Source organism: Caretta caretta, chromosome 12 (genome assembly GCF_965140235.1).
Source record: "Caretta caretta isolate rCarCar2 chromosome 12, rCarCar1.hap1, whole genome shotgun sequence".
Classification (NCBI taxonomy): Eukaryota; Metazoa; Chordata; order Testudines; family Cheloniidae; genus Caretta; species Caretta caretta.
Window position 1 is genome coordinate 30,515,321 of NC_134217.1, and position 288,358 is coordinate 30,803,678.

At 41.2% G+C, this 288,358-nt stretch overlaps 1 protein-coding gene and 1 long non-coding RNA gene across 6 annotated transcripts; one reads left to right on the top strand and one right to left on the bottom strand.

Moving 5' to 3' along the window:
- The first annotated feature begins 34,294 nt into the window (after nt 1-34,294).
- LOC142068670 (uncharacterized) lies at nt 34,295-149,488 on the top strand. 2 transcript variants are annotated; one of them, XR_012664591.1, is made up of 3 exons: nt 34,295-34,514; nt 104,324-104,489; nt 145,903-149,488. It is a non-coding gene; the product is annotated as an uncharacterized LOC142068670 (long non-coding RNA). The 2 variants fall into 2 exon arrangements; XR_012664592.1 differs by lacking the exon at nt 145,903-149,488 and adding an exon at nt 131,885-132,325 and having other exon boundaries at nt 104,324-104,391.
- ADAMTS18 (ADAM metallopeptidase with thrombospondin type 1 motif 18) lies at nt 66,185-164,034 on the bottom strand. 4 transcript variants are annotated; one of them, XM_075118429.1, is made up of 23 exons: nt 163,665-164,034; nt 163,424-163,526; nt 161,303-161,619; nt 130,896-131,178; nt 125,206-125,405; nt 124,101-124,184; nt 123,062-123,221; nt 121,942-122,047; nt 117,029-117,166; nt 115,554-115,707; nt 114,366-114,461; nt 113,283-113,431; nt 106,452-106,624; nt 103,226-103,356; nt 102,971-103,094; nt 100,983-101,227; nt 87,156-87,297; nt 85,613-85,739; nt 81,081-81,285; nt 77,792-77,983; nt 76,970-77,182; nt 74,874-75,021; nt 66,185-68,272 (listed from the first exon to the last, which is right to left on the bottom strand). In XM_075118429.1, exons 1-23 carry the CDS (start codon nt 163,785-163,787, stop codon nt 68,157-68,159), a joined length of 3,729 nt encoding a protein of 1,242 aa, XP_074974530.1. In that variant the 5' UTR covers nt 163,788-164,034; the 3' UTR covers nt 66,185-68,156. The 4 variants fall into 4 exon arrangements, with proteins under 4 accessions (XP_074974530.1, XP_048672489.2, XP_074974529.1 ...); XM_048816532.2 differs by having other exon boundaries at nt 163,614-164,034; XM_075118428.1 differs by having other exon boundaries at nt 163,424-164,034.
- Between the last annotated feature and the right edge of the window lie 124,324 nt (nt 164,035-288,358).

Below are 288,358 nucleotides of genomic sequence, written 5' to 3' on the forward strand. Positions count from 1 at the left end.
GAAGGAAAGAGGAATAAACGTATACTTGTTTTAGAAGGAAAGTTTAGAATTTGCAGAGCGCTGCATGTGGCAGCAAAAGCAGAATGATGAGTTTGAACAAATGAATGCTCTTCCAGCTTTTCCTTTACCTGCATTTGAGTTTTAGTGACTAATTCTTGAGATAATTACATATTTTCTATATTTATTCAAAACAGCATGGAAGGAGAGAGAGAAAGGGCTCAGGGACTGGTGATGGATATACTGCTAATACCACACAGAGAGAGAGAGAGGCAGCATATTTCAATATTTATGAAGTTCCATTTTTGTACAAATATAGAAATCTAGAGTCAGCTTTCAGTAAATCTAAACAGGTTTTGGTAAAAAAAAAAAAAAATCCCTAAATGGAAGAGTGATGGATATTTAGTTTAAAAGACCTGTATGACAATTTCTTCAACCTGAAAGAGTTTTACTATCACCAGATCTATTACCAGTAGATTCAGCAGAGCCCTCCTAGCACTGGGTTTTGCTTTCAGTGGGTGGCTAAAGATAAAGCAGAATAGGTTGGCTGATCTGGGAACAGCACGACAAAGGATTCCCCAGATTTACAGCCCCCCATTTCACTAACTCTTCCTGTGTTCTTATTCTTACAAACTGAGACAGAGTTCCAGTTTAAATCAACTAGCTACTAGCAACATATGACTTGCATATACTTCACAGCTTTCTAAACCTCCCACCCCATAAACTACTCCCCAGAGGACATACATTATTTATGTTGGGGGCTTCCCTAATAAATGACGCCTGGAATAACATTCACCTGTAGCCAGACAGTGGCCCACCCCTCTATGTCCTCAGGCAAAGCTCGTTGGAACTTCCACTATATGTGCAACTTTTTTCCTTCTCTCACATCCTCGATTGGTTCAGCTCGTGGGCTGAGGCCCTGTTGAGTCATATATAACTGCCTGTCCTTAATTGTGGCTCCCACCTGCTCTGAAACTTGCTTAATTGCCAGCACTCTTCTTATTTGGAGTCTTTTCTGTAGGCAACTGTAGCCACAGCCCTGCTCTCCAAACGTGTACAGAAATATAGCTAATTCCATCAAATCCCTTCCTCTCCTTTGGACATAAAATACACATACACATGTGTATGGGCACTACAGAGAGGGGTGCTACACAAGACGTTGCTATCAATAGGCAGCTGACTCTTAGCCTGCCATCCTCCCCATTACATTAGTGCTTAATACCATTGCCACTGAAATACAGTATAGTGACCTCTTTGAGAGTTGCCAAATGCTAGACCTGCAAACGCGTGTTCCATTACTGCCAATTTCTTTAAGAATAAAAAAAGGTGGGGACAACCCTTATCTAAGAGAGATGCTATCAAGCTTTCATATTAACAGAATTCCTGAAAATACAGATGCAGTTATTGACAGGCCTCTAGTACCTATCTGGAAGGCAAGCTGCAGGGCCTCACTTTGTTTTCTTTAAACATATCACAATAGTGCAGAGCCAGGCTATTTTCACAAAGAAAATGAGTTGTATCTTTATAGCAAGTGCTGCTAAAGAGGATTATAAATAGGCTTTAGACTACAGACTGTAGCTTTTGCTTTACAGTTGAAAAAAGAACATCAATCACCTGGCTGAGACTAAATCCTAACATCTCACCTTCCTAACAGATTTTAAAGGTCACAGATGTATAGAAATGTTCAGCTTAATCTTAAATGCATTGACTAGTCTGGCAAAAGCATTTTAAGGTTGTTTGTTGTTTGGGGCAAGGGGGAGGCTGTTGTTTTTTTTTGCCAGCTATTTAAAATGTGAAATAAGAGTCACTTATACCTAAGAAAAGGCAGAGATTATCAGAGATCTGGGCCTGATTCTCAGAATAGGCCACAGCAGCTCTGCTCTGCTTTTCAATCAATCAATCAATCTGCTTCGTAATGTTTGCAGATTATTCTGGCCCACTGCTACCCGCCCCCACCAGCCGTGTTATCAGCAATCAGCTACATGCTGGGGACAGAGAACAACCACAAATGAGCACTAGCCTAAAAATAGCCATTTTGAAATTAAAATCTTGAATTGAGAAGGAGAATGGGCTGCAGCTGGGGCATCTTTTATTCATTTATGCCAGAAGTGGCAAAAAAAAAAAAGTGAGGGGGGGGGGGAATCTCTCCTAAAAATCTCCTCCCCATTCTGAATAGGTTGGGATTCTTTTTATGAAAATGTTTTTATCTGCACTGATGTAATTGAAACACAAACTGTAATGCAAGGTGATTTGTAATATCTATCAGCAAAATATGCTAGGACCATCCTCTATTCTCAGAAAGACACAACAATGACTAAAAGCAGATGAGGTATTTTAAATAGTAGATATCATTATTCAGGGACCTCCATCACTGCACACAGGATAAATCTAAAAGATTTCCATATTCCCGCCACACTTGCCATTCTCCCTCTCTATCTTTCACTCTCTGATTATTTTTAATTCCATCCACTTACCAAAGAACCCCACCTCTGCCACTTGATCTATCTCCTTATCTATCTCCTCCCCACCCCCAAGTAACTTGCTCCTGTTGTCCCCTGTTGCACTTTGACACCTCTGAAGACAATGTTTCTTCCATTGAGTGAGGGCAGAACTCTGGCAGTGCCAACTTCATGTAGGTAAGATCATGGGGAATAACCTTGGTCACAACAGCGTAACTTTATTTTCATACTGTGGCTGGATTGAGTTGTTACGCAGTGTAATGTGTAAGGAGATGACTTAAAGCAGTGGTCCTCAACCTTTTCTTTTCCATTTATGGATCCCTTTGTATATTTAGAATGGAGGTGCAGGACCCCCAGCTCTTGTCCGTATAGATAGTTGACTTCTGTACAGTCAGTTTTCAGTCTGTCTTTTGTGGACCCTCTTAGACATAGTCTGCGGAGGACCCCCAGGAGTCCAGCTTTTTAAAGGTGTTTAGGCATGCGGTCCTCAGCATTGCAATGCCTGATTTTGGAGCTTAAATCTCATTTTCCAAAAGGGATTTGGGAATTTAGACTATGCAATTTAGGCTCCTAAATCAGTTAGACATAGCAATGCCTAAATAACTTTAAAAATCTGTGCCTTAATGCCTAGATGCATAAGATCTGCAGAATTGAATGGAGGTTGGATGTCTTTCAGAGCTGTAGTTCAACTCAAATTATTGGCTTGAACAGGGTTCACTTACACAGTAGAGAAATATAATTCTCTCTACTGCAGGATTTACTGGGGGGAAGTCTCTGGCATGTGTTATGCAGGAGGTCAGACTAGATGATCATAGTTGTCCCTTTTTGCTTTAAAATCTATGAATCCAGCAGTGCTGACTCAGCCCTCCATTCCTTTAAATCAGTCTGAGTTGCTGCAGTTCATTTAGTATGCGAATTGTTCAAATAAGACCTTAAAAATCTTTAAAGACCATACTCCCCACTTTAAAGATCTCATGGCACTTACTTAAGGGCATGGAATTGGCCTGGTGTTCCAGTCCAAAATTTCCCCCTTTCCACCATGCTACACTTTAAAGATGTTCAAAAATGATAGGGACATGTAATTGGGGATAATTGCTTATAGTGTAAATGAGAAGACATAGGCCCAAATCCTCAAAGTTATTTAGGTGCCTAGATCCCATTGAAATGAAGGAGAGTTAGACACCTATATAGGTTCCTAAATACTTCTCAGGATCTGGGTCATAGACCACAAGTCTAGATTCTGTTAAAAGCCAAGTTTCACAGTGTGAAAATGACAAGAATACAGGCTCTTGATAGAATTGATTTTGCTATGGATTTGTGACAAATAGGGCAGGGAGGGCTCAGTAAAGAATACTGATCTTCACCACAAAATGTGGTTTATGCATTGGCTATGTGAGGGGAGCAGGTGAGCACAACAATTTCAACACACTGCTCCCACAGCCACAAGACCAGTGGTCGCAAACCATTAAGACTGAATAGGTCAAACTGCCAAACAATGAACAGAATGCTGTGAAACTCAAAAGCTTGTCCCTTCCACCCACAGAAGCTGGTCCAATATAAGGTATTACCTCACCCACCTTGTCTCTCTAAGATCCTGAATAGCATGAGGCAAACAATCACGGCGTAAATTAATCTAGGGTAGCCTAATCTGCAATAGCATGACCACATTACTGTGCATTCATGCTCTGCATCTGCACTGATGCTGTATCTGGCTGTGACGAGCAATATAGATATCTGGGCATGTGTTCCAATGTTACCAGCACTATAACCCATTGTGGTACTCTATGCTCACACTCACAGGATGTTGTGGGACAACTTGTCTGCCCACCCCGGGGATTGTGGGCGGAAATGATCTAGGCCTGCGGGAAATGAGCCAACCTCTTTACCCATGACCCAAGCTCTTTACCCCTTCAGAGCACCAGTCCACCCTGTCCAGTGTCCCATATCCAGCAGTAGGCTTACCTGATGCTTCAGAGGAAGGAGACAAAAAGGAAAAAAAATGGAATACACTAGGAGGAGAAAAAACCCTTTCTGACCCCTGCAGGTGACTGGCTGAAGCCCTGAAGCATGAGATTTTAGGAACATCTGATATGAACCAGAAGGGATCCTCAGACTCCTGAGCCCTGTCCCTCATCATCAGAAGCAACCCTGTCACACAATCCCACTCCTAAATTTGTCCAGGTCTCTTTGAAAACTAATTAAGTTGTTTGCCCCCACAACTTTTAGTGGGAGGCTGTTTCAGAACCGCACTCCTCTGATGGGTAGAAACCTTCTTGTTTCCAGACTGAATTTATTCATAGCAAGTTTATATCAAGTTGTTCTTGTGCTTTAGCTTAAATAGCCCTTCACCCTTCGTGGTGTTTGCCCCCATGTATTTATTGAGAGCAATCATATTCCCTCTCAGCTGGCATTCTGCTTGGCTAAATAAGCCAAGTTCCTCCAGTTTCCTCTCATAAATTAGGCTTTCCAGTCCCTGATCATCCTAGTAGCTCTCCTCTGCACCAGTTTCAGTTTGAATAAATCTTTCTTGAACATGGGTGACTAGAACTACACAGAGTATTCCAGATTAGCTTTTACCAGTGCCTTGTACAATGGCATTAGTAGCTCACTTTCTCTACAGGACATGCTTCACCTAGGCTACATCCTAGGATCACATTTGCCTCTTTTATAGCCTTGTTTATAGCATGAACCACATCAGTGGTTCATGCTCATCCTGTGACTGATCCACACACCCTGGTCTCTGCCCGTCTCTGTCATTTCCAACTGATGAGCCTCATGAGCCACCCAGTCCTCCTCCTCATCCCACAGGGGTCACTGATTCATGACTCTAGGAGGTGAAGAGCCCAGGCAGTCATCCTGTCAATAGGAGCCACTTATAGTCCACTCCTGGTGAGAGGTCTTACGGGGTCTCAGTTGCTGTGACTGCCTGTGGCTGCCTATCTTCACTGCATTTACCTTGGGGTTGTAATACATGTTAACAACTACCTCAGTTAGACTTGGATGGTAAAAAACAATTGGCATAGATAGTCTGTTGTAGCCAGATCCTGGTGTAAGAATGGGAGAATTCAGAAAATTGAGAAGTGAGTTCAAAAGGCCTAACATCTATGGGAGAAAGACACTCAGAGAGATCAGAACAGGGAAAGAGGTGTCGCTAGCCCCATAACTATGACAGTATTACTTTGGTAATGGAATGTTTTACAAGGATTATATAAAGACACATCTGCCTAGTTCTCTCCACCTTCCATATTGACCTCCCAGTGTTACTGGTTGTGGAGCAGCAATAGACATTGCTCGGAGCAGTCACCAGTCAATATCAGATGTGCATAATAGTGATTTTTGTGAAACAAATGCCAAAACCAACATCATACCAATGTACTTAGCTTTAAAATTACTTGTATAAACATCTTATTGCTGCTTGGTTGAAAATGATGGAAAAAGCTTGAGAGATAAGTTAGGTAAGATGATATTTTTTATTGAACCAACTTCTGTTGGTGGAAGATACAAGTTTTCATACTACATGGAGTTCTTCAGGTCTAGGGAAAGAAGAGTCTGAGTTAAATACAAGTTGGGACAGATAGTTAAGCGTAAAGGGTGTCACAGTTTGTAGGTCACTTGAGCTGGAGCGGGCAAATGGATAAGTTTGGCAATGTGTCTTGGGTGGATTTCCAAGTGTTGTACATTTTCTTGTAGGTATTAGAGGCAGGCAGGAAGGGTAAGGGATGTTGGTGTATAGGGAGGTGAGATCCATATTGGCCAGAACGGTGTTCCTGGGGTGGTTGTTAAAAAATTGTGGAGTTTCTGGAGGAAAATAGCATCCATTTTCTAATACTGCATATGGCTTTTAATATCTAATGTTGTATTATACTAAAGGTTTATGTTTCAGTTCAGGAGGGATTTACATGTCAATGAACAGGTATAGGACGCTTCCTCTGATTTAACCAGTTCATTTGTCTTCTGGCCATAATACAATGCTAATGCTGCTTTTATTGTTTACTCCTTACAGTCTTCATGTAATTTTTCCACCTGTGCATTTTTTAAAACCTAATAACATGGTTTTCCAAGATCATATTTGGTCCTCCAAAGCTACAGAGAAAAAGAGAGAGACCCCCTTTTCTGTACTTCCCATGGCTTCTGATTAATGTTTCCTCTTTTGACTGCTTGAGATTAACATGGTCTCTAAATCTCATAGCAAATATACTTGTACAACAGATGCATAATTGCATTTGTCTGTTAGATGGCCTGGGTGAAATGGATCTGTTCTCAGTTCTTTTTCCATTGGACAGGTGACTACAATACAAATATCAGCCCTACACTAAGCACTCACTGACAAAAAGGTCAAGAGAGTTGAAGGGACATTGAGACAAACCCTGCCAGAGTTGATTCCACCAAATCAACTTTACATAGACTTTGATGTCACTGCCAAAAATGTGTGGTTTTTTTACCTCTGGATAGCTATTACATACTAATACACATGAGCTATCCCAGCATATATACACAGTGAAAACCAGATACTTAGTTTAGTTACCAGTGAGGTAAACCACAAGGTATATAGACTCATACACTCTCCTAAGGCTGATCACTGCAAGTTTACCTTTCGAGTAAACTAACGTGCCTGATCTTCACTGTGTTTTTTACCTCAGGATAGCTCACATGTGTTAGTTAGCCCAAGGTAAAAAATATACCCTTCTTAGACAAGGCCATAGGACGGATCTACACTGGAAAATCAGATTGACTCGGCTACATCGTTCCTGGAAAAATCCACTTAGCCCTGGTCGACACTACAAAGTTATGTTGGTATAACTACATTGCTTAGGGGTGTGGAAAATCCTAATCCTTGGTGTAGACAGCATTATGTCAATGGGAGGACTTCTCCCGTCCACAGAGCTATCACCTCTTGGGCGGGTGGAGTGCTTACACCAACAGGAGATGCTATCCTGCCAGCATAGCTAATGTCTTCACTAAGCGCTGCTGCGGCACTGTAGTTGTAGACAAGCCCTTAAGTCCCTGTGTAGGCAGCACTAGCGATCACCTCTCGGGGAGGTGGATTTACTACAATTATTGGAGAACCCCTCCCATCCGTGTAGTAAGTGTCTACGCTGAAGCACTGGGGTGGTGCCACTGCAGTGTTTTAAGAGTCGCCATAGTTACATGGCAGTCGTGTAGGACCAGCTATAGGGAGGGCCAGATTAACCTTTTGTGGGCCCGGTGCCAAACACATTTGTGGGACCCAATGGGGGCAGTGGAGCGTGGCTTGGGGAGGTCAGTCCCTACAGCGAGGGGCTAGCCGGTGGCAATGGGGCATGGCATGGTGGAGGTGGCCCCACTCTGCCCAGCCCCACACTGTGACCTCCTCCAACTGGCCAAATTTCCGCACCTATACCAGGCAGTTCTGAAAAGACAGGCAGGGCCCCACAGGTGGTGGGAAGCAGAGACTGCCCGGAGCTGGAGGTGTGCTGGGGTCCGGCCAGGGGGCAGAGAGGAGCTGGCGGATGGGGCCAAGGGGCAGAGAGGAGCCCTTGCCTGGCTGGCCAAGAGGAGCAAGCGGTGGGCAGGGGAGAGCCAGTGGCCTGGTGGGGTCTCGGGGTGCAGTGCAAGTGGAGCAGGCCAGGGCCCCTTCTGAGCATGAGCCTGGCTCCATGGCACCATTGTAAACCCAGTACTGGAAATAGGTAATGGTGATTTGATGGGACATAGGAGTTTCTGCAGTGGATCAGACTAATGGTTTGTCTAGTGTGGCACCCTTTCTCTGGCAGTGTCAGGGAAAACTTTGGTTTCTTTGCAACACACACAAAAAAAAGCTCACTTCAATTCATGTGTCAAGGAAGGTCATGTCTCTGCCATTAACAATCAATTGAGATCAAAGGCACCTTTGTCCTCACCAGTGAACTGATCACTGAGCTGCTGCTGCAGTGACTGTAAACTGCTTTTGTGAGGTCTCATATTCATTTCAACTAAGTTAAGAGTCTCCTCTCTCAACCACTTCAATGTTAGCGTTCTCTCTCATTCTGTGGGCTTTTTTAATCAGAGAGGGTCAAATAAATTGCTAAATTGTCCTAAGCTTTTTAGGTCATTAAGAATAATAATTTTACTTGTGAAATAAAATCATATTTCTGTAATTTAAAAATATTAAGACACTTTCATAGGGAGGAAGGGTGATTCAGGGGATAGGGAGCTAGCCTGGAACCCAGGAGATATGTGTGCAATTCTTTGCTCTTCTACAAACTCCCTCTGTGATAGCCTGCCAAGTTACATTGCCTCTCTGTGTTTCAGTCACCATCTTTAAAATGGGGATAATAGCACTTGCCTATCTCATAGGCTGTTTGGAGGATAAATACATCAAAAGATTGTGAGATCATGTAAGTATCTAAAATAGAATTATTATTTATGCAGATGCCAATAACAGGTCATGTTCAATCTGATCCTGTTTAAAAGAGCCAAGTTACAAAAGACTGACAATAAGATTAAAAATTAGGATTGAAGAGCCTTCAGACTTCCGTTTATAGTGGCACCACCCTGCTTTTCTCCATTGATTGTCAACAAGAGGGCCCCAAAACCTCTCTCTATAATTGAAGGAAAAAGACCTCTTCCCATTCCTCTCTAGAAATCAAGGACAAGAGCCCCAGCCCACCCCTAAATACCCATCTCCATTATTCATGTGTTTGTTTGAACAAGGAAACAGTCCATCCTCTTACCCATTGGCGCTATTCACAGGGCCACTCCAGTACTAAAGCTGGGGAAAATTCCACAAACTGTGCAACCCCAGTGGAAAAAGACAGACTGAGCAAAAATATTGACTTTCAAAATGAGGAGCTCATTTGCTCTTCTTTATAAGCAGATCCTGAATAGAGCTTTGTGTAGCTTGAAAGCTTGTGTCTCTCACCAACAGAAGTTGGTCCACTAAAAGATATTACCTCACCCACCTTGTCTCGCTAAGATCCTGAATAGGTCAGTATACTGCAGAGCTTCCTCAGAAGCTCTGTTACATAGGATTCACTGTTGATAACATCCTTTTATTGAGTGGTAACTGACTGCATGAGTCAGATTTTCTTAATGTGTCAGAAGCGAGAAACAGGTTTGGCAAATATATTAGCCCAGCAGACTATAAATAAGTAAATAAATAAAATACAAGAGCAGGTTGAAGGAGATACCTTACTAATGAGCTATGCAGAAATAAATACAAGAAGAAAGTCTGGTTTCTTAGTTAATGTGTATGGAACATGAGAACTGAAACATGCATTATATAATGAACTGGTATATTAGTTAGCTAATATGATCTACATGCACAATCACCTTTGTAGCCGTAAAGATGACTTTTGCAAATTAAGGATTGGATCCTGCTCTAATTTAAGTCATTGTCAAAACTCTTATTGACTGCAGTGATGCTTGGAACAGGCCCCAAAAGAAAAATGCTACATTTCTGTATCCAGCTTTAACTTTTAGTTACAATATTGTCACATTTACGGGGGAGAGAATAATCTAATTTATGCACTTATAGGTGAAGTTAATTGGTCCATTAAACAATTAATTAATTTAGTAAGTGGATATTAGACACCAGCATTCAGATTATATGCGGTAAACTGTCCAATATATAAACAGAAACAAGAGTCCAGAATAAGAGTTCATATGCAAGCAAGAATAAAAGTGTGAGAAATGACACAAATAATAATATGGTGTATACAGATTAAGAGAGACCTCTAGTGTACTTCAGCTGAATATTACATAACAGAATACAGTTATAAGATTAAAAGGTATTGGAAGTTACAGAATTACTATTTATTGCAGGTCATTTATCATTTTCATTTCTGATTTTTATAAATATATGTATCTAGAATAGCTATACATTTGTCATTGTTATCCATACTGGCCTGAATTCTTATTATGGTTGCTTTCTCTCAGCAGCCAGGAAAATCACTGAAGTGTCTTGTTAGGTTTTTTTTTTTAGAAATTCAAACAGCAATATTGTGGACGAGACATTTTCTTTTCTTTTCTTTTCTTTTTTTTTATTGTAACCTTCTGGACTTTAGAGCATAGCTGGAATCTACATGGAAGACCTGATTCTGCTAACACCCATACATGTGAGTAATTTTGTCCATATGAGTTGTCCCATAGACATACACCATATGTGTAAATCTACATGTGCTGTTGCAACATTGGCCTGCAGAGGAGCTACTATACACAGAGTAAAAAGAAAAGGAGTACTTGTGGCACCTTAGAGACTAACCAATTTATTTGAGCATGAGCTTTCGTGAGCTACAGCTCACTTCATCAGATGCATACCATTTCCACGAAAGCTCATGCTCAAATAAATTGGTTAGTCTCTAAGGTGCCACAAGTACTCCTTTTCTTTTTGCGAATACAGACTAACACGGCTGTTACTCTGAAACCTATACACAGAGTGTTTTGATTGAAAATAGCAAATGCCTGTGTTAGTAATCCGAGGTATTATTCCGCCTCTGACAATGAACTTGTGTGTATGTTAGGAGCCTTTCTTCAGGCAACCAATGGAGGTACAGCCAAATATGTGTATCTGTGCATATAGAAACATAAGCAGGTCATATTATGGATAACAAACATGATTTTCATAGTGTATTGTGTCTGTGGTTAGTGAAATCATGAGGAAGTCACACTGATCCACCCTGAAAGAAATTATTGGCCCAGATCCTTCCTTGTTATGCTGAGCTGAACAGGGAGAGAGCAAAACAGGCCTTGCTGAATGAAGGCGGTCTCTGAGCCTTCATTGCCCCCAAGGGGAATCTGGAAGGAATGCACTCTATACACATTTTACACATACCCATTTTATACCTTTTTTAAAAAAAGGGGTAGTGTGACCCCTCTCCTAGCACTTGGGCCCGGACACTCAAAGGTATCTAGGCACCTGACTCCCATGGATTTCAATTGATTTTCAATGATTTCAGTGTCAGTTAGGAGCCTAAATACCTTTGAGGATCTGGGCCTTACTGCTTAATGTACCATATCTGCAGGAAATGCCTGGGCCTAACCATTACCCTAAACCCAGGAAAATCACCCCCGGGGAGTTGCAAGACAGTCCATCTGCTCCTTGAGTTTATCAATGCATAGAACACTAGGCTAGAATCCTGCACTGGATTTGAGGGTAAAGGGTCTCTCTGTGACCTTTTCCCCACTACCTTTTAGCTCACCTCCAGAACACAGTACGATGTCCTTCCCACTCCTTGAGGAGAAACAAACTTTTATGTAAATCAAGGTTTCCCTTCAAATGTGAGCATAACATGCTTGTGACATGCCATCAACAATTTGGGATTTCTTTCCCCATCTACTATTTCAGTCGGCCTCTACTGCCTCCGAAACTCTTAGGCAGTTTGGTAGTCTTAGGCAGTTTGGAAGGTCTTCAATTAAAAATAATGACATCCTAACCCTTCCACTGAATAGACGGGGGAAATGTGCCTGTACTAGTTCAAATGCAGTGTGTTGATGATACCGAACTAGGAGTTAAGCATTATTCAAGGCTCAGAAGTCGATGAAACTCAAGTGATTGCAAATCTGCAAAATGGGGAAATGTAAAGGATAAAGGATGGGATAGTCTGCTACATAATGGTTTGGGGAGGGTAAGAACTTCCTGCCACCTCCTCTTATGATTCTTCTTGTTAAATGGAAAAAATAAGTCTTCAGATGTCTTCTCTGTTTATTTAATTATCCTCACATCCAGTAGTTCAACTGCAGCCAAGAACACAATAATACATATATCATTCTCAGCATTATTTTGTATAGGGAAAGGAATCCAGGAACCCAGCCTGGCCGATTAGGAGACATTCAGGACTTTTGTCAATAGACGGTAGGTTGGGAGGGAATTGAAATCAAACTTAATCCCCCAAATGTTTGGTCATGTATCTTTCTGAGGCATGTTTTCTGATCTTACAGTCTGTTCTGATTAGTACATAAACAAAACAACAATGGAAATAAAAGAGCTTATAAATGTTACAAAGGAAAATATAGTCAAGGGCTATCTCCTTTACACTCTGCAATGTACATTCTGGTGGGATAACAACTCCATCTACAGTTCATTTATGAAATAGTTCCAACAAAATGTTCTCACTGATATCAAAGAGGCTGGTCATAAATTTACATGAGACGACATCCTAGGATTATTGTAACATGGGGCCCACATTTTGTTCCAATTTAAATAACTGAAAAGCAGGAGCAAACTTGTATAGAAATACCTTCAGCTGCTATAGGGTATAGGGGTAAAAAAGTGAGATTTTAATCTATTTTCTGGACTATCCCTTCACACAATATATCCTGGTGGAGAGAGAGCTCATGGCAGTACCATGGCGAGTGGCATTCACCATGGAGATCAACATATGAGCCAACCTGATTGGTTGGTTAGTCGCACATTTTATTTGTTTTATTAGTAAGTTCTGGCCAGTTTCACTTTCTGTGACTGTGTCATCACATCTTCTGGATTTATAGGGAGGGTAGCTAATGGGCCAACTACCCCAGAATGGTGGGATACATAAAAGTTACTACTCCTATAGATTCCAAAGTCAGCCCACAGTGGAGGAGGACTGCCTGGATGAGGGAGGAATTAATAACTTTGTATGAGAGCAGAAAGGCTGCCTACACATTGGTGGGGACAGGTTGCCACTAGGTGCCGTGATCCAGTGCAATGGGGTAGATCATGGAGTCCAAGATGTGTGTTTCAGGGCTAGAGCAACTCCCTTCTCAAGAGTAAATCAATTTACAAGAACTAGTCCCCCCGCCGTCTATTGTTGTGAGACGGGAGTGGTGTTAAATAAAGTTGCAGCCAATCTAGGCAAATTGTATAAAGCATGTGTGTATGTGTCTGTCCTACTTTGCAATATCCCTAATATATAAACATTTACATTTTTTTAAATTGCTATCAACCATAAAAGCAACCAGACATGGAAGTAATGAAGCTGAAATATGATTCCCAACTAATTAATTAATGATTATTTTTTTCAATTTTTCAAAACTTGGGTGCATCCATTTAGGCACATAGATCCACATACAGTCACCTAAATAAAAATGGCCTGGTTTTCAGAGATGCTCACACTCCACTTCCAATATCTTCCCTGGGAGTTGTGGATCCTCAAAGGTACTTACGCTCCTAACTTCTAGACCTCTTCTGCTTTTGAAAACCAGACCATTGTTATTTAGGATGCTAAATATGGGCTCAAGGGTCTAACTTGAGGCTCCCACGTAAGAAATTTTGGCCTTAGCAGTTAACATGATCAGAACACTGTACAAATATTACAGAATTAGTCTTCACAATAGAGTTGTGAGGTAGGTAAGTAAAAAATACCCTTTTATAGAGGCAAAGAGATGAAAATGACTTGACTAAGGACAGAGGAAGTACTTGGTATTTATATGGCCCCCATTATTATAGTTTCTGAGCACCTTACTAACTCTTAAGCTATTTATTGTCGCAACATCGCTGTGAGGTAGCAAAATATTATCCCTATATTACAGATGGTACCTGAGGCACAAAGATAGCCTGCGGAGGAAAGCAGGGATTAAACCCAGTTCTCCCAAATCACAGATAAGTGCCCTAACCACTGTACCATCCTTCCTCTTTTTGATGGTTATCATTCAGAGCCACTTGAAGACCATCCCTATTCTCCTTGCTCATGCTGCCCATGTTGCTTCAGGGGGATTTGGTAAGGCTTTTTAACAAAACATCTATAAATACAGTCTCAAAATCAGAGAATGAATTTACTTTATAATTCTTCTAAGCCACAAATGAAAAACAAACATTTTTGAAAATTTAATTTTAGGACTTATTCCCACAACTACCTATGTTTGAAATCATTGCACATTATGGTCCAGGGACATCTGTTAACAGGGCCACACTTAATAGTGTAATTAGAAAAAAAAATCTCACTCCTGTCAATGTAGGGTCTGTGAAAGGTGCCAGATTGATGGCCTTGGAGAATTAAGTCCTTGCTTTACACACTGAAATGGTACAGCATGACCAGTGGCAGCGGAAACTTTCTTCAATGCCCTGAAATGTGCCTTAAAAATATACAAGTGTGAGAGCAGGTCAGTCTCCATGGCCCACACAGTCCTTGGATGCCTTCCCATGGTGTTATTTTATGATCACCTGTCCATTGAGCACTGGACTGAGACTACCAGACATATATCAGATAAGCCACTGAACAGCTATCTGGTAGTAAAACTTTTCATTACCAAGCCAGAGTGGATTTCAAATGGTGACTTAGAATTAAAAGGCTGGTAATGGAATATAAAATCTCCTAGCAATCCAGTCCCCTGGTGTGTTTTGTTTAATGCATAAACTTCCACTGACATGACAGCTGGAGGCATCACAATCCACCATGTCAAGAATTCATACATTAATGGTTCTAGTCAGCACACATTGGCACAATACACTGTACTAGTTTTGAATTATGCTAATGAACCATAGATAATGGGTCACAAGAAGATTTTTGAACCATACCTTTAAATTGATGACACGGTGCTTTTAGGATGTGTCAAAGTGCAGGGTGGCTTGGCACTATGACACGCTTTAATGCATCTTCAGAGCACCTTATCTCCTACGCTGTGCTTTAATTGAGATCAAATGGCGATGAAGGACTGAATACAATTTCAAGGACAATGCGATATCTCATATTCCCTATGAAAGGTTTTTAAATGTATTTTTTTAAAATAAAGACAAACAATTCAGTACAAATAGATTATGCCAAACTAACATTAAAGGTCCGATTCAAACCCATAGAAGCCGATGGAATTAGAACTAAAAGCATGTTATCCCATCCCATTGGGCCTGAACATCATGGGGTCAGAGAACAGTGTATGATCTTGTGTTCCATATGTAGTATTATACTTAAAAACAAGGGCAGAAGTTAGAGATGGAGGCTAGCAGGGCAGGCTCCAGGCACCAGCTTTCCAATCAGGTGCTTGGGGCGGCATTCAGAATGGGGCGGCAGTCCGTGTCCCACAACGGCAATTCATCAGCAGCTCCGCTGCTCTTCCTGCCGCGGCAGCTTTTGGGCGGCAGCTCTTCCTCTCTTCCGGGCGTGGCAGCAATTCGGTAGCAGCTCCACCACTATTGCGGCAGCAATTCGATGGCGACTACTTGGGGCAGCAAAATTGGTAGAGCCGCTCCTGGAGGCTAGGATCCTACCAGTGTCCAGATTCCACTGAAATTCATGCTGGATCTATTCTGGTTGAGTAAGAGCTCTAAGGGTATTCCCGAGGGGCTGTATCTACCGGTTTTGCATCCCTTATATATGATTAAAGTAGGATCAAGGCCATAATAATGTTTTTTCCAGTAATCAATAAGGCTGTATAACTGTCCTAAAATGACTAAAATACATGCTGCATGGAGGGAGTATTAAAAAAAATTGTTATGAACTTCAGTTTAATAAACAACATTTCAGTTAGTTGCAAACTTGAACTCTCTGTCTTTGTTCAATAATAATAAAGGTCTTGGAAGATGGTGCAGTTGTATTCCAATAACAAAACTGAATAGTTTCATGACCCTACTGATTTTGCATTTGAGGACTCATTGAAAAAGCTTCCACCATCTCACAAAGGATGTGAAGTATAATACTGCCAATTTCTGAATTATTCAATAGGCAGAAGGAACAACAATAATAAAAGGAGCAAGTCAGTCTCTGGCTTTTTTTATTGTATTTATTTTATATTTTTATTTATTTATTTATTGTTTTACTACTCTCCACATTTTTAAGAGACAGGAATAAAATTCTTCCCCCATGTCTACAGCCACAACGCAAAGAAAATATGTGCTCTTGAAAAGTTGGGATTTCTGGGAAAACATTTTCCTCTTTTAAATTGCATTTTTAACATACGGTAAAACATTTCTTTGACAAGGTAAGTAGAGTAAGCAAAGATCAGTGAAAAAGTAGAAATTATTGAAGTACTGGAAAAAAAAACAAAAACGCTGCAGGCTACTTTTTCCACACATTGCTGCTCAAGCCAGGATTATGCTCTGACAGTTCTAACTCTCCTGCTGACATCCTTATAGACTCTATTACATTATTTACTTCTTGTAAAATAACATTCTGTTACAGCTGCTTCAAGTCCTGCTGCTTTCTAAGTTCAAGGGAGAGAGATTCTGCTCAACCATAATTCCTTGCTTCCAAATCATTAATACAACGTGGAGGAGATCATTATTGAAAAGACTGATATGTGGTCTCTATTTCATGCCTCATTTTCTCTTTCAGCGAAGACTGTATTTCTAGGGTGCTGGTCTTCACTTAAATCAGCAGCACTGTACTGAATGTATTAGCATGTGTCTTAAAGTAGCAGATAGAGCATGCCCTACGCTGTGCTGAAGCTGTATTATGCAGTGTTATTGTAGCTCTGTTGGTCCCAGGTAATTAGAGAGATAAGGTGGGTGAGGTAATCTTGTATTGGATCAATTTCTGCTGATGAGAGAGACAAGCTTTCAAGCTTACACAGACCTTTTCTTCCAGACCTCAAAAGTTTGTTTCTCTTACCAACTGAAGCTGGTCCAGTAGAAGATATTACCTCACCCACCTTGTTTCTCTGAAGATGTATTGTCATTTTTCTGTCAGGAAGGAACAGGCTCTCAGAGTCTCTCTTTCATTGCAAGGAACAGAAAAGCCAGTCATGCAATCACATACCATTTCAAAAGAAAACTAATCAGTTCTCAGAAGCCTTGCCAAGAGCATCTGTGGCTAAAACAGGGTTAATAGCAGAAAGGTTACTTGAATGCTCCCTGAAGATTGGCCTAGGTCTCTTTTTCAGTTGCAGGAGATAGTCAAAACATATTCGTGACTCCCATCTCAAGAGTCTGTTGAAACTTGTTTGGTGGGAAGACACACTTACTAAGAACTAGAAAGTGAATTTGCCTGCTGTCTCCAAATTCTCAAACCTATCTTCGGTATAAGCCCAGTTAGCATCTATGGCACCATTAACAAAATATCCCTGCAATACAGTGAGTCTGTCTAGGAGTTCCCTTTTGACAGACCACTACTTTGAAGGCATTCCTGTCTAGAAATCAGAATTTAGACAGTGCTGAGATATTGAATTCCAGGATCCTGCAGTTGTGCTTTATAGCTGGTACCATTTATAAAAAATTGTTGGCCTCTGAATGCCAAAGAAGCATGGTGTGGTGTGTCTGCTCATGTCTCAGGAAGACATATGCTGGTTCCTGTTTTGCTTGGGAACAATGACACCAGGTATACAATGGAATGTTAAACTCTATTATACTGTTTAGCCAGTAGGTGGCTCTCTGTGTAAAATACCTTATTAAAGCTAACCTTAGTAATATCAGGCAAAGTGTTAAAGAATCTTACGATGAACACATCTGATGTCTATAAGCAAGTAGCCCATATCTAGTACAGGGGAACATGACACACTGTCAGGAATAAACTAAGATCAGCAACAGAAGGAACAAAGGAACAAAAGGTTCCAGGATTTCATGCTGCTCTTCAGTGCCCCAGAGAACTTCATCTTTGACAAACCTTCACAGTGGACAGACTTGAAGCAGTATTTTGCAAGATTCCAAATTGCAAACAAACTCCACAAAGAAACTGGAGATATGGAGGTATCTCCTTTAATTTATGCTATGGGGAAGCAAGCAGAACATATCTTTAAATCCTTTACCGTTACTGAAGAGAGTCACAAAGATGACTATGAAAGGGTTCTGGCTATGTTTGATGCATACTTTGTACTTCAGAGACGTGTGGTTTATGAAAGACCATGTTTTCACTTGAGAATTCAAGAATGCGGGGGAAGAGGGGAGGGATGTTGAATGTTTTACCAGAGCTCTGCATACATTGGCTGAAAATTGTGATTTTGGGAATGCAAAGCATAAAAAATATGCAAGATAGGCTGGATTATTGGGTTAACAGATAAAAATGTTTCACAGCACGTACAAATGAAGAGAGATTTAACCTTAGTCACAGTTATACAGAGAGCAAAGCAGTCTGAACTGGTGAGACAGCAAAACCTAGAGCAACTTGACAAATTTGAAAAACCTGAAACTAGCTTGGAAACCATAAACAGACACCTTTAATTAATAAATAAATAAAAGTCATTATCATAAAACCCCTGAGGCAAGGAGAGAGAACTCCCAAGCTAAGAGGGGCGAATTCCAGTGAATGTGCATGGAGTGTGGCAGAAGTCATATCCCAAGAGATGATGCATGTCCAGCCAGAGGCACACAGTATAATAAATGCATGAGCTATGGACATTTTGCAGCCACACCAAAGCAGTCAGGGAGCTGATCCATATTAAAGAAAATCAAGAGCCATTGTCTATGGGTTCAATCACTGGTGACAACACTGAACCTTCCTGGAGACTGAAATTGAATATTTATGGCAAGATTATTGATTTTAAAATTGACTTGGGAGCTAATGTCACAGTCATTTCAGAAGGGATTTACAATCACCTTCAACCCCTCCCGGAGCTGAAGTCACCTGACACAGCTCTGACTAGCTCTGGAGATATTCTGAACTCTGTGGGCCAAATCACCAAAAAACAACTAACAAAGACAAAAGCTGTGCATTCGGAATGTATGTGATCAAAGGACCTCAGAGCAACAGCTGTCTCAGCCACACCTTGGCAGTCATGATGGGCCTAATGAGTAAGGTGGAAGAACTCAACAGAATATTTGGTGGCAGCGGACTTTTAAAAGGAGATCCAGTACAAATAACCTTAAGAGACATATGCTGAACCATATAGGGTGCATACACTTGGCAGGATTCCTATCCCATTACTTCATAAAGTGAAAACTGAGTTGAAGGAAATGGAGCAGATTGGCATAATCGAGAAAATCCTAAACCAGGAGCACAGTGTGCTCCAGAAGTACCAGTTGTTAAAGAAAGAAAAGGAAAATTATGAATCTTTGTGGCTCTTAGAAGACTAAGAGCTTTTCTACACTTAAAATTCAGCAGTGGTGCCTTTGTAGTGCTTCAGTGAAGACACCACCTATGCTGACCGGAGGGCTTCTCTGGTCAGCATAGGTAATCCATCTTTCCAGCAAATGGTAGCTAGGTCAACAGGAGAATTCTCCCATCAATCTTGCACTGTCTACAATGGGCATTAGGCCAGTTTAACTGCATTGTTTGGGTGTGGATTTTTCACAGCCCTGAGCAATGTAGTTATACCCATCTAATTTCCTAGTTTAGACCAGCACTTAATGAAGCACTTGTGAGAGAAAAATATATCCTCCCAACACTGGATGACTTCCTCCCCAAAGTGAACGGAGCTACAGTATCCTGTACAGAATCCTCAAGCAGATTCTGGCAAATTCCTTTAGCCAAAAAAGTGTTAAACTGACTACAGTTATCACATCCTTTGGAGAATTTGCTTTCAAAGATTAGTTTTTGAGATTACCAGTGCACCTGAAATTTTCTGAAAAGAAAGATGGTAGAGCCGTTAATGAACACAAATGGAGTTGTAGTTTTCATGGATGATATATGGATTTTTGATGGAAGAATACACCAAAACCCTCAACAAAGTTCTAAGCCTAATCAGTCTGCACCAAAGCTAAACAAGAAAATATGCATTTTCTGCCTACCCTAATCGAGTTTTTGGGACAGATAATAAAAAAAGCTGGAATCAGTCCTACCCCTGAGAAAGTAAAAGCGAATGGAGAATTGAATGCACCAACTAATGTACTGGATCAGAGATGTAAACTGGGGATGGTAAATTACCTTGGTCAGTACCTATAAGACCTTTCTAGTGATAAAATCATTGAATGAACTGTTAAAATCTAACACATCTTGGCTGTAGGAGCCAAATCAAGAAATTGTCTTCAAAAAGATAAAAGAAATTCTCTCAGCAGCTCCAGTTCTCAAGTACTAGGACATGAACAAAACCACAATGGTCTGTGTAGGTGCAAGCATCTATGGCCTAGGTGGTGTGTTGTGGCAACAACATGGCTCTGAGTGCCTATTGCATTTTGTTCTCCTGTATTCACAGAAGCAGAAAAAAAACATATGCACAGATTGAAAAGGAGTGCTGGGAAACCATATGGGCACATGAAAACTTTCACAAACGTGTATGGACTGGATTCATTTACACTGAAAACAGACCATAAACAACTTGTAAACCTCATCATCTAGATCAAGCACCACTGAGTTGCCAACATCTATTGATAACCTTAATGCAATTTAACCTACTTGCTAAACATACTCCTGGGAAAAATCTGACAGTAACAAACACTGTCACAGAGCCCAGCTTCACACTCAACTATTCATGAGCTCTAAGATGACATAAAGGTGTACATGGATGCTGTGGACACATTCAGACCAATGTCAGAAAAGTGACTACTCCAGCTGCAAAAAGCAACCTCAACAGACATGCAACTTCAAGAAGTTCTAAATTACATTAGGGACAGCTGGCCCAAGTATCTAACAGACACTAAGAAAGTGACAACCGTCTACTTTGCAGCGCATGCACAATTAAGGTTATTGTACCATAATTCGTATATTGTATACCATAATAAGTATATATTGTATACCATTATAGGCTATTGTACCATATAAACAGGGGTGATAAGGCTATTGTACCATAATTGCACCATAATTCCAAATGAAATGAAAAAAGAAATCCTAAAAACTCATCCATGAAGGTCATCAAGGATTAACAAAATGCCATGAATGGGACATTCATCCAGACTCCAGAGAGAAACTGCTGAATTGGAATTCATTTGCAAATTGGATACTATTAATTTAGGCTTAAATAGAGACTGGGAGTGGCTAAGTCATTATGCAAGGTAGCCTATTTCCCCTGTTTTTTTCCTACCTTCCCTTCCCCCCCCCCTGACGTTCTGGTTAAACTTGGATTTATGCTGGAAATGGCCCACCTTGATTATCATACACATTGTAAGGAGAGTGGTCAGTTTGGATGAGCTATTACCAGCAGGAGAGTGAGTTTGTGTGTGTGTGGGGGGGGGGTGGTTAGAAAACCTGGATTTGTGCTGGAAATGGCCCACCTTGATTATCATGCACATTGTAGGGAGAGTGGTCACTTTGGATAAGCTATTACCAGCAGGAGAGTGAGTTTGTGTGTGTGGTTTTTGGAAAAAAAAAGGGGGGGGGGTGAGAAAACCTGGATTTGTGCTGGAAATGGCCCACCTTGATTTTCATACACATTGTAAGGAGAGTGATCACTTTAGATAAGCTGTTACCAGCAGGAGAGTGGGGTGGGAGGAGGTATTGTTTCATGGTCTCTGTGTATATAATGTCTTCTACAGTTTCCACAGTATGCATCCGATGAAGTGAGCTGTAGCTCACGAAAGCTTATGCTCAAATAAATTGGTTAGTCTCTAAGGTGCCACAAGTACTCCTTTTCTTTTTGTGAAACTGTATTTTACTATTCAGCCACTAGGTGATGCTGTGTGTAAAATACCTTATTTAAACTTACCTCAGCTGTATCTGGCAGAGCAGTGAAGAATCTTGTGATGAACACGTCTGCTTTGTATAAGCAAGCTCTGTGACCACTCCATACCTCGGACAGAGCAACATGACAAGGTGAGTTACAAAAGGTTCAAATATTTGGCCCTAGATCTCTGTCACAAGAAATGATGGGGCATACTTCAAATCAGCATAGATGAGTGGAAATTAAAAATAGTGTAGCATACCTGTGAATATGCTGTCATGCACTGGCGATTATCAAGCTCTGCCCTCTGTCCTCCAAACACTGGTCTGGAACGCTGCTAGTTAAATGGCACCTTCATCACAACAGCATTCTTTGCTGGCCCTTCACATGAATCAGAGTGAGCATGACAGTAAGATCTATCTTAGCAAACCAGCCAGTGGGTCTGGGTCCCTCTCTGTGGCTGAGCCACACAAGATAGATGCTTGCTATTTGTCCCACTGGATAAAAGAATTAGGCCCAGATCTCCAAAGGTATTTAGGATTCTAATTTCCAATTAAATCAATAGAAGTTAGGAGCCTAAATACCCTTGTGGATCCGGTCCTTCATCCTGTTGTGCGGTCTCACGATCTCCTGATTAGTGGCTAGCAGGCAGATTCCCTGGTATGATGGCACAAGCAAAATCTCAGTAAACAACAGAATGCATATTTTAGCACAGGAAGAGGAGTCAGAGACAGCTCCCCTTCCACTGCTGGTGCTGCTGACTCCCAAACATTGTCACTTTCCCTGGGCAGGAAGTGAAGAAGTGAACACCCCACCCTGACCTTCCTCCCAGGGTTACTGACTGAGGCAAGGGTCCTTTGGAGCCATAGCCTTTAGGAGCTGTCTGTGGGTGTGCCTCATATATGCATGCCCAGTCAGCACAGCAACTCTTACAGTCCTTTGCTGTAAGTGCTAGATGCCTGTTCAGTTGTCCTGATTCAATTTGCATGGGCAACCCAAGCAGGTGGTCATTATATATTTACCTGTTTGTCTGACTGCCAGTTTTATGATTTTGTACCGCACCCATTACCGCACTGTATAAGCGTGTTGGGTAACTAAAATCTATGATCACCTGGGAAAGCAGATAACTAACCGATTACAACTGGAGCTACCTTTTATTTATTGCAAAGGCTAGCACATTCATCAACTTGCCTAATTAAAATGTACCAACTAATGAGCTGTAGCAAACCCCATACAAAGGTCAGTAGCAACTGAAGCAAACTTATCAAAAATGCAAAAGGGTTTAGAGTTTTTAAAAAGTTCATTCTTCCTTTAATTAACAGATCTAATTACAATCATGACATAACAAAATGCAAAATGTTCTCTTCAAAAGACAAGAAGTCGAAGGTTTAATAGCACAGATAACCTTCTTCTTCAGTACACACTGACCCAAGCGTAGAAGGAAATTTTACCAAGCAGTCAACAGTGTTGATGAGATGTTGTTGACAGAAATTAAAGCTAAGCAATACACAGGAATCCCAAAGCAACAAAGGAATTGAGAGGGAATAAAAATTATCTTGCACCTTGGGATCTGAACTAACACCAAGTCAAGGCTTTCAGTAATCTCCTTTCTTAGAAAGATATCAATGTGTTTATTCTGTGACCTTTTCTGGTTAGTTTTGAATAACACTTTCACATAATAAAGACTGCATATACATAATTGTCACCTCATTTAGCTAAAAGGTATGCTGCAAAAATCAGTTGTAATTGTGTGTTCTCTTCTCTATTTAAAAACTAGACAGCTAGGTATTTAAAAGTCATGCATCTATTTTTCCAGCATTTAGGAGCTCAAGTCTATTTTCTAGCTCCACGGCTAGGATTTAGGCAAGCAATACATCTTCTAGAAAACCGAAAAAGAAAATCCAAACATGCAGCACTATGCAGTTAGATTCAGAGCCTTGCAAAAAGAGGATGGCAATGATGATACTGTGTTCATATGAGAGCTAATGAAATCTCCACTGTTGATTTATGTGGACAAGGATCATTACACCTGGGCAATATCAAGTGAGTGAAAAAAAATAGATTGCTCAAAAATGAATAATATATAGCTGGGATGAATTGTTACCATTCATCTTTAGGTTTGGATTAACAGAGAGAACACCAATATATCCCTTCAGATCAACCTGGACCATACAAATGTAGTTATTAGTCATCTTACTCTGCCAATGACAAAGTGAACACAATCTATAGAACATAGGTACATAAAGTAGAAACAATTGGCTCTCAGTAATCCTCTTGGAAAGGGTTAAACACACAAGCCATATTCCCCTTGCACTGGAAGAAAACTACATCAGACTAAACATTTCAGGCAAAGGACTCATTAAACACAGCATGAAAACCAACGGACATGCCAAGCAACTTCCATGAGCTGTCCTTTAGATTTACAGCTGCACTAACATCGTCTGAATTCATTTAATATGGCATGATACTTTCCTATCAGCGCTCAGAGTGAAAAAATGAACCCCAGCAAGGAGTTTAAACTCAGACTGATAAACATGTTAGGGTGTATCAGTTATCCCTTTCTTTACAAAGAATACGATGCTGTGATTTTAAATATCCTGCTTTAAGTATATAAATGGTGTCAATCATCCACAATAAACCACACCATTATAGCCATCAGGCTGGTCCTCTAATATATTTGAAAGCAGACATGGTGGGAGCATGTATTTAAACATTGCAAAAACATATTATCTGGAAAAAGAAAAGGAGGACTTGTGGCACCTTAGAGACTAACCAATTTATCTGAGCATAAGCTTTCGTGAGCTTCAGCTCACTTCATCGGATGCATACTGTGGAAAATACAGAAGATGTTTTTATACACACAGACCATGAAAAAATGGGTGTTTATCACTACAAAAGGTTTTCTCTCTCCCCACCCCGCTCTCCTGCTGGTAATAGCTTACCTAAAGTGATCACTCTCCTTACAATGTGTATGATAATCAAGGTGGGCCATTTCCAGCACAAATCCAGGGTTTAACAAGAACGTCTGAAGAACAGTGGGGGGGATAGGAATAAATAAGGGGAAATAGGTTACTTTTTATAATGAATCAACCATTCCCAGTCTCTATTCAAGCCTAAATTAATTTGCAAATTAATTCCAATTCGGCAGTCTCTCGTTGGAGTCTGTTTTCGAAGTTATTTTGTTGAAGGATAGTCACTTTGAGATCAGAAATCGAGTGACCAGAGAGATTGAAGTGTTCTCCGACTGGTTTATGAATGTTATAATTCTTGACATCTGATTTGTGTCCATTTATTCTTTTACGTAGAGACTGTCCAGTTTGCCCAATGTACATGGCAGAGGGTCATTGCTGACACATAATGGTAGATGTGCAGGTGAACGAGCCTCTGATAGTGTGGCTGATGTTATTAGGCCCTGTGATGGTGTCCCCTGAATAGATATGTGGGCACAGTTGGCAACGGGCTTTATTGCAAGGATAGGTTCCTGGGTTAGTGGTTCTGTTGTGTGGTATGTGGTTGCTGGTGAGTATTCGCTTCAGGTTGGGGGGCTGTCTGTAGGCAAGGACTGGCCTGTCTCCCAAGATTTGTGAGTGTTGGGTCGTCCTTCAGGATAGGCTGTAGGTCCTTGATAATGCGTTCAAGGGGTTTTAGTTGGGGGCTGAAGGTGATGGCTAGTAGCATTCTGTTATTTTCTTTGCTGGGCCTATCCTGTAGTAGGTGACTTCTGGGAACTCTTCTGGCTCTATCAATCTGTTTCTTCACTTCCGCAGGTGGGTATTGTAGTTGAGAGTGATCACTTTAGATAAGCTATTACCAGCAGGAGAGTGGGGTGGGGGGAGAGAAAACCTTTTGTAGTAATAAACACCCATTTTTTCATGGTCTGTGTGTATAAAAACATCTTCTGTATTTTCCACAGTATGCATCCAATGAAGTGAGCTGTAGCTCACAAAAGCTTATGCTCAAATAAATTGGTTAGTCTCTAAGGTGCCACAAGTACTCCTTTTCTTTTTGTGAATACAGACTAACACGGCTGTTACTCTGAAACCTGATATTATCTGGAGTTATTCTTCCAGCCCCATATTCACAGATGAGCGGTCATGGCACCGTTCTCATCCCATCCAAAACGGGCCTCCCCAGAAGCAAGAAACCAGTGTTTGCTGGCCCCTGTGCTTTCTCTGCACTCCGCTGCAGGAGAGGAGACATAACTTGGTCCCTTGCATTACTAAAAATGTACACATAGTAGAATAAATATATTCAGCACTATCCCATCCCTTCTTTCAGTCATTTTTCTTAATCTTTTCTTTATAGGATAAGAAACCAAAACAAAGACTTCTCTGAAACAGCATGGACTGTATCACTATAAAATTTCTCGTAAGGAGTCTGTCATTGGCCCAGGCCATTTGTGATTTGCTCCACGCTTACATTTCTTCCCCCCCACTCCCCCCAATCTGAATTCTGAATCATTAACTTGACCCTTGACATTTCCAAAGGGAAGCTTTCATAAGCAAAACCCTTTTCTTGATGTTTCAAGATGTTAATCACTGCTGCCATAAATCCAAGACAACCAGCCATCCCAGCACCCTGAATTTATTGAAGAGCTGCAAGCAGCAGGATGTGTTTTTTTGTTTTATTTTCCAGCACTAAACACTGAGGCTTTAGAGAATCCCCTTTGTTAATAGCAATCGGAGCAAGCAGAGTTGTTAGCAATAATGTATAGCCAAAATCACTGTATGAAAGGGCAATAAATTGCGCTAAGTGAAAAAGAAGAATCAAAACAACCACCCTCCCAACTTACTGATCAGCCAGCTTTAAAGCTTAAATTTTGACATGGATTTTGGGCAATAAAACTAAGTAAAATCTTAGGGCTGTGCTGGGGCAATCCCTTGAACAAAGAGGTAAGATGCCTGCATGCGTTTCAGTTCCCGCTATGAGCCTGCTAGTAATTTTCTTTTCTTTTCATCTTTCTTTGCCAGTGTTACACCCACACAACAAAAGAATATGAGGTCTCTCAAAATGTCTTTGAATTTTGTTTGGTTTTGGAAGAACACATCTTTGCCGTACTCAGACATCCAAAACGAGTGGGAATGTGAAAGGAACCAAACTTTTGTGTGGGGGGGAGGCTCTCTGCAAAGCAACCCTCACGACCTCTCCACTCAATTCCTTTGTGAATAGAAACACATGCACTTATTAATCAATCTACATTGCTTTGCTGAATTTTGCTTACATATTAACAAGTAGAGATCACCTATCTGGGGCCCTCTCTGTCTCACAAGCTGAGTATATCTCATACATTATTGCCCTCTAGTGTTGTTTTTAAACGCATGTAAAAGATTTTGGAAAAGTGCACTTTTTGTGCATGAAGGCAGGGGTGCTGGAACAATTTTTATAGTGGGGGTGCTGAGAGCCACTGAACCAAACTGTAAACACTGTATATGATGGAAACCGCTTCAAGCCAGGGAGTGCGGCAGAACCCCTAGTTCCAGTACCTGTGCATCAAATCCTCACCTATTGCTGAGGAGTGGTCACTGCAGCTATGAACCAGGCAGGGCCATCAAGCAGTCCCCTGACCCTTATCGACCCTGCAGCGGGTCAGTTGCCTAAAGACTGCCCTCGGCTGATGTCTGGTTATCACTCTGTCATGTTTAGTGTCATATGTGAAAATACTTGCAGATTCTGAGAAATTAAACTCATTCCAGCCCTTGATTACTAATGTTAAAAAATAATAAAATCTTACATTTTAGGAGAGAAAACTAAGTTTAAAAAATTCAAGTTTGCTGCAAAGCAGCAAGAAACTTTAGACCTAAACCCTGGATACAACCCTGGACTTTGGGAAAGTTTGCATACAAATTCAGATCCGCCCTTCCCCTGAAAATGGGGATAACATAGCAAAAAATGGCTAGGATTTTAGTAGATAAACTAGTCTCAATTTTCAGAGGTGGGTGCCTAAAATTAGGCACCTAAATCTGCATTTAAGCAACTAAAGTAACCCTGATGTAAAGAGTTGCTGAACACCTAAAACCAGGGGCGGCTCTACAGTTTTGCCGCCCCAAGCAGTCGCCGCCGAATTGCCCCCCCCCACCCCACCCCCCAGAGCGGTGGAGCTGCTGCCGAATTGCTGCCACGCCTGGAAGAGCGGTGGAGCTGCTGCCAAAAGCCACCGCGGAAGAAATAGTGGCGGAGCTGCTGCCCAAAAGTCGCCATGGGACACAGACTGCCGCCCCATTCTGAATGCCGCCCCAAGCACCTGCTTGGAAAGCTGGTGCTTGGAGCCAGCCCTGCCTACAACACCACATAACATCAATGGGCGCAGTGGGTGCTGATTTTCTCAGAAAATCCTAAAAATTCAGCCGTTATGTTCAGTGTTGTTACCAGAGAGATACTGAACTTCATAGATGCATCTTCCTTGTCAGTCTGTCTCCTTGGCTATGAGGTGTGTTGCTAAAGGGAGGCAGAGTTGCCTAGTGTGGTGTTTAGATGTTCCTTGTAATTATTAGAATTGGGAGCACTGGCTTGTTGGGAGTCTGAAAGGACAGGAAACTGGGAGGAGGGGGAGGAGTTGAAGAGGCTGAGAGAGAGCTACTGAAGGTGCATCAGCAGCTTGGAAAAGAGGTTTCCACTTTAAAAAATAAAGTCCCGTTGAAGTCTGTTCGTACCTTGCCTGGCTACTACAACATTTTGGTGACGAGGATGGATCTTCTGCCTCTGAACCCACCTGCACCCTTTCTACAAAGCCCAGGTGAGCCTCCAATTGCTTTTACTGCCTGGATCCATATGTTTGAGCCTTATCTGCTTGCAATCAGTGCTACAGAGATTTCTGAAGTAAGAAAGCGTGCTCTGCTAAGCCACTGCCTTGGAGCAGAAGGGCAATGTATATTTTACACTTTTCCCCTTGCAGACGATAAATATGAGACTGCACTCACTGCATTAAAGAACTTTTTGGTACCAAAAGTGAATGTAGTAGCTAATCGCTACAGATTTCGCCAGCGTGAACAGAAACAAGGGGAGACTATAATGCAATATATTGCTTGCCTGAGGAGTCTGATTGTAACTTGTGATGTTGGGAATATGGCAGATGAGATGATTACAGACCAGCTCATTATAAAAACAACCATGCTTCGTGTAAGAGAATGTTTATTTCTAGAACCACAACTTACACTAGAAAAAGCAATAACCATTGTTACCCAGATTGAGTCACTGGCTTTGGACTCAGGAGATTTGTGTTCAATTCTCAGCTCTGTCACATGTTTGCTGGATCAGATTCCTTCTCTGTGCCTTAGTTTCTCCATCTGCAAGATACTGATACTGATCTCCTTTGTAAAGTGCTCTGAGATTTACTGATAAAAAGTGCTAAGAACTAAATATTATTAAATAATATTCTGACGTTTTCCCCGCTCTGCAAATCAGGAGTCTTAGAGAAATGGCTGAACAGATTTGGGGACAAAGGGAATATTTACAGAACAGAGGACATGAAGATTTGTGAGTAGATCTGGAATTTTGACTTCTCCATTTATGGTTCAATCAGTGTCTGAGTGCTAGAGTCTTAGATATGAACAGCCCAAGACAATCTGAACTCAAAAGACAAACTTCTGAAACTGACATCACAGAATGCAGAAAGTGGATAGAGTGATAGTTTGATAACAAGTAGACCTGGGCCTAAATCAGGATGTCAAACTCAAGCCCCTTTGAATTTGGGTTTGTGATTTTAGCCCAGAATCTTTTAATCCAAAACTGTTCCTGCAGTTTACTCCCAATCTCCACAAGGACTATTTCTGTTTCCAAGTCATAGGCAATTGCCGTCTAATAAGAGTGGCTGCATCTGTAGCATTTCCACCATTCAGGATGGCAATACATTGTGTGAAATTATTGATCTCACGAGATTTCCACTGTCTTGAAAGCTTGTTAGATTTTATTGCCATTCAGTCTAAACCCAAATTTTAGCCCTGGATCAGTCTTGAGCATGAACTCTGTAACTCAACCTAAGGGCTTGTCTGCACAGGTAAACTGACTGACACAGAGACCATCTTTTTGTTCTCTCTTTGCTCAGTGCATTGCACAATGAAGTCCTGGTCCATGACTAGTGCTTTTAGGTGTTTCAGTAACACAAATACATAAATAATAGTGGGATAGTTATCCTGCTATAGCTATGAAGTATACTCCCCATGTGTACAGTCTGTTGTGGAATACAATCACATTTATTCTGGTGTAGAGTGGATATGGGGAGTTGCACTGACATGGCTATAGCAATGTAATTATAGTGCTATAGTTCTGCTGGTCAGTTTCCCAATGCAGACAAACCCTAAACCTAGTCTGAATAGGAATAGTAGGTTTTGTTAATCTGTTAAAACTCAAACTAAGCATTTGAAAATGTTCACTAACCTTATGAAAATGCTGAGCCAACCTGGGCAGATTTATGGGTGTGTGTCAAACTCTTTAATATTGTCTTTTTGCCTCAGTTTGAAGCTTGTTTGAAGCCAAACCTTAAAGAAAACCTCAGAAGGTACAAATCCATGGAAATCAATCACAAGAAAATGCTTGAACACATACCCGCAAAGCAAAACTGCCAGTTTCTTCCCAGATCTTGATGTTGTTCTCTTTTTCAGGAGCTAATGTTTCTGGGAAGAAGTTTAAAAGGTGGCAGTCTCTATCAATCTATGCACTACTAGATAAACAGTTTATTGGGGACACTCTGAAAGGATCCAGCTAGGCTCTCTAGCCTCATTTCTAATTGGTAAGTACACAATTCCACCATAGAAGCAAAATCACAATACAAACAATCCTAGGTGTTTTGAAAGCAAGAAATGTTACTCTTATTTTTTCATATCAGGCACATTTTTGAACTCTAGTGATTCTAAACCCATTGACTTTAAAGACATTACTACTGACTCATGTTAGCGTAAGTCATGATCAGAATGAGGTCATTTTAAGTACCCCATAACTATTTTTTGATTAATTCATCCATTGTTTTAAATGGAGTCATACTTGAGTAGGATTTGATCCATTCTGACTATTCTTCAATGAAACAGTCACTGCAAGGCACAAAGTCCTTCATAATTGTGCTGTGTTACTAGAAGAACAGACAATCACCAATTGCATTATACGACACTTTCCGAACATGCTTTGCCAACATTTTTACACGTCTCCTTGGCCTGTCTGCTGAAGGCTGACATGTCTCCCTCTAGACTCTCAAGGATGATTTAAAATTTGATCTTCAGCAGGACATTATTTTTCCACAGGATTTCAAATGTCTCTAACATTTCATGCACTGAAGACCATTTTTAATGACACTCGTAACTGGACTTTACTGTGAATTTTTATGATACAGGGAAATCAAATCATAAAGTGATTTGTGTCCCCCATGACTATAGGTGCTGCTTTATAGGAATCTCAAGATGTGTGCACCTTGGGCTACACCGGCTGGGAGTGTCACAGGATTTATATCCTTTAATTACAGATGGTGACTGTAGTGCATATTATATAACTCTTCTGTTTTTCCCAAGGCCAAAATTTGTTCTCCTGTGCAAAGTCTGAGTGAAGAGGTTTTGTATAGGGGAGTTCCACAAGAGCAAGGGAAAGAGAATTTCCCTCCAAGACAGGCAACAACAGCAAAAGTGTAGTATGCAGAATTGCTGCATAGCCCATAGGCTGCAGCAACCACAGCTGCAAACCCCTGCCCTAGTAAGAGTTGGTCAGTGAATAGGCACAGTCATGGATTTACTGGGCAGATCCCTGTGTGCCCCCTAAACCCAGCCATGTTAACGTGGATGGAGACCCCCCCACGGCTCTCTGGGATGCAGAGGCTGAGGACACATGCTTGGACTATGTACTTTCTCTATTGTCCTTAGCAGTAGAACTGTGCCTATTTGTGGAACTGCACATTCTGTCCCTGTGAACAAAGGAACTGGACCTGTTAGCGTGACATGCACATAACAGTAGTAGCTCAATCTTTAGGCCACTGGCTCAGCATATGTGCCTGTGACCCAGGTGTGGATTTCTGCCACTTAGTGCTCACTAGGGGTGGATGAGTAAATTGAGATAACGTGGGAACCTGCTGGACATTCACCCAGAACTGGAACTGAACCCAAATTGAACCTTTTATGGTTCAAAATGTTTGCTTAACTGTTTCATTTCATTTTTTTTTTTTTCATTTTTGCTTTCATAGAATATCAGGGTTGGAAGAGACCTCAGGAGGTCATCTAGTCCAACCCCCTGCTCAAAGCAGGACCAATCCCCAACTAAATCATCCTAGCCAGGGCTTTGTCAAGCCTGACCTTAAAAACTTCTAAGGAAGGAGATTCCACCACCTCCCTAGGTAACGCATTCCAGTGTTTCACCACTCTCCTAGTGAAAAGTTTTTCCTAATATCCAACCTAAACCTCCCCCACTGCAACTTAAGACCATTACTCCTTGTTCTGTCATCTGCTACCACTGAGTCTGTACTAGTGCAGTAAGTCCGTCCTAAGTGCAGGACTCTGCACTTGTCCTTGTTGAACCTCATCAGATTTCTTTTGGCCCAATCCTCTAATTTGTCTAGGGCCCTCTGTATCCTATCCCTACCCTCCAGCGTATCTACCTCTCCTCCCAGTTTAGTGTCATCTGCAAACTTGCTGAGGATGCAATCCACACCATCCTCCAGATCATTTATGAAGATATTGAACAAAACCGGCCCGAGGACTGACCCTTGGGGCACTCCACTTGATACCAGCTGCCAACTAGACATGGAGCCATTGATCACACCCGTTGAGCCCGACAATCTAGCCAACTTTCTATCCACCTTCCTCTTTGCCTGGACTGGAAGTGGGATTGCAAAATGATGCAACAACCAGCCATGGCCTTCAAAGAGCTCATAAGTGATGGCATAAAATAGCTACACCAGAATTTGGTTCCTTGTGTGTTAATAGCTGGCACTTCTCACATTGTGTCTTCTGAATTACATCTGCTGACTTTAATGACACAAATGAGTTTTCACTACTTTATTCTCCTGTTAGCCTTGCAGAACCAATACAGCTCTGGGAGAGTAGGTAGGACAAAAAAATTGGCTTACACATCTGCAGCAGAATTTTAACTAAGTCCCCACTGCAGAGGGGTGGTAATGAAATGCATGAGCCAGGAAGAACACAGAGCTGCTAGCTAGAAAAAAAATTTTACCTGGAAAGTGAGCAAATTAAATCTGTAAGTCATTCAGAAGCAATAAACTTCAACCCCAGTATGCCACTTATCAGTCACTTGTCAGAGTATAACAGCTCCTTAAAATTCTCGTATTAGTGCACCAGAAGCTCATAACCATCTCGATGTACCCTCACTTTTTACCTCTTTGAAGAATCAGCAACCAAGTTTATAGCAAGACCTGTCCTCTTTTATGCAGCTCGAGAGACTTCTTTAATCACTTCACAGTTGCCTGCATGTGTCTAATTTTATGCAGCAAGACACAGAGGAGCATCTCCTTACTGACTTAGCAAGTTCAGAGATATTTTGCTTTGAAATTGACAAGCAGCTGGGATATCCATGACTGGAATTACCAACAGAGAGAGAGGCACAACATGCTTGGAATTACATTTCTTTTCTTTTCAAGTGTTCCTCTGCAGCTGGTGACATACATCTAGCAGATTCGAACAGTCACAGAGACATGAATGTCATTGGGCACTTCCTGAGCAGGTATAAATTCTGGTCCCAGTATCTACAAATTATTTTAAAGTGGTACAGATTTATAAAGAAGACTGCTTTAGATATCTGCACTTTTACAAGAGAAAAGAAACAGAACTGGAATCTGTGATCAGTTGCAGCATCGTTGCAAATCTAGAGTAATTTAATGTAGTCTATGGAGTTGTTCCATTTTTATACTGGTGTTACCAAGATCAGTGGAAACAGCAGGCATGTGGTGATGAAGCATGTGGAGACATTGTGGTTAGTATATCAACAATGTGAAGAGAATGGGGCCATTTGGTCTACATAATTACTGATCACATATGCCCTGCTACTGGCTTGCCGTAATTGATACACAGTGGGCACAATTTATAAGTGTATCACCAAGGATATTTAAAGAGCATTTCAGCCTCTGATATTATACAAAACATTTGTTATCTTACAACTACAGAATAATGGAAGACTTCCATAGGGATAAACAGTGTTTCTTCAGGGAAAAAAACCCGAGAGAACTAACTACTGAAAAACTCTTGATCTTAATCTGAAATGGGATTTTCAAAAGCATTTCAGATTGAGGAGCATAAATCATATTGAAAACTCCCACTCCTAGCAGGCAAGTGTCTAACACCAAAACCATCATCACACTACCCCTTTAAGACAAGACAGAGTGGACAAAGATTACATGGACAGGAAGGATGAGCTAACCTTTATCCCTAGTACAGTCCCTTCCAAATTGGGATGAAGGGCATAGGAGGAAGGGAAATTATCTTGAACACATGTAGCTCATGCTGTACCAGTTCTGCAGATAAGCAGAGAACTCAGAGTCCTGGCATCTTTCCCAAGCACTGCAGTACATTCACTTTCAGTTTCACACAGTAACAAAAGAATGTAAGATCCTGGGCTTGGATGTGTCTCTTATTATCAGAATTCCCACCCTGGGGGAAAATTTCCCTTTAAAAATACCAGTTGAAAGTCACTTTAAGGATGGAGCTGTTTTTTATCTTGAAGGAAGACAACAGAGTGAAAATATGAGAGAGAACCATTCTTTAACCTTGAGCCACCTTCCCCAGCCTAGATGAGCATACAAAGGTATGAAGTTGGAGGCTTTAACCAGCTAGTAGCTATATGTGATACAATTTGCTGACTTTTCGAAACCCATCTAGTCACAGTAATAGTGCTGGATCACATTAATAAAGTTCTTATACATTTAAAATGTCCTAAACTAACATTGTGCTGATTATACTGTTTAATGCCAAAATCAAAATGTTTGATTTGTACTTCTCTGTACTCCTCTCACAGGTATGTGAGATCTAACTAAGTGCTGGCAAAGAAAGAGGATTAATACAGTCTCACAAAGGAAAGGGAAGCTTACAGCTGCATGTCTTAAGTACAGGGCTACAACTGGGCCAGCTGTGGACAATTAAGTCATTCCCTCAGCCCACTATAAGAGGGAAGTCAGGGGTGGTGTTCTGGTTAGCTGGTATTAAAGCTAGGCAATTCTTTAGAGGAGAATATTAGCTGCAAAACCTCTTTAGTGATGCTCTCTCATACTTTGCCTGAACATAACTCTCCTTTTAGTTAAGTTGCTTTAGAAGTTATGCTGAAGGGAACTTTTTTTAAAAAACTCTCTTTAAAACCCTGACTCTGGGAAATGTTATTATCTTTACCAGATTTTGAAAAGACTGGATACCACAACTTACCTGCTGTTGTGGGTTCTAGCTTGCTGCTTCTGCTCTACCCTCTTAACAAAATAACTGATCTGGTGTAATAACAAAGCTGATGGGTCATCATATTTGTTGATTACTGTGTCTCACAGAAGAAGGGCATAGGATGTTAACAAAACTGGAGCTGAGCAATGTGACTATTGATTCCTTTAATAGCAGCTCTGCCTCTCTATAATTGCCCACCTCTGCAATAGGAAGTGATTTGGGAAAACAGAAGGGAAACAAACTTCCAAGCTGGAAATTATGTAAGAATATTAAGTTCATAATTACAATGAAGTCCAGTCAAGTAGTCCATTATTGGATGAAGATTTAGTTTTACCCTAGGCCCTTAACTTCACCAGCTGGTCCTTATTTAACTGCTAAAGGCCAAGAATACTACAATTTATTCTTTGGTTAATTTTATCACAGTTTGCACAGCCCTACTAAAACCACAGAGAGAGTCAATATATCACTATCTTCTGGCACAACAATAATCTAACAAGTTGTGCTTTCCCATACCTCATATGCTTGCTGTACAGTGGAGCACAGTGACCAGTAAAACCTATTAAAGTATAGTCATCACTAGATCTAGACACAGTGGAAAATATAGGAGTCAAGGGCTGTTATTCCCAAGGCTCTAATAACATTAAAATGATTTTTGGGGAGTTCTCTTTGTTACATACTTCTAATCCCATATGTTACATGGCACACACCAGGTATCCTTCAACTTGTTGCTTTGTCTCCTGCTATAGGCCATGACTGTCTCACAATCTGATCCAGTATCTTGCTATGGACACTGCAATTGTCCTATAGATAGTACATTCAGATGCTTGTCATATTATGTAAGTGTTCTGAAAATGACAGCCATAATTACAAGCTAGTTGGGGTAAGGAGGAGACCCCTGGACTCTCAAATCTCTGAGGTACCTGAATATTTTCTTGACAGCAGCAACTAAATCCTAGGCATACACGGTTAATCTGCAGTTCAATTGCAATCCATATGTATCTGCCTTACATGCTGAAAATTTCTTTATTACGATAGGTGTCATAGAAATGTCTAAAGTAGATTGTTTTCCTGGATATCTTGTAATTCTCATTCATTTGAAACCATCTTTAAGTTGCAATGATGATCCTATTTGATATTATTAAGCCACAGAAATAACATTTTTAAAGTGCTTTATACATTTCGACCTCCATTCTGAACAGGGACTCTAACTTAAATGGAGTTTAATGTATGTTTCGTTCTTGGATTTGTCAACAAATCATGTCAAACCAACCTAACAGCTTTCTTCGACAAGATAACAAGCCTTGTGGATAAGGGGGAAGTGGTACATGTGGTATATCTTGACTTTGTAAGGCTTTTGAGACTGTCTTGCGTGAACTTCTCATAAACAAACCAGATAGAACTTCTGTAAGGTGGGTGCATAACTGCCTGGAAAACAATTTCCAGAGAGTACTTATCAGTGGTTCACAGTCAAGCTGAAAGGGCATATCAAGTGGGGTCTGCATGGATCAATTCTGGGTCTGGTTCTGTTCAATTTCTTTGAACAGATAATGGCATAGGGAGTACACTTACAAAACTGTGGATATTAACAAGCTGGGAAAGGTTGCAAGCATTTTGGAGGGTAGGATTAAAATTCAAAATGATCTCAAAAAACTGGAAAAATTATCTGAAGAAAATAGGATGAAATTCAATAAGGACAAATGTAACAGTCAGTTGCATACCTACAAAATGGGAAATGACTGCCTAGGAAGGAATACTGCAGAAAGAGATCTGGGATCATAGTAGATCACAAGCTAAACATGAGTCAATAGTCTTAATAATAATAATATATAAAAAAAAATAACATCATTCTGGAATGTATTAGCAGGAGTAATTCTTCTGCTCTCCTCGGCACTGATTAGGCCTTAAGTAGAGTATTGTGTGCAGTTCTGGGTGCCACGTTTCAGGAAAGATGTGGACAAATTGGAGAAAGTCCAGAGAAGATGACAAAAATGATTAAAGATCTGGAAAACCTGACCTGTGAGGGAAGATTGAAAAAACTGGGGTTGTTTAGTCGGGAAAAGAGAAGACCGAGAGGGGACATGATAACAGTTTTCAAGTATATAAAAGGTTGTTACAAAGAGGAGGGAGAAAAATTGTTCTTCTTAACCTCTGAGGATAGGACAAGAAGAAATGGGCTTAAATTGCAGCAAGGGGTTGGACATTAGGAAAAACTTCCTACCTGTCAGAGTGGTTAAGCACTGGAATAAAATTGCCTGGGGAGTTTGTGGAGTCTGCATCATCGGAGATTTTTAAGAGCAGGTTAGACAAACACCTGTCGGGGGTGGTCTAGGTAATACTTAGTCCTGCTTTGAGTGCAGGGGACTGGACTAGATGACCTCTTGAGGTCCTTTTCACTCTTACACTTCTGTGAGTCTGATTCAAGTGAGCTGTAGCTCACGAAAGCTCATGCTCAAATAAATTGGTTAGTCTCTAAGGTGCCACAAGTACTCCTTTTCTTTTTGCGAATACAGACTAACACGGCTGTTACTCTGAAACGATTCATGTTAGCGTGGCTGTTGTTCTTCTGAATAATAAGGAAGGATGGCTGGCCACTAGCAGGGAATAAGAAAGGAGAGGGGAATGACATGTAATGGCAATGGTAGACAAGGACTACTAGGACCTCCTGGGCGGTTTTACATTCCAGTAACTACATAAGTGATGCTGCTTGAGACACCAATGGAGCAAATGACAAAAGAAGGAGGAAACCACACTTCTAAGCTTGCACTATCCATTCCGTTAAGTAGGTCCTTCGTTTCTGATTATTTTTGTTCATTTGCTAGTGTGTAATTCCACTAAGTACTAATGTGTTTAATCTTTAATATCATTACAATGGTAGGGGAGAATCAGTAAAGAGTAACACAATTATGAAAGGAAGCTTGCTTAAAATTATGGAATTTAAAGCCAGTTTAGAATCTGTGATGCATTGTACCCCAAAAAGGGGGGGGGGAATCAGGTTGGTGAAGCTGTTTTTAAGAATTTTTGTAATGAGGCTAGTGTTCGTGAGGGGTGCTGGGCTCAGAGCTCTGAAAGAGAAGATCCTATGCTGATCCACAGATCACATATGGCAGAGGCAAACTACCTCACATCCTCTTCCTGATGTGATTGAAGTACAGAGAGGCATAGAATTTAAAGCCAGAAAGGACCCCCAGATAAAGTAGTCTGACCTCCTGCACATCACAGGCCATTAAACCCCACCCCACCAGTTAGACCTGCCTTGAACCCAATATCCCTGACGTGGAAGGGATCACTTGAGGTTGGAGGGTGTTTCATATCTAATTCCAATGAACCTTTAGCTCTCTCTGCTGAGCTGGCTGACAAGTGCCAGTTGTGATGGTTTTTTACATAAAACCACTGCCCACTGGACTCCAACCAGCAAACATTTCATGTGAGCTATAGAGCAACCAGTTGTTGATGATGCACTTTGGTTACTACTTAGCTAGAAATGTTAAGGTGAAAGGCTTTGATTCCCATGAGGTACTTACCCATGCAGATCAGGGATACCATCAAGTTTGCCTGCTGTGGGAGAGGCAGGTGTGTCAGTTATGTTTGGTTACTTGCTTATTGCAGCACTCTTTGGGGGGCAGGGATTGTCTTTTTGTTCTATTTGTCAGCTCCTAGCACATGATTGGGGGCTTGTAGGCACTACAATAATACAAATAATAGAATTAAGTATTTATGGCTAGATTATCTCTGGTGCAAGTGTGGAGCTTAGGTGGGGAGAGGGTGGCAGGCATCATATCCCCTCAAAAGTACTCATCCCATCTGGTGTCACTGGGGGTGGAAATCACCCTGGCCTTCATCTTCCCACACGCCACTGGCCTATGAAGCTGGCTGGGTACAGTAGGAGAGCAGGCTGCCCTCTCCCAAGGGATGGTGTAACGTGCCTGCTTGGCTAAAGTTCTGGATAGCTCAGGGACTGATGGCACCCTTGGAGCAGGGCAGCTGTGCAACATCCCCAAAGGAGCTAATAGCTAAATGTCACAACCTGGGCCTTATCCCTGAGGTAGAGGCAGAGTGTATGATTTATAACATACTGAATGAAATGGGTGTTCTTTTCAACCTCCCAGGACAGTTAACTTCAGAAACAGACAATATTGTGAAGAATGAAAACAAAGCAGGACTTCAGTTCCTTGGGGTGGGGGTGGGGGGCAGGGAAGTATTGTCGAAAGGCCATTTGATATGGGTGGTGGTAATGATATTTTTGTCTGAATTACTTTGAGATCAAAGGCTTAGATCATCCCTTTGTCGATAATGTAAATGAGGCCACTGCCTGGCTCAGAATTTCCATTCATGTAACTGTCAGATGGGTGCTAAGGGGAAAAAGCTAACACTTTTTTGTTTAGGCATGATATAAACTCAGAGGAATAGTTGGTCCTTGTTCTGAAGAGCTTACAGTCTAAATAGGCAATACAGACACAGGGTGGGGGAAGAGGTGTAACATACAAGCAGAGTTAATAATATAATGGCAGCAAATGGCATGTTAGTTCCATGATGTTTTGGGGAAGGAAGTGGGTTTACTTAGGAGGGGATCAGCTTTCTGTTTCACATGTGCCTCCCAGAGCAGTAAGATGAAATGTCGCAAGGTAGTGTAAAGATCCAGGAACTTTGTATACGCAGACACTGCAGTTACAGCCAGATACGCAAAGTATCTAATCTAATGCACCCTGTAGTCAAAGGGACTCTTTCCACTGACTTCAATGGACGTAGGAGCAGGCCCAGTTTCAGCACTGGGATGCAAACTTTGCAATTCCAGCTCACAGAGGAGCATTACACTGTGTCAGCTAATGCAAATTCTCCATTAGCAGAGTCACCGAGAGTGAACTTTGCTCCTGCACACATAAGCAGTTCTACAAAGTAGCCCATTCACTAGAAGGTAGTGATGTGCACTATAAGTTAATATATCTCCAAAGCAGTCTGTATAAAACAGTCCATGTTCTGCTATCCATCCCACAAGGCTTTCTTCTGCTCTGAAAAATTAGTTTTTACACTTCTCACTGTATTTTCTAATTTTTATATTCATTCATGAAATTACCTTATTTTACTGAGGTTCAACAAATGGTCTTTGGTTAAAATTCAAGACTGGGAATTAGGACTGTGGTGTCTTTCTGGCACTGATTTGGCCTTGAGCAAATCACTTCATCTCTCAGTCCACCATTATTCAGTGTCTAAAATGATGATAATACTACTTAATTTGGGGGGCATAGAATGCCGCCAGTGCTCCCAATGGGGCCACATGACTATGCGCCAACCCAATATGAGGCTGTACATTTTAAAGGTGCTATCAAGTCATTAGCAACTTGAAATCCTAGTCCCTGTGGTATTCACCTTGTTATTTACAGCACACTCAGTGCATTTCTAGTGGTAGGTGATATGGTCTGGCAGGGATACAGAACAGTAAAATAGTACTATGTATCTGACAGCAATTAAGCTGCAATCCCATTAACTCACACTGACACAAACCAAGACAATTCAGAACTAAGGCTTTGCCTCACTCCATAGTGTCTGAGTATGGCAGATACCTGAAATAACCATGTAATGTTTTTGCCATAAAGAATACACTAGAGTGGTTAGAGAAAAGTGCCAAAATCTGCACTGGTTCACACCCCGATGTTATCCTGTTGTCTTCAGTGGAAGTGCACACGCCCTCTATGAGAAATGCAACTAAATGTTTGTTGTTTTAAATGAGAAATCTAAGTCAGTTCAATCATTTGAAATGCAGGTTTTGCTGTTTTTCTTTGCTCAAATAGGAAGCAATTGTTCTTCCCTTTCCAACAATAAAATGGAATTTATTTATGATTTGCTAATCCGTTGGGAAACGAGTTTGCTTTGCTTTCACTGGGTCTGTTAAAGAGGGATTCAATGTGACAGGATAACTAGCTAAGGGAGGCAGTATGTGATCTAGTGGCTTAGGCTGAGTCAGAATGTCTGGGTTCTATTCCCAGCTCTGTAAATGTTCTTCGGCAAATTGGTTAGGGATAGATAGATCATGAGTGTACCTTCAGCCCTAAGATAATTGGCAGTGTCTAGCTGTGTTGCCCCAGGGTAAGTTCTGCTCCTCTCTTGCTCTTGGAAAGTAACTTATTGAAGGGCACGATTTATTTCCCAAATCATTAATCAGTCCATCAGAGAGGCAGAGACATGAACCTCCCCCCGGCTCCCTTCCCTGCTCCTTAGGGAGAGTATTGTTCTGCACTCACCCAAGATTCGGGAATGTCCTAAACAACCACATGGGATGTTTGGGGAATCTCATTCCCCCATGTAGTTGGGTAGGAGCAAGACATGATTCACAGATATTAAGGCCGCAAGGGACCATTAGACAATCTAGTTTGACGTCCAGTATAACACAAGCCAGAGAATTTCACCCAGTTAATTCTGTATTGAGCTCAGTAACTTGCCCAATAACATAATAACCCTCAACCTCCTGGTTTTCCCATATCTGCCTCACAAGAGAGATGTACATTTAAATGAATGAATCTTTGAACGATGCTTTGAGATCTTTCATAGAAGGAACTCTGTAAATGTCAAGTGTCATCATTAGAACTGATGGGAAAGAGAAAGGAATGCCTTACCCACCATATACTGCAAGTATAGTGCGATCTGCAACACATGCTCATGGCAAAACTTTTAGCACAGCATGGGCTTTCTACTGCTTTTCATATTGCTGCAGATGATACTAGAGAGCTACACAAAGAGAGAGAACTCTTCTTTTCAAAGTCACCTTGTCTCTTCTGTCATTTCTCTCATCTTGGTTTGTCTCTTGTTGTTTACAGGTTCTTCTAGGTGCAAGATTAGAGACCAATGCGGGGAAACATAGGGAAAAAAATCAAGAAGTTGTAAAAAAGGGCAAACCGTAAACAAATGCTTCCCATTAAGGAAAGATTCTGCTCTCAAGTGCTTTCATTTTTTGTTTTGAAACACCATGCACGCTATTTATTACAAATAATAATAACAAATACTATTTATCAATTTACTAATAACAAATGCTATTTATCACATCTCCTCCAACCATAGGAAGGTTTGGATTGATTGTGCTAAATGACAGTTACAGGGAGAAGCAGATGGGAGATAAAATGTTGGGTGAGATTTTATGTCTGTCTAGCCATCTATTCATTTATCACTTGTCTCCATGTCTTTTCCTGACTTTAGTGATTACATCATGTGATTCTTTAAATGCTGTTAAATGTCAGAGATTCGATGTAGTGCCGCATTGTGCTATCTTAGTCTTCCCTAACATGGGGGAAATGCTATTCGAGGGTGGTTTTAATTTTTTTATTCATGCGTTTGTAAAGTCCTTCAGTGACGAGTTTCATGGTATAGCCCATAAATATATAGAGGACGTTTTACCTACAGCGCAGCATATATGCTTGAGGGTTTTTCTTGTCTTCCATGCTATGTATCTTTATTTCTCTTGCATGTTTTAAATCGTGATGTTCAGTCTGCGGTTTGCTTGGTTCCCATTGCCCCTTTTAAAATCGTTTTAAAAGAAATGTTCAGTGAAAGATTTTACTGCACCAGAAGCTAAAATACTTAAGCCAAGGTGTAGCACAGTTCAGAAGACTATACTCAGGATTAGGGAGCAAGGCATTCCTGAGTCCTAACCTTGCCTTTGATACCAATACACCAACCTACATGTGTCGATTAAACTTTCTCCCTGTGTTTCCTTAGCTGGAAAATAGAGATGATACAATTTTCCCTGCTGTGATGTGTGTGGAGAAGGCTAATTAATTTTATAATGGTCATAAAGGACTTTTGAAGAAGTAAAGCACCATAAACGTGCTAGAGTCATTCTTGTTTTGGGGTGGGGGGAATGGATTATATTTGAGTGGCAATCTATTGCAAAAACGTGACATTTTATTTGTAAGTTGTGTTCGGATGAACAGCAGCTTTCGCATCACAACATGAAAATGGGAATAGCTTTATGTTTTGGTGTGAAAAGTGCACTTTGTGAAAAAGCTACATTTTATAGGAGTGAAATCATCCAAAAAATCTCACCATTTCACGGAGCGCTGTGCTGTGCACAAACTAAACTTCCTTTCAGCAGACTGTAGCGCACAATCACTTTGGAGTATCGAACAAGGGTAGCGGGACAGAGCTGATGGCAAGGAGGTGAGCTTTTAGAGGAGCTGTGAGAAAACTAAGCAGCTGGGAAGGGGGTCAGCTCTGTTGCTGAGGGGATGGGTATTTTCAGGAGGAGGCTAGGAGCTGAGGGAAATTAACTCAGGGAACTCCTATGATTGGTTTTATAAAGCAGGTCAGAATAAATGATCGCAACAGTCCCTTCTGGCCTCATAATTTATGAATCCTGGAGGTCATCAGTTCAATTTACTAACTCCTAAGGTTTAAGAGTACAGATAAACTCTTGGTTCTTCTATGGCCCAGAGGTCCGATAGTCATTGTCTTGGAGACATTGTTTTGGTCTCTCTCTTTATCAGCATTTTATTCATCAATTTACTCTTCTGCACCTTGTTCACTGAGTCCTCACAGTGGTTATTTAGTAAAAGTGAATTGATTCATAAGAAAACAGGAGTCACTCCAAACTTTTGCCAACTCCTGCATCAGGTCCAAGCTTTTTCTAAGGTTTGTATTGCTTTGGAGAAGGAACGGTTTCCTTTCCTCATCTCCCATACTTCCAGAATCACTATCCCTTCCTGTGAATAGGCCCCCCGTATCCTCCTGTATAGCCAGCCCTACTTCGCGCAATAGCCTTAAATTCTTATTTATTTCTTTTGACTTCCTCTAATCCCTCGTAATCATTTCAGCCATGGTGCTCTCAGCAGCTTTTGCTACGGTTCATGTTCTAATATGAAAAGCTTTTGTATGGAATTGTCTTATCTCTCAATCTTGAGAAACTCTCTTTTGTTACCAATTTTAAATCCCAACTATAGATTTAATCCCACTACTTTTTACTCAGACAAGTAACCTTTCCTCATGCCAGTAGACTTTAATGGAAGTCACATGAGTAAGAACTACTTACACGAGTAAGGATTACAGGATTATCTGCTTTTTCTTAGTAGCAGCTTGATTTTTCCCCACAAACATTTATTTTTTTTGTCAGAGACACTGAAAGTTCACGAGTTGCGCAGTTGAATTTTCATCTTAGTAACTGAGGGGGAAAATATGTATCATTGTGTGGCTGTCATATGTTTTTTGTGCCCATTTTCTTTCCTTGGATGAATAATATGCATTAAATATGAGCATAAGTGCAGCCATTTTAATCTTTCTAATTCTTCTGTGCAGTAGGCAGATCCATGATAAATGTCAATGGCTTGCAGTCGCAAAGCTATAGAAATCAATATCACTTTTTGATTTCCAGACATTTCCATTTCACTAACCTCTGAAATACCATGCAGCCAAAATTTTGGCTGACCTATTTTCAGTCCTCATCCTTATTTGACACCAGTAGCAAGGAGGCTGGTGCCTTAATGACACTATGTTCATTGTTGTCACTATTTTCATAGATACTAAGGTCAGAAGGGACCATTATGATCACATAGTCTGACCTCCTGCACAATGCAGGCCACAGAATCTCACCCACCCACTCCTGCGAAAAACCTCACCTGTGTCTGAGCTATTGAAGTCCTCAAATTGTGGCTTAAAGATTTCAAGGAGCAGAGAATCCTCCAGCAAGTGACCTGTGCCCCATGCTACAGAGGAAGGCGAAAAACCTCCAGGGCCTCTTCCAATCTGCCCTGGAGGAAAATTCCTTCCTGACCCCGAATATGGCGATCAGCTAAACCCTGAGCATATGGGCAAGATTCACCAGCCAGATACAACAGAAAATTCTTTCCTGGGTAACTCAGATCCCATCCCATCACAGGCTATTAGGCCTATTTACCATGAATATTTAAAGATCAATTAATTACCAAAATCATGTTATCCCATCATACCATCTCCTCCATAAACTTATCGAGTTTAATCTCAAAGCCAGATAGATCTTTTGCCCCACTGCTTCCCTTGGAGGGCTATTCCAAAACTTCACTCCTCTGATGGTTAGAACCTTCGTCTAATTTCAAGTCTAAACTTCCTGGTGGCCAGTTTATATCCATTTGTTCTTGTGTCCACATTGGTACTGAGCTTAAATAATTCCTCTCCCTCGCAGGTATATATCCCTCTGATATATTTATAGAGAGCAATCATATCTCCCCTCAACCTTCTTTTAGTTAGGCTAAACAAGCCAAGCTCCTTGAGTCTCCTTTCATAAGACAAGATTTCCATTCCTCGGATCATCTTAGTAGCCCTTCTCTGTACCTGTTCCAGTTTGAATTCATCCTTCTTAAACATGGGAGACCAGAACTGCACACAGTATTCCAGGTGAGGTCTCACCAGTGCCTTGTACAACGGTACTAAAACCTCCTTATCCCTACTGGAAATACCTCTCCTGATGCATCCCAAGACCGCATTAGCTTTTTTCACAGCCATATCACATTGGCGGCTCATAGTCATCCTATGATCAACCAATACTCCAAGGTCCGTCTCCTTAGAAGGTTACTTCTAATTGATGCATCCCCAGTTTAAAACTAAAATTCTTGTTATTAATCCCTAAATGCATAACCTTACACTTCTCACTATTAAATTTCATCCTATTACTATTACTCCAGTTTACAAGGTCATCCAGATCCTCCTGTATGATATCTCAGTCCTTCTCTAAATTGGCAATACCTCCCAGCTATGTATCATCTGCAAACTTTATTAGCACACTCCCACTTTTTGTGCTGAGGTCAGTAATAAAAAGATTAAATAAGATTGGTCCCAAAACTGATCCTTGAGGAACTCCACTGGTAACCTCCAGCCTGACAGTTCACGTTTCAGTAGGACCCGTTGTAGTCTCCCCTTTAACCAATTCCTTATCCTTATTTCTAACATCTTCCTAAGTTTCCCTTTTATCTTCCCGTTTTTTTAACAACATTTGCTTTGGTCAGCTCAGGGTTTCTGAAACATGGGTAATTCAAGCCAGCCATGTCAGCAAGAGCAAATGAAAAGGGCTCAATGCAAATAGGATGAAATTTAACTGTGTCTTCCCTTCTGAGAATTCCCAGCTGTGGGGAGTCCCCATTGGCCATTGAAGTGGCTCCTTCATACCCATCCCTTGTAGCCCCTGGTACATTCTTGGAGACCACTGCCAGCTGGCCTTTGAGGGGTAAGGTCGGGTAGATATTCAGACAGATATAACAAGATCCACCTCCCACATTTGCTGCAGCTGAGATCAGCTCCGTGAAGAAAAGACCTTTTCCAGAGTCTTCATTCAACAGGAATATCATGGTACACAATAGTCAATGTTACCAACATTAGCCAGCATTTACTAGTTACCAGAGAGTGGCACCTGAAGTGCCCCAGTTACTTTCTATTTTAAGTAATATGGGAGTAACTGCTTAGGGATGCCACCGTGTGGTAACTGAGACTTTATATACACTTTTTAATGATGACCCCTGTAGCAGAAAGTTACTCCAGTAGCTAATCACAACCTAATCAATGCAACACGTCACTCCAGTGTGCTGGTGCCATTTTCAGATACAGAACAGTGTGTACTGTATGCAGTTAATTCCCTGTTTTAAATGGATTGTAATTTCTCACTCCACACATGATATTTGTGCATTTCCTCCACTGCTGGCTGCAGCACGTCTTTGAAGTCAGTCCCTAATTCTTTCCTCCACTGCTTAAGGTATTGAGTTTGTTTGATCAAATGTCTTTACAATGTAACCCAGTTACTGGACACCACCCATGTGGCACCAGTGGCTCAGTTTTGGAGGAGGAAGAGATGACCTTTATAATGTCATGTGTCCAAGACCATAGTTACATGGCAACTAAGCACTTAGGTAAGGGGCCGATTAAGTTGTGATTTGGCACCATACCACCCTAATGGATGGACATAGTCAGACAAGAGTTCAGGTGTGTACATCGTGCATGGGGTTTTGAGGGCATGGTTCTCAGATGAGAACACTGAAACAGCTGTCTGTGTGCCTCTTATGGACCTTACAAGGAAATGCCTCTGCTACTCTAGATCTACTCAGCCTCAAGTTTCAAAGATATACAGTGTGTTCTGCCAGGACACCAGACAAGCTGATGGCTGGTATGTGAAAAGGGAGGTTGGAGGTGTAAATATGTTCTACATCTTCTTCATTATAGGAGTGTGGAATATTTATTATAAATAGAGACAAAGTGGCAGTAAACTTCTCTGTTACCTCACTGTGACAAGCTGGTTTCTTAATTCTAGCTGAATGTTGATTATTTGTCTAATGATCCGATCTAAACTTGAAGCAGGCACTAAGTTGCAAGAACACATGCAAATATACTGAAATATTTTCATAAGGGCAATTTACGGGCCAATTCCTGCTTTGAAATGAATCCTACTTGCATGGTTTTTTTTAAAAGGCCATAGAACTGAATTCTCCACATATGCGAAACCCACGGTTGCATGCTCAGATTTTATGGATGCAGTTGCACATTTACACATACAATATGTGTGCTTCATGCATACATTTTTTTTGTCACAGGCCCTTATTTACACTTTCTGAAATGTTTATCCTGAATGACGTGTCCAGCTGATTAATTCCACTGTAATGTTCTATGTTTCCAACTACTGTAATGTAGTTATGATCTCTTTTCCCACATAAAGCTCTCATGCTGGTCTATGAGAGTTGACTGGAAAGACTGATTCTTTGGAATATAGGATTTATTGTATGTATATACTGTGACAAAGTTCCTGTTCTACCTTGGTGGGTCTTGCGCTTATTGGTGGATTTGCTCGCCTTGGAGCTTCACGGCAGCCCTCAGCTTGGCCATTTTCAAGGTTGACGACTCCTGTGCCTGACGAGGAGTTGGGAGGATTTGGGGGGAACCCGGGCCCACACTCTACTCCGGGTTCCAGCCCAGGGCCCTGTGGAATGCAGCTGTCTAGAATGCCTTCTGGAACAGCTGTGCAACAGCTACAACTCCCTGGGCTACTTCCCCATGGCCTCCTCCCGACTCCTTCTTTATCTTCACCATAGGACCTTCCTCCTGGTGTCTGATAATGCTTGTACTCCTGTCTTCCAACAGTCCGCGTTCTCATTCTCAGTTCCTAGTGCCTCTTGCTCCCAGCTCCTCACATGCACACCACAAACTGAAGTGAGCTCCTTTTTAAAACCCAGGTGCCCTGATTAGCCTGCCTTAATTGATTCTAGCAGCTTCTTGATTGGCTGCAGGTGTTCTAATCAGCCTGTCTTAATTGTCTCCAGAAGGTTCCTGATTGTTCTGGAACCTTCCCTGTTACCTTACTCAGGGAAAAGGGACCTACTTAGCCTGGAGCTAATATATCTGCCTTCTGTTACTCTCCTATAGCCATCTGGCCCGACCCTGTCACAATATACAAAGACAACTTTAAAGACATGTCAGAGTTGATTTACCAGAGAGGGCTATAGTGCATCATGAATCTTGATTCACTGAAGCTGGCTTGTTACTGGGGGTTGGGTAACTTAAATTACATGACACAAAAAGGCTGTGAGGAGAGCTCCCTTTTGGAGGAGGGGAAGATTGTATTTCAGAGAGGCCAGAACAGCATAAATAAAATAATGACCTCTTGAAGTTTGAAAACTCAAGGGGAGTGAGCAGAGAGGGGACCACTGCTGAAGAAGGACTTCAGAAGTAGGGGAAAGGATGAGATGAAAATGGTGTGGTGAAGTAATTCCATGGTGAGTGTTCAGCACCTGGTGGACAATTTTCAGTTGGATTCAGGAATGGGTAGAGCACCGCTTAAGGGGGATTGGGGATCCAGCTTTCTGTAAAAGGAATAGCAAGACTGCCATGTACTGTATGATGCTCTTGGAAGTTTAGACAGAAGGGTTGAGCAGATCACAGAAGACAAGTCGGAAATCATGACAAAAGGTGAAATCCTGGCCCCACTGAAGTGAAAGATGGCTTCAGCTGAGCTAGGGTCAAGGCAAGGCCACATTTGCTCACTATTCCAGAGGAGTGATATTCTTGAGCATGAATTTTCTTGTTTCTCTCCTCTGGACATACTGCCTAGCTACCTTGCTGCCTTTTCCTCTGTTCTCCTTGATGTTCGCTTCCAGAGGTGGCACCAACTTCTGAGGATACTTCCTGTTTCCTCTCCTTTTCTTATGTAGAAATGATCTCTAGTGAGGCAGCTATGCTAGCTCATCCTCCTCCTCATTTCCTGATGCTGTGAAAGGCTTTCCTTTAGCAATGAAGTGCCAAGGACATCTGCACAAGCAGCTGGGGAAACTTGGAGAGCCAGCATCATGTGACCTGTCATCTTTCTGCTGACAACCAGCAAGTGCTTTACAGACTATAGTTTGAGAATGGTTGCTTTAACACATTTCATAGTCGTTTCCCAAGGGAAAAATGATTTTTTTATTAACCTTTTCTTGTGTAATGTAATATCTGTTATTGTGCTTTAAAGTTTTTCCATATGCCATAAGTGTATCTCCAGTCCTTACTCTGCCCTCTCACCAAGCAGTCTGCCTCTGTGATATAACACTTTTGTTCCAAAATTAAGACCATTAGGGGAGATGAATGGACAGAGCTGTCTCACATGAAGAGTGTAAAATATCAAAGCATATGAGCAAACACCTCTTTTATGTTCTGGATTACTGTGGGATGTTTTCACTTCTATGAATGTTCACAGTCTGATTGAAATCCCCCAAATTTATAAAAAAGATGAGATTTTTTTCTTTTAAATCCAGACTGCTGAACTTTTTTCGACATCAAGATAGGCTCAAAAACATGCTGTAGCTATGTCAGGAAGATAGAAACAGATATCTCCACACTCAACAATGTGTTTCTATCAGCTGTTTTGTTAGCGTTGTATGGTATCTGGTATTATGTATACACACATACATACAGTTGCTGTCTGTGACATTGTTAAATTAGAAGGTATATCTCTCAATTTCTCAGACAGGTCAATTGTCTACCACTCCACAAAGTGTTAGACATCCTCAGCTTCCCTACATTATTTTCATTAGAACGGAGTGAGTCATTCATTGCAAGTAATTTATCCAGTGAATGTAGGTGCTTGTTTCAACATGACTTTGAATTTTTTGCTTTCCACAAAGATCCACCTGCCAGAATACCTCAATTGCATAACAGTGGTGAAAACCAAACATACAAAGAGCTGAGTATGGCTGAAGTGAATTTGTCAAGAAATTCAGATGAATATCTCTGGGAAAACTATGTGCTATCATCTTTCATCTCTCATTTTCACAGAATAACATAAGAATCTGACATCAAATCTACTTGCAATACAACCACACACTTTTTAAATATTCCAGGTTGCCAGCATGTCAGCTTTGAACTTCCCACACATGTTTAATTCCACATGCTTAGGTCACTGAGATTTATGCTTTAAACTACAGTGCTATTGCCATATGATGACTTTGTTCTAACATCAGGAGGTGAAATGTTGGTTGTTCCACACCTGACCTCACCAACTTATGCAGTAGTCCCAGGCTGCTGCCCCTCTTGAAAACCTTGGAGAGCAAACTCCAATTAATAAATTTGGGCAGGAATCAACCCAATAATCCACAAATAATCCAGTTTCCATTCCACAAAAGACTCAGAAGTTTTAGTAGACATGCTTTTTCAGCAAATATACTTTGAGGATGGAAAAATCTGTCAGGATGTCTGTACTACAAAGAAATTCAGTCCCATGGTCCATCTTGTCCTGTATCCTGTCTCCAGCAGTCGCCAGTACCAGAAAGCTTCAGAGGAAAGTGATAGAAAATACCTGCTCCAGACAGTTATGGAATAATCAGTTTATAGGAAACATTTATTTCTAATCCCCATCAGTTAGAGATTGGCTTTATTTTCTTTTAAGGAAATCAAGAAAATTGTGAGACTTAAGGGCCTGGAATTTGTTGTTGTTTTTATTCCATTTTATACATGGTTTGAACTGAGCATTGAAAGTCAAGTATCTTTCTCATGTCAGAGTGAGTGGTGCTCTTCAGGCTGGCACAGCAACATTGGGAATGAATGAACACAAGTCTCCAGTATAAGAATTCAAGACAATACACAATATTCTGGCTCAGAAGCCATGAGTGTTCCCATTTCTGCCAATTTAACTTTGAAGCTACATGACTCTCTTGTGCAGGCCCACATACACTGGGTCTGATTCCATTGTTGCTTACACTAATGTGTAAAATCAGTGGAGTCATGGCAAAGTAAACAGATGTGAGATCCGAATCAGGCTGAGCATTCCTAGGAGACATATTTTTTCAGTGTGGACATCTATTAATATTAGCACCACAGGAACAAAAGCTCAAACAATCTCCTCGTCTGTGCAAGAACAGAGGACACAAACTACTGGGGATGCATGCTTGGCTTGAGAAGTGTGAAGGGTAGTTAGACCACTATAGGGTTATTTCACCCTTCCCTGGGCCTGCGCACAAGTCCCCTCTCTGTGCCCAGGAAGGATGAAGAATAGTGGGACTGATGTGGGGGATGCACAAAGGTTAATCTTGTGTGGGGGGATCCCATAGAATATTTAACACTGGCAGTCAGTACTGACTTGTATGCTTTCCCTGCTACACTGAGAACTTCCTGCATGTGGGGGAGATGTTTTAGGGGCAGTAACCAGTGAGAAACCATCTGTATTGCCATATTGGTTGGTATAGTGTGATCCAAGGTTAGTGCTGGAAGCACAAGGCCTCTGGGAGATTCTGGGAGATCTATGGGTTATAGAGGTTGAATCCCCTTTAGGCGAAGTGTGTAAACCCTGCTTGCCCTCTTTCCCCAGATTTATGGAGATGAATTCACAGTTTTCCCAACACAGAAATGGACCATGTTCAGGGACCAATTTAGTCCAAAGTAATAATGGCAAAGAAATCACCAAATAGCAGCAGCTTTGGTGTGCTTGGAGCTTTAGAGGAAATTTCTGCTAAGAATCCCAGTTCTGAAAACTGGTAATAATAAACACTGTTAAATAGTAAAGACGCAGCAAATAGGATAGGAGATCAGAAACCAATGAGAGAGAGACACAGAAGTGAAGACAGGAAGATTGGCGGGAGGAGCACTGTGACTATTCAGCCTCATTGTGGTTGAATTCGTTGTAGCCCTCTGCACCGTGGGAGGGTAGGAAGGTCTGAAGAGTGAGCCCTAATTAAAATCAGCTGATCCACATGAGAGATGACTTTCTCCTTGCACGTCTTTGTGCTGAGTGCATTTAATTAGGTGCAGAGTGCTGATCGTGCTCAGTGGGATTAAAATTAAAAGTGCATTTGCCAGCTATTTTTAGTACAGTAGTGATATCCAGGGACTTAGCCATTCAAAACCTCAGGGCTAAAGTGACAAAGAAGCTGTACTTCCTGTGCTTTGAAAATAGCTTTGGAGTTTGAGCAGCATTTCTCTACACCTGCTTTTTTTTGAAGCCACAAAGCATTGAAATTTTAATGTCTACATTCCCAATGATTATTTATAATGATAACATTATTAGCTGGGTTTAATGTTCTAGTTGTTGTGAACATAAACTTGAACATATTTTGTCAGGGGCTATTAATAGAGGGTAAAACATTGGGGATCTTTGTGTTTTTCTTTTAGCCTGAGGAATTTTAGGCACATGCTGTTTTCTATTACTTTTATATTTTATTTCAACTGCATCTTTGGCTCACAGAGCATTTCTGGACAGAGGGAGTACCTGAGAGCTTATCTCACTTTCAGTTTTTAATTTTCAGTGAACAAGCAGGCTTCTAAGCAAAAGTGCTTGACCAAATAGAGAATGATCTTTACTGCCCCAGACCCAGAAACTGTTGCATCTTAAACGCTTGAGAAACAAACTGCAACCTCTGGGGCTGTTGCATCTTAATACTGCATTCACTGAGTGTATATAATATGGGGATAAAGTTGAATGCTTATTGGAACCTATATATAGTATACCGTGCTATAAAACAGCCACACAGTGCTATCAAGCCTTAAATGCATAACTTTGTTGGATGTACGTACTGGGCCAAATTCTCTAGAATTGCAGCTGCATACTTTTATGTACGTATCTATTACGTGTTGTTTTCTCTCTTATACTTTCCGTGGGGGAGAAGCATGTACAACAGAGGTCTTGTTTTGGTAGTTTGGGTTTGTTTGTTTAATATACCTGTTGCTCTGTGTTTATGTTACAGAAGGCAGATCAAAGAAATGGATCTTGCACTTGGAAAGGAAGGCAGTTAGATTTGTGACGGTCCTTAATTCCTTGGGGAACTCGTTGCGCAGTCTCACGGCCCCTGAGGAAGCTCTCAGATGAGCTTTGCCCGAATTGTAGAGCATTCCATTGTGTCAGAGTTGTAGGTGTTAACCAGTCTTCATCTGAGAGCTTTATGCAGTCTTTTAGATAGTCTGGGCTTAGGTTATGGAACTCCTTGAAGATAAGAACTAAGACCTTGAACTTGGTTCGGTGTCCTGTTGGAAGCCAGCGTAGGAAGCAGAGGACAAGTTTGATCTGCTCATAGTAGCCTGTAGTCCTGGGGCAATATGCTGCACAGTTTTGTACTAGTTAGTACCTAGACAGTGGAGGCTTCATGCTCAAGTATCATACTGCTGTACTCCAGCCAAGAGCTGATGAAGATGTGAATAACTGAGGCCCGGTTATTGTCCTCCAGGATGGAATGGAGTCTCCTAGCAAAATGGAGATGGTAGAAAGTGTTACTCATGGATGCTGCTGTGCAAGTGCTTAGTATCAGTGAAGAATCCAGGAGTAATTTTAAACTACAGATTGAATTGACCAATTCTGGGAGTGTATCTATCTTCAACCCACAGAGACTGCACCTTAGCTGCAAATTCTTCGAAATGGTTTCCTGTGCCCACCAGCATCCAGGGCCATCCCTACCCTACACAAATTTCCATGTGCCCTGCGCAGCTGCGTGCTGCTCCAGCCTTTGCTCCACCTCTTCCTCTTGGCCCCCGCCCCTGCTCCATCCCAGCCCTGCCCCCACTCCTCTGAGGATTGCAGCAGGGCCGTGCCTGCACACCCGGTGGCGGGAAGTGTAGCAACCTGGCCCCAGCTGCGCAGCCAGTGAGTGCTGGGGAGCGGTTCCTCCTGCCCTCCAAGCCAGCCTCCACCCCATGGAGGCCTGCCCCCCCGCCCCATGGGGGGGCTGCGTAGGGCTCCAGAATAGCTGGGGACGGCCCTGCCAGCATCACCTCTGTCTTGCTTAGGTTCATCTTCAACCAGCTGTTCTTCATCCATGAGTTGATCTCATCAAAGCCATCTCAGTGGTAGTCACAAGTGGTATGGTCACAAGTATAGGTCACATTGTATATCATCTGCATCCACATCATCTGACCAGGTCATCTGTTGGTTGCATGTAGATGTTGAAAGGGACCGAGGCGAGAATCTATCCTTGTGGGACTCCACAAGTGAGGGGTCTAGTAGTGGAGTTAGTTTACCATCACTATTCCTTGGGTAGATCCCTTCAGGAAGCCCTCAAATTATTGTAGTGCATCACCCTGGACCTCCAGCCCAGCTGTAAGGCGAGGCAGCAGTATCTTATGGTTGACAGTGATGAATGTTGCAGAGAGATCCAGGAGGATGAAAATGGATCTCTGGCCTTTATCCATGGGCAGGAGGAGGTCAACCATCAGTGGCATTATAGCACTTTCAGTTCCAGGTCCTGGGGTAAACACAGATTATGCCAGGTCTAAAACGTTATCTTCAGTTAGATGATCTTGTAGTTGGCTTTTAGCTAGTTTCTCTGAGCTTGCTCAGAAATGGAAGATTGATACTGGGGGAGTAGTTGGCTAGAACTGATGTATCCATTGCAAGAAGTCTCACTGCACAATTTACAGGAACCTAAGTTCCCTCTAAGCTGTGGGTTCATGCAGCAGCCTTTTAAGTGCTGCTCATGTGCTCAGGCTGTGGCGGGGAGAGATGTCTCTTCCCCCAGACCCAAGCCAACCTTGGCCCGGACCTGCCGTGTCCAGAGAAGAGGAACCTCTCCCCACCCCAGTCCAGGTGCTGCTGCGGGGAGCGAGAGCTGCAGGGAGTCCTCTCTCCTTGCCGTAGCCCCGGGGCAGCCTGCACCCAAAACCCCTCATCCCCAGTCCCACCCCAGAGCCCACACCTCCAGCTGGAGCCCTCACCCCTCTTCACCCCAACCCTCTGCCTCAGTCCTGAGCCCCTCATCCCCGGCTCCACCCCAGAGCCTGCACCCGCAGCCAGAACCCTCAGCCTTCCACCCCAATCCTCTGCCCCAACCCTGAGCCCCCTCCCACACTCCAAACCCCTCAGCCCCACCCCCACCACATGAATTTTGTTATGTGCACCAATATGGTGGTGATGTTTCACACAAAATTCATTCTGCACATGGGCAGGAAAAATTAGAGGGAACACTGACAGGAACTATTACAATTTTCACACACATATTTGAGGTTTATGGTTGCAAAAATGTTGACATGCAATTGTAAACATGCAACTATCCAAATGTTAACATAGTATGTATGCAAATTCACAGGGGCTATTTTGAAGGCCAGAGCAGGACCTCTTTGAAATGTTGGCTATATAATTTGATGTGGGAGTTAATTGACATCGGGGCTTAGATGCTGGGATAGGCACCTTAGATACAAAATTACTTTCAGGAACTACTATAGATGTGTCTGTTTATCTTAGTTTTTTCTAATAAACCCTCAGTTAGGCTAAAAGTCTAGAAACGTTTTGCCTGTTAGTAATAAACTGCTGAAAAACAATCTGAGTTAGTCATAAAGAAATTCAAAATCCTGTCTCTAAACGTTAAAGAATTCAAGATAATTTGTGCTGTGTTTGTCCAGAAAATCACTGAAAATCATCGCTAGGTATATTGTTTTGTTTATAGAGCAGTTCCAGCTTTCTAACAAAAAACATTCTATTTATTAGGTTTCAGAGTAACAGCCGTGTTAGTCTGTATTCGCAAAAAGAAAAGGAGTACTTGTGGCACCTTAGAGACTAACCAATTTATTTGAGCATAAGCTTTCGTGAGCTACAAAAGTGAGCTGTAGCTCACAAAAACTTATGCTCAAATAAATTGGTTAGTCTCTAAGGTGCCACAAGTACTCCTTTTCTTTATTCTATTTATTAAATGTCCTCACCAGGGTCATTTCTAAACATGTCCACTGGGTGGCCGTCTAGGAACACACATACTTTTCTGCTGGCAAAATATATTAGGGTTTAACTTTGTGTCCTATTCTGATCATACACTAGAGTGCAGTCTCCCAGCAAAAGCATCATATAGAGCAGGGGTCTGCAACCTTTTAGAAGTGGTGTGCCAAGTCTTCAGTTATTCACTCTAATTTAAGGTTTCGTGTGCCAGTAATACATTTTAACATTTTTAGAAGGTCTCTTTCTATAAGTCTATAATATATAACTAAACTATTGTTGTATGTAAAGTAAATAAGGTTTTAAAAATGTTTAGGAAGGTTCATTTAAAATTAAATTAAAATGCAGAGCCCCTGGACCGGTGGCCAGGACCCGGGCAGTGTGAGTGCCACTAAAAATCAGCTCCCGTGCCGCCTTTGGCATGCGTGCCATAGGTTGCCTACCCCTGATATAGAGGTACAGATAATGCCAGCTACACTGGCTGTATCTTGCTGAGCAGTAGTAATAGATCCAAATCAATAGTTTAAATCAAATTCCTTTGAATGAATGTCTTACATGTTACCAAGACAGGGAAAAATTGTAAAAGGCAGAATTAAAAGGAATAGACATGTTGATTACATAGGATAGGAATCCCCCTGCCCCTCACCCCCCATGTTGCAAAGGCTGGTGTTTGGTGACCTGGCTGTGATTTCCCTGGCTTAGTTTCCAGGATTCTATGATATATTAAAGTGAAAACTGTGGGCAAGGCAGAAACTATATGTATATTGAGTGCACGTTGACTCTTATAATATCTAGTGACAGTAAGTTAACAAGTAGCTTTCAAAGATTGCAACTTGTGGGCTTGCACGTAAGGATGGGCCCTGGAAAAATCAGAACTCACCCAGCCATTTACCTGACACCCAGGTGGAATAGGAGCTACTGTGAGGACAGAGGAGTTTGATCATTACTGAGTATGAATTTTTTTGGCTGGGCCTTTCTTGAGTACTAAACATTGGTCATAATTTTTCATTTTTGCTCTCCCCACTGTAGATCAGAGTGCCTGCCTTCAGCTACCCCAGTCCTTTAAGGCACGGCCCTGTATTGAGGATGTGGGTCTCAAGGAGAGAGAGCAGGAGCCACAATCACTCATTGGTGCAGTCTTGACTATTGTCCTATCTCCTCCTACCACTGGGAATGTAAGGAGGGAGAAGTCCCTGTGAGTCCCTAGGATCAGAGACTGTAATTGCCCATGGTTCTTTCACAGATCAGGAAATGGGGATTGGGAGAATCATCTCCCATCTCTTGAACCATCTTCCTCCCTCCATTCTTCCCAGCTGAAGGGACAGTCACTACAGGGATCAATATGTGTAAACAGAAGTGCCAAAGTACTGCAAGAAAGCTGTTCTGGTGGTTATTCCAGAATCAAGGAAGTCGCAAATACCCTGGAGGAAATCTAACTTGACAGTGTCCAGGACTTGATTCTGACATTAAACACATCGGTTTGACATGGGTATACTTCATTCGCTGCAGTGATGTCATCCTTGATTTACAGAGATGTAACTGAGATGAGAATCAGACCCCAGAGGCTCAAGAGAGTTCAGATAAACTTTGGATAAACATCCATGCTTTTGAGAGCTTTTCTGAATGGAGGCCTTAGCTCATCAAGGAACTTCTCTGTAGGAACCTAAGTGAAAGACCATGAAGTGTCGCAATGACTTCAATCCAGTGACATGGGAGCATAAAGGGGAAACATGGTCACATGCAAATGCAACCCTGTGCAGCCTCCCTGCATCTTTTTTTCAGGCACAGGACAATTACAAGAGCTTCATGTCCTGCACTATCTCCACATGCGCTTGGGCCAGGGGTGTGCACTGTCTTGCCTCTTCCCCATGAAGTGCTGGCTGGCACAGCTGAATCAGCCTGGGGTTGGTAGTTGATAGGCAGTAGGAATCTGCTACTGGTGTGGAGCAAAAGAGAAGAAAGGAAAGGTTCTTTCTAGAGCTGGTCACGAATTTTCTGCCAAAGTGTTTGAGGTTTTTTAAAGGAAAATGCAGCTTCTGCAGAATTGAATTTTCCCAGTGGAAATTACGAGTTAGCTGAAACGTTTTCCATATTCCCTCTAATATGCGACCCAGATCAAAGCCTTTCAGTTTCTCAAGCTGAATCTAAAGGTTTTATTTTGTGTCATTTTAACTTTCACCTGAACTGCGATGATGCCTCAGGAGTTGTAATTTCGGTGTCTCATGCATTTACTCTCCCCTGTGGACTGGGCTCCCTACCTGGACAGCCTCTTCCGTGAAGAACCATGGTCTCTGCTCTGTTTGAACCAATGTGATGTATCTGACTGTGGTGCAACGTGAAAGTAGTAGTTTAGGAAATTCTGATTTTCAACCAGCTCTGTTCATTTCCTGGCATGATGCAGCCACCTGTACCCCGCTCTTACACATACACATAAATGCATGATGTAGGCCTTTGGTTGCCATGAGTACTAATTTGCCTATTGCAAGTGTAAATGGAGCAGTAGCAAGTTACAGGGTTTTGGGGTTTTTTTCGTCTTTCCACCATACATATATGAAAAGCCAGCATTCTTGGCTCAAAATCTGCAGGATTACTATGAAAAGTTAAAACATGATGCTGGAGCCAATCAGCCCTTACAAGCTACACCTGAGGGGAATTTTTTCTTAGGGAAGTCATTAAAATGTTCTTCTTTTCTCTTGATTAGATGTGACTGTTATGATTTAAACGGGGAGCAGCATCTTGTTCATGGATTCCAATATAAATGGCAGTGGGGGCCTTACTGTTCCAAAGCCATGACTTTAAATCAGCATAGTTCCTCTGTCAAAGTGGATTATTGCAAAACACTGCACTACAGAACCCACCCCCTCCAACAGTTTCAAGGGGGTCAGGGAGGGAGGGAATGCACAGAGAAAGGGATGGAACTGAGAGAGATATACGGAGTTCTGCGCCAAACAGTCACAAAGATTTAAGGATTGGACGTCACATGGATTATTAACAAATCTCTTTGCAGCCAAATACGTTTAAACCACTAGATGCAAAAAGGAACTGCCTCCAATTTGTGTCTCTTCCATCTATTTAGAGCCTTACAATGACACAAAGAACAAAGATGTCCTGAAAAGAGAAGTGCAGACTCGCCTTTCAGAGAAGCCTTTTGGTGTTTGAAGGGAGCTGGCTGGGCTCCAACAGGCAATGGGTGCAGAAAATTAATGAGAAAATTAGGAAAGGGGGTGTACAAAAGTCAGCCCCAAGAATAACAATCTTCCCTAACTGCTCTGATTTTAATCCTAGCAAAGTGCAGATGTGTCATCTAGAAAGCTGTTGATGCTACTTCACTTAATATACTTCTGCATATTTAATATTATTGGCCAGATCTTCAGCTAACGTCGGTATAGCATTTATACCAGCTGAGGATCTGTCAGTATCCCTACCAGTAATACATTAGACAGTATTTGAACATTTGACAATTAATTTTAAAAAGTATCTAAGCATATGCTCTTCTGCTTACAGGTGATGTCAGCTGCTCGAAAAGTTGCAACTGCTGATGCTGAGACAGTCCTATTAATTGGACATTGGTGCATCTATTCTCCCTGTGTGGCATATAATAGTTTTGTTTTCTGAAGGATGTAATACTTTGGTCTAATTCTGGTTGTTGGGTTTGGTGTGTAGTAGGCTGGCGGGTCTTGGTGGCCTGTGATATACGGGAGGTCAGACTACATGTTCTGCAGGTCCCATCCCCAGAGAATTATACTGTTAAAATTGTTGCTTTGAAAGTTCAGACTCTTTAATGAGTTCAGTTATTTGAGGAGGTGAGAATAATCTATGGTAAATGTCTTGTTGTGATTCCATTGTTTTAGAAAAAGAACAATAGGTCATTAACACTGTGACTAACCCAGGCAGGCTTGTTCCCTTGCATATAGCAGGATGAAATATATTGGTTTTTCAAATGAAAATTGGTCTATTTTTAATCAAAATTCATTTCTTTGGACATTTTTTATGGCTTTTCTGACAGAAATAAAGTGAACATTTTTCACTTGTGGAAAGCCAAAAACAACCAAAACAATTTTTGTTTTTGAAAATTAAAAAAAAAGAAGAGAAAAGAAAAGATTTCAATCTGCCCTAGTAGATGTCCCATATGGATAAGCAAATTGTAGTTCTTAATGGGTGATGCTGCTGTCGTTTTTCTTAATGGACTGGGTCATGTCAGTAGATCTGCATCCAGAGAGGAAAGTATTTGAGTCGATTTCTCTCCCCCTTCCACCTAGGAGAACTTTGTGCTTCCATATCATTATCCCCCATCTCTGTGGCCCCTGCAGAGAACTCCTGACATGTCTCCTACAATGGCAGAGAGCAGGGAGTGGGCAAACCACTGCTGGAGACTGGCTGAATCACATTGTTGTCTATGAAAATTAGTCAAAAAATCCTGGGGCCCTTCTGCAATCCTGGGCTCCTATGTGACTTGCACAAGTCCCTGGTAGCATGATAGCAACAGAGCTCCTGTGGTCCACAGCTAATATGGAGGAATCCCTGTGCATCCCTGATTTGGGGTGGGCCCCGAGGCCTTTCCTGTTAGACAGGATGTCATGGGGAGATCTCAGGGAGGGAATCTTCACAGAATCTTCCTGCTACCACCCTCACTCCTGCTTGCTTTTCCATGGAAAGCAATGATCTGAGTTTCTAGTGTTTCTTTTATAAAAATCCCCATAAACCTTTTCCAAAAAGCTATTGTGTCAGCTCTCATATATCATTATGAGAGGATTAATGAACACCAAAACAAAATGAAATTCATCCTCAGCCACCTGAAGTCATTTAAATGATGCTAAGAGACTATTTTAAACTCTGACGAGCACAGAAATTCCATGTTAAGGCTGAAGTATTGGGTGACAGTGGCTTGACTTAATTCTGGAGGATGAGTTCAAATGTTGAGGCTTATCCAAATGTCTTTGCCTCTGTGGGCAAAATTGAGGCATTAAAACCAAGTCGCTTTGTGGTTGAATACTTTATATATGTTCAGCTATAACAGGGGTTCTCAAACTGGGGGTTGGAAACCCTCCAGGGGTCGTGAGGTTATTACATGGGGGGTCACAAGCTGTCAGCCTCCACCCCAAACCCCGCTTGCATCCAGCATTTATAATGGTGTTAAATATATTTTAAAAAGTGTTTTTAATTTATAAGAGGGGGTCACACTCATAGGCTTGCTATTTGAAAGGGGTCACCAGTACAAAAGTTTGAGAACCAGTGAGCTATAAAAATATGTAATGTATCATTTCATTGCATGAAATATTACATAGCTACTATAGGAAAGATAGGTCTTACTTTTCATGGCATATAATGGGAAGGATGGTCTTGACGTTAACGCTTTGGACAGGGGGTCAGCAGATCTGGGATTCAAACCCAGCCCTGCCATGTACTTCCTGTGTGACTTTGGGCAAGTCACTCATGCTCTCTGTGCCTCAGTTCCCTATCTGTAAAATGGAAATGTGATTACTTCCTTTGCATGTCTTGTCTATTTAGAATGTAAGCTGTTTGAGACAGACACTGTGTCTGGCACAGTGGGAAAGTAGCCTTGGTGGGGGATTCCAGGAGCCACTGCAATATAAATTTAATAATGACAAGTATCAATACCAACTGAATTTTGTGTCATTCACAATCTGAAATATTCTTCCATGAAGGTCCAGGAGCCTGTTTCTTGTACAATTATTTCTTTATCTGTCTATTGCAACCCATACAGTCTTTTTCATCTCTTTCCGATAGGGAGCAGATAGAGGTCCTGAGTGACACTTTTACAGATGTGTTCTTTTTCCCAAATGCATCATTTGCCCAAACCACTAGCCTCATTTGTGGTTGTTCAAATCACTTCAATGAGGTTGTCTAGTTCTTTTATGGGAGGTGGTTTTCTGAACCATGTCTCACCATTTTCCTTACATTACTTGGCATGAACCATTAGAAACTATTAAAGTATTTTTCCCTGGTGCTTGAATTTGAGACCCGTAGCTGACATCTGGTATAGAACCCTTCCTTCTGAAGGAAATACCTTTACTTTTCCAGATAATGAAAGCCTTCTCATCCTGTCCACCATTTTTGCATGTAATGGCCACAAAACATTTTAGTTCCCTGTTCCTGCTCTCAGCATATACCAACAATGTATCACACCTTACAGATTACAATATCTCTACACAAAAGGAAAACTTAACGACTGAATTGCTATCTGAATTCTGAATGTTCTTGACACTGTTGTTTTAATTCAGATGCTAATTTAAATTACATGGAGTCTTGGTTTTTTGGTTTTTTTAAAAGAGATTTAAAATGAAAGTACACTATGGTCCAGAGGGACAAAAAAAGTATTTTCACTAGTTAGAGTTCACTGCATAACAATAAGTGGTGGAAGAAAGCAGCTGCGAGGGGTTCTGGATGGCCGTTACTAACGAGTGAAATTGTCTAAAACTGTTTAGTCTACCATCTCATGTTGCCACTTTTATTTATACCATGTTAGTCTTTCAGTTGCATTATTTAAATCAAATTTTTAGCTATTTAGTTAATTAATTTAGCCTTCTGCTTTAGTTTCCCTTTTATGGGCTGATGAGCTAAAGTGGCTTGAGGTTAAACAAAAGCAAGTCCAAACATTAAAAGGGTCTGCTGGATCCGACTCTGCAGAAATTCAGCAGACAGATGAAGCAAGACAAAAGTACAGATCTGCCCTATATTCTGCCAGTCAATGGCTATGCTGATGGGAGTCAAGTAATGTTTGTGTCCCCAAGTTGTAAAATTTCTGAAAGAAGTGAAGGTACAGGCATGACATCTCAGCATTGACTAATATTCTTCAGCAGTTTTGAAGAACAGATTGAAAACCTCTGTGAAAAGTGGCATACATTGTTCAGGAAATGGAAAGGAAATCCAGACTGATTTGGCTCTTGTTCACATGAGATTGGCTAGTGAAGCATTCAGGGCATTCTTTCTGGAAGTTATAACTTCTTATTTTCAAATGTCTTTTGACGGAACTGAGGCATCCTGTCATGCCAAGAGCTCTTTGCAGTCCGTTTACTGACAGGATAACTCCCTGAATGCTCTAAGTTTATTAATTTCCACTACTGATAGTCATTATCTCTATTTATGACTCAGCACCTAACTTGCACTCATCTCTAACTCCTTTTTTGTTTTGACTCATTCCCTTGTTTATCCCACTTTGTTTCTCCATCTCTCCTCAGTTATCCTCTCAGACCTTGGCAGTGATGTGCATTGCTTTCTAAAGTTAAAGACAAAGCTATGTTACTCAATGGGTCATGCACTGTGCTCTTCAAATCCCCACTTAAAATTCACCTGTGTGGTGAAGCCCACAAAATGCTCAACAATGGCCAGGCAGCTGGTGTACTATGACCAAGGCTTTATTACACAATCATAATTATCTCACTTAGTTTGTGCTCCTCCTGTCTGCTTGCTGCATCCACTCCTTATTTCTCATCATGTAACTGACTGTAACGCTTTGGGTCAGGGACTGTGTTTTCATTGTATGTGTGTGCAGTGTACAGTGGGGCCCCAGTCACTGATTGTGCGGCACCTATGGGCTATTACAATAGAAATAATAAAGACGGTAATTTATTGTGTTGATGCTTCTGAACGGGATTCACTTTAAAAAGGAAACCAGCAATTTGGCTCACGTTGCTATAAAACCACATACAGCAAAATGCTCGTCTGCCTCCAGCAGCAGTTCATGACTTCCAGGCACCTCAGGTAGTTGCGTTTGATTAAAACAATCAAACCATTGATTAACTATCTGTTCAGTTTCAGCAGTGTGATGAAATCTGAGTATGGGAAATGCAGGTGTTCTTTTTTCAAAAGCCGCCATTCTGCTTTGTAAAGTGAGCCTTGGAGCAACTAACTCATTGAAAATTGCCAAACTTTGCAAACCAAATATCAGTATGAGGATTCAGCAGTTCTGTAACTGAGATATATATATAAATTTGGGGTTTATCCAGCAGCATAACCATACACATTTATGCAATGTTGTCTTTTTTCCAGTGTTTGGCTCCATATTTTATTTCTGTGCATGTAAACTGAGTGCACACAGGTGATACTTCTGTCCCAACAACTGGAAGATCCTACTGAAAAATGTTAAGATGCTCTACAGGCAAGTCAAGTGAGGTAATGGGAGATTTTTCTTGATAGCAAATGCAGTTTCTCACCCAGTGCAACTGCTAACTGGATAGGCCAAGGAGAACAAGTGAACCAAACATGACCTCCTGAACACAGGAGGGTTTTTTTGTGATTGTCCTGCCATCATGCTAATAAAACCATAAGCTATATCAGTTCAGGCTCTTCTAGTGTTTGAAATCTAAACTCCATTCACTGCACAGTAGTAATTCAAACAAGCTGCACCTTTTACCATACACAGTCAAATTGGCAGAAACATTGTGCTCAATCTGTTGAGTAAACTATGGTACATTTCAGATAGATCTACCAAAAAGGTGAACACCATACGTCCTTCCAATTTCAAGTGGAATCTAATATCTAGCCTAATTCATGAAAGTTATGCATCAGTCCTGCTGCATTGAATTCCATCTATTCTGTCCTAGTTGAAACTCTCTTAATTTTATCTCAGAATCTCGGTGTAATCCATAGTCACTACACAGTGGACAAAGTGGAGAGAGGCCAGCAGAGGACAACAAAAATGATTAGGGGGATGGGACACATGACTTCTGAGGAGAGGCTGAGGGAACTAGGCTTATTTAGTCTGCAGAAGAGAAGAATGAGGGGGCGGGATTTGATAGCAGCCTTCAACTACCTGAAGGGAGGTTCCAAAGTGGATGGAGCTAGGCTGTTCTCAGTGATGGCAGATGACAGAACAAGGAGCAATGGTCACAAGTTGCAGTGCAGGAGGTCTAGGTTAGATATTAGGAAACACTATTTCACTAGGAGGGTGGTAAAGCACTGGAATGGGTTACCTATGGAGGTGTTGGAATCTCCATCCTTAGAGGTTTATAAGGCCCGGCTTGACAAAGCCCTGGCTGGGATGATTTAGTTGGGGTTGTTCCTAATCTGAGCAGGGGATTGGACTAGATAATTTCCTGAGGTCTCTTCCATCCCTAATCTTCTATGATATTGGCAGCCGACTGCTAGATTCTTGCTTGTCCTGGATATAAGTAAAGGATAAAAAAATCCAGCCATTCCCCCATGACTTTCTTGTATGGTACTTAGATTGTATGTCTGTCTTAATATATCTGTAACATAATTTGAAGCCCTTTCTCTCTTATTCTTATATGTAAATTTATGTACATGCTAATTAGTTTAAGGATCAGGTCCTCAGAATTAATGGGGATGCTTTATCTGGCATCATGGGGTAGGGGAGGAGGGACTGTTTCTAGCCCTCATGTTGGCAAAGGAAAGCTTGAAAATATGATTCAAATGTTACTGATACAGTAATGTCCACCTGACTTTGCAGAGCCTGAAACAATACCTCTGAGGAGGAGTAAACTGTGCCCCATTCATCATAATGGGTTGTTAACACTCAAACCCACTGCTGTGGGAATCCCTTACAAACATCATCCTGTCTCAGGACACTTGGGGACAAGGGCCCTTTCTGCAGCCATCCCATCAGGCTCTGCTGGACTGGCATTGGGAGGGAGTCTCTCCCAAACCCACCCACACAGTCTTGGATAACAGGGGCTGGAGATAGGGAGCAATGCTATGTGGAATGGGAAGGGCCTAGCCAGCAGTGTTCGTTCCCCCTACATCCACCCAGTAGACAGTTCTTGTAAGGGCGGTCCTTGCTTCTACCACAGCAGGCTTTGGTAAATCCACAGCATGAGGAAGGTCAACAGCACAGGGGTGGAATTATGGTGTTAGGGAGGGGCCATGGGGCTTGTCAGACTAGTATACTGTATTTGTCTTAATCTAGAACAGTCTGGGATTATTTGCATTAATATAGATAAACACATACACCATTTACATGTCTCGGCATCTATTTATAGCTTCCATATTTTATTCAAGAATTTTACAATTCCAAATATAGTGAACCAGTTAGAGTACTTTATTATAAAACTTATAAAATAATTAAATATTACACTTATATTTTTGCCTTTTTTACACCATAATCCATACTTTCTGACACTATCATTTTCTCTTCTGAACTGTTGTCACTTACTTAAGGAAGTAAGTGATGAAATATAAAGGAAAAGCTATGCATTAATAAATTAATTATTTTACATCAAATAATAAAAGGACACAATTATAAAAACAAAACAAAACAAAAAACCCTTGCAGTTTTCCAAGAAAAAAAAGTTATAATTATACAAAGTCGAATATCAAGACAGAGCCTAGTTGATTGAGATATGTTTCCAATCAACATTTCTTAAAGTATCAGAGAATACATGTTTTTCATTTAAATTGTTGCAAAAGGAACTGCTAATTTTAACTGACCACTGTCTGGCATTAGTGCTGAGATGGCTAATCCTAGTTTGAAATGATACTTTAAAAAGCAGGAAAATTGAGCTACATTCATCAAAAGAAGTTGTGGGATTGGGTGGAATTAGATAAATATGTCCCTTATAGCCACTCCCCAGAAAATTACAGTAGGACACAGCCCTGTTTCAGTTACAATGGTTTTGGCAAACAGATTGTGTGTTTTTTCCAATGCAGAAACATTTTAAATGGTACCTTTTGATATATGATATCTATTGACTGCTGGATACTGAATGACTACAAATATCATTGCAAGTGCTATAAAATGTTTAAGGAGCCTGATCTAAAAAAGTGTATTTTGAGGATTATGAAAATGTCTAAAAATATAATTGAATTTGATTTTTCTGATTATCTTATTTTTCCAGCTGATGATATTTCATGTATCAATAGTTAACCATTCTGAGAAGTGTATGTGAATTAACAGACTATCCTATTCCTGCTATTTCTCTTTTGCTGACTGATGAACCAAAATTCGCAGAGAAAGTTGAGATAAAAATAAGTTACTCTTCAGCAGATTGGCATTTAAACAATTTATCTTCTGAAAAACATATTTTGAAGTTTTATTATTTAAAAAAATCAAGTTTAAACCTTAAAATGATTTACCTAACGTGCTTAAAATGTTGAAAACGATATAACCATTGAGCTCAATAAATCTTTGAGTTCCTTGAGTTAGTCAAAATGTGAAATTCTATTTTACCTGTATTACACAGCAATTCTAAAAGTCCCACATATTCTACTGGCTGAATATTTCTAGGAGTACATTTCAAGTTGCTAGTTAACCACCTCTGAGTTTCTACATTAAGCAGAAAGTGAAATTTTTCAAAACAATAAAAACATTAGCATGATGCCAAACTTGCTTTTCCAGCAGCAAGTCTAATACAGAAGCACCATTTATCTCCGTAGTGCACTATTTACTTAGTGTGGTCACAACACCTGTGATGTGTGACACTGCATGCTCCCAGCAACAGCCATATCGTCCTCTCTCTCATGAGAATGGTAGTAAACCTCCTCCTTACTTTGAATGGACATTATCATAACAAATATTGAAAAGAAGCAATGGTGATAGACTGAGATATAGTACACTGCCACACTGTAACCTCCAGCATGGAATTCCCAATCTCTTTTGCTCACATTCTGATAAATTATCCAGATGAGCATTGCTTACCTTATTTTCTTCCTTATCACGTATGACAGTGCGCAATGACAGATTTAAAGAGTGACGGGAAGAAGTGCCCTTGCTTGGGAGTGTTCAAGTGATCCATAGTACTCTGTACTTTAGGGAGGTCAGCAAAAAAATCCCAGTCCTGGATCACCATTTATCTAATAATTACTGTACCTCAGATAGTCCCCTAGAAAGGTACTCCACCATACGTCTCTCTTCCATCAGTGGCTTATGTGGCACCAGGTCCTGCCTTAAAGTCAATTGAATTTCAATGTAAACCAGAAGGGAGAATCCTGACATTGCAGGCTTGCAATAAAATATTGCAATCAGTTCTTCCTTGTGCATGATTTACAGCACTGCTTGCCATAAAATTTGTGGTTGCAGACACCATGCTGGGGGACCAGATGACACCAAGGGAAGAAATCCAGACAAGAGGGATCATCTGAAAGAGGGAAATCCAATCACTATGTTTAGCGTGTATTTCAGCAATTCTGCAAATGAGGCAGGACTTCTGCTTATTGATTTCTACACACTTGCCAATGATGTAAACATGAGGGGTGACTCCAGTTAAAGAAGGAGGAGGCCTTGTACACTCTTTTTTTTCCAATATCACTTTATTTTTAATTTATTAGCTCTACTTCTGATGTCATACACTGTGGCATTAGGAGAGGTAAATGAAATAGTTTATAACACAACATTTTAAAAATAACCTAGGGTGAAATCCTTGGCCCACTGAAGTCAATGAGAGTTTCAACTATTCGCTTTACTGAAGCCAAGATTTCACCCCTTATCACTATATTATTTTACAGATTATAACCACTGCAATAAAACCAACTATTTACACAAATGGGTCCACCACTGAGCCCTATGCTAATGAATCATAGATTCATAGACTCATAGAATATCAGGGTTGGAAGGGACCTCAGGAGGTCATCTAGTCCAACCCCCTGCTCAAAGCAGGACCAATCCCCAGTTAAATCATCCCAGCCAGGGCTTTGTCAAGCCTGACCTTAAAAACTTCTAAGGAAGGAGATTCTAACACCTCCCTAGGTAACGCATTCCAGTGTTTCACCACCCTCCTAGTGAAAAAGTTTTTCCTAATATCCAACCTAAACCTCCCCCACTGCAACTTGAGACCATTACTCCTTGTCCTGTCCTCTTCTACCACTGAGAATAGTCTAGAACCATCCTCTCTGGAACCACCTCTCAGGTAGTTGAAAGCAGCTATCAAATCCCCCCTCATTCTTCTCTTCTGCAGACTAAACAATCCCAGTTCCCTCAGCCTCTCCTCATAAGTCATGTGTTCCAGACCCCTAATCATTTTTGTTGCCCTTTGCTGGACTCTCTCCAATTTATCCACATCCTTCTTGTAGTGTGGGGCCCAAAACTGGACACAGTACTCCAGATGAGGCCTCACCAATGTCGAATAGAGGGGAACGATCACGTCCCTCGATCTGCTCGCTATGCCCCTACTTATACATCCCAAAATGCCATTGGCCTTCTTGGCAACAAGGGCACACTGCTGACTCATATCCAGCTTCTCGTCCACTGTCACCCTTAGGTCCTTTTCCGCAGAACTGCTGCCTAGCCATTCGGTCCCTAGTCTGTAGCTGTGCATTGGGTTCTTCCGTCCTAAGTGCAGGACCCTGCACTTATCCTTATTGAACCTCATCAGATTTCTTTTGGCCCAATCCTCCAATTTGTCTAGGGCCCTCTATATCCTATCCCTGCCCTCCAGCGTATCTACCACTCCTCCCAGTTTAGTATCATCCGCAAATTTGCTGAGAGTGCAATCCATACCATCCTCCAGATCATTTATGAAAATATTGAACAAAACCAGCCCCAGGACCGACCCCTGGGGCACTCCACTTGACACCGGCTGCCAACTAGACATGGAGCCATTGATCACTACCCGTTGAGCCCGACAATCTAGCCTAGACTAGACAATCTAGTAATGAATATTACTCTACCCTTTCTTTGATCTGCAGAGAAAATAGCTCAGGCTCTGAGAGTGTGTGTGTGTGTTTGTATACACACTCTACAGAAATAAATCTATATGTTCAGACCACAAGCTCTGTATGTGTGTGCACAAAATTGCTTGTGTACATGCATGTACCACATTTTACGGGTGTGGGGAGGAGGGTTCATTTTCAATGATCTAAGCCTAAGTGCACAGAAGGGTTAAAATTCGCACCCACAAAGCAAAATCTATTGTAAGGTCCCTACTTTTGAGACCCAAGTTTGCACCCTCAAATGGGGAGACATCTAAATTCTGCCATTTATATGAATGTTTCATTCATTAAAATCTGAACGGGGCCCCAATGTAATAATCAAGGTTTTTATCAGATTATATGACACAGTAATTTAGGGTGGAATTTTTCAAAAATGCTTAACATCGGCCTTGCTCTGCTCCCACTTCAAGTGGTGACATTCTCATTGACTTTAACGGGAGCAGAGTTAGGCCAACTTTGTGTGTTTGAAAATCCCACCTTTAATTTAAAAAAAAAAATCAGACACTAAAATGCAGATGAATTTTTGGCTTCATGTAGTTCTGTATATGATTCACACACACACAGCTCAGTTGGTTAAAAAATATTTCATGGCCATCCCATTCTACATGTTTGCAGTGGCTGCTTTATGCTTCTTTTAAAGTGCATAGTGATGATTCATATGGATGATTTATAAACAAATTGAAAAAGCATAAGAAGCATAAAGTGAGGTTTAGAAAAATTTATAGCTAAACTGAACTCTTAAATGAGCATGGGAAAACATTCCATTCTGCCTTCACAACTACTGTACACATGGTCACTAAAGGGAATTTACAAGGATTCTTATTAAAAAAAATCTAGCTACCGGTGGCTGTGTTCTCAGTTCAGCTACTAAAGGGGTGGCACAGAAAAAATGCTCTTACTCTCAGACCATACAGACTCCCTCATATCTGTAACACCAGAGTTATGCAGCAACACACCCCTCTTTTTTTATTCGCTGCCACTTCACTGTATTGGCTTCTTTTTAAAGAAGGATTAAGTGTTTTGTTTTGAAACCCCCTCAAAAGATGATGTGCATGAGGCACATCATCTGACATGAGACATCATTGTCTAATAACATGCTTTCCTCCACAATAACACATTGCAAGCAACATCACATAATAACAGACTGGCGCTGGACAAACTGCACTCTGGGAAGTAGGTGGCACATCCCATGCTGTAGCATTTCCGCCCTAGAGTCCGGTTTTAAATTCCAATTTGAATGTCCAGTAGGAAGGAGATGGTCCCAGCTTTGCACCGTTTGGCCCATTATCCACCATACCAAGACAAAACCACCACACAATTAACCAAGTCTGACAGTGAATGCTCAAGACAGGACTTGTGACTTCAGGGGGAAGGGCATTGCAAGTGATGACTGAGAGGTATATGCAGAATTATGAGGGGAAAGTTCTCACAACACATTTTCTAACCCAGTCAGGCTCCTTAGTCACTTAGGGTAAATTTTAAAAAGTGATTGAGTCTCATTTTCAAAAGTGACCTAGGCACTTGGGAGCGTTCACAGTCAATGGAACATAACAAAACCCATAGCACATAAGTCCCTTCTGAGGGTGGGATTTAGGCACTTGAAAAGAATTACTTTTAGGACCTAACCCAGAGACCACTGAAGTCAATGGAACAACTCCCATTGATTCCAGTTAGTATGGTCCCTCATTTTCATAAATGTCAATGTCTTTAAAAAATGCAGTTTTCCTTTTAAGATGCTCCAAGTAGCTTGGATTTACTGGCTATACGTTACAGTACCTGTTGCTGTCTCTGGTGGAGTGATGAAAATGAGAAAAAATTGCTAGAGGGGAGACCCACATTGTCTAGGAGAGCATGACAACTATCCCTGAAACATTCATTTCTTCTCCACGATTTCTCCCTAATGGCTCTCAGAGCTGGAGCTGTGCGGCTGTTAATTGAGAGTGATTTGCTTCCATGTGATTGCAGCACAGCTGGCCCCTTCTCCATGCGCTGATTTGGATGGAGAGTTAAAGAGCAGTGGAGAGAGAATTGATCTCCAGAGTCTGAAGAACCAGTTACAAAACAGAGCTTCTACAGCTGTGGGGAGGGAGAGAAACTGGCCAAGACCAAAATGAATAACAGATACCAGCCCAGACATGAAATATGGTTGGGGGAAGACGTGTTGGGGGGTGATGGTTTTGCTATACATGAGAGAAAGTGATTTAATAAATTCACAAAACAAATTCTGAAGCACAGCAGAACTTCCCAGAAGATTTGGAACTAACTCCTGAGTCTTTAGAACTGTTTAGTCACTTTGCAAACTTGTTCAGTTATTTACTTATCCCGTTTAGACCTGATTCATCCATTCCTCCTACCCAGGCCAGTTGCAGCTGATTGATGAATCCTGAGGATGGACTTTGTGCAGATAAAGCAGATAAAGCAGTATTGATATTATTTCTGTACCTGTCTTGCCTCTTGGGCTCATGCACTATTATGTTTCCCAAAGGCCTGGTGGCTGATGTATCAATGCATTTTATAGGTTTTCCACACACAGTGAAGCTTCAGGAATCAATATGGATGAGAGAGAATACTGTCTGATGGTTAGAGCAGGAGACAGGGAGTACGGATGCCTGTGTTCTTGTCCAAGTGCTGCTATGACCTTGCTCTAGGACCTGAAGAAAGTCAACTATGACCTGGCACTGGCTTTTGTTTTTTCAACCAGGGCACCACCTCTATTTTCAGCTCCTATGTGTAAAATGGGTATACTAACGCTAAAATCCCTCACCAGGGGTCTTTTGAGAATTAATGTTTGTAAAGTACTTTGGGATGCGGGGATGAATAGCATGATACAGGCCAAATGCTGACTGCAGTGAGAATTTTATCCAGTTAAAGACTTGAAATTTTGCCTGGTCCTTACAATAATGCACAATAGGGGCGGGGAAGGAGAGGAGGGAGGAAGATGTAAGAAACCTCCCCCTCTTTGCATGCCACATGTATGGGCCAGGGAGAATTTCAGCCCCTGCACCCAGAGGAGCACAGAGACTGCTTCCGCCCCACTCCGCTAGAGCTTCAAAACACCCCAAAGATAGCATGGAGAGACCAGAGCATAGTTCCATGTCTAGGTCCCCACACACCATGTACCTGCCAGCAGAGCTAGCCAACAGTGTAGGGGAGAGCTAGCCAATAGCGTAGGGGAGAGCTAGCTGTGCCCTATAGAAGGCATGCAGCATGTGAATGCCTGAGAGCTCAAGGTGGCAATCTCCCTGGGACAGGACATTCTGACTGGAGAGTAGGGTGACCATGTGTCTGATTTTTGACCGGAACACCCATCGAAAAGGGACCCTGGAGGCTCTAGTCAGCACCGTTAATGGGGCCATTAAGTCTGATCAGCGGTGCTGCAGGACTAAGACAGGCTAGTCCCTACCTGTCCTGGCTCCGTGCTGTGCCCCGGAAGCGGCCAGCAGGTCCAGCTCCTAGGAGGGGGACCATAAGGCTCTGCATGCTGCCCCCATCCCGAGCACCAGCTTCGCACTTCCATTCACCGGTTCCAGGCCAGTGGGACCTAGGGGGTGGTGCCTGCGAGCAAGAGCAGCATGCAGAGCCTCATGGCTCTCCCTGCCTAGGAGCCGGACCTGCTGGCTGCTTCCGGGGCATAGCGCGGTTCCAGGACAGACACGAAGCCTGCCTTAGCCCCCACACTGCACCACTGACTGGGAGCTGCTGGAGATAAGCCTGTGCCCCAACTCTGAGCTCCAACCCCCTGCCACAGCTGTGAGCCGCCCCCCCTGCACCTCAAACCCCACATCCCTGACCCCATCCTAGGGCCTGCACCCCCAGAGGATCCCTCACCTGCCCTGCACCCCAATTCCCTGCCCCAGCCCCGAGCTCCCTCCCACACTCTGAATACCTCTGCTCTACCCCCCAGCCTGTGGCTGCCTCCTGCACCCCAAATCCCTCATCCCTGTCCCCACCCAGAGCCTGCATCCCTAGACAGAGGCCTCACCCCCTCCTGCCCCCAAACCCCTGTCCCAGCCCAGAGGCCCTTCCCACACTCTTAACCCCTCTGCCCCACCCCAGACAACCTGCAGCCCCCTCCCGCACCCTGAACCCCTCATTTCTAGCCCCACCCTGGAGCCTGCATCCCCAGTTAGAGCCCTCACCCCCTCCCACACCCCAACCCCCACCCCCTGTCCCAACCCAGTGAAAGTGAGTGAGGGTGGGGGAGAGTGAGCCACCGAGGGCAGGGGAATGTAGTGAGCAAGGGGGGCAAGGCCTCAGGGAAGGAGCGGAGCAGGGGTGTCGGGGATGGGGCGAGGCTAAAGTGTTCGGTTTGGTGGGATTAGAAAATTGGCAACCCTACTGGAGAGGTGTGACTCCACACTGCCTGTTCACTGTAAGCTGGGCCTACAGGGCATAACTGGGCCATAAGTGACAGCTACAGGAAAAATTGCAGGGTTGTACATATTAAGAGTTACTTCTGTTATTATTCATCATGACTTGGAAGCCAAAGAGAGACAAATGAAAGAAAACTGAAGCTATGAGGGGCCTCCGCTCTGCAGCAGCAAGAACAGTTTGCCCTTGCTCTATAAAAAAAGTCACTATTTTAACTTTATGCCAATGTCTCTATGGGATGTTCCCATCAACAGAAGGCACTGTAAGAGGGTGGAGGTTAAGGTAATGCACAGTGCAGCCCAATCTTTACTTAACCGGAGCTGGAGAAACAACTCAAACCCGAACTGCAAAAAAAAAAAAAAAAAGACATATCCTTTATGATTCAACATGTTCCTGCATTTAAAAACATCTGTCCCCTCTTGAACATATCAGACCTAGCAGCTAGCCCCTTATGTCTGCTTATGAAGAGAGGTGATGCACTTCCGAATTTAATATATTGCAGAGCGCAAAGGTGATACTGAATTTACACAGGAAGATACAACCCCCGCACACCTATTCTGAGAACATACCTAGCAAAGGTGATGTTTGTCAGGCTATACAATTCCAAGGAACTAAACCCACCATTGAATGTAATTCACAACGCAGAGTTTGATGGTTTACCTTTTTTCTCTGGAGCTGGGCAGAAGTTAGTATTGCAGGCTCTCGACACAGCTGGTTTCTGATGTGGCAGACACCCAGCTGCCGGTTGCCCCTGCCGGAGGCACTGCACGCTACGGATTTGCACTCCCCCACCACACGTTACTGTACACTGCAGAAAACGAAAGATGAGAAGCCACATTCTAGAACACAGATGGTCTTCCAAGGCCCTTGAAGTGTCCAGGGCTTTGGATGAGGCCTACAAATTGTAAAGAGCCTAAGGGCCAAATTTTCAAAAGAGCACAGAGCCAGTTGTCCCGGTGCTCAGCACCCACAGTCAGAGCCAGATTTTCAAGTGAGCTCAGCTCCCATTGAGCCACTAAAGCAAGTGCCAGATTTTCAAAAGAGCCCTGTATCCAACTTGCACTGAACACCTCTGAAAATCTGGTTACTTATTTAGGTACCTAAATGGGAGATGAGATTTTTAGAAAATCTAGCCCCAATTTTGTGTGCTGATCTGTTTTGAAACTTGATTCTCTGGGCCCAGTTGTGCTGTCCCAATGCAGGTAAAATTCCCAGTGAAGCCATACTTGTGGAAATATCTGGGAAAAAAACAAGTATTTTCAAGAAGATCTCTGAAGTATTATGAAGTGAGTGAGTTTTTACTTGCATGTGCTTCATGACAAGTATGTCCTTAAGACAGATGTGATTGGTATAATCTGATTAAAATTGTCAGGCATACATTGTTGCAAGTCTACAATGTTAAACGAATACGTGTCTCATAGATATGTGACTCATAAAGTAGATCAGTTCCAGAAATACAGAAGCTTGTTTGCAAGAATGTAGAAACAAATACAGGCTGATCCAGTAATTAATCACAGTATTTAAGGAATTTTAGACAATCTGTGCAGATGCTCTAATACATTGTAAATACAGATATGTAATGGTTCATCTACAGTGCACTTCCAAGAAGAATGGAAAGATGGAGTTTGGAAATGGCATAGAATGTAGTGCAACTGCAACACATATAAGAACATAAGAACGGTCACACTGGGTCAGACCAAAGGACCATCTAGCTCAGTATCCTGTCTTCCAACAGTGACCAACGCCAGATGCTTTACAGGGAATGAACAGCACCGGTAATCATCAAGTGATCCATCCCCTGCTGCCCATTCCCAGCTTCTGGCAAACAACGGCTAGGGACACCACAAGTAAGAGCTGAGATTCTTCAATTTTAGCATAAAGGAACTAGCTACACCAAAATGCAGGAATATGGAGCCAGCTACATCATACCAAACTATCTGCATGGTCCAAGATCTATGGAATATTGCCAGAAGCTGAGACTGGACAACAGGATGGATCACTTGATAATTGCCCTGTTCTTTTCATTCCCTCTGAAGCATCTGACGGCCGGCCACTGTCGGAAGAAAGGATACTGGGCTAGATGGACCATTAGTCTGACCCAACATGGCTATTCTTATGTTCTTATGACTATATGCAGAAGACTCCTGTGGGCTATCAACATTAAAATACAACAGTCCCATTATGGCTGATTATACTCTATTCTAGCCCTCTCTTTGGAATGGCTGCACAACTATGCATGGTCTGCTTGTGCAGTTTCCCTGGGCATTATCCATGATTCAGAAGGTGTTTCACCAAACACCAATGCTGCCTGCGCACTGACTTCACCATGCCCCAGTCGACTTTTTGGACTGACTGCCCTACGTACCAGCCATTCCCACTCACTGGTTACATCATGTCCTATTACCACATGTTAGGCCAGTGGGGCTGCCTGGGTGTAATGGAGAACACAATTTGGCCTGATATTTCTAACTCTGACAGCTGACTACAATGTGTGGTTGTGTTCAAAGAGGACTGAACTGGGAGGGTTATTGTTCTGGTCATCAAGGTGACCCACGTGGTGAATGTGAGGTTCTCCATTCCACAGTGACCAATTGTGGGAGAACAGGGTTAGATCTACCACACGGAGGGGACTGTACACTCCCTACTGACTCCATAAACACCAAAAGACAAAGTGGCATTAGGAATGGAGAGCTCTGAGTTGGGAGAGAAAGGAGTAACCTACTTCAAATCCTCCAGGCTGACTTTTTTTGTCATACCTGCTGCCAGGGTGAGGAATACCATCCAGACACCATGCGGTATAACCTCTGCAGTGGACAAGCCCCTTTGTTACATGCTTCTTCTAGTTCTATGTTTGGTTTCTTTATGTTCCGACATCTTCGCTGAGGGAAAGTGATCCATTTTCCATGGATGCTTTTCTCGCTGCACTTCATTTCCCGCTTTTTAATACCTGAGCCACAGGAGGCTGAGCACTAAAAAAACGAAGCACATGCTTTTAAAATAATACATTGCCATAAATTAATATCGGTTCCACTAAAGCTGGATAAACTTTTGTCGAAATATGAATGCCTCATGGAAAATAAAAACATAAAGATCATGGGAAGATATTTCCATACTAGTATGAATTCTGCCATCTTGGAAACCACTGTGAAGCCAGGGGGGATCTGGCATAAAAACTGACAGCAGGATACAGCCAAGTGTTTTGAGACAAGAAGATGTAAATTTTCAAAATTGACTTTGAGTACCTCAATCTTTTAGATGCCCAAATTGAAACATCTTAAAGGGAGGGAAGGTGCCCTAACACGTTCTGAAAATCAGGCCTCTCCAGGTATTTTAAGTAGGGCACCTAAAAAGTAAGGTGCCACAAATTACTAGTTATTTTTTAAAATTTGGACTATATTAGTTACAGGCAAAACCCTGATAAATGACTGATCCAGAGTTTGTATTTTCATCAGATCATGACCCTTACTGAATCCATAGCACTTTTCCCCCTCTCATATGCTCCATGCATGCTTGTGTTTCAGCACTCTTTTATGAGCTCTGCAGAGAGCAAGACCGTCATTCAGATTGTGGTACTGTACCTCACTCCAAGAAGAAACCACCCACTGGAGCCGATCGTTTTTGGGACATCGTCCCAGTACACAGGTCTGTTGGGATTCTGGCTTGTGATCTGTGCTGCACATACTTTCTGGTATGATCTTCAGCTTGGAAGGGCTGGTGCTTTTGCAATGGACTTCCCGTTTCTTCATGCCTCTCCCACAGGTCTTGGAACACTTTGGCAGAAAGAAATATTCATTTGAGTTTGGGACACTTAAAATTGAGATTTTTGTATTTACAGCAGAACACAGAAGCCGTAATGAATCTTATCTGTAGCCACTGCTGTTAACTTAAACCTGTAATTCTGTTATGGAAAATGTAATGTAATAAACATACTTCTGTGGTACTTTTTATTTTTCAAACCTGGAGTTAAACATTTTATTGTGTAGCCTTAACTAACCCTCACAGCCCTCCACTACGGAAGATAAGCATTCTCTGTTCTATCTGTGGGGAACTGAAGCAGAAAGAGAGATTCTCTCAGCCCTTGGCAACACAAAGGGGCTGAAATCTGGCCCTAACTGCCCAGCTGAGAATCTCCCTAGTGCAGGGCGCTCTCAGCTAGTGTAAAGCTACACTAGCGGGTTCCTATGTTACCCAAACCCACCCTGGCATAGAGGATGGGAGGAGGTAGATGGCAGCTGTACTCTTCCAAATCTCAATTAGTGTTTGGTCCCTTGAAGGCCACAGCCAGCTGCTGTAAGTTACAGCGGCTCCAAGGCTGCTCCAATTTCTGCTAGGGCCAGGGCTAGAGCAGGTGAAGCTTGCAAATCAGGGAGACGTAACAAACTCACTGATAGCCCCCGCTTGCTCCTTCAGAGAATGGATCTCAGTTCAAAAGAAAACCTGGGACAGAGAATGGCATATGCTTGCCTTAGCCAAAGCCACAAAGCAAGTTATTTGGCAAAGCCATGACTAGAAGTCGGGATATTTTGGCTGTGGTTAGAAAACATTATAAATATTGAGTTATTCTTATTTTTTGTTTGTTATTATGTTGATTTAAAATCTAAAATATGCTTTTTGTGGCTGAAACAAAATGCACCAACTGAATATATTCTAGAGCAGAAATTGCAGAATTATGAAAGCCCTGAGATAACTCTGCACATTTCCTACCATCCTGTACTTGCTTTCCGTTTGTTACTTTTTTACCAGAGTTCATTGGGTTAATCATACGCATGTAAAAGCCTGTGTACTGTGCTACCAAAGTGCATATTAGACTATGGACATTTTAAAAACATTCTATCCAAATTCAGTGCACAGTAACCTGTGCTCACTGAAAGGCTTGGATTTGTTGTCTTCCCATAAACTGAGCTGAATTCTCCCTATCTGTCTGTGAAGAGATTTGACATTGTGAGGGGTACACTTTTATTTATGTATTTAGAGTCTGCAACATGATAGATGGAGACTGAGCTTTTCAGAGAGACCTAAAGAAGTTATGTGCCCAACTGCCATTATATTTTGATAGGAGTTTAGCCTAATTTTCTTAAGTCCCTTTGGAAATCCCAAACTGAAACAGCAAATTCACAGATGTATAGCAAAGGGGGAAAGATTGGGTTTCTCTTTTTGCTTCTGTATGATGTAAAAGAAAATCTGAAAGGTTCTCAAGCCCTGCCCACCCCTCCCTCTTGCCCCGAAGAAAAGCTATTTTTAAATTTGTTTTTAACATTAGAAATTCTGGTCCTGAAACACCTTAATGACTGCATGACTAGTGAAATGACAACACCAAAGTCAAAAGTAAAAGATGAATAACTGAGAAGGGAAAGAGGAACAGCCGTGTTAGTCTGTATTCGCAAAAAGAAAAGGAGTACTTGTGGCACCTTAGAGACTAACCAATTTAGAGAGCGTGAGGCACAAGCTGTCAGCATAGTCTGTGTGGTATGTAGATTGTAATGGATTTTTTGGTTAGTCTCTAAGGTGCCACAAGTACTCCTTTTCTTTTTTTGAGAAGGGAAAGGTATCTTTGGTCCCACAGTTAAACACTCTTCCATTTTTTATCTTTGTTGATAACTGTTTAGCTTCAATAGAAACCTCTATCATGTATCTTGCCAACTGGGGAATTTTATTTCCTTTATTTTTGTTTTTGTAACTGCAAACTTTGTCGGTGTTGAAAACATTGTCCATATCCTTTAAAAAATTAGCCATAATATCTGATTTCACAACCTTCTGCAACAGTGAATTCCAGAGATTTGCTTATACACTGAAAAACAAATAGTAATTATTTTTGACCATTCTAAGACTGCAGCCCATTGAGCAGCTTTGTTCTTCTTGTGCAATCTGATAGGATAATGAGAAGTTCTGTTCTCCTCAAAAGGCATTATGTCCTCTGTGACTGTGACCACCTAGATCCAGTCCTCTCTAAACTCTCACAAAGAGTACTACAATTAAAAAACGTTCGTTTTTACAACAGATTTGTATCAATCTTGTAGCTCATTAAATGAAGACCAAAGAACTTAAAATGGACTTTGCTTCTTTTGACATAGGCCCACAGTGTCAGTTCTCACAGCAGTTCATTTACCCTTAAATTAACATTCACTATGTGCCAGCACAAGCATCATTGCAAAAATAGCAGAAATGAGTTTTTAACTTCAGAGTATTCATACTTTTCATACATTTCTGAAAAAGGGTGTGTATACACAGAAATCTGCCTGGGGGCCCGTTGCTACTGACTTATGCCACTAATAATAATTTACTGCACTACTAAATTACTTACTTGGAATGGGCTACACTAACCAAAGTAAATATGTGATTACTACACGTATCATTGAGTAAAACATAACTTCATCTGTCCGCATTTCAAAAATGCATGTGTGCACTGATGTGCCATTCTAACCCCATTCTTTTTCCATTAGTGGTACCTCTGCTGATATTCTTCTCTGAGAAATGTTAATATTGCTGTATGAACTAATGTCAGAAAGGGGTTGGGGGCGGGCTATGGCTTTAAGGAAACCACAGAGACTTGTCCTTCAGAAAACCAGAGAATCCTGTGGCTCTGTTTGTGTGTACTAGGAAGCTCCTCCTTTTCCCTCTGCTGATTGAGGGACAAATTCCAAATTAGGGTAGACAGATGCAAGTCCATGCATCCACTTATACCAGCCATGCTTTCTGATTAGTTTAGTACAATTGCTATCTAAAAACAAAGCAGATTATTTTTATTATTTTCCTACACAGACCTTCCAAGGTAGGCAGGATATAACTATGTCAGGAAAACTATTCTATACACATTCATTCCAGCTACCTCTGTCAAAAGAAAACATTCTGACTATTTATCTAGATTACCTGAGTCCATGGTCCAGGGCTCCATTCAGGTGGGCAGTCTTGGGTATTACATTTCTGTACTTGGGCTGGAGTGCTGACTGGACAAAGAGAATGTGCTACCACCTCTTCCTTTTGAAAAGTCTTTTTCTGGGCGCATTGAATTGGGCGACTTTGTTGCCCTCCACCACAAGACTTGCTGCATACACTCCATTCACCTGTCGACCAGCTGATAGGAGAGAATGAATTATTTCTTACAAACACATGACTATAATGCACCATATACAATCAGTATAGTGAAGATTAAGTTCAAATGCACAATCCAATCTATTCAATCCATTTGACCGGTGTTGCCGTTAAATAATTTGCGCAAGACTCATGCAGTCCATCTGCAAGAACATTTTGAAATGCAAGAAGAATAAATCTTGCAGCCCTTGCTCAGGAACAACTCCCAGTAATTATTATTTTTATTTGCATTGTGGCAGTGCCCTAAGGTTCAATCAGGATTAGGGATCCTATTGTGGTAGATGCTGTACAACCACAAGGAGAAACACATTCCCTGCCCCAGAGAGTGTTTAATCTAATATGAAACAAGACACAACATGTGAGTGCAACAAACAGTAGGAGAGAGGGGAGGAACAAAGGGCACACTAAAATCTCATGCAGTCACACAGGTTGATGTTGGACAACTTGATGGGTTCAACTCATCAGAAAGATGGGTTTTTTAAAATAAATAAAACCAACTCTCCCTGAACGCTACATAACTGGGCCATCATTTGTTGATTGATTTTGTGAGGGCCTCACAGAGAACTCAATGGGGGTGTTAGCTGAGCTGGAATTAAGACTACGGGATTTGGCCGAATATTTAATTTCTACTGGTGCTTGTTCTGCTAGGGCACATGCATGTCAACACACCTATGGGCCTGCGCATAAAGAATGGAATTTTGAATTCTACAGAGAATCTACCACATTCTCTCTTTGGGCAGATAAAGAATATGATTCCCAGAAAATCAACTAACCTAGCTAACAAGTCCTCCCTACCACAGTCATCTTTCTTTTTGAAGTCCGGTCTTCTTTTTTAATTTAAACCTGTTTGGCTAAAAACAGGCTTGGCTTTGGAGAAAAGATAAGGAGTTTGATTTTGGCCATGTTCAGTTTTAGTTGATGGTGAGATTTCCAGCAGGAGCAGCCAGAGGGAGGGACAGGTTATGGTAGAGAAAAAACAGGTCAGATGTGGCCAGATAGAGATATTGGTTGAAGGCTTGTGAGAAAATGAGAGACTGGAAAGAGAGGAGGAGGCCAAGGACAAAACCTTGTGAAACCCTAAAGGAGTGTTGGAAAAGAAAGAGAGGACCTATCAAAACAGACTCTGAAGGAGAAGCCAGTATGGCAGAAGGAGAACACTAAGGACCAAATTTTTCAAAAGCACCATTTTCTAGATGCTCAGCCTCCATGCATGCAACCCACAATGTATAAGCATATGGATGCTAATGCACATGGACCTACGTGTATTATTGGTGCTGCACAATTCTAGTCTTCCTCTCTTTGCTTTGGATAATAAATCTGTTTACAAAGTTCTCTTGCTCTTTAAAATAAAGCAACAAAGAAATGGTTTGCTAAATTCAGTAACCCTGTCGTTAGAGTTAAGAGGATTTAGATGATGTCCCAAGACAAATACTTTTGGCAGTTTAACCAGCCAGATTATATGAAATCTAAATAAAACATTATCAAATTAACCAGCTGACTACTACTACTCCAGTCACCCAACAAGGTTCCCTGATGCATATTGTCACTAAAAATCACACAGGGTCCTCAGGTGTATTGTTGAACTGCACAGGCGGGGTTCACTTTTGAAAATGAGCAATATTGTTTGTAGTACAGTGCACAGCCCCATTGTGCTAGGCATACAACAGATAACAAAGAGACAGTCCCTGTCCCAAAGAGCTCACAATCTACGTGAAAGACTATAGATAGCAGGTGGATGCAATGAACAGATGGAGGGAGCACAAGGAAACATATAAACAAATCCTGCGCCTATGGGAGAACCATGAACTGATCCAATCAAATTAATGAGTCTCCAAAACCTTCTCCCAATATCAAGCTCTGAATTTAAACTGAATCTTTTAAAATGGGATTTCTCACTCTTTTTTATTTTATGGACCCATCAAGATTGTCCGTTTTAATTCACAACTGCATGGGCCACCAACTCTCCCACCCACGATCACAGCATAAGCCCTATGGCAACCAGAGCAGCTGCTTATATCAAACAGAAAGTATTTGAACTCTTGTAACTATGTGGAAGATGAGCACCCGTTTCACCAGACTGTATTTCAGATCTGCGTGAAATCAAAATTAATTTGCATGTTTAAAAATGCATGATGGCTCCCTTGGGAGATTTCCTCTGGGAAAAGAAGAACTCCTGAATCACAATCCAGATCTCCAGGTACCAAAAGCTGTGGGAAGTTTAAAGCTACCAATTCTAAGGACAAAGGAATTTTAACACACACATCATGCACCAAAGGCATTCCATACAATTTCAGGACTGCGGTGGTCTGCTGCTCTTGGACTAAATATGGAAACGGATATGGAAAGCTTGGAAGACTTTTCTAAGGAAACAATAAAGAAGCATGGAAGTTGCCTTTTAACACTCTAGTGGGAATCTGAAAAACCTAGACTTTCATCCTGATTAACAACCTGCTTTCACTCAGCCCGGATTTCTCTCTGCTTTTTGACAATAGCACTGTCAGAAAATAAATGTTTTTTCAAATTGGGAAAATAATATAACACTTATTTCAAGTAAATCTGGTCAATACTAGGATTCAAGAACTGTCTTCTCCTGTGTAGCCTACCTTGAAACATATGCTTCTGGAAAAGTCTTGGTTCTAATCAATTCTATAGGTTTTAATTAGTTATACTAATGGTACTGATCAGTTTGATAGGTAAACCAGCCAAAAAAAAAATTGTTAGTTTTAAGAGCCTACATACAGTAGTTGCCTAGAAAATCTACCTTTTCATACGGAAGAGTTCAATAAACCTGCTTTATGCCTCTTGTAAACTGCCATTTTCCAAGAGTATCTTGGCTATGTTTCAAGAGTATCGTCCATTAGTTCAAATAAGCTCAATAATTATGACTAGATTTGGCAGCCCTTTCTCCAATCATAATAGTATGCAGTTCCGATGCCTTTGTGTATTCTTGCTGCATGAAGTGAGTAGTAATTTTATTCCTTCTCATATTGAATCTTTGTTCTCATTGTGCAGTAAGGATTTTTCCTTCAACCTTAAAGCTTTGTCTTCTTTTTTTATGATGTCATGTCAATATCATATTAACTTAAATGATAAGTAAGACACATTTGTCTTTATCTCTTGCCTATTATGCCTACCAAATTTATACATGTTTTATATTCTGCTTACCACTTGTTATTCTTTGATTTCTCAATATCATGTATTACCGTAAATATCTGGGCATTTACAGCATGAATTGAGTGGAAGCTATTGCACACTGTAACATAATGGTCTACATCCTCAAATGATACAATCTTCATTGAGTTCATGGGAGTTATTTTCACCAGCTGAAGATATGGTCCTATACATAGCTCAAATATGCATTTAGTGAATGCCAAATATTCTGAACTTTGTGTTCTGTGTTATGCTACAAAACAATCTGTTTTTCTGTTAAAATACATCAACTGCCCATCTTACACTACTGAATCTGAGAATATCTATTTAATGCAGCATGGACGAATGATGTTGTATGTCAAAAATGTTTTTATTCACTATTAATTCTTATTAGCAGTATGTCTGACATACTAGCTTCAAAGGGCATGGAAAGCTCCCATTAATAGTAAGGCAGTTGCATACGTGGCCTGTTGCATGATTAAAATAAATGTTATATTTTAGAAACATTATACGAAGACAATGCCAAGTCGATATGAAGGCATTTATAAATAACTAAAAAAGACTGCTGGAAACATCAGAGATTGTTTTTTCTGTCTACAAGAAATTGAGTCCATTGGATAAAAATACATTTGGCAGAAGATAAGTCACATACAAACAGATTTTGTTTGGTTAGGAAGATTACTTATAATTAGTATTCAGACAATAGTGTGGCTAAAGTCAAACCAAGGAAACTGCTGAAGCAGGCATATGGGGCTCTCACGTGATATGCTACCACTATTTAAACCTTATCTCTATTTTTTTGTGCCTCTACTGTATAATTTGCCATTTGGATTTAATGTCCTGCGTTATAATTTTAAAATTTTGCAAGAAATTTCAAACTATTACTGAACCACTTTTAAGGGTGTTAAATGTATTACAAACTATAGACTTTAACTAAACCAAGGCCATTCCACAGTGCAAATCTTTTTGACTTATCCCACCAACATATTCCTGGATGGGGAAACAAATCCCATTAAATTTCACTAAATGTGCTGAGTTGATATAATAATAATAATCAGGTCTATGGTGGGTTCAGCCAATTAGCGAGATATACAGTTCTATGTGCCTATCAGAAAGTACAGCAAACACAAGGTAACGCTACAGAAATAAATAACACTTACTATGCTGGGCAGGGATTAGCATTGCACAGTTTTGTTTCAGTTAAAGGCTTTGTCCTTGGGCCACAAAAGGAGGAATTAACTCGTGTACGATGATCTTGTAAACAAACAGCTTTTGCTGTAATGTGCCCTAAGGAGATATTAAAAAGAAATACAATAAAATAAATTGTTACATTTGCTCCTTATATTTAGGGTATTGGTGTAGAAGGTTAAGTAACATAGACCAGACTCATCCCTAGTACAATTCCATGGATGTCAATGGAGTAACATGGGTGGGGGCAAATTGGCCACTTGTATTAATGTTAATTCACTTTTCTGCAATATAGGTGCGACGGCTGCCACTGAACTCAGGTATTTCATTTTTATGACAAACAATCTATTGGCAGAAATTAAAACCACAGGTAGATCGTAAGGTGTAAATGTAAGACTCAAACACCAAGCCACTCTTTGAGTTCTGTCTACCTGCAGAAACGAGCAGAGAAAATTTCTTAGAGCTTTTCTCGGGTGTTTAGAAACTGTCCATCAAACCCTTTTGTCAACTTTTTATTCTACCTTTATAGCTATCTTTACGATCTTTGAGGCTGCTGTTCTTGGTGCATATCTACTTTGAACCATATTTGCTGGGAAAAGTCAATTGGGAACTTTGCCTATGAGTTCAACATATTAAGATTTAATCATAGGAAAACTGTACTGATCTGAACCCAAACTATTTGGAACTTCCGGGCCTTCTGAATTGATGAAGCAATTCTGACCCAAACTCTGGTAAATGTGCAAAACAGCTGTATGCTCTTGACTGCAAGTGAACTTATTCTGAGCCAAACTCTTCTCACCCTACTTCACACAAATAATCCCATTGAAACTTTCTGTGGAACATATACGAGGCTCATTCCATAAAGAGATAGTCCATTGATTTCATTTGGGGCTGCGAATGATTTAAGAGCATTCCATAGATTTACTTTTCTACTTTGTAACTTACTTCACATACAGTCTGTGGGTACAACAAAGAGAAATCTGGGAAATACAAAGGCATTTCGGGCTACTGCTATCTATTTTTTAAATAGAGATTTTACCTGTATGCTACTCCCAGGGGGGCAGATTCTGATATCTTTACTCATGCTGAATAGCACCTTACTCCATGAGTAATTCCACTGATTTGCTGGTAAATATGTCAACGAAACTTACAAAATATTTTCATGAGCCTCCCTTAGATTTTCTATCTACATGTTCTCACATGCCTGTTGCCTGTCTCCACTCTTTGTCCCAGAATTAGGTTTAATGACAGAATTTCCAGGATTTAGAAAAAGTAAATAAATGTATAATAAAATCTTTCCTTGAAAAAGAAAGGAAAGGTTTATCATTCAGCTACATGGACTTTCAGAGATAGACTTTGATGAACTCAGCTATTTGGGATTAAATTTACACATGCTCTCTATTGCCTCCTGAACATGATGTTTTAGACCTTTACAAAGCTACAGGGATTTGGAGTGGAGTGTGTTTTAAAAAGGAATGAAAGAAAGAAAGGATGGGATGTAAGAGAACTACCTACCCCCGCCACAGGAAGCTGAGCAGTCTGACTGCACTGTCACCCAGGAGTAGCTATGTCTTTTGGCAGATGTCTTGTTCTCATTGATGATCTTGGGGAATGTGTATTCCCAAGCAATACCTCGATTTTTGCCTTGTAACAGGATCTAAATAGTATAGGGGGGGAAAAGAGGGGAATTAAAAAATACGCAAATTCTGGAATTCTTAAGGTAGCTGAGAATGTTTAAAGATGTCTATATGGAGTATTTTTATACATGTTACATTTCTGAAAGAGTATTCAGAACTAACTCCTGCAGCTACAATGCACCTTTGTAACACTGAAATGTCCTGGTTCCAATAGTGGTGTGATATGGCCAAACCTTGGCAGGGATGGCACTTCATGCAACAGGGAACACAGTGGAATATTGCGCGCAATGTGGGGCATGATTCAACACCCTTGGAAGTCAATGGAAAGAGCCCACTGAGTTCAGTGGGAGTTATATCAGGTTCAGGAAGTGGAAATAGCATCTGCTAGTATGAGGTGACACCAAAGGCACCATGATAAATATTTTTCTCAGTATGGTCTTGCCCCACATGTTCCTTGGCTACTCAGAATAAATACCTCTTTAAAATGTGGATCCCTGAATCCACTGGGGTTCTGTACAGGTACTGGACTTTTCTTGTGGTGTTTCAGCTGCTTGCTTGAAGCCACAGTCTCTGATGCTGGGTGAAACTCAGTGTCCCATGCTATTCAGAATGTTAAGCTAACTGATCCTTTCCAGCACTGAACTCCAGTTCAACAAAGCGTTTAAGTCCCATTGCTTCAGTGCTAAATACCTTGCTAACATAGAGTCTGAGTGAGTGAAGTAGGAATCAGAGGAACAGCCGTGTTAGTCTGTATTCGCAAAAAGAAAAGGAGTACTTGTGGCACCTTAGAGACTAACCAATTTATTTGAGGAGTGAGCTGTAGCTCACGAAAGCTCATGCTCAAATAAATTGGTTAGTCTCTAAGGTGCCACAAGTACTCCTTTTCTTTTTGTGAAGTAGGAATGTGGGTAAAGGTTGGCGCAGATGTGGTTGAAGATCTCTCTCTTGCTTTTGGATCCAGGGGACACAAAATAGCTGTTTTGCCTCTAAACAGGTACTCCTGCATGCTTATAGTCACACAGTAAATCCACAGCAAATGCAGTTGCTGGTGAGAAGTTTGCAGGGCGGAGGGTGGCTGAAGTCAATGGAGCTATGACAATTACATCACCCAAGATCTGCCCAAGCATGTCTAATATGGGGAAGTCTGTATCGCTCCCTTGTGCATTGGCATATCGCCCATCCTATTTTTGGTCTGGGAAGACCTGGCCCACAGTAGAAATTTTATAGAAAACAGGTCTTTTGATTATAATAATGCTGTGACCACTTCATTCGGGTGGTCTGGCTGCTGGTGGTGCTCCTCAGTGTGTGTCTTCACTATATTTAATATATTACTGGTGAATTACATTGCACCTTTCATGGGAACAACTTCCTAAAATTTACTGCAGTCATTCCAACAAAAAAATAAAATAAATACAAGCTTCATAAAAGCCTGACACATATTTGAACTCAAATTTGAACTGAAGCAGAAATTTCCATTTTATAATATTTCTTTTAGTTAGGGGAGTTTTAGCAGCTAAAATACACTAGTATCCATGTTCAGTAGAAACTGTGCCTTGCATAGAATACTTCTAAAATTACAATGTTCTGTTAAGTTTTATTCCTTGAACAATATAGCCACTCCAAAGATAGAGAGCAGGTGCAGTTAACTTCACTTCCTAACCACAGGGTTTGATACGCATTAGAGTTTAAAATAGGATTCCGGTCTATGTTAATAACTCACTTCAGGGACATTAATCAAATATGGTGGGCAGTCAGTATCACCAAATGTCTGCACGAGTAGATCTATGTAGGTAGCAGTCATTGCTAAACAGAGGGGTTTCAAAAACCAGCAGCAAACTTTCATTGTATCTTTTTATGATCAAGAGCAACATAATAAATATTTTAAAGGCAGTCAAGGGATTTAAACTATTCTGAAAATGTATATATTGGAAAAAAGAAATGACCCATGACAGTGAAAAATTTAGAAGAAATGTACATGAACTCCAGTGCAATAACGTTGAACATATGAAGGATCTGGACAGAGTGCTATTTACATCTGCAGGAAAAAAATGGATGATATATTTTCCATTGCTACTAGCCAGATATTTTATTTCAGTTTGTGAATCTTGATATTGATCCAAACTGGGAATATAGGAGTTCAGGACTGTAACAGGCAAAATATATTAATCCAGCAGAATAATAGCATACTCTGGTTTATTGCAAGATTCAGATACAAAACACCTAATACTCAGATGAGTTTAAGTTTGGGTATTTTATGTGAAACCAGTGGTGGAAACAACATATGGCTACGAGCACAGAGTTTGATTCATGGCAATACTAGGATATGTTTTGTATGCATGTGTGTAATAGTATTTAAAGTAATTATCCATTCTCACATTTTAAAAAATAGTCAATATTAATGTTTATAGTACACATATGAAGATAGAATCAAGTGTCACCTTCTAGTAATAATACTCAGAAAAACTACATGATTCAGGCTGCAAAGTCAAACACTCAAAAGTTAGGAAATACTGGAATTAAGGTTGTCTGTGTAACCTTAATTTGGCCTTTCCGTGCATATATATTATGATACAGTCTTTAACTACATGATCACATACTATTTGTCCACAGGAACCCTGCCTTTCTTGGTGCACACAATGGGTGATGTTTGCTTTATGAGCTGCTATTTTATATTTAGTTTTATCCTCACTGTTTAATGCGTGGCTCCATGCCCTATTTACTGCACAATGATCAAACTATGCTTAGAAGGTAGAACTATTAATTTTGTCATCGACTTTTCCATAGCTATAGCATGTGGGTTCTTCACAAACATTAATAATTTTCTCAACACCCCAGTAAAATAACAGTGGGGTATCATCTCCATTTTACTGATAGGAAGCTGAAGTACAGAGAGATTTAGGTCAAAAATGTCCATTACTTTTTGGTGCCCAATCTGAGACACCTAGGACCTGATTTTTTATTGTAGGAATCATAGAGCACTTTATATGTTCAAAGCACAATTCCAATTGACTTCAGTTGCAGTGGAGAGAGATCAGCCCCATGGTCTCAAGCTGGACTTTCATAAAATGAGAAACACACCATTAGTGGCCACCTGTGAAATGTTTGGCGTAAGTGACTTGCCCAGCATCACACAGTAACTCTGTGGCAGAGGCAGGGATAGAATCCAATTTTGCAGGGCAGCATTCTACTGCCTTTAACATGAGACCACCCTTTTTCTTCCTACAATACCCTGCTTCATTCACTACACACCTTCCAGCTTCTGTAACAAATAAAGCAGGAGTCCTACAGACAACAGGTTCCTTCACTGTACAGCCCTATTCCGTCCCCAGAGCAGGTCCATTCTGTGCACTGAATGAGGCAGGGGTCCTGTCAGAAGATACTGATGTGATCACAAGATGTGATCATGTAATTAAAGACTGTATCATAATGCACATGCACGAGGTGGGGCGCAGGAGGGAAAAATTAGTGTTGCCCAGGCAACCTTATTTCTGGCATTTCCTAATTTTCAACTGCGTGACTTTGCAACCTTAATAATGCTCTTTTAATGTGTCTAGGTGTATAATTTGCTAGGTTTTTAAAAAAGCAAACTGAATAAACAGAAATTCTATCATGTACCATCATATTGACACCTGCACGAGCCACCAGCAGGGTTGGAACCTTTAGATCCACCAAAAAGATCCCTGTCACCTCAGCTAACAGAGTAACTGATAACAATAGTAAGTTGCAAATTGTTATGTAGACCAGCTTTACAGAGGGATGAGAGACACAGCTGTTCCAGTGGTTTTCTTGCTGACGGCAGAAGAATTGAGATGCAGGGATCTTGGGTTCCATTCCAGCCTCTGCAAGGAGGCGTGCTCTAGTGGGCCCATTTAATCCAAGCTTGACCCCTTCAGCCATCTCCTCCAACCTGTCACCTGTCCCAGTCCTGTATCTTTCCCACCCCTGGCTCCTCATCCCAGTCCCATTCTCCTCACTTGCCAGAGCCAGTCTCCACTCCTCAGGCTTCTCATTCCAGTCCCAGTTCCCCCTGCCCCACTGGCTTCTTGTCCCCAGTCTTTATGCTCAACCACTCCCAGTTCCCTCCTCCAGGCTCCTTATTCAATCTGTCTCTTTTGCCCCCAAGCCTCCAGTTGCCCTCACCCATGTTCTCCATCCCCACTGACTCTCAGTCCCAGTCTCCTTGCCCTGGAAGCCAACTCTCCACCTCAACTCCTATGTCCAATTTCACACTCTTGTCAACCTCCAGTAGCAGTCTCCGTTCCCCTCACCCAGACTCCCTAACTCAATCTCCCCCCACCACTCCCAGGTCTGGCTCTTGTCCCCTGTGCATTTGAATCAGGCAATTTCCTCCTCCTCGCTGCCTGGTAGGCTGGCCAATTTTTAAACCAGACAGTCCTACTTTTGTAATGTTTGTTCTCCATCTGGTTCTGAGACAAAACCGGATGTGGTTTTGTCTGTTATCAGATGGGGGACACCATAATGTACGATGTGCCGCTTCCGCATCCCTGCCACCATGACCTCTCATGCACAGCATGTGTGCATGGCCATGCCAGTGGTACGCTCGGTCTTTAAAATGGCATCCCCTGGGCAGTGTGACCTCTCATGTACTGTGTGTGTTAGGTCACGCCAATGGGGGTAGGGTCATGCCAGCAGGGGCAGGCCAATGCCATATCCACTAGCACCCAATGTCTGGTGTTCTGGGAATATGCAACTGACCACGCTGCTGCCTGGACATCAGCAGGGGGCACCGAGAATCCTGATCTCAGTTCTGGTGCTCATCTCCCGCACACAGCATCCTAGAGTTACAATTGCAGGGAAAGTCCTACTCAGGCCTGGGCTGAAGCATGCTCAGTTCAGACAGAATCTCTGGGGAATTTAGCTATGGTGCTCTGACAAGTCTCTTCTGAGCATCGCAAACTATGATTTTTTTCCAAAGGTTTATAACGTGGCCAAATTCGGGCAGATTTTCACAGGGAAAATCCCTGACCTGAAGGCCACCTCCCTGCCAAATTTCAAATCCCTGCCCCAAAGCCTGGGAGTGCTACAGCTTTCCAATTAAAGGTCACCAAAAAAATTTTAACATGGTCAAAACATCAATTTTCTCCCCCTCTGTCCTCGCTCTCAGAAAGGGCTGAGCTCTTTTGGCTGAAATTTTCCAAAAAAGAAAACAAACCTCCCCTCCCCCGAATCCTGAGGCAGAAACCTCAGCCCAAATTATTAAAGTTTGGCAACGATATAAGCAACTAAATTAGGGTCTCACAATGGGCCATGTCAGGCCATATGTCAGTGCTACCAGATTGGCCTATAAAAGAAACTGAAAGGCTACTGTGAAGGATTTGTTAGTATGCAAAAGAAATTCAATAATAATAATTTATTAACTCTATTGCAGTAGCACATGGGCATTCTAATCATGAACTAGGACTCCTCTGTGCTACATGTTTTACAAATAAAGAAGACAGTCCCTGCCCCAAAGACCTTACACAAAGGGATGTTTTATATTTACTGCAGTCTCCAAAGATAGCTCTCATTAGCCCTGCTCAGGTGACCAAATGCTGCCATATGACATGCAAATTGATTCATAAAGGCTTTATGCCCCTTTTGTAACAATATCATACCTTGTCGGACCTTCCCGTAAGAGGACAGGTGCCAGTGACACAGTGATAATCTGACATATATATAGTCCGAGACCAGGTCCACTGGTGTAATTACATTGTGCCCAGCACAATAGGACTCTGATGCTAAGTGACACTACCAATACTAATTAGCTATTATTTATTTCTACAAATGTTTGCTTTTGCAAATGAGTCTATTTTTTTTTACATGCAGCCTTGGACTGCTGATGGTTTTAAAAATAGGTGTTAGAAGCTGTTGGGGAAGGTGAATAAAGGAGAATAAATTACTGCAGCCAGTGGAAGAGTAGATGTTAATTCCCTATTTATACCTGCTCAGCTACTCTGGCCAGTAAGCAGCCTAAGTTAGAACCCCTCCTTAACCACTCGATCCCAGGAGGAGATACTGGGAGAGCAGGGACTGCATTCTGCAGCAGATTTGGATGTAAGAGCTGGGTATGCTGAGCAAGGGGAGGGAGGGACCTAATGCCTCCTTACACCCCTGCTCAGCCTAGTAACAGGAGAATAATCTAGCTGTATTAAAATATTGCAGACCAGGTATTGTACAACTTAAAATTGCATAAATATAATTTATATTCCATGGCATTCATGTTAAACATATTGTGTAATGCTCATCTAAGTTATCATCAATGAAAGTTTCAATTTGCCAAAGAAACAAGCATATACATAGCTCTTCTATCATATTTTCAAACATTCTCTATAAAGCCCTTCCTTAATAACCCAATATTTAAAGTCTGCATATATAGCCAAGTTGTTAGACCTACAAATTTGGAAAGACCTCCAGTTTAAGTCTACTTAACTGGATTCATTCCAGAGACTTTTCAGCCAACTGGCATTTGCTCCCAAATTTACAGCTGGCAAACAACCTTCTTAAACATTTCCAGGTCCTCTGTAGAACTGTTTAATGTCTACCTTTAACACACCAACCACCTGACTTCAGACACAACACTCAGCAGCTCGGACCACAGTGCGCAGAGTTATAAAATTTACAGCTTCTTGAGTCTGAAAACCACAGGCTCTCTGGCTGGAATCTGCCAAATCTATTCTGAAGAAAGAAGACTGCAGCTTTTGCTTAGGGCATAAAATGTTAAAACAATGGATAAATTGAATTCTCTTGAGTAAATAAACCTTTTCTTTTGCTGCTAATTTTGATTTCAAAGCTAAAACAATAAATTTTCTAAACCAGCTGTGCATCTGCTTCTCTGTTTAAGGCCCTTTTTTCATTGCTATCCCAGGTTTCCCATGTAAGACCTAAATTTGTGAGTCAAACCTTTTAAATGTCTATCAATACATCCTTTCCATGACTGGCTTTTTTAGTTTTAAACTGGGTTTTCATATAAGAAGCATAAATTAAGCCACTGGTAATATATTTATTAATTTCACTGACTTAAGATAAAAGCCTGACAGCGCATGATGTACAAGACAACTTACAAATGGTGCTTGTAGCTAGTCGAGAAAATGAATTAATATTTCTGGGAAGGGCAGGTAGACAAAAGTTATCATTAGAAATAAATATATTTTAAAACAAGAACCACAAAAAGCTGTCATGATACTTATTGCCTACCTGCCCTTTACAGAAATAATCATTCATTTTGTCAACTCTTTAGAACCACCAACCATCACTAAATATTTTTTATATTTTCTCATACTGCATCTGTGTAATGTTCATAGATGGGCTTGAATCAAAACTCTGAATCCTACTACCTCACCCAAGTTTTGAGAAGTTTTAGATATGGATCCAGATTTTGTGATCACTTCCATCTCTGGCACTGATTGGTCATTTCTATAGGTGAGGTATCACCAATGATGGCAGACCAGTGAGTCTGCAGGCTTCTGTGTGGGGGAGGTTAGTATCTTGTTGAACTGGTGGTGTTCTTGGAAAGATCACTGCACTTTTCACCTATTGTGAACCAATCTGACATTTAATGGACTGGCATTCCTAGTAGGTTACAAATCAAATACATTTCTTTGGCAGCTTAGTTACACAAAAAAAACTTTAATTCCTGTTCATTTTCAACATACTGAGCCAGATTCTTATTTCATTTACATCTTCATAAATCTTGAGTTATTCCACTGATTTCAACAGAATTTACTCTGTTTTCATTGGTGTAAATGAGACCAGAATCTCATGTACTGTATGCTGTGGGAGGCTGCCAAAAAAGCCTATTAGGAATACAGGAATGCCATATTACAGTGGTCCGTCTAGTTTCCTGTCTCTGAGAGTGGCTAATACCAGATGCTTCAGAGGAAAGCACAAAAACCCTGGACTGGACAACTACAGAAGAGGAAAGGTCTTTCTTCCACCTGTCATTTGGTGGTTGGCTTAAGCTGTGAAACTCAAGGGTTTATTTATATCCTTTTAAAAATTTCTAGAAGGCATCATAATATCTTACAATTAGCTTATGAGAAATCAGGACTCTTCAGCCAATTCCTCTAAGGTCATTTAAAAATAAACAAGAGGTATCCTTGGAAAGTCCTGTATGATTTCATTCCTACTTGCAGCTGTTTCAGATTTATCCTCTTTTGTTGTTGTGTCTCCTTCTTTTTACTGTTCACATGCTAAATGCACTATTTTAAGGGATACTGTCCAGCTAATCTCTTTTCACTAAAGCAGGATCCTTTTATCCCTTCTGTAGGATCTACATCTGTATCTTATAAGCACATCTCTGCTCTCTTCAACTCACTTTCTCTTTAGGAGAAATCAATACATCTGGTAGCTAACAACAAATGTAACGCTTTATAACTGCAACCTGCCTGTCTCCTAGTGGCAGTTAGATAATCAGTAAAGTCTTTCCACCTGGCTTCCTTTCCCTTTTCCCCATTCAACAAAGAGGAAGTGATTTATTGATTTTAATTAGACATCTTTTCCTGCTTTGAAGCTACATTCACCTTCTCTTCCTGTGAATGTTCGCCTCTTTGTAAAACATCCCATCCATCTGTTAGTTATTGCTGTTGAGATAAACCCATCTTCTTTCACAGAGTTTTCATTTTTCCTTGATTCAATATTTCAGGTATGTTTGCTGAAGACTTTAATGTTCCCAATTATTTTATGTCACGTCATCCTGAGAAAGTCACTGTGCTTTCACATATGGATATAAAGCAGGTGATATGGTAGCACATTTCACTGATAAATAGGCAAATGTGTTATTACATTATCTTGAATTCCAATCAATTTATCAATCCATGATCAAACTACTTTATTCTCTCTCACATCTATGATAAATTTAAACTAAATAGTGGCATTTAGTTTAAACCCTTACCCACAATTCTAGCCAATGATGGGGAGTGACTGAGTATTCTGAGCCACTGGAAGTCAGTGACCATTGCAAGCTCCTTTGGAAATCTGCATAATTTTTGATGACCAAGTTCTCCTTGCTATTCTGCTTACTGATGCTAACCTAATATGGAGAACATATTTTCACTGCTTACTTCCCACCATTGTCAGGCCTGATTTGTAAGGCTAGGCAAATGGAGTGTTGAACCCACAATAAATTCTTTCTTGAGCTAAATCTCTTGCTAAATTCTTTGAAAAATGCTGACAACTTCTTTAAATTGAAACCAGGTGACCTTAAATTACCTATGTCTGAATCTCAGACAATTGTAATAGCGTCAAGCACTGAACTTCATACTTCATTTAAAAAAATTCTAGTATGTCTCTACTTAAGATGACACAATTGCCTTACCAAAACCATATGTTAAAAGCCTAGTATTCATTCCTGATCCCAGATTATCATTTAACTATCACATTTCTACCACCACAAAGCTTTGTCTATTTTTTCATCCAGCCAAAATCTGGCCATTTGTGGAGCTAGTTTGTGAATCCACAGTGAATCTCGGCTTTTGTTGTTTCAGTTTTCATTGGCTTCTCTAAACCCAAATCAGCAAACTATAAATATTACTAACTGTAAGCTGTAACTTCAGGACTTTCCACTGATTCCAAGAAGCACTGGCATACAGAGTAACTGCTGCACTTTATCACCTGAGATTCCACTCACTGCCCTATCTGGAAAAGCTCTGGTGGATTTTGAAATCTCATTGAGCTTTTGCACTTTTAACAAAGCGTGTAATGAAACACCACTGCCCTCACACATTTCATTCCTTGTTCTCATCACAATTTTATTCTCTTCCACCAAAAAATAGTTGGCCATGGAAGTTCATATTTTTCCCCCCGCAACCCAGCTAAATTATAGATTCACTCCTGTTTGCCTTCCTTGGTATAACTGGTTCCCGTAATTATATATATATTTGTAATATTCCAATGTAAATATGAAAAGTGCTGCATCATGCTTTTCTTGCCTTTCACCAATTTTTGAATAGTATTTTCATGAATACTGTCAAGTTTTAGATTAAATGAGGTGCTCAGCTGAACTCTGACGGGGTGGAAAACCAAAATCCCCTAGGTGAATTTTTCATGAAATATTTAGTGGAATCTTAGGGCAAGATTATCACTTTTTAGCGTATCCAGGAAGGGAAGTAAGGAAGCATAAGGTCCCACTTGCTTCCTTGCACGTCATAAGGAAAGGGGAGAGCAGCATCCACATTTCTTCTACTCCTTAGAAGAAGATAGATTGGCTGGGAGTGAGGAGGCAGGGGCAACGAGTGGATGGAACCTTTATCTGGCCCCACAGGGCTGCAGCCAGCACAGCCAAGCAGGCACTGGTTAAGGTAATGGGATAAAGGGCTGATCCCAGATACTTCCCGTTTGGAGGAAGAGGGAGAACTATGGGCCAAATGGTGCAAGTGTGTGATGCCCCTTACTGAGGGAATGTGGTAATTCATTAATGTGGCCTTCAGTGATTTTTAATACTTTATCTCCTGAAAGTAAAGGGGAAATAAGGTATGTATGTGACAGAGAAACAATCCAGGGACCTTAAAAATTGTCAGCAAACAAAAAATGTAAAATGAATTCATCTTGCTTAAATCACCTTCCCACCTCTTAAAACATGCGTCATACTGTACAAACTGGATATCATAGAGACATTTTGGAGAGTGCTGGAATGCACAGATAAGTAAACTCAAGCAATGTGAATCTACCATGCAAAGGATCATACTGGATGATGCAACCGGTGCACTCACAAAACCTTGCATTGGCAGATGTAGGAACCTCACTCCTTTATATGTGCATGCATTTACTCAATTTACACATGCAAATGCCAGTAATGCATGCACTGTGGGTTTTTACAAGGACACCCATTGTACCCTCCAATAGAAATCTTCTCCAGAAACTAGTAATTGAATTGCTCTTGGGTCTTGGAAGAATACTGACAATAATAAAGCATCATAGAGACAAGGTGGGGGAGGTAATACCTTTTATTGGACCAACTTCTGTTGGTGAGAGAGACCAGCTTTTGAGCTACACAGAACTCTTCTTTGGGTCTGGGAAAGGTCTGAGTACCTGTCCCAGATCTGAGGAAGAACTTTGTGTCTCTTGAAAGCTGGTCTCTCTCACCAACAGAAGTTGGTCCAATAAAAGAAATTACCTTACCCACCTTGTCTTGCTAATATTCTGGGACCGACGTCCCAACAACAACACTGTATATACACTATACAACAACACTGTATATAATCTGTATACATCTCATATACATTTTAAAAAGCAGACCCAATTTTTTAGACAAAAAGTTGTCACTATATAGGGGCCTGATCCTACAAATGCTTATTTCATGGAAATAAAAACTACCTTTGTGAGAAAAATGTTGGCAGGATTGGGCCCCCAAGCTGGCTGTGCATGCTTCTCTGAACAGGGGCATGTTCAAATACCCCTTGTGATATGCTGTCTGCCTATCTTAGGTCTGTATCGTTGAAGCAGGATCTGCTTCATCGTTTGTACTGAAATAGTAAATTGTCATGTTACGTTTTAGGTGCATGCCTGGTTTCTAAGAATGGATTTGTGTTTGTTTATATTTTGGATTGGCTTTTTCATAGCTTAGAGTAATTGATGGAGCCAAAATAGTGTACCTCTTTGAAAGCAACATGCTTCGCATTGCTTAAGAATAAAGTCCATTGAATGTCACTTAAATTATAGATGGTAAATATATATATATATTAACAACAGTCCATAGATTATATATTTTTGGAATACATAGTCCTACATGCACTGTAACTTTTTTAGTCATTAAAATCCCTGGTTGCCAATGCTAGTAGTGTAGGTATTTCAATAAAAATACATGGGAAGTTTAAATAACCTCTCATAGGAGCAATAGCCTGAAGTTAAATGTGAAACCTAAGCAAAGCTCTTCAGCATAATTTGACAGGATGAAAATAGACGAGTTATCTGGCATTAAAACCAGATTTTTAAAAAATATTTTTGCATAATCTGCAACAAAACAAGTCACTTTCTATGTCAATTTACTATTCATACTTCAGTTGCAAGATTATAACAATATAGCTCAAATTACACTGCATTATGATAAATTAGATTCCCCAGATTTCAGTGTAATATTTCTTAGTATTTGTACGTATACTTGGAGCTTTGGTATAAAGCTATTTTGGACATGACTGCACAGACTGGGCTTCGCGTCTGAAACGTTTCACTCCTAAAGGCTAAAATGTTCATGTCAATAGACAAATATACAGAGAATGAAAGAAATTAGTAGCTTTTAAAAAGCACAAAATATCAAGATATACTGTAATACAAGAAAATTCTTTTGGCCCCTTTCAGCAATCCCTCCCAAAGCAAAGCACTCAAGCACAGGCTTAAATCCCATTGGTTTCGATGGGATTTAAGAACAAAATTAAGTACAGACTTAAATATTTCCCTGAATTAGAGCCTTAAAGACTAAGTAAGACTTAACTCAACTATTAAATATTCCAGATAAAAACTATACTAAATAAATGTAAAGGTCTGGCTAATACTGAAAGAAGCCAAGAAAGCAGAAATTTCACACTGTGGTGTAAAGAGACCTTATTGTGGCTTCGTTTTCCTACACAAAGAAATGAAGGAGAGGTGAGATGTGAAGCTCTGGGCTTGTTAATCATCGCGGCTAAGTTTCAGCAGGATTCCACTTTTTTTCATATTACAAGTATTTTGAATGTAATGGGGTGTAGGACCAGACACGGCTGCCTCAGAGAAAGATGTACAACACTGAATGTCATCCTCCACATGTGCACTGAAGGCAAAATAATGTATTTGGTAGTGATCTAATCTGGGCACTAGTGCACGGGGTGGGAAAGAGTTGATTTCCCTAAGGGAAGAGCTGCTTCCCCACTCTGACAGTGAAGGATGAGTCAAAACATGCCAAATGGACAAGCTAGAGGTTCCAGAGACTTATCAGAGATTTCCAGGGAAAGAAGTAAAATAATGTAGCTAGGGCCTCTGTAATTATCATCAACTAGCAGTTGACCATCAATTGTTCTGGGACACATTAAAGGAAAGTCTGGTAAAGCAACTGGGTAGGGAGAGGATTTTCCTTACCCAGAGCAAAAGTGCTGCAATTCTAAAACAAAACCAAATCAAAAATGATCTGAGCACTAAGTTCACTTTCTGCTGTACTGATCTCTGACTCAGAACACGTGGCAGACAGACCAGGCGGTAGTGCCTTGATTGTGAAAAATCTTTCCCCCCCCCTCTCTCCCACTTGGCGTTAGCTACAAAACTGCACGAATGGAAATTGCCTAGGCATCCACGAGTAGTGTTTAGACAATCAATGACCTAATCCTCATGCACAAAAGCCTGTATGTGCATATAGCTTCAGAGGAAATATTTGAAAATGTGGCTCTTACGCTTTACCATGCTGTTTGGTATTTAGTTTGCACGTCACTGAATTGTATTGTATAACATTTATTGAATGAGACTATAATCTCCATTACAATTGTGTGGCAACTGAGAAATAACACGGTGTAGTTTGTTTTACACATTTTCCTTTTCACTAGCCTTGTGACAGTTTACTAAATCCCAGACCTCAACAAACTGGTGAAAGGCCTTTCAGTCTAGCATGACTATACAATTAAGTCTGAATAGTACCATGACTCAATGCTATTCTTTAATCTGTGTGAGAGCTACAGCACTGAGCTAAAGCTGTCGTTGCTAATTCTGTAATAGACATCAATGATAGAATAAACAGAAGAAAGCTTACTTCAAAGACCAGTGTCTCATTAGTTGGCCCTGCTGCATATAGACTCTCTGGATGATTAAAAGAGCGTTGATAATCAAAAATTGTCCCAGCAAAGGAGAACTTTCCTGGCCAGTCAATTGTCCAGTCCCCTGTTAGATAATACTTCTTATTCAGGTTGCGCGCTGCAAGATAGCTGGTGGAGATGTGCAATTCCTGGATTTCAATACTACGTGCTCCTGCTGGAATGGTGACCACTGGATAATAGTCTACAATGAAAGAATTAAGCAATATTTTTCCCAATTGTAATAAAATAAAGTTCCCTATTTTGAGTAAACCAGGGACTATATAGACAGCAGTCCTGATCCATCAAATTGTTGCTTTAGATTTATGATAGTGTAACAACATTTGATTTTAAAGGTTCTACACCAGCTTATAATTAGAGCAATTTAGTGGGTGAATCACTCCCTGGAATTCTATTATTTTTTTCTTCCTAAAGACAAGAAAATCAAATTCTTTTTTAATGCATATCAGGAACAATCAATCTGTTTCAGTTGTTTTACCACATTTTCTCTGTAATGCCTATAATCTAACAGGACCAATACACTTTTGGGGTGAAATGCAACAAAATGCAGAGTGTGTGTGCAAGGTCCTAGACAGAACTAGATCTTCCAGTTATTGGGGATCTGCCTTATATACAGGCCATTTCCATTGGAATGAAATTGTGTTTTACCTATTCATACAGTAAGGATTTATGCTGGCCCTCACCCAAAATTTCACCCATTCTGCACCCTGGTCACACACTACAAATCACTTGGACTATAACTCCCAGTGGTGTACTGCTTCTGTAATTGCACAGGCCACTTGATTTCCCAATATAACATTGTAATGCTATATCTCGATATCTGGTCCCATTACCACAGAATCTGACCACCTCACAATTTTAATGTATTTAGCCTCAGAACATGCCTGTGAGCTAGGGAAGTGCTATTATCCCCATTTCACACATGGCAAAACTAAAGGAGACTAAGTGACTTGCCCAAAGTCACATAAGAAGTCTGTGGGGCAGCAAAGAATTCAACCTGGGTTTCCCAATCCCTCCACTAGGATCTTAACCACTGGTCCATCCTTCCTCTCTCAACTGAAGATGACTTTCCTGAGTCCCAGACTTGCACGCTAAATACTGGCCCATCCACAGAACCCAGTTGAAAGGTTCCAATCAAGGTACATCACAAAATATACATAAATTGTTTTTGGTTCTAAATAGAACAAGAAGCACCTGCATGTTTGTCATTAGTCTGTGAACAACTTTTTATATCTTCCACAATCTCATTCAAGACAAAATAGTTCAGATATTTTTCACTCACCTGCGACCTTGAACCCTCCACCCTTTAAACCAGTAGTGGGCAACCTGTGGCCCATGGGCCACACGTGGCCCGTCAGTGTAAACCACTGGTGTGCCACAAGACAGTTTGTTAACATTGATTGTCCGCAGGCACGGCCACCCGCAGCTCCCAGTGGCCTCAGGTCCCCATTCCCTACCAATGGGAGCTGCGGGAAGCGGCGCGGGCCGCAGGGACATGCTGGCTGCTGCTTCCCGCAGCTTCCATTGGCCAGGAACAGTGAACCGTGGCCACTGGGAGCTGTGGGTGGCCATGCCTGCGGATAGTCAATGTAAACACTGTCTCGCGGCCCGCCAGCAGATTACCCTGACAGGCCGCAGGATGCTCACCACTGCTTTAAACTCTTTTTTGTCTTTAAAGAAAAACAAACAGGTGAGCGTGGAAAGTGGCTTAAGTAACAATAAAATAATTGCAGTTTAACTAAGGAAGACTTATGGTTTTCTTGTAGTCTAGGAACAATGGAGATATGAACTCTTACTCACTCTCCCCGTGAACTTCAGTTTACATCTGGACCTTGAGCCATTGCCCTAATGAGCAAAGAGCCATATATACTACATGGAGATCCAGCAGAGCAATGAGCTGATGATCATGTGGAACAGCTTTCCTTACCATTAGCTTTGTGCTGGATCAAGTACTGGCCTTTAAAGAACTTGCACGTTGAATTATCTCCTTTACAAACTCCACAGGCATCCAAAGCAGCTTTTGAACCAAGTCCACGGTCACACCCTACTTGCTGAAAGCAAAAGGCAGAAGTGAAGGACTCAGACACAAGGGAATTTCAGTAACAGCTGCATTTTCTATTATGGAGTAAATTGTTCACTTAAAAATGACATTGTTACTGAAAGAAACTTCAGTTTATCTTACTTCACAAATTCCATCAATGCAAACATCATGTTTGTTCTGGGAGCATAAGGTTCCATCTTTCACTTTGCTGGACATTGCAAAGAAAAAGTCAAAGTCTTCAGCTGTGCAGTACAATTTACATCTATCTTCCTCTGAAAACATGAAGAGACAAGTAGATTAGGAAAGGGATAGATAGTCATTAGGAAAGGGATAGATAATAAGACATTAAATATCATAATGTCACTATATAAATCCATGGTACACCCTGACTTTGAATACTGCATGCAGTTCTGGTCGCCCCATCTCAAAAAAGATTATATTAGAATTGGAAAAGGTGCAGAGAAGAGGAACAAAAATGATTAAGAGTATGGAACAGCTTCTCCATATAAGGAGAGATTAAAAAGACTGGGACTTTTCAGCTTGGAAAAGAGGTGACTAAGGGGGGATATGGCAGAATCATGAATGGTGCAGAGAAAGAGAATAAGGAAGTGTTATGTACTCTGTCACATAACACAAGAACCAGGGGTCACCCAATGAAATTAACAGGCAGAAGGTTTAAAACAAACAAAAGAAAGTAGTTCTTCACACAATGCACAGTCAACCTGTGGAACTCATTGCAAACTTATAACAGGGTTCAAAAAAGAACTAGATAAGTTCCTGGAGGATAGGGCCATGGAGGGCTATTAGCCAAGATGGTCAGAGATGCAATCCCATGCTCTGGGTATGCCTAGCCTCTGTCTGCCAAAAGCTGGGAGTGGATGACCAGGGATGGATCACTCAATGATTGCTTTTTCTTCTGTTCATTCCCTCTGAAGCACCTGGCATTGGCCACTGTTGGAAGACAGAATCCTGGGCTAGATGGACCATTGGTCTGACCCAGTGTGGCCGTTCTTATGTTCTTAGATACACAACGGGGTACAAAGTACTACTGTGACAGAGGTGGAGCTGCTCTGTAATAATCTAAGAATACTGCTATGTACTAATTTTATCAACTCTGCATGTGACGTGGTCAGTCAGGAAAAGTTATTGTATAACTATGGTGGGTTATTAGAATTTCCTGTGTGACTGTATTGATCTAACTCATATTAGGGTTAATGGAATGTAATGCTTGAATTCCAGGAGAATGGTCACCACTAAGAAGACAATGGATGATGAGGATACCCCAGCACACCCTTGGAAAACAATGGGTAAAGCTATCATCTTCCAGGCTCTGACAGGGATAAATCATGCATGAAAGTTGTGCATCAAAGTTGTGAAATGGGCTACAAATGCAATAAAAAATAAGGTATTCAAAAATTTAATAAATGGGGGGGAGGGGCACCAAAGACACTCCTCACTTGGGGTGCCATTTGATCTCGGGTCATCCCTACGCACAGTTAGCTGCCAATCAAGTCCTTCTTATACACAGATCACGCATTATGCCTACAAGGGAATTGATTGGTTAAATATTGGAAAATTCAATAATTGTATTGTAATGATTGCTTTTCATAGACTGGACAATATTATTGAGTCACTCGCTATCAATATTAAGCAATATGGTCAAGATTTCAAAAAACAGGAGGCTAAACTTAGACAGCTAAATCTATATTTAGGCTTCTAACTAAGGGTATGTCTACACTGCAAAAAAACACCCGCGTCAGTGAGTCTCAGATCCCTGGTCTCCAGACTCAAGCTCACAGGGCTCATGCTACGGTGTTAAAAATAGAGTGTTAGATATCCCTGCTTGGGCTCTGAAACCCAGAGGTGTGTGGTGGGGCTGTGTCTCAGAGCTCAAACTCCAGCCCGAGCAGGAACACCTGCACTGCTATTTTTAGCGCTGTAATGTGACCCCGAATCTGCAGACCCAGGCTCTGAGACTTACTGAGGTCGGTGGTTTTTTGCAGTGCAGATATACCCCATGTATTCTAATTTTCAGGACCCAGAAGTTTCCATAGAAAGTAAAAGCTGTTCAGCAGTTTTGAAAATCAGCCCACCTCCTTAAGTCTAAATACAGACTTCAGGGGAGATTTTGAAAAGCACAAATAGGGCTTTAGGTGTGTAAGTCCTATTTACTTTCAACAGTACTTGTGCTCCTAAATCCCTCTGGTGCTTTTGAATTTTTTTCCGTTAATGCCTAAAAGTAGGCTCCTATTTTTGAAAATCTTGTCCCATCTGTTTAAAATAAATGTGTCACAATGATCGTAAATATTAAACAAGATACATCATATGAAGGATTTAATGCAATAGACATTGCCACCTAGTTCTGAAACCCACTCCAACTAGATCACTCCTCTTTAGTTTTACACATTCCTCCCAGCCACAATGGTTATATCAGAATGCAGGCTTCTAAACAGTAATCAAACTACTTATAACATGTCTATATAAATAAAGATGGCTTAAATCACTGTATTCCCAGCTAATGTTGACTATCCTCTAAAGAATATTTAAGCAGACCACAAATAAAAGCATATTTAAAAATATATATGTATATAAAAGTATGCCCTCTCAAGGTATTTGAAGGCAACTTCTGTGAATTGTAGACAAAGCAGCCACAATATGACCTATACCCACCACTTTCATTTAAGAAATAGCAATCACAAATATTCACTGTGCTTTGAAACTACAGGGAAGTATTTGTAGCTATTAACTATCCAATAAAATCCTAATAATGATACTGGATGTTTACAAAATTGAGGCGTATGCAGGAAAAATAAACTTAAACTTGAGCAACAGACAAGGAATATTTACTGAGTCATGAGTCTTATAAAGCCCCAGCAACAATTCTCAGGAGAATATAACAGTAGGAAACTCGAAAGGGTTGATTTACTGTTACATTTAGAAATCTGAGAACATTCCAAATGAATTAAGATTCTGGCATGTTATTGTAGGAGTTGGTGGTTCCCATATAGAGAAATTTGTGGGAAAAGGTGGTTTGTTGTTTGGGTCTCCTTTTGTTTTTTATTTTTGTTTTGTTTTAACAACAAAAAAAAGCAATGTAAAACAAAAGTGAGGGAGAGCATGGTCAGGGAACAGAGGATAGAGATCTAAATTCACAATCAAAGCCAACTTCTCTGCAGGCTCTTACACATGACGTTACACCAAAGACCAAATTCAACCTTGCTAGAAAGCATGTGCAGCTCCACAGAAGTCTCTCTGGATTTCCACACATTTGAGGCGCTGCATTTGGCCCAGAGTATATCAATGAATTATAACGAGGTAGCCTGCCTCATGCAAATCATTTTGTCAATCAGAACCATGGCCAAATTACCTTCAACTTTAGTATAGGGCTTCCAACTGTAGTACCACCCACGGAAAGGCTTGCTGTTAAATTCCGCACACTGCTGGGCACGGAAATCCAGACTACTGGGTGGACATGGCTGAATATTGCAAAGCTGATAAATACGACCGGAGCCCTGACAGAACTTGCCACCATACTGTGGCCTGCAAAGAAAGAAAAAAAAATATTTTGCAAAACCAAAAGTGGATATGATTGACACCTGTTAAATACATTCAATGACAGTTCATTAAGAAGCATCATTCTATTGACTTCTGTTGAGCTAAATATCATGACTTATTGACCCAAAAGGTTCTTATTTCTCTCAAGAGACAATGAATTTTAATCATCACCAAAACCAAGCAAAGTAGTCAACAAACGCTATCTGCTTGGATCATTATATATCCATTTAACCATGTGCCCATCTAGAAGTGAATAATGTTTTCATTGAATTCAAGTCTTGCCAGTCAGGATATTTTTATTTGCATGTATGATCTGATTGGTCAACACAATTACAGATCTCAGAATTATTGACCTGTGGAAGTAAATAGTATCAATGTACTGACTTGCTATATGCCAGTTTTCAGACTACCGTGATCCAGGAATTCTCATGTATGCAACAATAATTATTTACCATAATAGTGCTTAATAAAGGAAAATGTAACAGATAACGTAAAACGAATCAAACATACATTGAATGAACAATTGCATTCTGATATTGTTAATACTACGATATGTAGAAATATGCCTTTAAATAGTTACCCAGCAGCTCAACTCTTACAGGAGAACAAGGGATTGTGCACAGTTGTTTTGATGTAGGAAACCATTTATGCACATGTTTAACTTTACACACATGTTTAAGGCACACTGACTTCAATGGACTTTAATTGTGCACTTGAATACCCTTCTGAATAGTGATGCTTTCCTAAATTTGGACTAGTACAAAGTTAAACGATATCATTAGTTTGCTATTATTCATATATTAATTATATAATTAGATTTTTAACTGCTACTGGGTGTGTATAATATAAACAAATTAAAAATGTTAGCCTTGCTCTTTTTCAGAATGCCTGCGAGAGCTGAGCAGTTGATTACTGTATTTAGTCACCTCTCTATTCCATGCAGATCTACATAGAAATCTACTGATGTTATGGTTTCAACGTACAATTTTGCAGAGTTCCTATATACCACAGTGCCCAAAACTATGTGATTTTATTGTTGTTGTTAGTATTATTTATTTGTATTTTCATAGTACCTAGGAGCCCCAGGCATGGACCAGAACCCCATTGTGCTAGGTGCTGTACAAACACAGGACAAAAAAACAGTCCCTACCCTAAAAAGAAAAGGAGTACTTGTGGCACCTTAGAGACTAACCAATTTATTTGAGCATAAGCTTTCGTGAGCTACAGCTCACTTCATCGGATGCATACTGTGAATGCATGCATCGGATGCATGAAGTGAGCTGTAGCTCACGAAAGCTTATGCTCAAATAAATTGGTTAGTCTCTAAGGTGCCACAAGTACTCCTTTTCTTTTTGCGAATACAGACTAACACGGCTGTTACTCTGAAACCTACCCTAAAAAGTTTACAGTCTAAATATAATACAAGAGAAAATAGATGGATATAGACAGATGGACAGGGGAATACAAGGAAACAATCTGACTGGATTGATCAGCATGATAGGCTATGTTCTCAGCAAACCAGCAGCCTAACCATTGTCAAGTATTTTGTATTATTCTACTTAGCTTTGCTTCTAGTGAAAAAGATGTAAGTAGAACTATTGTTCCAATTCTGCACCTGCATACATTTGTCTAATGATGGTTTAAAATGTTAGGGAAAATATACACTTGGAATGTATGTTATGGTCTTTTAGTGAATGGCTTGGCTATGTTACACATACATCAAGGGAAACACTTTCAGAATAATGTACCTGGTGCAGTATTTGTACAGTTCCTAACTAGGATAATGGGAGTAGTTTGTTTAAATCCCTACACACTGTATTATAAATGTACCCCATGTCCAGTATATCTTGTAACTTATGTTAACACACTTTCCTGTTGAATCCATTGTGGAGTGATGCTGAGGGGACAACTAGGTAAAATATGGATAAGAGATTCCAGGTGCATTTTGCAATTATATTTTTATACTATTTGCTTATTCCTATATTCTAATCCTCATACATTTGTAAAACAAGCTGGAGTCTGTTTTCATGTCTTGAATCAGCATTACTGCTTTGAAGGCAATACAATAGCTGGCTTTTTCAGAAGTCTTTAGTGAATACTGGACAACAGAAGAGTCTCTCAAAGGAAGTGGTGGAAATCCATCTGTTAGCCCATTTAAAACTGGGCAGAGCACTAGGGAAATGTGCTGTAGGGAACAATCTTGCACTGACCTCACCCGAGGGCTGGACTAGAATTGTTACTAGCCATCTTAACACTGGGCCTATAGTGAATTAGGGCATGCTTCCCATCCTGATTGGCAGCCGTTCAGTTCAGCCAAAACTATTCTTCAGTTCAGAGAGAATATATGTTGACTCAGTTTTGCCTGAGTAAAGCAGGAAAAGTTGTTGGGCCCATACTAATTTCTGTTCAGACACCTTTCCTTTACAGCATGTATGATTTCTTTTAGTTCCTCTGGCCTAGGGAACAAGACTCGCTATATGTAAGCAGGGGAAAGGAAGCAAGTCCCTGCCCAAGTACAAGCCACCAAACAAGCAAAATAACAGAGTCATTTAGGGTTAGATTGTGGCTTTTAGCCCCAGCCCTGCATTTGAGGATGGTAAAAAGTTCCACCAACCTAGAGGAGCACTGAGAGAAGCATTCTAGTTTTCCATTTGTGCTACAGAACTTTAAATGGTGCAGTATACTCAACTCTCTGCCAAACTGCTAGTCAGTGAGTAAGCGGGAGGCAGGGTATGGGTAGGGTTCTGCTTTCTCCTCACCTGTCTCTGCCCCTTATCAACGAGTCACTCCCAGAGGGGAAAAACTAATTAGAAGACCCCCTCACCTGTGGGAAGCCCTTACATGGGCTGTCCAAGAGGACTGGAGTGCTAAGTAAGGGTTACCACAATCTAACCCTGCGCTGTTACTATGTGGAAGGGGTAATCTTTACAAAAAGAAGGCTGGCTGTGTTGTCCTATGGATGTTCGGGACGGGGAGAGGCTAAGCACAGAGATTTACATGTAAATCTCAATGTACTAATCAACTCATATTATTGTTGTTGTTTTTATTTATTTAGCAGAACCAAATAGTTTGCTACACACCTCACAATACAAATAGGAGTGCACAGTCTCTGTCCAAAGTGCTTACAATTGAAGGCGCTGATCCACACAAACACATTCATAACTTTACACATAGGAGTAAAGTTACTCGCGTGTCTAGGTGTTTTCTGGATTCAGACAATGGAAGAACAAAGGGGATACCAAAACACGCAAGCAGTTTTGAAGTTGGGGCTGCAGAGAATAGACACCAAAGACTAATTTATAAACCATCTCAAAGAGTCCAAGCACAAAGACTCCAATAAATGTACTAATAAATAACACAATTAATAAAAGACCTAAGGTATTAAAATACTATTAGTGTGGCTTAAATGAATTTGCCCATCTGCAATACCCATAGCAAAGCCAATGCCTCCACTCCAAAACTATTTTAAGCAGCCCTAGCGGTGTATATATATGTGTTACCATATGCACATTCCATCATTATAGTAGTAGCTAAATGATTGATTATGAAGTCACATCTGCAAAAAACAAAAACAAATAGACATGTAGTCAATACCTTGTTGGAGCAGATGTGACAATAATTAAAAGATCTGGGATGACTACTCACTTGAAGCTGAAAGATGGAATACAAACAATACACTGCAATGATGTGTACACTGCTCTTTACAGAGATGCTGTTCAATGCAGTACAATTAATAATGGTGACTAGACCATGAAGTGCTGGCTCCCAAGTCCTTCAAATTTTGGAATAGTTTACATCTAGATGTGCACACTTCAGCATTGGCCTAAATGCTATTAATAGTATTACAATGCTAAAGTATAATTTTTTCCTATATGAAGTCAATGGTCTACAGAATTCTTTCATGGTCCTTATAAAATTTGATTAGTTACTGTTTCAAACTGCATTATTACTTTAAATTTTCAGTGCTTGTGATCATTCTTAAAATAATTGAATACAAAAGAATAAAAAGTTGTTTTAGTTAATAAATAATTCTTATTTTAGTCTTTTTATTACGCACATGCCAAAACTGTATTCTAATATTTTTAGCAACCAGTGCACAATTATGAAGCAGGTAGGAAAAGACACAATCCCACCAATATGATTTAGGTATTAACTTAAATCTCTTGGGCACTATTTAGGCTCTTTACCAGCTGAACTATTGAATTATGTAATCTATTTCTTGGGAAACTATATTAATTGTAAAATGTTGTGATGTATGAAAACCAGATCCCTGAAATTATGCTGTGGCAATTTATACAAGCGTAATGAGTTTAGCAAATCTGCATAGCTCTCAGTATACTATAGCTGACCTCAGTAGGTGTTTGGTACTGTAAATTCATGCTTACCTCAGACAGTCATTCAGACTATGTTTCAGCAGACTGTAGAGCAGGACCACAGTGACTGTCTTACAAGCATCAACAAAAAGGAAATTGAATTGGTTGGGTATTATTTACAGGAAGAGACTCATACTCACACACAGACGTGTGCGCGCACACAGGACGAGATTTTCAAAACCAGGAATCTAAATGTATTTCATATTTAAGCTCCAAATAAGTGATCTGATCTTTAAGCTCACTGAACATCCAGTAGTTCCTACTGAAGTCATTGGAGACTCAATGCTTTTGAAAATCAGGCCATGTATTTAGAAGACCTATTTTGAGGGCTGAAATGAAGCTTCAGTGGGGCATACTCATAATGCTGAAGACTGAATTTCACCAACAGAGTTAAGGCTAAATTCGCTGAATGCCTTGGTGTCATCCAAAATCTTTGAAAAATCAAAGTGGGAGAAACAAATTTAGTTTTCCACACGCAGTTTGGATTTGGGAAACGGAAATGGATTTCGGGAATTTTGAAGATTTACGTCAGAATCATTAGGATTTCATGCCTGTGCACATGCACAGAATACAGTGAATGTGTCGTCATTGTTTTTAACTGTGTTTCCACAGTGTAACTAGCTAAAGACTCTTTCCAATGAATTCACCTTTATTTTAAAATCACTATTGGTCAGGGATGTGAAATACATCTATATGTATATTTGTTCATCCTGGAACAGGATGTTCTGTAGACAGTGTTTTTTATAGTGTTGGGGTTTCATAAGTCTAATTCTGATAGAGATTTTACAGTTAGTCCTCTTGGCTCTAAGTGAAGTATCACTAACCTAATGTAATTAGAGTAGGCAGAGACAAGATCAAGTACTGGCACTGAACATAACGTGTTCATACCAGAGTCCATAACACACATTTCTTAATTATGGTTTAAATACAATATACTGCAGTCACACACGGTTCCAGTTGGAATGGTTTACTTATAACACTGGCTAAAATGTAAGTCAAAGTACTCAAACTAGTTGAAACATTTCAATTAGTAGAGGTCCCCCTTCTATATTCTATGCTGTGCCGAGATAGCCATAAAAGAACTTGAGAAAAGAGCACTAAGTAGATAGATAGATGGTATATACATAGATCCCATGGAAACTTCAGCATAAAAACTAACATCTATCTACCTGCATTAAAATTGTGATACAAATGGACCAATGTAAAAAAAAATCAAATGTTTATGTGACTCTCCATTGAGAATCCATTTGTGCACGTCTAGAGACTGCTGTGAATTCATATATACCATGAATCCTGTGTCTATCCAATAACACAGAGACACAACAGAAAAAGTTAAGCAAGTGCCCTGCCACAGATTTTTTAAGGATTAGTTCCATTAATTGAAGGGCAACAGAGACTGTTATCACTAAGCCACATGTTCCCATACTATAAAATGTGAAGTGTGAATATTGCTACTTTCATATTATACAGGAGGTGTGTATGCTACTTTACAGTTTCATATAAAATCTGTCATTCTTTGTCTTTTTATTGGCCATGGTTTAAATAATCATTTCATGGGCTGCGATGGAGAGTATGTGTGTCTATGCCTGTCTAGAGATGTGTCCAGAATAAACCAGTGAACCATTTTTTTTTCCTGCAAGCTAAACTGAATTGAATACTTGAAAAAGATGTTGGATTGATCGCCCTTTGTCACTCATCTGAACTGGCAATTCTAAGCCATGAGAGGGTTTTTGAAATCTACAGGCCAATGTAATCTTTGCCTTTTGGACAGAAATGCCAATTAAGGTACAGATTAGTGAAAGCTGGGAAGGCAGTGTGGGAGCATGTACACTATATAACAGTAAAATGTATATATTAAAACAGACATTAGAGCTACTTTAAAACTATAGCTGGTCAAAAAATGGTTGTTGTTTTTTGCCAAAATTTTGTCCCTTTTTTATTCTAAACATTTTGATACGTTTCAACCAGTTCTATTTAAAACTCAGTCAGGCCTGATCAAAAATCTATTGATGTCAATGGGTGTCTATTCACTTATGTCAGTGGGCTTTGGACAGGCCCTTAGTTCCTGATATCGGAATATCCTCCATCTTTCACAGCTCTCCATCCTACTGATTTGTAACTGACTGCTCACAGTGTACTGTGGAGCTCTCCGAGAGTCTCAGAAGGAGACCCCATGTGAATTTGCAACAAAATCTATTCTTTCCCCTTTTTTGTTATAATATCAGAAATAATTATTATAAAAATAATACCTTTCCACAGCAATGTCTTACTTTGGGTTATTGCAGTGTCTCTCTTGATAGGTGACTCCACCTCCACAGGTCCGAGAACACTTGGACCACTCGGACCACGCAGCCCATTGGCCGTTAACGGGCTTGGGTCCATGATCGCCATATCTGACACATTGACCTCTTCGACACCACTGTCAAAAGAATGTCAACAAATGTTCCGTCACAGCTGGTGCTACCTAGTAAGCTGCTGAGAAGAAAAGACCCAGGTGCCAATCCTGCCATCACTTAAGTATTCATTTAATTCTATATAAATTAGAAGCCCCATTGAATTCAAGTGTTAGCAGGATTGGGGCCCTGAGTAGTACCAAGATAAATAAGATGACATACAAAGAAAAACTCTAGCACTTGTCTAGCTTTGAGACTCTGCCTACGTTGAGGACCACATTTTCAAAAGTGGTCTCTAATTTGGCGTGCTTCAATTTTGGATGGCCAACTCCAGACACTCTATGTCTGATTTTCAGAAGTGATGAGTACCAAAAACTCCAGCTGATGTTAACAGCTGCTGTGGGTGCATAGCACCTCTAAATCAGCCCCAGACATTCAGAGTTGGGCATATAAAAATTAGAAGCCATTTTCCCCTCTAGCTACTAATTTACTGTTATTGAAATACGAGAAAGGGGGAAATAAAGAAAGATTCTCAAATATAGCAAGGAAACAAATCAGGCTCTTGAAAATTACAATATCTAATACAAATTACAAATTACAGTAAAATAAACTATCAGTAATTATTGAATCACATGCACTAATAGCAACGATTATTATCTCTCATACTTGCAATTACAGTATCATGGTAAAGCAAATGAACGTAGACTCAGACTCCTTCCAATAGGCTGATCAATAAAGATAATACATCTATAGACTATGGGCCAAATGCATTCCCGGCATAAGCAGCTACAGTAAAATATATGCTGCTTCTGGCATGCCTGAATTTGCAGCCTTCATCTAACTCCTATTAAAAGCATTGGATGTTTTTCAGCATCTTAAATGAAAGTTGCAGTTGGCCCTTGGTCCACTGTATTCTAATACAAGTTAGAATACTGTAGCTCCACTAATTAAGTTACTTACCATACTTATGCCACAAGCTGTCCCTTCCGCGGCTGGCATGAACTTTGTCTCACATCTATGACCTACTTTATGACACCAGAGTGATTTGCATATATCCTAGAAAAAAATCAGAGAATTCCCCCATTGTATGCTGATGTCGAGAAGTTTTCATGAGTGACACTTCATCAAAGCATTCCTTTGCTATCACAAAAGCCCTATGAATTAGACCCATTTCTGAACAAAGAACTAGTTCTACATTGTATAGCATAATGATTACTTGCTGGTCTACTGACTTCATATTTCTAGAACATTTTCAAGTTTGGTTCTCTGATTATTTTCTTGTCTGTTCAAGGTGAGACTATAAAAGAACCAAATAGCTACTAAAACTCCAAGGGCACAACATGAACAACTCTACAGGCCTTCTAAAACTGTGGAGGGAATCAATTTTCTTGAAACACACATGAAATGTTTGGAAAGACTGTGTAGAAAAAAATTGTTGTCACCTGGCAAAATGCTGGTTAACATAAAATAATCCCAAATGTTGCAGCAGAGCCATAATAATAATAATAATAAATAAATAATAATGACAACACATCTTCAGAATGGCCATATTGTGATTTTAACAGAACACCTTTCTTAAAGAAATCGAAGAGACTGGAACAGCCACCTGCGTAAATATTGGATTAATATGACTACATCCTACATCAAAAAGCTAAGGATGGAAAGCTGCATTTTTATTACTCCGAAATAATCTTCTCATGAGGAGCTAGATTGTGCCAGGCCTTTCTGCAAATGCATAAGGACTGAAGGAGCATATAAAATCTTCCTTTCCTTGCACCCTCTGTACAAGTGACACAATTGCAGCACTTAGTTTCCCCTGAGTTGTAGCCACACCACCCTGGTCCCTGGAGAAAAGAGCATGCTGTAGCATCCTAATGGATGGTGAAGCTTGTGCATTCAACCTGCACTTCTTGTAGATCCTGGAAAGATTTTGCATCTCAGAGGCACAGTCCCTTCTGAAGCTCCCTCTGGGGTTGTGCAACTCCCTAACAGGCTAGAACCTTCAGAGCATATGACAAGCATGCCAAGCAATTTCAGGTTCAAAAATAATCCAGACCTTGTTGCTCATTGTACTACTTGCACTCATTTATAGAACATTACAGTTTTCTAATGTCAGTTCTAACTTTGTTAAAAAATATTAAGAGGTACCTTCACAAAACTGAGGTTGCATAGTTTTGCTTTCATTCCAAATTGCCATTTGCACTGGGTATCAGCATCATAGATCTGCCCTGGCAGTTTATCAGGGTATTTATATTGTCCTGTTTGTTTAGGTTCATCAATCAGGCAAGCAGCTTGAGCTGTACTACAATGAGAATGTATATTTATTAATCATGATGTTGATCTTTTTTTATGAAAAATACTTTTATTTGCTAGAGAACAGCAAAAACACAAGCTATTGCATACAGTACCTTTCTCTAGCTTTGTAGGCATGCACTGAATGAGAATATTTGCTGCAGGAGCCAAGAGATGTTGACTTCTCCTTGGTAGCCTGACCTGCAAAGTTTTAGGAAGCAGGAATTTCCAGGCTCTAGGATTATGGTAATTTTAGGTATAAATGGTGTCAATTTCCTATTCTCCCTTCCTTATGTGAGTGTAACCAAGAGCGAGGAGATCTCCCTAGACTACGCTTTCCAGAAGTGGAACCCATATGTGCAGTGTCTCATTTCTGCGTATTCTTCATGTGAAAGGCCACACAAAAAGGCCTCAGTGTTTTAATTGAGAGACCAATCAGCATTGTTTTGGGTTTTTTTGCTGGTTGGGCACACGTTAACACCAAAATTACATATTATTATCCATCATTCTTCCTCCTTAGTGCTTGTGGTTCCGTGAGTATGGAAGTTCAATCTACCTACAGTTTGTCGTCCAACTATGCGTCTATTGGACCATACTAAATGCTTGAATACCCCAAAGTGGATTAATAATTTTCCTATAGCAATATTACTTATTGTGGCTGAGAAAATCACCCCAAACTCTGTCATCTTTCCTTTCCCCTGATCTGGTAAACCAGTTTGGTATCTAAGTGTCCACTCCTATATTCAATGGCAATGTATGCATATTATGCCATTGTGGGGTTCATGTAATAAAAGCAAGAACTTATATTGCAGAGATTGCAATTCTGGTGATTCTAAATGCTAGAACTAAAGGCTGCTCCTTTATCAGCATACATGGTTTGTACCATAAGGGAAATAATGGGATACCATTTTTTTTCAGCAGCTCTGTAAAATACGCTTATTGAAAGCATGACAATCAGCTATGACTAGGTCAGGAAAAAATCCACAAATATTCATTCATTTCCACAGTCAACACCCCTCTTATATTCAGTTTTCACTAATATTCTAATAAACCTGTTTGACAATAATGTTTGGGGAAAGAATGAAATACAAGTGAATATTGCAGCATATTCACAGAGAGCCAGCACAAAGGCCTATAGTACCACTTATGTCCCATACAAACCAAAGTTTGTGGGCTCATCTGGTACACTGGTTTTGTACTGGCCTTTTTCACAGAGATGAAATCCATACCAAAGTTAAATTTTAATTTCTAATCATGAGTATTTGCACCAGAAAGCCAATTGTAAGAGTTGCCACCCTCCTATGGAAGATCCTGACTTATATCTGACCTACCTGAGGAATTTATTGAGATACTGCCTGCTGCATACAGACCAGGAAAACACCCCATTGTTTCCTGTAAGCGTGGGAGACATAATGTTACCTTCGGCTTTTCTACAGGGATTTCCTTCTCCATCGTGAATCATGCCAAAGCTAGAAAGAGAACCACAAATGAGAGGGGCACCAGAAACAAAATGCCAGAAACAAGAGACAGCTTTTAAGGAGAAAGAGACGCTGTTATTTTATGCAATAATTCTATCAACGAAGTCCACAAAGGGATGAAAAAATGTACAAGCCAGAAATAAATGAACACAACAATGGTCACTAGTCAAGCCCAGGTTGATAGAGATTGAAATTTATTTTTGCAGTACAGTACATGGAACCGGACAAAGAAGGTTGAGTTTCAGGGGAAATCTAGTTTGGCGAGGCATCAGGGGTTCAGGAACATAAATCAAACCCCCAGGCTGCCAGTACACAAACACCAGAACATCAGCATGTAACACCAGCATCTCAGCCTGCTTAATAAAGTTCTCTTTCCTGCACATCAGTTTGCTTATGAAACAATTGTCAGCTGTTTGGTGGCCCATGCAAAATAAGGTGCTGGGCTCATTCCTCTGCTCAGGGGAGATTATTTTTTTCCTCACACCACAGTACCTACTGCAATTGCTAACACATCTACTGTGGACTGAGTTATGCTAGTGGTGAACTGAACTCTCATTCACAAGTGGACATGTTAAATCTGCAACACAAATCCCTGGGTGCAGTACTGGCCCCACTGAATTCAATAGCAAAACTCCCACTAACTGGGGCCAGAATTTCACCCCATATGTCTCTTTTCAGCTTACGAGACACTGAATCTTCACAGTCTATTTATAGAGAACCTTCATCCTGCCACACTAATTTGAGGGGGTAACCAAACATATTCAACTACTGTCAAATATGAACCAAAATGCAACAGAGGCAGTGTGTCTAGTGGATAGAGCACTGGACTGGGGGTCAGAAGACCTGTTCTATTTAGGTACATCTACACTACATTGTAAACTTGGGTCTGGGAACTTGCTTGTACGTGCACACTGCATGGTAAACTTGGGCTTACAATTGCTGGATTCAGGTCTCACGGCTGTGCTAATTCATCCATGCTGCAAAACGACAGGGCTTGGACCGGAGTCACAGCAGAACTTGGGCTCTGACTCACGCCCCCAGCAGGGTCCTAGGACCCAGGCCCTGAGTGCTTGCTAACCTGAGTCAGACTGATCTGTGTGTGGATGGAAGGGAGACTTATGCTCAAACCTGAGTCAGAGCCCAAGCTTAGAGTGCCTCTGCCACTGACCCAATCTGGGACCTTGGGAGATTCACTTCTCCTTTCATTATCCTGCTTTCCCATTCCTCCAATAGTACATCTTGTCTGTTTAGACTGTACCTCTTTGGAGGAGGGAGTGTCTCTTACTAGATGTTTTGCCAGATGTCTAGGCAATAGTACCCTGATTTGAATATGGTAGGTACTACCATAATATAAATAATAATAAGCAATAATAAAACGTCCATTAAAATGCTAAATGTGGAATTTATGGCTACACAAAAGTTAATAGTTTCACATCTTTCTAATTCTCTACTTTATATTTATTTTATATATGGTACATCTGAGAATTTCAGTGTGTTTTGAATAGAAATTTCACGGTCTCCTACTTCAGTTCGTGCATTGGCAGTTTTGAGCATGTAATGGGTGTGTGCGGGGGAGGGAGGGAAGACTAGATGCTCAGCTGCTGTAAATCAGTGTAGGCCCATCAAAGTCACCAGACCGCTTCCACCAGCTGAGCATCTGGCCCTGCTGAGAAAATTGTTCACTTAGCAAATGGACAAAAAATCCCAGTTGAGCAAATATTTTATTAATAGTTAGTGGAATAAAAATTTAGTTCACTTGCTTTGCAGCCAAAGAATCCACGGATTTAATGCTCAATGACACAATAGATCATCGACTCCCCAAAGAGCTATTAAACGCTCAGGTAAAAACATAAACTATTTAAAGAAGACCATAAAAATGTTTAACAATAATAGCCATTCTCAAGGATCTCAGTGTGATCTACCGAGTATATAATACACATAGTAAGAAATCCTTAGTTTAGTATTTTCACAATAAACCTCAGCAACTTCAGAACAATCACACCAGTTTATCAGATACACACTGTGTGCTTTAATGAATCCTGTATTTATAGTCAGGATCATTAGGGATTAGAAAAGCAGAAGGTTTTGGACAGAGGTCTGAAATTTCCCCAAGTCTGGAGGTTCACTGTAGAGAGAGGAGCAAAAACAAAGTTCAGACTTAGATCTGGATCAGTACTTTCCCCTAATGTCAATGGGACCAAGATCGGGGGAGGAGGGGTCAGATACTGTGTGACTTGAAAAGACACTGAATGCACAAGGGACTGTGCCGACTCCTATGAATGAGTACTGCTCTGTCATGTGAGCAATACTTTGAAATGACCTGAATTTACAGACGTTCCCATGGGGTATTGTTTTCTTTTTTGCTCTCAGTAGTCTTGAATAATGGAAATTTTCATATAAATGTTAAAATGTTAAATAATATGTTAAAATAAATGAAGATTCTTGCTTAAAACCATTCTAAACTGCGGATTACAGGGCCAGATCCTCAGCTATATTTGTGCTTTGCACTTCTCTAGCAGTACAAACCTGCCCTAAAGTTGATAAATCCCGCTACAGGAGTACTCTCCCTGTACAGGGTAGGGAAATTCCATTGCATTGGTCAATCATATGTAAAGGATCACATTCTGTTCTTACATAATCTCATTCAGCCCCATTTCACACAGTGATATAGGCCACTCGTTTCTATAATGCACAGCTTTGCAACTTTTAAGCAATGCATGCCCATGAGCCCCATTAGTAAAACTAAACCAGGTACACTTGTTCATTGATAGATTTTTTTCATGCCTGTGAATCACCATTTCACAAATGCAAATCTTTAGCGTGTACCTGGAGTTGTTAATTAAACTGAGATTACATTAGTAGTAACTTTGATTTTCAGAAGGAAGTATTATTAATATTTAATTTAATATTGCTAATATTAAAGTCCATTGCATTTATATGATGAAATCTTGTATTTGTTTCAAATGCACTTTCCCACCTAGTATTGCTACCTGATTGTCAATAAGATCATCAGGCAATATTTCTAAGGATAGTCTGCTTCCAGGCACCATTGCTACCAAATTCTGCTTTTCCCATACAAAGCTCTTTCAGGAACACAAGCTTGGATGAATGACAGCAGGGAAATTTTCTACCTGTTATTGCAGAGTAAAGATGGCAATCTTTCCAGGATGCTATATTTATTTAGTTTGGAAAGACATCCTTCCTGTCAGGATGCAGAAATACAGAAGTAATCAAAGAGAAGCCAAAGAATATAAAGATTAGAAAAGCAGTAGAGATGACAAGCAAAACTTAACAGCTACAAATATATTATTTAAAAGAGAATGAAGAAAACAAACAAGAAGGAAAGAGAATTAAGATACGAGAAGAATAATTCTAGAACAGCATGCCATATCAGGAGTAACTCTACTGAAATCAGTAGAGTTATGCTGATGTAAGTGAGGAGAATCAGGCCCTATATATTTTACTTATTTGGTCCCATTGAAATCACTGGCAAAACTCCCACTGACTTCATTAAGAGATGGATTATTCCCTAATTCCTTATTTCCCTTCAGAAGTACAGAAACCTGTGAAAGGGACGCTCATGTAGACATTAGGTCATAGTGTATGCTGGAAAGTATATTTATACAATGAAAACTGAATAGCCCCAGTTCAGTCATGCAGAATCAGAGGGATTCATGTAACAACTGAACAGCAGAATCCAGTACCGCTGTCATTGACAAAGGAAAAGTTCTGAATAGATACTCTATGTCAACATCTAAGAGAATAGAAGATCAATGGCAGGCACCTAATGTTAGTGGCAGAAGATCAGCAGATGTTAGAAAATATGGGACGAATTCCTACTATAGAAATAAAAGTCCAGTGGAAATACCTGCAAGAAGGTGACAAGTGGCCTGAGAACCTCTAGAAAGACTACCTTCCACCAAATCTTACCCTAAATGGGGAGGAGTAAGAGGCAAAGGAGGATGGCAGGGAAATGGCTACTAAACCCTATGAATCCCAGGATCTGCTGAGACAGAGATCATTCAATCACGCACAAAGGGGCTGTTCCTCCACACTGCTATCTGCTGTGTCCCTTCCTTCTACGGCAAGACCTAGGCAGTCAATCCTCCACCGGGACAAGATCTCCCTCCCTGGGGGAGTATACTTGTGCTGTACAGTTACTTCAGGCACTTCAGGCAAGATTCACTTTGGCACAGCTATCAACTAGAATAGCCACAACAAGAAGGAAGAACAGCATCACGGGCATCAGTTCCTCCACTTACCACTCCAAGATACTCCCCTCACATCCCAGGGAGCCCTAATTCTTACTCAGCAGAGGAGATTCCATAGAATCCCACAGAGGTAAGAACAGCGACATGCAAGTGGCATTGGTCCCCCTTTTTGTGTTCCGCAGGCAAGATATGCCACAGTAGAGTCTCCTCAACTCACGGCAGCTGAGTGGATGATCATGACTTAGACTTATGGTGATTACAAAATATGACACATTGGTTGTATTCTAACAAGATGCATGTATAAAATGGGAACAGAATCCAGGAGCTCTAATGGTCCCCTTTTCTAACCACATGACCCCTCTCTGTAAATGATCTATAGAATTTTTCAGTGGGGTATCAGCTTTTTCATAATCGCAGCAGACATTCACTTTCCATTCACTGATATGTTTATCCATAATATAGATACAGGAGGGAAAGATTTATCTATAATATAAATAAAATTATATATCTATAATATATATATAGGGGGAAGGACTCAGGAGAAAAATAGCTTACTTGTGTCCGGATTCATGGGCAATAGTAAAAGCCAAGCCAAGCCCTGTATCTTCATTGATGGTACAGCTACGGTATTTACTGCACATGCCACTAATAGGGGCAAAGCCTGGGGGAGGAGGAAAGGCAGAAGAGATGTTATTTCAAATACTGTAAGATACATACATCTCATTGTGATGGATACTACATGTTTTCATGAGTACATGCTTATTTTGATGTGTGAGGAAAGTTCAGTTCATTTTGGAGCACCAGGAATTGTAGGCAGAGCTACGTTTAACAAAAAAGGGAGTGTTGTATAGAGAAGTGCACACATGTGCCTATACACACATCGATATATGCACACACTGTGCCCAATCCAGAAGGAATTCATTCTGTAGATGCTGGCCTACACAAGTTTTAACACAGGCTCATTTTTAGTGCAGGTGACTCAACCTCAGTCAAGTCAGCTGACAAAGCCATTTAAAAGGGGACAGCTCCTTTCTGAAGGTCACTCAGGGATAACAAAGAAGGTCCATGTGGCCCAGATGTATTTTTGAAATGCAAAATGAGATCAGTGGTGGAGAAAATTTCCTGACTGCAGTAGAGATCCTAAAATATGTCTTTTGAAGGTCTCTCTGGCAGTGGCCAAAATACTGGCAATATGGGTTTTTTTAAGTTTTTTAAAGTTTTTAAAAGAAAAAACTAACACTCTTGTATAGAGCTTTTCAGTAGATCTCAAAGCACCTCACAGTCTTTAATGGGTTTATTCTCATAGCACCTCCGTGACATAGGGAAGTGCATTTAGCCTCTCTGTGCCCAAGTTTCCTACCTGTAAAATGGGAATTCTCCCCATTTCAGAAGTGGGGAACTTGGACCCAGTGAGGCGAAAAGACACACACAAGGTCACACAAGAAGTCTGTGGCAGGGCAGGGAACTGAACGTGATTCTCCCAAGTCCTAGGCTAGTTCTCTAATGGCTGGACCATCCTTCCTCTCATTAACATGTTACTTTCCACCTTGACTGTTCCTTTACCACAACTTCAAACATTCTCATTAGCCACAAAATTGGGATTTCTTTATTTTATTAATCGAGATGCTGTCAGTTGACATTCATCAGTTTTGCAGAGCATATTTTCTTACCATACCTAAAGTGTCACAGGGTTCATTTTTCCAAGAGCAGATATCAAATCCTGTAAGCAAGATGGCATGGTCGTGACGCTTTCCATTCTTTCCAACCAGAGCAGATTGCCACTGACAAAAGCTATTTAATGACTGGTCCGCGTGATGGTTGATCATTAATCCACCCTACAGATATTTCATAGACACAGAAATAAGATGCTTCTACCGGCAGCTGAGGAAGGTGATTGAAGGAAGAAGAACTGGGGTCGGGGTTGGAGGAAGGGGAATTACTTTAGTTATATGACTAGATGTGAAGAAATGTCACCTCTCCATTTCCTATGTCACTATATATTTGACACACCTGCCTGAAATAACTATTTCAAGTCAATCAATCAATCAATCATAATTATAAAATGAACCTGAAGAAACTCAGACCCAGGGATATTTTCTAAGGCACGGATGGAGTTTAGGTGTCCAATTCCCACTGACTTTCAGTAGGAGTTGGACACCTAACTGTGCCTTTGAAAATTCCCCAACAGTATTTCAATAGCAAGAGGTGATTCATAAACTCTTTTAAACTTTAATTGCAATCTGAATGATTTTGGGGCTTGGCTTCCCCTTTTAGAAATCATTTCACTTGTGAATTTGTGCCCTTTTGGTTTTCACTGGGTAATATGCATGAGGTACAAGTGTCTTTGGGTCTCTTGATTTGGTTTTCTTGATAAAAATATGTCCTAGATGAATAACTACTGAAGGCAACAGCCCTTATAAAATATTTGAGGATTCTAGAGTAAGAGTCAGAAACACTGAAGGGTAAAGGGGGAGTTAATTAAACTCCTGGTTCTATTATTAAAAAAAAAACTAGGAGCAGTAAAATATGGAAAATGTAACATCAAAGGTTCTGGTGATGTCATAAAATCTCACACTTGAGTCTTGTGGTTTATAATGTCATGACAAGCCCTCAGTGGAATTTCCTTTGCATAGTGTGGGCTTGTCCATATATTCCTTGTGAACAGTGTCTTTCAGATACACTCTGCTACAAAAGAATAATGACACACCACTTACAGGCTCTTGTTCCAAAAGAAGAAGGCTCACAACAATGATGTTTATGTCGCTGCCGATTGTCCCATCTTTAAAAAGACTAGAAACCTGCATGAATATGTAGGAGAGGGTAATAAATAAATAAATCTGTAATAAAAATAGACTAAAGATAATTAATGAGTTATCATGACCCAACTTTCAATGACAGTCAAGAGGAACTCGGCACATTGCAGGATTAGCCCCACCTCCATCTAACAGAAATGTGCACAAAGGGACCGACAAATAGCCCATTGAAATTAATTGAAAAATTCCCACTGACTTCAATGGGCTTTGGATCAGGCCCCAGTTCTGCAGGATCAAAGTCACAGCAGGTAATCCTCTTGTGTCTGCCCACACAAATAACTCCTCTTTCCAGCAGCAGGGAAGAGGGGAAATAAAGCAAAGCTTTTGTGATGGGGCAAAAGGAGCTGGCTGACTCACTTTGCTCACTAGGGCAGCTGTTCAGGGAAGTAAGTAGGAGTAGAGTCCCCTTTACTGCCCTGCTTAGATTGTGACTCAAGACATCTGCCTATTTACTCCCCACTGCAGACAAGTGGGGGGGGGGAGTAGAGGGAGCTCTGGCTTCACCCCACATTCTCATCAGTCAGAGTAGGGATGAAGTTACCTACTCCCACTTCTCCTTCCAGCGGAAGTGGAGAGTCAGGGAGAAACTGCGATGCTTTGAGATAGAAGTCTCCAATCTGCCCCCGTCCGCTATGCACCACCCTATATTCAGAGCAGGTTGTAAAGCTACAGGCCGGCCATTAAAGACACTATGAGCAATATATAACCCCACTAATTCTAAAAGAAATTACATTAGCAAAATTGACACAAACATTCAGAATAATTATAAATCCCAACTCCACCCACACCACAAAACAAGGGTGGGATTTCTAGGCTGGCACACGTGGACTTGCAGAAATCAATTTAACAAGCGGAGTTTTCAGTATTGCCAACTTTTGTGATTTTATCATGAGTCTCACCAAGTTGGGTGTTTTTCTTAAAGCCCCAGCTCCTGGTTGTCTTGTAGATTTTCCACAGCTGTAGATGAGTACAAAACCAATGGCACTTCAGTTACACCAGCTCTTACCATGTTCATAACTGTTAAGATATATGTGGTTACATTGTCCTTGCCATGCTTCTCCAACATTTTTTTATCCGCCACAACAAGCGTTTCAACATTCAGACTTCCACTTTTTGGGGTTTTAACAGCTGATCTTTTGAACCTTGCTGAACTTCCATATTCATCTGATAGGATGTATGTATCCTCTGTGGGTGGCTTAGGTGTGTCTAAAGACAAACAGAACACGGTTTTGGAAAGGGTTCAAAACGGGTCATTTTTATGAGCAGTTTGGTTAGATAGTAAAGCGCCTGGGGAATAGAGCCCTAAATGAATTTACAATATTGTGCAAGAGCCAGGTAATGATTAATATGGCCTGTAAGATGGTGAGTTCTTCTAATACATTATTAATTAAGATCTGATTCATTCTTCTTTAAGAAAAAAACCTGAATACAATAAGCAATTCAGAGGAAAGAAATAATCTAGTAAAATGAGTTTCATGTACTGCAGGGAGAAATACTTAATATTTCTCCCTGAATAGCTATATACTATTTGACCATTTTGGCACCTTCCTGCATCAACTGCAAACATAGCGTACGGGCCAGATTCTGCCTCCCTTAATAAATTCCTCCAAATACATACAGAAACTAGATATGCTGCAAAAGCAGAGTTCCTGTGTGCCTGTATTTTGACTGGCAACAGCCCCCCATGGAGACTCTCCACACGGATTACTCCTGGTTGGAGCACAAAATTCAGAGAGTGGAAAATAATGACCATTACTGGATCAGAAGCCATGTGCATAAACATGCGGTCCATACTTCCTGAGAAATAAAGCAAGACATGCCTTCTGCTTGTGTAGGGAAGGACTGCAGAGTCAACCCTCTCTCTGGGTTTTGAAGAAGCCAGAATTAGGGCAGAAAACCTTTGTTCCATACTCTTCCTGCGTATGGCTTTTCTTGCATAAGCCTATGTGCCCCTGGCAACCAGAATTCAGCCCACTAGTCACTATTTGAAAATGCTAGTTAGATAACAACAGGAGTTGTCCTTGCAAATCTTTATGGCAAAAGGAATGAAACATGATACGAGTGATGGAGCCCCGGGTAATTAAAAAATGTAACAACCACCTTTGTCTAGAAGCCCTACCTGTGACTGTGTCTGACAGTTACTCCAACAACAGAGCTAGGTTGGCATCTACCTCCTCCTTGGTCACACGGGGACACCAGGAATCCAAGGGAAACAGGATGGTAAGTAGGGAAGCTTATTTGCATCAGTTGTCTACCCAAAGTTAGTTTCATTTAAGAGTCTTCTAAGGCAGGCCATCTCAAAGCTGAATAAATTATGCTCAGATGGAGCTTTGATCTACGGCCTTGCAGAGCTTGTGGTGTTTAGAATGTTATACTTGTTTAGTTGCTACTTAGACTGTAAATTCTTGAGGGCAGGGCGTGTCTTTGTGGTCTGTGTTTGTACAGCAAGTAGCACAATGGGGTCCAGGTCAATGACTGGAGCTCCTAGGCACTATAGATATTACAAAGAGTAAATCATAGTAATGAATGCTGGACTGGTCCTTAATATTCTAAGTGAACATGCTGTAGGCATCAATATGCTGGTATTTAGCAGATACAAGTTGTAGCAATGCAATATCCCTAGTGATTTACTTCTGAGAATTCATTTAATCAGAACTATATTTCAGAACACGAATGAATGAATGAATGAATGAAAGATATTTTAGTTATAATATCAATCAAGAATTATTATCCTGTTAAGAATGTAGAGAGGTCTCCTCTTCTGAAAGCATGTACAGACAAGCATCACCTATCAGCAAAATGCATAGTTTATTTCCCAAGTACAGCAATTCCTTGTTTAGGAGGCAACACAAGTAAGTGGCTTGCACTTGATTCACAAAAAGTCTCTTTTATATTGGCCTGTACTGTGGGTGGCTCTCATCACCGCTGAGACTCACCTCCCTTTTGCACCTGCTTTACTACTACTAAAAGTTATTCAGAAGAAGCAGCTATTCTCAAATATGACTTACAGAGGGTGATCTGTTCAGCTCTTGTGCTCCAAACTTTTTAGCCTGTGATGAGATAGCTGAAAGATGGCTTACCTGCTGTGCTCATGCTTACAAACTGCACGTTCAACATGGCTACTAAAGAAAGTTAGAAGGGTTAAGCTTTAAGTCTTCAAGCACATCCCTTTGCAAGCAGCACCGTACTAATAATCTCTTTTCCTGTACTGCAAAAATGGATAGATTCTGGATTAGGGATTGTATAGGCCATCTCCAGTTAAGTCTCCCTGGTGCATCCCATTAGAGGACCTTGTTTTGGGGCTGAAATTATCCATGCCAGGTGTCTACGTGAGACTGAAATGTTTTGGAGATTTTCAACTAAAATGGTTCACCTGTTTCCAAGAATGTGGTTAAGGAAAAATACATTGTTTTGCCTATGAAAAAAAAATGTGTATAACCATTTCATTGAGAAACTCTAGAGCCACCACCGCCATTGGTTGGAGCAGGGACATGGCCCTTCTGCCCGTGACATGACTTTTGCCTGTGCTACCTTAATTCAGCCCCCTTGTGCAAATGTTTTATGATACGGGCTTTAATGGTACGATCACATTCCATTTTTTTTTCACAGGACCCCTGCCTCATTCAGTGCCCTGGATGGACCTGTTCTGGGGTTGCCTAATGAAGATGGCTATTGTATGTAGAACCCCTTGCTTCATTTGTTGTAGGAGTTGGAAGATCTCTAGTGAATGAGGCAGGGGACGGCAGGAGGAGAAAGGAAGGTCTCGTGTTTAAGGCTGTTGAATGCTGCCCTGGAGAACTGTATTCTGTCCCTGCTCTGCCACAGACTTCCTGTGTGATACTGGGCAAGCTACTTACATCAGACTTTTCACAGGTGGCCACTAATTGTGTGTTGCTCATTTTACATAATCCTATCTTGAGGCCATGGAGCTGAGCACCTACTGAAGTCAATGGAAGCTACGCTTTGAATATAAAAAGCTTGATACAGTGCCAAGTACTCTGAAAAATCAGGCTGTGGGCGCATCAGCTTAGGTAACCAAAATTAGTGGACATTTTTTAACCTCAGCTCCCCATCTGCAAAATGGGGACAGTCATACCACCTAGTTTCACAAGGATTAATTGTGAGGCTGTTGTGAGGATTAATATATATTTGTGAAGCACTCTGATACTATAGCAATGAACACCATAGAAAACCCATGAGAAAATTAGTAATTCTGTCTTCAGAGCAGGGTTTGAATAGTGTACAGTGAACAAGGCATGGGGCCCTGGATTGAACAATGAGGAGAAAACAAAATATCGAATAGCTTCTCATTAAATGGGCACTGTCCATCATGTGCACGAATGAGGTAGGGGTCTGGTGGAAAAAAACAGCAAGTGATCATATAATTACAGACTGCATCATAATGCATATGCACAATGGGCTGGATTATAACTGTTTGAGCAACTATCATTCTAGCATTTCCTAACTTCTGAGTGCTTGACTTTGCAGCCTTAATGTTCTTTTAACATAGTTTTCAGGTGTTATTTATATAGAGGTCTTGTTCCTGATTCCTGTAACCCGCCTTATTCCTGCACACAGCATCATTAAAGTCATTGTGCTTGTAAAGTCTTAAATTTAATTCAATCACTAGTAAAAACGTCAACATAACTGAAAGTTTAATTTTGTGCACTTAACATAGGGGGTCTCAACCCAGGATCGCAAATAGATGTCAAGTAGCGATGGCCGTCCTACTCTTCCTATATTGCTAAACAGGAGGGAGCTATATACAAGCTACATGAAAAAGTAGAGAAACCACTGCTTTAACAATTAGGAGAAAGGCCAGTGAACTGTATTCAGCAATATAAGCAACTATATACCTTCAAAGTGTAAACAACCCCCCTACAGCACCACCTGTCCTCTTTCAGTACCATGTTTGGATACAGATTCAGTAAAGTACCATTTTTACTTTCAAAATCCAGTTAACTTTAATTGCAAGAGCATTAGCCACAAGTCCAAATTACTCCTGCTGTGTTGTCCCCTTGAACGTACAGGGAGTTGTGTGTCCTTTCTATCCCTTACATGAAGGAATAAAGGCCCACTGATTAGGACTTTAGCATAGGGGCTGGGAGACTTGGGTTCAGTTCCCTACTCTGCTACAGACACCTTCTGAGACTTTAGACAAATCACCTACCCTCTGCACCTCTGGTAAAATGAGGATAACAGCACTTTCCTACCTCAAATGGGTGCTGTGAGGATAAATGTATTGACTATTGTGAGGTGCTAGTGTACTACAGTAATAGGAACCATATAAGATAAAATGGCCAACATGGAAGAGCCTGGAACTCTCTCTATCAAAGCCATCAATATCATACGGGTTTTGTAATCAGTGAACAACCTTTTGAAAAAACGCCCTGGTGGTCATGGAAAATGAGAAGACCATGAGCTAATGCAATATTCCTCACTTCACTTTCTAAAGTAGACCCTGCTGTCTTCCATTCTCATTAGTCATTGTATAGCAGTAAAAGAAAAAAAAAGGACTGAAACAGGATGACCATCGGTTTGTACAAGAATTATGTACTGGGGCTTCTTAGACTAGGGGAGATTTAGCAGGAAGGGGGAAGAAAGTAGCAGAGAGACCTGCAATATTGAAGAAAAACATGAATTGATTGAAAATATAAAGACTTCTCAATCTTTTCAACCAGATCAATATTTTCCTGCAGAACGCTCAGAGACTTTCACTCCTTCCTCCTTCAATTTTCTCCTCCCATTTTCTCCTCTTCTCTTCACTCCTTCCTCCTTCAATTTTCTCCTCCCATTTTCTCCTCTTCTCTTCCCTTCTGTTTGTTCCTCTCCTTCTGTTCCCCAACCCCTTTTTATTTTCCTTTTTGAAAAGGAACCCTCCTGTTGTCCCCAAACTCAATTAAAAATTGGACAGGACATATTTTGACTGATGCAACTTTTTCAGTTACTGTATTCAATTCTTGGGGCTCTAGTCATGAATCTCAATAAAGGCCCACAAAAAGAATCAAGGGAACATAAGAAGTATAGCTATAGGATCCTTGAGGAGCTCCTAAATATTCTTCAAGTTGAGGGCCTAATGATGGACTCACAATGGACGTTGGTAGGATAATGTAGTTTCAATATATTTTTAAGAGGTGACTCCAGAATTTTATTTAAACAATTTCCTTGGGAGGTTATGGTTGAATCATCTCAGTTGCTGACAACGTCATTATCAAATGGTGGATTGTGAAAGACCTATTCCCCCTCCTTTGCCAAATCAATGATTCCTAATGCCCTTCCTCCATCTTTCAAACTAATCGCATATCTCAGATTAAGAGAAAATAGAGCAGGGAGTTGGAACTGGTAATTTGTACAGAAGAGGCAGTGTTAAAGCACCAGCAAAAAGAGGAATGGCCCATTAAAAGATAAATCAATCTCACGAAAACCAGAGCGATGGATCTTCTAAGTTGAGCACCACATTCCTAAGAAAGTCACTCACTGACTAGTGGTGGAGTTGTAATAATAGTGATGGACAGTGCCATAAACTTAAATGCATGATCCAGCTCCTTGTATCTGTCCTCCACTTCCTCTGTTAGCACTACTATTTAAAAAATTCAGCCCCCATCAGAGTAGTGGTTACAAACCACAATAAAAGAAGCACCTACAAGTCTCTAAGAACTACTATCTCAAACAAAGAGAGAAAGTTTCCTTACATACATTTCTTTCGACGTCCACAAAAATGCTGCTTTTGAAACCTTCCATGGTGGTAATCATTCGCCTGATCATGATACTTGTGGTGTGTGTGATTTCTGTGATGACCCGGGGAAAAGTGATTGGAATTGGAATCTACTTTGTACCGGTGCACTTTCTCCTCTGCTCTCCGTTTGTATAATACATGAGGGTGATGTCCAGCAGGTGATGTGTAGTTGTGTTCCTGTGCTAGGTGCTGAGGTAATGGAGATATAAGGAATTCGTTCTCCTGCATCCTTATCAAACCTGACTAAAAAAAAAAAAGCAAATTAAACAAAAGAACATTATATTTTCCTGTTTGACAACCAATATATTTGTGTCCACTTCTCAGCACTAGGTTCCTTCTAAATAGCTGAACCTATTCTCTTAATTGCAGAGTCTCTTATACAAAAAGAAGACTTTTAGCACATTGTCAGGCTTGCAGGCTGGTTTTCTGGATATATGGTCATCAGCAGCAGTAGAATAGGGTCAGGATGAATGAGATTGTGCTGCATAGACAAGAAGGGAACAAAGATGAAGCACAACATTCCTTTTTTAAAAAAAAATAGCGTGGCCGGGAAAATTGTCAAAGCAAATTTTTCCATTTGGATTCTTAAAAGAGGTCTATACAATTAACAGATTCCCATAGGAAACAACTGTCTGTGACATCAGATTCCGGTAAATTAAATCTCTGAATTCCCTATTCTAATTGACAGCAACAGATTTCCTTAGCGGCTAGGCTTCCATTCCACTTGCTGTACTGCATTCTGACTAATCATGGAACTCCATGCCCCAGCAATTTGCTTGTGTTCCAGAAGACTCTAGTCCAAGACAATGCTGCAGTTGCTCTCAGAGAATCTCAGAATCTTCATCTCTAATGGCAGAAGTGTATTCACTAGGGTGGATCAGAAAGCAGAATTTTGTCCTAAACTATGAAAAGTCTCTGCCACTAATTGGGACCTTTTTTTCAACCTCAGCACAGAAACCCAGGATTGAAGGACTGTGGCCAATGAATACCCTCTCCATCCTTCAAGATATGTCTACTCTATTAGTAAGGCAATGTTGTAAAGCTGTTACTGCGGCAACCTGAGCCCTACAGTTCTTGCTCTGTGGAATAACTACAAGACTTCAGGTTGCAGGGTTGTCAGTGCATCACCTTTTCACCAACACTAAACTACTATCATCACATTAAATATTAACTATGATCGCTACACAATGTACACTAAAAATGAATACATATGTATTTTTACCAACACATTTTGTGTTTAGCACATTTTTCCCCTTTCATTGTCACTAGAGGGCAGAGTTAAGGTTGGGGAGAAATACGCTGTATTTTTCATGCATTAACTACGAATAAACCTACACATATGCTTAAGTGTTTCCAGGAGCAGAGACAGCATCAGAAATGTGGGTAGCAATGAGGAAGTATTTATTTTCAAGTCATAAACCAGTTGCACTGTTCATTCCCTTGTTTTGTAAAAGCTGTTGAAATAAATAAATTGCTCAAATAAATTGGTTAGTCTCTAAGGTGCCACAAGTACTCCTTTTCTTTTTGCGAATACAGACTAACACGGCTGTTCCTCTGAAAGCTGTTGAAATAAACACTCTTTTTCACCATGAGATGGATGCAGCAAATATTAGTGTGTAGCCAAGTGGGGCAAGAAAAATTTGATTAGATGAGTACATATGTAATATTACTTCCAAAGTTTATTTTGGGTCAGTGAGGCACTACCCCATGGAAAGTACCTTTTTCCAAAAGTGGCATCCCCCGAGAACCACACAGCTCTATGAACAGCTTCCCAGAAGTATGTGCAGATAAGCAAGTGCAACCATGCTATATGATATATTAGCTCTCTCAGCCCATGATACCACCTCTCCTTGCAAAGAATACTTTTTGATGTTAGATGGTGGAGCTATGCTCCTAGCATTGCACATTTTGGATATGCGCCATATCACCCATCTTGAAATTGATTTTTTTTCTTATATGAGCCCCTATGTGCAGACTGGCTAGGACTTGAGGATAAAGAGGAAGAGGGACTTCAACCAATACTTGATTTCACTCGAGTGTTTCTTTGGGATTTGTGGACCTTTCTGCACTTCCAGAGCTTCATTCCAGGAGGAGAATTTTTCAGAAAATAGGGAGTTGTAAATGAAATCCTCATTGCTTTAACTGTAGTGTTTGCTACTGAGTTAATGCTATCACTTATATCAGATATATCCACAAAAAAACAGATTTATCAGGAATTTTAGTGACATGGGTCCTTACTGCTCACCAGTCAGACATCAGCCCTCTGATTGACATTCATTACTGTATTTTTCCAAATAGAGGGAAAATATGTGCTTTCCCTTTTGTGGTCAATTACCAATTATTATAGATGGGCAACTCAACCAGGATTTTAACAATAACTCTTTCCTATAACACTAATTGTGAGGATCTTCTGCTTCCCAAAAGTTGCTGTGAACATAAACAGAGATCATATTGTGATAGACATTTTCCTTAATTCAGAATACATTCAACAAACATTCATCCTATATTTGCTCAACATATTATAAGAGGCAATAACATGTCAGTTCATGAAAGATCAGGACTGAGGAACTTCACATATCAAATTTAGCTAGCTTGCTTGCCCAATTCAATGGACTGGCAATCTTCAATCGTCAGATCACAATAGGACAAGACAAAGCACTTCCGTGTAGGGAAGAGAACTGATATTTTAATCCTTATGATTTATGTCATCAGATATTTAGAACTGACACAATTCAAATGCAGTTCTGGGCAAGAAGAGACCTTCCACGCAATCATCTGTTATTCAGCACTGATAACTAGGCATCTGCTAACTGATTTTACAACCTTCTCTTGGAAAACAGAAACATAATAAATCTGTTTTTTATTTCTCCATTTTAAAGGTTTCCACGTCTGAAATTACCCCTACAGGATTCATTTAATAAATGATTTAAACCATATGGAATAGAGGATTTTCTACATTTTCCTCGTAAGAAACTGTCCCTGATGTACATCAAGTTTTAGTCCCAAATGGAATTTCTATATTTAACATCACAAGGGTGGACTGAGAATTCCAGAAATGTGTGATGAATTGAATTCTGGCCCATGTGCTGAATTCATTTTGTTGCATGATTTTCATGTGCTGTAACTAGCTGGTGAGTGACCTAAAAACCTTATTCAGTCAGCCCTTGCAAATTTTTCTCCAGCAGAGACCAGGGCTGAATCCTCAAATGAGATGTACTCCCTTTGGGTTTTAAAGTAAATCAGAAAGGATTATTCCAATTGGAAAGTGTTATGAAGGATAATTAATGTCTACTTTTTCTTTTTTCTAACACAACATCTAGTTTCAAGCAGTCTTGCAGCACAGAGCAGTCTTTATAAGATAGGCCGCTGGTTCATTTCTGTAATTTGTGAGCAAGTTTCCAGTATTCATATTTAACTAATCTCTAACAATTCACAAAATATTGGCCCAGATCGCTCCCGCTCGGAGATCCACAAACTGGACTGGATTTCAGATGGTCAGTTAGGTATGTGGTTACAGCTCCTTGATTCTCAAGTGGCAACTACTCTAGCTTCAGACCTGATGTTAATTAGAGCAGCATATGAGCTGCTCAATCTTGTGTTAGCAGGTTATGGTCCTCAAAGGGGATATGCCAGTTGAGAAATGAGGACAGATGCCTTCCCCTGATGTGCCCACTGTTGATATGATACCCTAAAAATGGTTAAGGTGGGGAGCCAGCTATGCTAGCTTTATGCCATCTGAGACTCTCCCATGCCAGAATAATTCCCAGAGGGCTAATTAAGAGCAGGTTCAGGCCACCTTGCACTGCCAGAGCAGTGCAATGGGGACAGAAACAAGGGGAGAGACTCTAGCCCAATCTCTCTATTAGTCTGGAATTTTTTCAAAAGAACTATGAAGTTTAAGTGAAGTCATGAATTAAATACAGTATGTTTCTCCTCATTAGCAACTTCAGCAGATGTGTGGGTATAATTAGTAAAAATTACTATGGATAAATGGAAGCTAGGTCTTTGTGTTGCCAGGACCAGCATTAATATAAGTGCATACCCAATCTTAGCTTAACCACAGCTCACTGAAGTCAATGGGAAGTCTTTCCATTGACTTAAGTGTGCTTTAGATCCAACCCTTTAAGACGAAAAGGGGCAGGGCATTCTTCATGGCTATGTCTACACTACAGTTTTTCTTCAAATTTCCCACTGTCATAGCCCCACCAGAGGAAGCCGTGTTACAAACAACACAGTGGTGAAAAGTCCCTGGACCCCAGCAGACGATCTACACCTTCACTGTTGCTGTCACGAGGGGAGTGGCACCGTTTGAGAAGTTTGAAGAAAAATGCTTACCTAGGCAAGGCCCAGGAAAAGTCTTTGAATGAAAATTGCTACCACCTTGGTCTGCCGGAACCTAAATTTGCTATCCTCCGAGAAACACTGTAAGGCCTATCTTCTCTCCCATAACTTTGGAAAGGTAGATTATAGGATTTAGGATGGAATATGTAAGGCAGGAAGGTTGGCCTAAGTGTTTAATTAGAACAGCTCAAATTTCAAGCATCCAGTATTAGCTTGTGAACAAGCTTAAAACCAAGAATCATTCATAGAAATTATTCAGCAAATTCTTAATCAATCGGAAATTTGCAGTCTATTTGTAAATAATTTACAACGAGACAAAAAAAGACAACATTCATTAAATAAATAATTTGTTCTTAATTGTTTGCTTAGTTCTTTGATCCATTAAAGAAATTTTCAGTTTGAGATGTTTCCTAATAAAATTTTATATCATTGGGATATTAACACCAAGGCATTTGTCCAAGATTTTCCTGGTAAATCTCAAAAGGAAGGGGAACTTCATAAAGAAAGCTGGAGATGGTGATTATAGGAAGCAAATCTGCTTTAGGATTTCTTCACTGATATTATATTACTATGTAGAGATTAAGAGTGGGCTTTTCAAAAACATTCAACATTGGTCTAACTCCACTACTATTAAAGTCATTGGTACAACTTTCACTGTTTTCAGTAGAAGAGTTAGACGGAAGTTGAATGTGTTTGAACATCACATCCTAAAATGTTTTCTCTCCAAGAATGGTTGATTTGCATCTCATTGAAATAGCATGCAAGACATCTTGTACTCTCTGTGCTTAGAATCTGAATCAACTCCCACTGAAGCTGGCCTGCGCCCTTACTGTCTGATCTTGCAAGGTATGGAACACTTCCTGCGGGTTACAAACATCCTCCGCTTCCACTGTGACATCCCAGGGAGTGGAGGATGGTCACCATCTCACAGGTGCCTTAGGACCATGGTATGAATGTGCTTCAGGAGCACAGCTAGGGCGCTGCAGCTGAGCTGTTGCAGAGTAGATACTCCCTGCATTGACAGAAGCGGGGGTTCCATCCATGTAGCTAACCCACCGTTTCAAGAGGTGGTAGCGAGGTTGACAGAAGAATTCTTCCACTGACTGAACTGAATCCACAGAGGACGTTAGGTCATCCTAACTATGTGACATAGGAGCAAAAGTTTTCACAGCTATGAACAATATAGCTAGGTCATCTAATATTTAGGTGTAGGCCAGGCCTTAGGGAGACGCACTGCAGTGGCAGCTGAAGGACTCATCGTCCTGGAGTGGACTTCTCAGAACTGTTGTTTTCTTGTCTATATTTAAGAACTGAGATTTTGAGATGGAGTCTGTTCCCTTTCCCACATGAGGAAAGCATTGTGGCTACGGATTTCATATTTCCATAAAGCCACCTTCATTATGTGTTAATTCAATTACAGGCAACAGCTCATCCATATGCATTAAGAGTTACATGAGATTCATCATCCAGACACAGATAATGTGGTAAAAAATGAAACAATGTGAAATTCTGAACTAAGGACACAGAGGACAATCAAACATCTCAGCTGCAATATCTGCTAAACAAATAAAACTACCTAGCACAGACTTATGCCAAGTACAATTACTCTTTGCATGATAACAGGAGCACCTTGACTGTACCAAAGTACTAAAATATATGTACAAATACCTTCTAAGCAACATTAATTATTTCTTATAACACTTCATTTGATGTTAGGTTATGCATACACATCTGAAGCTATTAAAAAGCCTATGACCACTCTGTTTTAACTGTGAGCAAATCCTGATATGTTAACAGCAACCACCGCACTTAGTGAATAAACAATTTAACATTGCATAGGGATGAATGCAATCAGCGTGAAGAATCTTTTTTAAGGGAATGTTAAGTGTGAGCTCTTTTGAACCCATTAAATGTCCTCCAATGTTACACACAATGTTTCAAAAAGCAGTTGACTTGGGGCTTGTTCCACAGGCAGCTGAAGTCAGTCTAAAGACTTCGATTGACTTCAATGGGCATAAGTCCAGTGCCTTTTGTTGGGCTATTTCCCACAACGTACAGTTCCTACAAAAAAATATTGAGTCAAACACAGATTAACCACAACAAGAGATACAGCACATAACAGAAACAGACTGCACTTAAAAGTACAACTTTCCGTTGTGCTTACAGCAAAAGGAAAAGATAAATGAAGAACTTCCCTGCAATATAAACCTCCTGAGAGGAAAGATGATCTAAAATATATAGTTTTTCTTATCCCAAATGAGCAGAAATCTAGCTAGGAAGATACATGCATTCCTGGAATTCCCATCATAATAATATCTGACACTGACACATCACAGAACACTCGCATGCTTTCTCACTCAGACTGGAGTGAAAGCTCAGGGAATGCTATTGGCTGCAATTCATCCTAGTGTCACTCAGGTTGTAGTTTTAAGGCCTGAATCTCTACTCAGTTTCTGGCCCTTTGGCACACTCAGAAGGCACAAAGGGCCTCAACTGCTTATCAGAGAATTCCCTTGTCAGAGGCAAACCCCCTGCTGGCTCAAATATGACAGATCTGGGTCCTGTGTCTGCCCTCTGGAAGAGGGAGGCAGGATTTCTCCACATACATCATTTTTCAGAATGTATTCAAACCAATTTATTCAAGAAATCTGGCCCAGGGTTTTGTAGGAGTGGACTCTCATGAGATTTCCAAGAGTACACTTGTCTTACTCCGGTCAGAGATTCTATGGGTGACACTCAATTTTCATTTTCATTTAGATACCTTGCCAAACCAGGTAATGCTAAGGCATGTGTGCACTGAAAAAACACAGAAACAAAGAGTGTAAGTTAACTAAACTTTGCCTGAGTTTTTATGTTATGCAAACAAATTCACCCATCCCTCAGACAAAGTGTTGAGATTTTTGCACTGTGGGTAGCATTTGTTGATGATGATACCAGAATTAGGAAATTTAAAAGGCCAGAAGACACTTTCTTAGGCCAGGTCCTCAGCTGGTGAAAATAACCTCAGTGGAGCTATGCTCATTTCCAGTAGTTTGGGGGATCTGTCCCCCCACCTCCATTCTGAATATTTAGGTTAATTTAATGTCCAACGTGTATTATTAAAATATTTTTAAATGAAAGAAAAATGAGAGCCACTGGCCACTGATTCTGGATTGTGAGTTGACTATTGTCAAGTTTTCTTTCAAATCCAGATAAATCATAAAAATATGGAACTCTCTCTTCAAGCATAACATAGCTGACTTACTGCCTATATTTTTAAACTTTAAAATGTTAAGATATTTTAACAACATAGCATTTTGCTATCCCAAATCAACGGTCCACAGAGAGTGGGACCTTAAAACAACCATTCTGAGTTCATCATGAAAGACTCTTCTGTTCAGTTAAACTGCACAAAATGAGTATTATTCTGAACGTTTGGCAATTGTTGAACCAAGGTAACAAAATTGCTTTCCTTTAATTATTCCTATATGAACAAAGGCAAAGTTATTTCTGAATAGTGCCTTTGTATTTTTGCAGTTGACTGAACTTGTTTAAGACATCTTTGTGCCATCCTGCTTCTATCAACATGTAGCAAATACTGAAATAGTCTAATTTGCTTTTCTGGTTAAGGTAATTGAACTGCCTCAACAGTGTTTAAATATATTAAGCTGACATTTATTGCAGGGTAATGATGACATATTCTAGAAATAATACTAAGATTATTGCTCTACCACAAATGCAAATTAGGACTCCTGCTCATATCTATCTGCACCTCTTGTGCCTTACAAGCAAACACTAAATATTAGAAATGACATTATATATATTACAAAAATTGTACTATAAATGTCAACAAGTCTGACAGGTTGCATCCTAGATTACATGGATCATTAGTGATTCTATCACTGTGGGCCCAACACAGCAGTTTGAACACAAGCAAACTTGCCCGCTGAAACCTATCTTTCTCTTGCTTGTTCTAATCTAATGGATCCAGAAGTCAATTAGATATGAGCAACAGATCCAAGTTAGGTTTGACAGTTATACAGGTGGTTGGGGATGGACTGTTTAAGTAAGGCCCCAGTGATGACAAGATAAAATCTAGATATTCTATTAGTTATGACAGTTCTGAAACCTATCACAAAGCAAACAGGAAGCAGAGGGATTATTATATGAATGTACTAATGCTTCACTTACTTTATCTAAAAGGAGACAGTGCAGTATTTGTCATGTGTTGTCTAACAGCTGATTAAACACTTGTGGTGCATCAAGAAAACTAGACATAAGGATACAGGTTAGCTAAAGCCCTGATCCAGCAGCCCATTTAAGGATGTACATTAGTAAATCATTAGGATTATTCATATGCTTAAAGCTATGGATATGCTTGAGTGGTTTGTTGAATCAGGGCCTATAGGTGGTGCTGACAGGGTGATTAGAACAGCACCTTCCAAGGGACTAACTTTTATAGAAGATAAAATTCACCCCTGTTCCAGCACTGGGCTGGTGCACCATTTAAGTCCCACTAAAGCCTTCCAAACAGGACTTAAATGAGGTGTAGGTCTTGTGCTGGACCTCTGAACAGGGCTGAATTTCCCGCACAATAAAGCATTTTCTGTGAATTATTCAGTCCACCCCAATGAAAAGGTGCAACAAAAATGTATTATTAGGATTATATTTCTTTAGTGTGTATGGCTGACAATTCTTAAATGGATGGAATACATCTGTCCTAATGATTTTTGTGATGTGTGCTATTAATGTTGTATTTTCTTTGTGAATTTTATCCTGTTATAAGTGTTTTAGACATAGACATAAAAATAACAAAAACTATTTGAAAATAATAAAATAGAAAATGAACAAGTTAGGCTAGAGAATTGCTGGCAGATGTTAAAGACCTTAGTTGCAAATACTTTTACATAATACCTATTTAGCATTCATCAGATGCTTGCTTTAATGTTTCCAAGTAGGAATGTGTTTCTGCATCAGAAATGCAATCCCAGACATTGATAATCAGGAGTCAGGCTCTGCAGAATGATGAGAGTGGCTTATAAATCATGAAATGTTTTAAAACTAAAAAAACAGCGGTTCTTCTTATTTCCCTTCTGGTTCCCAAGCCTTTAGGGGCTTTTTCAAGTTTTTCTCTACAACCATGGGGACTAGAAATGTACCTGTTTATTATTAATAATTATTATTGTTGTTTGGTTTCTTTTTTAATGACTGGTCAGATTCTCAAGTAACCACATGATTCCAGCTGCTGGAGGTCTAAGAAAGACAGCCAATGTCATGAGACTCATGATCAGATTGTGAGATTTGGCAAAGCTGGAAGTGACTTGGCTGCCTCTCTCCCCACAACACGCGACCAGGAGAGGTGTTCGGACTAGATCTCCCTGGATATACCGTAAAGGTGGCTTCTGGCAGTGCGAAGACAATGGGGCTCTCAGTCTCAGGGCTGCTTTAAATTGCACCAGCTACAAGGACACCAAGAGGCTGTTCCTGCAGCTGAGATTGCCAAAGCACAAGGGTTCTTTGGCCTCATGTTCTTTTCCTCAGCTACATCCTCTTTACTGAAGACTGCAAGATGTGGGCAGTGTAGCACCAGAGTGGCACTCTGCTCGCTGTTGGCAGAGAATCTGGGCCAGTGTCTGCTCTGCAATGATTCCAGGCAATGAAACAAATCCAACTAAACTCACCTAATTTTATTTTTTTATGAATAGTTCAGCCAGCTCCGATAACAATGAGGCCAGACTATGGATTCAGATGATATGTATGTGTCTGGGTGTATTACTTACTAAGAGGTTAAATCAGTGGTTCCCAACCTTTTAATTTTTGTTGTTGCTGAAACACTGCTTGCGATGAGTTCGTTACACCAGACAATGGCCACAAGCCACTCTGTGGAGAACAGATAGGCCTGGAGTATCACCCATAAAACAAGCACACCTGGTTTACCACCTCCCTGCCTCCCCGGAACAGAGGACACACTGAGGGGAAGCATGGTTCAATAGTTAGCCTGGGTCTTGAGAGAACCAAGGTCAATTCCATGCTCTGCCACAGAAAGTCTATGTGACTTGGGCAAGTCATTTAGCCACTCTGTGCCTCAGTTCCCCCTCTGTAAAAAGGCACTTCCCTACCTCATAGGGGTATTGTGAGGAGCTCAGATACTACAATGAGGGGAACCATATATGTACCTAAGATAGGTTATTCCACTTCATACCCACCGCCCACAAAGCTTACTGACTTGGCATCTGTGCAGGAGGCCTCACTTTCTCTCCCTCTGTTTTCGTGTAATCACCCATGTGAAATAGATACAACTCTAGATGCAGCTGAATCCCATTTTGATTTTGAATTCTGATAAAGTGGTAAAACTTTATTTCTTTTTGGATGCAATTCAAGTTGTGCTAAATCTGCACTGCACAGCACCATTATTTTGCTGAAGATCCACTAGTTTAAAATAAGATTTCATCCCTTTCTCATGGCTTTTCACACTGAGAAATCTGTAATATGACAGCTGTATCTTTTAGGTGTATGGTAAGCCACAGAAACATCTTATAACATCCAGATTTTAATACAAAACGTGAACTGGAATAAGGGAGTTATTGGTGAAATTAAACTGGACACGTTTCATCTTGATTCTATGTCACGAACAAGCCTAATTTTTGAGAGAACAATTTGCACGCCTAAAATATGCCTTCCTAATTTTATGTGATTTGTGGGCACAAAGAAGAGTTCTTGCACCTCACCCTTATTTTTACCTAGAATCGAGTAGCTTCCACTGGCAAGTAATTAGATGCGGTGGCACAATTCAAACACAGGTGCAAGATTACAGATGCTACTTCAGGTCTGCAAAAACTGACCCATAATAACTGAAATACAGGATGACATGGGCCAAATATCTCCTTGGTGCAACTTTGCTGTAATCAACTGAGCTACCCCCCTGGGTAAATTTGGCCTATTCTGAGGACGTATTTAATATTAATATTAGTGTACCAGAAAACTCTCTAAGAAATAATTTTCAAGAAAGTGCCAGTGCGACAACTTCTGTAGTAGGCAGACGTTTGATCACATGGTGACTGTCCAAGAATTTATAGCTGCTTACTACTTCATGGCAACTCTCTTTGTTATTGGAACAATATTTTTAGATTTAACATTGGCCCAGGTTCGCAGCTGGTGAAAATCAAGGTAGTCTCATTGGAATCAACTGAACCGCACAGTCTATCCCTGCTGAGAATCTGGCCCAGAGTATCTAGAGACAGGCTGAAACCACATCATTCAGATCTAAAGCCATTTCTGGATTCCTAACACTCAAAGTTTACAGGTTTCAGACATATGGTTGTGATTCAGATCCATATAATAGCCTGTTTTTTTTTTAAAATGCCCCAAAGACTAAGATGGTAATGAAAGGGTACGTTCAGTGTAACATATCGTACTGAGTATAAGTCTGTGACATTCTGTGACTTTTACAACACGCTGTTTGGCTGGGACTGTTGTTATGAAAAGTGTGATAAACTGTGTGGGAGCATTTATGTATTCCCTTTCACTGAGTTGAAGAGATCAGCCACATTGAATCCTATAGAGATTTCAAGATGGTAGGAACAGAAGATGGAAAAGAAGCTGAGTGGAGAAGATAACAGTCCCCTTTTCTACAAAGGTCCATAAGCCAGTCCAAGAGGGGAAGTCTTTAGTTCCCATTGCATCTAGCAAAGATTTGTTAGATAGTTTGGTTCAAGCATGTAAACTGCATTTCTTGATGAAAGCATTTACACAGTAAAATGTTTCTAAATGTATTGTCTGGTATATTCCCAAAACATGGACCACCACCACTCTGTGGAACCTGCAATGGTGCAGGAGACTCCCAGTACAGAGAGACAGAATGATATGGAAAAAGTTGGGAAGCAATATTTTTTTCCAAGGGAATCTCTCTCTCAAATAGATGGAGATGGGCAACATTTTTCTACCAACACGAATGCAGATTTGGTGAAACTGAAAAGTTTCACAAATTTGTGTCAGTTTCACTAAATTGTTTGTTTGGTGGCGGGAAATCATGCTGACACTTCTGAAATGAAACATTTTGGTTTTTTATTCAAAACAACTTTTTATTTCAAAATTTCCTTTAATTTTTTTTAATTTAAAATATTAAATTCACAAAATCAAAACAAAATGTTTCATTTACAGGTGGAGCAAAACAGATGTACTTTTTTTTTAGACTTTTTGGTTCACCAAACATTTTTTGTTTGGGTTCAATTCAAAAGTTGCTTGGGTTTTGGGGTTTTTTTATGATTTTTCGGAATTGTCAGCTGACATTCATTATTTGCCTAGCTCTAATAACAGTTTGGGCTAAAGAAAAAGAAGAGAGATCTACTGGAAAGGTTTCTAACCTCAGTACAAATGTATGAAGGTCACACCATCTATACCTTGTGTGGAATTTGTGGACAGTTTAACATAGTGAGGACCAATGTAACAGAGAGATGGGTTCAAGGCAAAATAGTCACATCTGGAGAAGGATCCAGATTTCGAACTCCCTACAATATTCCACCAATTGTACAATTGTGATATAGGTTCAGATACTGAACATCCTTACTATTCAGTGGGTATTCAGAGGCTGGGGGTCTGGGCCCATCTCTCATGTCATTATTTGGAGTCCAATTCTGAAGCCCTCATTTTTTGTTTAATATCACAAATCCTAACACTGCATCTTGATTGCACTCTTTAATATGGAGGGGAACAAGGAAAATGTGAATTCATGTAACTTTACCTCTGTGCTCCCAGTCTATGAAGAGATTCCATCTTTTACTTTACGCAATATCTTCCTTATCCCTGAAAATGTATTAAAATGTATCTTTTAAGAACACTTCAGAATTAAAAATCTTCAGCAGAAACACTTTGGACACCAAATTTCCAAAGTGTCTAACCTTCCACCTGCTGAACGGTCATAGGTCCGGAGAAGGGTAAGGTTCCAGGCAGCTGGGGAATGTGGGTCAAGGAGGCAGGGTTTCTGGAAGGCTTTGGAGCAGTGTGAGAGCTGAAGGCAGTTGGAGAAGTGCTGCAGGGCCTAGCTGCTGAAACATCTGCAATACCTGGCTGTGAATCATGGTGTATTTGGTGTACTAGTAAGGAAAAAAGTCAGGGTGCCAAAACACTCCAGTGACCTTACAAATGACAGAAAATGTCAAAAATGTGCATGTACAACATTGCATGTCCAAGTTTAAAGGTGGAAAAGGCTCTACTCAGCTTTTTGCCTGCAAAGATCACTTGAACAACAACATATTTGCATCCACCCTTTGCCGGTTCCAACATCTGTATCAACTAAGGCTCTGTCCCTACATAGGCTTTGTGCAGTGATGTACTCACATCTGCATAACCAGCTGCTTCAGTGCAAACTCCCAGCGTGGGAATGCTACACTATTGTTAAAAAGGACTTGTACTGCTGTGGCTCATTCTGGTTTCAAACTCTGGTGCAAGAAACTCTATATAGACAGGGTCTAAGACTTTCACGTGTACTTTAAGTCCACTAATAACCCATGTGTATGGAAGCATTAGAATTTCTACTCATAGAACCCTTTGCCATGTGTTTTGCAGGTGTCAGTCCACATTTCTATGTGTGCAAATGCTAGAATTTTTAAAGTGTGCAAGAGTTTGGCTTTATAGTGGGTATATGCATCTGCAAAATGTGGGTGCCAGTATGTGTGTGCATAATTTCACAAATGTGGGGACCTCAGAGAGGCCTAGCTGAACATTTACCCCAGCATTTTTACCTGTGCATCCTTCTCTGGGTGTGTACTAAATACTACACTTCCGTAACATTTCTTGTTGAAGAAACTGAATTTTAATCTCAAATACATAGTCTAATTACAACAGATCATTATTTAACCTATTGTGTTCCTAGTAATAGTCTGGGATTAGAGTGCTGAATTCCCTCCGGCACCCTTGAAACTACCAGCCTAGGTGCCTGCACAACATTGCTGAGGTAACAAAACAATGTCAAGCCTTCTATTGTAGTTCAATGGCCCTGGAATCATTGTGGCCAAATCCTGTTTGCCTTACTCACACAGGCAGTCCTGTTAATTCAGTGGCTCTGTGAGTCAAGATTCAAGGCCCCAGTTAAGCCCTGCAGTGGCACTATGTGGAATGGATGCGGAGAGTGGTGGTCTCTGCACTGGCTTAACCGGTATCAATGGAGGTGGGTTGGGAGCAAGGCGGGAGAGAGGCCACTGGATCCGTGTTTGCACAGATCCAGTGGCCCTCACACATACAAGGAAGCTACCACTGCTACTCCAAGCTGTAGGCTGGAGTAACGACAGGATAGCTGCCCTGCAACCCAGGTCCCAGGTTAGTGCTGGATGGATTTCACTTCCTCAGTCTAATACGCGACACGTCACCTACCCAAAGGCCGAATATTCAGTCTTAATCTGGCTAAAGTGAATTCCATTCTCATTTACTTCAGTAGGACTGCTGGCATGTGAGAGGCAAAGCAGTGTTTGCCCCTGTGTGTGTGTTCTGTGATCTTTAGTCGTGCTGCTAGAAGTTAAAGTGCAATTCTGTTCCATCATGCCACTTCACAGCATGAATTTACTCAACTTAATGTGTCATGACTAAAGATGTGACTGTTCAGGCAGTCCATCTGGAGCATCACTCATTTATTCCACCTTTTCTTCTTTCCAGGTGGTAACATAAACAGAGGAAAATCCAGAAGGACCACTTGTTGTGAAACATTTCCTCTCTTCACATCATACACTCCTCCCACAGTATAAAACCAGCAATGTGGAAGTTCTATGGAAGTAAATTAGTCACAAATAGCACCCAAGGGAACTGAAATGCTTTGAATTTATACCATATAATCAGGAAATGCCCACCCTCCTTATCTGTCAGGAACAAGGAAATTAAAAGCAGTGTAATTTTAAACTGCACTTCAGTTGCTATGAATCCATCAAAAATTTCCCCGCTGAGAACCATCATGCAGTAGGAGGAGAGTGAGATAAGACAAGGTTTAAACTACACTCCCCATCCTGTTGAAAGTTTCGCCCTGAGATACCGTATTTGCCTGTCTCCAGTGCTCCAATTTGTGTTTACACATTGGATTCACCAAATGGATTAAGGTGGGCCACACATCACATTCTTTTTAAAAATGTGTTCTATTATTACGCACTCATACGGATTGGCCATTCCTAAATAGATGTCTAATTCTTCAGAAACTCCATTAACTATGTTATCAAACTAATTCATGGACATTGTATGGTTCCTTTAATTATACATTTTTAGTATTCCTTGTAGTAACAGCAGTTGTAATATTTTTTTTGAAATTCTTAACCATGGGCTATGCATCTATTCAATTACTACAAGGAGCACTTTATGCCCAGCAAATCACTGTTTTAACTGAGATATAATTGTGTGTAGAGAAAAATATTTTTAAAAACGTTATTAATTTTATTCTGGTGAAATACCAATGATGTTGAATGGCAAAATGATAACAGTGCTGAGAAGCATTACATGGGAGTTATCTACAGACCATGTTACAGTCTTAAAGGGGTTGGATACCAACACTGCGCTGTGGTTTGCAAAAGTAAAGGGTTAGCATTGATCTGGTATATTAGGTGCCGTTTAAATATGTATCTCCATTCATATTAATTAGCATACCAGGTGCATGGTCTCTCTCTATATATATATGGGGTTAGCATTTAAACCTTTACTGAATGTGTAGGGTATCAAGAGGCACTAAAGTGGTCACATGGGTAACGAAGAGGATGTAGCATCTTGCAGGATTTCTAGATGCTTTTGTGTATTTAGATGATTATGAAAGCTAACACTACAGCCAAATGCCCTGTGCTTGTCTACATACAAATGTGCCCAAATTTAACCCAGTTTAGAAATATAGTATATTGATTTATATCAGGAATATATACTGGTTTATATAGCAGAGTACTTCTCTCTGAGGCACTCATACACTGAGTGCTAAGGCAGTAATAATATTCTCTTTCCTTCCAGTTTTCCACTCCACTTATTAAAGTGTCATGTTTACTTTTTCCCTTGGAAATCTTTACAGTTATTCAATGATACATCTGAAGAGCCACAACAACCAAATTCAACTCCTCCAAAGTCACTGCCATCCTGTTTCCTGTCAAGTTATTATTTTGGACACCATAAAAGAAGAAAAGGCTGGGAAATTACACACAAAAAACCCCCCACGGTCAGGGTGACTCATCCCAAAGGCCACAAACATGTTGATATAAGGGTTGCAATGTAGAGCTCATCACGTCCCGTGTGATTGATCCCCAGATTCAGCTCACCATTGTAGTCTCTCAGCCTCTCTCGCTGACTCAGTCCAGACTGTCCTTACAGTGGCATTTATTCTGTTACACGGGCTTATGGAGAGAGCAGCCCTTTGTCACTATCTGATTGGTGCAATATGATGTTCAATGACACTTGCACCGAATGTGTGCTACTCGGCCAAGAATGCTTCTGTACTCTTTGTGAATGGCACCACGCTGAAGGAAATAGTCCAGGGCACAGAAAGCGGCAGGAGCTATTGTGCCTCAGGGAGTAAAATAGCCACCCAGAGCTCCCTGACATGGAATGCCAGAGCTGCAGCACTCCTTTAGAGGGTGCAATATCCCTCCCCTCTGCAGCTATCCAGCTCTCCTGGCCTGTGAAGAGGATGTTGAGGCTCTGTCCTGCCTCCTCCATTTTCTCAATAGGCTGGCTATGCATAATAGCCTTGTGCAGTCCTTGTACTCATGTGAGTGCAACTGTCCAGCGGCAAAACTCCTAAAAACCTTCCTTGCCCTGGCACACTTGTGGCTTGATCCAAAGGCCAAGGACATCAATAGGAGTGCTGACTCCAATGGGATTTGAACAGGAGCTGAACACAATCTGGCCCTGTAAACTATTATACTTACTCTTTGGCTTCCCTTCCTAGGGTTGCTGGCGGTTCTCAGTGCATTTCCTTTACCTTCTGCTCTCGCTATACTCTGGCTGCAGCATCAATACACTTGACAGTAACGCGCTGAAGTGTATCTGGTAGGGCCAGGCACCAAATGCCAAGCATTTCAGTGTAGTCTACCAATAGCAGCAGCCTCAACTATTCTCAGGGTAGCTGGCTGACCTCCTGCCTGGTTTCACTTCTCCCTGTTGTTAGTCAGTAAGGAAGGTCCATGAGAACAGGACAGGGTCAGCCTGCAAGATGGGTTTCCCTGTCCTTCAGTAGACTATTTTCCTGAGTCTCACTTCTGATTCAATGAAATTTGAGAATAAGGGGCTACCTTAGATTATTTACGAGATTCCTGTGTCAGGTCCTTCTACCAGTATTCCACACCTTCTCGATGAGTCAGCAATGCTTTCAGCTGTGCACAATGTCTCTCTGCTAAACCAAATAATAATGGTAATAATCTGTGCTACAGAAACTGTATGTCTCTTGCTTCAAGGTGTAACATGATCACACCAGGGTCAGAAGGAAACTCTTCCCTATGTAGAACCTGATCCAAAGTCCAATGGCATCAACAAGAGTCTTGCTACTGACTTGAAGGGGCTATAGATCAGGTGACGTCAATGAGAGCTGTAGATGTCCAGCAGCTCTAGAAATCAGACCACTTATTTAGGTACCTACCCTAATCTTTGAAAATTATGCACTTTTTGTTTGGTGGGTTTTTTTTGTTTTTCATTTCCTTCCTCTCTTGTGATCAGTACTGGCTATTACTGCTGGAGGTAGGATATCAGACTTAATGGACAAATGGTCTGATAGTCAATGGAGCTATACTGATTTATGTCAGCTGAGGATCTGGCCCATGTGTGTTCCTGTGTGTGGAATTTAGCTGGGCTGTAGTTACCTTTTACTGAATATCCCCAATGCACTTTCCCTGCTAGTGTTGATTTCATACCATATAATTTAACATGGAAACGTATTTATTACTGATATTTTTACAACTGTGACTGGTATGTGAATTAGCCTGCTCAAGAAAGACAGAATTCTAAAAATTCAAGAAAAGATAGTCAGTGCGGTACGGTTCCCTAAGGTACAGTGCAGGAATAAGTTAAAAAAAAGTTTACCTCCAAATTATAGCTGCAGTATATTTATGACTGCAAATAGAATTATTAAACTACCTACATCCGATGAAGTGAGCTGTAGCTCACGAAAGCTTATGCTCAAATAAATTTGTTAGTTTCTAAGGTGCCACAAGTCCTCCTTTTCTTTTATCTCTGAAAATGTAATTCATGCTTGCTTGTTCTGCGGAGAAAATATAACTGCTTTGCTTAATTGTTTGTTATGTCAATGTATTTTTACGCTTAAATTCATACTAGTGGAGGTTTGCATCTAAGGAACTGTCCCAATAAGAATGCCCTATTTTTGGTAAAACTGACAGTACAGGTTGAATCCAAGATCTCATGGCAAACTTCAAAAAAATTACCATTGATGACAGACTCCTTTATAAAGTGCTTTGAGAGCTACACATGAAAAGCAGTCTAAGTTTTAAAGTGGTAGTCATGTTAATCTGTATCAGCAAAAACAATGAAGTGTCCTTGTGACACCTTGGAGACTAACATATTTATTTGGGCTTATTACATAAGCCACAAGGACACCTCATTGTTTTTGCTAAGTATTAAACATCACTATCTCCACTTTACAAATGAGAATCTGAGCCGGATTAGGGTCTGAGTTTGGAGCATACCTGCAGCTCTCCCACTGACTTCAACAGGAGTTGTGGGTGTTCAGAATCTCTGAACATCAGGCTTATAAAGATTAAAGCATGTTGCCTAACATTACTCATCAAGATTGTGCTTGTGCAAGGAATACAACCCCCATCTTCTGACCCATATCCTGACCTGTCTTCTGGACCAAGATGCATTATGGCACAGCTTTCAAGCAGGAATTCAATTATAATTACTGATACATTTAGTGCCCTGATTCTGGGGTCTTCTGCAACCCAGGATGAGCTCTGTGGGCATACAGGAGCTATAAAGGCAGCAATTATCTACACTGGGCAATATCCCTGATGACACAGGGACAGCAGAACATCCCTTTGTTGCCCTCCTAACAATGAGAAGCCAGATGGCAGAAGAGAGTGCTCTGGTTAGCCTGGGCTGTAGGAGGACTACATAGGGAGCTATTGCAGACAGTACAGTCTGGGAAGTGCAAAGGTATGCAGTCCCCTCTGTCTCTCTACCACCCCCACTAGGCTACAGAAAGCTTGGCTCCACCACATTCCAGAACTGGGGCTCTAATCTCCATACAGATGTTCATGGGAACCCGTGAAGGCCACCTGACTCCTAGATGTCAAAAGTGAATATAACAAGTGTTGTGAACCCAAATTTGCTCCTTTAAATAAGAAACTTTCCCACCATTCTACTGTCTCGAAGTTTTGCGTCATTCACAGATTTCCTTCACTGTGACCATTTTCACTTTTACCTACAGTATTACATTTCTGACTACAATATTAACTTTAAATGTTTCCTGAGATTTTGACTAGATTAATTTAAAACTTATGGTTCTGATAATGACTTCCTAGAAAAAAAAAACAAAAAAACCCCACAGCAATAATGAAGATGTGGTACATAAAAACAGGTCTGATTTTTTCCCCTCTAAATATATAATTATGTGAGTGAAAAATATAAGTTCTAGACATTTAAAATAACTATGTCTGGAACAGGCTTGTTTTAATTTTATGTCTTTGGAAATCTAATTTTATTTCAATTTTATAAAATAATTCTCTCTCGTGGCAGAAAGACAACAGGTCTGAGGAGTGATCCATATTTCGTTTGTGTATCTGCTATCCACAGAATGTATTATTATTCTCTTAAATGAATTGGATGCCATACTGTGCAGTGGTTTGCAAAAACAAAAGGAAAACATTAGTGTAGGTCTAGTGTGTTTTGTGTAAGTCCATTGAAAAGTCTTATAAATACATTTCTATTAATAGTAATAATCAGCTGCAATGCAGAAGGGCTTCACTGAACATATCTAGGGCAACCAGATGCACTAAAGTGGTCCCATGGTGAACAGAGAGACCCCACACCTCAAAGGATAAAGCCTCATGTGCTAAAACTGTGTGCATGCAACAGAGAGAGAGAGAGAGAGAGAGAGAGATGGGGAAATCAAGAAACATTAATGCCACAAAAGGATAAAAAAACAACATCCCACCATATGAGCGTGCCAGTCACATCACCTCGCTGCCTCAGTATGCCCGTCTCCTAAATGGGTATACTTAAGCAGTAAGAGCCTCATGTGCCAGCTCCTCATTACTCCAATAAGGGCCAGCTTAGATAGCTAAGAGCCCTGCAAGGGCAGCCAATGGCACGTTGCCAAACTACTTCTGATTTACATTGGTGTGATGTGGACTATTTCAGACACCTCACTTGACTTGCAGCATTCCATTTGTTTTAGAATAAGTACATACTGGCTTCTATAGATACTAATATTTCTTGACCTTGGATATACTCCTTGGTCAATATTTCCGTTTAGGGACAAGCAGTGATGAGCTGGAACCAGTTCACGCGAACCGGTTGTTAAATTTTGAAGCAGTTTTAGAACCGGTTGTTAACCCGCTTCCCTACAGGGGGTGTTGAGGCTTTGATGGGCTCCAGCCGGGAAGCGATGTAATTCCTCCTCCGGCCGCCGGGAGCGCGGCACTGCAGGAGCCACGTGGGCTGCCGCCTGGCCCTGGGCAGGAGCCCTGTTGCTGCTGCTGCTCCCCTGGCCCTGGGGCTCCCGATGCTGCCTGGTGGGTCCCCGGCTGCTCTGCTGGGCCTGAGCTACATCCTGCTGCTCTCTCCATGAGTACCCACCACCCTGCCCGCAGCCAGCCCCTGTCTCCAGCCACCCCCGCACCCCCTGCCCTGCTCGCACCAGCCCCTGCTGCACCCCCTGCCCTGCCCGCAGCCGCCCCTGTCTCCAGCCAGCCCTGCACCCAGCCCCTGCCCTGCCTGAAGCCAACCCCGCACCCTCCTGTCTCCAGCCAGCTCCGCACCCCCTGTCCTGCCCACAGCTAGCTCTGCACCCCCTGCCTCCAGCTAGCCCTGCCCCGCGCCCCTGTCTGCAGCTGGCCCCACGTCCACTGGTGCCCTGCAATTCCCAGGGCAGTAACCCTGCACACCTGTTTCAATGAGGGGGGCAGGGAGCAGCTGGGACCCACACATGTGCACCAGATAGCAAGTGTGAAAAATCAGGACAGGGGGTGGGGGGTAATAGGAACCAATATAAGAAAAAAGACCCAAAATCGGGACTGTCCCTATAAAATTGGGACAGCTGGTCACCCTAGCACACCCCCAGGGAGTGGCGGGGACATGTGAAACGGAGCTCATTTCTAGTTCAGGCCCATCTTTTTAAAAAAGAACTTTAGGCAGGGTTAACACACATCCGTATCTTCCCAAACAGGTCAGGCTTTTTGGTTCTTAAATCACTGTCCGGGAGGAATTTTTAAAATTTAAGAATTCCTCCTGGGAAAATACGGACGTACGGTAACCCTGTTGGTACAAAAAATACATACTGGGACACATCCCTTAAATCAGAACTTTTTATAGGGAACCGGTTGTTAAGATTTTGGCAGCTCATCACTGGGGACAAGTTTATATATATTCAGCGATTCAGTAATCATTCAAACAGGTAGACTAGAATCTCCATCTTACTGTATAAACTGCTAGAAAGATTTCCTTATAAATGAACATTATAAAAGATAAATTAACTTACAAGGTGAGGAAAAATAATTCTGAATCACAAGATAGGGCAATTGTTTTCAGCAGCAGCCATTCAAGATTGAATATATGATCTGATTGGCTTGCATTTCTCCAGCACTCAATATTAATGACTTCTGAGGAGGTAAATTAAAAGTTACTAACTTATTAGATATATGTTACAACTACTTATGCTAAACGACCCCTTCCATCTTCTATTTAGCTGTGACACTCTGTGTACGTTTCCTAGATCTGAAGAATGGCTCTGTGTAAGCTTGAATGCTTGTTTCTCTCACCAACAGGAGGTGGTCCAATAAAAGATATTACCTCATCCATCTTGTCTCTCTAATATCCTGGGACTGACACAGCTACAATACTGCGCAAAAGATGTTACATGACTTTTTCCAAACAACAATATGCCAGGATTACCTTCTTAGATAACACATCTAATTCATAAGCATGTATTGAGGCTTAATTAATTTGTTTGTAAATTGCTGTGAGAGTCCAATTTAACAAACTCTATTAATGCAAAGTATTATGATTTCAAGTTTCCTTAAATTTCTACATCTAAATTTTCAAAAAGGCTCTACTGTTTGAAACAAAAATAATTTTGCTTTCATCAGCCCATCACATCGCTGGTCAAATCACTGTCAGTGCAAATCAACGGGAAATGCCTTTAGCACATTGTAATTTATGCTAGACCTGCCACAACAGAATTTGGATTGAAATGGGATAAGAAAAGGCAAGAAAGAACCAAAGCTCCTGCACCCAGTGACATAATCAGAAAGACAGAGGAAAACCTTGCTTGTAATGTATTTATCCAAAAAAGTTCAAGTCAGATTCAGGGTTTTATTTAAAGGGGTATTGTCAACTAGATGGAGCTCTCCCAATCCAAAATATAATGAGCCAGATCTTCATATGATGGCAATGAGCAGAGCTCTATCAGGCCTCACTGGAGCTCCACAGGGTGATTCTACTAGCACCTGACGAGTCTGCCAACTTGAGGTTGAGCCTATGCCCCCTGATGGGCCAGCCAATGCAAGTGAAACGTGCCACTAGACCCAAGGGTCTTTGTGTGGATGGGACTCAAGTTGGGGCTTGACTCAACTCAAGTTAATTCTGTAGCGAACGCAAGCTCCACTTCAGCGGAGCGATATCAATTTGCACCAACTGAGGATGTGGCCCAACAATAAAAAAAAATATTTTCTTGCAATCATGAAAAACAAATTCATAGAAAACAGATTTCTTTTTATTTAAACAAATCCCCTAAGAAGTTGTGAATGGAAACACCAGCAACATTGAGTTTACCCATGAGAACCAGAAAGTGAAATTAAATATAAACAGTGTTGAAACGACTTACTATATTGTTTACTCTTGCTATTGAATGCAGTGGAAGCAGTAAACAATGAGCCTAAACCATGGCAAATAAATCAGGTGTTTCAAATTCTGCCAGCTTGACTAGTAGATGTGCGATTAGCAGCACAGATAAGGAAATATACAGCACCTTTCGGACTATGCTGATTTACACCTGCTGGGCATCCGTCCCAGGATTTATCCTGACAATGTCCAGACATTGCAGATTTCAAACAAACCTTGTGAATAAATAATAATAATAATAATAATAAATCATTTAACACTATTTCTGTAGATGCCCCAATCATGGATCAGAGCCCCACCGTGTTTAGTGCAGACCACACAACAAAAAGACAGTTCCTGTCCCAAAGAGCTTACCAACAATGTATAGCTTTGAATGATGTATCCAAAGATTTGATGGCAATGGTAAATATTCCTAAAACATAAACTATGACTAAGACCACAAGAAATAAGTCCCCAAAGGACTGGATGACTCAGGGAGTTGGTAATGAACTGTCAATCACAGCACAGACTGGCCATGCCCTCTTTTGGGTGGCTTATATGAAACCAAGTTATGTTCTCAGTTCAATTAAAGTGTCCAAATCACAAAAACCTAGCATCATAATTGATGAACTGGCTTAACAGAGAGGTTAAAAAATCAATACCTTTGGGGAAAGAACTGCCCTCTTATGCTTTGGGAAGGGCTACCCCCAAGGCCAGGCCGGAGACACCACTAAATCTGTTTAATTAAGTGGACTGAGTCAGAGCACGGAGCAGAACCAATGCGGTCATGACTCCAATACGCTGCTGCAGAAAATGCACCACAGTGTGTCATTTACACAGCCCTTGAGGTGGAAATGGGTGACAGGGGCAACTTAAACTACTGTTTCCCAGGCTGTCATTGTGTTTTGAGGAAATAGACAGCTTTACTCTCTGGTTCTATTAATCTGGCTCCTTTTACAAGCGCTAAATTCACTGTTTGAAAGTGGGGAAAAATGAAATCCTGTATAGGTCAATTATTGGTGTGAGCTGCAGAAATTGCCACTTAAAAAAAAAAGCAACAGTGTTTAGTATTTCCTGAAAATCTAATACAATTAGAGCAGATAAAAATATCTCCCAAGTTTCAGGAGCAACGGATAAGTACTATAGTCCATGTCAAAAAAATTCAGCTTAAAATAAAAGTCCTTATTTACATCAAAGACATCCCGCCACTAGGAGGTCAAGTCTCTGTCCAGACAGATCATCCTTTCCTGACCTTTAATATGGTATTTTAGTGTAATCTCCCTGAAAATTAGCTAGGAAAACTGTGGGAACAAAGTTGCATGGGAAGTCTTTGATACAGCTAGCGAAAGACTGCTGTTTTGTGGCTAGACAGAGAAACTGATCCATATAAACCCCCTTCACGTATTCTGAAGTAATGATAAATGAAGACGGAGGGCCAGATTCTTGAAGGGAGAGAGGGTGGGCAAGAACAGTGCTGCTTCCTGATCCTGGGGCTATGGTAACAGTGTGTCCCTGGTGTAACTCAGAGCAGCCTAAGGGCTGCTCTAAATTACACTGGTTACCCCCAATGGATCAGGGATTCCTGGAAGCTCAGTGCACTCTAGCTGTGGCCTCTCCCTGTCCCAACACGCCTCCTACATTCAGGGAGCTGAAGGGGAATTGGCACAGAAGTTAGTTATGCCTGCTCTACACCCCTGTAGGAGAAGCTGCAGCTGATTTCCATTCTCTGGGCCATTTCTGCAGTGCAAAGGTAGTGGAGAAAGGATATGGTCCAGAGAACTAAATTGTTCCTTTACGCATGAGTCCTCTGACTTGCGCTATATCCAAGAACCACTCTACCCATGTAGAGCCCTATGTAGAGTGTGCACCTACTCAACGGGAACTTCATGGAGCATTGTGCCATATTCCTGTATGACAACACCAGTAACCCAGCCATTGTGCCCCCAACCTTGAAGGCACAGTGTGCATTTTTCCCTCCTGCCCACTGAGGGCAGATCACTACCACAACCCTAAGTCTCAATTACTTTTGTTATAAGCACCGTGAAAGCAGTAGAAGAATCAGAGTGCCTTATCCTGGACTGTTGAAATCAATGGGAGCAGGGTCGAGCACACAGAGATGGAAAAGGCCAGTTTCATCCCCCTCAGCCCTGCAGTCCACTGTCTAATGATCTGCCCAGTGCAATTTTAAATGTCTCCAGGGATGCGGCTTCTATTCAATGTCAGGAAGATTTCCCTGAAAAATGAGACTCTCTTTCCTCCTCTTTCATGCTATTATAGCATGGGGTGAATTCAGAGGGGCGGTGAACATTTCAGGCACAGTTCAAATTGTTCACTTTGCTCTGGTATAACGGAGAAATAATTATAGTATCTACTACTGACTCGTGGATGGACTAATAATACTATTGGGAATGACTCAAATCCTCAGTTCCTTGCTCAGTTTCTAATCATCCAACCAGACCAAATTCTGCCCTTTTGCACCTGTATAAGCCAAAAGCAACTTCACACAATCAACAGTTACTTTCAGTGTATACCAGCATAAGTGAGAGCAGAATTTGGCCCATCGATTTCACTGGCAGTTTGACTGAGCAAGTACCATGGGATTTGTCTCAGTATATTTAACTGAACATAAAACGCAAGCTTTACTAGTAACAGGTGTTGTTAGAGTCATTTCAATAATGCTAAATATGGGGTGCAACTGAATGACTGAGAAGAACGAGGGTATGACTCTCCCTGCGTGCCTCTTTGGTGGCCAGACTGCACTGAGAAGCTTTAATTTTGTGGCTTCATTGATACTGTGAACTAAGTCCTGCCCTCAGACATGCACACACAACTCCCACTGAATTAATACATCTCCTGTTTATCTCTCACTGCTACAACCAACCCTTTTATTCACAGACTCCTCTGACAGCTCAGTGATTGTAACATGATTCATCCTTTCCTCCTTGTTCTCTTCCCTTGACTAGACACCAGCAAACACAACAGAACTTGAGACAAGAGAAAGAGGCCCCTCATAATGAAAGATTCAATCACATCTTACCAAAAACAAAGAAGGGCACTGGCTAATGCATGAAGCTGGCTCTTCTCTGCCCTAATTGAGGTACGTAAATAAAAGGGAGAGAAAGGCATACATTCAGCTCTGGCATAAGCAGGTGCAACTCCTCTGAGCTCAGTGATGTCACGCTTGCTTAGGGCTAAATTTGGTCCAAGGATAGGGTCCTGATCCAAAACCCACTGAAGTCAAAGGCAGCCTTTTCATTGATTTAAACTGGCTGTGGGATACAGCCAAAATGACCAATCGTGAGAGAACTCCTATTAGTCAGACACCAATATAAAATCCTCTCTCTCTCCAGGTTTCTCTTCCAGAGGCATTTACATTGCATTTCTTGCGTAGTATCTCCCAACAGAGAAAGTAACATCTACATAAATGACAAGGGATTACAAATGAGTAATCCATTCACAACCTTCCCTACTTTCGGTGCCTGGTGTATTGAACAACAGCGAAAACTTTCTATGGTGGTTTGACTTTATAGGGAAAAAGGGGGCTGGCATAGCTGGGGAATGTGTCCTACTCTGTAAGCCCACACGTGACAAATATAGAGGATTACTAAGAATGACACTAGACGACATGACTGGCAGGTACAACACTTGGATTCTCTTCTACTCTGCACTGATTGTCTGTGTGACCTCAGATGAATCACTTAAACTCCCTGTTCTTCAGACAGTGCAGACACAGTCCCTGTCCCAACCAGCTTACAAACAAGTATACACAATCTGTATATACATAATGGGCAGCAAAGGGGGAGGATTAAAGACAGAGTGATGTCATCAGAGTGCTGGACGAAGCTGAAGAGTGTGTGTGTGTGAACCTTGGACTGTTAGGTTGAGTGACCCTAGTCGAACAGTAAAAAGGAACAAGGATCCGTTGCTTTGCTGTAGACCTGCTAAGAGAAGTTTACATTGAACTATATATACCTCAACGAAACCTTGGCATATAGCTTAGCAAGATGCAAGTAATAAAATAGTAGACCCACATTTATTTTTTCATGTTGTTTGTAGAGTGTGACCAAATTTTGCCTGCAGAATTCAGGGGAATCACATCCATAATTCAGAAAAGTGATGGGCAGGACTGGAGACAGCCTGGTACTGGAAAGCACCGCATGCTCTGCCAAAACACACGCATAAGGTTGATGGGGGCAACGCTGGTATCGGGGAGGTCATAGAGGAAGAAGTTAGGAAAGTAGGAGTTTCCATCTTTTCGAATAAAGGTCATGGGCCAAATTCTGCCCTGTCACATCCATGTTCCTGAGTTGACTTTAATTCTGCAGGCAAAATTTGGTCACACTCTACAAACAACATGAAAAAATAAATGTGGGTCTACTATTTTATTACTTGCATCTTGCTAAGCTATATGCCAAGGTTTCGTTGAGGTATATATAGTTCAATGTAAACTTCTCTTAGCAGGTCTACAGCAAAGCAACGGATCCTTGTTCCTTTTTACTGTTCGACTAGGGTCACTCAACCTAACAGTCCATTGCCACTCCACAGGCAATGGCACATAACAGACAACTGAATGACTGAGTACTGTAGGTCATCCAAAAAATTAGATCAAAGAGTCCCTGTAGTCTATTGAAATGCAATTGCTTCCAAATCACATTGTGGTGTTCCAGGCTTGAAAGAATGGGTCACTGCAGTTTTATTGTAGGGAAGCTACTGCTAATGAAAGGAACAATGGAAAGATTAGTGCTACCAACCATATAGAAGAAACACCACTTTCAGTTTAATTGCAGTGAACAAAGCAAATAGGAAAGAAGGGCAACCAAGTGACAAAAGTAGTTGGTGCAAAAAGGATATAGAGGCTATTCACAAGGTACCCTTGATCACAGCACAGCGTCCAGACTTAACGTATGATTACTGAATTTGGATCGCAATCAAAGATTTTGGTATTTTCATGACGGACAGATGATATATTTCTAAGCAAAGCAGCCCAGTAAACGCAGGAACTGAGAAGTTTGTTGATGATGTTTACTATTCATTGGTTGTGTAGAAGTTATTATATGGTTGGAAAAAAAGCCTGGTTGCAATTTTTATAACATGTTAGGAGTGGGTAATGAGTGAAGTTGTCAGTTTAAAATATCTATTATTAGGGCAAATCTAGTGAACCTTGTAATTCAGAAAAGTGATGGGCAGGACTGGAGACAGCCTGGTACTGGAAAGCACCGCATGCTCTGCCAAAATAAATCAATTCAATCACAATATTCTCTCCCTTCTGGTCAAATTCTGGGTCTCTCCTAAGTAAAGACTGCAAGTCATGACACTTTGTACAGCAAGACAGTGGTATAAGACCAAAGGTCTATTTCAGACTAAGTTAAGATTGCTAAACTCAGTTTCCCTGTGACCTAAGGCAGACTTGAACCCTGGTTCTCCAGACAAGAATCAAACACATTGAAGCATTATTCCACATTGTTCTAATAATGCATTTGTTAAATACAAAGCTTACCCAAACAACCATGATCATCCAAAATGTAATAATTGTTAGTAGATATGGGATCTAACCTCAGAGGAACCACAAACATGATGGGAAGTGAAAATGGTATACAAACAAATATGAAGAAAGTTGGTGATCATAGAAATGAAGCCACTCTAATAGAAAAAAACCCAACACCTTAGTCATTGTTGATATCATCAGCACTACAAACAAAACAAAAAACAAAGAAAACTTCATTCCAACTCCTGGCACCTGCTGCAAAAGCCTCTGTCTCAACTGCTTGGATGACATAAATGATGCTAACTCCTTTTAGTAGCTGTTACTAACTAATAAAAAGCAACATCGCATTCAAAGTATAATCCAGCCCATTTCAAGCAGCACTCAACACCATCCTATAGCTCTTCCTTATGGACCAACCATTTCCAGGGAGCTGAATGTGATCCAATGTGGAAAAGTATTTATTTCAAATGAAACTGGATTTATTTTCAAAGTAAATGAATGTTTTCAATGCGCCTTTCTTCTGTCTTGTTATACAGTAGTGATGGCCATATATCCAAGTATCCTTGCAAAGAAGGAACTGGAGATTCACTCAACACCTCATCTGCACTTCAGATCTTAACTGACCTCATAAGCCATGTATCCCCTCATATACTCTAATGCCATGAATGTTATTGTTCAATCCAAATATTTACCATGGTACACACCAGCCATTTTTTCTAGGAGGATTGCATGGAAAGCAAGACCTTTATCCTAGGACATAACAAGAGCTATTTAACTCTGTGGATGTTCTTTTGCATTGTACTAATGAGTCAATGAAGACTTCCTTAGAGATAAAACAATGTAGAATGTAGTCTAAAAAAAAGTTTTAGTAAAATTTTTTTCATCATTTTGGAAAACACAGTGGTAAACAGCAAATACTGCAAGCAAAATACTTACACTCAGGACAGGGTTCACCAATTAAGACTGTTTAATCAATGAAGGCTTGAAACTTCCAAAAGAAATATAAGGGAGCTAAGCACCTAACTCCTGTTGGATTTCAATGAGAGCTTGGTGCCAGATTTCTCCCTCAGGCACCTGACAATCCTAGACATAATGTTTATTTTTTCTCATAATTTTATGATCTTGCAAATTTTATTGCATAAGTAGTCCGAACACAGAAGCAAGAATACGGTCTACTCACAAATGCAAGAAGGGCATTTACCTTATCAGAGCAATCAGACACTGCATATAGCTATCACGAATTCTCTGAGAATGAATGAAAATTCTCATGAATTTATTACACACATCTGCCATCAAACTGTGTTTTTCTTAAAAATTACCCCCGAAAAAGTTACCCCCGAAAAAACACAGTAGTGTGACAAAGACAAAGTTTATCATCTATCATTAAAGAGCTCTTGTTAAACGTGATGATGCTAGGTCAGCTAATGATGTTAGGAAAATCTGCAAAATGGTCCATGGCATGAAAAATATCCTGTGTGTTTCAGGAATCTGATAACTTAATCAAAATAGGTATTTTCTGCATATGAAAATCTAATGCTATATTTGCTTTAACGAAACACTTACCAAGCCTACACATGTAGATATTGCTACTGAGGAGGTGTTATCGTTCCTTATAAATCCCTGATAGAAACACCGCTCAACTTCACGTTCCTGAGAATCTGTGACTCCATCTTTCCCAAGTACCTGGACAATAAAGTTGTTGCTAAATATGGTGGAAGGTTTAAGTTCTAAGTGCAGTTCCTGTCCAAATGCTGAAAATTTGTAGTGCAAGGAACTTTTTGAACTTTGAGTTGATCTCTTTTTCCTAATGCTGTGCAAAACATCGTGTGATATGTATGATCCACTGGAATCCACTTCGACAGGTGTCACAAATACGTAATCTGTAATGGCAAAATGTTGACCATCAGCCTTTGTACTCAATGAATAAAGTGTGTCATTTTTTAACATAGCACTCATTTATGCAGCAGATTTTCACTGTGGCATGAAGTTTCCTCGTTTATGGCATGGCACCAAAAATCCAAGGGCTACATGTATCTAACGCATGCATAAATTCATCTAAAGCAACTCCAAGCTGTTCCATGTAAATCACACGGACTCTAATACAGTGTTTGTTTCCTTTCTGCCCCACTGAGAGGGACAGACTATCATAGCTGTGAACTTTCCCACAGTCATTCTTGTGAAGACATTTGTCATCACTAACCAGTCTATAGATTTCCCCCCTCCCCCTATATTAATTGCTGTCACATGGGAAGAGTGGGGTTTTGTCTGTAGTTGTTGTTTTTTTCCAAGAGAGTGTAGCAAATATTATAACCTTGGTACTGGTTTAACAGATGTTGTAGAATTGTTCCATTTATTCAACTGGATTAAAGGATTAATCTGTTAATTCCTTAACACAGTCAGACCTCATCTTTTTGTAATGTCTTGATTAGACTAGTTTTCAAATCATAACTGACCTTCAGCAGAAAGAGATTACATACTACCTCATAATCTTTATTCAGCCATTGCTAGCTGAATGTCAGTGTCTTTGTTTGTCAGTTGTTTTGGCTAAATTATGTGAAAGAAATTCTGTGCATATTTGGGAGAGGAAAAATACGATCAACTCAAAATATCTGGAGAAGAGAAGAATATAGGGCCTGATTCAGTTACGTGTTTAAGCATGTGCCTAACTTTAAACACGTGAGTAGTTCCATTAATCTACTCACAGGGTGATGACTACTTACATCCTTGAAGTTAGGTACATATTTAAGTTCTTTGCTGAATCAGGACCGCAGGTACTCCTGCAAATGACAGCAAGGCTTATATTAAAACCCATATATTAAGTAGCCTACTTCCTAACACTGCTTAACTTTTGATGTGTATCTTGGTCAGAATGCCAAAAGATATCCATATCTTTGATAATCAAATGGGTTTTTTTTCTTAAATTGAAATGCATCTTTATAAGGAATACAATTATGTTCTTATATAGTAGCCAATGTTGCATACTATTAATCTCCTTGCTTTGAACAGATTTTATTGGGTGCATATTACACTGAAAATTTAGCCAGAGATAGGTTTCTGTTTGCTGTAGACAGTGGAAGCAATACATCAAGGGCTTTCACTTTCCTTAAGTGGTGTTAATCAATGGCAGAAGCTCAGGACACTAAGCAGGCTGGTGGCCAAAAATGCAAGCAGCTGCTGGAAGAAGGGAATCCCCCAGCAAACAGACATATACTGCAGCAGTATTTTCCCTTCCTGAAACCTGTGTGTACTGCACTGTACTTATCACTCTCAGCAAGTGCAAATATATAGAAAGAGAGATTGCAAGCTTCCAAAAGGCAACAACATCAGAAAACCACCACCACCAAAATAATCCTGTTATACAAGTTTTCTTCTTCTTCCTGGATTGTTACAGTCCCTTAGCCTGGGTTGCATGGCTTATTTCCCCCTGGTTTTCTATTATTATTTTTCCCATAAGTGAGTGGAAATTTAGTTTATTTTCCTGGCATTTAAGAAACAGTCTCTTTTGTTATTGTTAATTTTTCAGCTGGTGCCCTATTGATTGTGCCCGCGCGCCAGAGACACGGCATCTGCATGTAGGCGGCATGCCTGGGTTGAAAAGAGGGACCAACATTTGGGGCTCGGGTTGGATGTTCCGTGTCACAACGACGCGTGCATGCACTTTAAAACAGAGAGACGGATACAAACCATGATCCAGTCCACTGATGCCGCCGCCGCCGCCGCCGCCGCCGCGGTCGCTGGTTAAAGCGGCTGCGAAAGACACGCAACAGAGCCCGCACAACTGAAGGGTCTGCAAGAGAGAGAGAGAGAAAGAGACAAGCGGGTATTGGGCGAGAGTCCCTGGACAAGGGAAGGCCGAGAGAAACGGCGCCGCGACCTGGCATGTAGGTCCTCCCGGCGACTGCAAGAGAAAGTGCTCTCGACCTGCCTTTGCAACGCCGCCCAGCCACAGGGTGGCCGGGAACTGCACGGAGCGGCTGCTGAGCACCGCCGCAGGTACGGTCCACACGCAGAGCAGGAGCCAGTCCATGATCTTCCGGGCACCTCGCATGTTACCTGCGCCCACAGATGCCCAGCAGGAGCGGCCGGGTCTCCCGCATGGTCACCTGGGCGCGTCGGCTACCGCGGAGCCACTGCCTCTCCCGGGGCAGCGGCTCCCATGGAGGGGCTCGCAGGTAGCCACGGCCGGCGCGCAGGCTTTAAATTGCGGCCGACAAATGACAGCCCCGGCTCCCGCTCCCCGGCTCCGCTCTCAGCCCCCGGGACGGGTGGACGCGGGAGGGGGAGCGCGGGCGCGGACCAATCCGGAGGCTGCAGAGGCCGAGCGAGCTGCCCCCGCCCCGGCTGCGGGAGCCGCGTGTGCTCCGGGCTCAGGGCGCTGGGGAGGGGGCGTGAGAGTTCCGCGCCGGGTGCCCCGGACACCTGGGTTCCGCTGGAGTCTGGCACTGACCTGCTGGGTGACCCTTTCGGCAAGTCACTCAGGCACTGGACACATTTAGCTCTGGATAAGCAGGAACCGCCCCTTCCCCCCCTCCCCCATTAATTTTCAGTGGGGTGGGCTAGCCTGGATCCTCACCCGCGCCATGCCAGCTTACCCCGCTGTGCTCCCACCCTGAGAGCCTCGGGCAGAGGAGACTGCCCAGGTGCCAGGCCCCATGATCCTTACACCCAGTGCAAATCCCAGACTGTCCTTTGGTTCTGTGTTTGTACAGTCCCTAGCACAATGTGGGTCCCTGACTCGGGCTCCCAGGGGCTAGGGTAATACAAATCATAACTAACCATAAGGCAGAGAAGGTTGTAACTGGGCTATTCGTTATCAGCATTAGCACCCATATTCGTAATTATTTCCAAATGTGAAAAAAGGCCTGGGGGGGGGGGGGGATCATTGAGCTGGGATTGTGCACAAGCCTGCCCTTAACCTGACTGGTTAGGAGAAAGAGTTCAGTAATAACAATCCAGCTTTCTGCCTCTCATTCATTTGGAGAGCGAATCCCTTATTTCTCATTCATTTGTAAGGCAGGAGAATATGTTAATTGATTATATGGGGGAAGGGGCGAGAAATATAGCCATAAAAGCTTTTGTAGTGGTAAACACCCATTTTTTTCATGCTTTGTGTGTATAAAAAGATCTTCTATACTTTCCACAGTATGCATCCGATGAAGTGAGCTGTAGCTCACGAAAGCTTATGCTCAAATAAATTGGTTCATCTCTAAGGTGCCACAAGTACTCCTTTTCTTTTTGCGAATACAGACTAACACGATTGTTACTCTGAAACAGTAATATTGAAAGTGAGGACTGTAATGTTGAATGCTGATTTCCATAAAGACGCTGACTTGTGATACAAAACTCGTTTATGATGTGTTTGGCTGCACTTTGAGAAGCATCTCTCATCTCATGATCTACCTTTTGTTCTGGACGTTTTCCCAGCATGTATCTCAGTGGGACGTCCAAAATCTCACTCAAGCCCTGTTCAAAGATCACATTGTGAGAATAAACAGTTGGTAGTTTGTGCCAATCCTAGAGGAAGAGCTGCTCAGGCTGGCACGCAGGCTAGGGAGCACCATGGAGTCCGAGGTGAGTGTTGGCCGTACCACCAATACATAGTGAGGAGAAAACTCACATCTGAGAAGACATGCCTTTTATCTACCTCTTCACCAGAGCTTCCTTTGTAATTGGTTGGGAGGTTGGACACACAGACCAAGGGGATATCCCCAACTGTTTCCTGTCTGTGAACATTACATAACTCCCCAGCCAGGGAATGTAATTTCCCCTTCACCTCTCTATATTTCCCTATATAGTGGTTTGCATTGTCACCTTGCTAAATATATTACCACACAGTCTTTTCTTCTGTCTGAACCTTCAAGATCTTTCTGTAATTCCCGCTGGGAACATTCAAAAGAATTCTCTGGATGCAAGTTTTCCTTGGCCCCAGTTCAGAAAATCACTTAAAAAACATTCTTAAGTGCCTCACTTAAGAGGGCCTATGGAAGAAGATATACATTTGACCAGTTATATACAACTATCCCTTTAACTACTGTGTCTTCTGGCTGTACAAGCGTGTTTGGTTGTTTTCAGTAGGTTGTGTTGCTGTGAATTTCATTCATTTTATTTAAAGAGTTAAAAAATACAATTTTTGCAGGAGGCAGGGGAATTGATAAAAACCTATAACTGCTAGCGCTAGGTGCAAGATCTTTGCCCCACTGAAGTTTTGCCATTTATGTAAATTGCGACAGGATTTCACCTGGGGGATTTAGCACATTCGGTTTATAATAGTAATAAAAGAAGAGAACTGATTCAATCCTTGTGTGACTGTATGTAAAATTTCCCCAAATATTAGTAGGAATTAGGGCAAACAGAGTTACCATATAATAAGGTAGAGAAGAAAAACTTCACGTTGTGACTCAAGGTAGCCAAATGATGCACTTTGCTAAACCTACCCCTGTCTGGGGTAATGAAATTAAGGACACATACCAGTTTCATTTTGTAAAGGGACTGCCCAATGCACAGGAATCACACACTACTACAGGTTGGGAACACGCTGCTTTACTGAACTACAAACATCCAACTAAACAAACAGGAAGTTCAAATAAGGGAAGGGTGGAGCATGTCTCCAACATGTAATACACTTAGTAACTCAGTTAACCCCTTGATATTCATTTCACTACACTTTTGCAGTGACTATTCAGTAATTTCCAACTCGTATCGTCAGCCCATATTCTCCCCATATCTGAACTGTATGCGGTGTATGATGATATAATCAGTTATTGAACTTGTTATTCTGTTTAAGCAGCTGGTGTGCTGTTACCACTACTTTTCATGCTGACCGGTTTTATCTCATTACTACCTGGGTTTCCCCCTGAATGTTGTCTTCACCTGTTGTCTCATCTCTCATTTAGATTGTAAATGCTTTTGGGGCTGGAATTATCTTTTGTTGCCTGTGTGTACAGTGACCTCTAAGCACACACACACACACACACAATAATATAAAATATAGTAAACTTCACCATGAAAAGTCATTAAAAAAATAAAAAACTTTTAATTCTGAAAATGTCAAAACAGGTTATTTTGACATTCAAAAAGAACATTTTTTCTAAATGCAGTTTCATCAGAATCAGCGCAATTTAGTGAAAAATTTTGGTTTTGTCAAAATGGAATTTTCCCACAGAAAACTGTTGTGATCAAAATGTTCCAAGTAGCTCTTCTGTCTACTCTTGCACACCCACACCCAATACTTTGGGTAGCCAATGCAGAGATGTAAGGGGATTCTTACTCCTAAATATTTCCTTGTGTACAAAGACAGTTCAAGTCACAGTCTAGAGTCAATTGGATTGGTTGGTTGGTTCATTTTAAATTATTGGTTCTTTTTTCCTCATTTTTGACTATTCCTTTTTCTTGACTTTTTGCTTATTTAACGCTTCCCCTAAGAATCCATGAGTGCTAGCAGTCGGGTAATGATAAGGGACTGTAAACACATTCAGAACTCACATTAACAGCAACAGGACTGACAAGCATGCAGAACAAATATGTCCTGACTATAAGTGCCATTGTGTTTGCTTTGGCTTCTTTGTTTGAGCAAATTCTTTATCATATAACACATTTGTTGCCACTGAGTGGAGCTGAGTGATAATTCATAGCACTCCATTATTTTACAGTCTTAGCCTCTTCCTCTTTCAGCAGTTTATCTGGGAGTTTGATTTTTTTTTTCATATGTGTATTTGTTGTTCAGAATCTGTTTGGATTACTTGTACCATTAATTTTTGTTCTTCTCGTTTGTGATTAGTTTGATGTGATGAAATTTGAAAATGAGGCAATGATGGCTACTTATGATTGGACACATAAGTCACATAGTATTGTTTCTGTTTCCTTAATGGAGGCGTGTAACTATTAGAATCAGAGCAAAGACTGGCATTTGCTAATTCAGCATTTGTTTTCTGCAAATTTTACTTACAATCAGCTGTTTTCATGATAATTTCCTACTAGGAAACACATCGGCTGAAATATTCCTGGTAGTCAAACACAACCAGGGCATGAGCAATGCTAAAGCAAGTGGGCTTTGTATTCAAAAGGGCAATATACCGGGAGAACTTTTTGAGGTATTCTCCCAGCTGTTTCTCTAAGAGCTCTTTGAGCTTGATTCTGCAGGGAGAGAGGTTCTTTCATGAAGTGCTGAGCACTCTTAGGCTCCAGCCACTTGCAGATTCAAGCCCTTTGCACAGATCAGTGTGTTAGTCTAGACTCTCCTAGACATCCTGGAAAGTGAAGTCTTTGAAAATTATTCTCTTTATAATCAATTCATAGATTAATAGATTTTAAGGCCAGAAGGTGATTCTGATAATCTGGTCTGACCTCCTGCATAACACAGAACAGAGAATTTCACCCAGAAGTGCAGGGAGGAGAACTTATCCTGGGAACTTTTATGCAGGGGAAAGTGTGTGATATAGAGTGTAAAAACCCCACATTGGCCAGGGAAGGGTTAATGAGATGCCCTGGGCTCAATCAGCCCCATCCTGCTTTGTCTGCAAGAGTTGTCAGGCTTGGAGGGGGGCATTAAAAGAAGACAGCCAGCTCAGTTGAGAGGAGGCTGTGAGGGAGAGCAAATTTCTTGTGCTAGCTCACTGAAGGAAGGTCTGGCTGGGGCCAGGACCCAACCAAAGACTGCTAGATCAGTGGTTCTCAACCTTTTTCTTTTTTCCTGCATATCAAAGCCAGAGCCAGCATTAGGGGGTAGCAAGCAGAGCAATTGGTCTGGGCCCCATGCCACAGGGGCCCCGTGAAGCTAAGCTGCTCAGGTTTCGGCTTCAGCACCCGGGCTTGGGGCTCCGGGCTACAGCCCCATGTGGTTGGGCTTTGGCTTTCTGCCGTGGGCCCCAGCAAGTCTAATGCCAGCCCTGCTCGGCAGACTCCATGAAACCTAGTCATGGCCCCCCCCCAGGGGGCTCCGGACCCTTGGTTGAGATTCACTGTGCTAGATGTCAGAGCCTCCCTGAGGGAAGGTGGGATTATTATGTTTACTTTGTTACCTAAGCCTATTGTGTTCCTTTTTTGACCTGGGGTATTTTTTCTACCTGGGACCTGCCGCTGATCTGAATGAGATTACTGCAGTCAGTGCTCTTCCTCCCACCGCCCACAGCCAGGGATGACCACCCTCAATAACCCTCTGCTGGGCTGCCTCCAGATTCCTTGTAGTGATGTGTCACAAGCACGGAAGAGACACAGTCACAGTCATACACACTACAGCTAATCACAATCCTTTGCCCTTCTGTCGCACCCTTCATCCAAGAATCTCAAGGCAATTTGTAAACTTTATGTAGTTTATTCACACAAAACTGCTGCAAGGCAGGTAAATATTATTCGACTCCAGCAACAAATGAGTAAGCTGAGGCGCACAGAGGTGAAAGGAAAGCTCTACAGTGATATAACGCTAGTGCCAGGAATACAGTCAGTGTTACCTAAGGCCATTTCATACCACACTTTAAAGGCAGGAGACCAGATGCTCAGTGGATATAAATCAGTGTAGCTCCATTGTTGTGCTGATTTATACCCGCTGGGGATCTGGCCTAGGGCATCTTCTACTGGGGAATGTCCCCAGAATAAGGAAGTTCCCCCACCAGCAGAGAGAGAGAAAGATACTGGCCTATCTCTCAGCCCCAGACGTAAAGGGCAGACACTAGATATGAAGGGGGGCGTGGCTGGAGCATGCTGCATTTTGGCTGCCATGGCCTTTAGTGGGTACGTCTACACTGCAATTAGATGCCCGCCGCTGGCCTGTGTCAGCTGGCTGGGGCTGTTTAATTGCGGTGCAGACGTTCTGGTTTGGGCTGCAGCCCAAGCCCTGGGACTCTCCCACCTCACAAGGTCCTAGAGCCTGGGCTCCAGCCCAAGCCCAGACGTCTACACTGCAATTAAACAGGCCCGCAGCCGGAGCCCTGCAAGCCTGAGTCAGCTGGCACAGGCAAGCCACAGGTTTTTAACTGCAGTGTAGACATGTCCTCAGAGACTTTGGACACCTCCAGCCAAGGTCATATTAACACTAAAGTTGCTCTGACTTCCACCAGGCAGGCTCAAATGGTCCCCAGATGATCCCAAAGTACAGGAGTTGCAGGAGACCCCCCTCCTCCACCCTCAGTTCTACTGCTCTTTGTCAAGAGCACATCCACTTCTAGTCTGTATTCCCACCCTGAATTTCAAAAGAGAGGTACTCATTAGAGAGAGCGATGCTTTTTTCAGTTTGTGTGTTTACTTTCATGGAGTCTGAATCTATCTATGAAAGTCTCGAGAAAGGGAAAAGATAGCCTAGTGTACTGACAAGAGCACAAAGAAAGCATATTTCAAGAGTCCTTGCCATTGTACCATTTATAACATAAGCCATTGTATTAATGTTGTTTTTGCATTATGGCTAATGGCATTTTTTACTGACCTATGGCACGGGCTACACTATGCCACTGGCTATTCTGTTTACAGATAACTATATTTTTCAGCTGACATGGAAACCGGATAAGTAACAAAAACATCTACTGGTTGAATTAGTATGATTCCTCTATTAATTCATGAGCCTGATGGGCCAGAAGATTCCTAGAATAAAATTCCACCATTTCCCCAATCTCTGTATTAAATTCTGCAGAAGCCTCAAAAAGTATGTGAGAAGTGAATCTATTTCCTTGAATGAGCTCTAAACCCCCAATTCTAGGATTGCATCCTATGAATCCTGACAAACTCCAAGCAGCAAAGAGCAATCTCTGTGGAATAGATTTTTACCACCATTTACAGTAGTAGTTTCTGTAAATAAACCCCTAAATTAATGTTGCATATTTTTTAATCACGGAGACCGGAAAAGGGACTTGATTCCACGTTCCCACTGCACCCCAAACTCCCAGTGGAATCAAAGAGATTGTGTTTACATTTTTCCTTTGTCTAACTAGCATGTAGCACTCAGCTGTTACTGTCCAGAATAAAAGCTTTTGATTACAAATATTAAAAGCAATTTTCTGCTTCCATGAATATCACTGTACTGCACAGCATGTCCATCCTAATTTGATTAGTTCTACACATTTATTTGTGCTTACTGGACATCCTACTTTCTGGCATTGAGAGAAAAGTTCCAGTCATCCTGCTGATACATTAGGATTGTACTTGCTGTGGCCTGCTACGCAGGACAACTGAGCTCAGGACCAGAACTAAGATTGTACTTCCAGGTACTCGTGGCTGATAAACAGAATCTTCACAAAGCAATCGTCTGCAGTTTTTTTTCAGTGATTGCTGAAGGCTAATGCTTAGATTTTAGAAAAGATTAACTGACTTGCATTTCCAGTGTCACCACTTTTTCTTTTTTTTTTTTTAAAGGGGAATTCCAAACCAAGGAAGCAAAAAAGACAACCTAGAAAGTGGGCAAATACCATTCATTTGGACTGGTGCCAAATATCACAAGTTGCTGCCTTAGCATGCTGACACATCCCATAGACAGCAAAGGCACGGGAGAGACGCTGTGCTTCAGTACACGCAGGCTCTGTCATACTCGCAGACAAAAATTAAATAAAAATGTCCATCACTAATAGGAGGAAAATAAAAGCTGTCATTGTGGGTGGTCCATGTTAAGGCTTTGCAAGTAGTACATTTTAGCAGAGTTTTCTTGGAAGCTTGCCAAGTGTAATTAAAGAACAGGTACCTCCAAACTCTCAGAACTCTAATAAAAACAATTATACGGTTTATAGTGTCGTGCGCACGCCAAACTCTGTATTTATACAATGGATCCAAATGGCACAGGAGAAACCATGCGGTCCAGCAGGCTCAAAAATCCACTTTGAAAACACTTTTCCTAAATATTGATTTGGACCATCTACTGAAGGCTCTTCAGCCTCAGGAGTCCCAAAGATACAGCTCAAACATTGCAATTTACTTATAAGATGCTGGTATCATTTCCAAAAATGCTTCAGCATAAGGTAGCTAGAAAGAAGGTACAGTGTCTCAGTTACATTCACCCAGTATCTACACTAGCATAAACCCTGGACAAAGACACCCCAGACAGAAAACCTCAGGGGAGTTTTCTGAATGTAGGAGGCCAGCCCATTCCCCAAAATGGGTGGTTCTAGGCAGGAAGGGGGCATGGCTATCCTCCCTGAGTAGCCCATACTCTTGCTTCCTACAAACAGAAGCCCAAAGTGAATGTTCTCCTATCCACTTCTGCCACTCTTTCTGTTGCTTCTTGCTCATGGTTGAGCTGTTATCTTGCTATTCAATTTCATTTCCGGATTGGCAAGTCCTGATCTGTCCTGAGTTTATACAATCCCGCTCCATTTATAATAGCCATGTGGTCTAGTGCCTAGTATCGCTGAATACTGGAGTTCTAGAATCATCCTGGAATGCCTGATGTGCTCTCTTGCAGGGGATCTGCTTGTATCTATTGAGTAGTGGTGTGGGTGTCTGAATTCTGGGATGAAAAGTTCATTCCCCTCGGACAGCTTGATTTTCAGGAGCACCGAGAATCTGCAGCGCCATTTGAGTTTAGTCTCCAAACATTTTTACATGTGGTTTTTCTTCTATTTGGTACTAGTTTCACGAGCCAGGCAAAAAAGAAAATTAGCTTCTCTCTTACCTCTTAATTTCATCATTTGCAGATTTTTTTTAAAATACAAGATAATGCTTCTTTGGCTGGCTCCTGAGATTCTTCTATTAAAAAATTCCCTGTCTTTCACATCAATGAATCTTTGTTACTTCCTAACTTCTCGCTGGGAACATAGATTGCAAAGAAGTTCATGAGTCTGTTCAGTCCAACCCAGATACTTGTTAGTGGCTGTAATCACAAATAACCTGTAATATCCCTTTTCAGTTAAGTAGCAGTCTGTTTCCTATAGGAATGTGATTCTTCCTCTGCTGCTTTGATGTGTTCTCAGTGTGTCCTTTTTGGAAGATGATTTTGACTGCACTCTCCATTCTCATTCCTTACTCAGGAAACACTCCCAGTCCTTTCAGAAGAGTTCTGGCTAACTAAGGATTGTGAGTCAAATCCTGATCTCCTAGTAATTGTGCAGGGAAGTTCCACAAGGGGTAGGGGAATGAATCATGGCACAGAGCTGTTCCCCAACTGCTACTATATCCCATGAGTTACAACAGCTTACATGGATTCTTGGCCTCTACTATATGGAGAGGGAGTTTTTTCTGTTGCAGCTACATAGATGTTCTATTGGTCGTGTACCAAAAGAGTCAAACCCTTTCACTACTATGATGGAGAGGAACTTGAATTGGACATTGGAAAAGCAGAGTTGTTTTGAATTGAAGACTGATTGTCATTTTCACTAAGGCCCCTTTGCCCCACTATACACTCACTTTAGAGCCCAACTATAAATGAGAATCAGCCTCTAAATGTTTATTTTGGTTCTTTTCCACCAAAATAATAATAATGCTCTGTGACCTTCCATTAAATCAGGCTCATTTTTAGTTTCTGTGAGAGAGGAGAGTTTCTTGCCAAAGTTTGTTTTGCCATGGATGTTGTTAGTAGTGGTAGTATTAATTATTATTTATTATGCTATTATTAATATTTTATTTGCATTACTGTAGTATCTAGGAGTCCAAGTCAAGGACCAGAACCTGATTGAGCTAGTTACTTTAGAAACACCGAGCAAAAGATGGCCACTGCTCCCAAAGAGCTTCTAATTTACCACAGCATTTCTTTAAATTCCTAATTTACAAACAAAACTATCACTTGACTGTGCAGTGCTGATTTCCAAAGTGAAATTTTTTGGCATGTTGATGACTGGAGCAGTTATTTTATCAACTCAGTGTTGCAATGGCAGTATTTAATAATTTCTTGGTGCATGGGCATTCGGTGGTGAATGTTTATTTCAACAAGCCGGAGATCTTAATATTCATAAGAAGCAGAGGGTAGAAGAAAAAGAAATAAAATCAGTTTCCACTGTTAAGAACCCAGTCCTACAGCACTAAAATTAACAGCAGCTCTCCAAATGAGTTCAATGGGAGCAGAATGGGTGTTATAGTGATAGTTCAGGACCTTACATGTTAAGATAAATGTTCCATTCAGCACTTATCTTTTAAAAGTGCTTAAGAGAGTTAGGCACAAATGGGTTCCTTTAGAAAACTCCAGCCTCACAGCATGAGACCCTAATTGTGCAAATATTTATGTACATGGTTAAATTTAAGCATGTGTATAAATGTTTGCTGGGTTGGGACCTAAAAGCCTAATCTTGCCCCTCACTCTCCTTTGCAAAACATACCAAGCCCAAAAAGCAGTGGAACCACTCCTGTCCTGCTCCCTTGCTGAATTGTGTACAAGCCTAATATTAATAGAAATGATTTCATTGTCTTTTCAATCATTTTATTTTTAAGAAAGACAGGATTAAAACTAAGCTACAAACCTTTCTCTGTAGCATTAACAATGCATTACAGCACTGTGGAAAGTCCTGAAAACCAAAAGTTGAAACTGACTAGATACAAACATGAAACTGACTAGCCTAATTTCATTGTCCAAAGGGGACTGAAATGCAACAATAGGTAAACAAAGAACACAAATGTAAAATGTGAATTAGATTGTAAAAATGTTTTTCCTTTTAATAATCTACGGCAGTATATGTAACAAAATTAGAGATACCTGTTTCTAAAAGATCTGTTACTTCTTTAACATCAATGTCCCTTTAGTTATATTTTTTCCCCTGGAACTGCATTTCTCTTGCAATTCCTCAATGATATGTGTATCAGGCATAATGAGTTACAAATACTGTAATCATGTGTAAACAATATCACTCCCAGGCTCCAGCTACACTACAAGCTGTAGAAAGAAAGCATCGTGTTCATTATTTCTTTTCCAGATACATTCTTTCTCAATCCTGCCTCATCACAGTATATAGATGATGCGATTTGAAAGCATATTATTTTGGATGGGAGCCAGCCATCTGGGAATCCTTTACAAGTACCTGAAAGAGAACTAAAGTAGGGCATACTGAGGTGAGCAGCTTTCCGATTCTACCTGAAAGCTCGCTAGGTGGCCTAAGGCCACTTGAATCAAATCCAAAATAGGCACCTGGCTCTGGGATGGAAGCCTGCCAGTTTTATAGCATATTCCATCCCTGAATTATGGTGTCTGGACTCATTTCATGGCTTATTGTTGCATGTCTTTTTAAACTAATTCCTTACTGAAAGATGTTTGAAATTCAAAGCTTTCTTCAGTTTCCCACTTTATTTTGGAGCTGCAGACACTTGCCCTGTTAGGTTGAGGAAAAACCTGCTAGAACAATTCACTACGTAGAGTTTAACTCTTTATTAGTATGTGAGTTTTGTTGTTCTTCAGAGGTTTTTTGTGATAGCTTTTTTGTTGCTGACAAAACACACCAGGATACATTTTCTGTGGATTCAAAGATTTCATAAAGTGTTGGTAACATTAAACTTTTAAGGCAACTATCTTTATAGATGTAAAGGGAGCAACCCAGTATTAATGACTAAAACTTGCTTTTTTATTAAGTAAAAAATGTGGATTGTATATGCTAGCCCCTGAATTATCCTAATGCTTGTTAAAGCTCAGGCTTTCATATTTGAGTCATATTATTCTAATCTATTGCTTATGGGCTGCCCAGAAACTAAACTACTAGAGGACCTCATGACTGCTGGCCTTTTCAGACTACCATGCCAGACGTACTTATACACCAAACCTTCAAATGAAAAAAAGAAAAAACATCCTAAGATCCAAATGTGAACAGCTTTGTTGCTCACAAACATCTTTTTTAAAGGGAGATTTTAGCTATGTGTGATACTTGTAAATGTGAGAACTTTCCCCTGTGAGGCAAATTGCTTTTCAAGTAAAAGTATTTAAGTGGAAAACATTGCTAAATTTTTTTAGTGCTACAAGGGCAGTTTAATTGGTATTGTATTCGTCCTCCTTTCTTCACAGCAGATCAATTGGAGAGGTTTGTATCTCCATGGTTTTGTCTAACTAGCATCAAAAAGGGCAGTATTTTACCAATACTAATGCCTACCAGATGCCTTGATTTTATATTGCAACATTGAATGTCCTTAATTACATTAATAAGTGATTATCATAATGAGAATAAAAACTGCAGAGGTAAACTTTAAAAGAAATGGATGATGATCATGAAATGCAGCACATTTGTAATACTTTCCTTGAGTCCTGTAGCCTCATTGTGACTGCGAACATTGTATAATTAAAATAGACCAGAAAAGAATGAACTGACTGATATTTATTACATCATACAACAAAAGAAAAATCCCTTTGGATCCATTCTCTCACATGTGGTGATCTGAAACTGCTGAACAAGTGTTAGATTCATTTTAATACGGTACGTTTAAAATGTTCAAGTAACATATACCAAGGTAAACTTCCTACAAAAGGTGAAAGAGTATTAGAGTGGGAAATCTGTGCCCAGTTTTGAGAAAGTTGCTTTTAACAGGTAGTCAGATGCCAGGACCCTACACTGAAATGAGCAGACATTTTTGTCGACTCATCCTCAGCCAGAACAAGTGGACGCAGTTAGCTCCCACCCACAATATAAGAAGGCTTGGAGTGACTCAGAAGGGACTAGGGACAGTGGGGTCCTGTAGGGAAAGCCCTACTAACGCAAAACTCAGGAGGAAACTTAGGTTGAGACTTAGGAGTCCCCATCCTATTCCCAAAGCAATACATACAAACTACATTAATGTCTTATTCATTCAACCCCTCGGACTTTCCTTTATTCTTATTTTAACAACAATACCTAAAACGGATTAGTGCAAAGTATTAATTCTGATTAGCATGATCACAATCCGACCATTCCCATGAAAAATCTGATCATAGAATCATAGAATATCAGGGTTGGAAGGGACCTAAGGAGGTCATCTAGTCCAACCCCCTGCTCAAAGCAGGACCAATCCCCAACTAAATTATCCCAGCCAGGGCTTTGTCAAGCCTGACCTTAAAAATATCTAAGGAAGGAGATTCTACCACCTCCCTAGGTAATGCATTCCAGTGTTTCACCACCCTCCTAGTGAAAAAGTTTTTCCTAATATCCAACCTAAACCTCCCCCACTGCAACTTGAGACCATTACTCCTTGTTCTGTCATCTGCTACCACTGAGAACAGTCTAGATCCATCCTCTTTGTAACCCCCTTTCAGGTAGTTGAAAGCAGCTATCAAATCCCGCCTCATTCTTCTCTTCTGCAGACTAAACAATCCCAGTTCCCTCAACCTCTCCTCATAAGTCATGTGTTCCAGTCCCCTAATCATTTTTGTTGCCCTCCACTGGACTCTTTCCAATTTTTCCACATCCTTCTTGTAGTGTGGGACGGACACAGTACTTCAGATGAGGCCTCACCAATGTTGAATAGAGGGGAACGATCACATCCCTCGATCTGCTGGCAATGCCCCTACATATACATCCCAAAATGCCATTGGCCTTCTTGGCAACAAGGGCACACTGTTGACTCATATCCAGCTTCTTGTCCACTGTAACCCCTAGGTCCTTTTCTGTAGAACTGCTGCCGAGCCATTCGGTCCCTAGTCTGTAGCGGTGCATGGGATTCTTCCGTCCTAAGTGCACTTGTCCTTGTTGAACCTCATCAGATTTCTTTTGGCCTAATCCTTTAATTTGTCTAGATTCCTCTGTATCCTATCCCTACCCTCCAGCATATCTACCTCTCCTCCCAGTTTAGTGTCATCTGCAAACTTGCTGAGGGTGCAATCCACACCATCCTCCAGATCATTTATGAAGATATTGAACAAAACCAATGATGACAGTCTCACCATATCAGAACAAAGGGCTTGAATCCACAATGTCTCCAATGGAGAAGTCCCTTTTACATCAGTGGGATTCTGTGCAGAGGGATTACAAGTATGCACCACTTTCCTTCATGTTTAAGAGCTGGGCAAAAACATGTGTTGTGGCAGTTTCATGAAAAAAATCAAAAACTAAGGGCCTTATTATTTCTAAACAGGGAAATGGATGTTCTTCACATCCAGTAACTTTAAAAATCTTGGGCTTAAACATGGACCCCAAGACTTAAATTTTCAGGGAAGATAGGAATGCCCCCCAACTAATTCATAGTTAGAATCAGCCCAAAGCCAGCTGAAATATGCCACAGGTGAGAGTTAGTCTCCCATGGTCCCATATGCTGAAATCTTTGGCAGACTGACACATCTCTATCGTACAACCACTATTCACAAACGTGAATTGTAAAACAGGAGGTAAACTCAAATGATACAGTAACTCTATGCTCACGAGTGTGCCATTGCTATAACGCCAGAGTTAGGTTGAAGGAAAGAATTGTATTTGAAATGGTTGATGTACCCTACATACTCCATGTGTGGCTGTAGGATACCATCTCAAATAGGCATCAATAGTTAGTATAAATACTTATTTGTTATACTTCAGTTATAATGGTCATTAGCCATAGTGTGCAGACAAGGGGATGCTTCCTAAAAATCTCTCTCATACACACACACACCAAAGCATGGAGCAGCACAGAAGCCACAACCGCGTGACTTAACTTGACCAATCAAAACCAACCAACCAGCCTAGCTCATCACCTCATCTGCACCCTATGGCTGTACAGACTTTATGGTTGTCAGCGTGGAAAGAACTCACAACCATCCACCCAGATATCACATGCCTACACTTCACTTAAAGGATACTTTCCAGTACATGCCATAGTACTGGGATTTCTAGCCTGTTTAGGATTCAGCCATTAGAGGGTGACACACTCACACACTTGAGCAGGTCTGAAATTCCATCTGGTAACCCTTACACACCAGTTTTTATGTTACATGTTGTTGTTCTTTTTAAGGCACTCAATTTAGTTTATAAAAGAGGCAAGAGACAAAAAAATGTGATGGACATATAATAAAAAAATCAAAAGTGAACTGGCTCTACTGAAAGATTAATAAATATTCAGCTGCAAGGGTGATTATATAGAAGACCTTTTGTCCTTTTTATTGGCTGTCTTCCAACTTTAAACTCTCAAGCCTCAGGATGCTATTTGAAACCACTGTCTCAGCTTGTAGCATTTACTTTGTATGTCTTGTTTTCTTAGTTCTGCTGATAGTTTCAGTACTGGTTCAGCTTTGTAGGTTTTCACACTGTACTAAGACTGCTCTGAATCATGGAAGTTCTATAATACCATGTATGACTTCACTGCATTTAAGTGTGGCATTAGAGTCTCACTGAACACAAAGCAATTGAGGACTCAATCCTGCAGATATTCCAACTCTGGAACTCATATTGAAGTCAGCATGAAATTTGGCAAGTGCAGTATTGCCAATTCTAAGCATTCAAAATTAATGACTGAGGCCCCCAAAATAAAGAGATTTGTTTAAAAATACTGAGATTTACACAAACAACTCACCCCTCCCCCCCCCCCGACACACACATTTGGGGTTCTTTTTATTTGCCTCTTGATTTTTGAGCTTTAGAAATTCAAGTTGGTCACATTTTCAAGCTTTTGTCCACAAGCATAAGTGCCAGGAACTTGCTTTTATATAAATAAATGAAAGCTGAGATTTTCATGAAATAACATGACTCCAGAAGCTGGGGCTTTAAGAAGAACACCACATATGAGATTTGCAAACAAGAGTTGGCAATAATGCATGTAAGAGAACTTCAAGAGTAGCCCCAAGAAATGCTAATCTCCCCTTGCTGCACTCACATAACATCTGCTAATATGGATGGGGATTGTATACATGTATGAAGAGGATGCCAGTATTTGTGCAGGAGAATTATCCTGATTTATGTTTTGTAGATCCACATTGCTGATCTGATATTCATATAGCTGATCTGATATTCATATAGCAGGGCTGAGTATCACATTACTGAAACCCTAGGGTAGGGAGTCCTACCCATAGAAATTGTAACCCTAGCTCCAAATGAGCCCTCATTCCTTGCAGCCTTTTTGCTGAGAACACGGGGCCAAATTCTCTGCTGGTGTGAATTGGTACAGCTCCACTGAAGTCACATTTCACTGCCATCTACTACTACATGGAATTTCAGACTTGCTCAAGTGTGTGATGAAACAATGGAGCTGGAGCAATGTAAATCAGCAGATAATTTTAGCAAGGGATTGCAAAGAACTTTAAGGGGGTATTCAAATCCATCCCAGATATCTTGTATTGGCTGCACCAACGAACAACTTGTAACATCCTGTAAGCACCATGACCAGCTGCTCCAGAGAGCAAAAAGCTCTCTACTCCCTCTAATGGTGAAAGGGGGAAAGTGCTGCAATAGAGAGTTTCATTTGCAAAGGCTGCCTATCCACACTTCTGCTAGTGACACATGGGAGGTCACCGTAACTATGCATGTACTTGAATTTTGAGGCGTGGAGAAGGACAAGAATTCATACCTTGTGGCAGTATTTACTAATGCATCCATTTCATGCTGTGAAATACTGTAACAAATAAATAACAAAAACTTTAAACTACACCTGTAAAAATAAATGAACCAATGCAGCTGGGGGATGCAGGACCTTTGATTTTTTGTAGTGGTTTGTTCACTCATGTGCCAGTCCTCCACTACAGATATCAATGGAAGTTTTACCATTGATTTCAGTGGTGAAGAGTTTAGGATTGTATTTATAAAAGCATCTAAAGCAAAAAGACCCTTTGGAAAATCCCACCCAAAGGGCTAGCTTTTGTAATCAGTTTTTGGCACCTTTGCACCATTCAGAAAACACAAGACCGAGACATGCCACAATTTGTAAGGACAGAATTATTTTGTCAGAGGGAAACTCCAGGCTGGAGCAGATGCACTGGGATCCAAGCCCAGTAACTTCTACCCTCCTGCCCCCATTTCTTCCTAGTGTAGCGGGCATGTAGAGGAGAGAAAAGCGAGCAAGACAGGTACAGGATGTTGCATAGCTCTGCTCTAGCAAATCAATCCTGCACAAGTTTAGGACTCAGTTAATGAACTCAAAGACAACTTAAAGCTGCCTGTCAACAGCCTTAAATGACATCAGATTCAGAATTGGCCCCAAGGATCAAGGAGTTTGAGCTGGCTACATGAGCCCCACCTCCAGCCAAGCTGAGTTTTGCTCAGTGTGGGAGAGAGAATCTCTCTTTAACTTTCAAAACCTAGCAATCTGCAGCCATGAATTAATGAGGTTCTGTATGCAGCTTCTTTTCATTCTGAGGTTCCAAGAAGCCAGTAGCATTACTGGTCAAGTTCTTTGATGTGTTGTGTAGGCAAAATTAATGATCTTAGATTGGGTGAACTCCTTAAGAAAGAACATTGAATCCTTTTCCCCTAAGTAAATAATTGTCAGTGAACTTCTCCAAATCCTTTGAAACCTCTATTTGAGTCTCTTTATTATTGCCATACATTTATATTTCTTACTACATTTGTATAGTGCCCTTAATGTCAAAGTTTATTTCTTTAGAGTCTTCTCCTTTGGCATTGTAATCTGTAATTAGATTACAACTCTTTATGTTAAATTTATAATTTTAATTCAAGAGAACCTAAAACTGTCTGGACAAATTAGATACATACTTTGAATACTGGCCTTTGACCAAGACAAACAGTGTCTGTTATTATCAACAGTGCCAATATTACCCAAATAATGAGGAAGCTTTACAAACCAACATGATATATTTTAAAAAAGAAAAACAAAAATCTCCAAAGGAAAGGGGGTTTTAGCACTCATTAAAATTAAATCTTCATGGTTGGGTTTATTTCCATAAACATCCACTTCTTGTAATTAGCTACTGGGACCACTGGGCTTTATGATTTTAATAAATATTTTGCACACTGTTAAGAGATGTAAGTGGCTGCTGTGATGATTTGAGGTTTTCTTCAGTCTAATGAAATATAGATGACGAGTAGAAATTAATAATTGAAAGTAAATGGAGATAACTGATGGACATATTTTCTCTCTAAGAGCCCCACCTAGCTCTCTTGAAACAGTTCTAATACTTAGGATACAGTCCAAATCCCAATCAGTCTTTCTACTCTAAGGGCTTAACCTTGAAACTTTGAGCCAGCTCCAGCACCAGCCTAAAGAATGGAAGGGCAAAACAGCTAAGGACACACAGTAGGGAAATCTGCAGCACCTTGACCAATTCAAAAGACACTAAGGCAATTCTCGTCCGTGGGTAGAGGGCTGGAGGTATGTTGGAGGCCTGGCCAGTTGACCCCAAACCAATTACAATGTCACAATCAGCTTCATGACATCCTGTTGGGGACTAAACATCAGGAGATAGATGAACTCTTAAGAACAAAGCTCTGGTTTTCTTTCAAATCCCCTTGGGAGAGCAAATATTGAGAACTCATGTACACAATATCAGCAGAATTGTTAGGGGCCAAGGCTAAGTAACATTTTTATTCAGTTGCAGTCCATGTACTGAAATAGCCATACTCTTTCTAGTTCCCTTATTTAGGAATAAATGTTTCTGAGGTACCTTAGGAAACTTCATCTGCTGGTTCTTACAGAGCTATTTGGGGCTACCGTTTTGGCCTAGGTGCAAGCCTTACTGTTTGGAGGGAATGAAGCATTTCCATGTAGGGTACATTTTGGTGCTAGGAATTTTTGATATTATTACAAACTACAAATCCATACTCTCTCTGAGTGAAATTCACTGCTGTGCAGAGAGGTCTATGCCACATTTATCTTATAGTATTATCCACTTACGCCAAATATTCAAAAATCAGTAATTCAGCCCTGAAAGTCACAGGATTTTTTAAAAAAAATAGATTTTTCTGCTTTTTCAACCTTTAGGGTTCACATTTTCAAGCTTTTCTCCACAACTACAAGGATTAGAAACTTCTCTTTTAATTTCATTATTAAAGGAAAAATGAGATTCTCATGTAATCACTTGACTTCAATGGAGTCAGGATTTTCCCTCCATTATCTGAGTATCTAGACATCATCACTGTGGTATATGAATGAGCACCTAAAGTTTGGATGCAAGGACTGACACTGGAACTGACTGACTCCCATTAGATCAGCAAAAAAGTGTTTTTTTCTCATCCAGAGCACGAAATCAGTCTTCAGACAAAACAAATAAAATCCCTAACAATTGTTAGAGATGCCAGCTATAACTTTTAAGATGTAAAGGTTTAAAGTCTCTGAAGAGCATTTTATTTTGATGGGTTCATTATTTTCTTCTTCTAACATTGTTGAATGTATTCCCATCAACGGAGCATTCAGGAGCTGCGAGTTCATGTACAAAGTAGTTCAGTTATTACTTCTAAAGAAAACTAGCCATGGTTCAATAATACATGTTAATAAAAAAGAAATCATAACTGCAAACAAGGCAAGCTAAGCAGAAACATGCTTGACATTTCACAAATAAATCTTCAAAAATCCAAGCATATGAAAGCATAGTCTCATGTGCTCTAGTGGAAGAATGTGATCTCAAACCAAATGTTTATTTTTCAAATAAAAGAAAAAGAAGCAACCAGTCAATTTTATTCCAGGGTCTTCATTGTGGTCTAATTAATCAAATCAAAATGAATAAAAAATGGTACCCATTTGCCAAACAGGAAAGAGATGTCTGATGCTGATAAATAAACATCTCCTCCAAACAGACAATCATTTCTAAAGAAAAAATACTTGGGTTTTTGTTTTGTTTTGTTTTTTCCAGATTTAGAGCTTTCTGAATTTTTTTCCCACAAGTTGATATTTTGAAAAGACTAAATATAAATTTACCATTTAGCAACTGCATCGTTACTTGTCAAGAATCAGGCCAGGGATCTCTGAAATTCTCTCTGCTTGAACCTGAAAGTCTATCAACAAATCAATTTTGCTATGTCCCGTCCTCCCCCCAGCTAGGGCCCAATTGTGTGACTAGTTTGTAGGACCAATAAAGTTGCTGTTGTGCACTGCAAATATCTTTGAGATCACACAGGTCTTAACAAATAATATCTGTCATATCCTCCTAGAAACAGTAATGCACGTGGTTTGCTTAGCCGTTAACACAATCCAGATGAAATTCACCCCTTCACAGAGACCCAGACCAAGGCCTGCATCCCATTTATGTCCCACTTAAGTCTTCATAATATGGGTGAGTTTCACTCTTTTAGAGTAAGCTGAATATTTCCCATATTTCCAGTATGGGGATTGCAGTGGCTGACAAACTATCACTAAATATTATTTAGTAATTAATAATGCATTATTTATTATTGAGACAAGTTGGGTGAGGTAATATCCTTCATTAGACTAACTTCTGTTGGTGAGAGATACAAGCTTTTGAGATTATACAGAGCTCTTCTTCAGGCTTCTTCAAGCCTGCCTCTCTGACCAACAGAAGTTGGTCCAGTTAAAAGTAATCCTCACCCATCTTGTCCCCCTAATCTCCTGGGACCAACATGGCTACAATAACACTATTATTATTGGCATTTTGGTAGCACCTAGAGTTCCTGATCAAGGATGAGGGTCACATGGTGCTAAGCCCGGTACGTGCATATAATGAAAAAACATTTAACTGCACAATCTTTCCCAAAAGTATTTGCCGCTTGATATTTGAGGGAGCTGTAATTAAGCAACAGGTGGATTAAACTAAACATTTTCTGCAATTTGCCTGCTTAAATAACTCCTTGCTTGTCTCAACATGCCTTCTTAGGATGTTAGGATTCTGTAAACATTTTATTAATTTTTGAGGTTAAAAAATATAAAAAACAAAACCTTCACTAGACTCCAAGATTTTTATCCAGACAAAAGTATTTTGCAGCTTCAGTGGTGTGCAAGGTCTTGAAAAATTGGCTTCACACCCAGCTGGCTGATTCAGCTTGAAATCCACCTGCCCACAGAGGCTTTTCAAAAAAAATGTTGGAGGCATGGAAAGGTGTTGAGTAGATCTATGGCTCGCAACACAGAACTTTACAGACTGCGTTAACTCCATCTTGTCCTGTGAATTTTTGTCAACAAGAAAGGGTTTTCTTTCAATGGGCATGGAACAAAAAACCTTCTGGTTTAAGAGGTTATTTACCACCTCCTTTCCCTCAATCCATAAAACAATCTAAAGCTCTTTGTTATTTTTATTCAATTTTCAGGACCATTGATCCCTTAGGACCTGAGCAAAGCTCATTGACATCAGTGAGATTCTTTCCTTTGACTTCAAAGGGCGTTGGATTAGGCCACTTCATGTTTCCCTTCTTCACAGTTATATATTTCCCTGAAAATATCCAGGGTGATCTGTATATCCCACTGTTGTGCCTCGACTGCTACTATGAAATCAGAGAGGCAGACATGGATGTGTATCTTTCCATGGATGGTGCTATTTAAGACACAGCTATCAAATTATCTAGCAACACTCCATGCACAGTGTTAGGACACTGAGGAACACGCTGGGGGATTTCCCTAAATACACTGGTAATGGCTCAATTTTTTTCGTATTGGAGGTTTGGAGGGCTGCATTCTTAGCCACCAAAGAAAGGGAAAATGGTTTACTGCTTGTCACAGTTACAACTGAGGAGCAAAGGAGGGTTGTGGAACTTTGTTGATGAGAAGCTGTGAAGCTAATTTTAATTTGTCTAGACTAGAGTCTTCAGATCTGATTAATTCTTTTTTATTTTTGTGCAGAAAATGTCCCCCTTAATCACAGTGGCTCTGTTTTCTGCCCCTCCTTGCAACCTCTCTGAAGTCAGTTGTAACTAGGAGCAGAATTTGGCCCACTGACTCCAATATTCAAACAAAATTCTGTACTACACACCTGAACATCTAATACTCAGCTAATAATGAAACTAAAATCCAAGTGTGATTGTTCCCTGTGTGTCTGCAAGTGGAGAGGAGATCTAAATCCATTGGATGTGGCCGGGAGGAGAGGGATGCAGTAATGGGAAAGTGTTGGCTCTGCTGCAGTGTAACCATCTGCCTGGTAACCCTTACAAATCCATCTGTATGAGCTCTACAAGACTGGACTCAAAGTATTTAAGGGGATAGGTCCAAAGGGACATCTGGGCGTGCTCTCCTGCAGAGGTAGCTTATATCCACCCCTAGGTTAATATGTCTAACAGCAGCCATGACTTAGCCTCTTTAGCTAACAGGCACTTGTTTTCTACCTAGAGGAGACATTGGCATGAAACAGGGTAACCTACAAAACAGAAGTTCAGTTTTCCAGTTCACAAGCTGATTTCTCCTTTTTCTCAAGAGATAAAGGGCCAGATTCTGATCCCCTTTCACATGATGGGTAGCACCTTACTTGATAAACAGTTCTCGACTCCATTGAGACTATGTGTGTATTCCATGTTGGCTCGATTCAGAAGGAATTCCTGCTGAGGATGTTTCCCCTCGAAAGACTAAAAGAATTGAGAAGCATATTTCATGAAATAATTTATTTGAAGAACAGCTGCTTGAGTTTTCAGATTGTTGCTATAGGATACAGTTACATTAAACTGTAAGGCAAAAATGTCTGTTTTTACGTATGTCTATTGTGTCAAATTTATAATATTGCTTATGCAGGCTCAAAGTTTTCCTTATAAATCATTAAGGTATATTTAGGCCCCTCTCCCTGTTTGTGGTCTTTATTTGTTTAAGAATGACCACAAAACATGTGAATTAAATTATCTACCATACTTGACCACGTGTACTACAAAAGTTGTAGATTTTCGAGATATGTGGATGTAATTTCTAAATCATTTATGTAATACTTTGAATGCATATGAATCATTACATTCCTTTTTTGCTGTACTACAGCAAATGAAAATCATGTCTAATTTGTATATTTAAAAAAAAATAATCTGACTACATACATTTGCAAAATCATCAATAATTTGATCACAGCAAATTCCTCTGCTTGATCATTCTTAGTGGTTCCCAACCTTTCAACTTTGGAATAGATTGTTAACTTGGTGACCCCTAACTCTCTTCTCTGGCCCCCTTCTTCCAAGTGTAGGTACTGTAGATTTCATCTCAAGAGAATGAAGTTTACAACTGCAGATAACGGATAGAAGGTGCCACAGTAAGGAATAGCCTTTAAGGGAGATGGGCTTAGCCTTCACCTGTAACTGATCAGTTGGTGAGATAGAAGGCCAACAAGCAGCTCACTTAGTGGTGAGAGTTTCAGGGAGTGGGAAGGGTCCTGCATGAGACCCCTAGTCAAGGAAAGGACCTTAAAGGGAGCTTGCCTTACCAGGTAGGGGAAAGACCTGGCTGGGGATACCTGCACTATATGCAGGGGCAGAGGTTTTAGGAGAAAGTGACTGAAGTAGGACCTGTCTTTCTGGTACTGAGTTGTATTTGAACAGTCAGTGCATCCCTTGGAGAAGAAAATGAAATACTGGTAGTGGTGAGAACGTCAATGGCACAATGGCCAGTGAATTGACTCACCACCTTACATGAGAGCTGAAACTGAGGTAGAGGCAGTTTGGAGGAGACTGTTACTGAAGAGCAATAGGAATGAGGGAATTCTCACATATTTCAATGGATGCCATGTGTGTCCACTGCAAAGCAGAATGTGGTGCTATTGTGGAATTATCTGAGGGTTCTGCTGTGTCAGTCAGACGTATAGCTGGGGGAGAGGAAAATGTATATATTGCGGGGGGAAGTCTTGCAATGTTGGAATTTTTTCTCTTGGTGTATCTTCATTTTTTCATCAAAATTTGAAATATTGATATTTTAATCAAATTTTTGAATTTGAAAAACATCAGCTACAAGCATGAGGGCTGTTAAAAGGAATACAGTGATCAATTGTTCTCTATGTCTGCTGAAGGTAGGACAAGAAGCTGAATCTGCAGCAAGGGGAATGTAGGTTAGATATTAGGAAAACCTTTCTAACTATAAGGATAGTTAAGTACTGGACTAGCTTCCATGTGAAGTTGTGTAATCTCCATCCCTAGAGGTTTTTAAGAATAGGTTAGACAAACACCAGTCTGGGCTAGTCTAGGTATACTTGGTCCTGTCTTAGCACGGAGACTGGACTTTGATGACTTCTCAAGGTTCATTCCAGCCTTACATTTCTATGATTCTGTAACTGGTGACAAAAAACAGAAAAATATTTCAAGACAATTATGTCAACACTATTTTTCCTTTTTTTCCATCAAAGTTAAAAAAATTGATGAAAAATGTTGTTGGAAAATTGAAATTTGAACAAACTCCAGCCAAACATGTTTCCTACACAAATGGGTGTTCAATTAGGGTTTGTTTGTTTTTAGTCACAGTAAAGAAAAAAATAAAAGATAGTTATGCATTTACAATAAAGGAACACAACAGAAGCAGCAGCTATGCTTGGCAATATACTATCTCTTAATTTAATTTCCTAGTATTATAACGAGCCATCATTTCTGAGACTTGCTTTTGCTGCAGAGGAAAACTCTTCTCTCTGAAACAAATACCACGATTTAAAATTCTGTTAAAACACTGGAGGAAAAGAGTGGCCCGCAAAATACATATGCTGTTATCAAGTGTTTCCTTAGCTTTCTTCAATACTGATAGAGGGGTAGAAACCACTGATTAATTTAAATAATAAATGAACCAAAGTTTTGACACAATATATTACATTGGAATTTCCTACAATAAGCTCCCAGAATTACTCAAGGTCAATAAATAATTACCACAGCAATCCCACATATTGTCCCACCGGGCAGGAGAAGAATGCAATCTGCATTCTGCTATTCAAACTGAGGTTTTACATGTTTAGATTTTTGGGTGGGCAACAGAAAAAGAGAAAAGGAAAAGAAACAGTCTTTCACCAAATAATCTGATATAACATAATAGCAGGGAAGAATCTTTTCCCACTCTGCTTTGCCCCTTAACCCACATTAGAAGACAAATAGGCTTTCATGCACTCCATTTCCATCCTGTCACTCTCCAAGCCACATTCAACTCTTCCTTGCTTTAGGCACCATGTGTGATCCACATATTCCTGCAGGACACTAAAGAAAATACTCATTGCTGGGAAAATAATAGCAGAAAACCAGATTCACACAATACACAGCCCATTCTCACACAGCAGAAGCCTCAAACAGTCAGAAAATGCAGTACAATAAAAGCCTTTTATTTAAAATACCATCCCTAGGAAGAACAGTCTGTTCCTGCCTCCCTGGGGCATTGTTCTCTGCTTTTTGGCAAAGAGTGCACTGTCTCCTTGTGCCCTAGGTAATAGAACCACAAAAGGAGATCTAAAATGATGTCTCTTTTGCCATTAAAATCCCCCTGCAAATGACTGGAGATAAATTCAAAGGATTTTTTAAAAGCTACATAAAATGCATAGTTAGAAAAAGAATTAAAACAGTGTAATATTCTTATTGTGGAATAATGGGAAACCTTACGAGTCTTAGTACAGAGTCTACAACTTGGTTCATTTCAGTGTAACTCACATATAAATAAAATCAGTCTATGAATTTGTCTTCACTAATCTTGTAGTGATGTCAAACAGACATATAGTACAATGGTTAGCTCACCACCTCTTCAGCGTTTGAAGAGGCCTTTGTGAAACTCAGTAGATCACTTTCCCATATACATCTTCCCAGTCGCCCTTTCTTGCAGGTCAATCACAGGGTTTTAGGAGATAATGGGATATCTCTTGGGAGGAAGAAAGGGTAAGCAGCATGGAACTGTTCCTTAACACATCACCATTTATGCGGGGTGGGTTCCAGAGGTGAATTGCTTAGCAAGGGGGTTGGACTAGATGACCTCCTGAGGTCGCTTCCAACCCTGATATTCTATGATTCTATGATTAAATGTATCACTCACTACATGTATGGTCTAGATGTTTGGTATGGCCAAGAACCACTTAGCAATGCACGTCCCATTCTGTGAGCTACACAGTGCCTCATTTGGCAGTGTAGACTGATACAATCCATTCAATTTTTTCTCTAATTATTATTTAATATTTATATTAGGTGATTAGTGTGATCCATGCTGCACATGGAGCCTGCTGTGCATGTACTGTTGTCCGATCAGGACACAAACATCAACAACTCCTAGGGGGAAATTATTACAAGTGGGTCTGTAGGAACTTTTCTGCAGAGTTCCTCCATGTTGTAGAGTCCCCTTAAAAGTGGAGTTCTGGGGGGAGCTGTAGCCTGGGGAGTATGGCTTCAATTCAGCAGTGCTAACAGGTAGGAGGAGAGGTCTGGGAGCCAGTGCAGAAGTGCAGGGATATTTCTGACCTCTAGAAGATTTGTGAGGACTGTGGTCTAGGGTCTGAACATCCAATCCCCTGTGGAGGTCCTTCCCTCAGGGTTCCTTTCCATGAGTTTTCCCACAGAAGTGTCCTATGTTCCTTAATTGCTACTCAAGGATACCTCTAACATCAGCTAGTTCCATACAGACAACTCACAGAACAGTGCAGTATAACTTGATCCTAGCTAGGCAGGAACCGTTGCCACAGGAGGGAACGTATAGTTTATGGATGTGTATTTTTTTAAACACCCTGCATATGTGTGATTTTGCTTTTCTGTTTCTATTGTGGTGCATTTTAAATCACTGTTAAGCATAGAGGCCTCTCGCAGCTTTGAAGCAAAGCAGGTTTAAGCGAATTGCGGCATGTGCGAGAAGGCAGCCTGCAGTTCTCTGGTAATGCCTGTCACCCCCTGGTGTCAAGGTTCAGACCAAGCTGACTGCTGAAAGAAGCAGGGCCAAGAAAAGAGAGAGATTATGTTTTACTTTATCATGTATGTGGTCTGGCTAAAGCAACAGCCCCACAGAAGGAACCCAATCCATTTTCTGAAGACATGGCTCACTGTTTACGTGTCCTATATGAACTTTAGATGGGTTGCTTGGTCATATTATTACACCATTCACAATTCTGGGGCCCACCAACATTGGAATTCTTCTTTTTTAACTTGCCCCAGGTTTTCCTGCAGATCTTTGACATGTGGGGACTTTTACTTTGTTGTTTTGCTTGGTTAGCAAAAGCATGACAGAATTTCATAGGGAAACTTAAGAAGGTCTCAAGAATCTTTGGTTTCAAAGTTGTTAGTGGGGCAGTTCCCTCAACTTTTTGGGTGGCTCCAGCCTCAGAGCCCTCCTGTAGTGGACACCCTATGGTATGTGGCTGGCTGCTTCAGTGGACTGGTACAAGGTGATTTGTTTTTCTAATCTGAGACAAATAAAGATTTTATTAAAGAAAATAGCAGTTTGGGAACTGGGTTCTGTTCTTCACAACTGTGATGATTAGAGAAAAGGAGCTTTTCATTTAACCTGTTCTGTTCCAAAAGAAAACTGGTGCTGAATAATGTATGTACATCACAGGAAAACTCTTATTGTCCTGGTGAGATGTGCCCTACTTTTGTAGTTGCAAATTCTTTCTTCATCTGTCACCATTAATGATCATCTTAAATTTAGATAAAGGGCATGCATCCTATGTATAGGAAAGAAGGGACCACCATGCTAGTGTTTTGTGAAACATTTTCCTTTGTGCTCCCCACATCTTATTGTTGTATTAACCTGTCCTCCATAGTCTTATACTTAGACCGAAACTAGCATAATGTCACTATATAAAGCCATGGTGTGCCCACACCTTGAATATTGCATTGCACTCCATCTCAGAAAAGATATATTAGAATTGGAGAAGCTATGGAGAAAGACAACAAAAATGATGAGGGATATGGAAGAGTTTGCATATGAAGAGAAATTTAAAAGACTGGGATTGTTCAGCTTGGAAATGAGATGAGTAAGGTGGAGATATGATCAAGGTCTATACAATCATGACCGGTGTGGAGAACGTGAAGAAAGAAGTGTTCTTTATCCCTTCACATAACACAAAAACCAGGGGGTCACCCAATGAAATAAATAGGCAGCAGGTTTAAAACAAACAAAAGGAAGTACTTCTTCACACAATGCACAGTCAACCTGTGGAACACATTGCCAGGGAATGTGGTGAAGGCCAGAAGTATAACTGGGTTCAAAAAAGAATTAGATAAGTTCCTGGACAAAATCCCATGCTCTGGGTGTCCCTGAGCCTCTGACTGCCAGATACTGAGACTGGACGACAGAGGATGGATCACTCAATAATTGTCCTGTTCCGTTAATTGTCTCTGAAGCATCTGGCACTGGTCACTGTTGGAGGACAGGATAATGGGCTAGATGGACACAGTATGGCTGTTCTTATGTTCTCACTGTAAGCTCTTTGGGACAGGGACCATCCTTTGTTATGAGTTTGTACAGCATCTAGCATTGTATAGCCCCCAACTTCTTGGATCTACCACAATATAACTTAATAACATTGCATCCAAAAAAAACCCCCTACATTAAATGAATGTTAAGGTTACAAAGTCAAGAATTTAAAAGTTAGGAAATGCCAGAACTAAGGATGCCTGTGCAACATTAATTTGATCCCTTTGTGCATAATGCATTATGATACAGCCATTTTTTTTCACAGGACCTCTGCCTCATTCAGTGCGCATGATGAATGGTGCTCACTAAATGGGTAGTTAGCTAATCATCATTGTTATTATCCTCATCATTCATTGTGTGGTTTCCATGCATTATTTTACTGCACACCATCTAACACTGAACTGAGTATATAATTATTAATTTCCTTATGAGCTTTTCAAAAATCTTTTTAATTGGTAAAAGTGACTGGTTTGGGGTGCCCAATTTGAGAAGCTGCGGGCCTGATTTTTCAGAGTAATTAGCACTTTTATATGGACAAAAGAGAGCTCCCACTGACTTCAGTGGCAGTTGTGAATGCTCAGTATTTCTGCAAATCACATGGCAGGCGTCTCCAGCTGGGTACCCAGAAAATGGCACACACGCAATTAGGGTGTGCCTACACGGGGCTTTGGGAGCCCACGGGAGTGAGCTTCCCAGCCTGGGTCATCAGACTGGGGCTTGCAGGACTCGCCCTGGTGCTCTGTGGAGCCAGTGCTTTGAAGGTGCAGCTCCAGCTGGAGCTCAAGTGCTGAACCTAGGGAGCAGCGGGAGCTTCAGAGCCTGAGCTGCAATGCCAAAGCACTGTCTATACACTATTTTAGAGAGACCAGCAATGAGAGCCCCACAAGCCCAAATCTGTCAACCCAAGCTGGGAGCTCACTGCTCCGGGCTCCAACACATTGTGTAGACACACCGTTAGTGGCCACCTGTGAGAAGTCTGGTTTAAGTGACTTTGCCCAGCATCATACAGGAACTCTATATCAGAGGCAGGGGTAGAATTCAGTTCTCCAGGGCAACATTCAGCTACCTGAACCATGAGCCTGTCCTTTCCCTTCTTACAGTCCCTTACCTCCTTCACTACACGTGTTTCAAGTTCTGGAACAAATGAGGCAGAGGTCCTACAGCCAACAGCCTCATTTACTGCAGTGCCCAGATTCTTCCCCAGAGTACAGTCTGGCCTATGCACTGACTGAAGCAGACATCCTGTGGAAAAATGCCCCTCCCTTCGCCAGTGCCTTCACCATGCTCCCCCCCCCCCACATTCTATCCTCCTTCCTCCCTGGCTTTGTCCCTCCCAACCAACCTCCACACACACACACAGTGTTCTGCCCTGTCTCCACCCGCAGACTCCTGTTCCACCTGTTTACCTGGACACAGAGCATAGGACAGAGACACTCACTCTTCTCATTTTCTATGCTGTGTACCACAATATCCCTCTGCTACCAGAAGCAGCAATTTCAGGGACAATCCCTGCAGCCCAGGTCATGCTCAGCCACTCTGTGAGGATGATGCCTGCACAGTACAGTCAACATATAGGAGCTGTGAGATGGAGCATGCTCAGTGCAGGTGGGAATCTTTGGAAAATTTAGCTTCCAAGTCTCTACTGAGGATATGTGAACTGTGATTTTTCAGAGGCTTAAAACTTGGCTAAATTTGGGTGAATTTTCACAGTGAGAACAAAAGGCACATCTCTGACACCCCCCTACCAGATTTCAAGTTCCTGTTCCAAAGTGTGGTAATCATTCACAATAAGGAGGATGTTGTTATTTTTTTTATTTGGGCAAAACATATTTTTTTCTCTAACCTCGTTCTTGGAAATGGCTGAACCATTTTAGCTGAATCTTTCCAAGAACAGTCAGCGTGAGGCAGACACCTGGTATGGAGAATTTTGACCCAAATGGTTTAAGTTTGACAAAGTTACAAGCAACTGAATATAGGGTCTTATAATGGAAAGTCTCAAGCAACCTTAACTGTGTGTGTCTCTGCCTGTGCTGCCTGTAATAACAATAATATAGACTAGCCAGGTTCAGCTTGTTAGCATTGGGCCCTGATTCAAAGCCCATTGTAACCAATGGAAAGACTGGATCTTCTCTCTGTGTCACCGGCGATAGGGATTGGGGATGGTACAGGAAGTGAAACAGGCTTCCACTATATAAAATCACATATTTTGTTCCCTAATCATTCATTATAACTACAGATTGTAAAGCTAGGCCTGCCCAGCTGGGTGAGCTCTGGGTGGCTCTCAAGATCATAGAATCATAGAATCATAGAATATAAGGGTTGGAAGGGACCCCAGAAGGTCATCTAGTCCAACCCCCTGCTCAAAGCAGGACCAATTCCCAGTTAAATCATCCCAGCCAGGGCTTTGTCAAGCCTGACCTTAAAAACCTCTAAGGAAGGAGATTCTACCACCTCCCTAGGTAATGCATTCCAGTGTTTCACCACCCTCATAGTGAAAAAGTTTTTCCTAATATCCAATCTAAACCTCCCCCACTGCAGCTTGAGACCATTACTCCTCGTTCTGTCATCTGATACCATTGAGAACAGTCTAGAGCCATCCTCTTTAGAACCCCCTTTCAGGTAGTTGAAAACAGCTATCAAATCCCCCCTCATTCTTCTCTTCTGCAGGCTAAACAATCCCAGCTCCCTCAGCCTCTCCTCATAAGTCATGTGTTCCAGACCCCTAATCATTTTTGTTGCCCTTCGCTGGACTCTCTCCAATTTATCCACATCCTTCTTGAAGTGTGGGGCCCAAAACTGGACACAGTACTCCAGATGAGGCCTCACCAATGTCGAATAGAGGGGAACGATCACGTCCCTCGATCTGCTCGCTATGCCCCTACTTATACATCCCAAAATGCCATTGGCCTTCTTGGCAACAAGGGCACACTGCTGACTCATATCCAGCTTCTCGTCCACTGTCACCCCTAGGTCCTTTTCAGCAGAACTGCTGCCTAGCCATTCGGTCCCTAGTCTGTAGCTGTGCATTGGGTTCTTCCGTCCTAAGTGCAGGACCCTGCACTTATCCTTATTGAACCTCATCAGATTTCTTTTGGCCCAATCCTCCAATTTGTCTAGGTCCTTCTGTATCCTATCCCTCCCCTCCAGCGTATCTACCACTCCTCCCAGTTTAGTATCATCCGCAAATTTGCTGAGAGTGCAATCCACACCATCCTCCAGATCATTTATGAAGATATTGAACAAAACCGGCCCCAGGACCGACCCTTGGGGCACTCCACTTGATACCGGCTGCCAACTAGACATGGAGCCATTGATCACTACCCGTTGAGCCCGACAATCTAGCCAGCTTTCTACCCACCTTGTAGTGCATTTATCCAGCCCATACTTCCTTAACTTGCTGACAAGAATACTGTGGGAGACCGTGTCAAAAGCTTTGCTAAAGTCAAGAAACAATACATCCACTGCTTTCCCTTCATCCACAGAACCAGTAATCTCATCATAGAAGGCGATTAGATTAGTCAGGCATGACCTTCCCTTGGTGAATCCATGCTGGCTGTTCCTGATCACTTTCCTCTCATGCAAGTGCTTCAGGATTGATTCTTTGAGGACCTGCTCCATGATTTTTCCAGGGACTGAAGTGAGGCTGACTGGCCTGTAGTTCCCAGGATCCTCCTTCTTCCCTTTTTTAAAGATTGGTACTACATTAGCCTTTTTCCAGTCATCCGGGACTTCCCCGGTTCGCCACGAGTTTTCAAAGATAATGGCCAATGGCTCTGCAATCACAGCCGCCAGTTCCTTCAGCACTCTCGGATGCAACTCGTCCGGCCCCATGGACTTGTGCACGTCCAGCTTTTCTAAAAAGTCCCTAACCACCTCTATCTCCACAGAGGGCTGGCCATCTCTTCCCCATTTTGTGATGCCCAGCGTAGCAGTCTGGGAGCTGACCTTGTTAGTGAAAACAGAGGCAAAAAAAGCATTGAGTACATTAGCTTTTTCCACATCCTCTGTCACTAGTTTGCCTCCCTCATTCAGTAAGGGGCCCACACATTCCTTGGCTTTCTTCTTGTTGCCAACATACCTGAAGAAACCCTTCTTGTTACTCTTGACATCTCTGGCTAGCTGCAGCTCCAGGTGTGATTTGGCCCTCCTGATAACATTCCTACATGCCCTAGCAATATTTTTATACTCTTCCCTGGTCATATGTCCAACCTTCCACTTCTTGTAAGCTTCTTTTTTATGTTTAAGATCCGCTAAGATTTCACCATTAAGCCAAGCTGGTCGCCTGCCATATTTACTATTCTTTCGACTCATCGGGATGGTTTGTCCCTGTAACCTCAACAGGGATTCCTTGAAATACAGCCAGCTCTCCTGGACTCCTTTCCCCTTCAAGTTAGTCCCCCAGGGGATCTAAGATCATCAAGAGGATACAAAGGTGTAAAATAGCACCCTCACAGCTGGGCACATCAGCCAGCCTGGTATCATTTCCTAAGCTGTTTTGCAGCCTGCTGTAAAGCTAGGTCAAATACCACTGCTGAAAAAAGAACAGCCTGGAGCTTGGCATGGCAGGTCTTTAACTGGCAGGTTTATCCCATGAGATGTCACGCTGTGCTCTAACGGCATTGTTCTGCAGAAGCTATCAGAGAAGAGGCCCATACGCTATAGTGGCATTTTAGTGATATGTAAATCCCAGGGCTTTCATACTGTCAACTGAAGCTTACTTAATACAGTGTGTGTGTGTGTGTGTCATGAAAAACAATGGAGGAGAGCATTTGCCTTCCCAATACGTTAGGGCCAAGTCTTTGCAGCAAGGACTGGAAAAGCGAAATAATGGCCCTGTCAATTTTTAATTCCTTCTTTCAATAAAAATACAAAGCATGTGATCTCCAGGTGTATGTGTCTGGCTGTGTGATGAAAGTAGCAAGTGGGAGAACTGGCATGGCGACCATAATGCTCTATGAGCTTTCCCTGCTGGCATGGCTATAGGCAGATACAGTGATCTCAGAGGTGGCTGAATGCGCTGCCTTTCTGACTGGAATGTTAATGACAATAAGGCGATCGCAGCTGAGATGAAGCATCCAAAATGCCTTGTTAGTGTTATGTTTGTGGCACACACACACACACTGAAGGAGAAGAAAAACATAAATTCTCTTTCGGAAAGGTAGCAATGGACCACTCGTTTTTTCTTAGAATCCAGAACCCTAACGCACAACAACCAGTTTTCAATACACCGCCCCAACCAGCTTTGATGCTTATTGTACAAAGGTGGGAGCTGCCAGAGAAAGCAAAATACATATGAGCGGCATTTTTCAGCTGCAGTGTGTGTGTGGCTGTGTGGGTCTGCAGTGGTGGGGTGGGTGTTCATCCATTGATTCTCTTCCAGTATGCCAGAGTAGGGGCAGGAGAGAGCAAGGCCAGAAAAAAGAATTATGGTAGCTGCTTACTTTTTATTTGTGATCTTCTCTTCAGTATGCTTTGGCCTTTTAGTTATTTGTTTATAATTCTGCTACATTTATCGCTGTAGGTCCTTGCCCACAACCCTACACAATCCATGAATTTTGAATGAGGCCCATGTATTTTACATTCTCCCTTTAGCATCCTTTGCTTCTCTTCTATATTGCATGATCTATCTACCTAGTCTGAATAGCTTCAGTATGGTGGTGCTGTTAAACACTACAGGCTCTATTATGGCTTTAAGACACTGATTTGTAGTAGAGCAAGTGGGGAGTCAAACAGTCAAGAGGGTGCAGTATGCACTCCTAGCCTACATGCCCCACTGGCTAGGTTGGGGGCAGGCAGGGCTTATGGCCAAGCTTCCTCCACACCCCTCATTGCCCCCTTTGAGGAAGTACTAAGTGTAGGGAGGTGAACACAAGCACTTCAGTGGGGCTTGGCCCCAGACAAGGGATGTAATGGGAGGGGATACATTGTGCCACTTTTGGACTGCACAGTGCCCAGACACACTCTGGCCTTACATATAGCTCCATTATTTTAAAATAATACTTATGCAGTGACAGCCCCCGATATGTCCTATTAAATGTAGGAGCGGGAGAGACAGGGTGCTGGTCCTGAGCACTATGTGCACATCCTCGCACTGTTCCAAGGGTCACAATATTGCCCACCCCAAGTGTTAAAAACTCATGAGTCAGGCACTCAGAAATCACGAGATCGGTTTAAAAATCATGAGATTTCAAAAATGCTTGGGGGGGAGAGGGGGGGTCTTATTATTTGCCTGCTGGTGTTTGAACTTTTATGGTGCACCTGGTCCCATTTTCTAGCTTTTTTCCACAACTGTGGAAACTAGAAGCATGCTTTTCTTTTTTAATGAAAGCTCAGATTCTCCTGGATTGACTCAACTCTGGTAGTTGTGGCTCTACGAAAAACACCAGATCACAAGTCTTGGCAACACTGGACTTGGCCCTTTAAGACTGGGGACTGAATTCAGGGAGGTCATGTGACTGCAGATGGCAAGTCACACCTGCTATAAATAGAGAGAGCCCACACTTAGTGGTGAGAGACCAAACATCAGAGTAAGATCTTGGAGGAGCTGCTCATATTAAAAAGAGCTGCCTATCAGGCTAAGGATGTGCCCTCTCCCTTTCATAGCTGGCAGAAAGTATCTGCTCTAAAGTGTTTTGTATTATTTTGATGCTTAGTATCTTCTGTTGATCAGTAAACTTGCCCTCAGGAACTTGAGCATGTGGGCTTTATTTAGAATGTCCCGCCTGTTGAAACTGCCCTCCACACACAGAGTTAATCAACTTTTTGTAGGCTAATCATCTCTTTAGCATTCCTTCTCATCAATTCATATTTTTTATTAAACAGCCATATTTCTCATGGCTCTCGAACACTGTAACAATTCAGTGTAGTTGGGTCTTTATATAGACTAATTTAACCACCTAAACCACATGCCCTAGAGAGAATCTCTTGAACAGGATGTGACTGAGTTAGTTTTACAGTTAAGTATTCAAAAGGAAGGATTCAGTATTGATGCATTATTTAGGGTTGGCATGGCAGAATAAAAGAAGTGATTCAATTAAATGTGCTATTTATGAAAATGTAGCTGAGCAATTTAAGTTCAAAATGTTCCATCACTATAGAATATGCTCCCAAATAACATACTTTTCACATATTAAATCATGTTTCCTCTATGTTCATCATGTTTCATCTATGTTCATTTTTGTTGCCGTAGCAAGTGTGCAGACCAAAAGAGTATAGATCTTGTCCTAAAACAGGTGTTTAGCTAAAGTAATTTACAGTGTTCATTCCAAAATATTTAGCCAGTTTGAAAGCGGGCAGAGGCAAAAAAAAATCATTCTACATTTCAGAGTTTTTTGCAAGAAAGTCCGTTATGGCTGCCTGAAGATTTTTCATAAAGTATGATGAGATTGCACTTCAAAAACTTTTCTGCTGCAGATGTTGCTGTCCCAAGGGAGTGAGAATATGTCAAGAATTCTATTAACCTCCCATGTGATTATGTGACATGCTTTCAAAATGCATCTTTCACGGTCAATCTACAACTGCAGAGAAGCATGAGATAAGGAAGATTAATTTAGTCAGGAGCAGATCTAACTTACGCATCTGCCTCCTACATTGCAATACTTTGCTCAGCTCTACCCATGGCTCAAAATTGTTCCTGCCTAAAAAGCACTGCATTGCCCAATATTTTCTATGTGCATTAGATTTCTATAGTCAACCAGAGTTCCTTCCATTACACTGATTCAGTAAAGAAACCCATTTAAATCAGAAATTATGGGTACAGGTCTAAGGGTAAGAAAAGCTTGTTTGTTAATTGTGACCTTGACTCTGCAACCTGTACCGATATTGAGTGTTGAATGCGAAAGCATAACTCAGGTGAGTAAGGATTGCAGAATCTGTCCCTATGTGATTCTGTTATTTAATTTCAAGAATTGGTACCTAATCTGTGCCTGCACAATGGGTGCAGGTTAAAACAGATGACAACAGAAGCACATTGAGTATACTACCTCCCTCATGGGAGGTTAGGCTATGTTGGAAGTAGGATAAAAGAGGTCCTGAAGAATAGAGGGGAATTTTGCACTTATAGACTAAACTTGACAAAAAAGCAAATTATATGACTATTTAAGCTCCGGGATCCCTGACTGTAGTCTGTGTGATGTAAGACCAAGAAAAAGGACATAAAAGGTTGTTACAAGGAAGGAGAAAAATTGTTCTTCTTAACCCCTGAGTATAGGACAAGGAGCGATGGGCTTAAATTGCAGCAAGGGCGGTTTAGGTTGGATATTAGGAAAAACTTCCTAACTGTCAGAGTGGTTAAGCACTGGAATAAATAGCCTAGGGACATTGTGGAATCTCATCATTGGGGATTTTTAAGAGCAGGTTGGACAAACACCTGTAAGGGATGGTCTAGATAATACTTAGTCCTACCTTGAGTGCAGGGGACTGGACTAGATGACCTCTCGAGGTCCCTTCCAGTTTTATGATTCTATGATTTTATGATATTTGTGAATGGCAGGCCAATAAGGATAGATACACACCTCTGGATTTTTGGCCTAGTGGTCACAAGTTTATTTAATAAGCAAACTTACACAGGATAACTCCTAAAAGCGACCTGTCCTCGAGGCAAGAAGCAGGCATGCAACACCTGCCCTGGGCTGTCATCAGCCCTTTCTCCTGGAAATTCACATCCTAAACCTCCTAAAATCCCCTGAGTTTAACCTGCCTATTTTAGCCAAGGCCCATTGGATCCTGCCTTACTCTGAAGTCTCTGAGTGTGCTACTCCCTATGAAATATCACCAAGTCTCCTATAGAACGTCAGGCGTCTCTGCCAGTCCAGCCCCCTTCTTCAGTAGATTGATGCCTAAAACCCAGTGGACAGGGTTAGGAGGCTCTTACCAAAGAGCCAATCAGCAGAGTTGGAGTGGTATATGTCTTGATGAAGGCCAGAGCAGGAAGAGACCTGCTGCTGCCTAGTTCCGTTCATAATATGCCATGCCAGTGGACCAATCACTGGATTTTGTTACAAGTGCCTGGAATTGTTCAGTAGGAGGGAGAGTTCTCCTCCTGACCACCAGATGTCAGAGTGCTACTAGGGGGCATCTTCCTTACCCCCAGATCCCCACACTTCAGCTGTACACCAGTTATAAGGACTAGTGCATCTTAATTGAATCATGGATAACTTTAGGGACCTGGGAAATGAACTGAAGCTAGAATCCATGCAGACATTTCTTCAGAGATCCTTCTGATGCCAAGTGCAAGCGAAGAACGAGAAGCCTTGCAATATGGATGTCAAAATGCGTTCTTTGAGAGAATTGGACTATATGGTCTCCTCTTAAGTAGATGAGCAACTACCAGCTTCCTGCATTATAAATTGGCAGGCCTTATTAGGCGGAGTTTAAACTAAGTAAAATAAGAGCTAATGGGCTGTGGTCAAGAAATTTATGCCAAATATCAGGGGGGAAAGTTTTAACAGCAAAATCTATTGGACAATAAAATACTGTTCAAAGGAATTGATAGAAGCCACTTCACTTGAATCATTTAAAATTGGATTAACCAAAGCATGGCAAATATAATTATAGCAAACCAACCTGTATTGACATGGATACATAATAAATGACTCAATAAGTCTTTTCCATCTCTAACTGAGTTAATTCCATAACACTGTGTTACTTGATTTAGTATATATGTTGCATTATCCCATAAATCCTTCTCAGAAGGGAAAAAGTTTTGTAATAATGAACTGAGCTAAAAGCATACCTTAGATTGCCATCTGTGATGCTGTATGGTTAAAGATGACCATTTATATCATTACTACTACCATAGTTATGCTATTACCATAAATCTAGTACAAAGTGTATCATGTAAGGTGCCAATGGAAAAGTTACAATCTATAAAGTATTATTATGCTGTTTATATGCATGTATCATATTTGTATCTGAAATTATGAATATTAACTATGTACTTGTTTAGAGACACCATCGAAAATCACTTCACTGATCAAACATTGTGAATGAGTGGATGCAAAAATGTGTTAGCACTGAGACACTTATAACTAAGCTATGCTAGGGCATCGAGAGACTAATTTTATAGACGACTCTAAAAGTGCTGTTCTTTCCGGGATTTTCACCATGAATTGAAAACTCTAAACATGAATGGCTTATATCTGATTTGTTTAACTCAAACTTCACTTTTTAATAGAACATAAGCAATTCTTCTTCGTGTTGAGATATAAAACCCCAATCTGCAACATTAGAATGGTTGTGTGTTATCTATTTTCCTTCAACACATTCATATACTTCCACTCATCTAAAAGTATTTTTTCACCCTGGGATTTTGCTCTCCTACACTGTTCAGTCTGAGTTCTATTACATGGCTGATTACAAAGTAGGAGTTGTGTGTGGTTATAAGCACTGGGTCATGTCATAAATCAACCATGGTGATGGAAAATGCTGACAAGTGTGATTTATAAGTTTTCAACCTTGAGTCCCATTTAGATGTGCTCTGATTGTTTCACAATTATCCCTGAGAGAAAATATGGAGAACATTTATAATCAGGGCATTAGTGGGTTCCTGGCAAAGAACAATGCTAATCATAATTGGAGTACAGGAGTGTTCTTATTACTAAGTAAGCACTGGCATGCAAATGGGTTTTTTTTTCATGCAGCCATCTGTTAATCACATATTTAATACTTAACTTTGATATGGAAATATACCAACAAGTCTGATTAAGCCCTAGACAATTCTTAGAGGAAGAACAATGATAGAATATATTAGAATTATGTCAGTGTTTCCATTATGAGGCCTTTCCCCAGTGGATTCTAATGCCATAAAACAGAACTCTGGGCTAAAGTTTGGCCTACTGAATTTGAATTTTTAAATACAATGTGTATCTACACAATTAAGCATTTTACTCTGTATCAGTTAATTAATATACACTCCTGAGCCCTGATTCTAGAAAGGTTTATTCACCTGTTTAACTCTATGCAAGGAGTTAGTTAGTCCCATTGGCTGTGATGGGATTACTCATGGTGAAAAAAATTAAGACCATACACAGGGTTTATTCAAAAAACAGGGCCCTAATTTTCTGACTAAACAAATTTATGTATGACCCAAATGTTTTACAAGAAAGTGTACTGAATTTTTTTTTCATGCCTTTGTTCACATAGCATTTTAAAGTTGCATTGTAATATTTTATTTATTGCATTTTAAATATAGATATATTCTTATACAGGATGCACTGATACTTGTACACAGTGCAAATACTATTTATATACATACATGTTATATATACACTCAAATATACAAAACAAGAAAAACAATAGGAAACAGCAAAAACAAAATGGAAAAATACACAAAGCTACAGGACCCCTTGGAATCCATATTTTTCAAATCATAATATATGAAATTAACAAAACTGAATCTCAGAAGGGACAGAGAGGAAAAATCAGAGTAGCATGAAGGAGGTGAGATACAGAGTATACATTTGAAATCTACAGCACTCCGCATGTGATTATGTGATAGCCTTTCTCCCCCCCGCCCCCGTATGAAATGTTTGCTCTGTTAACTCCAGAAATTCCTTTCAAAATGTTAAAGTATCATTCAGTCAGCGTTCCAACTCCCCAGAAGAAGCTGTTTCTCCCATGCATGGATTTGAATTCCACCTTATGTTCAACACTCGTCTCTTCGTGGTATCACCAATACAGTCTGCTTCTTGTTTGACTGTGGTAGATTTTTTTATTTCAGTGACATGTTAGAGCATTAAAGTGCCAGAGTGAGGTATTGTCCTCCCCAGTACTATTTCTGCTATCAAACTACTTATTCTGATCTGTCCAGTATGAATTATCTGCTTGATATTTCCAGCATCACTTGTCTTCATGGCTATTTGTGACCAATCTGCTTAGTCTGTGGTACAGCCACCCAATGATATAAAAGGCAGAGAATTCGCAAATACACAAACACAGTTTTACTTCCTAGACAATAATGGCTCCAAGGTTGTCTCATCATATAAAAAGCTGATCTCATAAACCACTGAGTTGGGGAGAATAATCTCTGTCTATTTTAGGTACTTATACGGCCCCCCTCAATCTTCAATGTATTTTTCCTCACAACACCCCTATGAGATACAGAAGTGCTATTATTCCCATTTTACAGATAAGAAACAGAAAGTGATGCCCAAAGATCATTAGGGTCCTAATTTCCACTGAAATCAATGGAAGTTAAGTGCCTAAATACCTTTGGGGATCCAGGCCTAAGCTACTTGCTAGTTACACAGGATGTTTGCGGTGGAGCAGGACCATCCTTCTGTTATAGTCTGTCACAACAGTTATTGCACTTGTATAATGGTCTTTCTTTTTAGCTACAGTTTTAAAGATTCTGAAGAAACTATCACATTCAGAAACTGTACTGCAGTGGCATTTCATCTGGGGCAAATCCCGTTCCCTTCCCCCCCCCCCCCCCCAAAAAAAAAAAAGAAAATTCAGTTAGTGATCATACTATGGTGTTCTCCTCCTCTCCTTGTAATCTGGAGTAACTCCACTGAAATCAATGGTGTTACAGTGGGGTAAAACCAGTATAAGTAACTGGAGAATCTAGCCCTAGTTCTTAACTGCCTTATAGTGCCAGGTCCCAGATCAGTGTCTAATGTCCTGAGTAGGGCTGCTGCTTTTGCCAGCTACACTGCTATTTTACCACACTCGCTCTTCTTAAGATAACACATGTCTCTCTACCCGTGCTGGGAGGAATGCTTCCAGCTGCAGTGTAGACATATCCTGAAAGTCTGATGTAATCACATGACTCTAGGAGCTGGGGCTTTAAGAAAACCACCAAATACCACAAGCGTTGGCAGCAAAATTGCAAAAAAAAAAAAAACCCCACAAATATTCATCTGAATTTTTAAACTAATTTTTTCCACAGAGTTTTGGAATAAAGAAAACTTGAGCACCCAACATTTATGACTTAAGGACTTGAGCGTGCAGTTTGCATTATTATCATTTAAAAAACTGGACTGGAGCCATTTTTTTAGAATTTGGTGCACAATGTCAAACTGAACTGTAAATTTTCCTCTCTCTCTTTTTCTTCAGTTTGTGGCAGTATAGAAGTCATATGGCTCTGTTGAAGCCATAACTTTAAACATGGTTTTATGTGCTAATTGGTGGAGACCAGGAAAGAGAAATACAGTAATATGCAACAGAGACATGACCACTTGCTCTTGTATTCCTGAGACAAGTAGAATTGTACGAAGGATGTGTGGTTCCCACTGCTCTCTGCACTAGAATTCCAACACTCACCATGTTAATGGGGACTTTTTTTTTTCTTCAGATAAATCTGATTTTTGATTTCATGCTCTTAAAACAAAGAAACAGAAACAGTCTTGTAAATTATGGGCCCAATTCTTCAACACTTACTTACTTTGAATTAGATTGAAGCTCACCTCCATACAGAATAGCCTGTAAGTGGTGCAAAGGCCTTTCAATAGGAGCAAATTTCACCCTCCATAAAAAGTCCCACTGAAATTAATGGGACAACTTGAGGAGAGAGGTGTTGCCTAACAAGAGAAAGGGTTGCAGAATCTGGCCGCAATGCAAATATCGATCCTATACAAATGTGCAGGTATGCATGTAACATGGCTCCTATGTTGCATTTGTATGGGTACCTTCTGAAAGGTAAATATAGTGCATGTGAAGGACACTCAGCAGAGAAGAGAGTAAAAGGAAATACCATGGTCTTTTAATCTGGATGCTGCTAAAGGTATCATCTCTTGACACCTTTTCTATTAGCTTTTAAATAACTGTCATCCCCCACTCCATCCTCAGAAAGGCGGTGTACAGGGCATAGGCCAAGTCCTGCTACTGGATCTATGCTGGTGGACCCTCACATGCACTCGAAGTCCTCTGGATGTCTGTGGGATGATGATCCGCACACGTGCAGAGGTCTGCTTGTGCAGATCCCATTGCAGAGTTAGGACTGATTAAGAATTTTGTTTTTGTTTCTTCAAAATATTATTGATAAAATGAGAAATCCCTTCACTAGCTGAATCTCTTGCTCCGGCTCCTGTCATGGCTGGAAGAACAAGAAGGAGGGAGGGCTGAGGAGCAAGGAGTGTGGCCTATCACCGCCCAGGGTGTAGTGGGGGTCCCATTCCAGCTCATGATCCTCTCCAGGAGCTGATGGGCATGTACCCATGCATGCTGGGGATTGCACCAAGGCCAGAGGAAACTGCAGCCTGTGAGTGATTTTTCAGGGGGTCCCAGAGTTGAGGACATGAAGAGAGAGGCACAGCCTGGCTGTCTGTGTCCTGCTAGGGCCACCTGCCCAGAGCGTGTCTGGGGCAGGGGATACTTGCCACCTGGGGAGCAGTGGGACCCCAGACATTCATGAAAATATTGTTTCTTAGAAAAGGGAAGTATGCATGGGACATGAATCTCCAAAGGGGGAAAACAGCAAAAAGAGTTTGGGAACCTCTGTGCTAAGACATTACATTGGCTGAGATTTATCATGTCGCTCACTGTAACTGGCGACCTCTCCAGAATATCAGGGTCATGAGAATTCTAAGCAGGGATGAAGAGCTGAATTCAGTTTCTACAATATTGTTGAACAGTTGGTGTTGGCTGTGGGCTTAAATGGGCAGCCAAGTGCAACTCCAAGAAAGCCCTTTATAAAACCTCCCCAGTGGCAGACAGGTGGCAGCTGCAACGCAAAGGCCCTTCTCTCGGCTGAGAAATAGACCACATGGGAGCATATATTTAAAAATTTTAAGTGTCTTTTTTTTTCTGCCTCAGCAGACTCCAATGCAACAGCTGCTTGAACTGAGCTGCTGCGTTCAAAACTCTTAACATCCTTCTCATAATAACAGATGCATTATTGAACATTAGGAAAGCACCTCTCCAGGGAAATGGGGCCTGCTCGAGAGGTGCCAAAACCTACAGATATTAGTAAAAAGACAGATGATTTGTGAATGTCTGACTGCTTGGTTCTCTCTCTCTTTCTCACTCTGTTAATAATGAATTCATTACAGGAGACCTGTCCCTCTCTCAGCCATCAGAGCAAATCAAATCTTTGGTCTGGCAATCCAGTAATTAATATATGCTGTTCTGATCTGATATCAACTCAAATCTTAGAGCTATTTCTCTTTGTTTGTGTTAAAGCAACAATAGGACTCCTTTGCATGAAGCTTTCAACATGAGAGTTTACAGGGAACCTTCTACGTAATGGGCTATGAGCAATTCCTGCTTCTTTAGCCTGAGATGAGAAAGGAAATGTGAACAGTTTACTGCCAGCTAGTGCTTCCCATGCTCAGCTGGGAACAAGGATACTCAAACAGAAGGGGCAGGGAGTAAGAATTATACTCTGGCTAATCAAGCATATTTTCAGTAGTGGCATAAAGAAAAGGAGTACTTGTGGCACCTTAGAGACTAACAAATTTATTTGAGGATAAGCCTTCGTGAGCTACAGCTCACTTCATCGGATGCATGCAGTGAAAAAATACAGTAGGGGAATTTTTTTCCACAGAGAACATGAAACAATGGGTGTTACCATACAAACTGTAACAAGAGTGATCAGGTAAGGTGAGCTATTACTAGCAGGAAAGAAAAAAAAAACCCTTGTAGTGATAATCAAGGTGGGCCATTTCCAGCAGTTGACAAGAACCTGTGAGGAACAGTATGGCGGAAAAATAAACATGGGGAAATAGTTTTACTTTGTGTAATGACACATCCACTCCCAGTCTTTATTCAAGCCTAATTTAATGGTGTCCAGTAGTGGCATACTTTCTTTCCTATTATAAGACTATGCTGAGGCCTCTGTTGCCCACCTGGCACTTCTGAGGAAGACTGTTTTTCCCCAAGCAGTTTCCTGAGGATACCTTAAAGCTATTCAATCCACTATATAGGAAGGCTAATGGGCCTATTTATGTGAGTAAGGGCTTCATAAACTAGACTTCACTTACTTCCTCCCAACTGTTTGCTTCTGAACAGGGTCTCAGTCAATTAAGAGGCCATATAACTAACACACGTGTGTGGCAACATAATGCCTGCATACAAGTGTATAGGTGTTTATACATAGCTTATATTTGAAATGAGAGTTTACATCTTTCCCTTACTTGTCTTTAAAAGTACAAATTCCAAGTAGTTATAGCCAACTAGCAAGGCCCGGATATCCTGGCTGGAGTTGCAGGTATGTTCCAATGACTGCAAAGGAGACCGTTTTTGTCTGTGTTAGCAGCATCTCCTTCTCCATTACAGAACTCAACATGCACCATCACACACTCTAGTGGTAAGCATGGTATCCTTTTATACTTGCCTGTCCATTAAGAATGGCATTAGTTGAGTTTCTAATGGCCCCCACAGACACTCTGTCAGGGGTCCCCCTTGATGGTCATCTCATTAAAAGTAGTAATAATCTTTAGGGGAAGTTGCTTTAATACATGGATCATCCAAGTTTATATTTAAATTTTGAGCACAAACACCTGCAGATGAGAGCGAATAGTTACCAGTGTAAATTGTTTTAATGCCTCAGCAATTAATTAATTATTATTATGACCACTATAGTACATAGGAACTCTGGAATGATGGGCCAGGATCCCACTACGTTCTGTACAGAGAATGCTGTAAAGAGAACAATAAGACAGATTGTAAATTCTTTGGAGCAGGGACTAAGTATAAGACAAGTACCAACGGATTAATCCAGACATACAGACGGGGGAGCACAAGGGAACAATGAGACAATACTGGTCAGCATAACAGGCTGTGATCTTAGCACACCAGCAGCCTAACCATTGTCAAGTGTTTTCTAGTCAAGGTGAGTTTTAAGGAGGAATTTGAAGGAGGATAATGAGGTAGCTTTGTAGAGGTTTGCAGGAAGCTCCTCCCACACGTGAGGGGCAGCATGGGAAAAATCATGAAGATGCCAGTTTGAAAATTTTACAAGTCAGCAATGGAGGCTGTCATGGGCCAGTCAGAGGTGGAGCTTGACCTTTCGTTAGTGAATGAGAAATGATGGGAAAGGAGGGAGATAGATAATGAAGGGCCTTGAAAATGAAAAACAAGCCGCTTATGTCTCATACAATAAAGAGGCAACCAAGGGACGGATGCAAAGAGAAGGGTGACATGGTCAAGGCAACAGGTTAGGAAAAAGGTTCTTTGCAGCAGAATTTTGAATGGGTATGAGCAGGTCAAGGTTGCATTTGCCAAGACCAGAGAAAAGGATGTTGTGATAATCCAAATGTGAGATAATGAGAGCCTGCATGAACGTGTTACTGTGTGTGGATGGGGAAAAATAGCCCTATCTTAGAGACACTATGCAAAAGAATCAGCATGATTTAGAAACAGCCTGGATGTGAGGACCTAGAAAGAGGTCCAAGTTGAAGATGATGATCAGGTTATGGACTTGAGTGACGGGCAGGATGGTGGTGTTGTCCAGTGATTGAGAAAGGAGGTGTTTGAAAGAGGTTGGAGGAAAGATTCGAAGCTCTGTTTTAGCCATGTTAAGCATGGGCTGACAGATAAACACGGGCAGAAATCCACATTTTGGATGTGTATTTATATTATATGGGCATTTTGTTAAAATTTCATATAAAGCACAATTTGGGGATTGGCAGAGAGGGTGACAAGCCCATAAAACTGAAATCAGAGCCGATGCTAGGCATAAGCATACTAAGCAAATGCTATGGGCCCCAAGCAACTCAAAGGGCCCCCTATTCACTTTTTATTTGAGTTGTATGTGGTGGGGACTCCCAGAAATTTCGTGCTTAGGGCTCCCGATGGGCTAGCAGTGCCACTGACTGAAATGACCAAGATTATTGTGCAGATTTCCACAGAACAGACATTTAAATATTTACAGAGCTCTGGTTGTGAAATACAAGTTCCAATGTTCACTCCCCTAGCAATCAGTGGGAAAGCCCAAGACTCTTCTAGCAACCACCTTGTAGGGTCCTAGATCCTGGGCGATAGCCTGGAAGTCTACACAGCAATGAAAGAGCCCCGCAGCCCAAGCCCCACAAGCCTGACTTGGCTGGCACAGGCCAGCCACGGGTGTCCAGTTGCTGTGTAGACATACCCTGAGGCTATTCTTCAACTACTTTACAAAACAGCACTTCGTATAGCTTTAATGTAGCTTGTCAGTCCCTTGGAAATGGACTTTCTTAGCATTTATTAGTGAAATGGCTTTGTCACCTCCCTTTTATAAGCAGAAAGGCACAGTCAGAATAAAAAAAGATACCATAAAACAGAAGGGTTTAACATCAGGAAAGGAGTTTGGCAAGGCTGTATTGTGTCCCTCTCTTCAGCTGTTCAGTCTGTATCATGAAATGGTAACATACATTGCTCTTGATAGTTAGATTGTGGAATATGAATTTGAGGAAACAGATGCTGCAGTCTAGGGAACGGCATCATGATGATGATGATATCCTTCCTAATTGCTAGGTCTGAGGAATCAGTTAAGGTCCTACTCACAAGGGTGGCTGAAGTTAGTGTTTTTTCTGGACGACGTACGAATGTGAACTTTTTCTTCTTCTTCTAGGGAAGCAGCAGAGTCCAACAACAATAGAAACTGGTAATGAAGAAGCTGTGCAAGAGAAGGAATTTTGCTACCTAGGCTTCACAGCATATGAAGATAAGGACTGTACCAAAACATCTGGGAAAGATTGGCAAAGACTCATAAAAACTAAGAGCATGCGAAAGGGAGGGACACAACTGTAAAGCTAGCACTGTGGTTTATTGTTGTGTGTGGAAAATAAAAGAGGCCTGAGAGCAGTGTGAAAAGAGAGAAAAGGGAAAGCTGGGTGGCCAACTTAAGGCTTAACTTGGCAATACAAATTGCTGCATAACATATATGTGTGAATCAGTGGATCATGCTACAATGCTGTCTTTCCTCACCAGTACAGCTGGCATAATATGCTGACGAGTGTCAATCAGGCACTATCCTTTTCGAGATACTTAGATTTTGGGTTGAATATGAATGTACCATATTATTACATGACGTTAGAATATTGACCCTGACTCTCACTAAAAGTTTTGTGGAAAGAGCACTGCCCAACCCAGGTAACTGTACATTTTAACAAACATAACTGTGATCCACTGACTAAAGTGCTGTTCAAAAGCAAGGCATCTGTTTTATTTACATTCACTATTAACGCTCATTTGGAGCTCATTTAAAACCACTTCAGACTGGAAAGTATTGCTAGACATTGTTGGCTGAGTTGTAGTCTTCAAAGCAAAGTTAATCTTCTGAGCATGCCCAGTGTGGACTAGATGGCTACAGAAGCCTGTGCTGAACAGATTAAGCTGAGTGCTGATGAATTAATAAAGTGTGCTTTGCCTTCTCTTATGACTATTTTGAACATATGGGCCGTTCTGTTTCCTGAGTGGCTACTAAATGTTTTGAGACACTTATAACTGGACATTAACATATAGCTGGAGGTAGTTGAAAGTGGGCAATATTAGTATAGATAGTTATGATGATAGTTACTGCTTCATTACTTTATTTTATGCAGCATTTTTACTTGCATTTTCAAATGTATGCCTTGCAACTTTAAAATTGAACACTTTTTTAAAAGATACCAGTTTTCAGAAATAGTAATGTTGGAAAACCCTGCACTAAGCACAAAAAGGAATTGGTAAGATGCAGTACAGTACGTATTTTGCATGCAGCCTTGAATAGTTTTGCTTCGCCGTTCTAGACAGAATTCTCCTCTCCACAAGTAATTTTTTCTTAACTCCCTTTGGAGGTCATGCCAGCATGGAAGTAAGTCAATCTGAGTCAGCACAGATAGTAGCCGTATCGTTATTCACACTTTAAAGCAAAACTAATATATTTTTTCAATTACGGACAAAGAATTCACAACTGCCTTTTCAACATATTGAGTTTCAGCTGTTTAAAATAATCCGTTAGATAAATGCCCTTTTCAAAACAAGAAGAGGAGATTTCAGTTCACAATGAAAAACCCATCATTTCAGCTAATAAAAAACACTTGTTAAAGCAAAGATGGAAATGTAAGTTTAAAATTATCTGGACTAAATGGATGTGTAATAAAAAACCTCCCAACAGAGAGGATACATTTTTACAATTTATTCCTGTCATTTCTTCTTTTCTAAACTGCAGAAGCACAGGTACTGTAGTGCATAAAGCAACCCCCTTCACCTCCTCCCAACAAGCTGCTATGTACAAATAGGTTGAATGCTGATGCAGCACCAGAAAGTTTTCTCAGTGCAGGGAGAACAACACATTTCCAGACACTAAGCCAGAGTCTCAAACCATCTCACTTATATTGCCATCTTGCTGTTTAGAACTGTTTGTATTTGTAAGAGGACTAATGTGAATGTGGTTGCAAAAAGCCACAAATTCCATTAAGAATGGCTGAGTTAATTTCTGAAGAGGATTTCTAACAACCTTAGTTCAAATGTGGTGTTACTGTAATAACATGTAGTGATTTACTTAAAAGTTTATGCTGGCATGCAATCTGCAAATGTGCTTTTCCAGACTTTGGTTTATGACTCATAAAAATTGTTTATTTGATTCATTTCTCTCGTTAGGATGAATTAATTTAAGTGCCATCTCATTGACTGTATATTCAACAGTTGAGGTACAGTACTCATTATACCTTCTCACCTCCCACATTTTCTTTCCTTTCCCACCCCAAGTCAGATTAAGGCAACTGCACACCATGACACAAGGATCTCAGTACCTCCACCTCCAGACCTCTATCATGGACCCACCACTCAGAAAAGCAGAGTGGTATAGGGGCCTATGTTCTTCTCTCCCCAGAAGGCGCAGCAGGGGCATTTCCCTTTGAGAGGAGCTTGGTCTTTTAATCCCAGTCCCAGAGAGACAGAGATAGCAGCATGGAGCCTCAGTGGCTCCCAAGAACTTAATAGCTAGAACGAGCCCATCTACTCTGGGTTCACTCACATTTGCAAGCTCTTCTTCACAAACATGAGAAACTTACTTTTCTTTTTTAAATGAAAGATGAGATTCTGACTCCAGGAGCTGGAGTTTATGGCTTGGGTCTATAATGGCTATGCCATAATTCATCCCTACTCTCATCCCATCCCAGGAGTATTTCTTGTGCAGGGATAACATGAGCTGCATCCTTTGTATCCTATGTCACGTGGAAAAGTGTGTCATGTACTTGTGGCTGTCATGCTTGTATTTATGCCCTTCTGATCAGACTGTGCAATTGGCTTCAGATGCTCTGCCAGGCTTATCCATTAAGGCTCTGCTTTCTGTAGCACTATGTCCTTGTCTCACTGTGAGTTGTTTATGTACATGGTGACACAGCAAAATAGTCCAGAAAACACCTAATTTAAAAAAACAATAGAATTAAACAGCATTTCTTTACATTCTTCACATTCTAAAAGACCCAGCAGGAAACAGCGTCCAGTATTTGGTATCTACATCAACTACTAGTTTTCTTTAGCACAGTGCAATGCATCATTAGTTGAATTAAACTGTGGCTCCATCTCCCAATGGGGAAACAAAGCTGTCTTGCAGTGGAAAGAATCGAAGGGAAGTGTATTGGGGTGATGCATGTCTCAGTCTGGGGGAGACAAAGGTGGACCTTGGACCCTTATAGAATGTGGGGCATGGATACCCATAGGACCCTTATCCAAAGCCCAAATAATAAGTACATAAGAGTCTTTCCATTGACTTCAGTGGCTTTGGATAAGGTCATAGCACTCCCCTATTTCAATTCTTATTCAAAGGGAGATGGAGTGGACCCTACATGAGGAACTACATGGATGGACAACAGGTATCTCATGGAGTTGGAATATATATGGTTGTGGCACATATCTCACAAAGCAGACTGTGTGGGTGTTTCTTGCTGGGAGGAGAATATGGAGCAGAGAAGTAAGGGTCATATGTGGGGGATAAGCTTCCCGCAGAGAAACAAATACACAGTAGGGGTTGATTACCTGGCATGGGGTGGTGGGTGGCTATTGATACGGGGGCAGGGGGGAATGCATGGGGCTTGGGTCTCACCGGGGAAGGATAGATGGGAGGCTGCTATCTGCCTTGAACAACAACATTTTTGAATTTGAATCTCATCAAGAATGTTTATATAAAAATGTTTATTTATCCCTTCAATATCCACATTAATCCAATTACTCATTAATTAGCTGTTATTACGCATTAATTAGTTTATGACAGGAGCGGATTGACACACAAGAGGCTCCACTTCTGCTGCAATCGCTGTAGGCTGCCACCATCTGGTATGGGATACGCGGGTCGTCCACAGTGGTTACTTTGACCACTGAAGCTATTAATTTATGCAAAGGTACCTGTCATTGCTGGTACCTGTCTTCAGACATGCTTGTCTTTACCCACCCCTATTTGTCTGTTAACGTGTCATAAATCTACAATTTGAGTGCTCTGGGGTAGGCACTGTCTTTGTTTTACTTGTTGGTGCTGTGCCTAGCACAATGGGGCCCTGATCTCTGATTGGGGCCTCAAGGCACCACTAAAATAGTAGCAGTAGTATCAGTAATAAAGAAGAAGACTGAAGTCTTCTGTCTACCAATAAGACATGGCATGAGCAACCGTCACATGAGATCGCCCAAGCTACTCACCAGTGATCTGTTGACCCACCTTCACCTGGCAGAATAAAAACTGTGATCATACAGTCCTTCACTCCCCTGCTGAGACTGCCAAGATGGGTGCCAATTAGTGCCATTTATAACACGGACACCTGCCCACCCACTAGGAGATAAATAGATACCACCAAGCAAGCAGACAGTGGGAAGGATCAACTCATTCTTTGTTACCATTTGCCTTCAAACAAAAGGGAGACATGGGATGTGATCCAAAAGATTTAACACCTGAAACCCAAGCAAAGGTAGAAATAAAGTAGAGCATCTACCTTTTTGGTCCTGTTCCAAAACATAATGATGTCAGTGGGACTGTTTTAATTGGCTGCAGTGGCTTTTGGATCAGGCCCACAAAGAAGTGATTAAAAAAACAAACAGCTATATTAGATAAGGGTTACTCATTTAAATGGGTGAAGGGAAGCCAGACAGTTATGGCTAACTTGGTTTCCTTCATCCCAGGTCAGGTTTGAGGCTCATGAATCCTAGAAAGGGATCCCATTTGTACCTTTTTTAACTTTACCATTTAAATAGCTGACCCTTTTCTACTGTGGTTGTTTTATATACATTACATCATTTTATGGGTTAACTGCATTTTGCTCCCTCTGAATTGTTTTGGCTCCAATCCTCTAGTACTGTGAATGTGTACATCTCCGGTCACCCACCATCAGAGTCTCTTAATAAAATGCTCTTTTGTTTCATAGTGCTCTTAAATTTCAAGGTTACCTACTAGGAGGGAAAAAATGATAGATTCATCTTTATTTATACAAACTTGATTTATCCTGAGACCCAGTCCATCAGTTTCAATCAGACAGGCTGTTTTGTATTTAAATATTTTAGATGTATAGACATACTGGAAACACATTTCAAAGATTTACTGCTGTTTCTTTCTTGCTGGTCTTATAAAGATGGGTATGTATTGCCGACACCACAAAGATGTAAACATTCTGAATAAGAAATAAAGAGCCACCCCAACCAAGCATGAGATTCTAGCCACAAGACATATAAAGTCACTTTGAGTGTTGCAATGTTAAAAGTATTCTTGTTTGTAGGCTTCTGAACAGGCTTTAACAAATAATTGTTTAGGGGGGTTAAAGTTTATTGTACAATATGTGAGTACAGCATACAGGACTGTACCCATATCCTCTGGAAAATTAATGCATCAGTTTTGAAAAAGAAAATGTAGGTAAACTGATTAAACATTACACCACTATTCTTCTTCTAGTGTCTTTTCCCTTCTATTAGTTACTTGCCCTCACTTTTCTCTGTCTTTGTTTCTCCCCCCCCCCTTTTTTTTTTTTGTTCTTTCACTCCCTTTCCCATCTTTAAGAATAATTTAGAGACCCTCTGAGATTATCCTTTCTCCTCTTTCAAGAAAACTTTGGAACTCTGACTCACTAAAGGCTGGGAGCATACTTGATTGTTCTAACTGTGAGTAAAATTAGTTGTCTGTATACTATGTCTGATGGTTATTAGTGGAGGACAAACATTGCAGGCCTTATTTGTGAATGGGTTTACACTCCACCCTGGAATATTTATGAATGAGTTTATGCTTCTCCTTGGGTTACTTATGGATGGCTTTGCACTACATGTAAATTGGAGAGATTAGTGAACATGCAAATGCCTGAGGGAATGTGTATAAGGATGAAAAGAGGGACAGAGAAAAGAAAGGGAAAACTGGTCTGATCAATCAAAGAGAGTAGATTAATGAACAAAACCTTTACTATTTTGGGGATGGTTGCAGGAGAAATAATTTCAAAAAGAAGAAGGGGGTAATTATCCTTTCAGTAATGTCCATGAACTCCACTGAGATCAACAGGGTTGCATGGGAAAAGCTAGTCTCAAAATGCTTTTGAATGATTTCGTCAGTGTTTTAAACACTAACATTTCTTTTCTTTTAGCATCAGCTGTGCAGGGCTTCTTCATCCCCCCAACTATTGTCCTGATGCTGTTAGAACAGCATAACATATTCAAAAGAAGCATCTAATTCCTCTGTTATTGTCTGGCAAGCTCTTTGCCTGTACTTCTCCTTCAAGAATCTCTACCTGTCAGAGCTTCGTGATTTCATTTAGTCCATTGCAGCATGGCTAACAGGAAGGCTAACACGCTGTACTCTGTTGACATTCCAATCTTCAGCTCTATCAGTTTCTATTTGAAACATTTATTCTGCATATTATTGCTGTTGTTACATGAGAAGATTAGGCTCATGTTTATTAATCACTTCAGCTTTCTGGCACATGCCAACAGAACAGGAAAGATTCCATTCAAAGATTGTGGTTGGCCCTATGCAAATGTAGATGATGAAGGGACTAGCCTTTCTTCATGTTCCAGTGGTCGGGCCAGAGAGAGCAGCCATTGCTTCAAATTAGCATCAGCCACAGTTGTGCTAGCTCCCCGAACTCATTAAGAATGAGGGAGATTGAGAGCATTGGGGTAGAAGGCAAACAACTACAGCTCAGCCCCTTTCTCTCCCCATAGTGGAAGACATTGCCTGTAAACACAATCCAAACATCTATTGTGTTAGGTATTGTGCCTCCCATTGTATTTAATGGTTCCATTTGGAAATGTATTTGCCCAAATGTCATCTGCTATTTGTCAAGCAAAACAAAACAAAAATACGAGTCATCAAACACTTTAAATTAAAGACAAGCCTCATGCAGTGTAATAATAAGTAATGTCATGTGTCTGACGTAGCCATTATAACATGTGACAGACACCCTAACAACATCTTTTAACTTAACTTATCCCTGTGAGGGGAAATTGCTTCCCTGCTGTTGGAATGTCTTCTTCTTATAAAGAATTTCTTGGGCCAACTTTTCCTTCATTAAAGGGCTGATCCTTCACCCATTAACTTTGATAGGAAAAGCAGTCAACCCAACATGACAACTGTATTCTCCCAGGGTGTCCGTTACATGCCAAAATGCCAGAAGGGTAATGTAAATGAGAGTGGGGAACAACTTTAATGTACATGTTCTCATACTTTCTTCTGGTGCCTCAGCAGGTAAATTACACCAAATTAAACTCCTGTAGCCATCAGCAAAGTGGATATAAGTAGGGCAACAGAAATGTAACGTAGTGTGAGGGATCGGGGTGAGATCCAAATTAGCGTAAAAGAATCTAAGTTTAACTTGACATCTGAATTTGGCCCATGAGTCAATAAGACGAGGAGTCTGAGCTGGTTTAACATTCGCATTGATGGGGCTGGAAGAAAATAGACTCCTCTTAGTAACATAGGCTCCTCTTTGCTTTTCCTTGATACCCCTCTGAATTTGACAAGTCTGTCTTGTAGTGTGGACTAGAGCAGCTCCTTTAGAAAGGAGCAATGTGTGCTCCCTCCTCTGCTGGCACCATCCCACTGGCAGATGCAGAGCCGTGCCTCCCACCTCCCTGGCTGTAAATCCTGCTCCAGTGGGGTCTCACGGGTTCATAAGACCCTGTCAGAGGGACGAACGCTCAGGTTCCAAAGGTCACTTATCAGATTGGCCTCGGGAGTGAGAGAGAAGAAGCAAGGAGACATCAGAGAGGACAGATGAGGTCCAGTGGGGAGGGAGGGAGACAGGGAATTTGCCAAAACCTCCCCCTCCACGGCTGAATTCTTAAAAGATAACACCTCAGATACTTGCTTAGGAAACCACTTCAAAGTACTACTGTAATGCAATGCAATACAGATGCCACTTCTTCTATATTCTGTTAAGTAGAGCTATTTGGATGCTTAAGAGAGCAAACAGATTTTAAATAATAATGCAGAAGCTCCCAGTTACTAACCAGTGCACTTTGGGCAGAGAGAGCTTCATGTGCACTGAGCTGTAATCTTAGCCGTATTCTCCTTATCTGTTTTTGCGATGGCACCTGTGGTTTATTGGATTATCCAGGCATTTGGCTCCAATGCAGGAAATCCCAAGGTTCAAAGTTACCCTCTTGATTTTGTTCCTTTCAGATGATTCTTGGGTGAGAGGGTGGGGGTTCCTTTAACAGTTTTGCCCTATTCTTTGTATGGCTGCTGGATGCACTGATTATTGCTAGACACAAAAGTTTCCACCCCAAAATGTGGTGAATATATAAGATCTGTCTGAAGCTGAGGATCTGGCCCTAAGTATCTGGACAGGTAGATATTTAAATATATTGTCCCAAATTTGATGGTAATGGGAGTTTTGCCTGAGTGAGAGTGGCAGAATTGGGCCCAAGCCGGAATCTGAGCCTCTTTCTCTCAAACTTTGCTTTCAAAATCTTTGTATGCACATGCAACAGAAGCTCCAGTCCCTTTTGGAGCCAGAGATCTTTGTGGGGAAATAAGGAATTTAGCTGATGTTTCAGTCTTTTTTTTTTTTTTTTTTGCATTGGGATGGCTTTTACGTTTTGGGATTTAAAACCATCAGTATTTTTCTTGCCACTATTGAACAATTAAAAATATCAAATGGAGCAAATATTTGGTGGAATACTGCTGTGGTGGACAAACACACACACACATAGCTGGGTTGAGGATCTTTCCCCTCGGGGGCCATATAAATGGTATCTACACAATTATATTTTTCGGAGTTGTTATAAAATCAGCGGTAATGTAGCCTGAGAAACATAAAAAGCCTGCAACTGATTAACCAGACAGAGCGTCCCCCTGTAAGTGTTGCGTTATTTAAATCGATCCACACCCTGGCTGGAGTCTCTTCAGAGACGTACATTTTAAGGGATAGGTTCAAAGCGGGATTCTCTCCCCCACTTTGGCCTCTTGACAATGGATAAAAGTGTTGCTGTGGCATAAACATCCCAGGTGAAGTCAGGTGAAGATTCGCCTTGTGCACGGCCTGTGCGAGATAGGGGGAAAGCTGCCCTCCGAGGACCACCTCACAACCCCTGGAATGGCTTATGGGGTGGCCAGAGATGGGAGGGACATGCCAGGGGCGGGATCTCAGCATGTCGCACTGAGGAGAGTTTGGGTAGCCCCACAGCCCAGTAGGCAGCATAAAGCTTGGCAGAGGAAACCCTAAAAGGCTCAAATGTCACCAGTTTTTTTAATTTTTCCAAGCACATGATTTTTACCTTGTTTTTTGGGGTGACTGACTTCTGATTCTTTTGAACGCCTGGAACGGGCAATATGGCAGATCAAACCCCGCTATTCTGCAATCCGAACCTGTGCCTGCTTCATGATTGGATCTATTATGTTATCGTCGTAGATAAAATGTTATTTTCTCCTTTTGTTCAATAAGCACAGCAAATATATTTCTGTTCACTTGGCCTTTCACGCTGTGAATGATCAAACTGTACAAATTGTAACGACCAGTCCCAAGGTTTCAACTGACAAGTCTAATCCCCAGACGTGCGCTTTAGCTTGCCTCTCAAGTCAATCCCCATGAAACCCCAAGTTACGCTTTCCCATCAATATCAATGACATGATCACGTCTTTTCTGGTACTTATCTTCGCAATCAGGTTGTCATTCCTGAAATGTCTCTCATACTTTCCCACAACAAAGACAATCAACAAAGAAGCTTAAAAAAAATCACTATTTGATGAGTACAGATTTTCCTGTATCTTTTAAAGTTAGCTCATCCACTAGAATTGTAATTAATTCTTATAGATGATTATGTTTTTTCTTCTGATCCCAGCTTAAAGCCAAATCTCTGCAATAGGACAAGCCACATGGAAAATCCCTTTGCTATCAAACTAAAAACACCCTAATTCCATGCTTTACAAAAATGAAATGTATAAGGATGACTATACAAGCAAGAACCTAAGTAGGTTTAATTTCCAATCTGAGTAATTTAAATTTACATCTCAAGTAACCTAAATATACAGTAATTTTTTATCAACACATTGTTCTCTGTCCTCTTCCAACACTGCATATTCTTTGATTGCAACAGATACCATTAATAGTGAGATTTTGAACCCTTTATTCACATTCATGAGCAGTTACAGAGTGGCCCTTATATGATCATATATGAAATGTTTTAAAAGATAATAAAAAAATATTTACCTTAGATAACCATTTAAGATGCTCTAGAACATGAAATCTATTGCATTCCAAATAGAATGGGTACAACAATAAATGAAAAACACTTTGTTATTTCCAATTGAATTTCTAATTGTCATCATAACTCTTATTGTTTGAACATTGATGCATTCTAATAAATTCTGTGATGGGGGAAAATATTAAATGCATCTCTTGTTTTATACCTTGTCCCAGAAGAGCTATAAAATGCTTAAATCTAAGTACAATTATACCAGGACTCCAAAGCGTTTCTTAAGCAGGATCTGTGGTTTTACATTCTTTGGGTTTGCATCCTATTAAACACAGAGTTGTCTGAAGCCATAGAAATCATGAGACAGGCTGAAATGCCATGGCAAGGGTAAGTCTTCAGTTTAAGTACCTTTATCACAGTATAAGACTGTTTATGGGATGCCACTTCTCAGCTGCTGGTTTCTCATGTTTTATATTTAAGTTTGTGTTGCTACAACATAAACACATGAAATAAGCACAAAGGGAGAGGTTATTTTGATAGGAGAATTATATGCAAGTCGTTTCATGGAGACAAAATGAAATCAAACTTTGTTATTATTTCCTGTCTTTGAGCATAAATAACGACAGTGTTTTAAAGACTGATGGACTTCCGAATGAATTATAACAAAAGTATTTGTCATCTTTGAATTGTGCAAGAGTCCCTTTGAAAACTGTCCAGAGAGTACAGGAAAAGTTTATACTTTTGCAGAGTGGGCCCTAAGACTCAGAGAAGGCTGTGTTAGGCCCTTGTCTCCAATTTTCTGCCCTGATTAATTACAAAGACTGTTAATTGTGTGTTGATGTTAGTTAAAAGCATTTGGTATTTTTGCCTGGTCATTATGTCAGAATTAAAAAGTTTCTGTGTAAAGGTTAGGTCAAAGGGAGTATTACAGTTTTCCCCAAATTCTTTTTTGTTAGATAGGCATTTTAAAATATATATATTTAAAAAAACATATATATATATATTTAAAACAAACCACTGCTGTCATATATTTAATGTTTATTTAATCAAAACACTCAGAGGAAGTGGTAGTTTTAACTGTCTGTAGTCTATGGTACTTCAACTATATAGTTTGTAAACATATCAAAGGTCTGATTTTCAACATCATGTCTAACTTGAATGTACAGTTACTACAATTGTACATACAAATTAGAGCCTATCCTGCTGCTTACCTTTCTCCATAAGTAGTCCCACTGACATTATTGCACACAGCTTTCCAGATATGATCTAACAGATCCCCTACACAGTGACAGTGTCAATACCTGATTTTATAATCTGACCCTTTACTAGGCAGCTCTATATCTTGTTTGCCTTTTCCCCCCCATACCTGTAGTTCTGCAGTAAACAGATGGTTTGATGTTTATTCCACGGGTCTCCCACATCTGTGTGTTCCCTCTTAGCACATGGTCCCAGACCACAAGAGTTACCTTGTGTTTTCAATGCTGAATGGCATTTGTCCCATTCCAGCTTAATTCTCTAAATAATTCAAACCCTTTTGAACATCCATAGATTGTTCCTCCTTATTTGTTTTGCCTCCAAATTTAGGGTCTGATCTAATGTCAGTTGAAGTCAGTGGGAATCTTTTCAATAAGAATTGGCTTAAGCCCTGAGTCTGTTTGTATAACTTGGAGATTTGTGGCCAAATTGTCTGTTGGTGTTAGTTGGTACAGCTCCATTGGAGCACCATCGATTTACATGAGCAGAAAATTTGGCTCCTCGTTTTAAAACCTTCCTACTAACTGTGTGTGTGTTTGTATAACGGAAAGGAACTAAGGTCTTAAAACTGACATTTCTGAGCTTAATAGCCATTTTCTAACATGACAGTCTGACAGTAAAGCTAATTCTAGGCATAAATAACTTAGCCCTAGAATGTTTCATAAATCCATACAGGCTGTCTGTTTTGTATGACTGAATCCAGACTCCCATGTGGTGGATTATTTCTGGGTGAATATCTTCAACTATTGATGGTGATGGCTCCAAGAAAAACGTTAAGATGAAGTGTTCAGCTGAATAATCAGGTTAGCTCTCTTTCGCTCGCTCGCAAAAAAAAAATCTGCGGTAGTGCTTTGCATCCCTGGGACTCTATTCAGCCATTCAACAGCCATTCAACATGCTCCTCCCATGCACTCCCTTCCCCCTCCAACTCTTGCTTGTACGCATCTGGTTTGCTTCTCCCAGCCTCCCTGGTGCCCCCTACTCAACCTGTTTCTGTCACGAGCCCGGGACCACGCTCCTTGTTGGGCTCCTGCTCTGCTCCCTGCACACAGTGTTGATGCCATTAGAAGCCTCAAGCTGTTTTCTCAGAATTCCAGATTGAGCTGGTTGGTATGTGGGGGAACATGTCTTGCCCCTAGCACCTGCAAAGGAAAATGTTCATTGAGTCACAGTGGGGACGATAACCTGTGGAAGTTCAGATGAAAGGGGACTAAAGTGCTGGGCTCCTGTCTGCCAGGGCACCCTGCCTCAAACATTAATGGAGTGCTCTTTGTCTGACTGTAAATAGTTTAAGTGCCAGGAGGTGGTGATCAAACTATGTAGCAGGGTTCCTGGGACATATAGGACCAGTAAAAGTTGTTGCATACTGTAATTGACTTCTTCTGACAGCGATGAGCACCAAGGGCGCATGTTTCAACCTAACCCAAGATATGGCACTAACCGCTGAAGTTTGACACCTACCTACTTGCTAGCTGACAGCAGATCTGGAAAATCCTCCCACAGCGAGGCCAGAAATAGTCAGATCTAAACAGCAGAACAGAATTTAAATGAGAACCCCTGCCTGCCTCATGCGCAGAGATCAACAGACAAAGAGTGTGTTCTTTTTCTGGGGTAGTATATAGAAGCATAAAGGAAATATAATCACTAGGTAATACAGCAAAGTAAATATAATATGAATTCTGTTCATATGGCTTACACTTACTGCAAGGATCCCATAGCATTTAAATTGGATCTCTTATTATTCCATTTTAAATCATTGCTAGCAAGAGGAGCAACCCAGAAGAGCTACATCTCTTATTCTTTTAAAGGCATTATTGAGTATTATCTAAAACCAAGCTAAACTGAGACTTAGTACTTTGTCTGAAGCCTCTTGATCTAAAGACCTTTGTACTAAAATTTGCTGAGCGTCACTTAGCAGTTTTTAAAAAGTACCAAACTAAAGTAGGATAACTTTTTTTTAAAAAAACCACTTAAGACAAAAGACTTCTTTGTTTTAAAGTAAGCCATGTTAATTGAATAAAAGGATTTGGATTATATTTCATGTCTCACCAAGGTGCAGATAATGGAATTCTGTTTCTTCAATTCCAAATGTATGTCCCTCAAAAAAAAGTGGTTTAAAAGCCAGGATTGTCTTTGACCACAGAAGACCTGAGCGTGTTTATATGGGATGGAAAAAAAATGCATATTTACCAGATAAATTGGAGCCCTCAGACCTCTAGAATTAAGGCATAGGAACATCCAATTTTGATAGAGAAAAGACTATACAGACTTGAATGCTAAATAAACTGTTAAAATGTATAGTATAGACCAGCCTCAACCGGGATTATGTAACATAAAAGGACACATTTTCAAAAAGCCTCCATTAATTTATTAGTGTATCCATCTGAGAGTAAACTCCCCCCCCCCCCCTCCAGCGCATTTCACCGATGGAGCATATTGAATAGCTAGGGTTGGATCTATCTATTAGCACACACCCATGCAGGCTTTCCAACGCTCATGTCAATGTAAGCATCCTCATGGAATTTGCCCAAAGGATATTAGTTCTCAAAACACTTTGCGCCATACGCACAAGCACTCTGCTTGTTGCAGCTGAATTGAAGGAGGAGGAGAAAAGTTGGCTTTAAGACATTATTGCTTTCCCCTAAACCTGGGGGCTGCTGGGCTCCTAAATGCTCCCCAGAGTAATCTGAAGCTTTAAGGGTGCTCCAAATTATGCCTAATTGTAATGACCCTCGAACATAGCCAGATGTATGCCACTCCCTGCCCCAGTCCTGATGTAATGGCATTGGAGGCATGTTGGGGGAGGAAATGCGGTCAGAGGACTGCTAGGGCCAGGGATTGCTGGAGCACAGCCAGGGATCTGTCCATAATCCCTTTCCCCAGCACACCCCCATTCTGAGATGCTGAGACTGGGGGAAGGGAATGGCATGTTGCTGATTATACTGAGGGAACCCCCAACCAGCTGCATAAGCCCACTTTCAACCTGTTTTGCACCACCAGAGGTGGCCCCAGAGTACCCCCCCTAATATCAGTGTCCAGCATGGAGTTAATGTGGTGATTAATGCTCCTGCCATCTCTGTCTGTGCAAATCTCCTAGCAATGCACTGTTAACCGTGTGAGCTCACATCACCCCGCGAAAGCTGCAATCTTGTAGCATTGCACTGCTTGAAAATAAATGTCTTACACGAGCCGTGGCATAAAGAAGCAGGCTGAATAGCTTTACACAAAAGTTGTAATGAATTATAACTTGTGGCAGCTACCGTGTGATATTAATGTAATGGATGTTTAAGCAGAAATGCTAAATCTCACTGAAAATGTGACAGTAAAGAGACTCCAGTGCTTATTGCTGTTTAATGGTTTTTCATATGTCCAAACAGCATATAATTCAAAGAAGGGATATAAATAGTTTTGGTTTGTGCTATTGCATTCTTATTTCCAGCACAGTCTATGATGGACTGTGCGTTTAATTGTTTAAGTGGAACTGGGAAACCTTTACTGACTGCTCAGGCAATTTATTTGCGAAGATAATATCAGTGATAATTTAGACAGACTTGCGGGCTGGATTGATGTGCACATTGATTAACTGGAGACAGAGAAGTCACTCACTTCATGTTAGGGAGGCCTGTCTTTAACTATCTCCACAGGACTAAACATGAAGGGGCACAGACCGTCTTGCCCTTACAATACCAGGCACTGAAACTTTATCTTTGGTTTTGCAATCAGGCCATTGTTACATACAAATTCATTGTAATAGGCACCTCATTCATGGAGAAAGGCACAGCAAAAATGATGGAAAATCCTTGTTCTCTGTCTTGTCTTTTATGTTGTTAAAAGCAAAGCAAAGTGAATTAAGTCTATAAAGTGAGCATGCCCAGGAACGCTGGTAGCCCTTATATTCCATTTTAATTATTGATTTGTTTTTCTTTTCTTCAGAACGCTCTTACTCAGAGTCTATTGAATGGATGATATCAAAGCTCTCTGGTAGTTAATGCAAAACCCGTTAATCCCCATCACTGGATTTTCAAAAGCGCTCAGCATTGGCCTAGCTTCCTCCCTGTGATGTCAATGGGGGTTTTACCATTAACTGTACTGAGAAGCGATCACACTTTTACAATGTGCCATTGTGCAAGCCCTTATGGTATTCTCTCTCCTTTCTCTTCCAAAGGGCTGGTGGTACCTACTATGGAGGTAAAACGTGGCATTCCTATGTACTTTCTGGATTTTACCCATCAGTCTGTGCTTTCTGACAAACCAATCACTTCCACAGAACTTTATTTTCTGAAAATGAGGAGATCATTGATATCATTCATGTGTGATTGAATTGGCCCCTCCATATTTCAGTTTTATGTTCATTCTCCTTTCTTTGTGACCTATAAAAGCTGTGGAGATAAACGCTAATGACCATGAATACAGGACAATTGTGTTTGTTTTAACATTCTGATAAAATTGAACAAAGAAGAAAAATCTTCTCTAGCAAATTCATGTGGTAAAAGATATAAACCTTATTGTCATAAACATGGGTTCACTGAGTAAGTTCATCTTCTATTCTAGCCATATATCTTACCACTGTATAACAGAATCAGAGAAGACAGACAGTGTTAATCACTTTCTGATGGTTGTTCTGTTCTGTGGCTTTGGCAAGTGAGAAAAGACAAGTTTCCATGCTTTTAAACTAAAGGAAATGTATTCTATGGGATAAAAACATCTTAGCTGAATGACTGTGTGTTATTCAAAATTAGAAATACCTTTTAGTTTTGTGTTTGCAACAAGCAACATTAAAATGCAAATATACATTTCTGACATTGATTCAGCTATGCATATTTTCACTATGTCTGTCTGAGTTCTGACTAGACCTGGCGGAATACTGCAAGAAAAGACTTGTGAAAATTTATAGGTTTTTGAAAGAAATTCCCCGTGACTTTGTTAGGCCCCCTTTTGTGTCTGCATTCTGCCATTATTCAAAAGGTACGTCTACACTACAGTCTGAGGTGTGATTGTGTAACACTGACAGATCCCAGGCGTCAGCATGCGGGATCAAACTTGGGATCTCTGAAGTTTAGTGTATGAGCCTTTTCTGCATGAGCTAAAAGCCACATGGCTCTTAGCTAAGGCTATAGCAAACTCATTAATCTCTAGATGGTCTAGGTGCCACTAGAGGGGGACAGAGCACCACATCAAGCAGGCATGGGTTACAATTGCATCTTGAGCAGACATATCCATGCTAGTTTTAATCCAGTTAGTATGGCTAAAAATAGCAGTGTAGATAAGGTGGCAGGGGTTTTAGTGATGGCAGTACGAGCATATAGCAGATCCAAGTACCTTGTTCTATTGCTAAAGGCTGCACAGCCACATCTACACTATTTTTAGCCATGCTAGTGCAGGTGAAGCTGGGATGTGTATCTCTACCCAAGCTGCAATCACACCTCATATGGCAGTGTAGACATAACCTAAGTTAAGTTGCTAGCAGGAATGTTTGTCAAAATGCTGATTTTAAGCAAATATTGTAGAACATTTGTGTAAAGTGAATCTTGAATTTTTAATCATGAGTATTCATACCAAAAACCTGATTCTAAGAGTTAAGCTTGCCAAGAAACAGTAACATGCCATTTGACCTGTGTGTCCAGTCAAATTGGCTGCAGCATCAGATACTCACAACAAACTGTTAACAGTCCACACAGAATTATTCATTCAATACTTTAAAAGAAGCAAATAATAATTCTTATCTCTTGTTAGATTAATCTCTAATCCTGATGTTGGCATTCTCACCTATCCAGCTTCTCACTCACTCCCATACACTGAAATAATGCACAGCAATTTTATGCATGGTTCTATGTCCTTAACATAGACACCTTAATACACACTGCCAGTCCCTTTAAATATTTGTTTAATTATGGTAGCCATTTTAAAATGCTTTAAGTATCTGACTCTTTTTACGTGACAGATCATAAATAAAGTAATGCCCCTCTGTAGGGCAGATCTGGGATGATGTCATGTTCCCAGATAGACAAGTGTACCATGGGATGTAGTCCCAGCACACATCCCAGAGTTTGTCCTACTGAGGGCACGCATAGGGACTTGATTTTTCCATCTGGTTCAGTTTGAAAGTGGTATTTTTTGTCCTCTTCAGAGCATTGTTCCGAGACAAAGGAAAATATAAATGGGAACTTATGTGAGGAACAATTATATTTAATGTCACAGACAGCTTTTTTTGAGTGCTTAATCTACAAACTTCAAGATCACTTGGATAAATTCCTTCTTCTAGAATGTTATGTGCATATGTGTTATTAATTGTGAAGTTCTCATAAGAATATAACATTTTTCCTTGCCCTGTTATTGAATATACTGTATTCATTGCCTTTGTACTTTAAAATATATTTATTTTATGGCAAGGATTTAGATTTTTTTTTCATTTTTCTCCTTACATTTTGGAGTAAATTCTGCAGATCACCAATAGTGGAATCAGATATAGGGCCAAATCTAGCTAGCTTCACTCAGATGTGTACTTCCATTTAAAGTCAATGGGACTACTACATTGAAGCTAATGGTACTACTTGTGTGAATAAGGAGAGCTGGATTTTGCTGATATTTCGGGGAAGCTTCTTCTGTGACATCAACAACAAAGTGTTCCAATTATGCAAGCTCAACGCACATCTCCAGTTGTATTAAAGCTGTCCAAGTGTCAATAGAATTTTATTCAAATGCTGTCTCCAGTTGATCCTGCAAAATCTTCTAAATACCCACAATCCGCACCACACATTTAACTGATGATGTCAGTGAGATGAGAAAGCAGTCCACGATATTGATGTAAATTAGGAGTAACTCATGGAATTACACCAGTTTAAGCGGGATGAGAATCAGGCTCATAGTGTGGCTCTACCAATGAACATTAACTGGAACACTGTTGAGCAAAGACTACCAAACAGGTATGCAGGCACATTTGGTTCCTTTATAAATAAATTAAATAGATATATAATAATAAAATACCTAGGTGGGTGACTTTTCAGATGGAGTTAAACAGCCGTTAGGGCTTAGATTGAGACAAAACAATTCATTACTTCTTGTGCTATGCTGTGTGGAACTCAGTTGAAATCTTAAATTGTGTGGAAAGGGTGAAAGGTATCACAAAGGACATTTTAACTTATAAGCATGTTATTTAAAAATGCTTGAATAACAAGAATATAGCAACAGGGATATACTACCAACCACCTGACCAGGATGTTGATGGTGACTGTGAAATGCTCAGGGAGATTAGAGAAGCTATAAAAATAAAAAAACTCAATAATAATGGGGGATTTCAACTATCCGCCTATTGACTGGGAACATGTCACCTCAGGATGGGATGCAGAGATAAAGTATCTTGACACTAAAAATGACTGTTTCTTGGAGCAGCTAGTCCTGGAACCCACAAGAGGAGAGGAAGTTCTTGATTTAGTACTAAGTGGAGCACAGGATCTGGTCCAAGAGGTGAATATAGCTAAACCGCTCGGTAATAGCAGCCATAATGTAATTAGATTTAACATCCGTGGGGGGGGGATACCAAAGAAGCCCACCACAGTAGTATTTAATTTCAGAAAGAGGAACTATACAAAAATGAGGAAGCCAGTTAAACGGAAATTAAAAGGCACAGTCCCAAAAGTGAAATTCCTGCAATCTGCATAGAAACTTTTTAAAAACACTCTAATAGAGGCTCAAATTAAATGTATACCCCAAATTTAAAAAAAAAAAAAAACAGTAAGACGACCAAAGAAGTACCACCGTGGCTCAACAAAGTGGTTAGAGGCAAAAAGGCATCCTTCAAAATTTGGATGTTAAATCCTATTGAGGAAAATAGAAAGGAGCATAAACTCTGGCAAATCAAGCGGAAAGGTATAATTAAGCAGACCAAAAAAGAATTTGAAGAGCAACTAGCAACATTTTTTAAGTACATCAGAAGCAGGAAGCCTGCAAAACAACCGGAGCCCCTGGATGACTGAGGCACTAAAGGAGCACTCAAGGAAGATAAGGTCATTGCAAAAAAAAAACTAAATGAATTTTTTACATCAGTCTTCACTGCGGAGGATGTGAGGGAGATTCCCCCATCTGAGCCATTCTTTTTAGGTGACAAATCTGAGGAACTGTCCCCGTTTTGAGGGGTCATTGGAGGAGGTTTTGGAACAAATTTGATAAATTAAACAATAATAAGTCACCAGGACGAGATGGCATTCACTCGGGATCTAAAGGAACTCAAATATGCAATTGCAGAACTACTAACTGTGGTATTTAGCCTATCATTTAAATCAGCTTCTCTACCAGATGACTGGAGGATAAAGTGACACTAAAGTGACACTAACTTTTTTAAAAGGCTCAAGAGTTGATCCCGGCAATTATAGGCTGGTCAGCCTAACTTCAGTACCAGGCAAATTGGTTGAAACTATAGTAAAGTAAAGAATGATCAGACACATAGATGGACATGATTTGTTGGAGAGTGTTAATATGGCTTCTGTAAAGGGAAATCATGCCTGACCAATCTATTAGAATTATTTGAGGGGTTCAACAAACAGGTGAACAAAAGTGACACAGTGGATATAATGTACTTAGACTTTCAGAAAGCCTTTGACAAGGTCCCTCACCAAAGGCTCTTAAGCAAAGTGGGTAGTTATGGGATAAGAGGGAAGGTCCTCTCATGGATCAATAACTGGTTAAAAGATAGGAAAAAAGGTAGGAATAAATGGTCAGCTTTCAGAATGGAGACAGGTAAATAGTGGGATCCCCCAGGGGTCTGTACTGGGACCAGTGCTGTTCAACATATTCATAAATGATCTGGAAAAGGGGATAAACAGTGAGGTGGCAATATTTGTAATTGACACAAAATTATTCAAGATAGTTAAGTCCAAAGTAGACTGCACAGGGTTACAAAGGGATCTCACAAAACTGGGTGACTGAGCAACAAAATGGCAGATGAAATTCAATTGATAAATGCAGAGTAATGAACATTGGAAAACATAATCCCAACTATACATATAAAATGATGGGGCCTAAATTAGCTGTTACCGCTCAAGAAAGAGATCTTGGAGTCATTGTGGATAGTTCTCTGAAAACATCCACTCAATGTGCAGTGGTAGTCAGAAAAACTAACAGAATACTAGGAACCAATAGGAAAGTGAAAGATAACAAGACGGAAAATAAGCTTTCTAGAATCACCCCTCCTTTCTGTGCCAATTTCCTCTCCCTTCCTTAGTCCCTAATTAAAAATGTCCCTAATCTCACATGTCATATCTTTAAAAATAAAGATAACATTTTTCATCCTTGAAGATACTGAAAGCATCCATATTTCTGCACCGAACTAAAAATGGCCTGATATTCAGAGGTGCTGATGACTCTAATCCCAAATGAATATCACCACCAAGAAATTTTTAATCTCAAATCATTTATTTGTATAAAGGTTAGAGTTTATTGAATTAAACTACTGTATCTGGGGATATGGGGATATTTTTCTTTTGAATTGTATTTACATTTGATCACACTAAAAGTAACATTGGAGGGCCACATTGATAAGGCCCTACCCTATACCAGGCAGAGTATGTGGAAATGCTGTTACTGACTTCAGAAGCAGCAGGACTAGACTCAATTTGTCATTAATGTAGTGGGAGCACAGGGTAGTTAATTGCTGCTGTAATAAATGCACACAGAAAGCTATGTAGTGGCTCTAGTGGAATTTATGCTTCTTTTGGCATGTTCTACCATTGCAGGCAACCAAATTAGGACCCGCTTTCAACAACCAATGGCTTTATGTCTACTGTGTTGATGCAAAGCCATTCAGAAGCCAAACAAAGCTTGTACAATATGTGATATTTATAGATTTCTTCTGTCTGACAAGATCTATTAAAATATCAAGTGAATGTTCAGGAATATGAATCTGCTATATTAAAAATATATTTAAAACACATTTAGCCAAAGTAGTTTAATGAAACAAATGAGGTAATTTTTTCTATACATGTGGCGTTTTCTAATTTACAGTATGAAAATATGACTTTGATAAGATTTGGGTCTCAAAAGGAAAATCAGAATGTGGCTTTCTACACGTCTGTTTATTTGCAGAATAAACCACATTTTAGGAAATCTCAGTTTTCTAAAAAAAAAATAACCTGTGTTTTAATAAATGCCAAGATAAAATAGATATATGTTCAGCCCCATGACAAAACATTATACTTTAAACCAAATAATCCAAAATCTAAACAGCATACACTTAATTAAATAAAAGTAGTCTACATTCTAAAAGAAAAAGTATGCTATACACTAAAGATTTATTTTAAAATTATATGCTCTGTTCTATAAGTCATCTTCCATCTAGTGTCACGTTGGTACATTCATTTTTCCTTTAAGGGAATGTAATTTATCATTCATTCATTTGTATTCATTATCCCTCAAACTCCTTTCCGCAACATTGTAATATTTACAGACAACCCATAACTACTGAAGCTAGGTTATAGAACTCTAAAAGGGGATTGGACATAATAAAAGAAAAATGATCTATACTAGAACGTATGTGCTATATTTGAAAGCATTGGAATATGTGGAAATTGGATAGCAGGAGGGGTATGTCAAGCTGATTCCGTTCTTGCTTTGAACAATTTAAAGGTGTTTTCTGGTCCCCATGTTAATAAACAAGGTCTCTTCATAGACAGACTGGATCTCCCAGAGACTCTGTAAATTAAATACTCTGGAAGAAATCTTTCCAGATCAAGCAAGCCTCTGGAAAGTCTCCCTTCTTTTTTAGCAGTGGAGAAAGTGTATTTACCCAGTAGTTCTAGCTAACATTTTCTAGAAGAGCTTTTATGAGGTACAATAATATGGGATAATTGCTTGGCATTGCTGATGCAGACACAAAGCCTACTTCTCAACAGAGCTCATTAAAGCATTAATTGTGAATAACCATTATGAATTTAGGCCTTATCTTTGCTCATGAATCATCAGTACAGTGATTCTGATTGCTTCAGTTGTATTTGTTATTTATAAAAGTATTCACCAAATAATTGGAAGAATGATTTTTAGGGCAAGATATTCAGCTAGTGTAAATTGGTACAGTGCTAATGGAGTGGATGGAACTATGGCAATTTCCACTAGCTGAGCCCCTGGCCCATGGACTCCAGGTTGTCTTGTGAAGACATCTGTGACCTGTTCACTTCAACTGTTCACTATTTGTGTTGTGTGGTTAGTCACCAATAGTAAGTAAAATGGTATCTCTGCAACCTGATTGGATGATGGGAACTTTTCAAAAAGGTGAATAATGAATAGAAAACATATCAGGAGGGATTGGACCCTTACTCTTTAGGCCTGATCCTGCCCCCATTGAAATCAGTGGAAAAAATCTCTCATTGTGAGAGGAGGATATGGCCCTTACTATATTGCTCCATGACACCATTCTGTACTGTTATCCTATGCCAGGCGTACCCAACCGTCAGCCCGCGGGCTATACACTGCCCACCAGAGGATTTCATAATGCTGGGGGCGTGATTCAACACAATATACCAATGGCTGATTCATTAGCATTTTGTTGTCATGTTGATATCATTTTACTTTACTCTCGTGTGTAAATAGACAATATTGTACATAGAAACAATTTATCTAAATATGTACAAAACAAGCTGAAGTTAAAATAGCAATCAATACAGATGACTTTACAACCTTATTAAAATATGTTGAATCTCTTTGGCCCACACAAGGTTGTGCTTTGGTTTATGTGGCCCTCCTGTGTAATATGGTTAGGTACCACTGCCGTACACTATAGTTATCGGACTTATGTGAACCTTATTAAAAGAACAGCATAACCATGTGACCCTCTGTACATCTTGGACCTGACAGTGTTTGGCTCTTCATGGATACACAAGGGTCAAAGTTAGGAAAGGACCCCCCTCACACACACTCCTTAACCCATAACTGAGGGGCCACCTATAATAAAGTCAGGGAGGCATGAGATAAGATGATAAGGGTGAATCAGGCCTAGTGCAGTGAAGAGTGGACAGTACACCCCTCCTCATTAAAAATTCCCAAAGCCTGCAAAGTCATCTCGAAGAAAGTGGCAATAGCAGGACTGGGAAACTTTCAGTGCCAGAGAACTGCAGAGAAAGCATTCTAAATATAAGATAATGCAAATTATCAGTGGACTGTACCCTCTATTTTAAAAAATCATTTGTATCCTTTTGATTCCCCAAACGATAAAATAAAGCAAGCAACTTTATAAGGGAGAGCCCAACAGCACAAAAAAACCTTTACAGGCTAAAAGAAATTTTAGAAAGCATATTAACAGGTACAACTCTTCAGACTAGGATTGGTGCCCATATGCCACTTGTTTCTTCTGTTTGCAGTCTTTGGCAAACTTTGTATTTATGTCTCTTTACTAGCTATGTTATACTTCAAGTTTAGCAGAGGTTTGTTTTATGAATGTGTTTTAAATTAGTACAGTGTGAGCTCTAAAACATCTGAAACCAAATTAAGCTAACAAGGTCCTAGGAAAAAAATGAAATCCTTTTTTAGTTCAAGTTAAATATTTCACTATTTTTATATGTTGGGTATAGTACTTGGTAGAAAAGAGCATTTTCTATATATATGAGACATGCTAAAAGGTTTGGCAAAAGCTTGTACTGAAGCTGATGCGTGAACTGTTATGAATGGAAATCTCTGGTGTATACGGGGGGAAGGAGGGCAAAATCCCAGTCTTGTATTGACCATATGATAGCTTTGTATGAAAAGCATGTTATAACTGAAAGTGTGATCATTAGATGTACTGAGCTCCTGTTACTCCCAGTGAAGTCAATGGAATTTGTGGGTGCGTCTTTCAGATTCGTGCCCAAAGGCTGCATTTCTGTCAGAAAGTATAATGACTCCCTCAGTCCCTGATCCTGCAAATGTGCATGTGATAATTTTTCAGAACATGAGTAGTCAATGTACATGTATGACAGCCACTCTCTTGGCTCACACGCCAGGGATTAAACAAGGGGCATCTTGAGCTGAAAGCATGATCTGCAACAGTTTGAGTTAATGAGACAAGGCTCTGTAGTATTTCATATCCCCCACAGATTGGCACAGAGGGGGAACTGTAACATACACTTGCCAGTGGGTTGCCCGTGCATTATAGTTAAACATTTATGTGATGAACTGGGCAATATCCGTATTATTTTTATGAATATGGCACATGTTTCTGTGTGTTTGTTTATGCTGGATTACTCGCTATGGAGTTAGATCAAAAGGGGTTGTTAGAGGAACCAAGCAGAAAAAAATAAAACAGTGGTCTAGATAAGGAATTTCTCATCAAGCACTCAAACACATAAGCCAGGTTTATAGCCATGATGAGGCATCTCCTTCATCCCAACCCCAGTGGTTTAGCTGTTTTGCCAAGGCTGAGAAGAGATAGATCAAAAGAAACACTCAGCCATTTAATTAGAGGACCCCCAGGGCCTGGAAAAAGGTGAAGGTTGAGGGAGTGGAGGAGGCTATCCTGAGAGTGTCCGTGAAAGCTTTTATGGGGGGAGGGATAGCTCAGGGGTTTGAGCATTGGCCTGCTAAACCCAGGGTTGTGAGTTCAATCCTTACGGGGCCATTCAGGGATCTGGGGCAAAAATTGGGGATTGCTCCTGCTTTGAGCAGGGGGTTGGACTAGATGACCTCCTGAGGTCCCTTCCACCCTGATATTCTGTGATTCTAACAGGTTGGCCAGGGAACACCCACAGACAGAGGGAACGTGCTGGGAGCAGGACAGTCTACTTTCTCCCAGCCAGAGATGGAGATGGTTAATCTGTGTTTGGTAACTAAATAGGGGAACAGATACTCTGTCCCTCAGTGGCTGGACCTTGTGGTTCTGCCCAGAGAGAAGTGAAGGAAGCCAGGCATTTCACCTAAGGGGTCTACCTGAGACGGTCTAAAGGTGTCCAAAACACTGCTTGCCCTGTAACCACGACAGCTTGCATAACTGCTTGCGGGACCAGAGCCTTGGCTTGGTGTCAGCTGAGCTACATGAAAGGTCACAATGGACCTCAAAATCATAGAAAGCACTCCCAGTAATCAGGTTCGTGACAGATGCCGAACACACTAAAATGGCTTGCTGATATCCATAACACTTTCAAGCAAATCTGAGCCAGTTCACACTTCTGCATTAAAATCAGGCTAAATTCACAAGGGTTTATGGTTTTCACATAAAAGTAGATGAAACTCATTGAGTTTGACGTTGAGATTTTGCATTGGTTCTAAAGCATTTTTCTAAAAAAAATATATAAAAGCTGGTCAGATCCCTCTAAAATACAACTGTACTGTTTGAAAAAATATTTTTTTCAATTTCCTATGTATATAAGCTTCTTTCAAATATAATTAAACTACAAATCAAATTACGTAGCTATAGCTTAATCTTTTGTGGTTATAAATATAAAAAATCAAGTCAAAGAAAGCATCGGTTATAGTTTGTGGATGGCAAAATATATGGCTATACTTCTGATATAATATAGGTATCTTCACTGAGGTCCCTTTTACGAGGTCTAATCCTTATCGACTTTCTACTCTAAACTTGTCTTCCTTTGTGGGAGTCAAGTTGTCTGATGTCTGAATTCTTTGACAAAACTACACAAGAAATAGGTGATACGAATTTAATGTGTGATAGAAATATGATTTGTGCTTTTCCTGAGACTCACAAGTATGTTAATCCACAGACCCAAAAAGAAACCTCATTTCTTTAATGGATTTGTGGTATTCTAACCATTTTCTACCCAAACCACAATCTAGAATCTCATCCTGTACAGTTGCCAATGTCATGCAAACAGATCAGGGAAGCATTAGGATTCTGATGGTGAAACTAGTCATAACAATGCTGTGATGGTCAACGTTTTCAAACTTGGCAAAGAGTCCAGCGGCACCTTATAGACTAACAGATGTATTGGAGCATAAACTTTCGTGGGTGAATACACACTTCGTCAGATGCAGGTAGTGGAAATTTCCAGAGGCAGGTATAAATATGCAAGCAAGAATCAGGCTAGGGATAATCAGGTTAGTTCAATCAGGGAGGATGAGGCCCTCTTCTAGCAGTTGAGGTGTGAACACCAAGGGAGGAGAAACTGCTTTTGTAGTTGGCTAGCCAGTCACAGTCTTTGTTTAATCCTGAGCTGATGGTGTCAAATGTTCAAGTGAACTGAAGCTCGGTAGTTTCTCTTTGAAGTCTGGTCCTGAAGATTTTTTGCTGCAGGATGGCTACCTTTAAATCTGCTATTGGGTATCCTACAGGTTTTTGGATATTGCCATTTCTAATGTCTGATTTGTGTCCATTTATCCTTTTACGTAGAGACTGTCCAGTTTAGCCGATGTACATTTGATTTTCAAACTTGAGAGTCCATATTTAAGTACTTGAATGCTGGGCTCATTTGCAGAGGTGGCGAGCTCCCAAAGGTCAGCACTTTGGTCTAAACTGGGAGTTAAAATGGTCCCTAAATCATTTCAGAATCTAGATTAAAGCCCATGTTAGATTTCTTGCTGGATGGGGAATGGAGATGACACCTTTTATTTAGCAATGAGAACTTTAACATTAAGGAATTGATATTAAAGCTTTAACATTGAGGAACTGATATTATTCTAATGAACCAACCATGCATTGGCTCCTTTTGCCAATAACATAAAAGTCTTCTCACTTTATAACTACAATGGGTAACATATGCCATATGTAAAAAGTTTAGTAAGAAGGTGTTTTATCTTTTCTGGCTTATTCAGTGGATTTCCCTCCTGCCCCCACAGACTCATCTGCTTTCTGTTCCCCTCATTGTATGCAATTTGTCAACTTTAAAAAAAAATTAGCCACCAGTTAGGGCCTTTGCAAATACTTTGGCTCACTGATACAGAATATCTGGTATTTATTACATTAGGAAATTTAAAATGACTTTGATTTGATTTTAATGTAATGCAGTAATACTGTACTGCAATAGACTTCTATGAATTGTGACTATAAGCCATCTCTAAATACATGCTCATTTTTGGGACAGAAACTTGCTTTTAAATCAATTTTGCCATTAAAAATAATATTTTTATAAGAATGTATGTTTATGGTGTGCATTTGAAAGCAATTATAAACTAAAACACAACTGAAACAGTAGTGGATGGAAATAGAAACAGATTTTAAGTGCCCCATGGCAATTAATGACATGACATAGGCTGATATATTTGAATGCTAAAATAAGAGCTTTGTATGAATCATAAGTTAAACAGAAACCACAGAAAGAGAGAGGAGAATGGTCATATTTTGGCTTTAAGACGCCCCCAGCAGATAAAGTCTTTGTTATCTATATGTCAGCTAAATTACAGTCATTATAAATTTAACATTATATATTGGATGTGAATGTTCCCATGTATGTAGACAATACTTACAAGAAAGTTAGCAGCAAGTGTGTTTTGGTCTGGTATTGGTTGTGAAAGGTTCAGAGGCCGGTGGGGAATGTTAAAGTTCACAGAGCATATTCGCTCTGGGTTACATGTCTATTAGGGCCTATTCCAAAGCCCAGTGAAGTCAACTAATATAGACCTCACCACAGTTCTCTGTGCCTGTGCCCTATGGGCTGGACTATTGCAGTATGTTGTATTTTTGGGCAATGCTAGAAGACCACCAGGAGGCAGAGCACAGAAGGCTCCTGACTTGAGCCACACTGAGCTCACTGCTTCTACTGTTGGCGCTAATTTCCTGCATTTTGGAGCAGAATTCAAGGTTTTGGTGTTGTTCTGAAAGCTTTGTATTATGCTTTTACCTGTTTCCTCTCATGACATTTGAGATCAGTTGAGATGCTCCTGCTAACATCCATAAGATTCGCCCATTTGAGTGGCAGAGCATTTTCTGGGTAAGGTACTCATCTCTCATACATACCTGCTTTCTCAGATCATCAAAGCCTAACTTTTTTGGTGGTCCTGAAATGATGCAGAGCCAGTCTCTCCTCAGTCTTTGCCCAGTGCAGATGAGCTAATATGTTTCAAGGAACATTTGGGTAATTAGTTGGGAATGTTATGTGTATTCCGTATTGCAAATTCAGGGCTTGTGCTTTGACGAAGCCAATTGCTGGCAACATGTTGCTGCATTTCAACTATGTTTATTGATGTAAATGCACATAGAGGCTTAGGCAATGCCTCTAGAATTCAAAATAAAAAGGAATTATTTTATTTTATTTTTATGTTTGCTTTGAATCTCAGAACCCAACCCCACAATCACTTACTATTGAGCGTAGTGCACACTACAATCAACAGCCCCCATGAAGTTAATAGTGCCACTGGCAATAATAAGAACTACACTTTGTAGTAAGCTTTTTGCAGGATTGCACCCTCGTTCGGTAGCTTAAAACATGATAGTATTTAGCCAAATTCCTATTAAAAACCTATTTTCCAAGATGTAGTGAACAAGTTCACTGAATTGGGATAATAAACAACAAAAAGCATCTGAATGATTTTAAATCATGCCTCGAGCAGCACCTCCACTAGTCTCCATGATTGGAAATAAAATGACCCTTCTGCATACTCCTCCGTATTCTCCTCCTCACTTTGAGAGAGAGAAATCTGGTAGTTAGGAAAATTCATGGTGAGGGTTGTGGGTCTGCAGGATTCTCTCTTGATAGCAGATGTTTCCTTAGGCTTTAAAATCTAACAAAAAACTTATGGGCTTTGCCTGCAGGATTTTGAACAATATGCCAATAAGCTAATGTAAAGGTCCCTCCTTTCTTTGTAACCTTCCTCTGTCTGACTTGAAGTTATTAAGGACCTGTATAATAACTGTATAACAAAGGTGTGGGTAGGTGATGATTGTACATGGTCTATTTCTATATGTAGTGGAGTTAAACAAGGGGATCCCTTATCTCCTATTTTATTTAATATTGCTATGGATCTAGTGTGATTAGGCTTAAAAACTGACATACTCAGAGCCCTAAGTTCAAGTTCCTTCTTCCCAAAAAACGTCTTCTATACCTAAGGCGAATCACTTAGCCTCTCTGTGTCAAAGTTCCCTTTCTGCAAAAAGGGGATAAAAGCACTGCCCTAACTCACAGCGGTTGTAAATACATTGAGGATAGTTTTCAGAGTGGTAGCCGTGTTAGTCTGTATCAGCAAAAACAATGAGGAGTCCTTGTGGCACCTTAGAGACTAACACATTTATTTGGGTGTAAGCTTTTGTAGGCTATAACCCACTTCATCAGATGCATGGAGTAAAAAATACAGTAAGCAGTATAAATATTACAGCACATGAAAAGATGGGAGTTGCCTTACCAAGTGGGGGGGTCAGTGTTAACGAGGCCAATTCAATTAAGGTGGAAGTGGCCTATTCTCAACAGTTAAGAAGGGGTGAAAATCAAGAGAGGGAAAATTACTTTTGTACTGTTAAAGAGGCCAATGCAATCAAGGTGGATGTCACCCATTTCCAACAGTTGACAAGAAGGTATGAGTATCAGCAGAGGAACCTTCTTGTCAACTGTTGGAAATGGGCGATGTCTACCTTAATTGAATTGTCCTCGTTAGCACTTACCCCCCACTTGGTAAGGCAACGCCCATCTTTTCATGTGCTGTAATATTTATACTGCTTTCTGTATTTTTCACTCCATGCATCTGATGAAGTGGGTTTTAGCCCACGAAAGCTTATGCCCAAGGACTCCTCATTGTTTTTATTCAGGATAGTGAGGTGCTTAGATACCACAGTAATGCTGGCTACATGCAATAGATAGACCTTATATTCTTTGTTTAATTTACACTGCATATTCATCAGGGCAGGGGCAGTGCCTTTTATCATTTTGTAAAGTGTGATGCAAATATATGGTGCTACATACATTTTTGTTATTAGTAATGAGGGATACTTTTAGATGAAATTTGATTTTCCTGGCAGAGAGTTGTAATTTCAAGGATATTGCATTCTTCTACAGCATTTGCAGACTTAGTGTGCTAGGAAAGGGAATATCCCATCAGGGAGGGGGAAGTCGGAATGGTTTTGGTTCTGACTCAGTTTGGATGAGAAAGTAAGAAAATGGCAGAAATAAATGAGTTCACTAAAAGCAGGAGATGGTTTGATTAGCCAGGCTCCTGAAGACCCTTTGTTTCCACAATCTAGGAAGGTAATCTCCATTCCCCAGTGAAAAGTAAAGAATGCCACTCTTTGGGCCTTAGATTTCTGCATTAGGCATGCTGGGCTGCCCCTTACTTTTGGAATGGAAGCTGTGGGCCAGAGCCTTGAACAGTTTAAAATCAGCATCATCCCACTGTTTTCAATGCGAGCTTCCACCATCTGCAGATCCACATACCTACTTTAGGATTTATTCTGCCACCTATCGCCATAGTATCTGAGCACCTTCCATGCAAAATCAATAGCAAAGTCCCTAGTAAGCATCAAGGAGTCTCTGGCATTTCTCCCTTTTCATGGTCTGCTATGGTAGGAGTTTTCATTTTTGTTGGTTTTTTTTAGATTTTTATTGATTTCCTCATATTGTTGGCCCTGTATCTGTTTAGTGCCATAACTTGCTTGTGTTTAGGCTCAAATATAAGATATGCAAGACTGGATGACTCTAGTCATCTCCTGCTCCTTTTTATTTCTCCCATTCTCTGCCCCCCCCCCCCCAAAAAGAAAAGAACACATAAATTCATACACCCCTTTTCAAAGGTGGACAGAAAGAAGTCTTTTGACTTCTTGATTTAGAGTCTAATAGTGCTTCCTAATTATGTTCAGCACCAATTAGATATAGGCCTTAGATGAAATTGTGTTGAAAGGTATCAGGTCCACAGAACATAATATTTGCCATACATCTGGCAGCCAACAATAATGCAATATGGAATTAATCTATAAATCTGTTATAATTAAACTTAAGAATTCAACAGGCCAGTGTGATCTAGGGTTGCATAAGCAGAGGTATGTCATGGATCGCAGAGCTAATATGCCCCTTCCATGGGATTTTGAAGATGGGCCTTTTAGTCTTGTTTGTCCTCAGGCATGCAATAAATAAATGATGTACATGATCTGCATATATATCTGAACAGCTACAGACAGTTCTTTAATGGAGAATGTGAAAGTAAACATATCTGCACTATCTCATGAATCATGTTCTCCTTTCCAATAGCTTCAGACATATCTTTCCTCAGTGCATTTTGATTGATAGACAAGAAAATTCATAATGTTTACATACCAACAGAAAGCTGGCATAACCATTCATCACAAAGATCCTAAACTGTATTTAATTAATCTTTCTCCCCTAGACCCACTCCCTACAAATCAAATCTGTCTTGACAGTATTATCAACCAACACTGCCCTAATTTTGCATATTGGGGATTGGAGCCTCTCAGTAAACTGCTCACAATCAACCCATAAAGTGAAAGAGGAACCCCTGAAAATGTTTGCTCTAGAAAATTGGAAATTGCAATCTGCTTGCTGACTTTCCACCAACGAGGGATGAATGTTGCCAGGTAAATGATTCACCACAAATTATTTCCCCAGCTCTAATAATGAAGATATAGAATTTTTCTTCCCTTCTTATAAACTACAGAACAAAGTCCTGATCATGCAAGAGTCCACAGGTTGTAGATGACGTGTGAGCTAATGTAGCATGGGGGAACTGGCTTTTGATAACAACAGGGATGGCTCTGTGGCCTGGGAAGACTTGAGAGGAACTTATGTCAGTGCAGAACAAACAAAAACTGACTAAAGAATCACAGTGGCATTTGTCATGTGCTCTTGTTTACAAAGCAAGGCCTCAGCTCCCATACTTAATTTACACTTGCATCAGGCCCAGAGTATTACATGCACCATTTTGGAATTCCAAGGCAGTCTAGTCATTTAGCACACAAAACCACACCTGTTTTATAGAAATCTAGGGCTGGAAGGGGCCTTGAGAGGTCAAGTCCAGCCCTCTGCACTGAGGCAGGACCAAGTAAACCTAGACCATCCCTGACAGTGTTTGTCCAAACTGTTGTTAACCTCCCATGATGGGGATTCTGCAACCTCCCTTGGAAGCATGTTCCAGAACTTATCTACCCTTATAGTAAAAAAATGTGTCCTAATATCTAACATAAATCTCCCTTGCTGCAGATTTAGCCCATTACTTCTTGTCCTGCATTCAGGGGACATGGAGAACAACTGATGACCATCCCCTTTATAACAGCCCTTAAAATATTGGAAGACTTCAAAAGACCCTCAGTCTTCTTTTTTCAAGACTAAACATGCCCAATTCTTTCACCCTTTCATGGGTCAGGTTTTCTAAACCTTTTACCATTTTTGTTGCTCTCTTCTAGACTCTCCAATTTGTCCACATCTTTATTAAAGTGGACACAGTACTCCAGCTCAGGTCTCTCTAATGTTGTGTTGAGCAGGACAATTATCACCCATGTCTGACATATGGAACTCCTGTTAATACATCCTAGAAATATTAGCTATTTTTCTCCTTTTCCTTTCCTTAGAATCATGAAATCTATCATTTCATGATCACGTTCATCCAAATTGCCTTCCACCTTCAGATTCACAACTATTCCTCCCTGTTGATCAGCATCAATTCTAAAATGGCTGCCCCCCTGGTTACCTCTTACAAACAAAAAGTTATTCCCAATACATTCCAAGAACTTAGTGGAAATTTAGCGTTTTGCCATATTACTTTTCCAACAGATATCTGAGTGATTAAAGTCACCGTTATTACGAGGTCTTGTGTTTTGGACATTTCTGTTGTTATTTGTTCTAGAAATTCCTCATCCACCTCCTCTTCCTGATTTGGTGGCCTATAACAGATCCCAACCGTGATGTCATCCCTAATTTCCCCCTTTATCTTTACCGAGAGATTTTCAGTTGGTCTGCCTCTCACCTCCTTTTGGACCTCAGAACAAGTATATACATATTCTTGATTTACAATGCAATACACACACCCTTTCCCCCCTGCCTTTCCTTCCTGTACACACAATACCCTTCTATATCTGTCATGAGATTTATCCCACCAAGTCTCTGTGATGCCAATTAAGTCATAATTTAGCTTATGTACTAATACTTCCAGTTCTTCCTGTTTATTCCCCATGCTCCTTGCATTTGTGTATAGATATCTAAGATGTTGAGCAGATTCCCCCACTGAGTTAATTCTTGTTGCTCCTATGACCCTATTGTAATTTTCCATGTCCTGTGCCCCAACATCTAGCTCTATTATAACATTGAACAAAACCTCTGTGCCTTTCCCTCTACATCCCTGGAGGAAGAGAAAAAGAAAAATTATACTTTGATCAGTGGAAGATATTAAGCAATTTAACTGAATCTTTTCTCCCCCTCATGGAATCCTAAATGTCCCTAAAATGGAAACTTTGGGTTTTGGCACAGTTTCCCCAACCTTCAGCCATGTTAATTCCACCAAAATCATTGCATATTGCTCATCCAAGATATTAATTTCTAAGGTGCGTTTGTGGGAATATGAGCTTTCACATTTCACACTAGTTAGATTGTTCTCATAAATATTTAAAAGCTAGCATAGTCTCTAAAAATATTCCTTGCAACAACTCTGAGTACAGAGACTTCAAACCAATGCTTCCCTGTGGCCTGAAACCATAGAGCCGTGATGGGTAATTTTAAGGGAGCAGAGGGCCACAAGAGCCACTAAAATCCTTTGGCAGGCCATACAGAATTCTTTTTTTTTAAATAAAGAGTGAGCTGGGTCTGAGAGGGACATAGTCTTCCAGCAAAGCTCCTGCTGCCTCATACCGGCTCCGCTTCTCCATCAACCCAAGCTCCAACTCTCTGCCCCATGCCACCCAGCTCCAGTTACTGCTTTCCTACTGGCTGATTATTTGGGACCAGAGAGCCAGCCAGCTTCTGGCCAGCACCTCAGGCCAAAGGTGCTCCCCCCAACCTCACCTGATTGGCTTTCAGCTCCCAAAGTATCAGCCAGTGGAGAGGAAGTAGCCTGGGCATGTAGGTGGGATGGAGTTAGAGCCTGTGTCAATGAGGAGCCCGGTGCCTGGGCTTCCCACTTGGCAGAGTCTGTGTCCACTTGGCAGAGTCTGTGTCCATAGAGGAGCAGAGCTGAGGCAGAGACTGGGAGCAGCGGGACTCAGTGTGTCAGATAAGAACGCTGCTCAAATTTGGCCCGGCTACTCCTCTATCATGCCAGCAGGGAAGGGGCTCTGCTATTACACTACCCCACTCTGGTTACTGTCTCCCTATTGGCAGAGGTGCACCCCAACCTTCCCATAGCTGGGGAGGTCGGGTCACAGTCAGGTTGGCTGGACAAGCTGAAAGCCAATGGAAAGGCAGTAACCAGAGCCAGCTTGTGGGCTGGGAGGCCCTCCCCTGAATGAGTGACAATTGAGAAAATGAGGGTGTTGCAGCCCAGCACATGGGCCCCTGGTCCCAGTCCTGGGCTCCACTTCACTTTATGGTTGGTGCTCAGATTTGGGTGGACCAGGGTGCTAATTGGATGGGCCATGGCCCACCCATGGCTATGCCCCTGCTGCCTACGGGCAAGCCAAACAAAATTATTTGGTAGCCTGGATGTGGCAAGGGAGATCACTGTTGACACCTGTTGGTGAACAGGGAGAAGAGTGGCCCAGAGCTGTTTGAGAACTCCAGGTGGGTAGGGGTGCCACGGGGGAGAGAGCTTTCTTTTGGCATTTGTTGGTGAGCAACAGCTAATGACTGTATGGCCAGGCCTCATTTGCATTTCCATTATGTGACAGCATGGAGCATTTTGTTAAAAAGCTCAATGTCATGAGGCACATTAATACATGCAGAAAGCTGAGTTTGAGGATAATCAAGAGAATAGTCAATGTAACAATAGATGTCAGAGGCCATGACTTGGTTCCAGTGCATTTCAGATTGAGGTTTGCATAACTGAGGTTATATATATCATATATTAGTAGATATCCAGTGCTAAGCAACACAGATTTTGCTATCTTTTTATCTGAAGCCTGAAGTCAAAGTCTACATACACCACACCTCCCAATAGCTGTATCTAATATAAGTACATTTATGTGTTACTGCTTAAGGATATGTCCCCGTATTATGGAAAGTTGAAGCTTTAAAGTTCTCTACTATGTATACAAATGTCCTCAAGACATTATAGTCAGTGATTCTTATGCTCTAGAATTATGTTTGTTGTACATTATGACTCCTGTTGACTCCCTGTACCAGTGTTTGTGGTGCTTCTGCATGGTGTATTGTATTTTGTATGCAGTGTTGTTGTAGCCATTTTGGTCCCAGATTATTAGAGAGACAAGGCGAGTGAGGTAATATGTTTTATTGGACCAACTTCTGTAGGTGAGAGAGATAAGCCTGCTGTAAAGAGGGGGGTTGTTATTTGCAAAATTCAGATCCAGATCTAGGTTTGGATTTGAAATCTCCACTTGACTCGGGATTTGGCTTCAGGGTTGTGGTTCAGGCCCAACCTTATTAAGGAGTATTTTAAATGTTCTCTAAAATGTTTCAGCATGATCAGAGAAACATTTTAATGAGAAGCTACTCAGAATGCATGATAGGCACCAGGAAATGAGGAGAGTGCACTGTCAAATGTAATCGCTCCTCTGACCTGGAATGAATTATCTGACAAGTATTGTAAGCTGGTTTCTTAAATCAAGATAATGTTTTGAAGGTTTGGGGGAAAACATGCTACTGGCATCAGATAAAGACTATATTGATAATGATGAAAGGTTGGCCAAATGCTGACAACATATGAAATCATCTTGCTTTGGGAATGCTTACTGAGACATGCACTTACTTCCCATACTTTAAGCTGAGTGTCCTGTGTTCTCTGTCTGATGTAATTCCCCTAACTGCTATGTAGAAATTCAGGGAAGTGGCGAAATTTGTCACCAAAGAATTTTTTCCACTCAGCATGTTTGCTCAGGAATTGGTCTCACCTTTCCCATAAACTAGGAATAACTTCAAAAGGATCCCACCCTGACCAGATCTGACCTCTGATTGATTGCTTCAGAACTGACACACCCAGAATGAGGATATCTTCTCAGAACAGGACATGTAGCAATGATCTGAGTTCACAGGATGGGAAGGATAGAGCTGGACAAGAGGCCAGAGGTAATGGAAAAAGAAAATTGACTGTTGCCTTAATTGTGATGCTGATTTCATTCACCAAATACATTCTAAGGTAGTACAACAGAGGTTGTGGCCTGACCATCAGAAGTCAACCCTTTACAAAAGGGCCCAGAGCATGTGGTTCAATTGAAACAAAACAAGATCTGAATAAGCATGTTAAGTAATTCACCTGGGGAAGCTGCAGTTGTTAGTTTAATTTTAGTGATCATATCAGAGACCATCAACTCTATTTCAGCTATAAGATACATAACATTTTGTGACATCATTTCTAGGCAGAAATGATCTTTCTTTGGGAATGCAACTCCTTTCCTTAAACATTTCTGTCAGATTAGGATGTGTTTAGCTTTCTGTTTATTGCTACATTACACTCCAGCTATCTTAAATTCATTGATATATGTGAACTCACATAAAACTTGCTTGTTTAGTTCACATTAATGAGAACAGATTTATCATTTTCATCATGTCAGCCAATTTTGAAGGTGAGCATTCTGGGCCAACTGGTTCCATTGATGTCAGTGGCAAAACTGCCATTGACTTCAGCAGGACCAAAGTTTGGCCTACTGCACTTAATTGAATCCAATTAGGCAGCTACAAATATCCTTAGCAAGTTACCCTTCTCTGAATTTTTCCTAGAAAATGTTGATTTTTGTGTATTTCTGTGGTTTTCATACTCGTGTGCAACAGGCCTTGAGTTTACAGGTGACTTACTTCATGTCATTATGGAGGAAACTTAAAGCTGAAAATTAATTTTCATTATTGAACCAGTTTGGAATGCAAAGATTAGACATTTAAACCTATGCTCAACTGAACCTCCAGATGAATGGTTTTTAAGAAGCTTTCATTGTACACAAATGTTTATCTTTAGCATATAACTTGTGTTATTTTGAGCTCCTCGGATTAGAGTTTTCCCTTTTGTTTTACTGATGACAAGTTCTGTCTCTGATGATTGAATGACATAGCCAGATTCTTAACCCCAGGAGATACCCAGAGTTAATTTCACTGAAATCACTTCACTGGACATCCTGTGGATTTATACTGGTATGACTGAGAATCTGACCTCTTGGCTTGAATTTGAAACAAAGATATTCAAGACATGGTTGATTCATTTTATAACTCAGCAAATCTAAATACAATTTTTAAATGTATTTTCAAACAATATTTAAAAATCTCACTTTGGGATTTTTCATGTGGCTGCTAAGCTGGTGGATGGAACTGAACATTACAGGCTCTATCCATCTCCCATTGACATTAATTTGAGTGGGCGTTGGATCAGAGCCCACAACCAACAGACAAACTCTAGTGATTAGTAAAAGCCTGGGTTTATTCATCCTTTGCTTCATACTGGAGATGCTGTTATGTAGAAATGCTTATTTTTTAAAACTAGTTCTAAGAAATTTTATCCCTCAGCTTCCATGTTTAAGGCTATGGAGTGCTTGTTTGCAAGCTTCTGAAATAAGCAACAGAGATTTTAATTTAAGAACAGCGGCTGAGAATTTGGCAGTGAACCAGGCAATTTAAGGGTAAGTTAAAAACAAATGGCCCAAATTCTATATTCAATTTCATCAGTGTAAACTCTGGATAAGAATGCTGGCAGAATTTGGTCTGTTGATATTTTATTTTCACACTTCTTATTTGTGGAAGCATCTTTATAAATAGACTGGGGATGAACATAGGTTGAGCACTAAGAATAAACACATTTTCAGAAGAAGTCTTTATCATCTGGCAGAAAGAGTCCCATCAAACTTTACAGAATGTGCAAACACCTCTTTGCCTTTTATTGTTCATTATGCTTAAAATACACAACACTGGAATGAGACACAGTTGGTAACTGTAGATATGAAAATCGATCACATTTGTTTTTTGTAGACATAAAGCTTTAAATATATGAAATACAGACTCTTCCAACCTCAAGGGTCCTTTTTTTCCCCACAAGCACTCCTTGGGTACAACGCCCATTGAACTCCAGGGAATTTCCACACATGGTGCATTTGCAGAATTGGCCCAAATGAGCATCTATTCATGCTGCAAGAAATAAGTAAAGGAAGCCAGAAAGTATCATCTCAGCTCCAAGGAGAGTTAAATTCTTATTTGAAAAGAAAATCTTGAAAAGCTTCGAAAAGACTTTCCAAGAACAGACACGCTGAGCTATTTGGGCCAAGAGCAGCTGAATTTTTATACTTTTCCCTTAACACTTCCACTTTTCAACACACAAAAGTTATCCTTGTAATGGGGACTCAGGTCACATCAGACAATCATGATTTGATAGGTTTAGGCTGAATCTAGGTTATAGTTCATCTCACTTTCAGCAGCAGTTTTTAATAGACTACAGAAGAACAATTTACATGGACAGACCTTATTGCTCAAGAGATATCAATGCATTGCTGTATTGATCAGGATACTGCAGTGTATAATTCTCTGTCATTGCGTTCTTCACAATCTTCAGAATGGGAGTTTGATCTAGCTGTTTCTTAGAAAGAGTGGGGTCTGCAAACCAAGACACCTGCAATTTGGTCCAAACTCACGCCATACAGGTCACATGGTTTCTTTAAGGTGGTGTCTCACTTCATGAGACCACACTGGCACAGAAGGAGCTCTGCTGCAATCCTTGCAGAGGTTTTCTGGTGCATCAAGAGAACATGCCAGCTGCAATCTTCCTGTGGAAGGACCTTTTGCCTCCTCCTGTGGGCTAACATCCTAGGGCAGCTAGCAAGAAGTGTCTTCTGGTCTTTGGAGTAGGCACTGTGTTATCACTTTGCTTCAGCTGTCCTAGCCTTCGATAAAGTGCAAAGTTTAGCTGTCATGCATCTCAATGTCCATATTAACAGTTGCCCATCAACTCTCTCCCCCGTGCAAAAACAGTGACATTTTTAGAAGTATAGTTGAAAAACATGACCATCAGGGAATATGTGACTCTTGATGGTAGTGCCAGAAGCCCTGCTTTACTCCTACAGGAGACATTTGTTAGATGCACTAGAAAAATCAGAAGAGCCTCACTCCCCAGTGATTTGTGGATGTAATGTAAAAAGTCAACCAGATTTGAAGGGCTCAGTTGTGAACCCTGCTGTGAACCTGCACACGGCACTAAGGAGGAAAATAGATGTTTAACCCCTTGTGCAGGCTACCCACATCACTGGAGCATGTGCGGAAGTGGGGAGGGAGGGGACACTGCAGGAGTGCTAATCCCCTTCCCATGGCAGGTGGTCGGGGTGTGGGCAAAGCTCTGGCAAGGGCCAACAAGGACATCAGAGCTATCACAGAAGGAGAATAATCTGCATCAGCAAAAAGGCTGGCACATGTTACCTTCCCTCTGGAGTAAGAGGGAACCAAGAATCAGATGGTAACTCTTTGAATTACCATCAGGGGGAAGGGGGGGCAGGGATAGGTCAGTGGTTTGAGCATTGGCCTGCTTAAACCCAGGGTTGTGAGTTCAATCCTTGAGGGGGCCATTTAGGGATCTGGGCCAAAAATAGGGGATTGGTCCTCCTTTGAGCAGGGGGTTGGACTAGATGATCTCCTGAGGTTCCTTCCAACCCTGATATTCTATGATTCTATGAATTTCAGCCATGGTTCCTGTGGTGATGCCACAATCACTGCCCCTCTCTTGGGGATAATAATCCAACCATACATGTTTTGGTTCATAAAAAGTTTAATTACTAAGCTAATATTAAACTACTTGAAAGTCAAGTATGTAGGGGTCCTTCAATGATTATCAGGAGGTAACAAATTTGGGTACTTGCCTCATTATTCTAAACAGAAACGTAGACATAATATTTTTCAGATCTAATTGCCAAGTCCCTAATCCACCCCATCCCCTCAGCTGCCTTATTAAACGTAAATTGGGAAGGCTTATCCCATTTAGCTTGATTTAAATATATATTCAAATGTGTTTTAATTGAGGTATTCACCATAATAGTAGATTGTTCAACAAATTGTCCTTATTTCCAAAGTTTCTCCCTTTGTACGCTATTTATAGCATAGTTGGTCTGCTAAAATTGTTAGTGTTGGTAGTGAGTATAAATGTCTGATCTGGAGTTTGAGTAACTTTGAACTTTCTTCTTTAAGAGTCCCCTACTTAACTGCTAAAGAAGTGCATTGTCAGCTAGATTTGTTTGGGACAATGAGGACATCTGCTGGTCAGTTGTACAAACAGCTCTATATTCTCTATGGGTTTCCCAGGAAATACGTACACCATACTATCCATGATACTATATTTCTAAAGGCAGGAGTACAATAGCAAGCAGGCATCAACTTCCCTCTCAAATTGATTGAAATTCTACATTGTTGCCATGTGGGGGAGAAAGAATTTATATATTTGCAAAGAAAAAACTGCAACATTTTTCATTAGGTCTCTTGATCAGATTATCTTCTCTCTTCAAAAGTATCAGTCACAGCTTTCCCTCCAGTTGTAATAATAATGTTGCCTGACCTAATCATGGTGTATTAGTTATATTGATCAATTAGAAATCCCAGTTATCACTCTGTGGTTTGGCAGGATCTGCCCTGTGATCAGACCCAAAAGTATTAGAGTTATTACAAGGACTCCGATGTGCACAATAGGGACAGTTGCATGTAGGAAAGGACTTCTGTCTTTATAATATGTTTATTAGCACATTTTTCAAAATCATTTAAGCACTCCAACTCATCAAAGTAGATAGAGATAATAAAAAATGGTCAAGATGTCCGGCTTCTGATCATGTGTATACTCACATGATCCCCTGCAGAGATCTATGATCAATGAGACAGCTGGTCCATGAGTAGTCCTATCTCTAGCATGCTAAGATCCCAACAGTTTGAGTTGTGGATAACTCTGTTAAATAGAGTTCTGTGGCGTCCATGAATATTCATAAGGATGTTCAGCTTCCATGGTCCATATCTTAACTTTCTCACTCTAATAATGTTGGGGAGCTATCTTCTTAAGAACCTAAGAACGGTCATGCTGAGTCAGAACAATGGTCCATCTAGCCCAATATCCTGTCTTCCAATGGTGGCCAATGGTAGGTGCTTCAGAGGGAATTAACAGAACAGGTAATCATCAAGTGATCCATCCCTCTGTCACCAAATCCAAACTTCTGGTAAACAAAGGCTAGGGACATTTCAGGGCATGGTTTTGCATCTCTGCCCATCATGGCTAATTGCCATTGATGGACCTCTCCTCTGTGAATTTATCAAGTTCTTTTTTGAACCCTGTTATAGTCTTGGTCTTCAACCTGTGGAAATTTTTGCCAGATGTTGTGCCTGTGCACTGTGTGTGTTTTAAACCTGGTACCTATTAATTTCACTTGATGACCCCTGGTTCTTGTGTTATGAGAAGGAGTAAATAATACTTCCTCATTTACTTTCTCCACACCAGTCATGATTTTATAGTCCTCTACTTCCCCTCCCCCTTAGTTGTTTTATTTCAAAGATGAACAGTCCCAGTCTTATTAATCTCTCCTCAGATGGAAGCTCTCGAATACCCCTAATCATTTTTGCTGCTCTTTTCTGTACCTTTTTCTATTTCAATATATCTTTTTTGAGATGGGGTGACCAGATATGTGTGCAACATTCAAGGTGAGGGAGTACCAAGGTTTTATATAGTGGCATTATGATATTTTCTATCTTATTGTCTATCCCTTTCCTATTGGTTCCTAATATTCTGTTAGCTTTTATGGTTGCCACTACACATTGAATGGATGTTTTCAGAGAACTATCACAATGACTCCAAGATCTCTTTCTTGAATAGTAACAGCTAATTTAGATTCCCTTGTTTTATATGTATAGTTGGGATTATGTTTTCCAGTGTGCATTACTTTGCATTTATCAACAGTGAATTTCATCAGCCAATCTGTGGCCCAGTCACCCAGTTTTGTGAGATTCCTTTGTATATTTTTAAAACTTTGAGTAATGCCCCTTAATTTGCCCTAACTGGCAATGCTAGATAGGTTCTCAGGAGACTTCTAAAAATTATGCTAATCAGAACTCCAGCCACAGATTTAAAATGCCACTGTTAAAAGACAGATACACTATGGGAGTTCTAGCTTGTGAGCATAACTGTGGCCATGCTTGGCTGTACACATCGAGGAGCTGAGCAGAGGGAAACAGAACAACCACTGATTGCACCAGCAAAAAGCCATGCAAAGTTAGGTCTGAAAGTATGTTCTTTAGCTTCTGGTTGTAAATACTTTGCTGTTTAAGGGCCTGATGTGACAGCCATTCCATGAGCCTATTTTGAAATCAATGTGAATTTGGCTATTGACTTCATTGAGAGCAGGATGGGATGCTATTTGTGAACTCTCTGTCTCTTACTATTTGTATGTGCGGTACCTAATCCACTGAGACCTCAATCCTCGTTGGTGCTTCCAGGCAAATAAATATTGAGCATATAAATAAAATAATGGGAATGTACTTCAGTGGGAGTGAAATAGTTGGAGAGTGGGTAAAAAATCAGGCCTTAAAACAGATGCCATAGCAGAACACTCAGATACATGAGCATTCGTTTTGTGGCCAACAGTTGTGCTGACGAGTGAACCATAAACTGTTCTGAAATACAGTTCAGATAATTATCCTAAAGCTTGCATGCTTACCTAAGTATACCTTCTGCACACCTCTCATTTCTGGGGAGTACTGGGCAGTTTACTTTGGGCAAAACCTTTGCTTCTCTTATGTGTATTCCCCTACCACCCTGTGTTGGCTACATACCCAGAGGCTCATAATGTAGAGCAGCCTCTTCAGTTCTGCTATTTCCTCTTCCATGTGGGTGTGTGGAAAGTGGAAACTCTTTGGAATGGGAATCTGACAAGACTCAAAAGAATTCCTGATTTGCTCTGGAAATACCATCACAACAGCTTGATCATGGCATTTGTGTACTTCCTCTTCCAGTCCTCAGTGAATGCTGGAAGTGGAGAAGCATGTGTAAGGTTGGAACAGTTCTGATAATTTTCTCATCTTTAAAGGGAAAAATAAACCCAGTTGGAGCAGTCTTTGTTTTTGCTGGATCTGGTTCACCCATTTTGTATCCACAGAGAACATGCGAGTGTTATTCAGAAAAATGAAAAGGAGTACTTGTGGCACTTTAGAGACTAACCAATTTATTTGAGCATAAGCTTTCATGAGCTACAGCTCACTTCATCCTTTTGTTTTTGCAAATACAGACTAACATGGCTGTTACTCTGAAACCATTCAGAAAATGCGTCTATTCACCAAGATACAGTAGCTTCCCCGGGGAAGGAAAATAGCAAATTCTGCTCCTTCATGTTTCATTGCTACTGATGGCATTTCACAATTGCAGTCTCTGTCATTCAGGAAACACAGAGACTATTTGCTTGGTGTGCACCTCCTACAGCACCAGGCACAGCAACGGGGCAGAGGGAAGGTGCCGCTATAGCCTTAAAGCATGGTACAAACTGCCCCATCCTCCTTGTTTCCCAGGGAGGTGCAGTTTCACACTACTCTCTACTCAGGCTAAATGCCACAATTGGGACCAAAATCTCTTCAATGTTTTTATATCTCCCAAATATATGAGGTTAGAAGTAAGCTACTAGACCACACAACAAACAAATCCATCTTTGGCACTATGTGGTGGTCACCTGTCCACCAGGGAGAAGAGTTGGGGTCTATCAAGCTGAAGACCAACATCCCCAAACACGGCAATTTGGGTGAGGGAAAACAAACTCAAAGTGGTACCAACTTAAGGTCCCAAAAGAGTTAGGATCTATGGAGGATTCTTGTGGTGGTGGGAAGCTTATTTACATGACAACTCCACCTCTGAGCAGCTCCACACCTTGATCCTGTTGAGTAGGCATGAGTCCTCTGCATCTGCCCCTTCTGTGATGGGCTGATATGCCTCAAGACTGCTGAACCCACTGCAACTTCTATTCGAGTCTCCAACAGACATAGCAGCCAAGAAAGAGGTATAGTAACAGTATTTGCCTTTTGTGTCAGATGGCATGAAATTTTTGAGAAATGCCATTATTGGGTATTAAAGAAACTGTATTATATCACAATATTCCTTTTGACTGTGGGTGTCAACATGTCAGAATGTCCTGGTCTCCTTTCAACTTCCATGACTAGTGAATTAATTGTTTTCTTTCATCAGTTTTCTACTTGAAAGTCCTCCACTTCCCTGGGGAAGGAGAGAGAACACTTGAGGGTCAGTCTGGGGTTGAACTTTCTTGGGCTATCTGAAACAAATCTGCAGGCCTAGTATGCCCTAATAGACAAGTGATGGGGAAAACTGATCAGCAGATGAAACAGGCAAATGCTTTTCCATTCCTACACATTTCATCTTGTGAAAGTTCAATACTTTTAACCACATGCTTTCTCATAAAACATTAGCATAAGCCCTTTTGGTTTTAACTGTTTTGACATGCTTTCTACGAGCGCTTTGATTTTCAGCTAGAGGCACTTCAGTGACAAATCCATTCATACATAGAGAAGGAGCAGGTGTCTGTTAAGGGATCTTCCATGCCCTGAATTGTTAGCTATTCCCTCCCAATATAAACTCCCTAGAAGTCTGAGACCTCATGCAGTAGTTGCTACATGGGGGAGAAAGGGAAAGAGAAGAGGAAGAGGGTTTTGATGCCAGAATGTTCAGTTTGGCAAAATACATGAAAATATTCAAGCAACAAAAGGCACAGCTTGTACTTTTGTGGGGGCTGACTTTGTATGTGAAACATTTTGCACAGCTTGATTGGGGGAATGTAAATAACTTACAGCAGCTCAGAACAAGAGATTGCAAGGGAACAAACAGCCTTTCCTACGACTATATTGGGATAATTCTCCTCTCCAGCTGACTTAAAGTGGACTAATGGCACAAGCTGAATAGTTGTTGTAATGTAGTGCAGTGGTTTTCAACCTATGGAGCACGGACCCCTGGGGTCCACTGACTATGTCTAAGATTTCCAAAGAGGTCTGCGTCTGAAATTGTTTAGGTGTCTGCAAATGAAAAAATAAGGTTGAAAACCACTGATCTAGTGAAATTTAGGTCTCCCCTGAAAACTGGTGTCCACACAGAGTCCAGTTGCATTATACTGGCCACTCTGCTGTGCTTGGAGCCAAGTTTTGAAAGGGTCCTCATGCTGAGTTCTAAAAAGTTGCCCACAATTTTTCACACCCTAAGGGCTTGTCTATATAGCAAGCTAATGCCCAGCAAGTTGTGGGTGGAAATTGACAGCACTGTCAATTAATACGCTAGCATGCTATGCGCTAATTCACCATTTAGACATGCCCTAGGTTTTTGCATATGCAAATACTCAGATTTGTGTACGCCAGCTTTATTGCCACTTGCAAAGGGCTTCTCCTTCTACTAAATTTGAGTTTGTGCACATGCAGATTCGGACTTACAAACTAAGTATTGCATGTGCAGAAAACTTGGAGGGAGAAAACTGGTGCGATTTTGAAAATCTAGCCTTTAAGATTCACTTTTTAATTAAAAATGAAACCAAACACATCTCTGGGAAATGGATAGATGCTATTCAGAGTGGTGTATTCAAACCCTTTTAGACCCTGAGCATGTAAATTATGCTTGTTTTTGTTTTGAACATCAATGAATTCCAAGTTGTTGCAAGTTACGTTTCTTTGCCACTTACCCCTTTTACATGATCACGAAACACAGAAAGGTCTTGGGTAACATTTTCAAAAGTGCCTAAATGACCTAGAAGCCAAGCCTGGGACTTGGCTTCTAAGTCATTTAGGCGCTTTCGGAAATGTTAACTCTTGATTCTCCAAGTCCTTATACAGCACACAGCAGGAAACACAATGTGCAGCAGAGGCTTTGCATGGACACAAGCAACACTAAGAATCGGTCTCCTGCACTAATTGCTAGTATATCTTAGTACCCTTGCAGATTTGCTACCTCCCTCTAAAGAGTACAGGGCATAAAAGGTCATGGCATGCGTGGAGAATGGACATGTCTGAGAAGACATGGTCTTAAATGCAACCCACTTTGTGCTGAAAAGACTTTACTCTTACTACAAAGCAGAAATTGCCTGGTACCTGTCTAGCAGCACCCTCAGTGATGTAGGTTTGGCTTCCCCCGCACACAGTGTGCTGTGGTATTTCTTGGAGGGGTGGGGAGAAAATTCCTGTGTGTCTTCCCTGCCTCCCACACTGCAGGGACCCTGTTCTGGTCCCTGCTCATGTCTCCCCACCCGCACTCCTCCCGCAGGGACCCTGAGTATCCCTCAGCCATGGAGTCTCTCCTCTCTTACCCACACAGTGCACGAGTCAGGAGTCAAGTTCTCAGATGACTCCCCTGTGCTCTGCTGTACAAGAACAGACTCCCCAGCACCAGGTTGTAACACCATCTGGCCCTGCTGCCTCTCCGTCTGGATGAGGCCAGGCCACCTAGACAGAGGGGTGGCCGGGTCAAATTTCAGTGGTGACCAAGCTGGAGCGACTCTCTGGACTGCTCTGGCAGCACCTGTGCTGATTTAGTACAGCCCTGCTGCTTTAAAGTGGTCGGGCCATGGCCACCTCAGCTCTGCAGCCTGTGGAACTGTGAGCAAGTGCAAAAAGCGTGAGGCGAGGGGCTCTCACCCCCACTAGCCTGCCCCTAATTGGCAGCACTGCTGCACTGATCGTCACACTTCAACCTGCGGTTCTATGAGCAGCATTCCACACCCTCTCTGTGCAGGATCAAGCTTTCACTGTAACTTACACCAGCCTTGATATCCTTATCCCTCAGCTTTGTCCAGAGACTTCCATGGGCACTGTATCTGCTCTACTTCAGGCTGCCTTCTGCTGAATTTGGCCCAAGCTTGGTTTGTAAAAGCATTAATTTACCCTTTGAAGTGAATTTTAAGTGAGCCATTTCTAGGGTCCTGCATGAACTTGCAAAACATGCAATTCTTGAAGCAAACTGTGTAAACATTTCATCTATGTGTAGCTGGAAAGCCACTAATTACGATAAATGGTGCCCCAGGTATGTATATGGCTAAGCAATTAATAGTGTTACATTAGATTGCACATTTACAGAAACTTACAGGGCAGGGGATCCCAAGAGATAATTTTCCCCACCAAAGAATATTCTTTGACAATATGCAGAATCAAAGTAACTTCACATGGCATGTGGGTCTATTTTATGTAAAATAAATGTGTATGCTGAAAACCACAATTTTCAAAGAAAAACCAGTGGAACCAATCCACAACAAAGATGGATTGTTTTAAAATGCTCTGGCTGTTCCATTGTATTACAATGTGTCACTTGTGGCTGGAACATGAAGCCTTGGAGGATATAAATAAATAGTTAAATGAATGTCTATTTGATATATTTGTAAGGTACGTCATGACACAGTGCCAGCAGTTGTGCATGCACAATTTTGATGACACCTGGCTAGTTTAAGCCTCCGGGGATTATATCCCTCGTAACAAATTAAAGATGTTCATTCATAGGAATTCAACATCCATGAGTGTATATGCCTAATGTTTGCATTCTTAGGCCAGGATAGCAGTCCCTCCAGGAAGATATAGTATTTATTTAAATTCCTCCTTTTAAAGGCCTGCATGGGAGCTCCTGCCTTTTGGAGAGATACCCCAGTACCTGCAGTGGATAGATGTACTAATCAAGTTTGCTAAGTGCTGAAGACACTTAGAAAGCTAGTGAGAACACTGGCATATAATGAATACACTAATCTGTGCTTCCCAAACACTGACTACACTGAACTGGACATGTTTAAATGCTTTCTAATCTCACCATTCTTGAGTCATTTTTATCTCAAGAGTGGAGGGCAGAAACGTTTTCCAGTGTGAGGATATATCCTCTTTAATGACTTTACATGACAGCTCTGGTTTTCCCCTTAAAGGAATGGAAAAGAATAAATGGAACTGCACCCATTTATGGCAGCTGTTAATTTGACACTGTCACTTGAAAACTCTCACCCTCTTCCCCCCTACACACAGACACACACACACGCCCCTGACCCCTTCTGAAGCCCTATATGACTAGATCAAAGACAATTCCTTTTTGCTCAAGTTTCCACATGGTGAACACATGTCTCTGATTCACACTCAGGTATCTTATTTTCACCTCCTGGTATTGCTCTAGCTGATCGGTGACCAGCACATCTGTTCTCATGGATGCCCTTTTGTTTTCTTTGAGATGCTGCTAGAACTCCCCTGCACTTCAGACCAACTCGGGTGGTGAAATATAGCACCTCGCACCATTTCCTTTGGAAATAACATGAGAAAACAAATATCTTAAGTATTAGAATTCTTGTGGTATTTCTGCTGCTTATTCTGAAAATACCACAAAAATTGCGTGTGTTTGTGTGAGTGATGGTATTTCAGCTGAAAACAGCGATGGCAACACTCCAATCAGAAAGCTGGACAAGCCAATGTACAGCTCGGGCATTGCCTAGGTTCATATCTACTGAGATCACTGCCTGGGCCTCAATCCAATATGTGCTTAATTTTGAGCATGAGTAATTCCATTGATTTTAATGCTTAGGTGCTTTGCTGGATTGAGGTTGTCTCATTAATGATAGGATAATGATAGTTACATACCATGCCAAATTTAGTCCAGCGGTACATGAATGTGTAACTATAGGTTCCTATTTTGCGCTTTGTGGAAAATCACCTCAAAAGTAGGTGCAAAGTGATAAGACTTAACACTAACTTACACAGACACAGCAGCCTACATACTGCCTAGAGCTATGGATAAAGACATCTTGAATTATTTATCTAACTGAATGTAATGTGTGCACACACAGTGCAATGCAGAGGAGACTCAACCCCGTTGCATTCGAAGGCGAACAAGGAACGCAACAGCAATACTGATCACTTTGGCGGTAGGAATTTTTGTTTTCAACCATCGTAAAAAATAATGAGGTAATGAATAAGGATGGATTTTCAAAGGAGCCTAAGGGAGTTAGTCACTCGACTCCAATTCAGTGGGTAATCTGGGTGATTATCAAGGTTGGTGTTTTTGTTACATAACAAAATAAGACAAGTTACTGGGGATAAGAAAGCTGTCTTGCCAAGATTGCCATCCATCAGTAAAGTCATGAAGTTCTTGCTCCCAATGAGATTTAAAAATAAATCTATTTTAAGAAATTGTCAGTCAGATAACAAACAGAGAAAAGAAAGGATGCTTGATATATTTACTTCAATAAAGACAGACACAGCGGTAGGTTTCATAGAGTGAATACAGCAGATTGTGGAGAAAGAAAATATATTAACGCATGCATCAAGGAATTAATGGGCACTTGCCTGCATGAAATGTTCATATTCAAATTTACTGCTGTGATTTTTTGATAGGTAAGGAATGATGGAAAGTGGAGTTCCCCACTACTCTTTGTGCATGGGGTTTTACTATGGGGATTTATGGTAATTGTAATTTATGAGCATCAATCCAATATTGAAATGATTATGTTGACTGGGTTTCATTCTTTTTAACTAAATAAGCCTTTTCTAGAGGGATTATAGTTCGGATAACCTTTAGCCTATCACATATGGAGGGGAATATGTTGGATTTGGCCAGTCGATTTTCTACAAAAAAATAAAAAGGTGAATTTGGACCTAAAAGTACCTCAGCTTGCAATAAGCTGTATATGCCTGAAAAGATTCTGGGAGAGGGTCCTCTTATAAGAGGACATGATTTAGGATTTACCTGCATAGGACATCCCATTTTGATGGGAGTTCATTTTTGAAACTGCATTATACAACAGCTGACAAAGTATCAACTTCTTTTTGGGAGGTTGTGCAGGGCTGAGAGAACAATGCTTTGCAGTCCTGCTGTCATTGCTATCAGAGGCAATGCATTGAGGGGGGCATGCGGGGTCATGTCCCCCACCCCCGCCAGATTTGCTGCTTGGCTTTTGTACTGAGCATGCTCACATAGACTGAAGCAGGCTGCCTTCATTCTGCCCTACCCCCGCCCCCATCAGCAGGCATAGCTCGTCTCTGATTGCTATCCTTTATTGTCTGCTCATAAAGAGGCTGTCACTGGTTACTTTAAGAAAGCACAAACTCTGCTTCAATTCACCTGTCTGTCACTTTCCCATTATTTCTACTTTCCTCCTCAGTCCAGCATAGTAAACGTTTCTGAGATAGTACTTACTACCCACCCAATCTATACAACAAGGATAGCTAATTCTTCATCCAGATCATACAGTAAGTCCAGCCCACTAGCAATTTTGCAATAAATTAACAAAAGCCTTCAGAGCTTGAACCTATCAGTTTCAAGCCATAGGTATTAATAAAGTTTATAATGACAGTTTTGATTTTTCTTCTCACATCTGCCAGGTGACAGATACACTGTGCATCTTTAAATGTACAGGGCACAGCAGTACTCAAACATGCTGTCTCAATTAGGATTATAAAAGAAATTAATATTTGTTAATTTTCCATAATGGGAATGCATTGTCTGATTGCTGTATGGTATGTAACAAAATCACAATCTTTTGTTTTCTGTGCCACAACAAGACCTGGATTATAATTTGACTTTCCATAGGAAATACAGAAAGTTGCTTCTTCTAAGAGTGTATTTTAACAACTGATGGCTGGAACTGTTGGAATAGTTGGCAATGAAACTTGAAACCATGGAGCAAACTTTGGAGTATACCATACAAGTGAAGCCAGCAAGATTTCACTGGAACTGGCTGTTGGGCCTGTGAACCTTTCATCAAAGTTCAGAATTAAACTTTTCTCCTCTACTTGAACAGGCACTGATTTCTACAGTTGTGTGGTGTCATTGGGCTTTATAACAAAATGTGAGCAACATTTGATCATGACAGGAACTGAACGAATCATCAAAGAAACCCTCATAAGTACTTGAATAACTCCATAGAGCTGAATGATACTGTCTGGGTTTTACAGTCTCACCTTTACTCTGTTAGGTTCAATATCTTATTGCCCTGCAGGCAGAACCCAGAGACTCAGCTACCTCTCTGTCTCATGTGTTTGGGTTTTAAAGCTACCGTGGAGCCCTATATGGTTAGTTCAGTCTAAATATCTCCACTTGGTCCAGGTTCATCACAGCAGATCTATTAAAATACAAAGTGCTGTAGTAGGTGATAATAAATTAGATGTAGCCCAGAGGCTGCTATTTTTATAGGGTTTTTTAATTGTCTCATAATAAAAATATGTTGTTGTATAACAATACACTGGGATGCTACTCAATAATTATTAAAAATATAAAGGACTCAGATCAATTCAAATTCCAACCATTCATAAACAAAACAACTCAGCTGGCCTAAAACACCTAACCACTAAAAGCACAAACCAAAGACACAGAATAATGGTTAGCCAAAGGCCAGACTGAACAAACATTTCTAGTCGAGTGATCAGAGGCTCAATAAAATTTAGATTCTAATGGATATGAAGTACAGAGGGAATGGGATCTTGATCCATGTTAAAACGGATGCACCCATTTTACAGTCATTACAATCCCCTAAAAACTGCATGTTGTTCCTGTAGCATGATTCTTTTTGTTTAATCCATCTTATGGATTTTCGCTAGAACTACAGCACCAGTCCTGCGGACAGCCAGGTTTCGTTCAGTTTGCTTGCTATCCAGAGATTGTTGGGTCTCTTCACATTTTCTTGCAGCTCTGGCAATGGAAGATAATTTGAGGGATGCAGGAGAAGTATGAAGTTTAAAGTCATTCAAAATCTCACCAGAACTGGACATTTTTGCCAAAATAACTTCTCTCTGGTGTGAGCAAATCCCTAAAGGCTCAGGCCTATTTAGAGTACACTAAATCTTTCTCTCTCAGGAGCTTCTTGGGTTAGGTTCTTCCAGTCCTTGAATGTCTGTGAGTTAGGAGTGTCCAAGAGGCTATTTAGACCATCCATCCTCTTCTCATTCTTCTAGAAGCTTCAGGCAAAATTATCCCTCCACTGGTATAGACCCTACTAAATGATAGAGCCCTTGTTCTAGAAACTGGGGCTTCTGGAATCTGTTTTGCCCCCAGGCACTGATTAGGGGAGGCCATGAGGAACTTTTGCACAGATACCTATAGAACAAGTGGAAGGCTGTTTGATTTGTGGATGGCCCATCCCTTCTGTTAGAGGAACAGGTCTCAGTTTAGGAGAAATGGAGATGGTAAAATGGAGTCTTAAGTCTATTCTCTTAAAAGCTGTAAAACACATGCATCTTTTGTGGACACATTTTTCCTGCTACATTATGTCAGGAGAGTTTCTACTGCACCTACAGATCAAGTGTCATCTCCTGTTATAGGCTGCCCCTGTGGAAGCCACATTAAAGACAGAGAGAGGCTTCTTTTCCATGAGCTGTTAAAGTGAAATGATGGTGGTTACTTTCTGTCTAGTGAAATTCCTTTTTTTGTTGTAAACATTCCTAGAGGAATCCTCATATAGTGATCTTGAGTTTTAATCTATTTTCTGGCAGATCATAAGTGGAACATATATTGCCTAAACATGTATAGGTTTCCAATAGCAGAAGAGTCTATATATACAGATTGCATACAGCTGTCCTAACCACATGAAAAGATTGAACACTTTCCAGTAACCTTATTTTGCTGTGAATTCATTCATCAAATGTTAGATGCTAAGCAACAGATAAAAAATGAAAGCTTTGGCTTCACAGCTTCACCCTGTTGGTAAAACTTTCACAGCAACTTGATGCTTAGTACAGGAAACACAAGAGGAGATACTGCTTTAGAGAGGACTTTTTTTGTCTTTCTGCCATTGAATTTCAAAACTATTAAGCCATGTCAGGACAATGCATAGTTGAAGAAAATGCCTGAATTGGGACTGATTTTCTAGCCTGCGCTCCAACCAAATCCCCACTGAAGTCTGTTGAAACCCATTGGGATTGTCCTCACTTCTGTACATTTCAGAAGCCTAAAGCCAACAGAAGAACTTCATCCACAAGGCGTTCTTCAAGATAGATTTGTAAATATCCTATATATTTAGGGACCAAACTTGCAGTCTTTTACCAAGCAAATTTACCATTGACATCAAAGTTTTTCCTTGGTTGGACTGTAGGATTCATACTATATAATTTAATCTATGTATTATCTTAATTATCTTCATTCCATAATTTTTCCAGTGTATTCATTATTAAATTCAAGAGTTATATGAAGGTGATACACAAATTTCCAGCAATTCAGTGTATTGCAAAGTTTCAAGGTCTTGAGTCTGGGGGGTCAAAAGACCAGAAGCCAAATTTCTCCTGGTATAACTGCATTAGAGGATGAATCTGGTCCCTGGATTCCAATCTCCACTCTGACACTGACTCATTGGGTGATTTGCGAAATGTCCCAATTTCTTTGTATCTACATTTTGGCCAAATTTGAAATGGGTCTAATTGGAGGCTCTAAGTATCATTTCACAGGGGTGTTGTGATCCACTACTGATATTTGCAAAGCACTTTGCAATTCTTCAATGAAACATGGAATAAAACTGTGTATTATTTTTGACTACTTGGTAATCAAACTTTTCATACCCACTTTGATAGATGGTGAGAATGTCAGGCACAAAGAGAGTACTCCTATACAAGAAGCCTCATTCACCACTTCATTACACCATTTTTTAACCAGTTTATCTCCATTACTTCCACAGGTTAACACTAACTCCAATGGAGTCATGCCAGTGTAAAGCTGCTGTGGAGTGGTGAACCTGGCTCAAGAAGTGTTTTGCTTCTCTACAGGAATTCTGACCATGGTGTATATAGAGTAATCCATAGGAGCATCTATACTCTGGCCCCTTCGTATTTATTTTTATATTTGCCAGATAAGTTAAATCTGAAACTTAATGGTCAAACTCTCAGCATGAAAATATGGCTCTGAAACGTACCTTTGTGTACAGATCTGAATAATGATTTTAAAATGTTGCCCTAAGATGGGATATGCTTGTCTTTGAACCTCTGAGCAAAATTCTGTCTTGTCTGATCGAGATGACTGGGGGAGAAGATTTAAAAGGCACAGGGAGCTGCTTCTGCTAGCGCATCTCTGCAGGCAGAGAACAGAATACCAAATCAGCGCTCCTGTGTCTCCTAGATACACACAGAAGGTTCTGATGGTGTTTCTTTTTCAACTGTAACAGTAAATCCAATTTACCATTCTGTAACCATGACTAACATGAACACCGCTTGCATGCTTTCGACCATGACTTCTCCATTGTAGGGTATGACACCTCTATTCTCCAGAGACACAGACATCCTATAATATGCAGAAACTCCATGACACTTGGACCCATAGACGATTCGGGGACATTTTTAAAATCATCTGAAGCCCTCCCTTCAATAACTGAAGAATAACTTTGGTTATTACTCCCTCTCCTTTACCTCAACTTCCAATTCTGTAATTTATACAAAGAATTGGAATTCCCTTTCCCTCTTCCACAAGCCCAAGTCTTCCAAAATCAAATATTTACTGCTCCAAAAGAGGTGCTTATCGGTTCTTTTGTGTAAGACCGCTTTGGGAAACAGCACTCAATACCATCTTTCAGATCATACCTCTCAGCCACATTGTAGCTATTTTTACATTAATGAGATTCATGGTAATGATCAACACTGTAATTTACTAGTCAAGTCCCAACAAAACTTGTTTTCTTATCAAAACTTTCCCTACATCATTGCATAGTTCACAGAACATGGGCCTCAACCATACTGAAAAATCATTGTAACATCACAGTTTATAGAAAACATAATACTATGGATTAACTGATGGTGGTAACTATAATAACTAAAGTGATCTGGTGGCTTGAACACAGAACCAGGCATGAATTCCAATCCCAGCTCTATTAATCAGTCCTTTAGTCTCAAGTGAAATGTGTCCCTCTGTCTGTTTCCCCATGCCATTGTGAACTGACCAATGGGGAAGATGCAATGTAGAAGTACCATACAGGCAACTGGATCCCTATGTAAATACAGTCTAAAGAGCCAGTTTTCTCAGAAGGAGTTCAAACGTTTTTCTAGTACAGGAGATTACAAATTTACACACTCCTCCTCGTTACTGAGGAGAGGGCTTTGCACAGAGCAAGTCAACATACAGTTATAAAAACCTTAGAGAGGAAAGCCATGCCATTAAACAGGTGATTACATAGGAATGCAGAAGTGGCAGCTGACTTTTAATAATCCTGGACAGGAATGTACAGTTTATTGCTCCTTATCCCCCAGGAGAAGAACCTTGAGACCAGGAAGAAGCTGTGAGAGCCATATAAAAAGTGTGAATCTCTGGTGAAGTAATGAGCTACTGTCTAGTGTGGCACTCCATGTCAAGGTGATGTTCTTAGAAAATAAAAATTGCTTACCTTCTCTATGGATGCAATCCAACTCCCATTACAAACAATGAAAAATTCCAGTTGAGTTGGCTCGGCCAATATATGACTTTGTGTGATTGCTTATTCCTCTCCAGTACATGTCATGTGTCTAATTTAAGATTGTTTGGGAAGAAGGTCATGCAGGAGACCATGGTAAAGCCAAGAATTGAACTCAGTTCTCTTGCTTCTTAAGCCAGCACCTTCCTTCCCCAAGATCATTCTTCTTACTCATGTGAGCAAGGTTTACAGGATTGGACTGCTATTTTGACATTCACAAAGTTCACTATCCTTTGAGAGTTTCTAGTCTCACAAAACTGGTGATTAATAAATTGCCAGAGTACAAAGCATTCTGCTCTTGAAATATGCACTTTCAAAATGAAGAGATTTCAGTTAGCCATTTAAAAGAGTATTTAAAAGAATTCATGGGATCTTGCCTTGCTTAAGGGTAATCTTTTTTGTTCAAGGAGGATGTCTTCAAACATTTTTTTAATTTAAACATTTAACCTCAGCATTATCCTAATCCATTAATGGATACAAGGATTAGAACATTCTTTCAGATATCATTATGCAGCCTATAATAACTCAATCTGATGGTAGGGAGAAATCACATAAAAATTCACCAAAAGTACATGCACTTTTTACAAAGTTGTATCATACACCTTGTAATGAAGAATTTGGAAGCCAGTTTCCTATGCTGGTTTATGAAATTCACTTATACAATATTTATCTGTTATGAATTTGAATAATTCAGGCCAGACTTTGGCAACCATCCTTGAATATCTTTAACTAGATACACTCAGATAGAGCAGATGGGGAATCAACATCACTAGTTCAGGAGAACTTTGAACTAATTAGTGAGTGAAAAGAGAAGAGGGAAGCTCTTTAATTATGATGTGAGGAGAGAGACAGCATATTGAACCTATAAATGCAAAGTCAGAAGGATGGCAAACAGCAGAGGATAGGGAATTACTACAGAAGGATCTGTGGACTGGTCACAAATTGATTTGATGTGCTGGATGGTAATTGATGTTAATACAAGCGAATATATTTTATAAAAAATAGCAAGCACAAATATTAAATGGAGGCTACTGGCTGGAAAATAGCGATGCTGAGAGGAATGGACAAGTACCTGTTGATATTAATTGATGCTGCAGAGACAAAAAAGACTGATGTGATTTGGGGATGTACAAAATATACAGCATGCCTATCTGGAGCACATGTGAGAGCTCACAGGTAATAATTCCTCTTTATACAGCCTCAGTGAATCACCCTTGGAGTACTTTATACAGTTTGGGGTTCCTTGACATTAAAAAATAGGCCATTACTAATTTAGTGCGATGGTATGTTCCCCCTACAATAGCCCCTGAAGTGGTTAAGGTAACTAAGTGGGCCAATTAAACTCCTAGGCTGCACCTGGAGGAGGAACCAGTGAGCAATGAGGACTAATTAAAGGATGAAGCTCACCTGGATAGGAATGGATGGGACTTGTGTAAAGCCAGGTGGCTGAAGGCAGAAAGGGGCTGAAGGAAGATAGTCTGCAGTCACTCTCTCGTCTACACAGCAATTAAGAGCCCATGGCTTGGGCTCAGGTTAAGTGGCTGTTTAACTGTGGTGTAGAAGTTTGAGCTCAGACTGAAGTCACCAGGGCATGGGTGGCACAGATCAGCCACAAAATCAGCTGTAAGTGGTTTAATGCACCCTGCTGTAATGGGGTGTCCACCTCACACAGGGCCTGGAAGTGTTAAGGGTAGGCAAGGCTCAGGGAAAAGAGCAGAAAGGTTTAAGGTAGGTCAAACCCCTGCCAAGGAGAGGGTCCCTGAGCCGGGACCTGGAGTAGAGGGTGGGCTGGGTCCCCCTATCACACACTGCCAAAGTGGCACTGGTGAGGCAGTGAGCAGGAAGTCTGCCTGAGCCCGTTTGTTAAGAGGGGGGAACACATACGGTGACCTGGCCGGAGGGTCGAGTCGTGAAGAGGAGGCTGCACTTCCTGGAGTGAGAGGGATCGCAGGGTGAGAGGATGCAAGGAGACAAAACACCAGAGGAGGGTGCAATGCCTTGTCAGAGCTAGTCCCCAGAGTGACCAGGAGGAGGCACCACCAGTTGTGAGTGAACCCTGTGACACCTGCCTAGTAGAGCAGGAGAGAATTTTGTCCCAAGTGTTTTTGAGTGGCAGTATTCATGAGTGCCCAGAGCAGGGGTGTGAGAATTGACTCTATTCTTGACTCTATTCCTTCCCAGCATATCCAATAATTCACTGTGTCCCCAAATACATGTCATGATCCTTTTGGACTCAGTTTTCCCATGTTAAAATTGCTATGGCCAGAGACTTACTGCAATCCTGACATGGGGTTGGTGTGAGGCATAAATAATAAAAGCTTGTCAGGCACTTTGAGGTCTGGGATTAATAGCCCTATATAAAAGGAGAGAGAGAGTATATGTGGGTTGTTTCGTGTTTTAGCCCTCACAAATCTTTTACAATCTGGACTACATTTAGATGTAACATGTAAAGAAGAAGACAGCCAAGATTTACTCTTTGCCCAAGGGGAGAAAATTTCAAGGTGTTTACACTCCAAACATTATCAGAGTGAGACATCTGAAAATTAGAATTCTTTGTTAGTCTATTAATATTTACAAATGTGTATAGTTGCGTAATATTCCATTCCACAATTTCCATGCATAGCAAAGTGAAAAATGCTTGCCCTGTGCTACAATATCATCTTGCCACCAAAATGCTCTGTCATGTAGTGTGTTGGAGTAACTTTTTCAACTTCTTTGGGAGTTGTGTCTCAATTTCCTTCTCATTTGGATGCAATTGCAGTGGAGTGAGTAAATGCTGCAATGCAGCTACAGATCTAGCTTAGCAGCCTTATATGTTATATAGCCAAGAGTTCATGAAATAGATTAACCTCATATTAGGGCTTCCTTGCTATCCTTATTCTATATTTTGGAGGGGAACAAAAGGGTGCAAAGACCAACCAATCATGAGGCAAAGAAGATGGAGGAGGGAGCAGCCCCTTGTTGTTCTCTTCAGGATCCACCAAAAAGTCCTCCAGAAAGGCATCACGGGTAATATTTTCAAAGCATCTGAATGATTTAGGAACCTAAGTCTCATTTTCAAAAGGAAACTTAGGACCAGTTGTTCAAAGGTATTTAAGCATCTAACGATGCAGATAGGTGCCTTGTGGAATTTTCAGCAGTGCCTAAGCAGGTTAGGTCTCTAACTCTCATTGACTTCAATGGGAATTAGGTGTCTAAGCATTTTTTAAAATGCCACTAGGTGTCTGTATCTTTAGGTGCCAAAAACCAGGGCTGTCCCTACCCATATGCAAAGTACGCAGCCGCGTAGGGCACCAGGGAATTTGGGACGCCAAATTTCCTGGTATCCTATGCAACTCCATGCTGCTCCAGCCCCTGCTCTGCCTCTTCCCCAAAGCCCCCGCCCCTGCTCTGCCCCAGCCCTGCCCCCACTCCACCCCTTCCCCAAAGCCCCCGCCCCTGCTCCGCCTCTTCCCGCAGCAGCAGCAGTCGGGGCTGCCCTGCGCTCACCGGGTGTTGGGAAGTGGGGCGACCCGGCCCCAACCCACTCCACTCTGCCAGCTCGTTCTGGGGGACAGTTTTCCCCCTGCCCCCCCCCCAAGCCTTCTTCTGCCCCGTGGGGGGCTGTGTAGGGCACCAAAATGGCTAGGGACAGCCTTGCCTAAAACCTTTTAAAATTGGCCCTTACATCACTTTTGAAGATGGAAATTAGGATCCTAAGTCATTTACGGATTTTTGAAAATTTTAGCCCATATCGCTGGAGATATACAAGCTTCTTGGGCCAAGAGTGTCAGCATGGAGTGCGGGCAAAGCTTGGGATCAGCCACTCCATGAGTCATGCTGAAAGTCAGAACTAAGTCAACTGTGAGAATCTTCACTTGAAGACTGAGAGAGAGGCCAACAATAAATTCTGCCTTCAAAGAACAAATCCATGAATTCTGCCCCCCAGCCTCCACTTTTGCATATCCTAAAATTAAGAAGTCATTTAACTATTGCAAATGAAAAAAAACATTTTTCAGTCTGAGTCTTTGTATTAATTTTGTAGTTGTGTTACCCATGGTTATTTGAACCCAAAGCTATGGTAACTAGTCTCTGTTTTCCAGGCAGTGTCAGGAAATAAATCAGTGGTGGACACAGCACCTCCATCTAATAAATTATTGGTACACCCAAGAGTGCTTCCACCCAAAATCCTTTTTTATTGAGTCTAAGTACACATCAAAATCAGGCAATCATCTAGACTCATCCCAGATAGATATAGTTATCCAAAGTCTGAGGTGGTATCAAGTGATTCAGCCGCAGGTTTCCAGTGGCCAGCTTTTCTCCTAGCCTCTGGAGAGTTAGGTGCCAGTCTCCGAGCTTGTAGAAATCCTCTTAAACTTCTCCCAAGCTTCTCCCAAGTGCACGCACTAACTAAACTTTTTATAGGTTTTCTCCAGACCAAGCACATAACTCATAATAGCCCCTAATAGGCTAATAATGTCCCTAGCAACACCCTAGCAACAACTAATAATAATTCATTATTCTACTTACTGGCCAAACAACTTCAGCAAGAAATTTACAAACACAGGCACCCAAATCAAGGTCAGTTTTCCACACTCCCCCCGTTTCCCTCAACACACTTCTCATGAATCTGCCCTGTCACTGTATCTATCCTGTTAGTAACACTCCGCAGTTTGTGCAGCTGTTTTGTCTGTCTAAGGCCAAATTATTCCTATGTGGTGTCCTCGCTTCCAGACCCTGGGGGCTAAGTGCACAAGATGGCTGCGAGTTGTGTCAAGTCCAGTTCTCTCGGAACAGTCATACTAACCAGACACACATTGCAGAGCAGATATAAGGGCTGTATTAAAATTCCTTTACGAGATGCCCACCTTCTCCTCTATTATTTGGTAAAGGGACAATTTCTGAGCCTAATCCTTCAGTCCTTACTCATGCACGCAGTTCTAATTGTGTGTATCGTCCTATTGACTTCAACAGGACTCACGTAATTAAGAAAACTCATGTGAGTAAAGGTTGCAGGATAAAGCTCTATGGATGTCATTTTAAAAACAGCTACTTTATTTTGCAGTATCCCCTATTTATCTTACAAAATATCTGTCTTAAACCTATAATATACTTAGGAGATGATGAAAATTTAAGGCAATAGATTTTGGTCTTTTTTTCCCAAACAGTACAATATACAGCCAGGTAATTTCTCCTTATCATTCTCTATTAGTAAAATAAGTTACTTCTTTATCCATTTACCTGGTTTAATATCACCAGATAGGCCTATTGTTATTGCATTTTCATTTGCGTGTATTGTGCTTGTGCAGGTTTTGGTTTGCTTTTCATCTCACACACCATTGTCCTATGTCCTCTGTGCTTTTCATCTCACACACCATTGTCCTATGCCCTCTGTGCTTTCCATCTCACACACCATTGTCCTATGCCCTCTGTGCTCCATTTCCATTTTCAGCCATACTTTATGTTTTCGTTTGACAGAAAGGAATCAGAAATAGGAACGTGATCTTTTTATAATCCAAATTCAGGGACATATATTGTATATTATATTATATACATATTGTATATGTATATTATAAATAGTACCTTGCTCTGTGAATCGTCACACTGCCATCAGTGTATTAACTGTAAAGAAATGCATTGCTAAAGAGTATGAGAAGCTAGTTATTCTGTTTTATTCTATTGTTTACACTGCCGTCAGCACCATAGTAGGTTAGCATCTTCTAAATGTACACTAATCCCTGTGACCAACATTTGTCCCTTATGCTTCATTCTCTTATGCTTCCTCCCACCGAGAGGAAATGGGGGTGTGCAGCATAGTGTTTTAGTAGGGTGCGGTTTCATGTTGTTTTTGTTTTCAATTTTGTGTGTACAGTGAGATGTGTCTATACTAGAGAAGGCAAGGCCCAAGAAGCGTGCTTTGCACTTTGAGTGCATTTTGCCACTTGCAAGGAGAGGGATAATGAATTAAAACTGAAACGGAAAGAAATTGCAGGACATTTTTTGAAAAAAATTCAAAATTTCACTCAAACTGTTGGCATTCTTCATTCAGCTGTAATGGGGAAAGACGCTGGAGTGGAGAGGGAATGGTTAACATGTTTTGATCCAGTGACTTCTTTACATTGACTTCAGTGGTCTCTGGATCAGCCCCCGATAAGATTTTAGAAGTGTTTGGCATGTGCCTCAAAAATTTACCTGGTGTCACTGTACCTTGAATCTGTAATTTTGGATGCTTAATGCAGCCAATCAAAAATACATAAACTTTTAATGTTTTCCTCCACTAGAATTTTATTTCTAAGTTGTTTTTGATAAGAATAAAGCAAAAAAGCGCATGGTACTCCATCATGTGCTGAGCTTTGCTGTTTGGTTTTTTTCTCTATTTTCATACAATAATTAAATGCATGTTTGGGCCAAACTTTGTCATGGGGTATGTTACAAGAAAACAAAGCAGTAGTGTCAGACACAGACTACAGTAAGCAGAGACTAATGCCAGTAGACAATTAAGGGAGAATGTGGGATCAAGTGTCAGATTAACAATTTTAGTTTTAATATTTTTTAATATTTAAAATATCCCATTAATTCTAAACTAGGTCAAACACAATCTGAGCTGGCACGCATGTGATGGCATTTCCTTTGTTTTCCAAGTGAAATCATTGTTATAGGAGCTGAAATATTTTTCAGAAAATGATTGAGTTTTAAGAGGTGACATTTAAAAAAGGATATAAATTATAAAGCAAACATCTAAACGTTTTCATAATGTTGAAATGGTTATTGTAAAAAATGTATTTGATATAATAAGAAGCATATGTTTTGTTAGGCTGAATCTACAGAAAATATTCTCTGTCGAACCACTGCATAATCATTCACACTGAATTCACTCCACTCACCCCACAAAACATGGGTCTATCCTAGAGCTTTTCACACACAACAAACACTGTGCTTTTAAAGAAAAAAAATCGTGTTTCTTAGAGTCTTAGCTAAAAAAGCTAATTTGCTCTCCATTTCTTCAGAAGATGCTTATGCTAAAATGGGTAAAATGCAAAGGTAAATAAAACCGAGTCTTATCCTATGCTACTTTCACACCAAAAGCCCATGGAACTCTTTCCACTGTTTGGCATCCAGAATTGCTGAAAGGCTACCATGGAAGTCTTCCCATTGACTTCAAAGACTTTGCATCAAGCCTCTATTAAAGATAAGGAATGTGAGATTGGTCTCATGGTGCTGAAACCCTAATGAAAGTGGACAATTTTTCATCAGTTCAGTTCTCATACCAAAGTCACCAGTTAGAATGGTTGAAAGCCAAATCCTGCTTGCCTCAATCACACAAAACTCTCTTTGACATCAATGAATTAAGACAACGAGGATTGCCCTTTAGAGACTAATTTAATGAACATAATGATTAAATAGATTTTCATTAGCTCATCTATGAATTTTCCAAGTTACAAACAAAGCAATTTAATAGCTCTTCGAAATATGCTGTCTTAGAAAGTCAACATCCATAAAGAGACAAAGCATACTGTAGAAAACAGGGCTAACTCTGCTTTATTAACACAAAGGTTGGAGATGTATCAGAACACTCAAATAAAAGACATTCATCTTGGTTTAATTTTGTTTCTTTCTAAACATGAACATAAAACCAGGACGTGTGTGTATGTGGAGGGGGAAGACAGAGATGGGAGAGTATCTAACAGTGTGTCTTAGATTGCATTCCTAGGTGAACTGCATGAATGTATAGTGCTGATACAACTATGGATGTAAGTTTCGCAATCAATCAGACTCAGGGAGCGGTGAAACACAATGCTGCATCATCTTTAGACTGTAGAGCAGGAAAAGACCAATGAGCTAAGCCATTCACAGTTTGGATGATAAGGTATCACTGGTGTAATATCAATTAGTAAACAAAACCATTTAAATAAAATGAAAAAAATGACCCTTTATTTATTACACTGAGCCAGCATGAGCTGCATCTCTTTTATCTGTCTAAGCTGTCAAAAGAGACAACTAGTGACCATGAGGAGGGCTCAGAGAGGCAAAGTCAGTGCCAATGAAAATGATGTGTGATTATTAAAATAACCAGTTTAACATCATTGCATAGGTGGGACGTTGAATGTGTAAGTTGCCAAACACTTAAAATTGTATGAAATGAATTCATAAGGGGGTGCTTTAAGAAAACAGGATGAGCTGAAAATAAAATAAATGGACTCAGCATTGGGATGAGAGCTTGTTTGCAAGCTCATGCCAGCTAAAGTGATCAGAAATGTTCTGATACAGAATAGGAGAAGAAGAAACCCAGTGAGGTTCATTAGTCTTGAAAACAACATGTAGGCAATGAATGCTCACAAAACAGTATGGCAAGATGATTTTTAGGATTGGTAGTGCTCAGACATAATATGATGCAACCCATCCTTCCTTGCAGTATTGATAAAGCAAGAATTTAGGGGCCAATCCCACTCTTGCTGAAGTCAGTGGAAAGATTCCCACAGATGTCAATGGGAGCTGGATTGGCCCTTACTAATTTACAGAATGAATAAAAAATAAGGACTAGGGAACCTCACAAAGTTCTGAAGCTCAGACAAAAAATATGGATATTTACAGAATATACCTAAATGTGACTCTTTACCCTTATCTGCTCTCATACTTTGTGCAATGCAATTCACCTACCCACATGCACATTCATATTTCCTCCAGAGAAAATGCTTCCAGTTCTACTCTACTCTGATTATTTTCCTTATTTCCTATCGGCATCACAGCTTTAAAGGAAACCCCGTTGTCTGTATTGCATCTGGATCATTCAGCAGCCTGTGAAATAGGTTGAAGCCATTATGGACAATAAATGAGTTTAATTTCTTTCCTCAGTGCACTTAATGATGTACATATGACCCTGTTCACACTGAAGATTGTGGGCATTTTGCCATTGAGTTTGATGTGTGCAGGATTTAGCCTTTAATTTAGCTTTCACAGGATGGTTCCCTTAAAGTAGCCCCTGCATTTTTACAGTTTTGATCGTAATTGTTTGAGGGAGGACCTCAGGTGCAGTAGAATTAATACCTCAGTAAACCCAAGTAATTACTTTTGCAGTCATTAACCTGTATTAATTAAATGACAGCTGCTCATTTATCAGCTTATAATAAACAGGAATCTACTGTACTACATCAAAAATGTTTCTAATAGTCATTAGAGGCCAATCCTGCCTTCGTTGGTGATGACAGAGGGATTAGAAACATTAACAGATGCAATTCCCCACTTTAGGAATTCTATCAGCTAGAGCAAGATTCCACTGAGTGGGCTTGGGGGATGAAATAAACCCATATTCCTGTTGCTTTGAAAATGCAAATGTCAGGCTGGTGCAGACAGCGAGCACAAGACTTAAAGTATGGCTTCCGTAGGATTTAGGCCAGGTGCTGGCTCTCTACAAAGTGGCAAGTTTCACCTAAAGCAGCCCATAAGCCCAGTAAGCAGTCCCTGATGAATGCAGGATATAAACTAGGGACCTGATCCTGTCAGTTTCCGAGCCTGTTGAACTCCACTGTTGTGTAGCCAATGGGAGCCGAAGGGAGTTCCAACCCTCACAGGAAGAGCTCAGCACCTCCCAAGGTTGGATCCTGATCCAGCTCCAGATGAAGCCAATGAGAATTGGACTGAACTCTAACTGCAGGGTACCCCTCAATCAGCAGACCATACTCCCATGGGGCTGCATGGGCTGGCTGAATAGTTCAGGTCCCTGTCCAGGCTTTATCCTGAGCTCCAAAGAGAAATGCAGCTTATTCAATGGGAAAAAGCTCCCTTAACAGACCCTTCCAGCCCCCAGCCCTTGTGCACCAGTGGGTGGCATTTAATATCTGGCATTCAGACACTAAAGCTGTCTCTTTCATCCTCATTTAAGACTCTCGTAATGGGACAAGATGCCAAAAGCAGTTAGTTGTGGAGGTGCCCCAGGGACTGAACCAGGCACCTCCACAGCTAAACCACATGAGCGTCTACAGCTTGAGCTGAAGTTTAGTAGCTGGTGCTGTAACCACAGCGATTCAGCACAGAGCGGGACCTGTAACTTCCATTCACCAGTGAGGTAGAGTAAAATAGTCCTATGCGCCTGGTAAAATGTGACAGACATGGATGACTTCTTGTTACATTGGCATCTCTTACCTAACATTTTACAACTCAGTATTCTAATGCAAGTCACTCAGAGCCAGACCTAAAACCACACTGATGATTTTACGTTTCAGAGACTGATTCATGAAAAAGCAGCAATGTGGGCAATCTGACGCTTTTCCAGGGATATTTTGGGACTAAAATTGAACACTGCAAGGGTGGGAAAGGGCTTGTGGGTGGGAGTTAGGTGAGTATGTAACTGCTGCTGGAACAGAACTGGCACTGAAGAAAAGTGCCACATCACACACACAGACTAGGGTATCGTTTGCATTTGTGACTTAACCCACACCAAACCCAACCACCTATCCACTTTCTTTGGGGGACAAATGTCTGCTGAGGAAAAGAGAGAACTGTCTTGGAATTACCCATGTGTTTACACTCACTGTGGAGACTAGTTCCTAAGAACTCACTCTGTCACACCTGCCCTCCAGGACGCCTACTCATAAACACAGAAGAACTGCATGGTTCAGCTGTACAATGAGGCATACTGCACAATGGGACTCCACTCTCCCTGCGAGCTAAAAAGCAATGCTCCGTAGGGGCTCTCTTGCTCCATGAAAACATAGAAGGGAGCTTAAGCAAAAAATACTGGACAAGCAAGGATGGAGAGAGTGGTCTCACAAATCCGTTGGCCAAACCCCTTGCATAGGGAGTCAAAGATTACAGATACAACTGCAATTTCAGGGCTGTAGTAATAATCATGACGTACATCTGGTGACAGTGGAATCCTTCAACTTCAAGCCCTGCGGAGAACTACTGAGCAAAATCTGTGAACTCAGGCTTTGCACTGAGGCTGCGATTCACTCCAGCCTGCCCACCTAATGAGACCAAAACAGCTCCCTCCATAATGAAATGGTTCTTTCTTGGGTAATGTCTCAGATCTTTGAAGAGCCTGCACCCTCAAGTGAGTCCCAATCAATTTCATTCTCCTAAGAAACAAATATAAACAACCCTGAAATGACAGAGAAATTGCAGGGGAAAGTGATATCCTGCCCCAATTACATAGTACAATGCTGTGTGTTGTTTTTGTACAATATACAGTACTTAATTATATAAATTATGGTTGGGGAATATGTCTGCAAAACACAGCAAATTGATACTAAAGAAACAATAGTTCAGGTTTGGATTCAGCATTTGGCATTTTGCAGTGATGAAGCCAATCTTCAGTATTTTGAGGTTTTCTCTGATTTAGTTTTTTGACTGGGAATTAATTTATACCAATTCACTTTGCTTTATATCCTGTCACTTTCTAAAGGCAGGTGATAACAGCTGATCCTTGTAATAACAAAGCAGGCTATACATTATATGTCTTCAGTTCAGTCTAAATGCCACTTCAGACTTTGAGTGACCATAAATATTTGCAGGAAGACTGTCTTTTTTCTCCAAACTGCCAAAAGAGGTCTGACAAAATGCCACAGTATCAACACTGAAGATAGTTTACTGAATGTGATTCCTTTCCTCTTCTAGCAGATTTGCAAACGATTTTTTCCCTAATTTTCCCCATATTGTCATCTAATTATTTTTTCAAAACATTGCCTGAGCACAGCACAAAAATATCTACACAAAGAAGTGTCTTGACCTGGTATTATAGCGGGCAGGTGGTAAAACAGGATGGGCACCGGGGCCCAGATCCTCAAAGGTATTTACGTGCTTCACTCAGTGGGAGTTAGGTGCCTAACTATCTTTGGGAATCTAGGCCAGAGTCTTGAGGATTTTGCTGCCCAAAGCAAAGTAGTAATTGACTTTTGAGGCCTAATGATACAAACCTTTATTCTCTTGTGTTCTTACTCTAACTTCTATAGGATTACTCCACTGAAAAAGAATTTGTATGATTGTCCTTTAATTGACACTGACACTAAGTCTGCCATTTCCCCGAAAGAAGTTTCCCTTTGTACCTAGGGGACAGTCCTTTTCCTTATCACTCCATAAATGCACGGAAGAAGTATCTGAGTATCCATAATTACCTTGCCCCCTCCATCGCCTTTATCCTATTCAAGGGGTTTCATTAGCAAAGTGTGAAGCTGAATGCAGGATAAGTTGAACAAGTGGAACTTTATTAAACCCTGTGCACTGCTCTTTCCAGCGCAACTCCTCACATTCCCTGTTTTGCTGGTTTCCTCTGACTCCATTTCTACTGACCTTGACACACAGAGCATGCTATGTTTTCTGCATTCACTGACTTCCAGCCAAAGTTGGTATTTAGCCCCGTTCAGACATGTTCCCACCCTACTCAGGAAGGGGTTAAAATAGTTCCTCTGGGCTCAATCAGCTCTGGCCCAGTGTACCTGTGAGGCCTGTTGCACCTAGAGAGAGATGGCTCCTTAAAAGGGAGGATTCCCTAGCCCCACAGAGCAGGGACTGCTTACCCAGAAAGCTTCTGAAGAATCTCTGCTGCCTCATCCCTCCAGAGAGGCAGAGGGACTATCTTTATTTTACTTTGATCTGCTTCTAATTAGAGTCCAGGATGCTGAGCCTGGACCTCTCAGATACTTCCTGGGGTGAGGAACCCAGACTCCTTCAGAGTATTTATCTGTTACCTGGTGAGGAATAGTCAGGTAAACCTGGACTGTTTTGTGGGCTGCAAGATTATTTTGCTTGCCTCTTTTTAAAAAAAAAAAAAATCTTGGACTGTGGTCAGGCCTTGAAGGAGAAGAACTGCTTCTCTGGGACTTACAGCCAGGAGATGGCTCCTGACACTGCAAACTGTGTTACAGCAATATACTTACAGCCAGAGAGGGAAGTGGGGATGAGAGAAGTGCCCAACCTCACCCCAGGGAATTGAGAGGGGGGTGCCCTAGAGGTACAATCCGTGAAAGGAGCATTGGTGACCAAGGACACTGCATTTTAAAAATCAGTAATTGCCACCAGTTACTATACAGTGATGTGTGAGAACCCATGTGTCATAAATATAAAGGGAAGGTGTGACCGGCGGCGGTCGGTCCTCTGAGCCCCTGGGGCGATGGAGAGCCATGGTCTCCGTGGTAGGCCTCGGCCCCACCTCCCGGGCGTTGGGGAATTAGCGGGAAGGTGTGCCAGCCAGAGTCAGTAGCGCGCCCCTCAGGCAGGGGAGCGCCAGCAAGAGTCAGTAGCGCGCCCCTCAGGCAGGGGAGCGCCGGGGTAGGGGAACGCAGGCCCACCCAACTCCACTGCGTTCCAGTCCAGGGCCCTAACAGTAGCGGGAGGCGAAGGTCCCGCCGCTGGGTCAGCGGGGCAGTCCGCGGCCGCTGACCAAACACACCCACCCCACCGTGTAGTTGGGCCCCTAGGCTACTTCCTACCCGGTCTCTCTCAGGCGGGTCACTTCGGTCCCTCCATCTCCTCCGGGTAGTCCGCTGCGCACAGCTCCGGTTCCTCCATCTCCTCCGGGTAGTCCGCTGCGGGCAGCTCCGGTTCCTCCAGGTATTCTGCTGCGGGCCAATCCCGCTCCCCCTCGGTATCGGACTCACGCTGGCCTGGGCTGCAGTCAGGCCCCTCCAGGTCCTCTGGGTATTCAGCGGCCGGCAGCCCTGGTTGCCACAGGCCTTCCCCCCGGTCAGGCTCCTCCTTGCCCAGGGCTTCGCCTGGGTCAGCAGCAGGATCGCGAGGGAGCAGCCAGCAGCCTGTGTCTGTCTCCCTCCCTGGTGTTCTCCTCACTGGGCAGAGGGCCCCGCCCACTCAGGCTCAGAGGGTGGCTCTTTACATACCCCACCCCTCAAATCCAGCTCCCGATCTTCGGAGCTGGCGTCCTCACCTTCTCCGAGGCGGGATAGGAAATCCACATTGGCGTTGTCTCGTCCCGCCCGATGGTGGATCGTGAAGGCATAGGGCTGCAGAGCGAGATACCATCACATCAGCCTGGCATTATTGTCCTTCATCTTATTGAGCCATTTCAGGGGTGCGTGGTCCGTAACCAGTATAAAGGGGGCCTCGAGGAGGTAGTAGCGGAGAGCATCGACTGCCCACTTAACGGCTAGTGCCTCTTTCTCCACGACTGAGTAGTTCCGTTCTCTGGGGAACAGCTTCTGACTGAGGTAAACAATCGGGTGTTCCTCCCCGTCCACCTCCTGCGAGAGGATCGCCCCAAGCCCAACGCCTGAGGCATCTGTCTGGACAATAAAGTCACGATGAAAGTTGGGGCTGAAGAGTATTGGATCGCTACACAGCCGTTCTTTGATGGTTTGAAAGGCCGTCTCGCACTTGTTGGACCAATGCACCCGGTGGGGACTGTCCTTTGTCAAGAGCTCCGTTAGCGGGGCCGTAATGCTTGCGAAGTGGGGTACAAACCGCCGGTAATAACCAGCTAAGCCCAAAAATTGACGTACTTGCCTCTTCGTGGTCGGCACCGGACATTCCTGGAGTGCTTGGACCTTCCCAATGAGGGGGCAGACCTGTCCCCGGCCCAAGGCGTACCCCAGGTAAGTGGTTTCCTCCCGCCCGATACGGCATTTTTTCCGGTTGGCCGTCAGCCCGGCTGCACGGAGGTCCCGGAGGACTGCCGCTACTTGGTTAAGATGCTCCTCCCAGTTATTGCCATAGATGACCACATCGTCCAGGTAGGCCACCGCACATTTCATGTGTGGTTGCAACACCTGGTCCATCAAATGCTGGAAGGTTGCCGGGGCCCCAATGTAGGCCGAAAGGCATCCGGGTGAACTGGTATAACCCTGAAGGGGTGGCAAATGTGGTCTTCTCCTTGGACCTGGGATCCAAGGGGATCTGCCAGTACCCTTTGATGAGATCTAAAGTGGTGATATAACAGGCCTCCCCGAGCCGGTCGAGGAGCTCATCAACGCGGGGCATTGGATAGGCATTTTGAGATGGCGTTGACCCTCCGGAAGTCAATGCAAAACCGCCGGCTCCCATCAGGCTTCGGTCTGAGGACGACGGGGCTCTGCCACTTGCTCTGGGAGGGCTCAATAACACCCAGCTCCAACATCACCTGGACTTCCTCCTCTACGGCCTCCCGCATTCGCCTCGGCAATGGCCGGGTTGTCTCTCGGACCACCACCCCAGGTTCCGTCTGGATCACATGGTAGGTGAGCGTAGTCCGCCCGGGTTTCGTGGTGAACGTCTTGGGGAACGCCCTCACTAAGTGCCTGTTCTCGCTGCTCGACGGTGAGTGTCTCTGCTAGCTGGGGTTCACCATTATCCGACTCCTTGGGTGGTTGGGGCCCCAGTTCCGGTTCGGGGGGATATGGGGCCACTAGGAGCCCTTTCCGGTCCTGCCAAGGTTTTAAGAGGTCCTGCCAAGGTTTTAAGAGGTTTACATGATATATCTGCTTTTCCTTATGGCGACCGGGTTGCCGAATCTCATAAGTCACCGGCCCTACCTGGCGGAGGACCTCATATGGACCCTGCCAGCGGGCAAAAAGCTTTGATTCCTCCGAGGAGAGCAGGAGGAGCACTCGGTCCCCTGGCCCAAATGATCGAGCCTAGGCGCCCCGATTGTAGTGCTGCTCCTGGGCTCTTTGGGGGATGTTTAAGTTCTCCCTCACAAGCTCGCCCGCCCGCGCCAGCCACCCCTGCAGTTGTAAGACATATTGCAAGAGAACCTGGGTTGTGGACGGGTTGTGTTCCCAAGTCTCCCTCAAGAGGTCCAACACCCTGTGGGGTCGCCGCCCATAGAGGAGCTCGAATGGGGAGAACTTCGTGGACGCCTGTGGGACTTCTCGAATCACCAGTAGTAAAGGAGGGAGCAGCTGGTCCCACTGGCGGAGATCCTGGGAGGGGAAACGCCGCAACATCCCCTTCAGGGTCCAGTTGAACCGCTCGACCAATCAGTCAGTCTGGGGATGGTAGACCGAGGTCTGCAATTTCTTAATCCCCAATAGGGCACATACCTGGTGGAACAGCTTAGATGTGAAGTTGGTCCCTTGATCAATGAGTATCTCCCGTGGGAGGCCCACCCTTGCGAAGATCTTCACAAGCTCCGCAGCAATAGCGTGGGCGGTGATACTTCTTAAGGGGATGGCCTCCAGGAAGCGGGTGGCATAGTCCATCAGGACAAGGATGTATTGATGGCCCGCCTTGCTTTTTGGGAAAGGCCCGACCAGGTCCATTGCTACCCGCTCAAATGGCACACCTACACCCCAAGGGGGGCCTTCCGTACCGCAGCCAGGGCTGCATGTTGGCAGTCCGGGCACAACGCACAATACTCCTTCACCTCACGGTGGACGCCGGGCCAGAAGAACCTGGCCAGGACCCTGGCCACAGTTTTTTCCTGCCCTAAGTGGCCGGCAGCCGGGATGTCATGTGCAAGCTTCAGGACAGCCCGACGATGGATGCAGGGGACCACGAGTTGGGTCCGGACCTCTTGGGTCTGGGGGTCTCGGTCAAGGCAGTAGAGTCGCTCATGGTTGAGTTCAAACCTGTGCCATTGGGTGGTGCGCTGCGCCTCCACGACCTCACCATCCACCCTGGCCAGCTGCTCGTAGGCAAACCGGAGCATAGGATCCTCCCTTTGATCTCGGCTAAAGTCCACCAGGTCAGGAGGGGGACCCGCCACTTCCAGGCCCTCCTGCCCAGGGGTGGGGCCTGGTTCCGCTCCAGGGTCGGAGCTCGAGTCAGGTCCTGTCTTCTTCTCAGGCGGGGCTCCCTCGAATGCCTCTTTGGTGGGTAGGGATTGGAGCACCTCGACGAAGTCTGGCCAGTCCCGGCCCAGGATCGCTGGATAGGCGAGGGATGACGCCACCGCCACATTCATTAACTGCGTTACTCCATGCACCATAATGGGGACCCACACTGTGGGGTATGATTTTACATCTCCGTGGATGCACTGAATCCGTACTTCCCCGATGGTCTGCTGGGGGTCTGAGAAGAGCACCTGGCGGACAAGGGTCTGCCCACAGCCCGAATCGACTAGACCCACCACGGGGACCCCGGCGACTTCCATGGGAGCGGTCAGTTTGGCCACAGAGGGCAGACGGGCCCGTCGCTCCCCGGCGCACACCAGGCCAAAGTTGCAGTCCATTGCAGGACAGTCCCGTTGCAGATGCCCATCCTCGCCACATCGGAAACAAGGTCCCACCTCTGGGCGTGCCGGCCGCGTGGGGGCACTGGTGGGGCCGCAGAGTGGGTTGGGGCCTGGTGGTCGGGTTAAGCGTCCGGGGCCGGAGAGTGGTGTTGACTCGGGCCATTGGGAAAACTCGGTCTTGCTGCCTTCTGGTCATTGGGTACGGTGGGGTGAGTTGGTTTGGGAGGCGGGCCCCCTCCGTTCAAGTTTCTGTGCATTGGGTCCAGGGTTTGGGGGGCGGGCGGCCGGCACGCCCAGAGGTGGGGCCTCAGCCTCGAGAAAGTCCTCCATAAGCGTGACGGCCGAGCTCAGACTTTGTGGCCGGTGCCTTAACACCCAAGCCCTCCCCTGGGGTGGGAGGATGCGCACGAATTGCTCGTGGATGACCTGTTCTGTCACCTCAGCTGCGGTTCGACGCTTGGGTTGGAGCCATCGGGTACCCGCGTCCTTCAGTTCCTGGGCCACCGCCCGGGGTCTGGCGCCCGGTGGGTAGACCTTTTCCCGAAACTGTCGCCGAAAGGTTTCCGGGGTAATGTTGAAGGCATCCAAGATAGCCGCTTTCACTCGAGCATAAATGCAGGCCTCATCATCTGGGAGCCCACGGTAAGCCTTCTGGGCTAGCCCCGTCAGATATGGGGCGAGGAGTGTCGCCCATTGGTCAGGCGCCCAACCAGCCACTGAGGCCACCCACTCGAAGGTCACGAGGTAGGCTTCTGGGTCATCCTCAGGCCCCATCTTGGCCAGATGGATCGGTGGGGCGGGAGGGGTTGGGGTGGCTGCCCACTCTGGTTGAGCGCCATCATGGCCCGACCACAGGGTTGCAAGCTGCTGGAAGCACTGGGTTTGTTGTTCCTGGTGCTGGGCCCCCAGGGTTTGGAGCAGCTGCTGCTGGTGGGCACCCAGCTGTTGCACGAGTTGGTGCTGCTGCTGTTGCTGGCTCTCAGCCAGGAACTTGATAAGCCTTTCCATCTCCATCTTTCCAGTAGGGGAGCTTCAGAGGCGCCCTCGCACTTACCCCTTTCGGCAGGAGTTGGGATCGCTTACCCGCATTCTCCACCACTTGTGACAGGCGGCGGTTGGTCCTCCGAGCCCCTAGGGGCAATGGAGAGCCATGGTCTCCGTGGTAGGCCTCGGCCCCACCTCCCGGGCATTGGGGAATTAGCGGGAAGGTGTGCCAGCCGGAGTCAGTGGCGCGCCCCTCAGGCAGGGGAGCGCTGGGGTAGGGGAACGCAGGCCCACCCAACTCCACTGCGTTCCAGCCCAGGGCCCTAACAGTGGCGGGAGGCGAAGGTCCCGCCGCTGGGTCAGCGGGGCAGTCCGCGGCCGCTGACCAAACACACCCACCCCACCGTGTACTTGGGCCTCTGGGCTACTTCCTACCTGGTCTCTCTCAGGCGGGTCACTCCGGTCCCTCCATCTCCTCCGGGTAGTCCGCTGCGGGCAGCTCCGGTTCCTCCAGGTATTCTACTGCGGGGCAGTCCTGCTCCCCCTTGGTATTGGACTCACGCTGGCCTGGGCTGCAGTCAGGCCCCTCCAGGTCCTCTGGGTATTCAGCGGCTGGCAGCCCTGGTTGCCACAGGCCTTCCCCCTGGTCAGGCTCCTCCTTGCCCAGGGCTTCACCTGGGTCAGCAGCAGGATCGCGAGGGAGCAGCCTGTGTCTGTCTCCCTCCCTGGTGCTCTCCTCACTGGGTAGAGGGCCCCGCTCTTTGTACTTCCTGTCCCACCCTTCCCCTTCCGGGGATTGGCGGAAGCTTGGCCTGGCCCCGCCCACTCAGGCTCAGATGCAGCCACCCTGGTTTGGAGGGGAGCCACCCTGGCTCCCTACAGAAGGGTAAACACCTTTAAATTCCTCCTGGCCAGAGGAAAAACCCTTTCACCTGTAAAGGGTTAAGAAGCTAAGCTAACCTTGCTGGCACCTGACCAAAATGACCAATATGGAGACAAGATACTTTCAAAGCTGGAGTCGGGGGAAACAAAGGGTCCTCTCTGTCTGTGTGATGCTTTTGCCGGGACCAGAGCAGGAATGCAGGTCAGAACTCCTGTAAAAAGTCAGTGAGCAATCTAGTTAGATATGTGTTAGATTCTGTTTTGTTTAATTGGCTGATAAAATAAGTTGTGCTGAATGGGATATATATTCCTGTTTTTGTGTCTTTTTGTAACTTAAGCTTTTGCCTAGAGGGATTCTCTATGTTTTGAATCTGATTACCCGGTGAGGTATTTACCATCCTGATTTTACAGAGGTGATTCTTTTACTTTTTCTTTAATTAAAATTCTTCTTTTGAGAACCTGATTGCTTTTCATTGTTCTTAAGATCCAAGGGTTTGGGTCTGTGCTCACCTATGCAAATTGGTGAGGATTTTTATCAAGCCTTCCCCAGGAAAGGGGGTGTAGTGCTTGGGAGGGGGTATATTTGGGGGAGCGGGGGCAGATGTTTACAAGTGGGCACTTCCCCTGTTATTTTTCTTAGACACTTTGGTGGTGGTGGCAGCATAAGGTCCAGGGACAAAAGGTAAAAGTTTGTACCTTGGGGAAGTTTTTAACCTAAGCTGGTAAGAATAAGCTTAGGGGGTCTTTCATGCAGGTCCCCATATCTGTACCCTAGAGTTCAGAGTGGGGAAGGAACCTTGACACCGTGTGATTAGACTAGGAGATAACTGTACTAACCACTGGCAAATGTTAGTCCACATCATCAGTATCTTAGACTTAGATATTTTGACCCTGTCTTTTAGGTGGACTTCAATTACCCTCTGATATGGTAAATGCTACATTGCACAAACAATTGCACCTATTTAGGTGACTAATTAATTCATTTGCAAGGGCAATTAATTCTTTATAATAGTGGAGATCTTCATTTTTCAAATGCGCACAATACTGTCATGCTCAATATCTTCAAGTCTATATTAGCAGCCTTAGTCCAGGATTTTACATGATTGTAGAGTTCACTTTCACGGAACTATGCAGTACGATTTATCTCCATATACAACCTCCATATACAGTATTATAAAGTAACAGTCAAGAAGCTAAAAAGAACAGAGAGGCTTCAAGCAAAGATTCATTTAGATCAAGATCTGGAGGCAGATCTTCACCCAGTGTAAATTATCTTAACTCCACTGAAGTCAGTGCCCTTAGATCTTTCCCCTGGGACATCTCTCAGGTTGAACAGTGTTCAGATTCAGAGTTTCACTTCAGGCCTATTAAATAAATTAGTCCTACTAGTAAAATTTGCATCCAGACTCAGATCTCAAATTTTCCCCATTCTGGGAGGAGGGGAGTACTGGGACCCTGGGCTGCAGTGAGGACCAAGGAAATATTTCTATGGGAAGAAACAACTAATTGTCTTCCAAGAAATGCTGTGGGTGAATTCCAGATTAAAAGGGCAGGAGACATGAATGGGTAATCCCTGCCCCCAGGAGTGTAGTGTGGAGGAGAGGATGCAAAGAGGAGGCCAAAAATTGATTCACTGCAAAAGAAATGTCTGAAAATGCAACTCTTTCCTTTTATTTTCCTTAGTAGTTAAGCCTTTTTCTTTGATTTCTCTAATCCAGCTTCTAACGCAGTAGATGGAAAGTGTTTCACATCATTTAAGGCAGAAACCACTAGTACAGGTGGATTTGGTTACAGATTCTAGCAGGTGGCATGTTTCCAAGATGGTTCTTACAGTGCTAGGAAATATCCATGCTTGTTGTTCATGAATTCCTCCTCTGATTGAGTCTTTTCATTTGATTTATGGACTATTCAGGTTTATAATTTTTCACATCTATACTCTAGTTTGTTTAGTTTTCCCCCTCATACATAGGTCATTTATGTAGGAATTAGGTAACCTACTTACAACCCATTAAAGTTATATTGGAGGGGACTCCTTACAGACATATCCTTTTGACTAGTTATTTATATATGGAACATCACCAGAAGTAGACACTGTAACATTATTTTAAAGAGTAGACCATTCCCAATTAAACCGCAACTGTGAAACGATGTAAAACTCCAAGGGAAAAACCCCATTACCACTGACACCAATCAGTCTCTTAAAAATGCTGAACAAAATCAATGTGGTTTCTTCGTATCATAGTCCTTAAAAGCCACAAAAATCAAAAGTCACCCCCTTATGACTTACCAAATAATTAGGGATGTCATAAACTTTTATGGGTTCACTGCTTCGCTTAGTTCAAACAAGCCAGAGAGTCTGAAGGCCAGATCTTCAGCTGATGTAAACCAACATAATTTCAAGGATTTTGTTGGAGCTTCTCTGGTTTACTCCAGTTGAGGGTCTGGCTCTTTATGTTTAGTATCCATCACATTTCTCTCTTTCTCTCTCCTTCCTCCTCCCAACCAAGGCAGATTTGTGTCTCTTCCCCGACCCAGTCTTTCTGGTCCCATGCCTCCCAACTAGTTTGGGGTGAAATTGTACCATTTCAACTCACACCCAGCAAACACAACTCCCTTTGTCACCTTCTCGGAAAGCAAAATAACATGAGATCTCCTGGGTTAGGGAAAAAAAAAAACTTTTAATAGGAAGAGAGAATTTGTCTTCTTTGATATAGACTGCCTACGCTTGTTCAGTTAATAGTGACCCTTCCTCTGTGGCTTAAACTGGTGTTTGTGGAGGTGGGACACACTCCTGCAGATTATCTCAGTCTGCAAACAGCAGGTCAGTCTAGTGTGCAAAAACCTCCAAAAAATCAATTGGTAATAATTGCTATTTGCTTTTCTCAGCTAGATGTCACTATCGCATACATCACATGCCCATTGGCTCCAACTAAAATAAATTCCTGTTCTTTCAATCCAAACTCAACATCACCTACAACAACTAGTATGCTCATCAAAGCACTTTGATGGGACTTAAACGGGTCCTTACGTGCTTTGCTGAATCAGGGCCAAAGTTCCACACTGTCAATATACTACACTGCTAGGATAGTAGTAGGCAGAGCTAGTACTGAATCTTTACTAGCATGTGCCTGGTTTTGGAGATGAATATTTTCCCCAGTGTTTTCATCTTTATAGGGCAGAGTTAAGGCCTCTGCTTAAAAATGCATTATTTGGGGATGGGGTTGTCAGTGCACCTTAATGATATTTTAGCGCATGTTCCAGTTTATGTTCCTATTTTATATGGAATATTTACTGTATTATTCAGATTTGTCTTATATAATAAAGTTTATTTTGGAAGAAACTGGCAGCCTATTACTAGCATGGTTTAGTGCATGTAAACGGTTTACAGTGTAATTTCACGCTCACTTCAAAGACTTTAAAGATGCTGCAAAGCAGTTTAGCTCCCTGTAAACCTTTCAGCCCTGCAAATTGAAGTCACTGGTACTTAACTGCTTTCTCCAGGACTTAATTTCCTCCTAGATTAGGTAATTCAGCCTTTTCTCCAGTGAAAAAAGCAAGATTTTTCATGCTCCCCACCATTAAATTAATGTCACCACTTTTCCTCCCTACCAATGTAAACAATTATTGTAAAAAGGCTATGTTTGAATAAGTATCATGA

Excerpts from the sequence above, each read along its gene's own strand:
- ADAMTS18 (XM_075118428.1), bottom strand. The coding sequence starts at position 163,787 with ATGCGAGGTGCCCGGAAGATCATGGACTGGCTCCTGCTCTGCGTGTGG. Across the intron at positions 161,620-163,423 it reads CATCAGTGGACTGGATCATG|ATTACGTATTTGTGACACCT; the intron begins GTTTGTATCCGT and ends TTGCCATTACAG. Across the intron at positions 106,625-113,282 it reads AGACACTGCAATAACCCAAA|GCCACAGTATGGTGGCAAGT; the intron begins GTAAGACATTGC and ends CTTTCTTTGCAG.